Source organism: Xiphophorus maculatus, chromosome 4 (genome assembly GCF_002775205.1).
Source record: "Xiphophorus maculatus strain JP 163 A chromosome 4, X_maculatus-5.0-male, whole genome shotgun sequence".
NCBI lineage: Eukaryota > Metazoa > Chordata > Actinopteri > Cyprinodontiformes > Poeciliidae > Xiphophorus > Xiphophorus maculatus.
This window is the reverse complement of record NC_036446.1, coordinates 18535068-18808661: the sequence shown is the minus strand read 5'-3', so window position 1 is coordinate 18808661 and position 273594 is coordinate 18535068. Positions and strand designations below refer to the sequence as shown.

Below are 273594 nucleotides of genomic sequence, written 5' to 3'. Positions count from 1 at the left end.
TATAAATTATGCACTCGATTTTTTTGCTTCAGGCTCTGTTCTCCCCGTGACACGTGCGGTGCTGATTAAGAGGGATTGAAATGGGTCCGTTTTAATGACCATACCCCATTACACAAAGGCTCAGGCTGCAGCGCTGCATCAGAGAGAGCACACAGGTGACAATGAATGTCTGACCACCACGGAGTGCGTTGAGTCCGGTGAACACAATTTGCTTTTATCTGAAATATTCACATTTTCTAAACAGGCTTATGTCAGGACTCATTAAATGTTAAATCTCCCGGTGAGGAAAAAAAAAATTTAAGAATGCTGGCTACATCAAAGGCCTTGTTATGCCCAATGAATACTAAGCAATTGTGAGTTTCTCCTCAGGATTACTTGTGTTGGACCAGCTGTGGTCAGATGGCTGCAAGTGGTCCTTGCAGGATCACACGGTAAGATACAACCGGGGGAGACGGAGTAAAGACAACTTTTCTGTAATTATTTGCTCTGGCATGTAAGGAATTGTTTCATCACCCACTTTGTTGCACTGATGTTCTTCCTCTCATCTGAGAATGGATCATCAAAACTCAGAGTCGATATGGCACAACTCACAAAGGCTCACCCAAGCAATAATAGCCTGGAGTCAGAGGATACGTGTTCCACGGTTGATTGATTATTAGTCCCATTTGTATTACTTTTAGCTCGAAACTGAGAATAGAAGAAGCATCTGTCTGTGAGGGGAAAATAAAGCCTTTTTTATTAAGAAAATGTCAGTAAAGGTGGTGAAAAATAAATGTAACACTGCTGAGACCATTGCTGCGAGAGGAAACACACCTACTGATATGTTGTTAACAACAATTATGAAAGGATACTGAAAAAGAATAGTAAAAGCTCTGGTGGGTGCTCATAAAACCTAGCAAAGAAAACTATGGTGTTCATGAAATAAAAATCATCGGCAGAACTGCGGATCCACATTACTCTGATGTAGGGAGGGAGCGCAGCGCTGGAGCAAGTTTTACAGAAGGTTAAAACATCCACAGGCTAGTTGAATGAAGACATGCACAACCAAAGGACTTAACATCAAAAGAACCTGTGTTTTTTAGCTATTCTCTATGGTGGGCTTGCTTTGCATATTTCATGACAGAAGGTTTCATATCTTTGCCCACCTTTCTGTTGATATGTGTAAAGCCCTTTTCTGTGTTCCAATTAAAGCTCACTTTATTTTCAAATTGTTCATTTGATTTGACGGGCTGATTCAGTTGTTCTTTGCTGCATCAGGGAGGCGTGCTAACAAGTGGAAACAGCCAGCTTCTCTGAAGTCCTTCCCTTAAACTGAAGAGCGAGAAGAAGAAGAGAAGGTTTGTTTTTCTCTACATAAAAGCCTTTAGATGACCTATGGTTCCAGGGATGGCTTTAAAGAAACTCGGGACAATCAAAAGGACAAATGTGACGGACCTCCTGTGTGAGACACAAGATGAATGTGAAACGGCGCGTTGGTTCTGTGATGTCTTTGACCTGATAGTTCAAAGCTGCTCTTGGACTCTGGACCCCAGTTCAGTATGGGGAGCACCTCAGACAAAGGCTTTGTTCATACTAAAGTAAATCCAGCACATTGTTCCCTTTGAGCTGAACATCACCATTTCAACAGGATGGACTCTTTCCAGACCTGAGCAAAAGCATCAATGCGCCCACAAATTCATCACACGAACTGATACATTTTTAAATCCAAAGAAGAAATATTTTCATTTTGGTCTCTTTCTTATGATCCTTTCTAACTTAACTTTCTAAAGTCTTCTTCTTTTTAGTTTTCAAGCACGTTCATGGGTTAGGGTTAGGGTTAGCCTAATTTCATTATTTTCTGATCCCACCATTATACATCCCAATCATGGTGTATAATGATCAGTTTTGAATGGACATGTTGCACAAGATAAACTACATGGGAGAAGTGCTGCGGAGTTACAGGACAGTGGCTCCCTTCACCACCACCCCTGCTACGGTATCAGGAGGCATGGGGAGGTGTTGCAGCCCGCAGCCATAGTTAACCATGGCAGAGCAGCAAGGGCTGGCTGCTGCCGTGCCTCAGTTCCTCCTGAGACACAAGGGCGAGTGAACCTTTGAAGTTAAAAGTGTGGCTGGAAGACAATGTGAGCTGTATGTGAGCATCTTATCTATGGTGTGTGCAATGTAATGTCAGACCAGAGATGGTATGTGTCACAATGTCCTGACTGTGAGTGCAGGACCATATGTGTGGACTAAACCAGGATGCCTTTAAATACAGCATTAAGGTCCAAGTCAAAACCAACACTTTAAAGAATTTAATTTTAGGAGATTTTTTTCCATTTATTTACTTTCTTACCTTTATATTTATTTCTTTACTTTTTTACACATATGGAACGTAGTAGGTGGGAAAATATGAAATAAAAGGGGCTTAATTGCACATTAACTACAAATATACCCATTTGATACTTTACTTACTTACAGTATCTATTTATTTTTGCATTTGGGTATAAGTGTAATTACATCCAAATGCATAATTACTCCTGCCTGCCCAATGACTGCTGGGAACCAGGCTCTTCACAATCCTGCAAAGAGTATGGCGGGCGGGTGGATCTGCAAATGGATTGATGGTATTCAGTAAACTAATTCAATGCCTGTGAGCAGGGCAAAATAACCTTTGTTTTTTGGGAGCAACCACTGAAACCGTCCCCACAATTTAGAGTGCCAGATTTAGTCATTTCCTTTTATGCCATCTGTCAACATTGTAGAAGCATTTTGCTTCAAGATATATGCCTGATTGATAAGAATGTACATCAGGTTGGTGCCATTGCATGCAGCTTTTTCATTATCCAGCAAGCTCCCAAGGCACTGGCCTAATGAGGAGTGTAACAATTAGGGCTGCATGTTGTGTGACTCTTTTAAGAGAAAATCAGATGGGCATTTTTATCAAGCATGTCTTTGTATGAATTCCTCCATCACTTCCAATTGATTAGATCATCAGCAAAGAAAGACCTGACTTTCCTTTTTGATTTTTTGCAGGGATATTCCCATGATTACAATAGTGGCTGTGAAGAAAACTTACAGTAAAACAGAGCACAATGGAGACCTCAGAAATGCTAATGTTTCTCTTGGAAATATAAATATACTGCACACAAGAAAGTTACAGTATGCTTTGAGAGTGGTTTCTAATTTGTGAATTGGCCAAGTCAGTCTTGCGCACACAGTGAATTATTTGATTTATCTTAATCCATGATGGCTGCTAGAATTTTAAACTGTGAAATCAATGAAAAGTGGTTAACCAGCTAAACAACCACATTGGTTGAGCCTTGGTGTTTTGACTCCATTGCACATTGAAGTAATGAAGCCCTTAGATAACAAGTCTAAAAGTGTGTTTAGAAGATATCAGATTTTAATGATGAAGCATGCTGTTGGTTGAAGTTAAATCAGTTCACCAAAGGCTCACATATCAATAACTGGCTTCATTTTTCTATATACAGTTTCATTTAGTTAGACAGTTTGAGATACTTTATTTATTTACTTACTTTTATTATTTTTGATTTATTTTTTGCTTGATTATAAATAGTTTTGAAGATGGGAGGATTATTTAGCATATTTAAAATCCTGACTTATGGAAAAGAGAAGGATGAAAATTGACGAAGTTACTACTCGAGATGGTTAATTCTTTGCTGCCATCTAGGGGATGTAAAGAAATATTACGTATATTTTATAATGAAAGCTTTTCCGTTGGACATGAAGCATACACAGAATTTCATAACATACTTTCTTTATTATTATTTCAAGTGGATACATTAATAAAAAAATACGATTTTTAAACAAATATATATATGTGTGGGGGGCGTGGGGCTTGGGCATGGGTGTGGGTGGGTGTGTGCGTGTGGGTGGGAGTGCGCATGTGGGGGTGCGTGTGTGTGTGTGTGTGTGTAGAAGTAGCACACATTGAAAATAAACATTGTTAAGTCCATAGAAAACTATTTGAATCTTGAAAGACATTGTATGTGTTTTATCTCTTTGATATGGAATTATTCACTTTACTTACACAATTGAAAGCCCTGGGATTTTCTTTTTCTCTTTGAATTTAACACCATCTTGAAATCTTGAAAGTATTTGGGCAAATCTAACTGGAGGGAATCTACATCAAATACAAAGACTTCATTACCATTGACACGCAGGAAGCCAAATTAGGCTGTGAAATTATATTAAATTAAAACCCAGTAGATTTGGATGCAGTGTTCACTGCAGAACATTATGAATATAAAATGAATGTGTTGTATTATTGAAAAGGCTCTTCAAGGCAGCAGAATGTGTTTGTGAAGCTGAGAAAACTTATCAGTGTTGGTTTGGATTTTTATTTTATCCTAAACAACTAGTGACAGAGTGACATTAGTTCAGCATATATCACCATGCACAACATGGATAAAATAAAAAATAAAAATAACCCCTGCTTCCTCACATGTTGGATGGCAAAAGTGAAAATGAAAAACTTGGATTGCAATAAAGTACTATTTATGAGAAATATTAAACATGATTTAGAAATTCACTAAACCACTATTAGACTTAAATATATTGTTTATGCTTATTGTTTTAATCAGGCTATTCTTCTCCTTATTTCCTTATTTCAATGTCTTCAGTAGATTTCTTTAGTTTTCAGCTCTTTCACCTATCAACTGATAAGCATAAGTAGTATACTTATACACCCAAAAACACAGAGCTCTCAATAGGTTTGAATATGTTAAAAACTTGATTTGCAGGTTCTTTTGATTTTTCATAAAGAATGTCCACCTAAAAGTAGGTTGAAGTACGTTAAAGGATAGTACTTATATAGAGTTCCTTTTACATGAATTCTTGCAGCAGTGTGGCATGGCAAGGAGGTAATAAGCCTCTGGCACTGAAAACCCAGGTTGCTTTAATAGCAGCCTTTGGTCCATCTGCAATATTGGGTCCAATAGATTCTCTGTGGGATTTGAGTCAGTTGAGTATGGGGGTCATTCAAGCACTGCTCATTACAGCAGGTATTGGATCTTTTTTGACAGTGTGGCCAGGTAAGATGTCCTTCTGGAATATGACATCAGCATCTCCATGAAAGGTGATCATTTCAATGGAATCAGGGAGGGCACTGAAATTTTCTGGTAGATGCTTGCACTGATTTTGAACTTGATAAAAAAAAAAAAATGAGTAGATCAAACCAGCCACTGACACAGATCCCTAAATCACCTGGGTCTGGAAATTCTATGCTGAATCCTGGATTCCTGGAGTTTGGAATTGTTGCTTCCAAACTCTTCTTCCAGATTGTGATCTTCATTTCCAAATGAAATGATTAATTTACTGTTAGGGTTAGCTTAAAAATAGAGCTTCGACTGCTGATTAACTTGCAGCCTTTTTTGTCAGTATCCCAGGTAAATTGACTAAAGGTCAAGAGTAGCTAAACACAATGAATACCACAACTTTACTTCATTTAGATATGTCTGTGTGTGGCGACTCTGATTCCAGCAGCACTCTCAACCTTTCAGTCAACACACTTTCACACAGCAAAGTGGGACTGCTCAGTGTACAGCCAGCTACTTTAGCAATGACTATTGGGTCCTATTTCTCACCAGACTAAGACATGTATGAAATCTTTAGCCATTTTTAAAAGTGGGAGTGGGGAACACTGAAACCAGAAAGGATCCAGTAAATTTCTTGGACTGGTGAATATGAGTGTAACATGTGGTAGCAATCACCACTGCTGGGATTTTTTTTATGAAACAATCACCAGATGCTATGTTAAACAAAACAACAACCATAACTTCCAACACCTTTGCTCAGCACAGCAAACTAATTGGAAGAAATGGAGATGTTGTCTAACCCCTGGCATTTCCATTCACTTTTGAAGGCTACTAACTGTACCTTAAAAAGGTTTTTTGACAAATTTGAAAGTAACCTTAAAAAAAAGAATTTACTATTTTTAAAAAATAATGAAAAAAATAATGGCAAATACAAAATCCCCTTGTTGAAGTTTCATGGTTAGTTCACATTTTGTTCCTGCACACCCTAGAGGAGTCCAGATTCTTGCATCATTTTTTTCTTATCCATCTGCATCATTTTGCCAAAAGTACTGAGTCACTTGCTTTTTCACCCACATGAACTTTAAGGGCACCCAATTCTCTAGTTTTTCTCAGTTGCTTTGGTGCAATTCTCAGAACAGAACTGAGATTCTCAAAACAACTTGCTCAATCTTTAAATCATTGTGTCACTTGTGCACATCAAGAAAGCATTTTCTTATTTCTTTCAACAAGTTGCAAATGTGTTTGGACATCATGCAAGTAAATTATACTGTACACAATTCTCTGCATTTTCCTACATTTTCAATTGCTTATGTAACATTGATCAAAATGTCATGATCGAGTACAGTGTTTGTTGACTGTACTCACCTGTTTTAAGTTGATCCCTATGGAATTTAAGTCTGTGTTTTCTGCTCACTTGTGGCCTGGTTGTCTGCTGTCCTCAGATTTATTTCATCTCTGGTTTCTGTGTTCACTTGAAGGTGGCTGTTATTCAGACTATTAGACTGGAATAGACTAACCAGTAAGCTCCCGACGCCCCACACTCTTTCCACGAGGGTCAGACAAGTCCTGTGTTGACACGCAATTAGCCTGCTTCTCAGATCCAGAAAGAGATTTCCGGGAAGGATCCAGCTCATTGTGATGTGCTGTCGGCCTCTGGTTTTGACAGGGGTTGGAAAAGCCTGATGCTGACACATCCACAACCTGCTCCATGGCGCTTGATGTCGCTCCTCATACTCCTAAGCCCCCCAAGTGTTCCTATGCCTCTCCTTTGACACCTGCATTGACGCCGCCTGCCTCCACACAGGGTTCTCCATGGGTTCCTACATGGAAAGCTGGCAACCTGTGCATGTCATGAACTTTAGCATTTTGACTTCACTCTGTGGCCTGACACTCTCCATACAGTATATATATATATATATATATATATATATATATATATATATATATATATATATATATATATATATATATATATATATATATATCGCCCATTTCCGTCTTTTGTCATCAAGGTGCTCTGGTTCCTCAACACCTGACGCAGACCTTGTTTGGCCGGGCGATGTCTGAGCCGGCATGTTATGCATATTAGTATCTCTACCTCTGGTATGAGGTAGGCAGTAGCTTGAAGGGTCTTGCCTAAGGACCCAGACTGGATTCGAACCCCCGATATAGATCTCGGGTGATATATCGATACCTTATCTATTGAGCTATCCAGCCAGCCTGGATCCAGGCCCTCTCCTTCCAGGAGAGGGCCTTGGCACCCAGATGGTGACAAGAGAAAAGTGACAGACGCTTGTCTCCAGACACTCCAGAAATCTGACATCCTCTTGAGAATGTCAGACAACTCCACTGAGACGGATGAACAACTCTAACACCACCTCTCATCTCCTTCACTGACTGTGTTTGGGGTATTTGCACATGGATACTCGTATCTAAAAATAACTCCATTCTGTTCCTTTTAATCAAATGAGACATATACTGTCTGTCTTCACTCAGGGAGAGAGAAGAGTGAATCTTAAAAAGACTTGTCTCTTGAACATGTTTCAAATTGTTAGAGGGGTAGTATTTTGTAAAATGAACTTGTTTGAGGTTTACATCATATTGCAATGCTATTCCCTCATCAAAAACATACCTGGAGTTTTGCTTTAATTCTTTGAGAAATCATTTAATATCTTGAGACAACCATTCAGCTGTGCAAAACACCTGGGTGGTCTGAGTGCCACCTTGGAGGCGTAGCTCCTCCTCTGAGCTGCAGTTTTTAAGCTTCTCCTCACTAAGCAGCCCTGCACTCCAACTCCTCCCCTCAATTCCTTCAGACTAGCTAGCAGCAATCAACAAGCACCTTGTGGAATCTGTTGAGCTCATTATACAAGCTATTTCTCAGTGCTTCGCTGGTAAAAATGTTGTTATGGAGTTAATAGAGAAGCACTGTAATGATGACTTCCTGAAGGACAAGTTTCAGAAACATTCAGAGGCCCAAATTCAAAGCATTAAATTACAAAGTCAATTGTCTTCTAAGTCATGTTTAGCATTTTTATGACAGAAGGTAACACAATTATTTGATTGTGCTATGAAATAGCATTATGTGTCTGGAAAATACATAACACTGACCATTTAAGGTTTGTTGTTACATTGTCACAAAATCTTCAAGACTAAATTTTTAAAGCTTTTGTTGTTATTTGATTAGTAAAAAGACTTGCCATGCCTTTCAAGTCTCCGTTTTGGCTGGAAAAACGGGAGACTTTTTCCAGCTAAAAAAGTCGGCACTTGCAAGGTGCTGCAGGTGTCAACAGGAGGAACAAACAAGATGTTGTGCCAAGAGATGGTCTCCAAAAACTGACTGTTGGATCAAATATATCAATTAAGCAGAACTTCCAACCTTGAAGGTTAAGGTCTGTTACACATGTACCCAGGAGAAATAGAGACAACCCTCAGGAGGGCTGTTAAAGCTGTCATCACCAGCTCATGGGGATGAAGGAACATTCCAGACTATGTTGTTACAAATTGATAACTGTGAAAGACAAAAACCAAACACAAGGAAAAAGCAAATGTAAAATGTATTATCCCCAATATTTACAAAATAATAGATCTTTGTAATAATAAAGGTAGATGAAACAGTTGTTGGGGGACAACAGCATACTGGAAGCACAGTGTCTCTTTATTTAAAATGCACATAAGGTATTGCCAGATTAAAGGACTACAAAACATATTTTCAATATGCCCAATCCATTATTTTACTGATGTTTGTGTTGTATTCACCTGAGGCCTCCATCCACACAAACTTCTTCAACAGGCATGTTGCTGCACAGCATTTTAAGGTTAGTTTTAACATTAGCTCTAGTTAAATCATTCTATAGGACATAATTTAAAACATGAATGAATTAGAATTTTTTTGTTTTGTTTACAATAATCTGTCACCATTGTTTTAATATTTTCACTTAATTTATTTATTTTTTTTACTTTCATACATTGTCTTTGTCAACCTGGTCAATACTTTACACAAAGCTATGCTGGCCACTTTAGAATTGCAGCAACATAATAAAGTCAAATTTTTGTGTAACCTTCTGTGGAAGAAAAGTATCAAATTAATGGTAATTTGCTCAGCATAGGAACTTATTACACACAGTCATCAATATATTTTTATTAGATTGTTTTCTTTCTTATTATTATTTCATTTCAGTGAGACTTGTTTCTTTCCACTGATGAAGCTCAGTCAAGCTTCTTAGCCCAGTTTGTCAATTTTAAATTTTTTCATATCTTCCACATTATTTCAGTTTTACACCGCTTTCTTTATATTAGTATTTTCTTTTTGTTCACCTGGTCTTCAGCTTTGAATAGATATTCAGTCACAATATACAGCCACCAATCAACTCTGTCTCTACAATTGTGACACTTTCAGTTTAAAAGGTTTGCCTCTCATAGCACAGTCAGACTGCAAAAATTAAAAAGAGTATATTGAGCTCCAGTTGTCCTCTGGCCAGTCTGATTATTGACATCAGAGTAACCTTTCTGTTGTTCAAATTGCCAAAGCTAAATTAATTTAAATAATCCAGAAATGTATATTTTAGACTAGTTTACTTGCAAATTATGTTGCACATTTTTTCTTTGCCACTGAACATGTTAAAAGTCAGCTAACCAGTCCAGTCACATAGAAATCTACAAGCTATTGCCCATGTACTTTGCAATCTCACTTTTGAGATCACAGAGGATAGACCTTTGGAACTACAAAGGTTATCAAAACCAACCTGACATTTCTGCTGAAATCTAGGTGCTTTTTGCCATAATGTCATAAATAGAACCTGTCAGCCAACACAAGTGTAAAAGATCTAAAAGCAGCATTTGTTTCTTAGATATAATAAAATTCAAGAACAGATGAGAAATATTAATTGCCTTCAACCAGTTTGGATTACAAAGCTATTTCTAAAGCTTTGTGATTCAAGAAAACCATATTTACAACTACTATATTTAAATGGAGAAAAAATAGCACAATTGTGAATGTTCCCAGGTGCAGCTGACCTATCAAAATGACTCCTAGAGTACATCTTCAACTCTCCCAGGAGGTCACAAAAGAACCCCCAAAGACATCTAAGAAGTACATGATTCAACAATGGGGCCAAAATGGCCTCCATAGGATGGTTATAAAGCCAAAATCACTGCAGACCAAAAAGAACACAAAGTCCCGTATCAGATTTGCCAAAAAAAACATCTGAGTATTTGGGGAAATGCACTGTGAATAAATGAGACAGAAGAGGTCTGTCTCTTTACTTCTGACATAAAACTAACATTTCAGGAAAAAAATGCAGCACGTCAAACATAGTGGTGGTACTGTGATGGACTGACTGGCAGTTTCAGGAATAAGACGACTTGCTATAAATGATGGACCAATGAATTTGAACATATCTTGACATCAATGTTGTGTTCTGAAAAAAAGAATCCTCCTTTTGTAAATTCAAATGTTTGCTGGTAGTTTTGTTTTTTTTTTCCGAGGGTTGGCTCAACAAGTTACTAGGTTTAGGAGACAATACAGTAATCACATAGCGACAGGTTGGTTTTGATAACTTTTCTCTTAATAAATTAAATTCTAATTGAAAAAAAAAAAACTTTTCATGTTTATTTTGGTTATTTTTTAATATGTTTAATGATCTGAAACATGAAAGTGTAATGCTAAGTCACAGCAACAACTGAAAAAAACAGAGAAAGGTCAAATACTACTTCCAGGCTGTAAGTATGCAACACTGAATTTTAATTCCTCTGAAGGCATCGGTGACTCAAGAGGTAGGAGTTTGTCCTGTGACCACTGGGTTGTTAATTCAAACCCCCATTCTGTTGAACTCAGTTATGTTTCCTTGTGCAAGACACTTCACCAGTCTTGCCCGGTGCCAGTGGTGTGATTGTATGGCAAAGTGTTTCTGTCAGTCTGACCAGTGCAGCTGTGGTTACAATGCTTACCACCATGATGCTGCAAAGCACTTTGGAGTCCTCTGGACAAGCTATTTTACCTTTAATTATAATTAACTATGACCTACTTTACTTTGCTTTTTTGAACTATGAGTGGCAAATATTCATCTCTAAAACAACATATGTTTTGCCAACAGCTTTAAGATTTAATTAAATTGTTTAAACAATAAGTTTCATAATGAAGAAAGTTTAAAAAGCTTTTTTTCTTTACTTTAAATAAAATAGTTCTTTGTGCATACTGAATGATATTTGCATCCATCACATTATAAACGGTTGTCTCTATCTTTAGTCTCACAGTCATATCTGAAACTGAATTGTATGTCTGCAACAATATATAGCATTTGGAGCATAAATCTTTTATTGATTGGGTAAAGTTGGTTGAGTTCACAACCTTAAAAAAAATATTAAAATAAAAAAGGTTAAAGTATAGATTAAGCAAGGCCACTGAAAGGACTTAACTTCATACTGTTGTCTTAACAAGCCACATGATTCCAGCTGTGATTTATCATTATTGAGTATTTATTTAGTTTGTCAGTTTGAAAGGTTTGAAGGATAAAGGTCATTGTGTGTGATAAACCTGATTTTAGCCTGATCAAAATACCCACTTTTAAGTGTGTCTACAGATATGGTTAAAAGTGGCTATTGTCTGCTAAAAAATAGAAACGTCTCTTGTCAGTATATAGACCTTTGTCTTTGTCAATGAGTGATTAACTTGTGGTAAAAAAGATGTTTTCCTAGTTGTTCAGTTATTGGGGGTTCTATGAAATTTGCTGATCTGGTTGAAGTTGAGTGAAGCGGAACTTGATTGGTCAGGCCTCATGTTGAGGTCAAACTTTGATTTTTGCATTGTCTCTTTTCCACATGACTTTTTTACTATTATTAGTAAAAAAGCAGTAGCCATAGCAGTAGAGTAGGAAGTGCAGAGGACTTACTACTGCACAATTTTGCATACACAGAATACATATAGCTGTATGAGGCACCTTACAAAATTGACTGAGTTACATCGGTTCTGTCAGGAGGGATGGATCAGAAATCCAGCAAACTATTGTGAGAAACTTAAAAGGTTTGACCCAAGTCATACAGTTCAAAGGCAATGCTACCAAATACAAATGAGATGTATGTAATCCTCTTTTGAAGACATTAATATATACAGTATATGACATATTATTTATCTCATTATTCTGATTTATCTAAATAAAGGGCTATTTGGTCTGATTTAACTTCAGATACTTCAGATACTAAGATAAAAATGTTTATATCTGTTTTTATTTCATATTTTGCACACTTCTGGTTTAAACTTTATGCAATCATCGATTTATCTTCATACAAATGATCTTTTATACATAATTCTGCAAAGTTAGACATACCTCTCAGTTAAGGTGGTTTTTATTGTTCACAGTGGAATTTAATATAAAAGTAGTAACTTACTGAAACCACTAGAAAGCAAAATGAGAGACATGTTAATTTCCCTACAATCTACAGTTCAAGGTTTACATTACAAGTTTGCATATAACATATATTAACTGTTGATGTTCTCTGTTTCATTCTCTGTCCGTACCTTTTTAATATGAATTGACATAAATGGTTAAATCAGATCTAAAATTCATTCAATGCAGTCACACAGTAGCTAAAATACTATTTATTCCTACTCCCCATTTGCAATTATTCCAACATTTATCTTTCACAGGTAATTTATCTCATCCACAGTAAAATGAAAGAGTTTCACATCAATGTTCAGAAACAGCCACAGAACATTTGTTAACATTTGTGTCAGTAACACAGATGCAACGTTTAGCATTTCCATTTCGACACACTGTAACACAGCAGCAACGGGTCAGAAATGCAGATGAGCCAGAGGTCAAGGCAGAGAAAATGAGTCAGCTCTTGTCACTCTAAGCAGCTTTGTTTTCTAATTACTAACAGACTACTTAGTTAAATGAAAGACACATCTCCATGTTTGTGAAGGATAGTTTCTGGAATGAACTGCTGCTTCTTCTTAAGGTGCTTCTACCGTGACTAGACGATGATGGAGCTTTGTCTCTGAAGATAAGCCTGATCTATTGAGCTAAAGAGAGGGGAAAAAAGAAGAAAAAGTTTTAGATTTTTGCTGAAGGGTGCAACAGTTTGCAACAGTTAGTTAAGAACTAAAAGCATCCATGAATTTAATTGTAAAAGTGCAGTAAAGTCAGGATGTTGGTGTAGATTTTTTTTTTTTGGTTCATTTTAGATGGATAGGATCAAATGTTTGTAAACATATCTGATTTAAAAAAAAAAAAAAAACAATATCAAAGATTTATTTTAATAGTATTTATCTTGGTCACTCTTCAAACTGGAAAAGACAAGAAGACAATGTCATAGAAGTCCCAAAATGAATAGCAACAGGTAAATAAATAATTAATCCAAACTCACCTATATCTTCAAGATGATAAATTTCCTATTCTTTACACTACATGATTATCTCTTTTAGAAAAATATATTACTAACATACCATGTATCTGGTCTTGCATCAGGCCATGCCGCTTTCTTCTGCCAAATGCTTGGGCACCAACATTTGTGGGAACAAAGTTGCTGTGTCCAAGTCCACCTGAGCGACTCAAAAAGTCAGCCAAGCGGTGCGTCACACAGGTCGCCGTGTTGCATGCCCGTTTTTGTGTTGTCGAATTGCTTGTAAAAAAAAAAAAAAGTTAGAATATTTCTGATGTGATGAAATGAATGCAAGCAATAACATGTTTTCCTGTTTCCTTTCATTCGTCATACAACTTGATGTTCACCAACATTGTTAGGGATAAAAGCAGTTTGATGATGATGGATGTTGAATTCATCAAGAATGAACAAAATTGCAACAAAGAAAAAACAACTACTAGGCCCAATTATAGCTGTTAATTTTTTTATTGTATCGAATATATTTGCAACAGTTTTAAATTAGTTTTTATTATTTTAAGTTGGTGACAAACACATGGAGAGAGACAAACAAGCAAACTCAAATAACAATCATTTGGTGTAAAATTCAGAACTTCAATTGTATGTGCTGACGTAGTTTTCATATAGCTCAGAAAGGCTTCTTCTCTTGCCGGGGGTCCCTGCTCCCACATCAGTGCGAGGATAGGTTTGCAGTTTGTGAATATCCTGGGACAGTCTGCCAAGCACACACGTGCTCAAGCCGGTGCAGCGCTTTGACACGGGTCTATTCCAGCTGTTGGAGATGGAAAGAAACATGCAAAGGCTTACAGGACAGTAACATGCAGATATTGACCTTTGGCTACATGCGTTTACAAAACAACTCTATATGATAATATACAGGCATGCTGACAAATCTAAACGGTGAATGATGCTAGCCAAAACGAAGCAACCTAGTTTTTATGCCATTGTGCTATGGTTTGTCTGTCATGCATATTTTTGGGATGTTTGACATCATGCAAACATTATTATTCTAAACTCATGCTGAACTGCAAACAACTTATGTAAAACTGATGTGACAGCAATGAATGACTGACTGACTGGATGAATGAATGAATTAATTAACATGAATGAATGAAGGCCATCCATTCCATCTGATTCCTCCCATACGTTTCAGAAGCCTCATTGTATACCTTCAAAATTATCACCAAGCTCAAACTGTTGGACTTGTACACAGAACCATGTTACGTTTCATTAGATCAACAGAAAGGATTAACTATTTAAAGATGAACTGGAACATTCAAGCCATACCTCTCCCCGTCAGCTGGTTGTTTTGCTGGTTCATCTGAGGTTATCTGCACGAACTCTTTGATAGCTCTGAGTAACATTTCAGCATCCTTGTTCAATAGTGTGACCCCATCTGACATGGACTCCTTACTAGTTGAGAAAACAGTCATTCAGTTGGTGCATTGATCTCTCTGACTCTGACATAAACATTAGGTAAAAAGATCAAAAACTTGTTCAAATGAAGATAATCCACTTTAAGTGATACTTGTAATCTTAAAGACACAAGCAATTCCATCTAGATGAAGACGTTTTAATATTTCAGTGATTTCAAAAGATATATATTTTAACTCTCTTTTGACAGAGTTACTTAACTGAAAATGTCTAACTACTGCAGAAAGCATGCTCCAGTTCTCACCTGGATGGTGCCGCATTCGAGGACGTCTGGCAGAAAAAAAGGGCATAACCGAGAAGGAGTGTCCTGAGTTTAAGCATGCTCATGATTCCCTGTAAAGAGAAACAGTCAGCTTTGTTGGTGCATGCAAAGAAGTCTTTACCTCCACTTTGTTTGAATGTACAGACATTTAAAATATACATATATAAGCTTGGCTGGAGAAAATACAACTATTTTTTTTTTCAGTTTCAAATGTGATTTAAGCTTCTACATATTTTAACATTTTGTCCTAATCTGATTCTCTCCTCCATTCTGTCTGGATTTCTGAGGTTGCTCAGTCGACCAGTAGAGTTGTATAGCTCTAAATGGGGTTTTGTCTATTAAACAAATTAAGCAAATAATACAAATGCAGCAGATTCACATTTCCCTCCCTTTGTTTTGCTGTACAGTGAAAGTTACTCAAGCGCCTCAAAATATGCTGCATCACATTTAAAATTGCAAGCTGTAAAAGCAACAAATGATAAAAACAGTTATGAAAGGTAAACAATCTTATCTTCTTACTGACCTTGTGATTATAGATCGTCTGCAGTCGTAACCGATGAGGTGACTTGTGAATCTGCTGTGCTTTCTCACAGTGCAGGGCTTTATATATGTCCCACATGGATTTCTGTAATATCTGAGTAAACACTTGATTATACGTCATTGGACAATCCAATGCTTTGCCCCAAAGCTTTGAACCAATCAGAGATCCTGTGTAATTTATTGCAAGCAAATGAGAACTGGTATGCTAATATAATTTGCTGCGTGGTCTCAAATCACAAAGGTGTGTCAATGTTTTGAATAAGAGGGGGTGGAAGATAATAATGTTTATGCCTGTGAAAATAACCAGCTAGTTTTTAAGCTCATAATTGCCATTGTACTGGTAAGCCGAAATTCAGTTTCAGAAGTTTCAGTCATGAATGCCAAGCTTTCCTTTTAGTAGATAGCAATGCACATCCAGAACTAAGCAGGGAGAGGAGGAAGTTGGAAGGAAATGCTGTGTAAATCTGTTTGAGTCTGAGGTGAAATCCTGGATGATTTCATAATTCTAGTCAGATTTAATTATTTATGTATTTACCATTATCTATGGTTTTTCCTCAGTTACTTTGGTCAATTTCTCATATAATTTTCAACATTTGCAAAACAATTTGTACAAACAGCAAAGCACAATGGATTACCTGCAAACTCCAGTCTCTTCCTCAACATACTTAGAAAGCAAATATCTGTGTCAAAGAACATGTCAGTGCTTCAGAATAACAATTCCTTGTTTCATTGTGTTCGGAGATAATTCAAAGGTCCTTGTGTTAGGTTGAGATAATTCAACAGAGACCCATAAAATACATTTTGATCAACATGGCATAAAACATTTAAACTGTATGGGAAAGCAGAGAAGTGCACATAATCCCTTCCATGATGTACAAAAGCATTTGCAACTTGCTCAAAGGAATGATAAACTGCTTTTCTGATGTGCACAAGTGACACAACGATTTGAAGACTGAACAAGTAGTTTTGATTATACCTATTCTGTTCTGAGAAATGCACCAAAGCGACTAAAAATACATTTTAAAAGATAAGCTGTTCAGATAAAAGAGGCTATCATGTCACGCTGAGCTGAACAGGAACTGAAACTCATTTCTCCAAAGAGATCTAAAAAAATCTAAGAGCATACAGGACTTAAGAGATATAATTGGTCAGCTACTGCATGAAAATGCTTCATCTAATGACTGTTTGAAAATCATCTTGATGGCAATAAAAAAATCCATTCTTTAAATAGATTAAAAAACAAAACAACAACAAAAAACAGATCGTAACAAATTGTATTTTTATGACAGACCTCTTATTGTCAAGTGCAGAGATATTCAATTTGAAATTGGTTCCTTGCTCAAATGGTTGTGCCTTATTCCTATATACTGGTAAAAAGAAAAGTAAAACATTTTTGCTTTTTTGTGAGGGAGCCATTTGTTCTTTTACTGTAAGCAATTTTTTGTTCTTTGTTTGTTTGTCCAGCACTCTTTTTGGCATGTTTTTGTGTGTCTCATCTTAGACATGACACTGGTCTATCCCTTCATTAGAGGAGCCTCATAAACCTAAAAAAAATTCTTAGGGCAGAGTTGACCTTCTGAATAAACAACAGCAGCCTTTGTCTCTCCCATGAATGTTGAGGTACTTGGACTGGAGGGCCAAAGTCCAAAGACAAGCTTTTAAATCCTTTGGAATAGCTATAGAAAGATGACAAAAAATTATTTTTGAAGCACATAATAACAAAAAGCAGAGTAGAAAATAATCCCATCATTTAGATTTTGTACTAAACAGCTCTGGACTCCGGAATTGAACATGTGCGCATGATTCAGTAAAATTTGCCACGTCAGAGAAAACTGATCAACTAAAACCACAGCAATTAGTTGGTCAGTCAAGTAGTAATTGCTGGGCTGAGTTAATTTGTTATGTCTTGTTTATTTGTGTGCTAATAGTATCACAGGGAAACCTCATCACTAGACTACCCCTTTCCTTACTTTGATGTCGATCCAGCTTCTTCAAGCAATTTACTTTGCTGCTGGTTTCAGGCCTTCCTCTAATTCCCCTTATGTAACAACAGTGGAGGATGTCTCATAAAGCATTCTGGCTCCATGATAGTTTTCACATCACAAGTAAAACTCATTTCAGTAGATGGGCCTTTTAGTGATATTGAGCAGACCTGCAGGCCATGTAAAAGAAGCACTAAAATAGCCTCTGGCTCCTCCACACACTATTAGAACCTGATTGTGAGAGGCATCTCAGCAAGACATGCCATTGGTAATGATTGGTAATTGTCTTGTTTCCATCTGAGCATGCTCACAACACAGAGTTGCAGGCAAAAGATTTTACAGAGATTTTTTTTTAAAAAAAAGGTCAAGGTAAGGAGTACGTACATAGTAAAATAGTAAATTACACAGCCACAAAATTTTCAGAACCTTCTGACTAAGAAAAATGTTTGTTTTTTAAATTAAGATTTTTTAAAAAGTAAGAATGTTAGCATCTAGGATGCAGCTAAAAAAGCTTATTTCATAAGTGATAAGGTTGGAAAATGATGGGATTACTTTTCATTTTCGTCCTGAACCTGAGAGGAAAAACCAAACACATGCTGAATGGTTTGGGCATGATGTTCTTGAGGGATAGATGCCTAATAATTTATTATGTACAGGTCAGAACTACGTCACTGAGGGTTTTGTATGTTACAAGCAGTGTTTGTAATGTAGAATCCAGAAAATAATTAATATTGTCTCTGTTGGTAGTTCTACGTAGGATTTTGGTTGGTATGTTCCAGATCAACTGGAAACCTTTTTAATAAACCATGCAGATAATGTGACATTACACTAGTCAAGTCTGTAAATGACAAAAGAATGAAGTTTTCTTTCCATATTGTGATGGGAGAAAATAAATAACATTGATACACTGGAATCAAAACAATTCTGGAACCAGAAATACAAACTAAACAGTAGAATTAAGAGCTCAGAAATTTTAATGTAATTACAGCACTGCAGAACTACACAGAAGCATCTATAAGACAAGAATGTAATGCACTTCATTAATTAGTCAGATGGATTTTGTACTTATTTAATGTTACTCCAACGCTACCATTCATCACTGAATAATCTAACCAATGAGAACCAACTGATGCACAGAAAATTAATTCCAAGGGGAAAAAAGTATTGAGCCGTCTGCAATTAGCTCTCACTTCTCACATTTCCGGAAGTTCGGCATGAATTGGCTTGGAAAAATAATTACAACACAAGAGAGCAGGTTTGACAGAGAGGGCAGCGTCACTCACTGCAAAGCGTGTCAGAGACAGTCTCAGTTGAATTCACTGGCAACTCATCCAAACAGAAACAACGTCAAGGTTTGCGTGGGCTTAAGAACAAATATGTGACACTGAGGCAGGAAAAACAAGAGTCAAAGGTCCTTCAATTATCTGATGGCTCTAAGAATCCAGAATTGTTGAATGAGGCCTAAAATCTGATAAAAGGGCATATAATAAGAACTGTAAGTTGAAATGTTTTTTTTACATAAACTGTTTCCATTGTGAAGCTTTGCATTTCTGAGTAAAAGTAGTAGTCTGTGTAATAGAATAAACTCTGGCTTAGTTGTAACCATCCATCCATCCATCCATCCATCCATCCATCCATCCATCCATCTATAGCATGTGTTTGGACTGTGGAAAGAAACCAGTCCAAACCTGGAGTGAAGAGTACCTGGAGAGAACCCACACATGCATGAGGAGATCATGGAAATACTATACAGAAAAATACATGTAAAAATACACATCTTTATTATATTTGGTCAAAATGACCAAAGCCTATTCTCCTGATACAGAAGTGAATATGTGTGGAAGATAATTCTGGCTGCAATTCTGACCAGCTGATTAAACAGGAAATAAGTATTTAGTAAAGCTTTAAAGTGATTAAGGGACCTCTACCCACTCTGAACAATCCGGTCTAAGTTTCAAAAGTGTTTAAGGGACATAAGAGAGCACTTTGTAATGGACACTTATGTATAAGTAATAGATAGTCATCAAGTGAAGTATGCTACAGCTGCTTTCCATTAGAAACCTAACATTTAAACACCTGCCTAGAAGTTACATAGGGATTACTAGTCCTCTTGTTGTTGTTGCCACAGCCATTACGTAGTTAGAAAAAAGGCTCTGGCCTGCACGTCTGTTTGGAGAAAGGCTTTGTTAGGAGATTTGCCCCATGCTCTTAGTAATTCCAGTGTTCCTGGATAGGAAAGAATTTATTGGGGAGGCACTGCTGTCAAAAGATCCATATAATAAAACTACCACACATAGTCCAAATTGGAGTAAAACAGGAAAATAAATTCTTTCTCAATGGAGTCATTGCTCAGCCGTTGCCAGTTTCAGCCTGTGAAACTACGGGGTAGGCGGCAGATTTGTGGTGGGGTATGCAGTGTTTATCACTCCTAAGACTGGAACCACCAAAAGATAGAATTTTCCTTTCATCAATCTCTTTGTTGTCCACTTTACCTCATTTAGGGTCACAGTGAGCTGAACCTTGTCCCAGCAGTCAGCAAGCGAAATGTATTGTACATCTTGTATATGTATGTATTGTATTTTCTGACAGGTTACCAGTCCATCACAGAAGGGTTTTTTTGCTATCTAAAAACTGACGAATGTTAAAGATGTATATAGTTTTGCTCAGGTTGCGTTACATGTTGGACAATTTGTCAGTCAGTCTAAAAGCTTTCTCCTTTCTGCTCCAAGTGTAACAATGGTAATTATGGCCAAGCACATCAATTTTATTTTCATCATAACATATTCTACACCTCCAATAATTAAAATCTTTTTTTGTTCTGTGTTGGTAAATTGCAATGTGCCTTTTATGGTGCTTTTGGAGTGATGACTTTTTTTTCTCCGAGAGGCTTTTCACTCCATGTTGGAACAGGACTTGTTTCGATGTGGCTGTCATTCACTCACCAGCTCCAACCAAGGCCTTTTGCTTTGGTCAAAGGTTTTATGCAAACATTTTTGCCCTCTGAAATATGAGATTTCAGGGGGCTTTGTTGCAAAAATAAAGACTGCTCTGAGTTGCAGTCTTTATTTAAACTTTGTCTCTGTAAATCTTAATTTCTGTATTAGCTTTAACACCTTCCCTTCCGGTTTGTTAAATTTACTTTATGTTCCCAGTTGCTCCCGTTTCTGTGTTTCTTTGCCATCTTTTGTCTGAAATCCTAATTAATTATGACATGCAGGACATGTACAAATAGACTGGAGAGGGTAGAGGAAGAAATGAGACACAAAACATGAGGAAGGCAGGGAAGTAAGAAATGGTCATTGATGGCTATTTTATCAATTTGGGAAGGCAAAAGGCATACATATACAGTATCTAGAAAAGCATTACAGTTCAGTTCAAAAATGTTTTATGGATCCCAAAGGGAAACCGGATGTTGTTGTAACTTATTTACTTAAAGAGTTACTGTATTTATGTATTTATTGTATTCGATAGTAGAAACAGTTGATATGGAGAATATATTTGTTTGATAATGTGCTGTTGAACACTCACATGCACAAGATGGCAGTATGTTCTTTTCAGTTGTTTGGAATCCACCAGACAAGAAGAAGAAATACAATATTCTAGAAGAAATAGAAATACAATACAGTCAGTCTGATCCTCCTGTTGTTGCCACCAGCCAGTGTTGCTCTATTTTAGTCTGTTTAAGTTTCCTCTTCTTTTATTTCCCTTGGGACTCCCAATATTTAGGTAAAACATTTTAAATACATGAACTGTTTTATTTAGATAAATAAAACATGTTTACCAGAGATAGGGTCTCCCTCCTTGCTCCCTCTCTGCACGCAGGTTCTCCACTTCACCATTACATGAAGCTGTCTGGAAATTGTATTCAAGGATGAACCAAATTTCTGTATATTCACATTCCTTTCCTGAAATCCTTCTTTTTTTTCTCCCTCAAGCAAACAGAATGATTGGGCTGTTACTCTAAATACATCCACAGCTTCAACTCCATGTAAGTTGACTTTAAAGCAGAAGTCAAATGCTTTAAAAGTTTACAAAGTGAGGACATCATTTGGGCTTTTAAAGAATCGTAATCTCAGTGTATATACACTTTTGAACTTTAATAGAATAATAAAAACTCCTCAAAAACAGTTTTCCCATTATTCTGGCATTTAACACATTTTGGTAAACCTAACAGATCTAAAATATAAGGCACTTTTGATTTAACATCAAACACAGAGAGAAAGACAATAATGTCTTCTTATACAGGGTACAGAAACTGCTTGTTTCATCTGTATTCCTTAACTTGAATCCACAATTTAATGTCACTTTCCTTTGTAGTTTTTAAAGTTAAATCAAAACTTTAATGCATTTTTTAATGTTTTCCAATTTCTAGAGTGTTGAATCCTGCTGGAAACCTTCTAAGTTTTGTCGAAAGGAGTTTTCCAGAATTTGTTTCTCAAAGAAAAATAGTCCATGCACCACTGAGAACATGTTGTAAAGGTGTGTCGATTACACAAACTGCTAATACTATGCAATTTTTTCCTACCTGTATTTACCAGAGTAAGGATTTAGGTTTTTAGTGATTTTTTTTCTCTCTATATTTTTCATTTCTCTATCCCCACCTTTTCCCTCCTCCAAATTTGTTTTCTTCGCTGTTCATTTCCTCTTCCCAACAGGTGAAATTCACAGCAGGTATGCTTAGTTGAGGCCCCCACCAGTGGCTTTTTTCTTGATGATGTTATCTTCTGATTGCCTGTAACCAGGGGTCTGCAACTCCAGTCCTCAAGTACCACTGTCCAGAAATTTCTGGATTCCCCAACACACCTAAATGAAACGAATGGTTAATGGCCAGACTTTTGGTAAAACTTGCTGAGATGCCATGGAGGAAGCCCAATCATTTGATTCAGGTGTGGTGGAGCAAGCCTGTGCCGAAAGGTTGCAGGACAGAGGCATTTGAGGACAGAAATTGCAGCTCTCTTCCTGCAAGCTTTTTAAGCTGGACTCAGATTTGAAGTCTGTTGACCTATATTGACGGCGCTCTTAGCCTTTGTTTCCTAGCATATAAGCTCATTGAGTATGTTCCTTTAAGTCTATGTAATGTTGGTAATTCTTTCCTGGGTTTCTGTGCAGATCACTCAAAGATTCTTGGGGAAACTCTTCTTCCCAGTTAGCATGATAAAAACCAGCCCCTTGTTCTTCGCTAGTTGCTTTGCACAGAGGGTCTAGATCAGGGGTGGGCACTCCTGGTCCTCGAGGGCCGGTGTCCTGCAACTTTTAGATGCATCTCTACTTCAACACACCTGAGTCAAATAATGAGGTCGTTAACAGGACTCTGGAGAACTTGACTGCACTTAGGAGGAGATTCAGCTGTTGGATTCAGGTGTGTTGGACCAGGGAGACATCTAAGAGTTGCAGGACACCGGCCCTCGAGGACCAGGAGTGCCCACCCCTGGTCTAGATGCTTCGCTATTGAGAAATGATTGCTTCCTGGAGGCGTGGACTCTGTTGACGTTTTTTAATTTTACCTGGTCAAAAACATTTGGCTGTGACATATATAATGTGCAGTTGAGCGCTATGAAGTTTAACGGGAATTGCCTGTGCTGTAAATAATCATCCCCTTCAGTAAAGATAGAAGTGAACGAACAAGATGGCTGTTAATGTTAATTAAATATTTGGCCAATGCGGATTGAACGTCTTTGTTTACCTACTCTACTGCTGTTGCTCAAACCATTCTAAACATACAGATTACCATTCTAAAATGGCGCAGAAAATCAGCGTTACAACATTACAACTTCTCCTTCTGTTTGGTGGACAGAAGAATTAGAAATGGGAGAAAACCCAGACTGTCTGTGAAGTGCGATTTTAATTGAGTGGAATTACACAGGAAGGTGATTTATACTTCCCGGTTAATTCCTTCAAGAACTCCTCTCTCTTCAATTGCAACCTATAGATTCACCAACATAAATCTGTGAACTGGAGCTTTTGCTTTTCTGGTAAAAGTGAGCATTCTCACTTGCCTCTCAGACGTTTCACCAAATACCTTCTCCACCATAATAATTGCTGACTCTTCTCTTTCCTCCACAATGAGATCTCCACTCGTAGCTTGAAGAGAGTTACTGCACAACTAGACTCTGTTTTGTCATATCCTTGTCTCAGAGTCTTGTTTCAGCATTTGGCTCTGGTTATTGGCTCCACATTATGACAACCAGATGTTATTCCAGAGAGCTGGCAGAAACCTAAGTCATCTGAGAGAATATGCTAAATAAGTATCCTTACAAATCCGAATGACTGAGAGGTCTTCAGAAGCCTTTGGGTTATCTGAAAAGATGGAAAAAGAGAAATGTACCACCTGCCTGAGCACAGAAAGATGCAACTTTGACTAATAAGAAATTAATCATAATGAACCACAGTGCATGGCAGATGTTTGGTGTGAGACCTTTCAAGCACTTTCAGTTTAAATCGTCTGCTTACAAAAAATGCACTTTTCAAATATCACCATGCTTTTGTTTGATTTTTTGCTAAGGCAGCACCAACCTGTCCTCACATTTCTGCAGAGTTGCTGGCCTTAAGCATACTCATGTAAGTCTGGAATGCAGCACATGCCTTCACCTTTCACCTCTGCATGTATAGCTTGATCTTACCTAACCTCTATTGTGTTGGGGTGAAACAACCTGCAGCAGAATACTGGGCTAATCTTTGCAAAAATCCTGGCAACATTTAACCAGACTTACTCAGGTAGAGTTACATACCATTTTTATTCTTTTTTCTCAGTTATAGATTAAATATTTTCCGAAATGCTGTTACCTTTCAAAATGATTTCAAATAATGAATCTAATTTACATAAAGACTCACCTAAGAAAGAAAACATATCTGAACTATCATTTAACTTAAGTGATTAGTTAAAATCTTGCAAAAATATTTATGTGTTACCAGACTGTGATGAGCACAACATGAGTACATGATGTTCAAAAAATTATTTTAGGACAAATGTGTGTCACTTGTCTTTGGTTTTATTGTAGTCACTGACATCAAAGCTTTTTTGCAACATTTTTTTCCAACAAAAATCATGTCGACTTTAAAATGTTGACTTCTCTCCTAAAGTCCAGCCACAATTGTGATGTTTATTTTTGCTTTTCCAAAGAACTCTTGCTAAATCTCTTCTTTCGTCAATACCTTGTTGTGTTTTGCCAAGGGATGTTTAGTTTAGCCAAAACACGTCTACCTCTACTTCCTAGAAATAGCAGTTCAGCTAGATATTTGGTCACTAAAGAAAAGTGTTGCTCATATTTTTATTTTTTAGCAATTATTGGTAATTTAATTTGTTCAACTTCAATGTAATGATAAACAACAACTGCTTTTGAAGTTCAGATTAAATTCAGATTAGTAAACTGGAGTTTACACAATTGCTTTCCTGTAAGCAACCTAAAACCTGCATTTTTCTCTGTTCATTACCAGTTAATTTAAGTTTTATGCACTGACAAATACAAAACATTTAAACACTTCATGAAAGATTTACAAAGTTATTTATTGCTTTTGAGGTTTTTTTTGTTTTGTTTTGCTGTATTTATTGTGATTTTAGGAAGGTAGCAAACATATCAATAATGTGGGTGTAAAACCAGTCTATTGCTTACTTTAAAAGAACTTTAAAGCAGCAAGAACCTTTTAAATTCACTTTTATGTCACCTTTTCTTCTGACACAGGCATTTTTCGCTCAAGCAAGCTGCGCCCAAAGTCCTTGCAAAATCCTTTGCTCTTATTGTATCCCAAAAACAGGGATTGCTTAACATGCACATGAGGTTAATTCTTTTCTCTTTCTCAGTAATAGATTTAAATGTGCAATTAATTGTCTGATGTGTATTATGTCATGTGCCATTGATAATCTTTGAACATGCACTGTTGCCTGCATGTTTATCTAAGTCATACTAATTTATAGATATATGACAGCTTTTGAGATCTAAAATATTTTTATTATCAATAACAGTTTACATAGGGGGGTGGCTGTATAGACTGCAAGAGTTGTTAGTAATTTTAAATGACCTTTAAAAAGTCCACTTCATAACCATCTAACTGAGGGAGATTATTGATCAAGAGCAGAACAAAGTTCATCAACAGTTGACTCTAACTTTCTGGCCAATCTTGGGCTTAGAGGCGGGGGATAGAATAAATGCAAGATGATACATATGCGCTTCAGTTCCTCGGAGAAGAAACCGAGGTCGGTTCGGAGTTTTTTAGCAGGCAGGAGAGCATTTCGCAAAAATGGTTTCCCTAAAATCTCCGTCCCTGATGCCGGTGACCCGCGCGGAGGCGCTGCTCGCTCTGAGCTGCCTGGCTGTCGTTCTCCTCGCATTCCTGCTGGTGCGCCAGCTCGTCAAGCAGAGGAGACCCCCTGGGTTTCCTCCCGGTCCATCTCCCATTCCAATCATAGGAAACATTTTTTCTCTCGCCACTGAGCCGCACGTCTTTCTCAAGAGGCAAAGCGAAGTTCACGGGCAGGTAAGACTCAAACTCCCTGGAGCGCATTGCGCGGCGCGCCGCTTGTAAACCGTGCAGGGCATGACCCTCCTCCGCACTTTCGAGCGTGCACAGTCTTGGGATTAGCTATGAAACGAACAAAGGAGACTCGCCCTAACATTTGGCAGACTGGAGAATTTGATTGGAGCAGGACAGCTGACAAATCAGAGAGTTCCGAGAAATGAAAATCTCCTCCCAAGAAGCCACATAGACATCCTTTTAGCCATGCAGGTTTTTTATATTATTTGAAATATATAATATATACATATATAGTTATATGTATGAATAACAACTTACAAAAAACAAAAGAAAACAAACTTGCATTTAGTTAATTTAGCCCTATTTTTAAATATGTGTGACTGAAGAAAAAAAAACTGACTTCATGTTCCTGTTTCTTTTTCAGATTTTCAGTCTTGACCTGGGAGGCATAATGACCGTGGTATTAAATGGTTATGATTGTGTAAAAGAATGCCTTTATCACCAGAGTGAGGTTTTTGCTGATCGCCCTTCTCTGCCACTATTTCATAAAATGACCAAAATGGGTGGTAAGCTGCTGATTTATGTTTCACATACACAAGTTCATAGAATGAGACAGTGGTTGGATTTTGACTAATTCAACTTCTTTTGTTTTTATTTCTCACTTTACAAAGGTCTTCTAAACTGTAAGTACGGGAAAGGCTGGATTGATCATCGCAAGCTGGCCTGCAACTCTTTCCGTTACTATGGCAGCAGCCAGAAACTGTTTGAGCGAAGAATCACAGAAGAGTGCATGTTCTTAGTTGATTCTATTGACAAATACAAGGGGAAACCCTTCAACCCAAAACACCTTGTAACCAACGCCGTGTCAAACATCACCAATCTGATCATCTTTGGCCAGCGTTTCACCTACGATGACAGCAACTTCCAGCATATGATTGAGATCTTCAGTGAAAACGTGGAGCTGGCTGTCAGCGGCTGGGCTCTCCTCTACAACGCCTTTCCTTGGATTGAATATCTGCCCTTTGGAAAACACCAGAAGCTGTTCCACAATGCTGCTGAGGTGTACGACTTCCTGCAAAAGGTTATAATAGGATTTTCCCAAGGCAGGGTGCCCCATGCACCACGGCACTATGTTGATGCCTATTTGGACGAGTTGGAGCAGAACGCAGGAGATCCCAGGAGTTCTTTTACTTATGAGAACCTCATCTATTCCGTGGGGGAGCTCATTATCGCCGGCACAGAGACCACAACCAACACCCTGCGTTGGGCTATGCTGTACATGGCCCTCTACCCCAACATACAAGGTAAGTGTAAGATGTACCATCATTAAAACAAGAAGTTTTGATCAAAATGCATTTCTCTGTTTTGAACAAATGAGTAATTTTCCCTGTTTTGCCATGCAAAGAGAGGGTGCACAGAGAGATCGACAGTGTGCTGACCAATGGGAGGCCACCTTCTCTCGAGGACAAGCACAGGATGCCCTACGTGGAGGCTGTTCTGCATGAGATCCTTCGCTTCTGCAACATTGTGCCTCTTGGTATCTTCCGAGCCACCTCCCAGGATGCAAAAGTCAATGGGTACACGATTCCTAAAGGAACCATGGTGATCACAAACCTCTACTCAGTGCACTTTGATGAGAAGTACTGGAGCGAACCAGGAGTCTTCTTACCAGAAAGGTTTCTGGACAACAGTGGCAATTTCATAAGGCGTGAGGCCTTCCTTCCGTTCTCGTTAGGTCAGTATTCTTGTGCTCCTCCTATGAAATAAAAACTGAGATTTTGTTCAAGAAATATTCACTTTCTATAGGAAATGTGCCTTTTTCTCTAGGCATTTTATAAATTCTGCTATAAAACATTTTACTAACTACCTGAAACTATTAAACAGTAAATTACACCTAAAACATTGTCACTATTTACAATGTGGGGAAAATACTTAAGTGCCTTTTGTGAAATTTCCTCTGCTTATTAGCTTAACACCAGGTAAAGCAAAAATGACTAAATGGAATGCAGCTTTTAGGTTAGTTCTTACCTTCAATTTACTGTAGTTGCCAGGTGCATGTTACACCTGGCAACCTACAATTTTTAGATTTATATCACACTTTTTACTTAAGTTTCTCTTTTCTCCCTTGTTTCTCTAAAACAACTCTTTATTTCATTGAAAGTCAGAATACTATTTTTATAAAACAATCAGAATGATTGTTTTTTTACTTTTATACTATTTTGATTAGGCTTTAAAATTTGTCTAAATCACAGTATTTCTTTGTAATTTGGGGTTCAGTGGGGTTATAATTTAACAATTGTTGGCTCAACAAAATTAAAAATGTATCTTCAACTACAAATCTGCAGTATTCTGCTCATCCTTCAGTCTTGTTAGTGAATACTGCAATAGTAAATGCTGCCTACTTCACGTGAACTTGTGCAGCCAGCATGTATTATCATATAAGTTTATGTCCACATGTGGAGAACTTTTTTTTTACACATGTTGCACTCATTCATTCTCTCTGAAAACCCACATGATTCCCTTCTGTAATGTTTTTATGAACTTTCACTTGTTTGGACTTAAGGACATAGTAGCCACATCAGTTATTTCTACATGAGCATGAGTTTAAATGAGCACATTTTGTATTTTCAGGGAGGCGTCACTGTGTGGGTGAGCAGCTGGCCCGAATGGAAATGTTCCTATTTTTCACCACATTGCTGCAGAGGTTTCATCTTCAGTTCCCTCCACGAACCGTTCCAACTGTAACTCCCAAACTTGGAATGACCCTACAGCCCAAACCTTACTCCATTTGTGCTATCCGCAGGCAGCAGAGGTTTCAATGCTCTGAAGGCACTCCTTACCACAAGTAGGTTCGTCAGCTGCAGTGCACAGAATCACCTGTGCATACTCATCTTCTAAAAGGACTTTCGGTGATCCATATGCCCACTGACATCTTAACACAACAATCGGTTTATTCAAGTGATATATATATTTTTTTATAAGCATATATGCATGTTTGCACAGTACTTTTGACTAGCCGGGGAGGCACTAGGAGCTGAATGGACATCCTGGGAGCACGGATGGGCTATTGATTTAATTCCCTGAGCTCCTGCAACCAGAAACGAAATGCCTGTGAACCTTGGCGCAGCGGCGATGGTTTAGGTCAATGATTTATATTATGTACACCAATGATGGGTCATATCACTGATGTTGTAGGACAGCTTTGGAGAAATTAATGACACCAGCTATTCATACAGCATTTGTCTGGCCAAATGGGACTAACGGACTTTCCAAGAAAGTTCTGAACTGTGTATTGGAATTGGCTTTAGACCAAGATTTACGTCATCTGGACTGACTCTGAACCTTTCTCCAGGGATAGTGCTATGTGGAAAATCTTTCTCTTAGAAAGCAAATGCAACCCTGATGGATTTCTAGAAACTGACTTTGCAATACTGGTTTTTGATAAATGGTGCTTGTCAGTACTAATAATGTACTGTGTTTATATGTAACATGTTTGTTGTATTTTTGGAATCCTGGTAGTGTACATGTTTATTTTTTTGTGTGTATTCATAAACTTGCCCTTCCTTTTCTTTCAAAAATGTTATTCTTAAATGCTATTTTTTCCCAAATGAGCCTTTGTGTTATTCATAATTCTATGTTATTATTAATTTAACAACTCCAACTATTCTGATGCGTCACTAGCAGAAATATTTCACAGAATGTAACCTGAAGAAAACTCAATAATCTTCGGGCTCACGTTGTCTGAGAAAAAAAAAAAAATCTTCTTTTAACTTGAAGTGAAAAAGTCACTGTTCAGTGCAAACTGTTTCTAGAATCTAATACTTAATAGATGTGTTGCTTGAAATATATACTGGGACACCTAAATACAGTTTGACTAGGAATGTTAATAACTTAATAGAATGAAAAGACATAAAAGACTACAACTGGAATTCATAAGCATCAAAAGGCCAACTTCAAATTGCTTCTTAGATCTTTCTCCAATCAGAGGTAGACAGGCAAGATGCAAAGCACTGTATAATTACCTGAATCACAGATGCAAATTACAGATGTTTGCAGACAGTATGTTATGATCCTTGTTACCAAACTACCGTAAGTATGCCTGACACACAAGTCAGGGTTCATACATCAGACAACACAGGCTCAGGTTTCACTACGGTAGTCATCCGCTGTACCAATATGAAGCTAAGGAAACATGACCTCTGTTGAACTTTTCAATTTTACCTAATAGCTAATGCTTGGCTGTGACATGTAATGCAGCAGTCAACAAAATGAAGCTTACCAGAAATTGCCTAAAAAATAAATAAAATTTTCTATGATTTGTCTTAAGGATCAGAATAATAATTTTCCTGTGATTACCATTGTTTATCTTAGCATTGCAGCACAGTTAGGTACTGCAGGATGTTAGAAAAGCGGACTTTTAAAATTCTGGTTACTGCTTGCAAAGCTGTGGAGTAGCCTGTGATCTGTTTGTACATTGCCATGTGAATACCAGTTAGAAAAATATTGTTGAGAGAGTGAGCTGTAGTTGTCAATATTAGCGTTTTTAAGGACATTGCTTTAACATTCTTAGCCACCATAATAACAGTATTATATGCTGGCAGTGTTCACTGTATAAAGAATCAGCACAACACAACTGATGACCTATAAATATGAAGTATTTTAAAGTAGTACTTAATGAAATATTTCCAAACAGACTTCCTGGAGCTGGTTCTGATATCCTTTGATTCATGTTCCACCTTTTATAACCACATTATGCACCAAAGTGGTGATAAAGAATATTTAACACATCTTTTTCAAACATCTTAATTTGGATGCCTTTTTTTTTTACTACAAAAATGAAGTCATTCCACAAAACAAATCCAAAAGTCAAATTTTTTAGCTGCCTTAAGAACTGACTCTGTCATTTCATTAATGCTCAGTTGAAAAAAATCAAGTTAACATGAATGTGTTTTTCTCAATTTACATAAAACACAATTACAAATGTCAAGAACTAAAGAAATGTATCATCAAGAAATTGAAAGAAAGCAGCAAACCACAGAACAAGTTTGGCAAAGTGTGGAGGTGAAAGAGCCTGTAATGAAAATTAGTGACAGATGTGTCTAAAGACCCTACAACATCTGCCAAGACAGAAATGAATGACTTAACCTCAATGAAAACTATTACTAAAGCTTTGCACAGAAATGAACTGCAGTCCAGGAAGAATTCCACCTTTGTAGGAAAAACACCTTCAAACCAAACTGCATCTTCCTAAGAACAAAGAGAAAGATTATCCATTCCTGAAAAAAGTCCTTAAGGATATGACAAAACCAGAGCTCTTTGGCTACAGAGACACTGCTTGTTCGGAGAAAGAAGGAAGAGCTCTACACACCAAAAAGCACTGGCCCAAATGTAAAATCTGGTTGTTGCAACTGGGAATCATGTCGAGTTAAAATCAATCAAAGAAAGATATGCGAAAAGTTTACAAGAAAAGGTATTATCAAAACTGAGTCTAGTCTTTGCTAGACCCAGTTTTGGGACATTAACTCAAAATATTATCTGCTGCTGGTGATAGAAATACATCATGAAGACCAAAGTTAATACTATAAACAGACCTGGTCAAAACCCTGACTTAACGTGACTGTGGGGGTGACCTGAAGATAAAGGTCAATCTAAGAGAGTTATTAAATATGAAGGAGCTTGGAACATTTTCCCAAAGAGGAGTGGGCTGGGATTCTTTAAGAGGCATGTCAGAAACCTGTTGAAAACTACAAACAACAATCCTCTTTCTACTTCTGTATTCAGCAATAGGATCCACAAAAGACCAACAGCATGAGGAGTGTCAGAATTTCAACCCCGGCAGCTTTGAGTGCAAAACAAAACTAATAAAATTATCGAAAACAAACTTGAAATAATTTTAAAACAATGCATTTCTTGAACTCTTTTATCCTTTTTTTCTTCCTTTCTTTTTCTTTATAATAGAAAGAAAATTGGTTGTGAACACACTTGCGTATACTGTTTCTTTTATCGTTTATTTTATTACCTTTAAACTTTGTAAATTTGTGTATAATTTCTATATGCTTTAAGGACAAGAAACTGGAATCAGATTCCTTATTTTTGTGCACACAATCTTTGCCATTAACGTTGATTCTGAATTCTAATGCTGGCTACACGTTTGTAGTCTCTGTTACTTTTTAGGTCAGACCCTAAAAAGTTTGAATGTCTCTTTCATGTGCAGTCTTCTTCCAGAAACTGGAAATTTTACATTCAGTGTTTTGCTTACTTTGCAGCAGCGGCAGCTCCTAATTGTCTGACATTCTGCATAACTACTGAATGGGAAAACATGGAATGGAAGTAAGAGACGAAAAAGGACAATTTGGGTCTTGTTCAATCTGATAAACTGAAGGTAAGATTCGCACAACTTCTTGAAACAAATGATGCTATGTGAAACCCCAGATGTGGCTGTGGTTTTTGATTGCTTATTAGCTTCTTCTTTTTTTTGAGGTGGTGTGGAATAAAAATAACAAAACAATGTATAGTTTGGACCCACAGACACACAAATACCCATAAGACCCCAAATAAAATAATACAATAAAATCAATGAGGACAGCTGATACTTTAGGGATGGTTGTTTTATGGCATCTATAAATAACAACAAAAATCGGCTGTCCCACATTAAAGATACGGGTGAATGGTTACATTAGACAAACGCACGTATACTGATGCTACATAAGGGTAACAACTGTTCATAGATGTATTTATGGCACAATCACAGATGACTCTGTGGCTTGGGAAACTGCACAGTGAGAAGTCAACAACCATTTACAACGTAATGAGCTAGAATGTCAGGTCAGGAGCTACCACGGCTTTCTGATCCGGCTCTGTTCCAAGTGAGAGAATTGGGCTCGTCAGAACTCTCACCTCCGTCACTATGTGTTGCTCTTGCACAAACAACAATGGAGCCGAGAGAAACGTCTAAGATCAGCACGTCACAGCCAACACATGACAAGATGCGGGGAAAGTTTGGCACTAGTTGGATCAAGCGATACAACAGTGTGAGAGTGAATAGAGGAGACAAGAGTGGTTATGGTACAAAAGAATTGGAGGGAGGCGTGAGGCTGGAGCAGAGAAGAAAATAAAACCTTGCTCCCTACACAAGTTTCACATTTGGAAAAAGATGAACACTCTGAAAACACAAAAAGGTCATAATTACAGGATGTACACGATGTCAGCTGCGTGTAGAAAACAGATGCATTCATTTGATTATTTCAAAAATATATATTTATATGCACATACTCTTTTTGTACAGTGGCTAAACACTTGTTTGGTATTAAAATGTGCACAAAGGTATTTATTTTCCGTCATTAAATATTACTCAGCTTGCTTAACATTTTCTGCAGGGATTATGAGTTAATAAGGTGATAAAAGACCTAAGTAACAATTCTGCCTTCCCTTTGATAAAATATCATATTAAGTGGAATGCCAAGAGTTTAGACAGAAATTGAAAAACAGATTGAGAATTACTATGTTTTTAACCTGCCTTGTGACACTACATGTTCTATATATATATATTTGTGTATATAAACAAAACCAAAGAGACATTAAAACAGGGCATCTTTTCTTTACACACTGGCTAAATTGTGGGTTTGGATACAAGTCTTTAAAAAAAGGATAATTTATGTGAAGTAGATGAAAAAAAAAACCTGCTAGCCTGTGTGATGTCGAAACAAAAACCTACTATATTATTCAAGAACTGCAAGACTGATTGTTATGTTGCTGCAGAAAAAAACATTTGCAGTCTGGTGACAATCATGATTATTTTCTTCTCCAGTGAGGTTGTAAAACAATTTTGCAAACAGTGTATGAATTAAACCAAGAGACAGCACATTCTGCCTGCAACTCTACCACAGAGGACTTCATCTTGAATCTGTTTGTAGTAAAGTTCATTAAGAGATTACAAACTACTTCAATCACCCCCATTTTTTAAAATTTCTTTAGTTTTTAAAGTGTATTTCATATGAATGACATAAATTCTTGCAAAATAATTAATCAACTTTGCATGAATCCTGAGTAACCTTTAAAAAAATACTTGTAATCAAAAAAATAAAAGGAACATAAAGAATCCGTTCATTGAATCAGCACTCCTGATCTGAATGCAACACGTCAAACGCCAGAGGACATTTTACTGATTTGAAATCAAACAATGCTAAAATGACACACAAAGACACGCAAAATACACACTAACATGTTTAAAGATGTGCTCTCGTTCTCCCTGCTCATTCTCTCTGTCACATTCCGGTCAGAAATAGTCACACTCAAACTCAACAAAGAACAGAGAGTAAAGGGGGGTTTGGGGGAAGTATGGTGGTACACATGAATAAAAGCATCAAAAACGATGCAGATATAATGCTATTAATCAGTCAACATTTCAATAAAGTCTCTGTGACTGAGTCTGATACAGTGTTTCGTGTCACCAGCAAGGAGAGGAAACTTCTCAAGCCAAAACTCTGGGCCAAAATGGACTTAGTAAAGTTTCAGACAGGCACATCAGCTTATGTATATATTCAAAAAATAAATATATTTTTTGATTCTTCTTTATTTATATATATATCTATATAGACATATGTCTATATAGACATATATCTATATAGATATATATCTATATAGACATATATCTATATAGATATACAGTATATCTATATAGATATATCTATATATATATATACACATATATATATATAGATATATATACTAGATAGATAGATATAGATATATTTCTTGACACTGAGGCTGAAGCAGTTTCAGTCTCTTGTCTTCCGGACTGTTCACTTTGGTAAGGGCTAAGGATACCACCTGCTTCAGTACTTTTCCTCTACCTTTCGTTTAATTTTTTTAAATAAACAGGAACTACTTTGTACCTAAAGGAGGTGTTAAGTGTTAAGCGCTTTGCATTCAAGGCAGCATCACAGCCAATTCACCATGGAGAAAAAGTTAATGCTGGACCCCCTTCCACAGTCCTCTTCTGCACCTTTACCCTTGGTTCTGGTGCTTTTATGTCTGTTTGCACTTGACTCTCCATGGGATGAAAGTGCATAGGGGTTGGGCCCCTACCGTTGCAGTAAGGATCCGCTCACAGTAGTAAGGCCTTTTTGTTTCTCTGAAAAACGACGTGACTGTTTTAACATTTGAGTGTCTGCACAGTGAATCATTTAATGTGTGTGTTCAGGATAGAGCGGGAACAAAGTATGTTTTATGTGCATCTATTGACTCTCTGTCTCTGTGTCAGTAAAAGGCAGATGGTTGAAGAACTTCAGTACTTCCACAACTTCTCCTTTGCTTTTTCGTGCAGCTTTGCACATTCACTTTGTCCTCCTGCTACTGACGCTCTTCCCCCTCCTCCTCCTCCTGGATGACCTGGATGTCATCTGACGGGGAGGTGGGCAAGCTGTCCGGCTGCTGCTGTTTGCCAAGTTCTTTGTTCTTGTCCTCCTCCTCAATGATCTTCTTCCAAACCTTGTGGTTCTCTGTCAGGTGCTGCATGATGCAGCTGAACAACCTGCGACGACCTTTCGTCCGTCCTACAAGTGAGTAACGGAAACAAACATCTTAAAGGAAATGCATGCTGGTGTGAAGAACTGAAAAAAATCTCCCAATGCAAAAATGAACAAACATAAAACAAAATGGATTAAATGTCAGACTCTTGTCAGTGTCATGACATTAGATTCATATGGAATGACTAGGACTGAACACCAGGTGGCGCTTTTAAAATACATGGTAACAACAATCACGAGAAGTCCTATTTTTCTCGCCAATCAGAAAAAAGCATGTAGGCCTTTAAGTTCCTGGATATCATAGACTAAAGTTTTTGCATTCCTTTGGTGTGGAGCGCTTTAGATGGAATCTTCATTTACTCCGTTTTAGCGGTGTTACCAAAAAACAAGAGAAGTAGCCATACATATTAAAATATTCTTTAAAAGCATGAATGAAGCAAAAGCCACATCACTGCTTTTAAAATTAAGTTGCCCCTCAAATCAAATGAGAATCACTAAAAGAGCTGTGACTGTTAAATCTAACCTGTTCCAAGATCAACTTCTAACTCATCTTCCTCATCTTCTTCTTCATCTGTGTCCTCCTGTGCTTCATCATCTTCTTCATCTGATTCCGATTCATTTACCCAGTGACCAGGAAGGAGACCGGCAGCATCGTAGGAGTTACAGAGAGGTCCCACAATATGGGTGATGAAGGACTCCTGTAGCTTGGCCAGCTGCGGTGCAGAGCGGTCCATGAAGGGGCTGATGGGTAATCCTAACCTTGCTTCTTCATCGCCCTGCAGATAACAAAAGCTTAAGTTAGAAGCTGCTTCAATGAGACACATGATGAGAAATTCAAACTGGTGTTCAAGGTCTGCTCAATCTGACTCAAGGTTTCTCTTAAGGTGTTATTTAACTAATAGTCAGGGTAGGGATGGGTTTTTATACGTCCATCCATTATTGATCATAAGGGAGTGTCCAGGGAAACTATCAAAACATAGTACTTAACTATTGTGAATTAGAGTAGATTATTTTGTTTTTTTTAATTGAAATAAAACAAATACGTGTTCTACAGGTTCTTGTGCTTTCATTATGGAGTACAGAGAAACCTGATTAAAAGTTAGCTCAGTCCATCAAGACTGAAGTCAAACAGAGGGGAACAAACATGGCAGATTTAAAATGACTTCTATCTGTGAGAGGAATTAAGAGATGTCAATTAACTTTCTCCATTAAGTTTTTCTTTTTTGAATTGTGTGCTTGCTCCAGTTCGTTGTATTAACATTGACGTTTAGATAATGACGAGGTTTCTCAAAGGGTTGATTCAGAAAAAATGTTAGTTGTAATGGGATGGGGGTGGGTGTACGCTCATGGATCAAAAAAATAAATATTACCGCAATTCACCAAAAGTTCAAATGGTAAGCACAGTGCAAAGGTAAAAGATAAAAAAGAAGCAATTTTCCGCTACTTTTTCTCTATTGCAGAGAACGGTGAGATCCAAGTAGCATTCATTCCTATAATTCAGGAATGAAATATAGAAAAAAAGGTCTAAAATTAAAGAAAAACTAATTCAGTCCAAAAGTTCTTCATAAACAATTCCTAAAGTTTCATTGTGCAGAACAGAAACTATTTTGGAAAAGGTCAAACATTCCCAAAGCTATAGGCAAACGCATCATTATCTTCATAGTATTGTCATTACAAAGTTTAACGGAAGCATATATGAAACAGAGATAACCGCAACATAATGTAAAAAATCGATTTTATAATTCTTCTGCATGATCCGGTCCATTCTGAGGGCCTTCTGAGCCTTTAATTTTTTCACATCCATCCATCCACTTTGAAAATGGCACAAAACTAATGGGTTGGTCTGCTGATCGATCTCCTTGGTTTATAGAAAAAACCCAATAAAAACCCACAACAAGCTGAATCTTGAAACAGATTATCTATAGGAGCAGGAGACCACAATGGGTGCCACTCCCATCAGCTAATAAGAGGAAACTGATTTTAGAATTAGCAAATCCTCCAAAATTGGACCGTGACAGATTGCAAATTTGTTGCCTTGTCTTAGGAGTTTCGAATTCAGCTGCAACATTAATACAGAAGGGTCTGAATTTGGAGAAAATAACATGAAAGCATGAAACAATCCCGCCTTGCATCAACGGTTCAGGTTTCTGCTGGCGGTGTTCTAATGCTGTGAGAGATATGTTCTAGCTACATCTAGCTAAACAGTTTACAAAAGTCTACTTATTGTTGCAGACCACTGTGTAACTGATGGTGACTTTGACTCAAAACATCTCAAACCGATTTCTTGAACATGACAATGAGTTCATTGTAATCCTACAGTCAGCTTTGGGATGTGGTGGAACAAGAGATTCCAATATTGGATCTACAGTCAATGAAACAGTGATGTCATTATGTTGATATGTAAAAGAAAACCTCTGAGGAATGTTTCTGTTACTTTGTTGAATTTATGCCACATGAATAATAAAATGGCCAGTGAGTAAACTTTGCTCTACTATTGTACAGACTGTACCTGCTCATAAAACTCATTAACAATGCCTTCTGTCCACTTGAGGTGCAGGTCTCGGACTTTGGCCGGTCCATTGATGTCTGCCAGCTTGATACAAACTTGGCACACCAGAAGTCTGTCGTTCTCATTGGTCCAATCAATTCCTGGACTGTTTACATCGTTTACCTTTTAACAAACAAACACACATGGATGCCTTTTTTTCTTTTACCATAACAGATTCCAAAAATGAGGAGATCAATGATGATGTGATTTATGACTGGTGTGACAGTGCACCTTGGCATTGAACTCAGCCAGAAAGTCAAAGTGCTTCTTGAGGTCTGTGGCCAGTATTGCCTCGATGACAAGGAAGCGGAAACGCTTGAATTCAACATGATCTAAGTTGGCCAGGAAGTTGTACTCAGGCTGGGACAGGTAGAGGCTCCAGGCAGATGCAGCATGATGGTTCTCTAGGACTGAGCGATCATTGTACAGCACTGCCTGTAATTGACAGGAGAAACAAAACAAACAAGTGACGAACTGCAGAGTAAGGTGGTTCCTAATGCTTAGTTAAGAAGCTTCACTAATGCATTTTTTAGATAATGTATCTGCAAAGACATAGCCATTTGTGAAGGATTTAAAAATAGCAACAAAAAAATCCATAAAAGAGATAAAAACGCACAAAGATAAATGGTTATGAAAGACATATTAGACATATTTTAGTGTAATGACTGTAATGATTAAAGGCAAACACAATGACAAATGTAGCAGTCTTTTGATGCAGACGGTAGTTCACCACACCATCAGCAATTAACCAGTTCAAGGTCCATCTCCTTTCTTTTGACCCTTTTTTTTTTGACTAAACAGAGACAGTGAGAGTCCTATCACTGGTTGTGAAAACACATCAAAACTGGAAGAAGTGGTTATTTTTTCCTGCTCTCGTGTGCATTATAGAGAACAATGGGATGAACCTTTTACGTGAGCAGTAGCTAGTCTTGCATGTGATCTACATTTGTATTACATTTGCTTGATGACATAAAAGCAGTTGAACAGAAAATAACTAAGGAAAAGGGGTGCAAGGAAAAACACTCAAGTTAAATATTAACCTGTAAAACTAAAGGAAAAATACACCCTAAAGAAAATAAGACACAGTTGAACAAACACTGCTGTCTTTTACAGACATCTGCATACATTATTTATCAAATTACAAGAATAAGTACATAGAGAAAAATGGACTATTGACAATATGAGGCCTTGTGAAATGTTAAACCTTGTGTTTTACACATAAAATTCAGAAAAATGTGGCGTTTGTGAGCATTCAGACTCAATAAAAGCAGTTCTTGAAGAACAAGAATGCAATTAGAGGTGTAGAGTCTGATGTTTTTCCCAAATTATCATTGTTAAACACAATTTCAATCAGATTGGATGAAGAGAATTTATAAATGGAAGCTTGTAAATATGTTAGTGTTAAATGGATACAGATCTGAATACATTGTTATTGCACATGGTGCTGCTCACATCCTCCTTTCCCACTGCTAGGCTACAGCTAGTTCCCCACAACGGAGCCTGCCACGAATGCTCAGGCTAGTTAGTATGGCCACTGATGATGGATAAAAAGTTTCCCTGTAGTGGTAATTTGATTCTGCACCAGTAGCACATTTTGAAGCGCATACAGAAGCGATTGACAGCGCTAAGACCCTCCTCCTGGCTCTGATTGGTTGTTTCTGACCAGGAGCAAGTATGTAAAAACCATTTTTTAATGCAAAAGTTACATGCAGCAACTTTAATGTTGTAAGTACAGATATGTACTTAAACATGTTCAAAGACTATCAGCTAATAAAGTATACAAAATACCACAAAAGCAAAATGAAAAGAAAGAAACTTTTATTTCTCTCCATATAATCTTTTCTTTTTTCCACAGCATTACTAAGGAATAATTTTGTAACTGTAACTGCCTGCTTGACACAAACACACCAGAAGTCTGTCGTTCTCATTGGTCCAATCAATTCATGAAATATGTTTTAAAAGCTAACCATTCCTGTTTATGGCTGTAAAACCAGGATTCTTTTTTCTCCTTACTGGGCTCTGTTTGTTTCCAGGTGCCTCTTCAAGCTTGTAGTTAAGTTTATTTCATCTGAAGCAGACATTTCAACATCCGGGCATTTTACATTTTAGTGTGACATTGTGCTGATCTTCAGCCACCACATATTCAAATTAATTTGAATTTGTTTTACACCTAACATAACTGTAGGATCTGTGTGCAAGGAGAGACAGAGAAACTGGGGAAGCTAAAGAGAAACTTTTTGCTAATTTTATGATAATAGTATAAGTGAACATTTTGAACAATCTTGGCAGTGACACATTGGCACACTTTAAAGAGCATTCGTTCAAATTAAGAGTAATTGATGAACCCATCCACTGATTTTGGTTAAGAACACAGCAGAGAGCCAGACATGTGATTATCTCACTCACAGGGTTTGCCTCGAGCCCAGACGCCAAAGTTGATATTTGCTTTACGATTGATGGTTTTCAGAAAAGAAAAATCCTTTTAAAGGTCAGGTTGAAAGCTTAGCAAACAATGACCCTCTGTGCTCAGTGGATGGCAGACAGAGATAATGGATGAGGTTGCATTATGTGCTTCATGCAGGACAGAAACATTGGAAAACTGTTGTTGCAAGTCAGGTGACTTGAGTTAAATAAAAGAGGAAGGTGGGAGTAAAACCTCCAGGATATATTTCTACCTATTTAAAAAGACAAAAATTACAGATTTTAGGACTATATCACCCTCTGCATTTATTAACATTGCTGCTGAATATGTCAAGAAAGCCTAGAAAATATACATTTTATTGCAACAAAATCTTACACTGAAATATAAAAAAAATCCAACATTTAATTTGAATGCATTTATTTGTGAAATATATGTGGGGGGGAAAAAAAAACTTATTCATGTATTTATTTTTTGGTGACACCATTAGTGGTGACCCTAACAATTTCTACAAAATGGTCTCACTTGATCGGTGTCATTGAAATTTTCATTTGTAATGCATAACTTTCTGCTTCACTGGGGTATTACACATTACCAAGAGGCCAAGTTATTCTAACCACCCCTCAAAACAGGAAGGATTACCGATTACCTGTCCTTAAAAAGTCTGACCTGCCAATTCCATTTTTGGCTGGTAAATGGTAAACGGACAGAACTTCTATAGCGCTTTTCCAATCATTACGACCACTCAAAGCGCTTTATACTCACAAATGCACACGCATTTATACACTGATATGTAGATCAGTAGGCAGTTTGGGGTTAAGTGCCTTGCCAGGGGCACATCAACATGTGGCAGGAGAAAGCTGGAATCGAACCTACAACTACTCTGCCCATAGAGCCACAGTCGCCCAAACTAACTTGGTATCAAATTGATGACATGGTATCAAATTGGAAATGTTGATAAATATATCAAGTAAGTCGCTGAGTTGGCAACAGAGGGATGACTATTGTTAACTACAAATGTGCAGACATGACCTGTGGCCTGGTCTGTCAGTCAAACCTGTCTCTCTCTGCACAGCAGAAGAGGACACTTGCTTTTTTTTTTAAGACCTTTTCTGAAGTAGATAAGATCGGCTTCACCTGTAAGTATCGGCCAATCACCAATCTCTCAAAATATACTACTGCAATAAAAGAACTTATTTGAAAAGTATACATTTTCACAAGAGAGCCAAGTAAATGCTTACACTATATTGTCAAGAACCTCTGGGGTGTGCAAAACTTTAAAAGGAAAATGTTCGTCAGTAAATGCATTCATTATTTATAGTAACATTTAAATATACTAGACCAACAGGTTACCTGAGGTGCATTAGTGGCTATTAGAAAGGCGTTTGTACGACCAGGATGGTCGTAGTCGTGCATTGCAGCTGCTACATAAAGGGCCATGAGCTCCAGGGCAGGTATGTTCCAGGCCAGGCAGCCGTAGCTGTCATCTGAAATGGAGGAGCTCTTGGAGGTGGCGTATGATATCCTGCCTGGGGAAATTCCACTATCTGAATCTGGGAAAAAATAAAACAGTTTGACATCTTATTAAGGACAGACACAAAAAAGTACAAACTAAAAAAATATATATTATCAAAGATAAGGAAGAAAACGTATAATGTAAAATAAACATTGTGCTACATGACAGAAATCTTACATCAGAAGGTGAGAGGAGATAGTGCTCAATGGATTTTTATTAAAACACGATGCATATAACCATGCTGGATAATTATGATGTTTCTTTTTTTGATGACTCGGTAGTATTTACCTGTGTCACTTCCTGTCACATGCTCACTGTGGATCTGTTGAAACCCAGGGATCGGTCGAGTGGTTAAGTACCAAACAGCATGGAGGACATCTGTAGCATGGACCCGGTTATGATCTGTTTTAATGCAGAACAGTGCAAATGAAATTTATCCCTGTGGAACAATATAATAAATACTTGAGTGCAGGTTTTATCAGCACAAACATCGTTATCGACCAGTTTCTTTAAGTTATGTATCAGTCCGATATTAATCACCAATAGTCATTTTCATCTTGTTGCCTTTTTTTTATGTGTTTCAGGAAGTGGAGGGGAGGAGGGTGGTCATGTGATAATAGCTTGGGTTTATTTTTAGTGACAGTAAAGATATGTACTGACAGTAATGCAGCGCAGGATTATAGGCTTTTACTTGAAGCAAGTAAGCAAAGACAGTGGCATGGTAATTTTTTCATGGTTTCAACAAGGGTATGGAAATGAATTATGCATATATGACAGGTAAATATCTGTTATTGGTCATAACAGCAATATTAATCCCAATCAATCAATCAAAATGGTCAGATCGGTGCATCCCTAAAAGGTCTATCCCACTGAAATCAATCGAAAAGTACACATAGAGATCAGTTTGACAAAAAAAAAGAAAAAGTATGTCAAATGTTTTGGTCTCAGCACAGTTTGACACTTACAGGGAATGTCTCTATAGCCACTTTCAAGAGCACAGAAGTAGGACATGAACTCCTTCACAGGGATCTTGAAGATCTCAAATAGACACATATCCTGGAAAAGCGTGTATGTCACCTGGGAAGACATGAACTTGAGCTTAAATAAAAACGGGAAACTGTATTACAGCATGCATCTTTGGTATAATTTAAGTTGCTCTCTTTGGTTACGAACAGCCTCTTTCCTTTGCAAGTCCATACATGTATATTCATAAGGTCATTAACTTTAAATAATCAAAGGAAATAGAACTGTAAATGTTGAGTTTATCGCTTTGGTACTAACGTAGCTGAGGATCCTTCCCGTCTTCCCTCCTGTTGTGTCCACCAGTTCAAAGATCTGGAAGTTCCAGGTGTCCATCTTCTCCATGAGACCCTCATGGTCCTCCAGCATGGAATCAAGTCTGAACTCCTGTTCCCCCTGAAGACAACCACAAAGCAAACACATAAAAAGAAGGAATAACTACAATAATAATTTTAAGACAAAATAAGAAGAAGAAATAAAATATGTCATGCATGTCCACCATAAGTTAAGAAGCTGTAGGTTGATGAAAGTCAACATACAAGTCTTTAAAACACATTAGGTCAGAGGGGCAAATATTAAAAGTACCCACTTCTCTGATCTTAATACCCAGGTGACTCATGTCGAGCAGAAGCAGTCTGATCAAGCTCACCTCTGCTTTCTGAGTCTGCAGCTCAGTGATGGGCCTCTTCTCCTTCTCCTCCTCTACTACGCCCAGGTCTCCTTTAGCGTCTGGCTTCCCATCTCCCGTCACGTCTGGCTCTTCCCTGATAAAATCCACCCCAGCATACTCCAGCCCTTCAACCACTGTGAACACAAATAAAACACAAGGAGAATGTAATGTTAACACTAGTCTGAAAGAATAAAAGAGTGCAGTTGCTGGTTATTATATTATGTCGTTATATAGCTTTTGTCTAAAATGTAAGTCTATTCTCAACAATTGCAGTATTTTAATGAGTCCAGCAGAGGGCAGCATTAGTATATGAAACTACCCAAAGAGGAGTTTCTCTTTAACTATACTGGGTCACCAAACGAGATTGTCTGCATAACTGGATTCCACTCTGTGGCGTGCAGTAGGCATGACAGTTTGTACCTGAGCGCCTGCGTTGAGCCTCGCTGTTCAACAGCTGATGAGAGTCCCCCGACTCACTGCTGGAAATTCCCTTGAGCATCTGACGACCACAGCTTTAGTAGACAACGACAGATCATATTGGCATGTGTACTGCAAATTTATTGATACAAGACTGGGATAAAGTGAGACAAAGGTCACATGGGACTTCCGCAGTACATGTCTCACCTGGTGCACAGAGAGAAGGTAGAGCTACGAAAGGCCTGCTGGAAATCAGTGGAGCTGACTAAAGGCTTGTGGAGGTTCAGATTAACACTCGGCTTTGTCAGGAAGTCCGCTGTGTCGGGGAACTCCACGGGCAGCCGAGGGGTGAGGGATGATGAGGAGCCTGTATTTAGTGTGGGGGGGCTATGGCTTGGTGAGGTGACTGGGCTGAGGCTGGGAGACGTGCCTAGAAAGGAGCATAAGAATATGGGGATAGATAAAGGGGTAACACTGAAGCAGAGCCATAGCAGTTTAATAACATATGCAAGTTTGGGTAGTTAAGCCTCACCTGTTCTTCTGGGGACCGCGTGGTATGTTAGGGTGACAGAGGAAGACCTCTGTTTGGGAATGGTGAGCAGGTTTGCATTGGGACCGTTGGTCAGGCTTGAGCTGTTACAAAAAGTCACAAACTCAGATGTTTTTGCTCATCAGGACAGCAAAGCTCATCTATCCTTCAACACTGAAGTGCTCTCCTGCCATCTAGTGGAATCATTCTACAGAGACCCACGGCAGTTTCTGTGAGAACTCTGAGAACTCTCAAAGTTTTGTAAAAGTAAGAAGCCAAAGTTTTATTTCTACATGCTTCTGAACAGCAAGAAGCTCTATGCTGTAGTAAAAGTCGTACATCAATTTTTCTTTTCTAAGGTGTGATTTGTGAAACATTTCAGGTTAAAGAAAAAAGAAATTACAGCACCAATTGATCCCTGTTTCTCAATTCCAAAATGTCAGACTGCTAAATAAAACCAGACCTAGAAAGTAATTAGTTTTTTATATGTAATCACCGAAGTTTGGCAGGGAATAGTTTGAAAACCAGAGCTTTGTGGATAATTTTGTAGCTCCTATTGTCTCAATCTTTTTTTTTCTCTTGTTTTTCTCCGAAGAGTTTTTGCGGCGCTAGTGGCTCGTATTTTTGCGACAGTAGGCAGACAGGAAGGAGGGCGAGGAGAGGTGGGAAGACATGCAGCAGTCGGGACCGGGAGTCGAACCCGCGTCGAGGATTAAGGCCTCCAAACGTGGGACGTGCTAACCCCCTGCGCAACCACAGCACGCCCCGTCTCAATCTTTGACTTACACAAAATGTTTTAGTTTATAATAAAGAAGACTGAAAGTGCAAGTCATTTTTAGTTATCAAAAAGTTCAAACAATCTCATCTCCTATGACATTTGATGAAGCATTATGCATATCACAGCAACTCACATCAGCCATGTTTTCTTTTTTTTTTACTCCAACTCAATTAAAACAAAACGTGAAAACCAGAGACGACTATGCCTATAGTTGAGGTAGCCATTGTCTAGCTATCTATGTCTTGCTATTCAGACATAAGATAGTCAATAGAAATTGATCGCTATACGTTCACCTTCAGGATTTTCTACAACAAAGAGCAGCAGACCATCACACTGCCACCACCATGCTTTACTGTAGCTTTTTTTAATGTTGTTAGTTTATACCAGGCATAATGGAATATGCATATTTTGGAAAGTTCCACTTTTTCTCTCTTTTTGTGAAATATTTTGAATCTTTCACAAGATTCAAAATCTTGTAAAAGATTTTCAAAGAGAAAGAGACTTTTGTCTCAAACATATCAGGTCTTAGAACTGAATCATGAAAACAGAGCTAAACTGGGGATTGCGTGACCTGAAGTTATTTAGATGGTGTTATGGGTTCTTTTTATATGACCTTGTTGAGTTGTCAGGGGACATTTTTGTAAGATATTCATTTCTGGGAAGGTTCACCACAGTTCCATGTTTTCCATTTGTGCATAATGGGTCCCACTGTGGTTTGCTGGCGTCATAAAGCTTTAGAAATCGATTTGTAACCCCTTCCAGACAGATAAATTTGAATTACTTTGTTTCTGTTTTTTAATTCAATTTCTTAAGATCAGGGGATTATATATATATATATATATATATATATATATATATATATATATATATATATATATATATATATATATATATATATATATATATATATATATAGATATAGATATAGATATAGATAGATGAAGCTAAAAACAACTAACTACAAACATCCTTTTAGGGAGGAAATAACTGATATAACTGGATTTTATCAACATTATGTAAGCCTGCTATAAATCTGCGTCGTGCTACCTGGTCAGACTGAGGTCACAGTGAGGTCTCTTTCCATTGTTACGCTCCCAGCGAGAAGAGGCAGAGTCTAGCGGAGGGAGTGCAGACGGTGTGGAGGAGGTTGAACTCCGCCTGGGCTGAGGGGTAGGGAGGCTGTTTCTGCTACTCAAACCCTGGCAGGCACAGGAAGGTTGCATTAGAGATAAGTATCTGGCAAACAATGTCTGATGAGGCAAAATAAACATAGACACAACAGAAGGTTTCAGACATGGGAGAAATTCTTACTGAATACATTGCAGAATTGCAAAGTGCCTCGTAAGAGAAAGTCTTCCCCAAAACTATCAAACACATGATTGGAGTTCCAGTTGTACTTTGTTCCACAATTTCCTTAATATCATTATCAGTGCTATGCATCATAATAATTCCTGAAAGCCAAAACTAAATAAATAAATCATCAATATGGACAGTTTAAAGAGATAGGAGGTAGGTTTATAGCTGTGGCGAAACCTTTGCTCACCTTCATGCCTTTCCTGTCGCTCCTCTCTGCAGAGTCCTCTGCCTCTACAGAGTAGAAACCTGGGAAGGGCGTAAAGGGGTTGACCCTGGGGCGACACGAGCCTGAAAACGTCCCCATCAGGCTGGAGATGCTTCGCAGAGTCGCGGCGGTGTTTGGTGACAGTGACGAGTCCATCAGCAGCTCTGACACAAGGTTCCTGGCCTCGTTGATGACTGAGAGATCCACGCCATTTCCACTCACTGCACCCTGCCACACGAACCCAAACAAAACCCCCAGTTAGGAACGAGAGGCCCAGTTAAGACAGGGGGCATCTTTAATGATGTGCATTATTTGTTGCCATATGTGGTCCTATTGCTGAGAGAAAGGCTTTGCTTCCCCTAACCCAGTCAGAGGTTGATGGTGACAATTTAACTTCTGTTCACTAGTGCAGAAGGGAAAAAATGGCCTTCATACCTACTCACTGAACCAGACTCCACTGCTGAAGAAAATTCATGTTCAAGCCCTTTTAAAAATTGCTAGAGATCATTTGGTTAAGCCAATGCAGTGCTAGAAATATATAGACTGGGATAAAAGTTTAACTCTTTGAAACTCAGTGTTAAAACATAGTTCAGTAAAGTTTGAACATAAAAACATCATGGTGTGGAGCTATTTCTCAGCAAATACAACTCCATATAACTGGGAGGATAAATGTAAAGTATGCACTGTGAAGTCAGTAACGAAATGAGAAATGTTTAATAAGAATCTGGAGCTAAAACAATTCTTTTCAGCAAGATAATGTTACCAAGAAATCTCTACATATGTTAAAAAACGATCCTAGAATGGCCCAGTCAATTACCAGACTTAAAGCCAAATCAAAGTCAACCCCTCTCCACATAGGAAAGTTTGGGGTGTATTTCATACATTTCATTTATAATAAATATTCCCTTTGCTGTTCAAATTTATTGCATACATTTCTGCTCCACTTGGTTTCTTTGTATGTGTGACTAACTTACGTTGTTAGCAACATGTGGTGAGAATTTTAGGGCAAAAGCCATAGGAAAATATTTACTGAGAAAAATACTGAAGAGTTCATTATTTATTATCATTGTTAACTTCCTCTCTAAGTTCATTCCCCTCATTCCTTCTCTTCCTCTGGCCTCTTACAAAATAAGACAAAAGTGATAAAAAAAAAAGATGTGGGGGGAAAAAACATCTATATTCCATTTTGAAAGTAGGGAGCTTTGCATAAATCAAAAGTCAACTCTCATAAATTGTAAGAGAAATCCACCACAGTGTAATCCTTCATTTTTAGACAGCTTTCATAACAGAAAATGTTCCTACTGGATCAACTTTGTCAAGAACACAAGCAAACAATGACTTTTGGCCTCTGGCAGCTGAATTCTTTGACAGATTACACAAATAGTTTAAACGGTACACAGAAATGTCTGAGTGAGATTAAAAAAAAAAAAAGTGCCATGATTCAAGGGTCATTGTATGGAAGGTTTTACACAATGTGGAGTAAAAATGTGAGGAAGTGCTAAAGGTGAGTTCAGCTCTTTGAAAAGAAGAATATTTCCTGATTGACCTTTAAACTCAAAAACTGAGCAAAAGGAAATGCAGTACTGACCTGATACTGTGGCTTGTACCAGTGTTTAAGATCCCAGTCCCACAAGATCATCTGAAAGACACAAGTACAGCTGTCAGTCAAACATCAACATATACATGCTTATATGTTACAGAAAATATGACAAATATCCACAGGCCTCGACCTGTGCTCCACTTTGAGCCTCCTCCAAAGGGGGCATAGGCAGGTCAGGAGCAGAGCTGCACAGCCTCTGCTAGTTTATTCTGCCTGTTATCTAAACACACAGTGTAGTAAAAGTTCACATTAAGGATTTCCTGCACCACTTCATGCACTCTCTCCTCTCCAGGTACGGTGTGGCTGCGCACTGCACACAGAGGCCTTTCACTGAGAGCAGAAAGCAGAAAAGCAAACCACTAAAACCACCATGGTGCGTCTACAATGGAGTTATGAGATCTTATCAAGCACCAACTACGTCAATCGGCAGCATTTCCATGCTATCTGTTGGTACCCATGCAAGAGCTCTCACACTTTACAGCACAGCACGGTCAAAGCTGGCACAGGTTGTGTAACACTACACTGGTGATCCTGAAATAACCTGATCTCCAGTGTCAAGTATGATTGTGATATAAATCAAGCAGATATTAATTGCTCAAGATAGCATTTAAGCAGGGTTTGTGCATGTTTTTAGTATTTTCCTTGCCATACATACAATGGAAAAGGGGGGAAAAGGCTTTAAATTTAGCTCCTTTTTACTTTCTCTTTGATTAAAGGGGAAACGTTGTGATGCATTGGCTGTTATTATGGTTCACCACCCTGGGCACAAGGACATCATAGGGTGGAAAAATAAGACAAAAAAGAGTTAATGGTGTCTCAAAAGAGCTTTTTCATTGCCTGTATGCATATCTAATAATGAGAAGTATGTTGTTAAAGCTTAAGCACTATACAGAAGCATAGCTGTTCAAAGCGGCTGGCTAATAATGCCAGATTGGTTCCATATTTAGAATTTAAATATCAGAAGTAATCTATCAGGTACCAAAGCTTAGTTTCACTTTTTCTAAGCAAATATCATTTAGTCTTTTCTAATTTAAAATATCCTGCTTAGACCTGAACTTAATTATTCTGCTATGTTCAATCTTTTTCACAGCTTTAGTTTTGCCTTAGATTGATACAAGCATGAAAGGGACAAACAAATGGACAAAGAAACCAGACTGGTCCTAATTTGACATTGTTGACATTGTTCTAAAAAAATACATATTTAATTTGTGAATCTATAAATACAAAGGTGTAAGATACAGATACAGTTTGCTTATTTGTTCAAAGTATGCAAGAACTTCCAACACTGTAACAGTGGATTAAGCCATCACGTAATCTCCATTTCTGCCACAAGGGGGACAGGACAGATTTTTTTTAAATAAAAAGCTCTTCCACACAGCACCAGCCTAATCCCAAAATGTAAACATACAGTCATGGGTAAACAAGGCAGACAGTGTCATGTTAAAAGTATATATATATATATATATATATATATATATATATATATATATATATATATATATATATATATATATATATATATATATAAATAAATCACATCTCTTATAGGTAGATTATTTTTTTTATATATATATATACACATATATATATATATATATATATATATATATATATATATATATATATATATATATATATAAATAAATCACATCTCTTATAGGTAGATTATTTTATTTATGAGATATCACTATCTGAGAACACTATGGACTCTATTTACAAAGACCACAACTTAAACATCTCACAAAGAGGGCAAGTCAAATCTATGACTACATTTGTTAAATAGATCAGTGGGTCCACTCCTTCTAATCAGTACCTGCTTCATTGATCAAAGTGGGATGTTGGGTGTTTGTCATCAGCATCTGTACAATGCTGCCAAACATTTAATATGGCAAATAAGCCCTGCCATGGCAACCTGACATAGAGGCCAACAAACAATGGTCCGCACACCATGGCAACCAGATGGCGGGAGAAGGCCGTAGGACAGAGTTGCTGGCCTTCTGTTTGTTTACAGAGAGAGACGGAAGAGCTGAAACAGAGGCGGACGCTAAAGAAGGCATAAGAATAGAAGACATAGAGAAGAAGAAAGTGAGATACAGGTAGATATTAGATTCCACATAAGATCTTGAGGCAGCTAGACACTCTCAAATGTCGCTGTCGCACAATAGAGCGCACCGACTGCACAATCTGCACAGCCATCCTAGCATGCATTTCATTTAACCTCAATCGCTACACAAGACACACACACGCACGCACACACACCAAACAGAAAACTTTTATAACTTGCCCTGACACAGGAAGAGGTGGCTGAAACAGTGGAACAGCCACAAGTGTCCCCACAATTGTAGTCGAGACTCAAATTTTAGGTTTGATGCTTTTGCAAACGGTGACATAAAAACTTATAATGAACAGATGTTTTTTTTTAGAGATCGCATAAAAACTCAACAAAGAAATATGTGACTCAGGAGACTCGGACACCTGTGCTCATGAATCTTCATAAACACAACATCATGCGGTTTCCTTTATAATGTAAAGCAGCCGTGAAACAGACAGCAGGTTTAACATCAACACTTTGACATCTTTTTATTCACGTAGTTCCATAATTTTCCCAACAAAACAACCAGTTCAGTGTGGCATCTCTTTTCTCATTTTAAAACATAAAAGTGTGTTCGATGGCTACCTTTCATCCTACAAAATATCTACATGGCTCCGAAGGAAATAAAGTTGTTTTTATATTAATTTTTCTATTTTAAAATATTTACAACCAGTCATATCTCATGCCTCTGTGACTCTGTGTGACACTATGGGCAAACTTGCTTGAGGATGTACATAAAGGTAATTTATAGATCATATCTTTTCAGACAGAAAAAATCCCCACCATTTATTTATGCACACTTTTCTAATATGTAGCAGACAAACTCAGAAGGTGCATGCATAAAAAAATATAAGGCAAATATTTACGAACCAAATTAAAAATATTTAAAATACACACACATGCATATAAACAAACACAGGTATGCATTATAAAACTCGCACAATATTTCAATCTGAAATGGATCGTAAATATTTCCTAACTGGAGTCAATAAACCTGTGCAAGCTATTAGACGGCCAGTTAGTTACACCCCTGTGTCATATTAGCCTGCGCCTGCAGTGTGAGAGGTGCGAGAACTGATAAAAACATGCTAATAAGACAGTGTCGGGGATGGGGGATGGTGGGGAGACCTGTCAATGCTACGTAGGCAGGCAGCTCATTTGTATGGAGAGAAGCACAGCAATGCTGACGTCAATCTGCAGCGACATACAGCGTCAGCAGCAGCCCACCACACATGCACACGCTGATGATGAGGTCTAGGCTCCTGGCTGTCAAGACACCCAGTGAAAATAAGATGATGTACTGTACTGTACAGACAGAGAGAGACGGAGGGAAAGGACATCTTTACACACGTGATATTCACGAAGAAGAGCAAAGCAGAGGAGACGTCTGGAGACTATGTTTAGTTATGAAAGCAGTATAGCTCTGTGGCTGCCAAGGTTTTCAAGAGAAAAAAAAAACAAGCACACTCTTTAAATGTGTCAGTTTAAGGATGCAAACACACAAAACAATTAATATATACCCTTCTGGAAGCTGAAATATTTTTCTAAAAATTTTACTTTCTGTGTCTGCAGGGGAAGGGCAATATAGACCCAAACACAGATGATGTTTTTATTGCAATCATAATATAAGTGACAATAAAACCCATTACATAACTGAACACAGTGTTCTATTCTTTACAGCACCAATTTGGTAGAGCACTTGTTATTAATGATTGCACTTAATTATATTTTAAGACAGAAATGCAGTATTGATGCTTTCATTGTGGAAAAATAGATAGTTTTAACACCAAAGGTAGCAATTCTATTGTACCATCAATTTCTTGGATTTTCAAACACATCAGGTGTAAGTTGTCATCATGGCAGGATGAACAATCGCTGTCATGGTAATTATTTCCTCGTTATAATGCACAATAAAGTTTCCCCTAAGAGTTTTTTTTTTTTTTACTAAAAGACAAATGGGATACACTTAAAAATCTGCTTGTTTGCAGTACATTTGTTAGCTGATATAACTAGAGGACCAGGCTTGCCGTTTTACATGTTGAAGAAAACCACTCTTCCTTGGTGAAATCAGGCAGACAATCAAGAGGTCCAAAGTCTTGTAAAAATATTTTTGCAACAGCGCTACCTGGCACAGCAGCCATTCACAGATTAACAGGCCCAGTTGGGTAATTACAAGAGAATAGGGCCCTTGAAGCTATCCGAGTGTCTTCAGGGCAAACTGACAAGAATATGGAAATATTCTTTAACAAAACAGTCTGCCCAAAAGTCTGTCCAACCACTGACTGGCTGTACCCCAAAGAGAGGAGATAAGAAAGACTGTAAATGTTAGCTTCTATGACAGGTAGACCGCTACAGCTTCCACTGTGTGTGTTCATGCATAATATGGTGTATATGGCATTTGAACAATTAAAATAGGCAGTTATTAACGTTTATAGAGGAGTTCTTAAGTATTCAAGGAGTTTATCTATTCACGAGTGCTGCTGGTCCCTAGCTCTTGTAAATACCTGAGGTAAATACCTACAGTATATGTATATAGATATAAAGCTGCACAATGCCACAGTTTGTAGCACTGTTGCCTTTTCAAGCAAGAAAGCCCTTGGTTCAAATTTCATGTTTTCCCAATGCACACCTGAATCAAATGACTGAAATACCTTCTAAGTATTGTCTCATGTTCTCCAGAGTACAGCTAATGACCTGATCATTTGACTTGTGTGCTGAAGCAGAGACACATCTAAATGAAGCAGGCCACTGTCTCTTGAGGACTGGAGTTGCATACCCCAAGGTATGAGTGTGTGTATGGTTCTATGTCCTGTGTATCTCTTGTGTTGCCCTGTGATGGATTGTTGACCTGTCCAGGGTGTACCTTCCAGGTTACCCAATGACCACTGGAGACAGGCACCAGGACTCCTGCGGCCCCGCAAAGATAAGTAGGTATAGGCAATGGATGAATATGTGGATATAGATGTAAGAAAAGGAATATTTTTCACATCCAAAGACTCTAAAAGCAGCTGGTGAACAATGGTAGACCAACAGTTTAATGGGGAGATCACTATGCCCCAAAAGACCTCACTATGACCCTGCAAGGACCATTCACGCTCTGACAAGAGTTGTAACAATTTTCTGAAGCAGTAAGTCTTCTCCGGTGCAAATGGGAACTTAAGAAGTCATTTAAAGATAGTAGGTTAACTGTTAGTCAAGAAAATAATTCTTACTTTGCATTTCAATGTTTTTAGAACAGCAGGTCTACAGCACTTCTAAATCTCTTCAACACTGCAACAATTCACCCCAGTCTATTGTTAATATATAACAACAGACTGTTTATAGACAATGGACAAGTTTTTCAAGAGAAAATGTCCAATTTCAGCTCTAAAGAAGTACTTAGTGACTGCAGCCAACTCGGGTTTGCAAGCATGTCTGAAAATGTACACTATTCAGAATGTTTTGAGACTTATTGCTGTCCATCCTTGACAGACAACAAGAAAAAATATGAGCCAAAGTGATTAGATGCAGCAGTTCATTTGAGTTAATGAGTATGAGTAATTACGTTATGGTCTTTATGTTTTTATTTTTAGTACTAAAAAACAATCCTCCTAAATATAAGCCTACAGTATTTTAACCTAGAGGCACAGATATTCCACATTAAATGTGAACCTGAAAAAACATGTTACAATGTGAACAGAGGAGCCTTTCTGTAGCGCAGAAACGCATTGTGCTTTTCACTTCATCAAGCTATCCAGGTGTTGCATGTCTAAATGTCTTATTCAACTTGTTGCTGAGTTTTTGTCATTTGACACGCCTGCAGTGACTCACTGTTACACCGTGTGAAAGCAGTTTCCAAGAAAAATCACTTGCTTCCTCTACACAGCTTCGCATCTAAACTATAATACATGAGGGCAGTATGCTTACCAACATGTAGGCTGGACCAATAATCGAAGACTGCTAAATTATAACACATTAAACTTTGAATGCTGACTTGACCCTTGTCACAATGTAGAGTTTGTATCTCCAATAAACAGATTCTCAATATATTTTAATTCCAATAAGCTTCATAGCATTGTATTGAAAATGTCATGGATAAACATTAGCAATAGGGTAAATTTTAAAACTTAACAGGGTCCACACCTCCAGCAAGCAATTGTTCCTCAGGGTCCAGACACAAGCAATGCATAAAACAAGGGACTGGTTTTTACCAGACTAGTGCAGTTATCCTAGAAGTCGTCTAAGAAGAACCCTGTCCTCAATAAAAACAAAACAAAGCCCCAGTCACCTATTTAACAACAACTAACAAGAAAATAGGTTGCATCTTAATTTGTTTGCCAATTTTGTTTGAGAGTTGTAATGAGGTTAATGGACCAAAGCCTCTGAATTTCTGAACTGTCATGTATGTTCATAATGATAGCTCAGTTTCTTCATGTCGTTTTTATTTTCCTGGATTAAATATGAAGCCACTTGTGACTCATCAGGAACTCTGGTTCGCGTCCTGTCTCAGCCATGTTAAGATTTACATAACTTCATTTGCAAATGAGGCCCACTCTGTTAGTGGAAAAGTTCCGCTTCTCAGCGTGGACTTTGTTAGCAACATCATGTTGGCATATTACATTAAAAATCCCACCAAGTGAATTTATTGTGGAGCATTTTAAAGTAAACTTTGGAACTCTTTGTCCTCTGTGTTGTCCAAGAATGTGAATTTTTATGAAGTTAACTAAATCTAACTGAAACCTCAACTAAAAATAGCACCAGAAATAACAGGAAGCTAAAGGAATTTGGATAGGACTAAATGACTGATCAGCTGCCGGAGTGATCCAACATCCAACCCTGTCTGGCCTATATCAACAACGCTTTCTTTCCACAAAGAAGAAGTGTAAACTTGTAGTCAGTTAAAGTTTACTGCTACAAAAACAGCAGTGCTTGCAGCTCTCTCATCTTCTGTCTCACAGGCACAGCATGTGGTTTTACTAGGGCACTTTGTTTACATGATTTAGTAGAAGAACTGCACGCAGCCTTTAGACACACACCTGCATGATACTGGTTGCTATCGGTACAATCAGAAAGCGCTGCTTTTGTCTGATAAATTATGGTATGTCCCTTAAAAGTCCTGCTCTGCTTTTACAGTGATAGGGGAGCAAAATCCTTGCTGGCAAAAAGACCCATTTGCAGGACCGTGTCTTTCTCCATTGTCTCTGCTTTGAGAAACAATGGAGAAAGACACGTAAAGACTCAAGCAGACTTTCCTCTATGTTGGGTTTATTAGGTCTCCAACCAAAACTACAACTATTTGTGCTTCCTGCAGCGATAATTCTGAGCTCCTGCTGCCTTTACTGTCTCTAACGTAAAGACATATAAGATCAAAATTATTTGTGGCCCTTGCAGGTTCAGATCTAAATAATTTTCATTGAACTGAGAAATTTGTTTTGGTTAAAAAATGACAAGTATTTTCTTTTTTTATTATTTTAACGTTTTTTTTGGCTCTAGTGGCCTTTATTTGAAAGTGCTATGGCAGGAAAATAGGGTAATGAGAGAGAGAGAAGACATGCGGCAAAGGTAACCAGGCAGAGAATCAAACCTGTGACGGCCACGTCAAGGACTAAGGCCTCCTTATGTGGGCTGCACTTAACCCCTGCACCACCACAGCACCCATGACACAAGTATTTTCTAAAGAAAACATGTTTTTTTTTTTTTTTTTTTTCTTGAGAAATGGTCTGAAGAAAATGCATACCCTTCTCAATAATCATAGTATTAAAGCCATCAAATCTTTTGTAACGTTTACTGTTATATAAATATACTTTTGTATAATATTTAGCCAAAGAAAATTTTTTAAATTTAAATTCAGCTTTATATCTTTTCTTTATTTTTCAAAGAATATTTTGACTATTCCAATAAAAAGTATCAAAGTGGGGCACATATCAATAAACAGCCATGCACCTGACCTGCTGTAGTTACTTTCAGTTTTACCAATGCTGTATGGTAGCTGTTTTACTGCAGGAATGTAGTTCTGCACTAAATATTTCAAAGAGCAACATTTAGATCAACTGAATCTAAATGAACAGGACAGAACAGGAGTCCCTGCTCTGTTACAGCTGTAAAAAAGTCAGTCAGAAGGTTAAAAGGATGGACAATGTCGACAAGTCAATAAATCCAGGTAAACATTTCATGAATAGAAAGATGGTTATCAGGGAAACTGCTTGAAAAAATTTTTGAGGTCATGCTGCACTGATCTGAGATCTGTCAGCAACACATTTTTATTGTCAATGATGAGTCTCTAGAGAAAAAATGCATCACCAGTGAATTTTGTTAAAAAAAAAAATTCTGCATAAAGTAATTCACATGTACCGATGAGGAAACAGCCACAAAATACAGCCAAAATGTATACCTTATTTAAGTGAGTGTGATATTTAAAAAATTCTGAGTTTGCTTTAAGGTTTATCTTATTATATCAAACTGTATTATTTTAACTTTGATTATTTCACAATTCAACGAAATGAATGAATTTGTAATATTGCATGTATGATTTTCAGCTTGAGGAAACATGAACACAAATAAGACTAAAATCCATCACCATTAAACTTCAAAATCAAGGTTAAGAGGTTTTAGAGGGTGTTTTTTACTTGTGTGATTGTCCTACATTATGTCCAAATTACAATGTGGAAGTAAAAAACAGATTAAAAAAAACTAGCCTCTTAATGCTGGGGATACCAAATAGACAGCATCGGAGGATAATGGGTCATGGTACAAGAACATGTTCTTGACCTATGATGTACTACATAATACAAACAACCCATCAACTGGATATTCAAATAAATTGTTTCTCACATTTTTCTTAAAAATAAATTACATCAAACAACATGAAATAGTTTTCGAAACTGAAGAGTTAGAGATAGAGGACAGAATTATATGTAAAAATTTAAACCTAAAGAATAAGACAAACTGTGAAGATAAGTAAGTGTTATCTTATTAATGAAAATATCTGTGCATGACTATTAGCTTTGGCTCATATGGTGCATTTCTGTAGGCTTGCTGCTGCTGCTGCTGCTGCTGCTGATCACATAAAGTGGAGCTTTCACAACGAGAAAAAACAACATGCAGGAACAACAAAAATGCCACAATATGAGTAAGGTCAACCCCAGTGCGTCACTGATGAACTTTTTCCCACAATGGTATGTTTCATGCTCAAACAGGCTGAAACTTTTTTTTTTTACTGTTCGAGACACCCAAACTCAGCAGGAAGCTACCAAATGCTGGCAAAATACAGTCTGCATACCACATAAGAAGAAAAACAAATGAAGTTCTATTTGAATGTGAGTGACAACGTGGCTGTTTCTGCTTCCCTTTCCTTTTTGTTATAAAGACTGTGCTAAAATAAAAGTCAGAAAATGTTAACCACATGTATAAACTGTTAAAAGATAGGAAACAGTTGCTGAAGATTTGTTTGGACGTACTGTTTAAAAGGGTGCCTGTTAAAGTCGCAGTCGCTTGTCAGGTAGACTCTGGTGTCTTGGCTGTGTCACCATTTCTATTCTAAACCTCTGTGTTTTGAAGAAAAGGATTTTAAAAATAACCGCAAAGAGGGCTTTGCAGATGGGAGCCAGATTTACTTTAAGATGTTTTAAAAACTTTTAAGCAAGAAAAAAAAATATGCCACTTCATATAACACATAAAGGGTTTTCATCCAGGCATGACTTTGGCCCCATATTTACTAGAAACCACTCAGTAAATCATGCCCCTATAAATAGTGGTAGACAGTGAGCAGTGTCGGCCATGCAGGCAGGTTACATTTTATCTGGGTCCACATTTTCTGATGACCTGAAATGCAGCAATTCATCACTATCACACAAGATAGGGTGACCTTTGGTGATAGGTGGCTTCCAGCAGCATACTACGAATGCTACTACGAAGTAGCATACTACAAATGCTACTACGAAGTAGCATACTACGAAGTAGCATACTACGAAGTAGCATACTACGAATGCTGCTTCTCAAAAGTTCTTTCTGCTGACGCTAATTTGCAAGGTCATAAAAAAAATATTACATTTTTACCAAGTACTAAAACTACAAATTTAATAAAATGGGTGCTCACTTTGTGACCCAATCTTAGTGTTGTTTCAAGATATGAAAAGAGGAAAACAAAATGAGTTTTATTTTATTGGTACAGCATGTACCTGGAGCCTGTTTTTCTTTTCTTAAAGCTGTACTTCCTGCTGTCGATGTCAATCCAAGGTTTTGTTTACACTAAAGCACTGAAGGTTAGCAATATTAAAGTCTGAGTATGTGCCAGGGGACAAAGGTCATCTCAATCCAAGAGTTTTCTTTTAAACCGTCTCCAAGCTGTCATGTTCCAAGTAAAAATCATAAACCCAGTTAAGCTTTATACCGAGATGTTTGTTCACATTAATTATTTAAGTCTATTTGACACAGACGCCTACAACAGACATGGTGATTCCATCAGAAGTTAAGGTTGTCTGTTCATTAAGCTGTACAGTTTTGCTCTCCTTTCTCTTTGAAACCTTCTAAAATACTAATGTTGTTAAGTTTTACAATCAAGTCATACAATGACACAATAAACTTTGCCAACCAAACCTGAGCCAGCTAAAATAAAACGATAAGATCCGATTACATTCAGACCATGGATTTGCTGCATCACACTTTACTATAGCGTGTTGATTGAAAATGTCCGACTGCAACTTCTTTTATGGAGAGGTTTGGGTTACCGGGGGTACACATAACTGATTGACATAACTCATTCATTTATAAATATTTATGAACTTAAACATTTTTATCTTAACACAAAAAATTACACTATTTATATTAATAAAGAAGAAAAATGCTAGAACTGGTGTCTTTATGTCAACCACAGAAGGTTTGAATTACCGGCATAGAGCACCCTATATATCTCCTTGAGCAAAAATATGCAAAACAAAAAATAGCACAACAATTCTGAAGCAACACTTACTTACAGTTAAGCCCAAATTCTTTAAGACCCCTGACAAATTTAGATTATTAATTATTTAAATGTGTTCCTGGCAGAAAATGAAATGGGTATTTATAAAAAGATAAACAAATGGAGAAAAATTTGGGGGTGGGGAGGGAAATAATGATTGGTATCTTTTCATTTTTATTTTTTAAATGGCATGTTCGAAATCTTCTATAGCCTTAGTCCAGGGGTGGGCACTCCTGGTCCTCGAGGGCCGGTGTCCTGCAACTTTTAGATGCATCTCTACTTCAACACACCTGAGTCAAATAATGAGGTCGTTAACAGGACTCTGGAGAACTTGACTGCACTTAGGAGGAGATTCAGCTGTTGGATTCAGGTGTGTTGGACCAGGGAGACATCTAAGAGTTGCAGGACACCGGCCCTCGAGGACCAGGAGTGCCCACCCCTGCCTTAGTCTATAACCTTTGGAAGGCCTCCCCACCACTACCCTATTCTTTAGTTCCCCACTTAGATTCTTTAGCAGATTTGGGACTCTGGCCAGGCCATTTCAATACTAATATTATTCCAGTCAAGAGGAAACAAACATGCTATTAATTTTAAAAGATTACTAGTTTAAGTCTCAATCTGTGAGAAAATGAATAATTTTGGGCTTTATATGCTGATTCAGAGTGTTTTTGAAATTTTTATTACTAATTAATGGCTTTTTTTATTATTATTTTGAGGTATTATTTTTATTATTTTGGGCCTCTGTGTAATAAAACACGAAGGCCCATTTCTCTTAGCTCCTCTCCAAAATGAGAAACACAAAAGAGCATTCCATTCAGTTACACAGGACATGTGTTGACGTTCATAGAACAACAAACAGCCAAAAGAAAATAGCCACTAGTTTAAACGTGCCTATGGTAACAGTCGTAAAAGCAATTACAGATTGCAAAAGAACTGGATCGGTGACGAACAAGGCTGGACAAGGACCCAATGTTATCTTCTCATTACACATACTGAAGAGGATGTGAAAGGAGAAAAAATAAGCTCAATATCACTCTATGCAACTGCAATAAAAGATGACTTTTTGTACTGGGTCAGCACACTTGACATGCTTCATGCCCTCTGCACAAATTCTTTTTGACCACTAAGGAGTTTCAGAGTAACATATACTTCAGCAGCTGGTAGATCTGAGAACAACAGGAAGGTTATACCTGATATGGACATGAGAGCTCGTCGAGGAAAGGCTTGAAGCCTTGTAAGGGAACATCTGGTTTTATCATGGAATCAGTGCAGGCTCCTCTCATAAACACAACCTAACGCCTGAGCCCTGGAGCTCTGGCCAATAACAAGCATGTGAACACAAACCCCATCCATCAGGGCCGAGCACCAGCAGGAGGAGTTCACGGGGAAGTGGAGAGAGAAAGAGAGAGGGAGAGAGGGAAACGGAGGGGAACAGCGAGAGAAGAGACCACAACAGAGGTGAGGTAAATCATTTACAAGCCAGTGAGCGACACAGGCTGCAGACAGCTTCTTGTTTTGCCTTCTCAGATGTCGCAATCCTCAAAGTTGCTACAAAAGTAGTATTAGGGAGCCTCACATTAGACACTTGCAGCATTAAAGGTTAAACTCAATAGAGAATGGGACGCTCTAATTCATCTCAAAGTCAATCAGCCGGATAATTCAAGTTAAATCAAAACAAATAATCCAACAAGGAGAAAATATGATAATCGTTTCACCAAATTCGGCTCATTAGTCTGGATAAGTTCTCAGCGAGAAGCTGGTTGGCTGTTCTATAGTAACTGCAGACATGTTTCCGCTTGTTCTTCTTTGCTCTGTTGATCTTTATGCGAAGGTCTGGGTAGGATCACAGAAATAAAGGTCAGGATCACGGATGTCCTTCTCAAAGACGTCTCACAGGAAACAATTTATTGTCGCGGGGTACATGTCTACATAGAGTCGGTAGGAATTTTAGACGTAGTGCAAAAAATTTACTACCACAAATAAAAAGCAATGAGATTAGATAATCAAGATAGAATGTTTTGGCAAATCCATTTGTTTTACAGTATTTTAACTCTCGGGTTCACTTTTTTTTAGTATGTCTGCCGATATGCAAATGTGAAATTCCTGAAGACAGACCACATGAAACCCTATGTAATAATATGCTTACATATATCAGTTTGCAAGAACAATGGCTAATCACACACAAAAAAAGCATCCACATATCTAGTTTTCCAGCATAACCAAACAACCAAATCCTTTTCCTTCTCCATGAAGACAACACTCTACATCTGTTTTGTTCAGACATCCAAAAAGATAAAAACTGTCTCCTCCGGCCTGGTATATGGGTGGGGTATTTTGGCATTTCACATTATGGAGCCCATGTGTTTTGGTGCACACAACATGAAGCGGGACTATCATCATGCCATGAGGACAGTATGCTCACAGAACAACCATAAAGAACATGCTGCTTTACTGACATAAAATAAAAAAAGAGTCCAAACTATTAACTTACAAGTCTTATGACAAAAAATGAGGAGGAAAAGTCCAAATTAAACATGGCCAAAGAGAAATAAATCTCTTATACACTTGGCGATATTCAGGATTTTACCAGTTTGATCAAAACTGATAAAAGTAGCAAGTATTAATGTCTTGCAAAGGTTATAAGTTGAGCTTCAAATTGAAAAAAAGAGAACAAACAGGAGTGAGAGACAAAACAAAGTTTATAATTTATTTCAAACTATGTTTTGACTCAGACAGGCTGTTTGTTAGCTCTTTAAAGGTTTACCATAATTAGGTATCAAAAAACCCAAAACAGAACTACAAGAGTCTAAAACAGGATTAAGTAGCGAGCAGCCGCACTGCTTTTGTTGATTACTTAGAAAATTTGTTCAGGCACAGTTGATGCGAGTGTTTCTATGAGGCTGGTGGGAATGTTGCTCTAAAATGATTTCATAAAATACTTTAGTTTGGAACAGACCACTGTTTTTGTAAACTTCCATTGCCATCATCCTCAAATGTTTTTAGTGGGACTTAGATCAGGGGTATATGCAAGATGGTCCAGAAGTGGGACATTAGTCTCCTAGACCTAGACTGTTAGAAGAGTCATGATGAATTGCAGTATTGTGCTGTTGAAAGACCCAGTCTGGCCTACAAAGAAGAGGGCCCTCAAACAAGACCGACATCTTCAAAAAGCCACTGGCAGTTAGATGTCTCTTCAGCCATCAGGACTGTCCTCACCATTTTTCTCTCAGAAAAAACTTCTTTCCCATTACAATGTCCTGTCTTTGATGATAACTTGCAAAGTCCAAACAGAAAGGTTTGTGGTGTTGTGGTGATGGTGGTGATGAGGTTTCCGATGGAACCTTTTGCCCATTAAGTCCTTTTCTCACACATACCATCTTAAGGTTGTTGGACAGTAGTTGGTATCATATTAAGACCTTAATTTTGGTCAAGGATCAACCTTTGTCTTCATGGACACTTTATTGGATCATCTAATTCAACACAGGTACAATTATTTTTGTTCTACCACTAGAGATTTTCTGTCCCATAACTACTGAGGTCTTCAAAGAATCTGTAGTAATGGACTACTTTATGAAGCCTTACCTGTGCAGTTCAGTAATCCAGTCTCTTTTACAAAAAACCTTATTGCCCTTGCAGTCAGGGGTTCAAGACTGTTTAAGAGCCAGACAAAAAAAATTACAAGGAAGCCATTTTTGCAAATTTTGACTTTTTGAGGTTATTAAATGTAAATATATGATTAGCTGATGAGCAGGCTCTTTGAGTTTAACTGCAGTTTTCAATAACACCTGCCTACTCTTGTTTCTCCTTGTTTGCTCCTCTTTCATCTTTCTGATTTTTAAGCTCGTATGACATAGTTATGGTATGAAACAAACTACAACCCTAGATCACAGCAAGTGAAAACACACTTTCCTTTTGGGCATTCAAATTATTTAATCTACAATGACATATTTTAAACTAGGTTATATAATTGTTATTCAAAACATTTAAACTAAAATAAAATCCATATTTCAGACTTTTGACACAAGAGGTATTCGAAGGCTGTTCTAGGACAACCTTCATCACCAGACGCATCACTCACATGATTCCTCTTGCAACAACTGAGCACAGGATATTTCATTTATTTGCAGATATTAATCTTCGGCTATTGTTGCGTTCAACAAACACAAATCCCCACCCAGCCTCGTCCATTTGATTAAATGAGCATAGTGCATTTCAAATGACTGCTATAAACCGTTATATGACAGGAAATGGAGAAAAATCCTCCATCAAAGTTAAATCAAGATATTGTACTGCACTTGTCTTCATTTTAGTAAACAAAGCTACTCTTCCTGACATACAGATGGCAAGTTTAAACACAGAGTCACCTGCCACTAACAGCAGCTTTAATTGCTATTCCCTCAATATCCCATCTTAGGAAGGAACAGCATCAGCGAGTTGTCCTGACACCATTTAGGTCAGTTCCTCGGAACCACCAGGGATCAGCATTTTAAACCTGAAAGGAGACGCTCAGCGGGTGCTGCCCTACATCACCTGAAATGCATAAATACTGGAAGTGACTGTCCAGTGAGTGACACAAACAAATTTTAAGTGGGTTTACTAAACAGACTTAAAGAGAAAAAAAAAGTTACCTGTCCACATTTGCCTTGGATTTCTAGGCAAATGTTTCTGCAAGAAATGTTTTTGTTTTTTTCTTTATCATAACAACTTTCTAGGTATTTTAGTGTTATGGCTAAATAGTTGTACATTAGTACCATGATAGCTTTGCATATATCAAACATGTTTATTGAAGAAAAAACTATTGAGGATTCACTGCAGTTTCCATTGTTCACTTTCATGTATGTAAAATGTCATAGTGCTTACATCAGTGACATTTTAATCACTAGAGATGAAAGCATTTTATATGACGTACTTAATTAGACTACCATTTTGAGGACAATAACAAATAAAACAGAAATGAGCTGCAGGCTTTTTGATAGAGGAGGTCATTTTAAACCCAATAGAAAATTAAGGAATTACTAACATGTCCGTAAGTTTAAGCAACCGAGCATTTTTACTTTATCAGATTGTTTTTATTAAACTCAATAAAAGTTGCAAAGTACATTGGTTGATAAATTAATAAACTAGAGGTAGTCATTTGTTTACAAACATTTAATGAATAAGAGGAAAAAATTCTTATCTAATCTTATCTTCCCTTTGTCAATCAGAGGTGATAAAGGGAAAACCGTCTGATTCCACTTTCTGATCGGGGCATAAAGCAAAGTATGGTGTAAAAATGATTCTGGAAGATCAAATACGCTACAAAACATGTTATAATGACAACTGGCACTGAGCTCTAGCTATATGCAAAACGTTTATTTGCAGCAGCAACACTTTACCTACAAAAACACTTTGAATATGTCTGCAAATGCAGAAAATAGCACATTAAGTAATTGTCAAAAGTCAGCTTGAATGATCCACTTTATGCATTTTGTGCCAAAATAAGTAGGATAACTGAAATAACTTTGAATTCCCTCAAGCTTTGTGTTCTTTTTTTTACTTGCAAACATTTGACAAATAAAGGGCTAAGTCTCTCAGCAATCGCAACACAAAACTTTCTGTATGATCATTTTGTGCGTTGACCATATGACACACATACTGCATCTTTAATCCGTGTTAACAAAACCCCAATTCCAGTAAACGAAAGCCCAATGCCTATGGTGCCATGCCAGCATGCCTGCTGTCAGTATGTGGCAGCAAAGCCACTGTTGACTCAGCTGATCCTTGGATGCAGGGTTGCGATAGGTGAGGACAAAGAGGGTCAAACTGCAGCTGGCAACAGAGTTTCAGGATTAACTGCTTAAATAAGAATATTGTTTGAGCATTTCTGATGCATTAATTAAATGTCTCAATCCAATTTTGTTTACTTCTATATTTAACCAAACAACAATTATTGTATGTTTATATTTACAAATAAATTGTAACTGAGGAGGTGCTTATAGGTTAATAAACGTCCCCTGATATGTGTGATACTTGAAAACCTTAGCTAAGGACAAAATATGTACCTTTAGGTTCATTTTTCTGATATACAAGATAAAAACAGATTCTATAAAAAAAATACAGTATTTTACACTTCAATGTAGTAAGTTCAATAATTTATACTTACTCCATTGCAGTGTATAATTTATGTATATTTTTTTAAAAGCAAACTTAAATAAAAATGTATTATTCTAAATCTCTTAAAACATTAACTAAGTGCACGTTGACTTTGTTTTGTTTTATATAAAGAATACTAAGGCTGTTTTCTAATAGACAACATCGTATTTAAATGAGCATAAACCCCAAAAGTGAAATCAGCGTACTACTGTACATAAAAAAAAACTTCAAACAACAATAAGTAAAAATTAGCATAATCTTTACACTTTTTTCAGTGATATTATATATAGTGTTGGGACTAGTGATGCAGAAACTAGTACAAAGGGATTCAGAAATCCTTCAGTGGTGGCATCTGTGATAATATGCAAATTAGCCATGTGCTTTGTTGAACTTATCCACTGTAACTGACGTAATGCAACACAGACAGTTCACAGCTTAATCTCAAGTAAACCATCTTCACGTTCGTAGTATAAACATATAAAATCTAAATAAGCATATTTATTTCCATCTTTAATGCTGACATTCCTTTTCTAAGAATCCAGAATATTTGTATTCTTACAAAGTTATAACTATCCTGGATAAAACTGCTGCTTTTTATTTTGCTTTTTTTCATTTTGTGTATTTAATATAATTGATGTAAGTGCTTACCAAGAAAACATACTACTTTTAAATTTTGCAATAACAATTTTGTTAACATTTAATCCAAATTTTTCATAGTTTTTCCTTTCTTTTCCACCATCACAATAACTCCATCGACTAAGATCAATGTTAAGGTTTGAACATAAAACACAATAAAAAGCCCATCCAATACACAATTTGCAAAAAGAATTTAAATACATGGTGCCATAAAAATATTAGTTTACCAAACATTGAATCCAAGATGTGCAATATCGCGGCTGGTATTCAATATGCTGTGCAGGTATAGATTTTACTTTTCTTATTTTCATCTGTTAAACTATTCCATAACTTCTCTCCTGAAAATAGAACACACAAGTTATGAAAAGTGCGAGCCTTGTTCCCCTTCACTGCAGCATCTTTTGTGACCGGAAATATTTCCAAACAACTGCATTTGGTCTTTCTTGAAAGCAACAGAAAAGTGTAGCAGCTATCTTTTAGTCAGCCGACTTGCTTTACTGAACAACAGGTGATGGAGGGGCAGGACTCCGGCCACTTCAACAGTTTTCTGGCATATCATTAAGGACTTTAAGGTGTGAAAAAGGTATGACTTAAAATTCAAGGTATACCAAAGTTGTAGGGAGATTGGAAGCATCATAATGACAGCAAAGAAATGCAGAATTAGGAAAAAGCTAATTTATCACAACTGGTCAGGGCAGTGCATTACACTGCATTAGAAAAAAAAAGACATATAGGAGGCATGCAAAGATCCTCATCAATGCATGCATTTCTAATACAGCAATTACATAGTTCACTATCATCATGCAGCTCCTGTATGGAGTGATTATACATAGACTTCAACTTCCTGCTTGGTTTTCCTAAGTCACCATTACTGAAAACATGCAGATATCTTAAACTCTATGTGAATCACATTACTGTTTCTTTTTCATTTCCAACAGCTATCCTTCTAATGCATATAGCATTGAGTAAGTCATGCAATCTGACTTACTCAATGCAGCAGCTCTCATGCTGACTGTACTTTAGAAGTGCTGGAAAAAAAGAGCTGAAGTTTTATTTTAATCTATTTAGTACAAGTTTAACAGGCCAAATGTAAGCAGCACAGTCACAAAAGAGAAGAAGAGGAGCGGCGACATACAAGGCATATTTCCTGGTAAGTGATTATCTCAAACAATGTCAATCATGTCGAGAACAACCTGCTATGCAGATATCTCACTGACAGGCAAAGTTAGACACCTCTGTCAGACAAAAGAAATCACCAGCATAGGAAATGTGTGTGTGCGTGTGTGTGTGTATGTGTATGGGGGGGTATCTCAGTGCATGTGTGTTGGGGGAGGGGTTAAGAAGAGAAAAAAGGGAGACAGACTAAAGAAAAAGTGAAGAAAAGGGGGTGGGAATTGGCAGAGAGCAGTTTCTCCAATAATTTAAAAAAAAAAAAAAAACTTTCCCCTTTAAAAGATTTACATTAGCCATAAGTCCAACCAAACAAATTGTGCACAGTTATTGGAAATGGCGATCCTGTTCGGCCAGGTTTGGGTCTTCATTGCAGTGACTAATAGTGCTTCACAGTTTTGCCCTTTTCAGTGGGATCTGCCCTCAGCTGCTAAACACACACAAACCCTCCTCTGTAGCTGCGGCTGACGTCAACCGTCACTTAGCAACAGCCTTTTGGTGTAAAAGCAGCAGCGCTGACACCGTTTTCAAAAGAGGCGCACAGAGAAAGACAGAAACTCAGAAGGAGATAGACACAGAGACTCAAATGACCAAAGGGGCAAGAAACTAAAGAGTGAAAGAGTAAAATTTTCAGAGATCTACGGTAACTCAGTCATGATTTGGTGAGAAACCAGGGGAAGGATTATGTCATTTCCATAAAGTTTTCTGGAAACAATTAACAGTCTGTAAACGCTATGGTATGTCGTAATTTAAATACAAGTTAAATTTACTACATCCTCCGTTGCTATCTACTTAAATTCCCACAGAGGCTATTTAACCAAGGTTCTCCCACCTATGTCATAGCAGTCGGATTTAGCCACTTATTCCACTGGTCTAAGAAAACAGTCCGCACATCCTAAGTCTGGAAGTTATCCTGTCTGAAATGTTGGTGGCCTTTAGTGGAAAAAAAAATCTCCACTGCTAGGTGGAAAGAGACAGAATACAAGCAGCTTTGGGACCATTGCGACTACTTATTTAACTTTAATTCACCTGGTTTAATGTGTCAAAAAAAATTATGTGTATCTAATTGGTTCAAACTTAGCTGACGGAGAAGGGTCAGCGTCTCTGACCTAGATTACAGAGAGGGAAAAAAACCCAGAAAAAATTTAAATAGTCATATAAGCAAAGACAATGTCAGGGCAGTGCATTACACCGCATCAGAAAAAAAAATGACATACAGGAGGCATGCAAAACTATTTTGTTTTCAATTTTAAAATTATCATAGCTCTAAAAGTGTGACCAAATATGATTAACTTTTTAGCTATATTGCAAACAAAAGGTAAAAAAAAAAAAAAAAAAAAAAAGGAAAGATAAGAGGAAGCAAAGTCCTCCGCTGATATTCCATGAGGCCATTTTTTAAAGATGTCCCTTCTGACACCGGAGTCATTAGGCTAAGCTCTGCTAGACCTATCATGAAAACTAAAGAGCTGCAAGCTAATTGCTGGTGATCGTGACGCAAAACGTTTCCAGGGCAACCAGAGTTTTGGAGTACCCGCTCCAGCATTTCCTCATCTGTTTGCACTCACACCAGCAGGCTGACAATGCAGTCGCTGCATCCTGTTTCACTCTGCAGTCAGCCAAACGCAGAGTCTCGCTCGCTCAGCTTAACCCTTTCTCCTGGCCCCGCCGCGGCAATGAAACATTTAAAGCACCTATGCAAAAGTACTCCTGGCATTAAAAGGCCAACAGAAACTGCCACCAACTGGGCGAAGTAACAGGAGCCAAGTTTTATCCAGCATAAGTCGCCACAAGATGAAAACATAAACATTTTAAATATTTGTTTTTTAAAAAAAATTTGATATTGATCTAAAATTTAGAAGATATTCACAGCTACTATGAAAGCAGCCTGAGGTTTCGAGGAGGTGTTGCTAAGCAATAAATTGGGACATCTTCGTCTCAACATCGCGACTGTTACACAAGCTTACAAAACACGGAGGTTAACTTCAGGGAATATCAGTTAAACAGCTCAGCTCAAGCCACATTTCATCAAACAGTCGTAAAAAGAAAAAAAACTCTCAAATCCTTGTTTAGAAGAACACACTAAGCACTTTATTTTATAAATTTTATTTATTAATTTATCCCTAAGTATTTGAGATAAAAATAACAATGAAATTGTGACTAACACCGAATTAATGCTGAGCAGAACAGAAATTTAAAATTCCAGTTTTATGGTTTCTGCAATAAAAAAAAAAAAAATTCTACAGAAATGAACAAACAATAATGTTAGTTTTTTCCTTCACTCAGAATAATTTCTATTTTGTGAAAATGACTGTTTTAAGAAAATACAATTCAAATATAAATTAAAGCAAATAAAAATATGAGTCAGTATTTTAGGTTCCTTAGTTATTCAAAAATAAACACAAACATACACCCACACAAATGCCACATTTACAAAAGGTTCGTAAGACGCAACCTCCATGTGTCAAAAACATAGTTATAATTTAAAAATGGGGGAATGTTTATAATACACTTCAGAAACATAATTACTGAAATTAAGCTAGTTTCACTTTAAGTTGAAGACATACACTAACCAGAATGAGGAGAACTGCCTGCACTGGAAAATAAAACTGCTCAATGCAAACACACAACACACACCCCTCTTGAAATTTATACACACTGTTCACACGGTGTTTCAGCTCTGATTAAAAGGCAAAAAAACCCATCAAATTAAAACATGTGGAAAACAAATATAAATACCATAGACACACCTTACATGTCATGCTAAGATCTTATCTCATATAAAATGTCAAATTACTGTCACTGTTAGAAGTTGGGTTACAGATGATTAGTTACTGATGCTGCAACACCCACACCCCAACTCAGCTAAAAGTTTCACTAAAATCCTCATGAGATAAGAGTTGTTACAGGTTACATAAGCGGTTTGCTATACTTACGCATCTGTGCTCATATAACGACAATCAGAAAATGGAGGAGACCTCCAGCAAAATATAAGCAATTTATAAAACAGTCAAATGCAAGATTCTGGCACACAAACTAAGAAAAGCCTGTCCGTTACGTTCTATTTATTATTTTCAGGATGCATAAACCGACCTGAAGTCCAATTATCTGTTCTCCCTATTCCATCTCAACATTTCCTTTTGTACACCATCTTTTCAGCCCGTCTCATCATCGCTCAAGGCAGGCACTATTTTCTGCTGGGCAATTAATAAGACTCCTAATTTTTTTTTCCCTCCTCTTTGCAATCACCCCGTAGTACGTCACTTGGTTGTGACGTCAATGTTATATCATTCCACATGGCTTAACAGCGAGCTAACGTGACAGCTGAGAGCTGCCCTGTGCTTTCACCGCTCTCCCTGCAGCCTCCCCCTCCACAGTCTGCTCCTCTGTTCTTGTCTGCATTTTGGAGGGAGGGAAAAGAAGGGGGGGGGGGGTGGATTAAGTGTTTTATTTACCCCTGCCTGCCCCCGTAGAGTGGAGCCACACAAAAACAGTGTACGATCTTTGAATTTGCGTAGCGCTAACAGCATGGCCTCTGAGGTCTTCCGTGTGAATCCAATTGAACATTTCTACCCTGGAAGTGTGAACACAAAATGTTCTTAAAAAAATAAATATATATATTTAGGTGACTCTTTCTAATTATACACAATTTGGAGAGTGTATTTCAGGTGTGAAAGTCTTTATTCTGGTATTTTACATAAATAATTTGTCTCATTTATCAACATCTTAGAGAAGAATAATGTTTTAATTGCAACAATTTAGCAGTATATTTAAGTTGATACATTTTATAAATGCACACTTAATTCATCCCTTCATGTTGGTGCTAGGAATTCACTAATCAACAAGAGACTGACATTGGCCAATTGTCTCTTTATCAGCTCTGTTGGTAATCATCAGGTGAAATAAAAAATTTTATCTGATGATTGTTTAATGAATACATATTCATTAAATGCACCAGAACACAGAGCTCCCTCCATTTTCGCTTTGTAATTTAAATAAGCAGTAGAGAATGTACTTTGATGCATTTTGCTGGTACATTCAGTAGAAATCGGATAAGGACAAATATGTTGATGTATAAACTTGAAATTTCATCATATTTAATTGGATTATAAAACAATTTTTGCAGGTGAAACGTCAAGGAGAACCGGTATATAAATAGAAAAGACTGATTGGTGCAACCCTAGTGAATATTCTTGAAAATGTTAAAAAATAATGGAAACCTGATTGAAACATATTCTGATATCACACTATTAACTGTGATACCGTAATGGAAAAGGAAAGGAAAAGAACAGAAACAACTATGGGTGTTGTTTCCCAGGCAGTTTAAACTTCACACACACTGTACATATAAATATACAAGCTTATGAGCTCAGACTGGTGCAGCAACTTTTTGTTTATCTAGAATTAAAACAATAAAATCTTCTGACGAAAAAAAACTAAAAATGAGTGACTGGTACAAGCTGAGCTTCTTTCCTTTTCTGTGACATATCATCATTTGCATACAGGGTTGTTTTTGTTAAAGATTTATATAATACGTGCAACAGACAGAAAATTAACTATTGATATATTTTTGATTAGTCTTTTTACACAATTCATAATTAACCTTTTTTTCATCATCTGCATGTAAAAAATATATACTTGCTTGCTTGATTTTAATATTATACTCATGTAAAGCTCGGTTTTAAAAATAAATATTTGAAAAAACAAAATCAACAAAATTAAATAAAGACATTAAATTAAAAAAAAGACAATGAAAATGATTTTTTTTTCTCTAAAATATATGCTGATCAGGGCTTGTCAAGGTGAGTTTTAGTGAAATTCTCTGTGAGGTTCAGAAAAAAATCTATTTTCAAATTTCCATTTAATTCCTATTGATATTTGCATGTGCTTTGCAAGCTTGTAAAAATGAAAACAGAAGTCCTTTCTTTGATATGTTTACATAGTTTTTTCTACTGAAATGTGCTGGGCAAAAAAATGAAAGTATTATTTTCAGGTTTTCATTACAGGTTGCTGGGCTTCATGCAGGAAAATAAAAACAAAAACAAACATCTCTTGCTGAAGCATAGGTATTCCACGGTAGTCTGACGGATAACAATTCCCCTGATAGAGTTTATCACTTTGTGCATATTAGGCAACGAGTAGCGGCACACGAAGTATAGAAATTATTTTCAGATGACTATACCAAATTATACCTGTTGGTGACACAGGTTTCTGTGAGCTGTAACCCATGGTGGGTGAAAGTTATGTCTGCATGACCACTCTCAAACAGTTTTTCTTTTTTCACAACCAAGCCAGTAAGGCAATCCTGTCATCGGACCCTGTAACATGCACGCATTGCTGGGGGCACAAGTCTGCACTACTGCAGCCACATTAATCAATCGGCACACAAGGTATCCACTAATCTGAAATGTAACAAAAAGTTAGCCGCTTTGTTGAAGAGTCAGATTTATATTTAAATAAATTAACAAAATTGTCTTTCACACTCTTCTACTTTATGGTTTTCTCCCAAATAATTAGCTGCAGCTATAAACAAACTAGAAGGCGCTAGGTTTAAAGTTTAAACAGCACCTGGATACTACAGTGTGATAAATCCCAGAGAGAATTATTTTAGGGCATAAGCTTAAATGTAAGGGAAAGGATACACACAGCTGATCCTAGCTGCCGCCTGTTTGCTCCATACACACACACAGCATGCTTGAAACATTAAGTGAACAGTGAAGGTATGTGGTATGAACTGTAAAATGACTTCAGTATTGCATTTCGTTTAATGTACTGGCTAGAGTGAACATATTTCTGTCAGTCCAAATAAAACCAAAATAAAACTAGAAACATTCATGTAATCTCCATTTTCACAGAAGACTGTTAAGCTTGTCGACGTTAGGTTAGTTGAGGCTGCCGGCTTTATCAACCCATCTCATCAGCTGGAGTTAGTTAAAGTATGGAGGAAGAAATTTGGGATTTTCCATCAGGCATCAAAAATGGCACATTCCTATGCTTTTCCAGGTCGTGTAGTTGTTTGGAAATTGATTGGACAGACTTCACTGAAATAAAAGCACCAAACTCAACAAGAGTCTTGTGTGTGTACAACCAAACACAACACAATAATGGCATATAAACTAAATTTTAAATATATTGATATATGAAACCAACAGTTAGGGTTTATTTTGATGAAGATACATTACAATCATATGATAAGAGTTTACCAATAATGATATGATAACTGCTCATCCCTAAGAAGAACCTAATTTAAGCGAATACTGGTTTATCTTATTTTCAATTGTAGCCGTTTTAAATGGATAAAATAAGCTAAAATTGTTTCATGTTAGGCTCCCACTGCTCTGAGGATTCTTTTAGTTTCCACACAATTTAATTTAATCTGAACTTTCTCTCTCATATTCTGTGCATCTTCAGTTTGGCCATTTATCAGTCTCAGGGCACAACAGGATGGTCTTAATGTCAAATCGCACAGTTAAGGGATGTTCTCATCCAGTTCCAGGTACCAACTCAGGACCCCAATCCAGACATTTTGAAAAGATTTAAACAAAACTGAACTCTTGGTAATCATTTTAGGTTACCAAAAACCAAAATGCTTATGATGATAAAAACATACGCAGCTGCACAGCCAATTTTCAACTATAAAGGCTGGGTTATATGTGAAGAAAGAAATGTATTTTATTTCGATGGTAATGCTGAAACTTTTTAATGACAATATAAATACAATCAAACGGCATTTTTCAAACTTTTTTTTACACATTACGACACAGTGTTTCTCCACCACTGTCTGTGGGCTTCAGCATCTCAGCCATAAAAAAATAAATCCTCTGTGTGAGAAGAAAAGGAAGTTTAAAGTCCTTCCACCTGTCCAAATATTTTAGAGATATGCACAGTGTTTTGCATATTATATTTTACTAAATGCTATGTCCAAGAAGTCCTTTATGACTTAAGTTTTGCATATACCGTATTTTCCGGACTATAAGTCGCAGTTTTTTTCATAGTTTGGCCGGGGGTGCGTCTTATACTGTGGAGCGACTTATGCGTGAAATTATTATCACGTTATTTTCACACTAAACCGCAAGAGGGCGCTCTAGGCCTGTGCTGATAATTTCAACATTGGCGGTAACTTATAAAAACAACTGAGAAGGACTAAACAAAAATGGCACCAAAAAGAAAATCATATTCTGCAGATTACAAGCTGCAAGTAGTAAAATATGCAGCCGAAAACGGTAATCGAGCAGCAGAAAGAAAGTTTGGAGTTAGCGAGAAACTTGTAAGGGACTGGCGAAAAGCGGAGGTTACTCTTACTGAAATGAAGAAAACAAAAAAAGCCAATCGCGGGCTAAAAGCTAGGTGGCCACAGCTAGAGGAACGAGTTCGCACATGGGTGCTTGAACAACGTGCTGCCGGGAGAGGCTGGTCAACAGTGCAGTTGGGTCTCTATGCCCATGTATTTGCCAAGGAGATGAATATAAATGACTTTGCAGAAGGAACCTTCTTGGTGTTATCGCTTCATGCAACGCAATCGCCTCTCTATCAGAGCAAGGACAACGATGTCCCAAAAACTGCCAGCAGACTTCCAAGTCAAGGTCGACAGTTTCCTTGAGTTTAAACCAAAAATGCGACTTATACTCCAGTGCGACTTATATATGTCTTTTCCTTCTTTGTTATGCATTTTATGGCTGGTGTGACTTGTACTCCGGAGCGACTTATAATCCAGAAAATACGGTACTAATACAGTAATGGCAATTGCTATTGAAAATATTGTGCAGTTCTAACTTTGAATAGCTTGTATACTCTATGTACATTATTTTGTTTATTCAATTTGTGTTTTCCAAGTAGCTATCGCTTATCAACAACAAACAATAGAAAGAAACCATATTCATAATGTTTTGCATCATTCAAAGCAAAGCACTAAGTTTAGGAAGCAGGAGAATCATTTCTAATTTGTGTCAACACGCAATTTCCTACAAGTGCAGTGAAATATGCTATGAGTCAAATCATCAGCAATTCCTAATAAAGCCCAACATGACAGACCACTAAAATAATCTATGACATCTACAAGCAGTACGTCACCAAGAGAAGCACATTAATTTATTGAATCTGTACGTGTTGCATGAACACGTACAGATTCAATCTTTCAGAAAAATTAATGAATGGAAAAAGTTGGACACAGTTTATGTGATGTATTGTCAGCAGCTGTCTTGAATAAAGTAATCCATGTTGGAGAACATATTAACACTAAGTGAGATCTACTATTGATAAAATGTTATTTTCAAGCAAGTGCATGGCACTAAATATAATAAACGTTATAAATCATCAGAAAGTGACTCTCTTGCCTATTTATAACAAATTCAGATCTGTCTCAGAAGGGAAACTTCCTGATTGGGACATCCCTACGTCAGAAACTTCTGAAATGATCCAGAAATGTTCTTATACTGATGTCAGGTCTATGAATCATGAGGTCTATTTGTGTTTGTAGAAGAAGTCCATTATAACCTTTTGCGTCACATCAGTGAGGTTCCCCACCAGGACAATGTCGACCTCCACGTACATCCATAACACATGTCCTCCATTGTTTATTACAACCATAATACTCGTCTGTAACAAGTGTCTGGGAACCATCATTTGGCAGTTCTAGAGAACTCTACGCCTTCTCTGAAGTTTGCTTTCACTATAGACAAGACGTGCAGGTGATCACTCTTTAAAAAAAAAAAGCCAATCTACGTGCTAGACATGGTCAATCCCTTCCTTTTGTGGGAACACATTGTTTATGCTTCTGGCACAGAGGTTCTCCGAGGAGAGCGTGTTGTCCACAGAGGTTAGAAGGTTCACAATGGTGTCAATGTACTAAGAACAGGAGTGGCTGTTTCCATCTACCACACTGAAACTGAGAGAAGGGGACATTATCAATCATGTCACAGACTATGAGTGATAAAACTTTGCAGACAACTCATTGAACATCATTTAATATATTTAAATTGTGACAATATATCTCAAAATTAAACAGTTTAGCAAGTTATCTTCACAACCAAGGGTCAAGACAAGATTTTTCAAAAAAGACGGTTAGGATTCTAAAATTATGAGTGCTTTCCTATATGGTCCATATTTACATGCCATCCTGAACAAATATTTTACTCTTGTATGAATATGATGCTAAAACAATGCCTACCACACTGATGAACTCAGTGCCTGAAAAACCACGTGCTGCTGTTAATGGACGAACAATTCTCCTGTATTTGTGAGCGAAAGACAGAAACCAGTGACCCTGTCAAACAAGAGGGGGGCAGAGGGTGCACGGACTGCTTTGTGTGCAGAACGTGTGTGAAGATGAAGAACATGTACAACATTACCAGTGAACCCAGAGTGACTCCTTTCAAAATGATTCTTTGTACTTGCTTTTTGCCTGCCTCTGACGCAAAGGCTGTCCATTTTTGTGCAATATCGCAATTGAATCACACAATATAACAAAGAGTTGTTATTCTACTGAAGATACTTTCTTGTGCAAAGTTTGCAATCTTTCCCAGCGGAGTAATTCTGTGTCCAACAGGGGAGACAAACAGATACAAAAGAGCGGTAGATAAAACACGAAACAACTATGACGAACATCTACAAGTGTTCTGCAGGATTATATAGAAGCGATCAATATGCAGGATCAGAAAGCTAGCATTTACATATCTTTTTCTTTTTTTTACTGATGTACATATAAGAATTCAGTTCAAGTGGAAACCACTGGAGGAGATTCATACAAACCCATTTTTGAAAAGCTCTTCTATTGGTTTCTAAGAAAAACTTTAACTAAAATACAGAAAAGCCAGGAAAATGTAAAAGCACAACTGATGATAACTTCCCACAAGTTTAGATTATTTTGATTACCAGCTAATACGTGTTGTTACGACTGGCTCAAATAATTTGTCAAATCTGATGTCCGGTCTCAGCTTTGAGGAGATAAACAAAACAAAAAGGACTTTCTGGCCCTTGACTGTTTTAAATGTATACCTGGTAAATTAGAGGCTAATTACTGTGAGTTGAAGAATTAAAAAGCAGCATCACAAAAGCTAATTATAAAACATAACAGCAACTGCCTCTGTGTATTTAGTTTATGCCTCTAGTTTATGTTAGTTTCTTTTTCTTTGCTTAGTAATATGCTTAAATTTGTCTGATCTGAGTTTTTTTTTGCTTTGCATAAAGTTCCCTTTTGGATCTAAAATGTTTGCATTTGGTTGGCTAAAACTTTTTCTATAGAATTTTAGGGACTATTATAGTATGTCATGCTATTCTACAAATAGAATGAAACACAATGTGGTAAACGGAGAAAAGAATATGCTGAAACGGGAAACAGAACAACCGAGACAATCTGGACATGCAATTTTAGTTCTCTTATCATTCCTCCCAAAGCTCGAAGGACACAAAAACAATGTGCGTGACCTGATGGCCTGGCATCTACTTCAGAATAGCCTGCTTTGTTTTTAAAATACGTTGTTGACAGTTATATCTATGTGGTTTACGTATAGATGAAGGCAACAGTTGTGTACAGAAAGCTTTTAAGTCGAGGCATGATGCATGTAATATGAAACTCCCGACATCACAATGGAAAGTGTCCCCATTATCTTATGAATGTACACAACTAGGCTTTTCACAGATTGTACAAGTTTATGTTCGCCAGCAGGACGGGTAGGGACTGATTAAGCTGCTCCCCATCAATATGTGTTGTCGACAGTTATGTGAAACTACAGCCCACATCACTGGCTCTACTGTTGACTGTGTTGCTATTCTGCCGACAAGCTTTAGATTTCTTCATTTTTAACTGATACAAACCTTACGAAATGTAGGAAATGTAAGAAGATGGAAAAAGACTGTGTGAAGCAGACCTTATAGACTTAGATAACGCAATACAGCTTCTGCCAAGCTAAAAATGGGCAATGCATCTTTTCTATACAGGCAAAGTGATATTCTTCTCATACACAAAGCTGACTGCAATTGTAACACAAAACTATGAAAAGTTACTACGAAAGCAAGCATAGGGATTTTTAAGGTATACCAAAGTTTTAAAATGTTAGTTTAAAAATGCTAGCTTTGAAACATGCAGTTTTTATGGTTTTAAGTGCTTTTAATGAGATGTCAGAGAAAGAAGAGCATGGTACACAGTGCTGCATACTGCCAGTCAGCTGGCTGAAACAAAGTTCTGACCCTTCTCGCTGTCTTTACGCAAGAAAGGAAAACTTTCTGTTTGGAAATATTTTGAAAACCACAATCACTGATGAAATGTGTAGTAGAACTATAATGTATGTAGTTATTAGTCACGTCTTTCAAGCAGTAATCAAACCAGATAACACTGATTAACCAGTGAATATCTGCTTATTGTAACCGTGTTAAGGCCTCAAGAATATTAGAAAGTTATCCTAAGATGATATTATTGGTAAATGTTGACACAATGACTTCTGATCTAATAAATTCACACACTGTCCTCCCTCCTATCTTTCTCGAGTGTGTTTCCAAAACATTCTGTGATCTAGCATCTCTGGCACTATGACTTTAAGTCAAATCATTTATGTGCATCTTCTGAAAGCAAGACTTCATTTATCAGGCTAAGCATCTCACTGACATGCAAAGTTTTAATATTGCTGGACAATTTCTAATACTTGGAGTATATTAGCTAACAATCACTGCATTCCAAGCAGCTCTTTTCAACATTAATATTGCATACAGTAATACAGTGATGACAGTTACCATAATATATTATTGAGCTGCTGTGCTCAATAATATAAAAGTTATATTATTGAAACCTATAAGAAAAAATATAGGTTTAATTTTCTACACGTAAAGCACTTGCAAACTTTTTTATGGTACATGTTTTGCTTAAATGAATGGTCTAAAAAAAATCTAAATTAATGTAAATAAAGTTACATAGAAACAGAGATAGCCCTTCTACGTCACTCTCTAGAAATTGCAATGCTGTTTTCAGTCATTTTAGACAACAAATTCAGTGACGCCGATATCAATCAGTTACATGACACTGACTCATGACTTAAGTTGTCTAACAATTTGCTTATCGTAGTGGCAAACTGATCATTTTCTTCTGTTGAGCCCGAACTGCTTTCTGTCATGACATGGGTGCTTTCCACTCGCGTGCACGGTGAGCAGTTGTGGATTATCTGTGGGCCTATTTTTGCAACTACAACAACAGACCATGGTCCTGCAGAGGGCGGGAGGTGGAGGGGGGGGTGAGGTGACCTACCTGCTCTCTAGATATGCAGGGCAACGAGGGTCTGCGGGGCATTTTACAGCTGCCATAATAGCTGGTCGACGTTTCCCCGAGTGAAACACAACTGGACCGTCTCCTCGGTTTGATCACCGGGACCTTTTCTTCCGCGCTGGAAATCCCACACGGCGCTTCCCTCGTCTGGTAAAAGCGGTCGAAACAGATTCCCAACAGGGAGCCAGAAACCCCCGCAAAGCAGGCCAGCAGCGGTCTGAGCAGTGCGGGCAGACCGCTCAAACTTGTGAGGGAGAGCAGCCACACCACGCTGGCGAACACCAGGACGAGGACGCTGTGCTTGAGTTTGAGCGTCGGGATCAGCGTGAGCAGACCCACGCATCCCAACACGAACAACAACCTGCCCACCATTTGCATCTGGTGCTGGTCCTCTCCCCATTGCAAGAACCGCAGAACCAGAAAATCCCCGAGGTAGCACGAAGCTGGCAGTGACAGGAGCCACGATCTGCTGCTCTGCTTCTTCTTCCTCCTCAGGTAAAAGGTGAGGAAGAAGAACGCACATCCGATGCTGAACAGAGGACTGACGGACTGGGAGAAGCCCAACAAAAAAGTCCGCAAATCCCACACCGAGTCACTTTGCAAGCTCCTGGAAATGAGGAAAGAGACGGCGAAAACAACAAAGGCGCCCACGTACAGGGCAGACACCTTTAACAGTTTGGAGTTGAGGACGTCTTCGTTACAAAACCTGCACACGCTGAACAAAAATCCTCTCTGATGGTCCTGTTTAAGGGGGGTGACGCAGCTCTTCACATAGCCGTTCCTGAAGCCCTCTGAGCTGTTTACACTTCCAGTCCCGTCGTGGTGCCTTAGTTTGCCGTGCAAAACCTCTCCTTCCTCCCGTGCGGCCATAGCTTCGAGTCCTGCTCCTCGTATCTTCTCAAAGGTCCCCTGTTTCCAACTATTCACGGCGTATTAACGCTGAACTACTTGACAGCAAACGCGCTCCATGGTCACTCAAACGTGTTCCAGCACTTGGACTAAAGAAAGAAGGTGAGATGTTGTTTTTACAGAAATTGGGCTCTCCGTCGCCGCCTACAGCCCACAACTGAGAACTTCATGACTTGAGTGTGTGAAGTGTGATCTGTATGGGAGCCTGAGACAGCAATGTCACCAACGTGCTCTCCAGGCTGGGAAAACTTGGAAAACTGCTAACCTTGGTTTGGATCAAAAGCACAATCAGTTTCTTTAAACAAGATTTACGGGCTAAGGCAGAAAATACCTCTGAATGATAACTAAAAACATACCAAGTGAGTTTACTTTTAAAGCAAAAAAAACCCGAAAAACTTTGTTCAGCAAACTATAAAACTGATCAAATGATAAAATCTTAATCTTCAAATATCGCAGGAAATTTTCAGTGCAGATACAGACCAATTTTGTGTATAAAACTGCATGTGTAAAACATCACCAACAAATGAGGAAATAATAATAATAATACCGCAATGCTGCGTCAATGAACAGATGGATTTTGCATATCTTTGCATATTCATAAAGCTATCTTGATAACAGATAGCTTTCCAAATTAACTTTATGGCTGTTTTGGGGGCTTATCGATTTGTCAAAGTTTGAAATATTGCTTCAACCTTTTATCTCCACATTCTCATTCTATGTTTTTATTTTGGGTATGGTGTAACTGTTCAGAATACCAGGCCACACTCACTGCAGACCATAGAACTGTTTCACAAAGACAGAGTTACATAATCTAGCATAAGGAAATAAATATAAGCATGGCCAAAACTTCTGGAACCATCCTGGCTTTACTTTCAAATATCCGAGCTTAAACTCTAAACTCTACCTCTAAGAATTATGTCACGCTAAAAGTAGCTCACAGGCAACTTGTTTTTAAAGTTAGTACTATTGGTTTTTGACAAGGCTACTGGAGGACAATAATCAGTAGCAAATTTGGTGTTATACATATATTTCAAGATGTTTTAAAAATCACACAACACTTTGAAGTAAAGACATAATTTACTCAGCAAAACATTTGGCACTATACCCTTGCTAATACATCAGCTTAGAACAACATAAGTTGTGGGTCCTTCTCACTAATTAAAAAGAGCTACCTCTGATGTCATTAGTTGCACATGCCCTTACAACAAATGTCGGCTAAACGGTAAGTACAATAGAAAAGTAAAGCATTGTGTTGAGTATAGGTTATATTGCTCTCCACTGTAACCCCAGAGGGTTTTTACATGTGCCGGTTCATTGGATGAAACTGTGAATCTAAAACAAATCAATACAAGACACACTAACAACCTTTACCATGAATACAAAGAAATTTGGTAAGGGTTTATGGGGTTGTGGGTGTGATTGCTTATTTGGAAATTACCACAACTGGTTGATGCTTTGAAACAAGTAAGAAACTCGCAGCTTGTTTGTGTGTATTTTAATCATGCATTAATAATGTGTTCTATTTTCTGACATTTTCTATAACAGAGTTTTAATGCCAAGTCTGAGAATCACTGGAATATTACAGACACTGTGATCTTGTGAGGAAATGGCAAACATTTTGAAGTAGTTCATGTAGGATTTTTAACTGTTATTTTTTTAATAACCTTTATTTAAGCAGTTACAGTGCAATAACTTTAAGCAATGAAGTACAATTAAAATTTGGTTAAAATACTGTTTTTCACTGTAACATCTGACCCTGGTCCTGTTTTGTGGAAGCCTTTTATGTAACAAAGAACTCAAACTTTTGAATGAGTACAATCTTAGCAGCTAGAGCACAGCAACTAATAGTATGCTTTCTATCTCTGTCCACACGGGAGAAACATGCAGGTAGATATATTCACATATTTTTTTGCATCTACTGTGGCACTAAGGTTAGTTTCCACTAGAGGATGCTACAAACTACTTTAATCTGTTGTAATGAAAATAAAACAATTCTGGAAATTGAAATTACAAGGTTATAGCAATTTATGTTTTGCCTTATGGTGAAAAACTATTCTGTTTATCCCATTGGTCCAATTAAAGTGTCATATTTCAGCTTTGTGCATCCTGTGAGCTGTTTCAGTAAGATAATATTTTCAGAGTAAATAAAAAGGAAGATTAAAACAGCATAAGCAATCTTGTACAGTTGACCAGTGTATGTTAACACCAGTGTTCTAAAACAGGCAATTCTTGTAACATACAAAAACTGTGATATTTATTTCTACATTGATTCATGAGTTGAGATTTTTGTTCAGTGTGTTGCAACTTAACATTTATTTTTACTTTTCTGTATCTCTGTACAATTTTATTTTTATTCTAAGTGTTGTATTTCTATTACTTTTGTATTCTTTAATGCATTTGAATAAAATGAATTGATTTTGGCTGAACTAAGCATAGTAAAAATTTAACTGGTTCTACTTCGATCTTTAAGTGTCTTAAGATTACTTCTGTTGTGACTTCTGTCACAACAGAAGCATTGAATGAAATAGTCAAATTTTTCTTCCTTTGTTCTGTCTATTTATTTCCCTTTTAGATGTTGCAATATTCATTCAGAGAATAGAAGAACGGAAAAGTTAAAAATGAAGTGCAACCTTCTGATATATTTTTTAAATTCAGCTATTTAAAATTTTAGTTAGATTTTCCTTGCGCGTTTGAGCCTTCCGGGGCACGGTAGCAGTGATGTGGCTCAGGAAGCTGTCTTCCACGTCAGAAGGAAGAAGCAGAGCCTATAGACAGCTCACCACTGGGGGCTCTTCGGGCTATTACACAGGTAAATAACTAAAGTTTGATATTGATAGCCACCTTTAATAACTAGATATATGTTATAGCTGTCACACAGCTTATATTTCATAAACATGCGTGATATTGTTTGTTTTGCATATCTTAACATATAAGACAGCAAGCTAATGTTACCGTCCTCCATTTCATTACAAACCTGGACGGCAGCTAAGCTACTGCTAGCTAACAGTGGTTACGGATTCGTGTATTTCGTATAATACCAAAGCTCTGTTAGCTGTGTAACTAGCTAACTAGATAGTTTAAGGTTGTTTGTCAGCATTTCCCCTCACCCAGCTGTTTGTTTTTGACGCAAACAACTCTTATTTGTCGCAAAGACGGCAAATCGCACTTGTGTAACTTTAGCTGCTTTAGCTAGCAGCTGCTTAGCTGGTTTGCACCGCCTTATATTGTTATCAGAGCAACTGTAAAATTATTGTTTATGAAAAATTAAAGACAATTTAATGAAATTGTGCCAGAATCCGTGGTGCTATCGATCTTTAATGCACAACTCCCGGCCAACTGGACATGTGTAAGACGGTAGCAAAACGTATTGGTACAGATGCATATAAAAAAAAAGTAAAGCAATTAAAACATTAGTATATACACTGAGATTAGTTGAGATATTCCATCTAGTACTGTTTTAATATCAGCCTTAGTGTAATATATAGACACATCCTAAATCAATGGAAATTTTAATTAACTGACCACATAGCTTGTCTATGTGGCACCTGAGTCACCTTACAGTGGTCCTGGTACCAGTGCCATGTCCAGTTATTCCGCAGGTACTTAAAGGAGAAGTTTATGTTAAATATTATGATTGTACCGTTAAAAATAAAGTTTCAAGAATTTATAAACCTTTTTGCAAAATATGTGTCATATGTTGGTGACCTAAGTTTGGTCAACTAAAGCTATAAGCTGTAATGCACACAGCTATGTATCCATCCCATTGTCATGCAAATTTTAAGAAACTTTTGTATTAAAAGAGGAAAACAAAAAGGAATATCTGAATTAGGCGTGTTTCCATCTGATGATTTGCAGCAAATCAACCATCTTCCCTTTTGTGCATTAACCTTTTTTGGAAATACCTAAACCTCCTCAAGCAAGCATAAAACACTTCCCCCCCCCCTTTTAATTATTATTCTGCTGTCTCCATCAACTGCTTCTAATGCAATACTTCAAAACTCACATCTAAAAACTTTGGTAACACAGTTACTGGCTCTGTTTTTTTCATCACTTTAAAAACCCTTAGCTGCATGTCACAAAAGGCAGTTTATGATTTTATATGTGTGTGGTTCTCCAGAGTTACTACTAGAAGTTGCCTTGGATAAACTAGACGAGTATCCATTCATCTTTAACATTCACTGATCCGTTTTCAACACAGAAGCATCATATGAAGCAACAGTTACCAAAGCTTAAGTAAAAGTAATGCACTTCAAACTTGTATTTTAGATTACATTTTTAAACTAAGGTCCTTATTTTAAGCAGCTTACAGGTTAGTAGTAGATTGTAGTTTGATGCTTGGTGCAGCATCTGGGCCAAGGTCAAGTTGACCTGTCAGATAGGAAAGTTTGGGATCACATAAGCAATCTCAGATAAAGGAAACTCTCATTGTTCTAAGTACAAAAACTCAAACAAATTCTTCTTTAGAAGGATATCCAAGTTTGACCTCAGATGTCTTGTAGGCTTGTGAATGTTTTGGTATTACAAACCAAAAATCTGATTAAATTCAGATTTTTAATTATGCTGTTCAATTTCATATTGGTTGTTGTTTAAAAGTTATTAGATAAAAAAAATTTCTAATACATTTTTTCTGCTCTATAGTGAATAAATCACTGATTATAAGAGTTAAGTTAGCCTTAGCAGCAACCCAGTGCCTCCTAAACAACCTAACAGCATAATCAGGACCAGACCTTAAATAGATGCACAACAAAGTAACACTACTAAGCTTAAAAAGGAAACTTAATAAAAATATATATTTATTGTTAAATTTAGATCTAATGCTTTTCATACTTTTAGATGTATGTGTATATGCAAATATATTTCTATACCCAACCCGGGAATAGAGCTGTGCTGTTGGTTTGATTTTTATTTTTTCAGTTTGACAGCCCTTTTCACTGGAATGTTTTTATTTTCGTTTCTTGAAATTTAACACAAACTCTTAAAGAGAATAAAAATATCTAGAAAAAGGGTTACTCTTTAACTATAAATGATTCTTTGAAATGTTAGCTGTATAATATGTAATCTTTCACAGGAACCATGTATAATTCCAAGAATGTGGTTGTGGGAATGTATTTTGTGTTAATTCCATTGCCACTGAATTAATAGTTCTTCACATTATTGATTTTTCCATTCCTTACATTTCCAAGCTGCTGCTGCGTAAGACTACACAGTGCTTCACTCTGTTTAATTATCAACCTTTTGTATTTGTTTTATTTCCTTGTTCAGACTTTGATCGGTTAATGTTGATGCTTTCTTTTGCAATATTTAGATCATTGGCACTGGCATTTTCTCTGCCCTTTGCTGACCTTTTTTTTTTTTTCTGGTTCATATAGGTATCTACAAGACAGCTTTTTCCACTGGGTTTCTTCTAAAAACTCTACAAACCCAGCAGCAAAATGACAGCTGCAGAAAATGTTTGTTACACTCTGATAAATGTTGCCTCTGACTCGGAGCCCCCTTCTGAAGTCAGCTTAAAAACAGATCTAGGTAAGATCTTAATATGACCTCCAGTTCCCTAACTTTTGCTGTGGTTCATAGATGAAATGAAATGAAACTTTGTTTCAAACATGATAGTAGTATAAAATCATGCACAAGAACAAGGAATGCAAAAGACATATTTTTGTACCACAGTAATCTTAACATTCCTTACATTCTAATTTACTTGTAGTAAAAATACAGACATATAAACCTATGTATTTATTTCTCTTTTAGTAGTTGATAGAGTTTAATATGAACACAATTTCTCTTCAGAAAAGGGCGAGATCAAAGCAAAAACTGAAGCCCTGAAGAAGGTCATCATCATGATCCTAAATGGCGAGAAATTGCCAGGACTTCTGATGACCATTATTCGCTTCGTGCTGCCACTTCAAGACCACACCATAAAAAAGCTTCTGCTGGTTTTCTGGGAGATTGTTCCCAAAACAACTCCAGATGGCAAACTGCTGCAGGAGATGATCCTGGTCTGTGATGCCTACAGGAAGGTGAGCTAACTGGGATCTCAATACTTCAAAGAAACAGAAAAATATGTAAAGATTCAGTCAGATAATATCCAGATTTTAGTAGTTTGTCATTTTTGTGACTTATAAAATTCATAAACTGTTCCTTGTTTAAATTTGTCTTAAAAAAAAACAAGAATTTTAAGATACTGCATCAGTTGTAGCTTTGGGAAATATATTTATATTTTATTAGTTAAAATTAACATTTGAGTTGAAAAAATTCTTATATTTTTTTTACAATGTTCTAAGAACAGTTTGCTTTTGTTCTCTGCACATTTAGTTATTGCAAATGTTTCTTTTAATTTCAGGACCTGCAGCATCCCAATGAGTTCATCCGTGGCTCTACTCTCCGTTTCCTGTGCAAGCTGAAGGAATCTGAGCTACTTGAGCCTCTGATGCCGGCTATCCGGGCTTGCCTGGAGCACCGCCACAGCTACGTCCGCCGAAATGCTGTCCTGGCCATTTATACCATCTATAGGTACCAACAGGGGAATATCTTCTTACCCATCCACATTATGCAGTTTGTCATTTTTTTGTGAGTAATGAGCTACTTTATATATTTTTAGGAACTTTGAACATCTCATCCCAGATGCTCCAGAGTTGATCCATGATTTTCTTGTCAATGAAAAAGATGCCAGCTGTAAGAGAAATGCCTTCATGATGCTGATTCATGCAGATCAGGTTTGTTGCATTTCAGCATATAGTCTGTTTGTAGCAGGCTGTGATGTTTATGCAGACGTAAGCAACATCATCTGTTCCTGCAGGATCGAGCTCTGGATTACCTCAGCACATGTATCGATCAGGTTCATACTTTCGGTGACATCCTGCAGCTGGTCATTGTGGAGCTGATATACAAGGTAGGAAATAGGCCGATTTATATAATTCAGGTTCTGAGTTAAACAAGCATGCAATAAAAAAAACCCAATGATTTTTTTTTATTTTTTATTGCTGTTCTCTGTGTTAGGTTTGCCATGCAAATCCATCGGAGCGCGCCCGCTTTATCCGTTGCATCTACAATCTGCTGCAGTCTTCCAGTCCAGCGGTTAAGTATGAAGCTGCTGGGACTCTTGTTACTCTCTCCAGTGCTCCCACAGCCATCAAGGTACGTATTTTACCCTATTGTTGTTTTACACCAGATATGTTGTTGAATTAGACTGGTATGTTTTCTGACTATCATGTAATTTTCTGGACCCCAGGCTGCTGCGCAGTGCTACATTGATTTGATCATCAAGGAGAGCGACAACAACGTCAAGCTGATCGTTCTCGATCGTCTGATTGAACTGAAGGACCATCCAACTCATGAGCGCGTACTTCAAGTAGGTTGATTCATGGCTGCTTTATCTTTTACTTTGAAATGTTTTTAACATTCAATTTATTCTTAGTTATGTGAGACTGTTGGGATGTAATCAGTTTAATGAACTATTTATTTATTTATGTATTTATCCAGGACCTAGTGATGGACATCCTGCGCGTCCTCAGCACCCCAGACCTGGAAGTCAGAAAGAAGACCTTGCAGCTGGCCCTGGACCTCGTCTCCTCTCGTAACGTGGAGGAGGTCGGTTTTAAATGAAGTGTTATTGTTTTTCAGGTGTTTTTATTTTTTTGGTGTTTTTTCTCTGACAGAAGCTGGACCGCTTTGCAAATATTGTGACTTCTGTCTGCTTTCTAGTTGGTGATTGTTCTGAAGAAGGAGGTGATTAAAACAAACAATGTAACAGAGCATGAAGACACTGATAAGTACAGACAGCTGCTGGTTCGCACTCTCCACTCATGCAGCGTGCGCTTCCCTGACATGGCAGCTAATGTCATACCTGTGGTGAGTTTTTTTTTATGTTAACACCATGAGAAAATCTTCTCTAAACTGTTTTCCATTTGTATAACTAGCTTAACAGAGGCTCAAATGAATATATATGTTTTTTGACGGTTTTCAATCCCAGCTGATGGAATTCCTGAGTGACACTAATGAGGCAGCTGCTGCTGATGTGCTGGAGTTTGTGAGGGAGGCCATCCAGAGGTTTGACAACTTAAGACCTTTGATCATCGAGAAGATGCTGGAGGTTTTTCATGCCATTAAAACAGTCAAGTAAGCTTTCAGAAACACTTTTATTTATTACTCTCTGGAACCTTAAATATTTTTTTAAATAATGGGATTGTTATAAAGGATGTGTCAGATATTGTTTGTATAGAAATTCCTTACAGAATATTTCAAGCATTTTACTTGTTAATTTTGATCATTATATCTTGCAGCTAATGAAATTTCCAAGTTTATCAGCTCTTTGAATATTAAAGGACCAATAAAAAATGTATATAGAAATGTTGGCATGACTTGCACAATCTTGAGGAAGACTGCTCAAGCGGAGTGTCATTGATACCCTCCACTTGGAGCGTAAACCCAGAAAAGGCTGAGTGTTGAAAGTGCTTTATCAAAGCTTAATAATGGAAAGTTGAAAATGGAATGAATGTGATGTGGAAAAAAGGCTCACATGCCATAGAGATAACAGAAGCTTTGAGATGATTGTGTGAATCTGTGGCCTTTCAGTAGTTTAAGGGAGATTGACTGTTGCTCAGTGGTTCAAAGCACTCTTCAGAAGAAAGTGAATTTTGCATTTTATTTAAACGTCTGAGTCTGGTGCAAGAGTGGAGAAGCACAGAATCCAGGCTGCTTTAGGACCACTGTGAAGTTTCCACAGCCACTGATGGTTTAGAAAGTCATGTACCTGCTGGTGTTGGTCCACTGTGTTTTAATCAAGTGCAGCAGTCAATCAGAAAAGTTTACAGCATTTTATTCTTCGAATTCTGTTGAAATGCTGTGTGGATAGGCTGATTTCATTTTCTTTTGTGATGTTCCACCTATATGTGTATGTTAAGCACAGTTGCACTGCTTGTGCAATGCATTTGAGTTTTTACCTTTGAGTTGTTAGTACACACTTGTTGTCTAACAAGTGTTAGACTAAGTACAGCTTCATTCACAACATCTAAGCTTCACTGTACATGTTTGTCACAATTGCTTTATCCCAGGATCTACAGGGGAGCACTTTGGATTTTAGGAGAATACTGCAGCACTAAGGAGGACATCCAGAGTGTGATGACTGAAGTACGCAGGTCTCTAGGAGAGGTGTGTGTGCTTAGTAATGTCTCTTAAGTTGTTACTGATTGGCTATGGTAAATTGTAATCTTATTAAAATGGGCTTAAATCTCTTACCTGTGTACTGGACAGATCCCAATAGTGGAGAATGAGATTAAAAAAGAGACGGGTGAGTTGAAACCAGAGGATGAAGTAAGTGCAGCTCCAGCTCAGAAGCTGGTGACGGAGATGGGGACCTATGTGACACAGAGTGCCTTGAGCTCCTCCAGGCCTTCAAAAAAAGAAGAGGACAGGTAAAATTTGCACATTGGAGTTGGATTACAAGTCCACAATTTTGAACTGATTGTTTTTCTCGAGTTTCCTTATGTCTCAGTCTATATATATATATTTTTTTCCAGACCACCACTCCGAGGATTCCTAATGGATGGAGACTTCTTTGTGGCGGCTTCCTTGGCCACAACACTCACCAAATTGGCCCTGCGTTACGTTTCAATTGTTCAAGACAAAAGGAAACAAAATGTAAGTTATTCTGCATATAAAGTCACTTAGACAACCCTTCATTTGTTTAAGGCCATCTGCTTATTTCTCTAATCCCTCCCCCTCTCTGTGAATCTTCAGTCATTTGTAGCTGAAGCCATGCTGATTATGGTCACAGTGCTTCACCTGGGCAAGTCCTCTCTGCCCAAGAAACCAATTACAGATGATGATGTGGAGCGCATCTCGTTGTGCCTGAAGGTTCTGTCAGAGTGCTCACCACTTATGAATGACATTTTCAACAAGGAGTGCCGCAGATCCCTGTCGCATATGCTCACCGTCAGGCTGGAGGAGGAGAAGCTGTCACAGAAGGTAATGGCGGTTGAGTCACTGGGCTGAACTCTGTATTTAACCTCCTCAGAATCATAGGCTCAGGAAGAAATCACATTTTCCTGTTCTTGTTTTTTTTTTCTTTTTTATGTGAAGTCAACTTAATTTGTCATGCACTTTTAATAAAAGCAAGTACAGACCAAAGTGCTGAACTTTAAAGAGTTGCAATAATAAAAACGTGTTAGAAAAATAAATGTCTAAAACTAGATTTAGAAGAGGAGCTTGGTCTTAGTTGTAGATTTAAAGGGAAATTTATGTTGAACATTTTTGCTTTTTCAGGGATGTGCTTTATTTTTGCTGAATAATCTCTTTTGAAATAATGTATTTCTAGATAGTTTTATGAGAATAATAAAAAAAAGATGGGTATTAACATACAAATTTGATCAACATTTTGATAAGACTGCCAAAATCTGGTTGAACATTCAACTTTTTCAACTGTGTGTCCTATTTTATTACATTAATAAAGATGCCACTAGAGCCCTTTAACAGTTCTGGTCACAATATGAGAATTTACAATCATTTTGGGACATGTTTTAATTGTAAATCATTTGTAATCATTTCTCAGTGATATGACAGGAAGATGATCACTGGAAATTCTTCTGTTTTTAACAAAAGCAATATTTGTAGCCAGTTTGTTTTGACACCACTATTCTTGCTCTTAGATCATGTTGTTAACTACAACATAGAATTATAGTCACAGATGGTAGTATTGATTTCTAGAAAGTGATAACAGCAATATTTCACCTAGAATCACCCAAGTATCTTCTGCATCATTCTAAAGTTTGAACACATACTTTGTCATTTACCTAAAATGAGCAAGTGTCTCCAGATATTTTTGAATTATGCTCTAGTAGTACACAACACATTTCAAAGCTATGATCATGAAACAGATAAAGGCTGATCCTTAATGCGTTTCCAATCCTGATCACAGAAAGAATCTGAGAAACGAAACGTGACTGTGCAAGCAGACGACCCGATCTCCTTCATGCAACTCACAGCCAAAAATGAGATGACCTCTAAGGAGGACCAGTTTCAGCTGAGCTTGCTTGCTGCTATGGGTAACACTCAGAGGAAGGAGGCTGCTGACCCACTTGCATCAAAACTCAATAAGGTAAGCCTCAAAGCCCTGCTGAGCAGCATGCCGAGGACAACACTTTGGCAATAGAGATTGAGTTGTTTGAAAAGCTCACCTATCTATTCATTAACCACAGAGGGCGCTGTAGTTTTTGGACATTAGGAAAAATTACACAACTATTGAGACATGGTTATATTTTTCAAGTTATAGGTTATGCTATGAAATATATAATGAATTGCTCCTGTATATGTTGTTGTGCTGTTAGTAAAATCTGCTCAAAATGAATGTTAGAAGGATATTTCAGTAATTGCATCAAACATGATTACATTTTTGTCTAACTAGGTGACCCAGCTGACTGGCTTCTCAGACCCAGTGTACGCTGAAGCCTATGTCCATGTTAACCAGTATGACATTGTGCTGGACGTGCTGGTGGTCAACCAAACAAGTGACACTCTTCAGAACTGCACTCTTGAGTTGGCCACTTTAGGTTTGTTTTATTAACTCCCTTCTCATCTGGAGAAACTGGTTTTGTTTCCTCTTTCTGTATTCTTCTTCTAAATTGAGCGTTTTATTTTACTCCTCAGGGGATCTCAAGTTGGTTGAAAAACCTTCCCCTCTAACTCTGGCCCCTCATGATTTTGCAAACATAAAGGCTAATGTCAAGGTAGCTTCTACCGAGAATGGGATTATATTTGGCAACATTGGTAAGAGAGGAATGTCAGGAAGTTAGATTATATTTTTGCTGGTGTGTGTTTTTAATTAGATTCTTTTTCCGCAGTCTATGATGTGTCCGGAGCTGCTAGCGACAGAAACTGTGTTGTCCTCAGCGACATTCATATTGACATCATGGATTACATCCAGCCAGCCTCCTGCACAGATGCAGAGTTCAGACAGATGTGGGCAGAGTTTGAATGGGAAAACAAGGTAAACTTTGCCTTTCTAATAGATCAACAGCATCTGGGAATTTCAGGTGTTTCCCCCCCTTATTTAAAGAAATTCTGTTTCCATTTAACAACAAGTAATTTCAAAACCTGTCTTGATTGTAGGTGACAGTAAACACCAACATCACTGATCTGAATGAATATCTTCAGCATATCCTTAAGTCCACTAACATGAAGTGTTTGACTCCTGAAAAGGTGAGTTACTATAAACAAAAAATTAAACTTTTTTTCGTCTGCTTGATTTTAAAAAAACATAATACTTTTTGGGATGTTTGTGTATTTGCTTGCTTGTAATTTCTTGTATTTGTCATCCCTGAGCTATTCATTTTAGGTAGTTCTATCAATTCATTGTTGCCAAAGAGTTTTTCTTCACATTCTCTTTTCTTTTGTTTTCTGAAATAAATCAGGCACTCTCTGGTTTTTGTGGCTTCATGGCCGCCAACCTGTATGCTCGCTCCATCTTTGGGGAAGATGCCCTGGCTAATGTCAGCATCGAGAAGCCCATTCACCTGGGGCCTGACGCACCGGTCACCGGACACATACGCATTAGGGCCAAAAGTCAGGTGGGTCACAGCTGCTGTGCACTGACTTGGTATTAATCTGGGAACTAAAAGCTTGACTGAATTTATTGACTCTGAATTCAAGTCATATGGATGCATTATATTACAGCTTAATATTAAAGTAATAATTCAATGTAGAAATGGGTACAAATAAGGAATGTGAGAATGTCTTACCTATTTTTACATTATTTTTCATGTTTCTGTTTTCTATCTGTGTGTTGTAATAAATCTTTTCTTTCCACAGGGAATGGCACTGAGCCTCGGCGATAAGATCAACCTCTCTCAAAAAAAGGCTAATATCTGATATGTGTACTTTTCTGTTGACATCTGTCTTGCCACCCTTGCATCTCCCCAAGAAGTCAGTACTGTTAATACTTAGCTGCGTTTGTCCCCCCATTTTCCTTTTTTACATTTCTCTAAATGCTACATCTGTTTTCTTTTTTTCCTGTCCTTGTTAATTTTCAATAAATATATATTGAAGTTACAATTGCCTCTAATTAAATAAATGTTTATAACGGATTCCAGAGAATGGTTTCAGTTGCCTAAAGGTGGTTGTGCCCTTGAAGAAAGAGGACTCTGTGTCCAGCTTCATATCTCCAGGTACTAATTAGAATTCCTCACATTCCGCTCATGATATCTTGCACAGTGTGAAACCAGTTGGTATTTGTCCTGTCAGTACCCCCATAGGGACTAAAACACCAATCCAAGGCATACATGTGGTTCACGTAGAATATGATTCAGTTGTTTAGAATATAATCAGCAATTTGCAAGTTTTGATACTGTTGTGTTAATGAGATGGCGACGGCTTTTGCGCAGGTGTCAATGTTCCATTTGCCCTCCTGTTTATAATTCATGAGTAAAGGTATATTTCTGGGAATTGGCCACAGGGTCACAGCCCTGCTCATACAGTTAAAGTATCTGGAGAATCTGTCCCTCCAGGGGGTTAGATAAAGGCAGCAAGGTTGCTTTGAGGTCAGAACTTCAGCTGTGAAAATAAACAGTGGGCCGTCTGGCAGCTCTGCAGCTTTCCAGCTACTGTGTTCAAAGTGGGGCCTCTATTTTTATTTATTTAGTATGCATATCAATCTTAGGGTGAGTGTCGCTACCAAAATGGAAGAGCAAACTGATTTGGTCTGTTTGAAAAAAACTTCTGTTTTTCAGAAATATGTTACACTTTAAACCAGATAATTAACATCCTACACAAGAAATACTGCATTTTATTGCAAAAGCACTTCTGTGGCCCAGAAGTGAAGCTAAAATGTAAGCTAATTTATACCTACATTGGTAATGCTTATATAAATCACATGAGTTTACTAAAAAATTAACCAAATTCCTAAACTTGCCACTAAGCGTCTGTACAGCAGAGTTTCTCCCTTCCTTCTTGACACTGGGTGGCGCTACAGCAGACATGAGTTAGGACCTGCCACATGATTTGTCATAACTTAGCACATGATTCTTTTTATGACATACAAACTGCTTTTGCACACTGTAAAGTTAGTCTCGCATAAGAATTTCAATCTAATTTTCGAGTTCAATATAAATCGCTGAAAATGAAATGAAACGCTTGTTTTGCAGTGATACCAGATACCTAGAATAAACTAAGAGATATGGTTTTTAATTATTTGGATGAACGCAAGAGATGTCTGAAAATATACTTTTTTATTACATAACATTTAGAGAAAACCAACTTATAAAACCGTAGTTATTTTTTTTAGCTTTAACATTTCGGGAGGATTAATGATTATCTGTTGACTGCACTGTTAGGCATTTCCTCCATTGTGACGCAGAGTTAAACTATTCTGCCTTAAATTTGTTCATCCTAGTTTTTTAAACGTCGACCCCACCCGGACGCTTGTCTCACTCCACACTCTGCTCAAAAGTTGACTACTCTGCTTTAGATTTAAATTATGAATGCAGAGTATATGAGTAAGAAAACATGTCTTTGGGGACAAGAATGTGATGGATGGGTGCATGATATTTGGGAGGGCTGTAGTGAGCGTGAAAGTGTGCCTGGGGGAGTCTCCATTGCCCCTAGCGGTAGACGGTAGTATTGGCCTGTTTGATTACTCCTAGTATCGGACCCACATCTTGAGCAGCGCAGTGCTGTCGAGCCTGGAAAGCGGTCAGGCGTATGGACAGGCGGCCGTCGCTCCTTCATCCTTCTCCGACCACCACCCGAACAGTGGACGGACTACACTGACGAGTCATACCAGCGCATACACGGGCCTGCCCCCTCTTCTGCGCTCTGGTGCCTCCACTGCAGGGCCTCGTCTCCTTCAGCTTACTAAGGGGAAAGTGGGTGTTTGCTGCTCACTGGTGTTTCGGCAGCAGCGGCGGCGGCGGCGCGAAGTGTCCTCGATGGCTGGCTGGAAGGACGGCTCGGTGCAGGAGAAGTACCGTCTGGTCGTGGTCGGAGGCGGTGGCGTCGGGAAATCAGCCTTGACTATCCAGTTTATTCAGGTGAGTGGCGTCAAAAGCTTAAACAATAACAGCATTGGCTCACATTTTGATGTTTTTTTTTACCCGGAAAAAAAAAAAAAAAAAAACCCACGGTGAAATAACGGGGACGGAGAGTGGAGGAGGCCAGGCACGGGAAAGCAGTGCAAAGATCCCGGGTCTGTTCTCCTCAATACTTTACCGAGGCCTGATGCGGGTCAACGCGAAGATTTTAAGACCAGTGGGTAAGACTAAAACAGGGGGAGACGGCTGTCATTTGTGATTTCCGAGAGCACTACTTCCAGTTTGCAGTTCACACAGGCTTCAGTGGGAACAGAAAGAAAACGGGTCTGCAGGGCTCGCTAGATGTCCTATTTCTTTTCATTTTTTATGTAGTTTACACAAAGAAGCAGATTCTGAGTTCATCCCGAACTGTTCAAACTAGCCGATAGCTTACAGTATGAAAGGACATAAAAATAAGCAAGAACCATTAAAGTTTCTAAAATGCTTTTTTTTTTTTTTTTTTTTTTTTTTACAAATTAAGTAGGATAAAACAGTATTATACCGGCGCTGTTCTTTCTGGTAATTTTTTGATTCAAGAAATTACAGTAAATTCGTCCAGCTGACGCCAAGTGCCGGCATGCTTGGCTGCGGTCTGGCTTAACTTCACTGCTGATATCCCAGGTTTGCTCTGATTCAGCGGGTTTAGCCAGATTTGGTCAATATGTTTTGGGTGTATTTTTATGGAGGACAGATTGAGCTGAGAAACGGAGCAGAAATCCACGTTGGGACCGAGAACAGAACAGCGTGTGGTAGATCTGAAGATAAGCAGTTCGTGTCCAGCTTCATCACCTGAGCCTGGACATGGATCACTGTATCTTCGCTGTTATTCATGCCATTCGTGGACAGAGTTGTCCTCCCTCCTCTGTGGTCTGTTGGATTTGGGCCAGTGAGAGGCCCAAGCTATGCTGCCAACCAGGAACGACACTGATTTGGGTTGAATGAGTAAAAGAGTCGGTACAAAGTGCCTACACTTTTATTATAGTTAAAAGTTTTATCAGCTACTGACTGACTTGTTTTCAAGCACCTCCAGTTAGCAAAAATAGTAAAGCATGGACAAATTAAAGCTTACCTCGCCTCCTAAAAATAGGTATTGATCAATTACAAAAATTTGCATAGTCAAATCTGCTTAAATCTTTCATCGTACATTTCCTGCAGTTTAAAGTTCTTTTAACGAGCCGCCAGAATAAGCGCAGAGTTTTCTCTGGCTTTATAGAGGAGAGTCTGTCTATTCCTCACAAACCTGTTGCTGTGCACTTCCAACCAGCTGGCTGAATGAAGGTTTTTCGTTCCATACAAGAAAGGCAAATTCAGCTATTTGGAAGTACTTCCAAATAACGAGAGAAAACAAAACATGAACCGTCATGGTTTGGAAACTAGAGGAGCCCCAACCATCACTCATATTAAGGTAACACATTTCTAAAACTAGAACTGTCAAAGCCATGGGTGGCATCTCTGCTATGCCGTGAAGTCCAGAATCTCCTTAAGCAGACAAGCCTGACAGAGATGCACCAATAAATCAGCCAGAGATCATAATCAATCAATCAATGTCGTCTGAATTGGCCATTGCCCATTCCTACCTGAACCACAATAACTTCATCAATTATAACCCAGATTAGAACTTATAGATGCCAAACAGAGGAGGGATGTAAACTCTTCACCTCCCTCTACCTCTGGTTAAATCCCAGCACACTCCAAACACAGCCTGACTCACTTTGACTTTCAAGGTCTCCATAACACTTAGGAGTGGACTTCTTTATGACTGGTCCATGCCTTTGACTTGTGTGTCTCCATCACCCCCATGCACCACTAACCCCTGTTTCGTGTGTCAGTGTGTCACTGATTCTCTTTCTGGCTTTCAGGAGACTAGACAGCAGGCAGCTGCATGTCTCCACATTGTCAGACAATAGTGGGCTGGCACACTTTTGAGAGTTGGAGAAGGGGGGCGAAAAGCTCATGAAAGTGTGTGAGTTTAGGGGGGGTAGGTAGGGTGTGGATTCTAATGAGTGTTCAAAAAGCTCATTAAGTGCATACCAAGTCAAAAGCAATAACTGTGGTACTGATTTATTTCTGTGTTTACTGTACTGAACTGAACTAGGGGGTCACGTAAAGCTACACACAAGAAATTTCCCTTGATCTAACATTCTACAGTGGTAACAACACCAGGATAACATATTTTAATTTGTGTAAAATCACATACTTCATGTCTATTATAAATGTCGCATAACAAGCAATTCTGTGGTGAAATTCTCTGTCAACTCAAATTTCACATAAAAGCTCAGGAATCCTTTCAGGATTCAACCTTTCAGGTTGACAGCCACAGACATCAAGTTAAAAGCTCATTCTCGAATGGTGTACGCCTGCTGAGTGAACGAGTTCAACATGACCTGTCCCATTTTCCTTGATGATATTATAAAATGTTTAAAATGTCACTATTGTGATGAATTTAAGTGGGGAAGTAATGCTAAACAACCAATTTCATTTTAGTTTAGTATATATACCCCTCGTATTAGTTTTGCTCTTTCTTTGCACATCTTTTGAATCTAAAAGAAAAATTCACATATCCCTGGCAGAAACGGAGCCAGCGTCTGATGTTTCTAGAAGTCTCCTGGCAGTTACACAGACCTAGCACATGGTTGTGAAGTCAAGACTTTCACTCTATGCAGAGTGCATTGTTGTTGTGAAGCGAAGGGGATGTGGGGGGTCTGAGTCACCCTGGGTGGGTTAATGGTCATGGACCATGTGGAATTTGGCCCTTTGGCAAAGGAAGTCCCTGCTCAGGACCTCCTAGGCTTGTATGGAAAAACATGACCTGCTTCCTGAATCACCCAAATGAGTGTGTGTATAATTTAGTGGCAGTTTTGACAAAATTGACTGTTATGTGCCATTACATCCTTTGTCATTTGTACATAAAGACACTTCATAAAATTTCATTAAATGAATTTTTGTTGCATGGCTATTGATCATTTCAGAATTGATCATTTGGTGTTTACCTAATCAATACAGTCTTGGTACTGGTGACTAAGACCATTTGTTACAACTGCTTTCTTTCACCTGAAACAGCTATATTAAAATGGCACAAAAGTTTTTTATTTTTTATTTTAGTCAACACATTTTTTTTGTAATTCCATCATTTTACATTTTATCCCATGTTGGCATTTTGTGTTAGAGGACAGATAATATGTATTTGCAAATGAATAAATAAATTCAATGTAGTTAAAACATTGTCCAGAAATACCTGTAAATTACCTCCATATCAAAGTACTAATGATTCAAAAATCAGCTGGTCAACATTTCTCTGGGACCCTTGCTCTTCCAAAACAGTAACAGCAGAACACAAACTGCAAAAGTTACACGGTATACAAAAAGTAATCAAAAGTGGAATGTTCTGCATGAAATTCTCTATGGCTATTGTATATGATTTATTAATTATATTTATGCTAATAACTAACATTTATTCATAATAATCATGATGCAGAATTTACATACTGTTATATCTTAATGTAACAGGAGTGTTGCCATCACTTACCTGGAGCTATAATGCTGTTTTTAAGTTGGGCAAAAGAAATTAACACAGGATGTAATTCGAGTCCTTACAGAATGTCAGCAATTCTTGTCATATTTTGTCAAACTTCTGCAAAGTTTGACAAAAAAGTGAACATTTCAAATATCTTAATTTCTGGCCAATTGAGTGCACCTAAATATAAGCTGCACACACTAACTTTGAAACAGAAAAAAAGTGTACATAGGCCGCACTTGTCTGTAAGCTGCAGGTGTCCATGTTGTAGCATGAGATATTTACACAGAAATATGTTTTTCTATACTTTTAATGAAATATGTATTGATGACTGTACCTTAAATACTTTTTCTCAACAATGCCTGTAACATGGCTGCTTAAGAAAATACAGTGGCCTACCAGAAAAAGTCATTGATCGCTGTCTTCATCCTCCTCTTGCACACTTAAACCACTAAAGTATTTGTCTGCAGTGTTGGAATAAAGTAGCCTCACACTTCCTCTGTCTCTCTTTCGCTGTCACTCTCAATGTCACTTTTGAGTCTTTAGGCAATTCCACTCTTGAGTATGTGCTGTACTTTTCATCAAGAAAAAGTCTAGTGAAAAAAGCAGTGACTTATAGTCAAGAAGTTACAGTATGTTTTTTCTACTGTAAGACATTTTTCTCTAAGACATTTTAGTTTACTTTGGAAAATTGTAACAAGATTGAGATTGTGATGTCATTTAATTTGAGTTGAGTAGAAAAAAGCGTGAACGATAGCTTTGGTAGAGTTATTGGTGAAGTCTATTGATTAGCTAGATAAACATGAGTTAATAACTCATAGTCATAGTTCATAGGCACTTTATGCTTGATCATAAATTGTCAAAGTAGCTGGTGAAATTGCTGCATCATCAGCTGATTTATCTGATGCCAACTCTCAGTATTTTTTGTTTCTTAGGTCACATTTTAGTCACTTGAGTGTCCTGAGGCGTACAATGCCCTACTGATTTTAAGGCTTCTGAGTAGAGTTTGAGACAGCCAAAAATGGACTGCTTTCTTGGAGTCAGAGGGTAAAAGATGCTAGCAATAACAGAGTGGCAGGTCCATCAAACCACCGGCCTCTCTGTTGCCAGGCGGTTGACTCAAGATGAAAAGCATCTAGATGACATGGCATTGAGTCATATGACAAAGTTGCCGAATGCAGTGGCTAACTTGTATGATTTGACTTCTGTGAGGGAGGAAGCATCCCAAGTGGGGGGAAAACATGACTCATGGTGACCATGTGAAGACATGTGGGGTGTACTTTTTTTTTAATATATATATATATATACCGGCAAAGATGGCAAATAAGTGGCTCAGTCCACTCAGAGTAACCAGAGAAGTTGCTGACATGAGACGGCTCTATTATGAGACATCTCTTATGATCCCACTGCTGAGTAACAGCAGGATGTTTGTGTGCTCGCAGGCTTGCCGCTATTTGTGCAGTGTCAGCCTTCGGCAGTGAGGATTAGAGCGAAACATCCTGGCTGATCAAGTCTAGACAGATTAGAGTATTTTTTTTTTTGAAAAATGTAGGCTGGAGTTGGAGCAAAAGCATAAAGTGGATTTCTCTCTTCTCAGCGATTTTACACATATCTTTTATTCGGTGAACAAAGTTTCAATTAATAAAAAATAGGTTACGATGACGGCTCTTCTGGCTACATGTGGAGGTAGTGACATTAACTTCTGGACAAAATTGTAAAAGATGTCTGGGGTGTTGCAATGTGTTAGTAGCATTCTTTTGTTTACCCGCTTTGATTCTGACTAGTGTAGCTCATCCTCTGATGTCTTTCTTTTCTTTTAAACACCGGAGCGACGCTTGTGATGTCTAAACTTTACAGTGTGCGTGGGTGTGTTTGTGTGAGAGTAGGTGATGAGAGGCCACTGTTTGTCTAGCTCTGTAGGAGGCTCACCTGTTGATTTCTCACAGAGCAGAGGCAGAGTTTGAGCAAATAAGCTCTTGAGTTGTTTTCACAACAAGCTTTAGAACCGCAAAGTGAACTGTATGTGTTAATATATTAAGATGTTTGAGTAGATTGAGACTTATAAAATGGGCTTGCAGCTGGCTACCGACAGCGCTATATCCAAACATAACGATCAAAAGTTGAGTGGAAGGAAAATGTGCAGTAGAAAATAGGTGAACATGCAACAGGAGTAACAGCAGCCCTGATAAGTCTTTCTGTTGAGCTGTTCCTTAACTAAGTAGTACTGGACTGTTGCTAAGCTGTCCAATATTCTCTTTTCAGATATAAGATCCTGTTTCATTTCATCCCAAAATCCAGGATCTGGATTATATTTGTTGTTACTTTTGACATATAGCCTGAGTTATTAACCTACAGTGTCTGTTAGTCACTTTGCAGTAAGGGAGAGTCAAACAGTGATCACAACATAAAGAACACCTGTAGCCTTCCTACAGGGAAGATGGAGTTTACAAAGCTAGGTCTTTAGGGGCTTATCGCTCCATTGGCTACTAAACACATTGCTGGCAATGCAAAAGGTGTTTCTGCAGGCTGCGACTTATACAGAATGCAAAATACTAAAACAGGGTCACAAACTCTTGTACCTCACATAAACATATTCACATGGGCTAGATAACTGCATGAACTGCTTTCAGTTTTACGACTGTTTAAACAAAATATAAGCTATACGAGTATGGCATCTTCCCCATGCGGGTGTCTAAAGTCATACCTGTTTTTTGCATTGTATTTAAATGTGAGAAACTGTAAAATGTTTGATAATAGAGAAGATTTATTCTTCTTGTATAGCTTGTGTTTTTTTTTTCTAAAGTTATAGTAAGAAGTGGCTCTTGGTCAGTTTTCCTCTGCCAATTCTTACCCCTGTATTTTATACTCATATACTCTCATGGCATTATATGTCAAATGTTTCTTTGTAGTTTCATTGTGGTTAACAGATGCTTAACTTTTCTTTTGCCAAGACTTTACTCTGAGTGGGTTCAGGTCTTGTTTGCTGGGTCCATCCCTCCCCCCTCTTCACTGCAATTCTAGTCTGCTTACAGATAAGTGCTGTCCTATTACTGAAGCAGATCAATTGAATCTGGCAAACTGTCCCGCAGCCCGCCATAGGAATGTCCATGCAAAAGGGAGTTTCAGGTCCACAAAGAGAATTCTGCCTGTGTTGGATAATTCATTACATTATAGCAGGTCATTCCTTCTGCTCGAGGCCGATGAGTAACAAATAACTTTCCTGGGAGGAAGACTACTTCTTATCAGCGAGAGCAAATCATCAAGGATGGGTCACAGAGTAAGGATCATAACATCCATCCCAACATTCTCTTGTATTTAAGTGATTTGTTGTGCCAGGCCTTTATTGTGAAGTGGTCAAATTAAAAACATTTGGAGTCAGTGTTGTAGTACTCGAGACTGGTCTTGGTCTCGAGATCATTATTTGATTGCCTCAGTCTCGGGCGCTGAGGACTCTGGATTTTATTTCAAGACCAGTCAAGACCGCACCTGTGGAAATATCACTAAACTTACAGCATACTGTCCAGTTTATTTGTTAACATGTTTGTTTTCACTGGATGCAAAATGCACCGATTAAACTCCAAGCAATAACGTGACTTACCAATTCCGTGTTTCTGTTACTCCCCCCAGGGCTGCACAGTCTTGCAGTTGGTAGCACTGTTGCCTTGCAGCAGGAGGCAGAGCCTCACCTGTCATCATGAAAAAATAATATAATGATAAGATAAGTTATATTGCCATTTTCACCCTGTGTTTTGTACTATAAAGTATTTATTTTTTATTTAGCTTAACCAATTTTGATAATTTTCTCTTCAAAATAGCTGAATTTTCGCATTTTCCCATTCAAATGCTCGGAAGAGCAGTGAGCCTCACCTGGGATTGATCAACCTCTCGCTAACTGCACTGGCTGCCATTCTGAGAGCATGCTCCTCCTGTCTGTACGTCGCCAATAAAATGGCTAAAAAACACTTAATATATAAACTGATTTTCCATATTTTAGGTTATGTATATAATGTACAGTGTTTTTTTTTTTTTTTTGTCACCAGCTGTGTGTGTAACGTGTTTCATGTGCTGAGGAGCGATCAGAAACGGCAGAGAACAGATTCGAGGTGAGGCAGGCAGTTCTCTTGCCACATGGCAGGGGGCGCTCATGATCCCAGACATTGTGACTCCATAACTGCAGAGTAAGAGACAGTAACAGCGAGCTAGCCATACAGTAAAGTCAAGTGCAGCGATATATTTATAGTTTTCTCCTCTTACCACATCAATCACGTATTAATAATCACAAAATAAACATTAAGCCTAAAACCATACCACTGCAACAGACTAAATGTTCTGCTCTTTGCGGTTTTTTTGTGTGGCATTGTCAGTTGCTATGGCAACGAGTCTGCGCGTAGCTGCGCTGATACAGAGAGCGAGAAAGAAGTGGTTTTGAGTTGAACTTTAACGGATTTCCCATTTGCTGCGGAGCACAGCACGAAATTAATCATATCTACTTGTCCAAGTTTGATTGAGTTAACGGAATTATTCTACGGCGGCAGCGCGACTATGGATGACATTTAAAAGAACAGTCTTTTTGCCCTCCAACGTTGCGCGCATTGGGGGAATTTCCTCAGGTAAACAACATGCAGGGGGTCTATATCTGTAAATCTGATTATGATTAAGTCAGTGCCTCACCAGCTATGAACCTCACCGCACGTCACGTCAAGAAGATAGGACTGGAGCCTCACTGAGAGCCGTTCTTTGTTCTTGTAATGCTCTGCGTGCACTGCAGTAGCTATCATTATTTTTATTTAATTATATACATTGATATTTATTTAATTAGGAAATACATAAAACACAAGAACGAAAGAGCACGCAGAGCATGCGCGTTGCTCTTTGATTGTTTTCGTTCAAAGTGGCAGCTGTAATGTCTGCCATGATGCTCTTGTTGCTCTTTAGTCAATGTTCATAGTTGAGCGTTGTTTACCGTCACAATATTGCCTCAATTGCTATGTTTAATGGTGCAGACAGTGGTGATTTCTGACATGAATGATCTGGGCAAATGTCTAGGGCAGAACAAAGAGTTTGTTCTGCTTTTAATATTGGTTAAATTTATTTCAGTTCTACGTATTTAATATCTAGGTGTTTTTATAGGAATGTGGATCTTTCAGATCAATTTGATTAGCAATTTTGAACATATTTCACATTTTTTTGCGCCATGCAGCGCGGGCCGCTGGTCTTGGTCTCGACTCGGTCTCGACTTCCCTCGGTCTTGGTCTTGACTTGGTCTCGATACACTCTGGTCTTGGTCTTGACTTGGTCTCGATACACTCTGGTCTTGGTCTTGTCTTGGTCTTGGTCTTGACTAGAACACTGTTTGGTGTCTATGAACATGAAGTGAATAATGGAGAGGTCCTGTCCATTAGGTGCTGGGGCTCTTCTAACTGACATTACTTCTGGAATCAGTACAGTTCAGGTGGAAGGGAGATTCTTATGGTATCACAAATATGCAAATTTAACAATATAGTTAAAGTTTTAGAACAAAAATAATTTAATTCCCTTTCTCAGGCTCTTTTGGGGTATCCTGTGTTTTCACAGTGATTTTTATCCTTCATCTTCAAATTGAACTTATTTGTCAGTCTGGATTTCTGCCATCTTTACATCTTCAGTTTATGAAACCACTGAAGTTTCCAAGATGTTTGGTACATCAAGATTATCATCTTTGATTGTGGTAAGATTATGTCAATTTTTTCCTTCGATCAGTTCTGAAGAAACTGAGAAACTGTCTTTATTAAGATATATATATGTTTCCTGGAATAGATGGGGGAGGAACCTCTGTTAGATTACTTTTGAATTACAGAATCAGTAATAGAAAATGAATAGACAGTTCTTGTTCCTCTGTAACATCTGGTTGTTGTGATATTTTGTGGCCCTTACTTGATGACTGACATCGGCTTGCCTAACAATGGGCACTGCGTGGTTCCTCATCCAGCGGTCTTCTTCTGTATTCTTGCAGTTAAAAACTAGTTCTTTATTTGTTCTTCTGTAATAACTCCATCAGTTTCACCACAGCATAAAGATGAGTATTGGATCAGACCCCTTTTTGCACACTCGTATTGATTATGATGAAATCTAAGGGGTAACGTAAGGCAGTTTAAACCTGCAATTCAAGAGGAAAGGTTTAAAGAACGCATTTAAAACCACTTTGACTCATTTGCAGCCTTCAAGAGAACAGACATGACTCATATCAGAACTGTCAATGCCAGATGTTTGTAAAGTTAATCAAACTTATTTTAGATACAGTTTTCCAATTTCAGAGCATATCATGGTTAGTTTTCCTATTTGTTTTGTTTTAAATATTTTTATTTGGATCAATTCTACCTGCAGGATTCTCCGCAAACATGCCTTACTAACTTCCCATAAGTTATAAAACAAATTATCAGTTATTTTTCATATACTGTTAAAAGTCTGTTGTCTTTTTAAAACACAAATACACGTGCACAATATGAGCAATTTGTTTAAAAAGTGATTCTACGCAGTTGGACATTGCTTGGATCGGAGTACGCCGTTTTTCATAACTGCTGAATTTCCCCCACTGTGGGACAATAAAGGATATTTCTCTTCTTCTATCTTCAAAAAAAGAAGAAGAAAAAAGAAAACTTGTATTCTGCACAAGCGTTGCTAAACATTTGAGCTGTATGTGAGAGCTTTGCATGTCATTAAGAAAAATTTGGTACCATTAAAAAACACAGCGCCAGTTTGTGAAGGATATCAGTACAGTATAAAATGGTCAGATATTTTTATTAAAGATGCTTAGTGATCATAGAAGTGGCGAATATGTGGAAAAACTAATCTATAAAAAAAAATTCACAAATTTTTTGTTTCCCTGGCAACGTAAACACAATTCCGTGGCAACCGTCATGTCTTGGCTCTCATCAGTCAATATCTGCCAAAAACATGTGAGTTTGATCATCTTGCAACTGAAATACAGCAGGGCTTCAGAGTTTATGTTGAAATCCATCAAACAGCGATGGCCAGGCTTTATCACACAGTTTTCAAATATTTCAGCGGACATATTTTTCATCTAGTTCTTGGACATTTTTTTGACTATTCACAGCATCAAGACTTAGATATGGGTCATTCTTTGCTTTTGCTATATTTGGCACAGTTCAGTGAAAAGATGTGCCCATTTTTATTTATTTATTTATTTATTTTTTATTAGCCGCATGGAATTGTTACTATAAATTCAGAATGAAAGCAAAAAAAAAAAACAAAAAAAAAAACTGTGGCCTAGGTTCTGACATTGCCAGTGAAATGTTTTTCATAATATTTACTATGGCATATTTATTTACATAATATGCCAGCTGAACAATCCTGTTCTAGAGCCTTTTGTGATGTCATCAAATCAACCCAAACACACATAGTAGGATCTTTTTTTTTTTTGAAGTCTGCCTTGAAAAATAATTATATTTCTGAAATACTGCAGTGGAAATCCACACTTAATTTCCTAACTGTATTGTTTGTGCAGATTTATTAGTGGACAGAAAATATACTTTTACAGAACACCTTTAACATTTTCTAAAATATACAATGCTTTCCAGAGAATTCTCACCTTTAAAATACATGCACAAAAACCTAATAATTGACCTAGAAGATAAAATAAGCACTGTTTTCTTTATTGTTCCTCCTTTTTTCTTTAGCAGCCGAGTGACATGTTGCTTTTGTTGCATAACTGTCCCAGCTACAGTTAACCTAAACCTTCACCACTACTTTTTAATAAAGATCTAACTTTTTCCATGTCTAGACCAAGTGTTTGGGTTTCAGATTTGACTCTCTGCTCTTATAAAAGAATGCGCTATGAGGAAGAACTTGTCCTAATTTTCAGAGAGAAAGTTACTAATTAGTTCTTAAACAAATACCAGGAATACCAGTTTGGTACATCAGTGAGTCTTCACACAGTGATTATGAACTAGCAGCTTATCTGTTTAGTGAAACATTCTTAAATCTCCTCAGTTGTCAGCAAGATAATAGGAATTCTTGGCATTGATTGAATACACGACAAAATTGAAGACAGATGTGTCTGTCTTAAGCTTTTTAATTATACTTTTATCAATACTTCCTGCAATTTTAACTGTTTTCATCAACAATGCAGCGGGAAGAAAATATTTTCTAAGAATCTTTTGTCAAGAAGTTTGAAAGTTGCACTCGGTGCTAGTTGGTGGAATTCATTTGTATCAAACTATGGCAAAAATGTTCACTTCAGTGTTTCTGTAATCAAAATGTGATGCACATGCATGCATGCAGTTGATCAATGTGCAGAGCTGAACCATGCACAAACAGCCATTCACACCTCTTCACTGTTAGCGACAAGAGCGAAGATGGTAGTTTAACTAGCGTTGGCATCCATGGACTTAATTTCTTTATGAGTTGTCACAGCTTTCTGCTTTGCCTCAGGGTTTCGCCTCCAAGCCACATTTCCTCTTCGTACTATTATGCTGTTTACATAAAAAAACACAGGGGAATCCATACAGTGCCTGCTGGATGCCTTGTAACAGGTTTGTATTGATGACAAAAAGCTGTGTGGGTGCCGAGTTTTTTTTCTTGTGACAAAACTTTTGTTTAATTTTCATGTAACACCTTCTGTGTTTCGTATTTATGGCATAAACTCTTTCTTTATACTAATTTCGGTATATTTTTTTAATAAGCTATCTTGCCATTTTGAAAAGAATATTCTCTCTGTTTGTGATGTCAGATGAATTTGGTTGTGAGTTTTATAAACATTGGGGGCATATGTTTTGACACATAATTGCCAATGACTTTGTAATTCCCATTCAGTTGGATTCCAAAATGCAGCTTGTGGCAAACATCCTAATGGGTAAAATGAAAAATATGTGGCTCTGAGTATAAAGAAAACTGGAAGTCAGAATCTATCAAAAAAGTTGTGCAAGAATGTGAAAGGCTTAAGAAGCTGAACTTCACCCTGAATTAAGGCTGCAAGGGCATACGGCATGTTTGGCACAAAAATGAAAAGAACTGCTTACTCACATGTTGGTGGCAGCACTATGCTGAAGGGTTTTGTTTAGTGGTCAAAACCTTCAGTTTTGCAACAGATCCAAATCAACTAAAAATCACCTTGTGATGGGAAAACTAAAGTTCTGGAATCTGATAAATTTGGGGAATTTTTTGCACAAATTTTTGTCAAGATAGACAAAAAATTAATGGTACAGTTGAGTTAAAATTATCTTCAAAAAGTATTATTTTAAGGTTGAGTGACCAGATAATTCCAACTTTTAGTTTTTTATGTTTTTCATTGAAAAAAATTGAAGTTTTCTTGCACATTACAGGTGAAAAGTGTTTGAAATAACTTTCCTAGGTCACATTTTTTATTCCATTAAAACTCTTGCGCTATAAAGGGTGTTGACACTTTTGAGAACCACTGTATGGTTCCTCATACATCTCCAATGCCCTGCGCCGCTCCAGACTCACATCATAGTCAGCTCAGACTGTAGACGGCGAGTTCCTCCATGTTGTTTTTGGCTATTGTTCTGTGTTCATACATCGGTCTGTCGCAGAATTACTGGTGACAGCATCGGGTCTCACATCTAAGTCACTTAACAACACCAACAACTCTACCTCTGGGAAACTGAAATACTGGCGGCTTGTTTTAGCAACACATGCCCACCTACTGCTCACACTTGGTATTAGTAAAGCAGCAGTCATCCAGTTTAGATCACCTCTCAGAGCTCTTTCCATATATCTGTTCCTGCTGCTGATGCTGAGGGCTGCCGGGCAGCTGGTGGGCATTTGGCTCGGCTCATGCAGACATCGTCCAGAAGCCTGCAGGGCACCTGCTGTCTGTCGGGGGAGGAGATGAGGCTTGAAACGAGACGGTTCCCCCTTCAACAGGTGACGGCAGATCTTTGCTTTGCTGGCCAAATGTGAGCATGAAAGTGGGCCCAACAGCCATGCTTTTGACACTCTCTCCCTGTGTTGATCACATCAAGAGAAGCCGGTCAGCCAACATAGAGCACGTGTTTACATACACGACGCAGTGATATTCGGTTGAGTCAGTGGCCCAGCTGCTGTGCGACTGTTGCAGCAGCGATTCAAAAGCAACTGCACGCGACCCCGTCCGCAGCACCAGCTGGTGTCCCTTAGCCTAAACTCTAAGGTGGCACACGAGTTGACGATCAGCAGCTGACCTAAAGAGTGTTTATGTTTCTTCCAAACCAAAACATCGTCCTCTCACAGACACGCCTCTCTGGATGTTAGGAAATACATGCAGAACTCAGTCCTCCATGCAAAGGCGGAACTCACTTTAACGAGTACAAGGCAAAGAATTTGTCCTGAAGTTAAAATTTAATTTAAATACTAGTGCTAAGTATGCAGCAGTTTCTCTCCATAGCCTAGAAAGCAAGTTTTCCCACGTAGACCTAGAAGCTCTTTATTTTTCTCTTTTAATGTGACTGTAGATTGAATAGGGCTGCGATATTGTCATTTTATTGGTATATATTGCTATGATGCTGTCAGTTGCAATAAAATCCAGATTTCTCCCACCTGTCTTCCTCTCTTAACCATGTTTACAACAATTGGCAACCTTTAGTCTTTTGGCCACCGTCTTCTGTGTCAGATGTCGGCATCTGCTAATGTGTGACTAAAATCCAACTGGCTGAATATTAAGTTTGCATGCAATGTGAAACGTTCTGGAATATTTTAATCAATGATTATTGCATTCCAAACTTATTACTATTACACTTGCTGATATAATTGCAATGACCATATATTCAGCCATATTAGAGTTAGAAAGATGTAAGCCGTTTATGAATCTGTGAGGCATTTAAGAATCAAATCTGAGAAAACAGAAAAGTCAAGGTATATCTACTGTGCTGCTTGTTATTGTGTCACATATAAATCCAAACAATTCTATATGCATAAAGTTAAAATAAAATGAATAATTATTCAGATTTAACAGACTTGGGAGTTAATGGCAATTTCTACCCAGTTGCAATTTTATTTTATATTGAGAGCTTGTCGAAAATGTTTGTTCTTTGGTCTGACAGTTTTAAAACTTGAGATGTGGTGACAAAACTAATAACTTTTTATTAATCTCAGCAATTTTACATCGCATGTGCAGTAAGTTGCAAACTTCTAGGTCAAATTGCAGAAATTTTAAAAGGATAAAGGATCTGCAGCAATTTGTTTGACTTGCGGGTAGCGTTAGGGTAGGGCTTTTTTTTTTTTTTGCAGAGGTTTAAGAGGGGTTTAAAAAAAGAAAGCAGAAAATACCAAACAAGGACAGACAAAATGGTAAACAAAAAATGGTGCCAGCCTTTATCACTTGTGCAAATATTTGTTTATTTAACTAGAATAGTTGAATTTTAGATTTACTCGTAGTCGTTCAAAGTAAAATTTTCATTAGAAATTATTTTCTTTGTTCAAAATGGTGCCTTTAGAAATTGAATCTAAAACAGCCAAAATCTCCAAATAACCAGTTCCAGCTCTAATTGTACAACAAGAAAGTGACAGGCACAGCATGTTAGTGTTAATTATATGTTGGTCGACGGTTACCAGACAGATCTGAAAGGAGTGAAGATGGTGTCCATTAGGTCTGTTTACGAGGAACTGCCTGCTAAACTAATAAAATTTTTGCTGCCTGTATTGTACAGACGCTGACTTGTAAAGCGCTTGTCAGTAATGCTGTCCTGTCTGATATGTTGTCACTGAGTGGCCATATTTCCTCAAAAACATATCACGCCATATTAAAGTTTTGTTCTGCAGCAAAAAAAGGGTTCAACAGTTTCACCAGAGGAGACCTGAAGGGGAAAAACATGGATTAATCATTATAACTGCTGTATGGTTAATTTTATTTTAGAAATTGATCTTTGGGATGAGCTCTGCGAAAGAAACTTGTTGGTTTTTGCTTCATTCGTATTGTTTGGTTTTAAATATAACACATTTAACCGAGAAACAACTTCTGCATTCACTGACTGCTTTGTTGTTCAGAGCCGATCAGCATCCCATTATGCGGTCAGTCATACGGTCTTCCTGAAAACCAGAGGCTGCCAGCCACACTTCTCTGAATGACTTTATATGGGTTTTAAAAGTCACACAGTAGTTTCTCTGTCCACTCGGCCACTGCAGTAGTTTGTGTCCTCCCAGTCGGCTGTCATCACAGTGCCGCTTTGTTATTGAGAGCGTGTGCAACGGCACTTCTGCACAAAGATGAGCAGAGGAAGGAGAACTGAATAAAGCTCCAAATGGACCAAAAACACAACAAAGCACAATACTGTCTAACACCACAGTTTTGTTTGCGAGTGTTAGCATAATGAGGGGCTTTCTCTGTTCGCTGTTTCTTGTACTGCATCTAGTCTGAAGGATCATGACGTGGCTATTCTAGCATAACAACTTGTTTGTATTCATTTGTAGATTTTATAATCATGCGACTTTGGTCTTGGTTTGGATTTGATTTTTAACAAGCAGTTACTAAAGAGCAAAACATCGGGAAATTCCCACTGTTGGTTAGGGAGTAACTGTTCATTCTCTTGTGGTTGTAATATAGATTTTACATCTGCTCCACAAAAACTAATACAGATATTATATACAACGAGAGCAAGATGTCTGAAATAGCCAACAGAGTATAAATACTTTAACTGTTAAATAGGACTTCAACTTAATAATCTGTTACAAATCTGGTCATTCTAACTGCATAGTAACAATAACCTGAGTGTATTTTTTTTCTTTAATTTGAATGTAAATTGCCCTGTTGATGGAACAATTAACATGACAGAAATAACAGAATCCAAGGCTGTCTAAACAATTGCTCAGTGAACACGATGAATTTGGTCTAAGTACAAACTTTCTAAAGGAATAAAGACTCACTGGCTGCAATTACACCCCTGATTAAGTTGTCTATCAGCCACAATATTTGTGCCAACAACAGAGAGACTGGTTGTGCTTATTTTCAAATCTGGTAGGAAAACTGATATGAGTACAGAAAAATCCATATTCTACCAGTCATTTCTAAATAAATAGAAATGGGGATAGCTAAGCATCTTTAAGATTATCCAAACAAAGATCAGTCACATTTCCATCCACTTTGGGTGCAGTATTCCTGGAAAAACAGAAAGCTATGTGGATAAGGAGTATGTAGAAACTGCATTCATCAATATTGGAAAAAAAAGGGGTGTTACTCTTGGCCACAAGATTTTAACAACCATTTTTTTGAGCCATTTTCATTTTTCAGTGCAAGGAAGAAATTGGATGGATTAATATCTGTCAAAAAAAAGTCGCTGTGTAGAAGTCAATAGAGCTTTAGAAAATACAGTGGGGTTCCCTTGAGGTTTTGTACTTGGACCCACATTGTTCTCCTTATATAGCTGTAGATTCAATCTGGCCAGTTGAAAATGTAAACCATGCAGTGATATTTGTACTAGCCAAAAATGTCAGAAGCTGCTCAACCATGACAATGAGTCAAATCCTGATCTGGCATACAAAATCCTTTCTTCTTTTGAACACAATACATTTCTATTCAGAATATTGATACTTTGCCTATGAATAAATAAAATTGATAGCCAATCAGAGTTTGAGCCTTTAGAGAAGGAATTATCTGTGAAGTAACATCAGCAACTTTCAGGTTTTATGTTTTTGTCAATGTAGCCTTTTTGATACCCTGTGAGAGAAGCATTTCCTTTATCCTCTACCCCTAATTTAACAAAACCTGCTCATGAAAATGAGATAAAGATACTGTTTGTTGTGTGACTCGTATGGTGCAAGTAGGCCGCTTTAAGCCCAGTGATCTGTTGGAAGAAAGGCCTTTAAATGGCACTTCTTTGATTCTGAGCCTTTGAGCGGGTTCAGAAGTGTTCAGAGTCCAGCATGCATTGATATTTAGCAGCGTGATTGAAGTTTTAATGCCAAAGAGGTTAGAAGAGAGCAGGGGGTTGATGGTGCCAAGAGCTGGCCTGGTTGCTGGGACATTTAGCCCATGCTTTATTCTCCACATGAGTGCTATCACCAGTTTTACTGGTGTCTGTGCTTACTGGGCCATCCGGCAGCATACTGATTTACTATAATGCAACAGTATTTTGCTTATGGTTCTACCACAGCGAAATGCTGCTCCCTTGTGCATGACTGGAAGGACGTTGTTCATATTTGTACTTCAATAAACAACGTTGCTTTCTATAATCAAATAACAAACATATATTATTTTTAATAACAAATAATTTAAAAAGCCTCTTACCTATTTTTGTTTCTTTGAACCTCATGCTACAATACATTCTCAGTGCTTTGGAAGTGAGAAGTCCAGATAGAAGTAAGCATTGTTGTTTTGAAAAATTTCTGATCCTAAGAATTTAGATTAATCATAAAAACATATAAATGCCAAGGAATGATGTTAGAAAACCCAGAGAACTGAACTGATTAAATTTTATTGCTATGTCTAGATAGATTTTGACCATTTGTGTTGCTGCTTGCTAATTTAGGTCTGGACATTGATTTTTCAGGTCTTCTAACTTGTTGATTTGGCACAGAAATTTAAATAATTCATAAAATATATCTCTTGCAATGCACTGGTCCTATTGAAAAGGGACAACCCTGAGCTTTCAGTTCTTCTGTTTGAAAGAAGACGCTGAAGAATAACAAAGCGGCCACATTGTATGTGCTTTGAACTCAAAATGAATTATTTACATTCCAGGGGAAATCTAATGGGTTTGTAGAATCAGTTGTGACTGCTTTACTGCTAATGCAGCTGGAATACCATGTGTACAGATAGCTACTGTCAGAAATTCAGTATTTACGGTCGATGCACACTTAATATAAGCACTCGTCGCCCTTTTTTTTTTTCTGTTGCAACTGAATGTGTGTTCTTGCCAACTCCTAAAAAACATGTAACAGGCTTGTTCCTCATTGATATCCAAGACAAAATACATTTGCAATCTGTTTAACACATTTTAAAAATATTTTTACAGAAAAATTAAACTGTGCCCTTACTTGACAGTGCCAGGATTTAAATTTGTAGTAAGGTAATTGGTGCTGGATGGATGTGAGCTTTATGCCAAGGGTCTGTCTGCAGGGGCAGTTTCACTAGGCTGCTGGCATCTAAGGACACGGCCGTGATTAAAGGAAAAGCCTATTGATCTGTTGCACATTAGGAGGAAGCAATCTTATAGGAGTTATGGCCTCATTTAATTCGGCATCAGGCCAAATTATGGTGCTATACACAAACTGCATTGTAGCTGTAACCATCCTGTGAGAATGTTATTACCGCTGATGCATAGCTCAGGTTTACAGTAATGGTTTGAGGGATTTGAAAATGATTTTTTTTGATGATTTTGTGTTAAGTCTTAAATCTTTCACAGCTACAACTAAATGCTCCCCAGTGGCTCTTCAAGGCGGCGGACACATTTTGCTCTCCCTTTCTTTCCATGTGTATTAGGTATTGAATATGTGACCTTTCTAGTTTCTATGAGCTCATGGGAAAAGTGGGTGTTTCCACAGGAAGTTAATGCTTTTCCCTCCCCCTCTTTTTTCTTTTGCTCTCCTTCTCCATGGAGCCTACAGTCTCACTCCCCCTCAAACCTTTCATTCTGCCTTATTTTTCCCCCCCTATTTCTCACTTCAAGTATTCCTCGGTACTCAGCGAAACAATGCTCCTTGCGCCTGTTCCTGCATCACCCGTGTGAAACTTCATGAAGCAATAGGAGGAGAACTGTAAAGAATACAAAGGGATTGGTCATTATTTTCATCTGTTTAGCATTAGACCCTGATGGTGACTGTTTGATTACAGACAGCTGCTCCAAAAAGCCCCCAAAAAGTTAAAGCTAATCACATTTAGAAACAGGAAGTGATACACGGCTGATTCTGGCCAGATTTCTCTTTTCATAACCTCCTACTTTACCAGTTGATGTATAGTGCACTGCTAAAACAGCAGATATTTCTGCTGTTTTGCACTGATAAAGCTTGATCAAGAATGTGGACTTGCTTGGCCCACGATGTGCTATCAGCGCAGTCTTCCACTCCTTTTCAGTCTGGCCCATAGAGCGACTTGGAAGGCTCCAGTCTGTCTGGCATGCACTTTGGGTCCTTAATTGAAATTGCCGCACTTGGCTCTGGCCCCCTGAACTTGTCTTACATATGGCACGTTTCACCTGTCAGTATGGGGGCAGCCCCACCAGCCCCAGCCTTGTGTAGCTGCCCCCACCACTCTGCCTTTTGGTGCTGATGCCTCAGTATGTAGCACTTTGTAATTGCTCTGTCAGCAGAACCAACACCAAGGGCCCCGTTTGGTGACAGAAGCAGAGCAATCAGTGTTACAGAATATTACTTCTAACCACATTGTAACATTTTTGGGTACTGCGGCATAAAGAACTCACTAAAATCAAGGATTGGAGCAACACTTACTTCTAGGACTGGCGCATAAATCAGTAGAAATCGCGAGGGTGTGCATGAGACTTGACGCTCATCTTTAATTCATTTATTTGATTCATTTATTTAATGCACTTCTCCACATTAGATCTACACAGGATATTGATTATTTTAAGAAACCTTTAAAGACCTAGTTTTATTCACCTGCATTTGAGTCTGTTTAAAATGCATTTAGTGATGCTGTTGTTGAGTTGGGCTTATGGTTTGATGTTCTTATCGTTCCGTATTTCGTATTTACACTTCCATCCTGTGTACTTGCTCTTCAGTAGGAAAGCTGATAGATGGAAATGCACCATATTTATAAGCTGGTTATGTTGGAGAAATTAGATGAAACAATTGAGGAGTATGATACAACTTTCCTTTAAACATTGTCAGAGGTGATTATAAGAAGTACCTGACTGAAATTATTTTAGCCAGAATACATAAGGCATGCTGTTAGGGAACAAGATATGCCAACTAAGAGAATATTTCTTAAAGAATTAAATATTACTAGTTTGCTTAGAGTTTTAAAAAGTTGCCTTCACCTAATTCTAATACCCAACATTAATTTTGGTATTAAGAGTTTCAACTTCCTCAACTTGATTGGTCAGCTTCTCACATCAGGACCATCAAGAATAAAACTAAAAGATGTCTTACTTAAGTCAGACAGACTTGTTAATTACCTCAGAATCAGCTACATTATTGCTGCATCATTCTGCGACTTGCATGTTTCAGTTAGTGGAAAGGACAGTCTGGTTTTCTGCTCCAACAATGTTTCAGTCTGTTACAAGGCAGCATCAAATGGCATCCTCTTGGACTCTCCTAATTGGATGTGGAACCAGTTACTACTAAATTACTACTGACAGTGAGCATGTCCAAGGCCTGGAGGAAAAAATGTTTAAAAGAATCGAATACAGACATTTTATAAAATTAGCAAACAAAATATTTACTGCCTCATTTAACGCAACTGAATCTCAACAAATCTCAAAACCTATTGCTAGTTCTCTTTTATTTTTCTTGTGGTGTCTAATGACTGTCTGAAGGAATCACAGTGAGATGCTGATCGGCCAATCATTCGTGTCCATGTGCAGACCACTCTAAATTATACTTTAGTGATTCTTGGAAAAAAAATCTTCTTTTTTTCTGTTTGGTATGTTGTTTTTGTTTTTTAATTAACCAATAATGGCTTGTTTTGAAGAATTTCTTAATTAGCAACATAAGATGATTTATATTATAGAAATTAGTTAGGCTATCTACATACATTCAGACAAGATTTGTGAGAATAATATTTTGAGGTCATTGAAACAATATTTTGAAGATTCGGGACAGTATGAGTATAAGATAGAAAGTTGTTGGCTACATCTTAGAGGTGCATTAATTGTATATTTAAGAGCATTGAGGAAAACTGTTAAAGTCGACAAGCTGCTATGTTCACCAGTAAAAAAAATACTAAAATATGTAAATTAGTAAGCAGAAAGAAAGCTGTGAAGAAGTCGGGAAGTGTTTAGATTTATTTTAATCTGCAGATACTCGTAGATACACTTTGCTCTATAACTGATGCATTTTAATACATCCTTCTTATTTAGCCTTTAAATATCAATTAAATATGATTATTTATAAGTGAAGTTTTCTGAGTTTTCATGCAGCATTTGAACATGTGTAACTCGCAACTGTGTCCACGGCCACTTATTTTAGCTGAGTATTCCTGCTAATTACGAAAGCCTCGTGGGCAGACTCCACTGTCTACCATAGGGGTGTGTTTCAGTTGTGTCTGTGATAAATCTGAGATTTAGACTTCTTTGAAGGTAAGGTTGTTATTGGGTTAAGGTCAAAGCGCTGGTTTTAACTAAGTGGGATAACTGACAGGGATGGAAAACGATCTATATTTTGTGCTAGTGAAGCTGTTTGTGCAGGGAGGAAGTGGGTGCACACGAGTGCAAGCGTGATGTCGATTACACGCCTACATATGTCACTCATTCTTGCTTTCCTCATGGCTGGCAAGCAGAAGTTTTATTTAGTTACAATAACTGGTTTTGTGAAACCTGATCTCCCAATCCTGATATTTGATTTGAGTTTAATCAACCTATACACAAACACAATGGTTTGATGCCAATTTTGGTTGTTAAGCTGCTAAAGCATTCTCTAAATCTTGCTAATCTTTAAATGAGTTATTGTTTAGAAAATCTTTTATTTGAACCATTGTTAAATAAATGTGCTAATGACATCTTGCATTTAGTTTTTACGTTTTTTTTATATAGATGAAAGAAAACTACCATAAACTGTAATACAACTTTGTAATCCCCCTTCATTCAATTGACATTTAATAAATCCAGCATAAAAGAGTAACAACCTTTTTATAAAAAAGAAAATAGACTTGTAGAAATATATGTGTGCTCTTCTATTGGTATTTTATGAACAGTAGAAGATGAGAAATATATTTAAAATAACAAAGTATCTAGTGTAATGATTACAAAAAAGACTAACAACTAAGTGATCCATAGGCTATGTATTTAGGACAAAATTGGGAGTATGTGATATAAAAGTACCATGTTCTGATTTCTGCTGGTGGGTGGGGTCGGAGAACATGTCATCTGTGACATCATGTGCTACCCGAGGGCTCAGCCGGACCAGCAGTCGGCTCCAGAGGTGGAGTTTCCTTCCTGCAAAGCAGACCGGGACCCAAGTGTAGCCTGACCCACCTTCCCACTGACATCTAAACTGTAACATGGTTTGCTGCAACTATTTTTTCCCCCCCAACTCTTATTTTTTGTGTGCCCTTGTTGCTTTTTTGTTCATGCTCATACATTTGTGATTGTACTAAGGTGATTGATTGTACTTTACCTTGATTTTGCTGCTGCTAGCAAGAGGAGAAATCTCAAAGATAATAATTATGGATTTACAAAAGCACATACAATCCTGTTCATCCTTGCTCTGGGCTGGTTCGAGCCTAATTATTCAGTTACAGTGAAACAAACAGTGGTTTGTTTCACTGTTGGCAGTGTTTCAAGTAGATGTGTTTAACTGTGATTGCTTCCTCAGTTTGAATGACAGTTAAATGTATCTATGTATTTATTGTTGGTTGATTGTTCCTTTTTCCTCAACAAGAGGGAATTTGGTTCTGTGAATTTTTAATCTCATCACACTGTCCAGTGTATTCCTGAAAATGTGTTGATAAATCTGTCTGCTTCACTGGCATATGCATGTGATACATTCTTACAGATTACTAAGAGAACTCTAATGTCATCTGGTTCAGTTGCAAGTACTGTATGTGAAACAGAAAAAAAAAAACTTTTTCAGTTGTGTTTTTATTAGATCTAGATGCTCCACCAGAAGAATGAACTTAAGTAGGCGTTGGTCTTTATCAGATTTTCATTGATAACATCAAGTAAAAGTGTCATGATGACACAGTATTATGGTATTACCACAAAAAAAAAGCAGTTTAACTGCTGTTAGTTAAAGCCAACAAAGCAATAGCTATTTCAACTGCTGCAACAGCAAATAATTACAACTTTAAAATAGTTCTAGAACATCCTCCTTATTTATTTCATTTTGTCATACTTTTTGTCAACTAAGTTGGCTGGGACTGAAATGGAAACACAAATTTAGTTATTTGCACATCACTTCATTCAGTATCAACATTTTGTTTTCTTTCTGTTTGAACATGTCGATGTCTAAAACTTGCTTCTTTTTTTATACCAGGTTAGATTTGTAGCCAAATGAGACTTTATAGGTCAAATTACTGGATTTGATTCAAACTGGCATTTCTCACTCAGTTATTGGTAGTCTTCTCGAGTCATGTTTGCCTCTCCAAGCCCATCGCTGCCCAGCTGAAACCCAGCCAGGCTGGACTCCGGCCCTCGATATCACTAGCGCCAATGCAGGCAGCGATGCAGAAACGGTGTCATCTATTAGGAGAAAAGAAACAATCGCTTTGGTTAGAGCAGGAAGCTGCAGCTAAGCTACCCAAACACAAAGAGGTGTGGGGAAGGGAGGACTGAGGAGGCCAGAGAAATGTTCAGCTCCACCCAGGGAGAAAAATATGATCAAGAGGTTAACAGAAGACCATAAGAGGTCAGACACTAATATTACAGGTAGCAGAGTTGTATAGATAATGATATATGTGAATGTGTGGGGAAAAAAATTTCGTGGATTTTTTTTTTCTTTTTGTCTCTGACCTGTCAGCTCCGAAGGCACGGTAGCAGTGCAGTACAGTGCATTTAAGGATGCAAAGTAATACTGCTGAATTATTGAACAGCAATGAATGGATGTGAGGCAGGCAAACGTATTTACAGGCAGCAGAGACGCCAGGAGAATGTGATGAAGAGAATCTCTGCACCTCATGCAACAACATGAGCAAATAGTGGGGGAGAAGGAAACAATATGTAGTTGTTGTTAGCAACTACAAATAAATAAAAACAACCCAGTAATTAAATTATAATTTAACTAAGATATTAATACACCTGTAATTATTGTGAAACTTCCTCAATTTAGTTAATTTACATAAGCTAAAGAGTTGTGATTTAAAATGTTGCACTAATAGCTTTTATTTCTCTGACTTGATTTCAAATTTGCAATCAACATTGAGGTCAACACAAACTCTTCTTGAAGCAAATAACAGTGTTAGAAGAGTTCGCAAATATTAGCGCTCACTGGTTCTCTTATGTCACTCAGAATATTTAAAGTCTTTCGTGTTTAATGTTAGCTCAGTGAACCATTATGTGCCGTTAGGCTTCAAGAAAGAAACCACCACTTTCTTAATTTGCTGCGTGCTGAAGACCACAAACTAATACAGTGATGGCTAAAAATATTTAGTCAACAAAGTATTCAAAATCAATCTATTTCTATAAATGAACAGTGTGAGGTTAGAAGAATCCTAAAAATGCATTTGGTATTAAATATCTGTGATATGTGGAGCACAGTAGTGGTAGTATTATGCTTTGGCTGTCCTTCGCTGCGAGGTCTGCATCAGAACATCTGGTCATTTATTGCCTCAACAAATTCAAATGGGCAGGCATGCAGGGACATCTGTCTGAGAACGAAATCTCCACAGAAAGTAGGTCATACAGTGAGACAACCACAACGTTCGCTATAATGGGGGTTTAAAATGGAGTCATTGTACAAGACGTCTCAGGCGGGGAGAATTGTTTTGGAAGGACTCGTAATTACCAGTGTAAACTTGCCAACAGCTTAGAGCTGAAGTTGTTCTGCACCAGCTCTTTCAAGTTCAATTGCATTTGATATCTAATATTATAACTTATGCCTTCTCCTCCTGCCACACCAAAAATTCACCTAAATGGAATCTCTGACAACATGAAGTAGACTAGACGATCTCAAAAAGTAGATGCATCAAGCTCTGACGTAAAGAAATTCAAGAACACATCAGAAACAAATTCATTCTCAAGTCTTTGGACTTAAGTTAAGCACAACTGGAGCAAATTATCGACAAATGGGGAGAAAACAGGTGAACCTTCTGATGAAGTTTACCTAGTAACTCACTCCTCATTAGCATGTACAGCTCTGAATTAAAAAAAAAACTGAAGGTTTTTGAAACGCCCTATTCAAAGTGACTTAAATCTGATTGATTTAAGTGGCACGTCCTTAAGCAGGTTGTTCAGGGTTGAAAACTCTCCAACAGTACCGCAGAGAGGAGTGGGCCACAATTCAGACTCGCTGCTAGTTACTGCAAAATCACTTATTTGGTTTGGGGAGCGATTACGTTTTCGCATAATGCCACGTTGCTGTGGATAGCCATTTAAATAAGCATTTAAGAACTGTATTTTATATTAGCTCATCTTATCTTTGTCTCAAGTTAAAATGAGTTCGATCTGAAACATTTGTCTGAGAAAATTCTAATAGCAGAGATATTCAAGGAGGTAAACTTTGACACTATATTTTCTATGAAAATATAAAGTTGATTTACTGCTAAATTTAGGCATGTTGCTTTTTTTTCCCTGTTTCAATTTGCCTCACCCATTTTCAGGATCATCAAAGATTTGTTGCCCTGCAAACACAGGGCAGGCTGTTTCTTGTCTCCTCGGCTTCTGAATAACACCAAATAAGCATGCTGCTGCCTCTGTTGTAAAACATCACACAGTTTCTATACACAGACAACTGGAGTGTGACTGGGGAAAGTTTAATTTGACTCCTCTTTGGACCCAAGTGTGAATTGTGCCTGGATTTCTTTTTACGTTGCACTGATTGCTCCCCGTGTCTTCGGGTGTTGGTTTGACATTCCCTGAGCACTCCCTTCAGCTGTCACCACTTAACAAGTCCCCGAGGGGAGCGAGAACAACAAAACATGGGAAAAATGTAAAAAATGCATGACTCCTCCTTCTTCTTCATGTCCTCGTCCCTGCTGTCCGGCCCCACCCTTTCAGCTGAGGTTACTACAAGACCAGATACTGGCCCCAAATTGGAAGAATCAGGCAGGCTGTGTGGCTCTTGAAGCTCGGCAAACCATTTTGTAAATGTGTTATTTGCTTAAAACCAGCCTGTGGTGGGGGGGAAAAGGCAGAGCATGTGGTTGTTGTGTAGCAGAATATTTAGTTCACATTTTTTTTTCTGCAGGTGGCTGCAGACAGTATGTTTGCCTTCTGCCTGGAGAGATCCAGGAAAGGTAGAGGTCAGTGAGGCTGTCTGTGCTGTTTTAACCCAAAACACAAGCATAGAGTGGCTGTTTATTCCCACGTCTGCCCATTCTGAAGCCATCCATGCAGACATCCATGTGGATAGTCATTCTAAGCTGCATTAGTTGAAATAACAAAATTATGTCTGCTTGGAGCAGAAGAATAAAAGCTCAGAACAAAGATCTACTGATCTGATAACTATAACTGTATGCTGGTGGGAACAAACCCAGTGGACTCCTCAGAAATCAGACGTTTAGGTTCCAAAAGTATATAACTATAGAGAAGGTCAGTTGAAACATGGTGAAATTACATCAGAATATGATCAGAAAATGTATTTAGTTAAGTGATCCAGTTCTCAAAAAGCAAATCTCTGATGCTACACAGATTCATTACGCACAGATTAAATTAGGTAATAAAGCCCTACAGCTAATGACAACCCATGATTCAGTTTCTCCATATCTTTATTACATTTGAGTATCATTCAGATCGCTGACTTGACTATTGTAAAGCAGTGATTGATATCATCTGCGATATCGGCCAGTTTCTGATCAATGCTTCAGAAGCTGGTTGTTCAGTGTGCTGTATAGGAGCATGTTATTGGAAAGTTGATAGGAAGAAAAAAGTGAGGTAGAGATAAAGGTGCACAATCAACATGGATAACTGGAGGCTTAGGAGGATTGTAAATATTTAAGGATTTTGGGGGAAAGTCACCAGTGTGGGCTGTGACTCACAAATTACTGATGCAGTAATTTCTGCAAAAAGAGTTCTGTATTGAATATTTGTTTTTATTGGACCTATGCAAAATTTTTGAGAAAATTATTTTTTTTTATTAGCTGTAAACAAAAGCCATAAAAAATGAACCGGAATAAATCAAAATCAATAATATCGATTTGCTGAAAAAACTAAACAATCTGATGTTGTAATTTGAGAATCGTCTGCGATGTAAACTGCATTTAAATAATCATGTGTTCTGTTTTGTCCTCTCTTCTCTCTCTCACGCAGTCATACTTTGTCACTGACTATGATCCTACGATCGAAGACTCTTACACCAAGCAGTGCGTGATTGATGAAAGGCCGGCCAGGCTGGACAGTAAGTGCAGCACAAACACAGCCAGAGTAAATGCAAAGACGCACATTCGACCATTTGCTTGTTTCTGTTTTGTTTTACCTCTTCTAATGAGGCGCTGGTTCTGAGCGGTTTGTTTCTGCTGCAAGTTATTCTGCTAATGTGTGTGCACGTGTTGCTGCTGTGCAGTCCTCGACACGGCTGGACAGGAAGAGTTCGGAGCCATGAGAGAACAATACATGAGGACAGGGGAGGGCTTCCTGCTCGTCTTCTCAGTCACTGACAGAGGAAGGTAGGTGACAGTTTTCACTTTGAGCAAGCACACGCACAATCTTATTGGTGTTTTTTTTTCTTCTTCTTCTTTTTGTAAGGCTCTGTGAGCTTTTCACAGCTGCACACTCTTTCCACTACAAGAACCATAAATTTGACATTGACACCAACTTTTGCTGCTCGTGCTTCCGGACCTCGCTGTTGTTCTTGTTGTCATTTGCTTTTGTTCTCAACACTTCCTGCCCTCGTCCTGCTCTCGTTTAATTCTCCTACACACTTACCTTAGATTTCTATTAAAAGCCTGCCTACTGCTTAAACAATAGCATTTGTGCATATGTATGGAAACAAATTCAGGTACAGGGAAAGACTCGGGAGTCAGTTTGCACATTCATGAAGTTGTGAAAAAACCTTAGAATCAATTATTTTAAAAATGTAAAAATTTTACTTGAATATATTTACTTGAAGGGAGAGTCGCATCAGAATTTCTTATTTTATTTTTACCAAATCAAATCAAGTCAAATTTTATCTGTATTAAATATACCCCAGAAAGACAGGAAGTCAGAGAATCCTTATTAAGTTGTAGAAATGCTTAATTTACATGGATTAAGATGTTTTTAGGGGTACCAATAAATGTACCATGTGTGATTTTGTTAAAAATAAATATTTCTTAATGTTGCGATTTTCTGTCCCTGTAAATAATTATATTCAAATTAAATCTTGTAGTTCTCCAGATATGTCTATTGGATCTGACTCCACTTCAATAAAAGTATAAACATACATTTTGGGTTTTTACATGTCTATTGTACCAGGGGTCCTAATAAATTTGGCCGGCACTGTATGTACTCAAAACATGTATGGATGTATATACTGACAACACTGTCAGGCACAAACAGTCCCCTTAAAAGCCTCATGCGGTTGTTGCTAAACTTTGTTTCAGGCGCCTTCATTTTAAGCTGCTTTGAAATCAGGTCGCCGAAGATACAAAACGCATCATGTTGAAACTGTCATTCTCACCCCTTGCCTGGTTTGGCAACAGCAGGTGGGTTTGAAACGAAAGCACAACTTATTCCACCTGCTGCTTTGTTGCACATGTGACAGCTGTGACACCGATGTGTATGTTTACGCTGCCACCGCACGAGCTCGGGCAGCATTAATGAGGCGAAAGGAGGAAGCAGGCTGTCGTCAGCTGCAAAACGTACATGGCCAAACTGTTTTCAGGTGAATCCTTCATGCACGACATGCTCTGTTTGAGGGCTTTAATTACTGTCGAGACTAGATCAGGTAAAAAAATAAAATAAAAAGTTTCTACTTGTTCAGGATTTGGGTTTAAATTTTTTTTTTTATTTCTTTCTTTTATTTTCTTGCTCCCCATCCCTTGTGTCATGTCTCTGCACAGCAGCACAGTAAAGCTGCATTCCCTTGTTCCCACCCTAAACCCCCTGCCAATGTTTATGTTGTAAACAGTCTTTCCTTCCTCCATTTATATTAGTCAAGTCTTACCAGATTTACTATGTGCTCAACACGACTGGAATGCCGTCTCAGCTTTGTGGTTACATTCTGCCTCTTTGCTCTTCTTTTTTTTTTCCCTCCCAGACTGACATTTTTATTTGCTGTAAAGTTGAAAGCCCGCCATCACATGCCATCTGTATTATAGTGGGGCAACAGTCGGGTCAGGCAGAGGGAGGCAGAGCCTTGGATAAAAATAGTTTACGCTGCTGTAATAGTCAGGCAGACTTCTTTTCCCCTCTAGACTGGCATGTTTAACCCTGCACAGATAACCTCACACTCATGTTCAACTGTTTTGTTCGAGCGTGTACATGTGTGTACACGCTCGTGGGTCAGGATGCTTCTTCTTTTCTTTTTTTACTGTTGCATTGTTAGGAGATGAATGTATGCCTTTACACACATATGTAACAGACCTTGTCATCTGATTTACAGCTTTGAAGAAATCTACAAATTCCAAAGACAGATTCTGCGAGTCAAAGACAGAGATGAGTTCCCCATGATCCTCGTAGGCAACAAGGCAGATCTGGAGCTGCAGAGACAAGTAAGTCCAACAGGTTGGAGAGATCTGAACCCACCTAGGGATGAAACTCGCACGTGCTTTTATCATCCGAAGAGATGTGGCTTGAGGGATTCGGATTTGCAGGCTTTCAAGCACAAGTGTTGCAGCTGCAAGCTTGTTTTAGAGATGCAACAGGATGTTGAGAGATTTTGTTGACACGCTGGTGTCAGGAAGGGAGGACTGATGAAGAAGGGAGTGTGATGAAATGATGAATCTTCTCCCTGTTGGTATTCAGCCAATCATCATTTCTTCTGGTGAATCCACACCACCCCCTATTGGTTAAAAAGAGCATCGCTGCCAGACTTTCATCCATTTCTAAATACTGGAACTGCACCAATCACTGCTGCCATCTAATAACCCGGGTCCCATTTATATACATATATAATGCACATCTGTAATAAAAACCTTACATAAATATCTGTTTTTTGGACATTAAAATATAAAGGTGGCTCTAAAGAATGCTCACGTACATGTTAGTCAGGTTAATAGTTTAACAATTGGCAAAACTAACTAAAATCCGCTTTTTATTAACATTTGTAGATGTTTTGTTGAACTATTTACTTGTCTAAGGAGTCTGTAATATTTATTTTGAGGATTTTTGGACTGTTTTCTTGAAGATTCAATTTTCTGTTCTACCTCTCACCCCAGGTAACCCAGGAAGAGGGCCAGCAGCTGGCCAGACAGTTAAAAGTCACATATATGGAGGCTTCAGCTAAAATTCGTATGAACGTAGACCAGGCTTTTCACGAGCTGGTTAGGGTAATCAGGTAAGTTGACCCTTCTTCTTCCAGTACTATTGATGCAGAGGTCTGTGAAGGTTTAGTTCACTGTCCTCTAGTGGTCAGTCAAATTTACAGGGCTCTCCAAGCTTATTTATACCCTTTGTAAAGGCCTACATAAAGGATGAAAATTCATCTTCGACTGTAAAATCTAAGAAAAATCCTATTTTTCATTTATACTTCATCTCAGGCACCTTATGACCTCCATGGTGGAGAGTCTTTGAAGCTTTTTGAGGAACCAGGAAATATTTAATAAAAACCAGCAGATCTGTTTTTTTATCAGCTCTTTCAGCTGAATAATTGTGTAAAGCAAGTGACCAAAACTTGGTCACAACATCAACCAAATCCTGATATTTATCCAACTAGACGGCCTCTGGGTGCCCACACCTGATGCATATTTTAAATGCTGAGTCTTCTAGGCACTGGTGGGTACATTGTGAGAGATAAAAGTGGTCCAAATTATGATGATGATGATGATAAATTACAACGAATATTATCATTCATTACAATTTTCAGCAACAGTATTGCAATCAAGTCATTTCCTGGTATTGTGCAGCTCTAGTTAATTGCATAACTTTGTGCCTTTTTATGTTATTACCCTGATTACAGCCGACAGAAAACTGGCTGATTTAAGCTGGCTGTAATTAGTAGCTGTATTTTTAGCAAATTTTCCAACACCACTGATTACATGTCAGCAGCAAAGGTGTTACAGCCAGACTCCTTGTGACAAACGCATTCTTCTTGTGGATTTTTTATTTTTTTGATGCTACTTGCCCAGTGGAAAGTATTGAGCTCTTTTACAATAGGGCTGTATCTTGCTCCTATGAGAGCACACAGGGTCCTCTGGGGTCTTCATGACTTTAACAGAGGGTGTGTAGGAGGCTCTCTGTGGATCACTGCGTACCGAATCATCTGACATGTTTTGTCCAGTGATTAGATTCATTTTACGTGTGCATGAAATATGTCTTTCTGGTGACATCTGGAACACAGTCTTCTAACATGAGACAAGATCTGATAGTAGAAAAACTTACAGTGGCTGTAATGCCCAACATAGCTTTAATATGAGAGGCAGCTAAACTTAAATTTGGGTCAGATGACTGATTACAGTTTCAGAACTGGATTGTAAGCATTGTTTTTCAGCTGGTCTGACCTCCTTAGAGGTCACTCTGAAGCTGGGAGTGCAAAGGCAAATCAAATGTTAGGAATATTGAAGTAAACAAAAACACAGCCCAATTTTAAAATCAATTAGACCAACTTTGATGATGATGATGATTCAGTTGGGCTTCTTGGTTCAGGATCTGGGTTTCTCTGAATTGGTCTTCTCTGTTGTCGTCTTCCGTCTTGCATACAATGATGTCATTGGGTATGAGCCACAGAGAAGTGTTTGCAGTGTTTCAGGAGCTGCTTGGAAATATATTCTAGTAATTTTAGTTTGATGAGATTTCAGTAACGATGAAGCTGTCTGGGAGTAGTGTTTAACTTGAGGTCCTAGAAAGGAAACGAGCACATTCAGCTCAAAACTCACTGAGGTTTAACTCAAACGGCATTATGTGACTGGTATCGATGTATATACTGCTTAATGTAAGATTTTGATGAAGCCCTCTTGCACAGTCTTGGTCAGAGTGTGATTATAGTTGCATCAAGTTCAGATTTCTTCAACATTTGTGATGCTACAAGTGTAAGAAAGTTTCACGTTCTGTAACCTCTGCGTAAAAGCAATAGCCTTCTTGCATGACACAATCAAAACGCATTAACTCAGATTGACACAGTTATAACTTATTTGCTTGAGTTAAGTTAAATACTAATGTTAAGTTTAGTCACCATGTTATTCTTTGTTATTTATGCTTAGTTGGTTACACATTTTTAAGATGATCTCAAACATTCTTCAGTGAGTGAAGCATCAATGCCATTTCATCTTCTAAATGAAACAATCCAAAAGTTCTCAGTCCAGTTTTCACCTTTTTTTTCCTAACAGGAAATTCCAAGAACAAGAATGTCCACCGTCGCCGGAGCCTACGAGAAAAGAGAAAGACAAAACCGGCTGTCATTGTGTGATCGTCTGAGTCTGCCTTATCACTGTTAACTCATGCAGCTAATCAACCTCCCCCTGCCCCCCACTCTGCCTGACATTACATCCTAAGTGGATGAGTGACCGCTGCCTTCTCCATGTGCATGACTTCAGACAGCCTTTTCTGGGTTAACTTGGACCAGGAACTGCTGTTTCCAGGACATCGCTATGGGATAACTGACAATGCCAAATTTTTAACACCACTCTACCTTCAGCTGCGATCTAATCCACACGAGAGAGTACCAACACTAAACATTGCCTTCTTAAATCAGCCTGACAAATTAAATGTTTTGTACTCTGAAGGACTCCTCTTGCCTTGTAGTGACATTTGTAATTGCTACCGAGTTTGAATGAAATCTATATCCAGAATGTTAATGACAATTCTTTAGTTTCCAGGGTCTGACCAGAGCAGAGAGATTCTCTTACGAAGCTTTGTGTATGTTGTGCCATATCCACCTTTACTCCCCATGTGCTAATCTGCTACTGTACATATGTGACATTTGTTGTGGTTTTCAAAGTGTATTTCTAATGATCTATTAAATCACCACAGTGCAGTGTGTGAGGTTGAGTTTGGTTTTACATATAAGAAACTGAATATATATGTATATAAATGTAATTCCTAGACATCCTTTAATGATATATTGAGACATATTTCTGGCATTCTGCAGTGGATAACTTTCCCCTTTTTATGCTTTCAGTTCAATTGCCAAATATGGATTGTCTGCTGTATTAGAATCCCCCCCCCCCCCCCCCCCCCCCAAGTCTTATAGATTGAATGATTGTAATCATATTCTTGACATACACAACGCGTCATGTTCGCCTCAGTTTTCCTACCAAAAGGTGTAACCTCATTCGGTAAACTTGAAAATCTTCGAAGGTGATTATGAACATCTGGCTTCAACTCTGTTAAAACCAGACATTTCCACACCTGCATAAAAAGATACATAACAATTTTGTCTCAGTGTCTGACATTATAGAAATTAAGTCTATTTTAGATTTAGGATTACCAAAGTTATTTCTGTTTGCTAAATACCATAATTATGGAACTTCAAAAAATTCTTCTGTCTTTAAATTGAGAAGTTTGCACAGTTTAGTGTTAGTGTTTAGATGGAATTGCCTTTTAAACTTGATGATTTGGATGAGAATCTTTGACATTTTTGCATTTTGCATTTTACACAACTGGAGTAACTGTGTCAGGTTTATAGACCACGTTAGTTGCACCAACCTTTTCAACTTTGCACACAACCTTTCTACTAAGAACTTTGCAGTGGGTACTCTGGTTATTGAGTTTGTTTGGCCTTTTCTCAGAAATGTAATGATGATCTTTATAGAGAAAAACCTACATTTTTGTCTAATCGGACTACACAGTCTCAAAAAACTAAGGTCTTGCATATTCAAATTTTTTATTTTTTTTTGTAATAGCTTCTTCCTTGAGGGCAGCCTTTCAACTCATTTTTGGTACAATTTTCTTTCAACCAGCATCTTTTGTCAGATCATTTTTCTGTTTCTTTTCTGTTTGATACACATTTTCTTCATCAAAGCTAATTTATCTAAGGGAAACGGAAAATGTCTCCTTCCTGAGCAAGATAGTGGTTGAACAATCCCTTGGTGTTTATACTTGCATAGGATTTTTTTAACCATATAATGAGACCTTCAGGCATCTGAATATTGTATCCAAGGATGAACCAAATTTTGTGGAGCTCTACAATTTCATCCTAATGTGGATAATTTCTTTAAAAATTTATAAGGTGTCACAAGGAGAGAACTTGCCTCTATTTAATCAAAATGTTGTGCATTGATGTGTTAGAAGCTTACAAAGCTATGACGTCAAGCTGGACCTTCTCATTCAAAAGGTAATATGTGCATATCAAAGCTTCTGAATTTAAAGAAAGTGATACATTATTTAATTATTCTGTCATTTAGGAGGCAGAATGATTAATTAAAATGACAAGATTTTGACTATAATACCAGACACTGAGAGGAAAAAATGGTAAGTCTTTTTGTACACTGTATGTCTGGTTTCAACTATCAGCAGCAAACTGTGTAGCCTCAAACTGGGATGGTTTCAGACAAAAGTGAAACTGTGTGCTCTGTACTTAACTTTTCGCTGGTAAATCAATGTAAAAATCGGCATGTTGTAAACCAAGAAAGGCTTTCAGAGCTCTGCTCAGCTCATCATTCCAATCATTCTCATCAGTTCTGATTGCGCTCACATTGCTGTTGCACCTCTAACACCATGGCGATGTATTTGCTTGTGCCCTCGAGACAGTTTGTTACTTTGATTTTTGTCCCAGTTTGGTTTGCTGGTTGTAAAACCAGGACAAGCCGAGGCTTCGAGGTGCATTTCGTAGGACCGGCCGTCTGCAGCAGGATCTGGAATCACTGAAGACACGCAACAGCGATCCGCCTTCTCCTTTCCGCTGCTGTTCGGGCGCTCAGACGAAGTGCTGCTGTTTGTTTCACATACCTTCATCTTGTATTATAACAAGAAAATCAGATGATGGGATTAATGAACTTGATTAAATATTTCTACTCTACTTTTATACATTATTTTCTTATCAAACCGGTTGATGAGTATTTTTATATGTTTATAAGTAAATACATGTTCACAGCTCAGGCTGTGTCTATATGTAAAGAAGAATATCTAACTCCCTTGGTTATTTTTAACGTGAAAATGATTGCTGGCCCAAATCTGAACAATTGGATGTTTCACCTAAATGTAACCAAGGTTGGGTTTTTTTTTTTGCATTTTGGGTCACAAAATAAGTATATATTTATCTTGAGGTGTTCACCACCACTTCTGATTGTGAAATGTCAGGTTAAATTTGGAGGTCATAGAAATGATTGTTTAGATCATACAACCTTCTGGCATTAAGATTTAAATGCCCACATCTCATCTTGTCGCTATTCTTAAGTGTGCATTTGCATCATTCTGTTTGATTTCACTTTCACATTGGTGTCTTTTGCCCTGTGTCTAGCTTCTGTTGCAAAAATAAAATCTGTTATTGAGCCAGAAAAGGTAGAAAATTGTTTCTAGAGCCGATTGTGATTCCGTAAACCATATATGAGCTCTTATTGTTCAGAAAACATTAAGCTTGAATCTGGAAGCAATCTCATTTTATGTTTTTGCAATTACTCTATTTGCAACACATCTACTTTATCTTTGCTTTTTTTTTTTTTTTACCCCAAAACAGTCCGTTTTATTTCATATCTTGTGAGGTACAATAACACGTTTCTGAGGTTTTGCACAAATACCAGTTTATTTAAAAAGAAATGTATTTAATACAGTAGTGCAATAGATTAGTTTACTGCACACAAAGATTGCAAGCCACAAAACGTAGTTGCTGATGTAGCTTCCTCTTCATAGAATGCATTATCCAAACATAATCATGGAAAGTTGAGTGAAAGAAAAAAAGTATAGTAGGGAAAGGCCCAAGAAATACAGCCTTGAGAAGATTTTGAAGCAAAGTCTATTGAACAGTTTGATGGAGGTTTATGCAGTGTGGACTGTGGCTGCAGTCAGTCCTTAAAAAGCCTTTTCACATAGATATATCCAGAACATGGGCTGCTGCTAAGCATTAAGCTACTCTTTAACCAGACACAATGTCAGTAGCAACTTTCCTAGGCTTAAGATGAAAAAAAGACCTATTTGTAGATGAATGTGTGTTTTGAATTTCATTTTTGAATCAAGTGTCTGAGTCTGGAGAAAGATTGCAGAGACCAAACATAAGTTCACTAAGTTAATTTTCCACAGTGAAGTAGGATTTTAGGAACTGTGTCTTCTGCTGGTTTAGGTTCAATGTATTTATATAACTCTAATCTAAAATTCTGATTTTCCAAGAAATGCAATAGAAGACTTTAAGTACCTACTATAGTCATCAAAATAAACAGAAATAGAAACGTCAAATATATTACTCTGTACCTAATGCATCCATGTAGCATATTAGTTACACTGTTAAGTTTAATTACTGAATACATTTTCTTTGTTATTTTTCATTGAGACACACCTTGTCTACAACCTTTTCAACATTTCTGCCTTTTCAGGTTGTTCCATCAAAAAAACTAGAATATATGGCGATATTGAAAGCATCATTAAGGATTCTCCAAAGTAATAATCCACATAGCCAAACACACTTCTAAAGCTATGGTAACTCGTTTAAAGTAAAACAAATAACCTACGAAAGGACATTTAATGTCTCCATTTGGAGGGTTTATAGAGAAGCAGACGGCTGTCAGACCACACACAGAGATGAAAACAACTATTAGGCAATATTGTGCCTAATAGTTGGCATAATATGCCAACTACAGTATATTATAATAATATTATTATATTATATAATATATTATATAATATGCTAACATCCAACTGGTCTACTGGATGTTTATTGGCATAGTTTATGTTCAAAAGTTTAGATTAAAGGAATGCACTCCTTTTTTAATTCATTAATATAGCCTATTTATGATTTTATGCTTTGATTATTTTAGAGTGTAAATGATAGTTTTAATGAGAACAAACCTAAACGTTTCCAATGTTCATATATATATATATATAAATTAAATTTGTTGAGGAAAGTATTTATTCTATTTACAAAGATAGGTTTATTGTACATAAAATTCATTTATTTCAAGTTATTAAAATCCTCAAACTTTTACTTGTTAGTCACATAACTTTTGTTAATTTGATACAGAGGGCTCCAGCATCACTCAAAGAGGCTTCTCTGACAGATTGCCCTTTTATAAAAAAAAATCTTTCTCACTTGGAGATGAAGGAGTACGACCTGGAGTAATTTACCTTACAAATGTAAATATTTTCACCACATTTTTGCTGGCTTAATATTACAATTAGCTGCTTTTGAAGTATTCACTTCTATTGCATCTAATATTTTAATTGTTAAGTAGTTTACCAATTACAAATTTAGCTTTGTATTTCCCAATTAGGACTGCACAGTGGCGCAGTAGGTAGCACTGTTGCCTCACAGCAAAAAGGTCCTGGGTTTGATTCAAGCCTGGGGTCTTTCTGCATGGAGTTATATCGATTAAATATCAATAATAAAACAATTAAGTATTTTTATTTCACTTAATGTGATTTCATTTTAACTGTGCAGTTAATTTTTTGGAAAAGTAAATATCTGAAACAGCCTTTCAACTTGCCTTTAAAGTGACCCCCACTTGGTATAGGACGACCCACTGTGGGGTCCCGACCCCAACATTAGGAACCACCTGTTTATTCAGCTCCATCAGTCTGTCTGTTTCAGGTTTCCGACACGTTCAGCTGCGCTCCCCTCTCTGTGGTGGTATAGTCCACAGAAGAAGGTCTAGCTGCGCTCAGCCTCCCTGCCATTCACTTACAGGCGCTTCCAGATATACACCGACCCTCCACGGCTTGAAGGCTTTGATTTTATTTACCGTCTCATCGTCCGCTCCGACCGCTCCACGTCCCCGCGGGCTGTAATGGAGGGAGTCAGCAGCAACAGGAGCATGTCTTACAGTAGATGGAGTTATGACAGGTAAGCGGCATCTTTTATTATTGGTTTGGGCTGTCTACGCTTTTAAAGCCGTTGTCAGGTCTGGTGCGTTTCGCTTTCATGGTCCAGGAAGGCCGACTCTTCTTCTTCTTCTTCTTCTTTTTTTTTTTTTTTTAAAGATGAAGCTACATTTCTTAGTGGGAATTCCTCCCCCTAGTATTTACTAGTGGGCTGGGAAATGGGAGGTTTCAGCATCACATCGTATCGCTGGTAAATGAAAGGCTCAGGGTCTGCATGTGTGTTATTTGAGAACTGACAGATCTCCATTCCCAACCTACAAAATCTATCTATCTATCTATCTATCTATCTATCTATCTATCTATCTATCTATCTATCTATCTATCTATCTATCTATCTATCTATCTATCTATCTATCTATCTATCTATCTATCTATCTATCTATCTATCTATCTATCTATCTATCTATCTATCTATCTATCTATCTATCTATCTATCTATTAGAAAGTTCTCAGAACATCTACAGACGTTAATAATACTTGATTTGTCAATAATATAAAATTTTACTGCTTATGATAAATTAAATGGGAATTTAAAAGCAATGTTCATTTTGTATGCATAGTGTCAGCCAAACCTTGGCAGTCAGCCAGTTGATTGTGTCTGTGACTTCAGCTTCTCGACTAGGGAAGGCTACACATTCAAGTGAAGGTTGATTGCTCTGAGTTCACTCAGCGGCTAATGGCACATTTCTTTAAACATTTTTTTAAAGAAGGGAACGCTCCTCGCCTTTCATTGACTTAGGCAGGAGTCCCGATTGATGGATGCTGTAAAATGTAGCTGCAGTTCCATTGATTATTAGAGCAGAAGATTTTACCTTGGCAATGTTAAATATACTTTGGCTTAGTCAGTCTAATTGATATTCTGACTATATTCTTGGGCATCACAAAGAGTTTTGCCTGAGCCACTGTCTTTCAGATATTTGTTGATCAATTTCCACATTATTGATGTTTAATGTTTTGTTTTACTCACATCCAGGAAACTGATTTTACAATATCACCTTTTTTATTCAGTAAACTAAAACTATCAAGATAAAATCCAAATGTCTGCCCCTCTGCCTGAGATAACTTGAGTGGGCTGTTTCTTCTGACAATTTATCAGTCTGTGACACTGGTCACAAGTTTGCCCTACTCTTTCTTCAATGTAACCCCACAGCAACTCAATGAGGTCAGGATTTGGGGATTGACTCAATATCAGGACTTTTCATGTCTTAATTCTTGGCTTGTCCTTTGTGGATTTTCTGGTAAAAAAAATCATTGCAATGTTGCACGGTCCAGGTCTGCTTTCGCTGTACTTTATTTTATTAAAAAAAAAAATATATATATATTTTTAAATTAAAAATAAAGTACAACTTTATTTTTTATAAAGTTGTACCTGCCCGGAACCTGCTCAGCGGAAAATCATCATGCACAAGATCCGGCCTCACATTGCCACTTTGCACAAGTACACATACGGGAAGCACATTCTGGCTAAACTAGAAAAGTACTAGAAAAGTATTTTATTAAAATAGAGTACAGCTTTATTTTAGAAAGCAGGCAGATTGTCTAATTTTCTCAACCGCTCTCTGACAAAATAAAAATAATTGTAAAATTCATAGTATTTGGAGTTATGACAGGTAAGCGGCATCTTTTATTATTGGTTTGGGCTTATAAACCAATAATGAATTGGGCCCAACTGGCCAGGATCCGCTGTAGCAAAGCATCCCCAAACCATGACACTTCCAGATCTAAGCTTCACAGTTGGTATGAGGTTCTTCTTAAGGAATGTTTTTTTTATCATTTATTTTCAATTATTTTTATTATTTTTAAATTTAAGTTAAGATTCATCTTTTCAAAGGACTATATTCCTAAAGCCTTCATCTTTGAGAGAAAATGTTTCCATGGAAAAGTAAACTTTGTTTTGCAGTGTTTTTTTTTTTTTTTGATTGAGAAGTACTTTTATATTAACAGCAGCAGAAGTCAGCTTGTAGGTCTGATGATTTTAGGCTTTTTACAGACTTATTTTGATATTTTCCTGCCTGCTTTCTGTGTGAACTTGCTTGGACTGCCTTACATGAGCATGCTCACAGCTGATTTAAATGTCCTCCACTTAAAGACTTTCTTAGGTTGATTTCAAATTCATCTTTAAGCCCTACTGTGAATATTACTGTGCCTTGCTGCTGGATTTTGTAGTCTTTGTGTTTCATGTTGAAGCCTTTTCTTCTGCCAGCAGCATGTACAAATACACTGTGTCCTGGCACCTACTCAGCAAACACTGTATCCCAGAGATGAAGGTCAAGGTGGCCTGACAAAATGCAGTTCAGAGCCTTCAGGTCTTTACATTTTAATTCTTTTAAACAAAAATAGAGATTAGCTCGAAATTATTGTCTAGGCTTTGTTTTCAACTTTAAACACATGTTAATTACGTTAGGAAAGACAAGAACTGGAGGTTAGGCCTTTTATACCTTTATTTTGGTATTTAAGAAACAGATGGATGAACATGGTGTAGCCCTAAATCTGCAGTGTGTAATTTGTATAAAAAATAGTTTTTTACATATTTGTTGAAACTGTCACTGTCATGATAGTACTGTAGGAGATGGATTAACTATAAAAAAAAATCAAGCTCCTCTGCCTTCCTCCACTAGAGACAACCAAAAAGAGTCAGGAGGAGGGCCTTAGTTCTCATCACCCCCCAACACCCAGGCTAGTTAGCATGGCCTACGATGATGGCAGAACGGTAAATTGTTTCTCCGCCATTAGCGCACTGAGCAACGCTAGGACGCTCCCTCTGGCTCTGATTGGTTGTTTTTGACTGGGAGTGGTTCATTTCTTCAGACAACAATAGTAGCACACGGAGAAGATGGAGAAGCTTGATCTTTTCACTGGTTATCTGTTTCATCCATCCGTCCGTTCGTCCTTCCATCCATCCATCCATCCATCCATCCATCCATCCATCCATCCATCCATCCACTCAGAATCAAAAACAGACTATTTTTTTCCAGTGTCCTAACATTTTTGTGTAAATAGCCATTGGACATTGTGTGGGAGGGCCATTAGTCAGTGTTTGCTTTTTTTTTCCAATTTATTTATTTATTTTCTCACTGTTAGACCCGTGTTTTCTTTGTAACATTTTCTTTATTTGTGCGTCTTCCAGATAAATATTTTGTTGTTCTGCAGGTGCTTGAACTTGATTTTGATCCGATGCAGAACTTTGAATTAGTTGAAAGATCAATAAAATGCTTATCAAACATGAACCCACTGTCCATCTGGTCCACTGTGGAGGCTGTTTCTGAATATGAGTCACAGAAAATGATGGTGTAATAAAACTTTGTAGAGCTGTTTGAAACAAAGTGGTTCACCAAGAAGTACACTCAAACTGAAAAAAAGAAAAATATCCCAAAAAAGCGCAATGTTTAATTCTTCACTTGTTCACTCCATTGTGGACTCTAAGGCAGTGGTTTCCGAACCTGGTCCTTAAGTAGTCCTGTTCTGCTGGTTTTTAGGTATTTCCTTGCTTTAGAGCACCTGACTTAAACGAATGAGTGATTAACAGGCTTCTGTAGCATTTGGTGGCTGCAGAGGAGGTCATGCAGTCATTTGAATCAGGTGTGCTGGAACAGAGTCATATCTAAACCATAGCTTTATGACCATCTATGATCTTCTGCTTATTTTATGCTGGGATATTTGCTGGGATATTTTGTGGGATGTTGTATTTCAGCATAAACAAGTACAGCATAAATCAGGCATACACACTCTGCATCTCTTTAATAGACTTGGCTGGACTCTTACTTTCCCTGATGCCCATGCCTGCCAAAGGAACTATTTCATGGTGGCACATAGGTTATAGTTGCCAAAAGTAGTCCTTCAGCAACACTAAAGAATATGTTGTTGAATGATTATCTGCCTAGGTAAAAATATATCAACATCAAACAATAAAATATGTTTTTTCTTACGTTTGGAGCAATACAAAATTTTAATTGGCACTTCAAGAAGTTCCCGTGGAAACTAGTTGTGCTAGAGTGCTACTGTCAACTTGTACATAAACTAAAATTGGACTATCATTTTTATTTGATTGCTTCTCTGTTAAATGTTTACTTTCAAGGCTGGTAGGACAATATAGACTTTTTCTGCTGTATTTTTAAACTGTTGATTTAAGGCACCATATGATTAGTGTAAGTGGAGAACATGTAGCACTGGATCCCACCACTTCCTTCACCCTCAAGCATATGCTAACTTTTTTTTATAACCACCTAAAGCAAACATTTTGCTGTGTGGAAATCTTCAGAGAGTGATTTAGACTAAAAATGTGAGTAAAATATTAATTGGTCATATTTATTCCATACAACTTTAATAAATAAACACTGATAAATTCCCTGCCATTCGTAGCCTGGTAAAAACCAGCCCCTTATTCTACACTTTGCTTTTGTACAGGGGGTATGGGCTCTCAATTATTGAGAAACGATTGTTCTCAGGAGACATGGACTGTGTTGAGGTTTGAAATTCTACCCAGTTGTTAACGTTTGTCCTTGTCGTAATGCGCCAGTTTGGCGCTATGAATCTTATCTAGACGTTGCCTGCACTGTAAGCAACCATCCTCCACTAACGAGAGAAATTCTCAGCCGAATGAGGCGGCTGTTAATTTTAATTTGATATTTGGAAGCGTGGTCAACACAGACTGAATGACTTCATTGACTTTGTTCACTTCATCCGTTGCCATTGCTAAAATTACAGGCAATTATAAAACAGCACAGAAAATTAATGTCAATATTTACAACTTCACCTTGTGTTCACTGATTGGCCTGGTTGGAACTCTACCAGAGGGATCCAAGTCAGCGGGATAAAGCCCAGATTGAACTGTGAAGCAAGATTAGAATTGAGCGAAATTGCGTAGAAAGGCAATGGCTGGGCTATGTCATTCCCATATGAAGAGAAATATTTGGTCAAAGCTTTGTATTTTACCTTAGACTCTTTCTAATATATTTTATCCTCAGACTTGTTTGTTTACTACATTTGATGAAAACTGCTTTGCTTTAGTGCAGTGCGTATGCTAGCGGGTTTGTACTGTGGTTGCTACAGCCTGGCCCAGAAAAGTAGTTAAAGTAACAGCTAATGTCCAGACGGGGTGAGTGTGAGAGTGTTCACTCTGCCTGCAGTGGAATCTGTTCCATGAGTCTGTTAGATATTGGAAAATTTGACTCCATGAGATGGTGGACAAACATACCCTTGCATAGTTTTTGTTACTGGATATATAGATTTGACTCACAAGCAACAGAACGTTCAGTCAACACAACAGAAATAAATATTTTCATCCTGTTTCTGAGCATGTAGAGATATTTTGTTCACCTTCTTACATGAATCTAGTGAATATGTCTGTTGGTATTAACAGTATAGTTGTTATGGTATGTTAATGTAATGTTTCACTGGTGCTAACAGCTTATCTTTATTAAAAGAGGTTAAAATTAATTGCCTTTCTTTCCTGATAAAGGAATCTTTGCAGCATCGTTCTTCAATCCTTTAATTCTGCAGATCAACAAGTCCCCAGTGAAACTGCATTTATTGTTCAGTCCATTGCTTAGTCACCCTCCACTTCTAATAATCAGACAGTGCCAAAAGATTTTATTTTTCTCCCTTCTGCAGTACACTGAAATATTTTAGATGCGAATATCAACCAGGCCATTAGAAAGCTCTCAAGCATCCCTAAGTAACACTGTTTTTTTTTTCTGGTTCTTAAGAGTCAGAGATGATGATTCCTGCACTGTAAAAGTGTGCTGTTGAAGGATGTGGAGGTGTTTGATTTGTGGGCTTTTGGGATTTATTCCTACCTTCTACTGCATAAAACAGATACCAGTGGGTTTTTTTTTTCTAATTTCAATGCATTGCTTTAATTTCTAGCTGTTTATGCAAGAATACAAGTTTCTGAACATTTACTGAAAATAGTCCTGTGCTAGTGAGATTCAGCAGGTTTATCTTTTTACCTCAAATGTAAAAAATGTGCTTTTAAACTAGGTGTAATGGAAAACCTCAAATACGTATATATACGTAAATTTCCTTCTAAAACTAATCATTGTCAAGCTAACTTTTTTAAACAATTGTTCTATATTTAAACTTGAAAAGGCAGTGTCAACCAAAAAAAAAAGGATTGCCTCCGTTCATAAATCACAATCACTGTTAAGTGGTATTACTGCATTTTCAGCCCTGCCACTTTGATGCTGTTAGTTTCCAACAGAAAAGGTTGTTGGTTCTCTTTCACATCAAAGTGGATTAGTTCCGAGTTGCCCTTTGAGCAGCAGGTGTGCTTTTAGAGCAGGAATCTGGGGAGACATGGTAATCCAGCTGTGTTCGGAAACATGGCTGATCTGAGAAAGAAACAACACGAACACAGAAAACAATAGACATAATAAAAAAATTGTAATATTGGTTTAAATTTGAAGTACAAATTCTTGGATCGGCAGGACATCTAGTGATAAAATGTAAATTTGATGGATATACAGTACAGTGGAATGATGTTTAACCAGTAGTTGTATTATATTTCTTTTCCAGACAAGGTTTTTCAGTTATTCTCAGTATTTTTTTTATTTACTTAATTATATGTCTTTCTCATTGTCTAAATTATAGGTTTACAATTATTGGTTTGTCCCTTTTTCCTTAACGTGGAATCAGAAATAGACAATAAAGGAAGGTTTTCTTGCTAAGCTGCTCCCATCAGCTAGATTAGGCAAGTGTTCAGGCATATCCATATCCATATATCACATTTTATTCCTGTGCAGGATGTAGCCTACACTTGGCTACAGGCCGAACGACCGCTGGAAATAGACAGCATATCGAGTGACCCTCCACATTTACCCTCCGACATTCTGCAAACTGCAGGATGTACCGTAATCTAAAAGCAAATTAATTTAAACACATCTTTATTCACTACTGTTGATTGTTGCACAGTGGTAGGGACTGTGATTGACAGAGGCAGGCAGTTTAAGTAACTGCAGCATTTATCCCATTATAGGTGAACACAAAATTCTTATGCAATTTCTTTCACAGTCATCTTTAAAACACTTAGTGTATACCGATAGTATCCATCCATCCATAATTTATATCCACTTATCCTTGCAGGTAACGGGGTGGGGGGTGTCTTTATCTACTGGTTATTCTGGACAGGTCAACAAAACAGAGAAGTACATGCAATATGAAATGTTTACACCCGCCAACATAGTTTTATCCTCTCTTAGGGGAGACCTTTAATTAATTTTCAGGGTCAACCATTATATTCCTCTTTAATAAAATCTTTACTCTGTTTAGGAATATTTGCTGATAAAATCTTAAATTAAGTAAATTAAATATACATCTACTCTTTTCTTCAGTTAACTATCCACAGGATAGGCAGACTGAACAGTTCTCTGCATGTCTTATTTCCATCTCCCAGCATTAAACAGACATATTATTAAGTGTTTTCTAGACAAATAGTGTTGTTTTTATAGCACAATCAAGAAACTGTTGCCTTCAGTTATTATAAAAATGCTGCATATATCCAAAATGACAAAGAAATTTGACTTTGCAATTTGATGACTTGAAATTGGCCTCTGTCTCTTTAAGAAGCTCCAATTCTTTCAATTAAATTGCTCCTCCTTTTACAAATAGTTCTTAGGAGTGTCGGACTGTGAAGTCATTTGAATGATGAGCTTAGCAGACTCGCCTGGCATTATGGAGCAGGAGGTTCAAAGTGGTTCTTTGGGTAAACATTGAACTATTTATTTACTTGTTTATTCATTTCCTTTATTTAACCAGGTAAAACACCAATGAGATCCAGATCTCATTTTCAAGAGGGACCTGGGCAGAACTCTGCAACACAACAACCTGGTACACAAAAGTAAAACAAATTAAAACATATGCACAAGTTTAAAACAAATTACAAAATAGCTTAAAAGCAATGGCACTGATTAATAGGATCAAGTTGCATATTTTTAGTAATAATTTAGGCACCCCCTAATGACTGCCACAAGAGATTTAAGGATTCCTCAAACATTCTTGAAAGAATCAAAGTAACATTCCAGCTATGTCATTATGAGGAAATGACATGATGATTAAAATCTCAAAGTTGATTTTACATACGTTTTAGAGCAAGAGCCTTAGATTAATGTCCGAAGTCAGCATGGTAAACAAACTGAGAGGGGAAGTTTAGGCTTATATAGAACCTCACAGAGCTGAACTGTGCCTCTGTTACTTGCACACACACACAGACTTATCAAAGAATGTCTCAATGAACTCTCCAAAGCTCAACCCCTAAAAATCCATTATATCCATTAAAAATGTCTTCTTTAATCACTGGGTCAGAATAAAAACGATTGTGCTGTGGATTTCTGTGGAAATGTGCATGTTTTTTTTTTTTTTAGAAAAGGCTTAGATATAAAAAATACATTATTTCCACTCCCTTTTGCTGTTCTTTTATGAAGCTCCTTCCCTGCATAAACCTTTGTACTTCTGGTGGACATGTGTGTGATCTGCCTCTAGAGCTGTTGCTATGGTGAGGCAATGTGGCATAAATTGTGAAGTGATACTACATTTTTGCAAAAAGCATGTAGAAAAACAATAGCCCTGCAAACTTTGCTTTTCCCCCTCTACCAGTCATGATGGTGTGAATCTGATAAAACATTAAGACCATGATGGACTGATGTGACGTGTTTGTGAGGTGATCCTTCAAGCATTTATGTCTTACATGATCTTACAGTGTGATACTTGTTACTTTGAAGGTTTTTTGATATTTAACAAGTATCAGTTCTTTATGATTTCTCAAAAAGCAGTGTGTCACATCTGCCATCCATTGCACCATTTCTTTTGGCTGGATTTATGTAAAATTTTGAAGTATTCAGGATGAACTTCTTCCCTACTGCATAGAGCTAAAAAATGCATACAAATTGTCTTCTATTTGAACTAGAAAACAATATTTTGATCTCCTGTATAAGTCTAGGATTCACTCAGAGGAAGGTTTTAAGCCTTATCATTAATGGGATGCCCACATGCATGATTGTTTGTACATCAATGGACACCTCCAGGACACATGTTACTCTGATGGCACACACACACACACACACATTTAAAAAGCAAATAATGAACATGATGAAAGCCTGTTAATGGGATTTTCAGTGCCACAATTGAACAAAGCAGTGGAGCTTTAACTTCTTGTGTTATTAGAACCACAGTACTCCTATTATACTGTCCTATTATGCTGTTCTCTCTAAAATTAAAGAGATCTTTGGAAATGAGAGCAATATTAAAAAACAAAATCTGACTCATGACAGCACTTTGCAGATGCTAATCTCCTACATCTTTTTTCCCCTCAGTTCCAGGCAAATGTTTGCTGTGAAATGCTCCCATTTCAAACTGCTGCTGTGAGTTATTTGGCAGGGAAGATAAATGCTATGCTGTCTTACAGCACAGCCATGTGTCCATGATAAGTTACTACAATTGTTTCTATTAGAGCTCAATAGCACCTCCATCAGGTTAAGAAAATTATTATTTTCTTTCTCCTCATTGCTGCATGATAGTGATGCGCCCTGCAGGCAAAGCAAGATGTTAATTAATCATACTTGTGGCAACTGACAGTGCACTAATGCATGTTTGTTTGCGTGTTTTTATCTTCCCCACCGGCAAATGTTATGGATAAATGGCCGACTGGTGAGCTTTTAAATGATGTTCAATGTCAGCTGTTGCCATGAGAGCGAACCTGCAGATGAGGCAGTGTGACTTACAGGGAGAAACGTCAGCCTCCTCACAGAGATGCTGAGTTCAGAAGTGACGTGAAGAACACTCACTCACGCTCCAACCACATCTATCTCACACGCTCTATCTATTTGCTTATCCATTTGGATCTAACACATTCATCAGCTCTGCTTGCTCACAAAAATGTCAAAAATGATATTAATAGTTTTTTTTTTTTTTTTAAGGATATTGCGTGGACTTAATCTTCCCAAGGAATCTGATTGTTGTTTTGATTGGTGTTTTAATGGCCCCTGGCATTTATAAGAGGTTGTGAGAGTCACAAGCATGAAATCTCTACCACGACAATCCGTTTTTGTAAATGTAAATTTGGCAATATATTTATTATTTATAATAACATATATTTATTATTTGCCAGCAGGTGTATATACAACAAACATTATAGAAAGGTTTATGTAGTTATAAGGAGGTTTCCAGTTTAATGATGATGTTTGTGTGTGGGACTGCCAGTAATAATATAAGATGAAAAACGACCAAGAAAAATATGAGCAGAAAGAGTGAGTCACATGTATATACTCCTCTAAAGATAGATGCAAGACTCACTGTACAGCATCAGCCAAGGCGACGCTGTCATTTAACGTCTCTCTCTGCTGTCTTTTTGTGAGTGAGGTGCTAGGGATGTTCGTCGTGCGTCAGTCTGTGTGGGATATAGTTGTATCCTTTGAACCAGTAAAATCAGATAATGCATTCTTTGTGCTGAAGAAAAATCCGACTGAGGGTTGTTCTCCTTGTTGAACAAAAAGACATATAATTAGTCCCAGCAATTGAGAGAGTTTAAAAGCTTTATTACAAGTTTTAAGCAACAATTTGTCTGTCTAGATCAGGACCAATCTGTATAAACAAAGAGATACTTTTAAAGATGATTCATCGTTCTACAGAGGATTTTGTGCCTCTGGTTAGACTAAGATGTTCGGTATGTCGCCTTGGTCTGTTGCCCCTGGATACGAGTGGTTTCTAAATGTGAACAGCCTTTTAACAACGCCCAAGATATATAGTCGTTGTTCTGGCTGTCACACAGAGGTATTGATTTCAGTGTCTGAGTCTTCTTAATGCAGTGTTACGTAATGTTTAGCAAATATCATGTTACGTTTGCCGGGGAGATTATATGGTTGGGTTTGTTTGTCTGTTTATTAGCTGGATTACTGAAAGGACAGATGAAGATAAAAATAAAACCATAGTTAGAGTTTAAGTTTAAAGTTATTCCCTTTTATTTTAGATTTGGATTTAGAAGATTTTATAGTTGGTATCTTTAGTGTGATTGCTTTTTATTATGCTACAATAATTTTCTATTCAAGAATTTCAAAATATAAAGAATATCATAACTTTCTGCTGTTCTACGCTTCACAGAACAACATCAGAGGAATATCAAACTAACAGATGTTAGCAAATTAATCAGTTGTAGATATCCTGTTCATAACTTGCAACTGTTTAAATCAGTAATACCATACTACAAATGATTGGTGGTGCTCCTTTCCACACCATTTCATCCATCCATCCATTTTCTAACACCCTTGTCCCTTAGTGGGGTTGAGAGGGGTGCTGGTGCCCATCTCCAGCTAACGTTCTGGGCTAGAGGCGGGGTTCACCCTGGACAGGTCGCCAGTCTGTCGCAGGGCAACACAGAGACAACCATGCACACGCAGACTCACACCTAGGGAGAATTTAGAGAAACCAATTTACCTAACAGTCATGTTTTTTGGACTGTGGGAGGAAGCCGGAGCATGCAAACATGCAAACTCCATGCAGAAAGACCCCGGGCCGGGAATCGAACCCAGGACCTTCTTGCTGCAAGGCAACACTGCTACCAACTGCGCCTCTGTGCAGCGCCTCCACACCATTTCTGCAGAACATTTTTTTCCAAGCCTCTATAAGCTGGAGAGAAGTGGAACAGTTTACAGTCAAACTGCATCAACAGGTGGTGGAGGGGCATCTTCTATAAACTGGTACTTTTTTTGGCATCTCGATTATAAGGACTAATAAAATATAGGAATTTTAACCTGCCAGGGATAGTCAGGCGTTTGCTTGCGTGTGTTAGTGAGTTTGAACTTGAAACACATTTTAAGCACACCTCCCTTTTTCAGAGATTAACTATATATAGTTAGTTAATCCAGTAACTTTGTCGCGTAGAAACTTTACACTTACAATTTTTTAGCAAATATTTTCTAAAGTAAGGTAGCGAAAAGACCATCAGAGGTACTTGTTTTTGTGATGTACACTTTCCCCCTAAAATTCAAGTTTAATGTAACAGAACAATGATCCAAATCATAACAAAAAGTTCACAAGAAAGAACACAAAATATTTTTTAAGAACTAAGACAAACTTTGGACTTAGATTTGACAGAAATGGCGAGGCCTAACGAAAAATTGGACCAGTTATTGTAAATGCTTGACAGCAGTTGTTGCTGTTTCTGGCCATCATTCAAATGCGGCTCAACACTAAGTCACATTTGTAAATATTTTACAAATAACTGGATATTTATAAGGAGCTCAAGTGAAGTCTCTACATGTTTGTTACAAAGCAGAAATTTTGAGTAAGATATATTACTCAAAATAATATATCATTGCATATTCAGTTTATCTAGTAATAATAAATATTTTGCCAGTGATCACAATTTTTGAAGGTGTGTGACAAGGTTTTACAGAGTTCATTCATTTTTGGTGCTCCTAACACTACAGTGTTTTTTCTTTTATTACACTATTTAGACAAAACCTATCAACAACATGCTGTCTTCAATGATGGGCTTCTTACTTATGTTTCAGCTTGTTTTGCATTAGACATAATTGGGACATCCATAGCTCACATTTGTCTTGTATTTCATTTATCTTACTTTTAGTTCTTCCTTTGCAAAAGGTAGCACCTGCAGAAGTCTTTTTAGAAAGATTCAAGCATGTGCTTGTTCTGTGCTATTTAATAAGAAAGCTATATACTGAATGTAGCTTCATGTAGACATAAAGCTGCATTATTGAATGGGGAAATAGAGAGGAACTTTGGTGTGTTGAAGCAGTCCATCTGGTTGCCTCAGCGGGATTCTGGGAAACACTTTTATCCAGCGTGACATTTTCTAACCCAAATCATGTTTTATGCATACCCTCAGATGGCCACTGTGCAGTGTCATGCAGGGATTTATGTTGATACAAGAACCATGAGAGTGTATTTGTATTTGCATGCTTTTGTAGATGTGAGGCAGCAAGTCAGTCACTTTCTGAAGTTTGTTTTCCAGCAAAGCATTCAAACATAATTACATTTAAAGTGCACAATTGTCTCCAAAATGTCTAATTAGAATAAAGAAAGAGAAAATGCGATTTAACATTTAATGAAAATACAGAATTGTGAGGTAATTCTTTCCCTTTTCTTTTCAAGAACAAATCCACACCCTTTTCTATCACTGAAGCTGTAAGATTTAATTTTCACTTCTAACCCTGAACACTGTGTTTCTATTTGCCTCCGGAAATTACAACTCTGTTTAAAATAAAGATGCCCCCGCATTCTTCAAACCGTACCGGGGATTTAGTTTTTACATCATACAGTTGAAATCAAACATTTACATATACTGCATTAAAAAGACACTTGACCTTTTCTATGTCAGGCAGTGAGGAAAGAAGGCAATGCATCTTTTTTATACAATGTATATGGACATCAGGTCAACTTAATTTGATGTAGACTAATTGTGACTAAACTTTCTCAAGTAGACTGACAAAGCTTGATTGCACGCTCTTATCACAGTTTTCCAGGTTTCTGTTAATTTTCCAAGGATAGGAGGGAACAAAAGCTTCTTTTCCTTTTGCAGTTCTTTTTAATCTGTTTTCTTCAGTGAGCGCTCCAATGACATATGTTTGCGCATTGTATTTTTCATCTGCCAATCATGTACTCAAGTGAAAATCCTTGAAGGCTTTTGTACAGGAAATCCTTTAAAGTCAAATGTGTTTTCTTCAGTTAGCTTGTGGGGAATATTTTAGTCTATATAATTTGTTGTAATTCAATAAACTTGATAAAACCATTTTTGCTTGCAATCTACATAGTTATTTCTTGTAAACTGTTATGTAGAACAATTTCTGGAACTGGGTATTTGGTGAAAAGAAGAGGGCACACAGAAACCTCTTACTTCTGTGCAACATTAAGTTGCACTTATTCACAAGATGTTGCACCATCTGATATCCACTGTGGGCAACTCCCCCTTCTGTTGCTCAGCTGTTTTATGTCTGTGCATAATTTAACAGGTGAGCCTTATTAAATGCCATCCATCTTCTAAGTCCTGATGCATGCAGGCTTCTCTTTACTTCCACTAACCTGATCCCTTGGCTTTCCTCCAGGCTGAAGGGTAGCAGCTCTTGTGAGTGATGTGACGTAATGTGGATCCAGTCTGTGACTCACTCTTTCAGCCCTAATAGGCTCACCCAAAACCTTGTTGTTTAGACCTGAACATATATTATTTTTTTCCACGTATATTTATTATTTGCCAGCAGGTGTATATACGACAAACATTATAGAATGACAAAAAGCACAAAAGGGCATTGATCTTCAAAATAATTAACCAGATAATAGAATGAATAACAGCGATAGAAATCAAACAAAAAGAACAAACAAAACAAACAAACAATTAGGAATACATTAAAAACGATATGTTCACAACAAAAACAAAACACAGTCAATTGGTGTCACAACAAAAATGTAATTGATTAATATGTAAATTAGGATATACTTTTTTTCTTTTATTCTTGGGAGTTATTTTCTAATTTGAATTCTTTTTCTGTTCTCTAGTTAGTTAATCTAGCATTACAGATATTTTAGGAAAAAGTGGAGAAGGGAGGGAAAAAAAGAAACATATATTCAATAATCCAGATAAACTGGAGAAAGGCATATTTCCCCTGACTAGGTTTGAAATGGCAAATACTGTACGTAAATAATCCTGTAAACTATTCCACAATTACCTATGGATAAATATAAGTAATTGCATTCTATTGTGTGAAACAGAAATATATTAACAAAGAAAATATATCAAAGACGTTTCTCCTTGTTACAATGCCATTTTAGTACATAACCATTTTCAGAGAAAGTTTTTTTTTCTCGTCTTTTTCTTAACCCATTCATGTCTGAGATGTGACTCAGCAGTGAATCTTATCCTGAAAAAGTCTGCTAAACTTAAGAGCTAAACCAGGATTCTCTACACATAAGAGGCAATATTGAAAAAAGTATTTTCAGAAAGAAAAAAAGTTGTTCAAATTGCTTAGTAACCATTTCCAAAACAATAGTTGTGTATTCCTCATTTTTAAATTTATGTATGTCAATGCATAGGTCGTTGCTTTTTTAGATCTTTTACTACTACTCTATGTATGTCATCTCAACACTCTTGAGTGGGTTAAGCTTCAGGTGGTTCTGACCTCTGTAGCCGACCAGCTCATCACCCTCCAGCCTGTACGCAGGCTCATCACTGTCTCGGACCAGACCAACAACAGTGGTGTCATCTGCAGGATTTAGAAATTTTACAAATGGGTCCCCCCAGGTTCAATGATTTGTGAGAGAATAGCAGCTGGGAGATAACACACCCCAAGGGGGTGATGGCGCTGATGGTCCTTGTGGAGGACCAGATGCTCAACAGCTGGACCTGCTGTTGCTTATCAGTCAGAAGGCTGGTGATCCACTGACAGATGATGGTGAACACAGTTTACTATGTTAGCTTTTGTTGGAGGATGCCTGGGTTGATGGTGTTTAAACCATAGACTGGATCCTTGCAAAGTATAACTTGTAAACTCAAAAGTACAGAGAACAACTACCATCCATATTTTACTAGGAATACAAAATGTTCTGAAAGCTGGAAACAGGCTTTCTGTTTTTAACAGCTTGTGAATATGTAGCCATAGCAGAGGTTTTTTTCCCCATTGATTTTAGTGGATAAAATTTACTTATTAGCACTAAAAGAGTCCCTCATCAGTTGGTACATCTGCGGTTTCACTCATGAGGCTGTACTATTATTAACGCTGTGTGCTTTGCAGCTGTGTTTCAATCATTCTGTCTGAGACAGGCAGACATAAGCCAGATATCCAATTTGACATCAGTGTGTCTTTTATGCCGGGTCCATTATTATAATTAATGATCCTGCTGGCCTCTTGTTACCAAACAGTAAAATGCCTCTGGGAAAACAGGGGACAAATTGTGGGCCTGGAAAAATTTAATTTGTCAAGAGGATCTTATCGTTTTGTTGTTTCATGCTGGTTGCTAGCCCAGGGACAGAAGGGAAAGAAGAAAGAAAAGACGGGAGTCACTAAGTAAGTTAGCTGGTCTTCCACCCACTTACAATTCTCTCACGACTCCAGCCAAACTTCAAAGACTTTCCATCGGCAATAAATGGGGAGCTGAGCGTATACTGGTTCTCCAAACAAAGGGCTCAAGTTTTTATCTTCTTCTGTTTTTACATCAAAAGCTACTACAGACAAATGTAACACGAGCATACATGTTATTGGCAGCATATACAGTGGTGTGAAAAAGCGTTTCCTCTTAACTTTATATTTATTTTTATGTTTACCACACTTCAGTGATTCAGAATATCAAACCAACTTAAATATTTGTCAAAGACAATACAAGTAAACATAAAATGCAGTTTTTAAATGAAGGTATCTATTATAAAGGGAGAAAAATAATCCAAACCTACCTGGCACTGTGTGAAAAAGTGATTGCTGCCGGGCCTGTTAAAACGTAACTGTGGTTTATCACACTTGAATTCACTGTCTCTAGTCACTCAGAGATAGTGATGTGATAATGGTCACACCGGTTCTCTGAAGATCCGATTTATAGTCACCAGTCTGAAGTATAGTTCAATCCAAAATCTTAGATACCCCCCTAAGATGTAGCTCTAAAGTAATCTTTCAATTTTACCAACCTTCTGACTGGAAGTAATATTACAATTTTGAAGTGACTTGGTCATTGTTTTGACTTGAATTTTTGAGATCAGTGTGAGGATGGACACCCTCAAAAACATTTAGCAAAGAAATATAATCAAAATATCAAGAGAAATAAGTCATGGAAAGATTTTTTCATGGATAATTGTGAAGGGTAGGTCCGTGTAATTTTATCAATTCTACAATATTTATCGATTTTTTTCCCTCAGAAAGTATCAATTTTTCATCCACGAGTATCGATACATTAAATCTTACTTTGAGTTTTATGTCAAATCCACATGAATTAAATGACAGCTATCATACATGACATTTTTACCCAGTTGCACATGTGCATTAAAAATGACATGTAATGAAACAATCAGCTACAATTAATTAAATAATGAAATGAAATAGATAAATTACATTATTTAATAATAAGTGAATGAGACAAAAAAGGTTCCTTTCCTGCATAACCAAATACACAAATCCACACAATTAACATTTAAACAAAGCAAATGTATAACATATTTATAACAAAAACAGCATTTATTACACCAGTAATTCAATTAATTCAATCCAAGTCTATGGAACAGTGGCAAAATGTCACCAAAATCACTCTGTCCCTCTAAAATCTTTCAGAAAATCTAAAAAATTCACAGAATTGTATTGTTTGCTGAATATTGTGATATATGTTGTATCATGAGTAGAATATTGCATATCGTATTATATCTTGAGATTAGTATATTGCTACAGCCTTAGTGACGAGTGTAAATGTTTTTTAGCTTGCTATGCATGTTTTATATTTTTTAATCTCCCAAACAGCAGTCTGTGGATTAAAGGTATGAAATATAAGCAAATAGCTGGAGGATAAACTGGTTTAAATTTTTTGAAGAGCCACAAGATATTTCTTGAAAGCATGAGGAATTGAACATTGACTTTGACCGGAAATACACTGTTTGAGAATTTTAAAGGGTTGCAAACAAACAAAAAAGAAGTTAAATTTCTAGTCTCATGTTGCCGCTACTTTCTGTGGTGGAGAACTGAGGATGCTTAACAGGATGAAGTGTAAAAAAAATGGTTGAATTCTGAATACTCACTGGAGTGAATGAGACCTTTCACAATTAGTCTGTGAGCTCATTTCTTTTTACACTGCCCTGCTTCTTGAACACTTTGTTTTTAAAAAAATCTAATTTGAAATAGCCTCTTTTAAGGCCACACAATTTGAAGTGCTTAATGTCCTTGTGCTGAACAAATTTATTGTTTTAATGCTTCTGCTTCACCTCCTCTATTTTAACCAAAAAGCCAGTCAAAAACTGTAACTTAAGTAAAAGGATGGAAAGCAAAAAACATGGAAAAATGACACCTTTCTGCAAGAAAGGGAGTCGACCATAGATATATAAACTTGACTGGATTAGTGACCATGTTACACCACCTCTGCTTGGTTGCCCTAACATTACCAGCTGTGGTTTTGATCTAAAAACATGCACAGTCATTGACCTTAAAATCTGCATCTCCCAAAGCTCAATTTTTTAGAGCTTTCTTGTAGAACATGCATAAAAAGCCAATGTTGTACCAAAATGTAATCCCCTTCAATATCTAATCCCCTTTTTCAGCCCTTGTATTAATGAAAACCTATTGCAATACATCAAAAATCATTCAGCTGTCTGCTTATGTTTTTGAGAAGACCACAGCTTTATCCAGTGTTGGTGATTGGCAGCCTTTTAGGTAAGACCCAATCAAACAGGCACAAGCTCTTTTGCCAGGAAAAAAATGAAATAAAATAATAAAAAAAGGCCCCAAAACATTTATGTCACGGCTTACCAAAAAAACTTAACAAAAAACTCTTATGACAATCTATATGAGTGAATTTCAGCAGTAGTTTTTAAGAAAACTAAAAGCGAGGTTTTTCATCTTAATAGTTTACAAATCATAATTCACAGTATGTCTAATCATGCTGTGAATTGTGTTGGCTCTAATGTCAAGAAGGGATTTTAGTGTTTATGTTTTTATAATTTGAATAAAAGTAAATCTGTGTTCAGTGTATTATTATTAATTTGATGCTGCCCAGGCTCCTTGAACAACAGAGAAATAGCTCTTTAATATTGCATTGATTCATAAGTTTCAAGACACACATGAACTTTGGCATTATCAGTCATTTTCTTACATTGCACTGACTGCGCAAAGGAACATATACAAATAAGAAACAGAAAAAATTATAAGAGCACAACTGGCAGTACGCTATACCTAACATAAAAACTGTTACTGGCTTTTCATCATTATGGTATAATATCAAAGGTTTTGTTATGTTGCCAAGGTTTCTTAGTTCTTTTTGCTTTTTTTTTGGCAAATAAATGCACAATTTATGTCTTTTACCAGTTTCCAACATCACCAAGGATTTGTAAGTCTCATAAAGAGACATGTGGTAAATTATCTCTTATTTTACAGACGAGAGTCTTCTGTGATAATCCCAGCAGCCTGGTTAAGGATTTGTGGGGGAAATTTGTGTAGTTTTAACACATTAGGATTTGGCTCTGGTTTAGGGCTCACCAGGCTTTCACAGCTATTTTATTTTCTTGCTGGTTTCATTTGGCACTCAACCTCTAGACACAACAAGCGATGTTTGTTTTAAAGCATTGATAAATAACTGAAGAACAACTAAGGTTGCATCATAGGGTGAACTTATCTTGATCTGCACTGTTCTGACCTTGGAAAAATGAATTTTGCAGTATAAAAAATAGCTTCGCTCTGTTAGGTGATTTGTGTTTGCTTCAGAAATATTTAATTGAACTCAGTAATCAGTGGAGTCATATGCTTATTTATGTAAGAGAGATCTTGCTGCTGGGTTTTTTAAGGATTTTTTTTTTGACTAGAGAGAGATCAGTACATGCAGCGAACACAGTCACAATGAGCTTGCTTACTTTACAGATCTGACATGAATTGACTCCTTGTAATCCAGCGTCGTTGCAGGGAAGCTGCTCTGTTTAACTGCCTATGGATGGACTCCTGAATAACCCAGAGAGCACAGTAAGGAGTGTGTGTTTGTGTAGAGACAGTGAGGGGTGGCAGAGGGAGGGCGGAAGCAGATGTGTGCGGAGTGAGGTTCTGAGCTGTGGCACTATCACAGAGTGCCTTTGTCTGGCTGTGGAAAGTGCTGAATTAAAGGCTGTTGGCACTGGTCAGCACACTCATATGCTAATGTCTCTTTGCTGCGAATAAATAAATTATGGCCCAGAAAACACATCCCAGTCCCTGCTTCGCATGCCTTATGCAGCACAGATCGGAGGCAAGTAAGATGCAGACTGTAGAAAGAAAGGGTGGAGGGTAGCACGAGAATAAGTGGGTGGCACGGTACAGAAATAGCGTGGTGGGATTATCAAAGAAGCAAAGCAGAGGACAGTCTCTGCTCCCCGCTCCCCCTAAAGTCTTCACTTTCACTGCTGCTGCTGCAGGTGATGCTGTAAGACAGATAACGGGAGTCTGATCGGGGCAAACAGGCAGAGAGCTGGATTCGGATTGGGAATAAAGGAGGGGAGGAGGGGAGATTTAAAGGGAAAGGAGCAGAGGGAGATTCAGACTACAGAGTGAGAGTGAGGAAAGAGAGCCAGTGCAGAGAAAGAGAAGAGGCAGCGAATGGAAGAAGAGAAGAGGAGAGGCATTGACTGGAGGCATACGCATGGACGAGAAGAATTTATTTCAAGTGCTCGGCGTGCAGCCCTGAAGGGAAGCGTGTGGCCGTCAGAGTGGATTTTTTTTTAAATCATCCACCGCTCCACAGTTGCAGGAGAAGCAGAGATACAGAGACAGGCAGGGAGCAGAGAGCTGAGCACAGAGGATGAACAGGAGATGCGGGCTCTGTGGCTGTGATCGCCGTGCTCAGACCTCGTAGCCACTCTCGCTGGTTGTTGCAGGCCGTCAGCCTTGCAGAGACGGCAGCAGCAGTCGACACAGAATGAGCTCCAAGCACTCCTCTGACTGGATTCCCTACAGGTACCGTAGCGCGTTCTTGAGAGCATGCAAAAGGAACATTGCATTTGTCTGCTAAAGGAAAATCTTTGTGTATCTGTGTGATCATCCAGATGAAAAAAATAGGAATGATGAGAGGAATATCAAAGTGATAAATTCATAGAGTGGTGGACATTTTATTATTATTATTTTTTTTTTACTGTTTAGTGAAAAATCAATCAGAATGAAGTAAGTTAGAGTAGATTGGCAAGAAAAATGTTAGTCTTGGTTTTCTGTTAACATGTCTAATTAAACCGGAGTATTTCAGTTGAGGTGTCATGGATTTCAGCTGCAGTGATACATTCGTAAATCTCCATGATTTTTGGTTTATTTTATCCTTTAAATCACCTGGTAACTTCCTTCCATTTTGCAGAAAAGTGAGATGTGTGTGCGTGGGTGTGGGGGTGTGCATGTGTGTGTTGTATATACCACCTGGAGTTTTACTACTGCAGATGTTGCACTCTTGCCATTTGTACCCGATAACAAAATGATTTTTTGGAAATGACAAACAAATTGGAGCCCTAATGAGCTTACAGACTCCTGCTGTCAAATCCGTAACTGTTCTAATCATTTCAAGTGCAGTCTGCTGACTCTCTGCTCTGATTGAGAACCTATTGCCATGGTTTCCTCTGCTTGCTATGATGCCATTGGCTTGTGGTTGCTATAAGATACGAATAGTATCTGTGTGTGACTTTATTATGAATTTAAGGTTGTGTACAAACCTGTCTTTAGGCAATCACCATACGAAACAGGAAAAAAAAAATACGCTATAACTCCTCTTTTGGGAACTTATTTTTTTAAACTGTTTTCTGCAAAGCTGATATTAACAATAATGTGAGTTATTTTTATACCGAGATATTTGTTAGCCTTTACTGGGCTTCATTTGGAACTGCCTCTAAAAATGCAGGGACCTCTGTACAGAGGTTTAAGGAAACAGCAGCACTCTGTTGCAAACACAGAACATGCATTCACAGGACTGACCAAAACAATGGATGCATATCTGACAAAGGCACACAAAGAAGAGTCCTCTTTTGACAGTCACTGCAAATTCACAAGATGAACATTTTTAGCTTTGAAGAGCTAAATCTCTTATTCTGTGTTTTGAAAGATGTACTCCCAGCTTTCAAGGACAGGAGTGGAGAGACTGTTTTTTTTGTTTGTTTTGTGGAAAAACATGCCTCAAGTCCTATTTTATTCAAAATAATTATGATCTAATATGGCTTTCTGAAAGAAATCCCATTTATTTATGCCTTCTCTCCTTCAAGGCCAATTTACATCTACACAATCCCCATCTGATTCATTTCTCCTTTACACCATCAAATTTCATGGTTGGCACCGTGCAAATGAAAAATTAAGACCACTTTCGAGTCATGCAGTGACACATAATGTGTGAAAAGTGGTGATGTAGGTAGGGCTGTTAGGAAGGTGCCTGTGAAGTCAGACTTCCACTATTTCAATTAAATTTTTAATGGATTCAGAATCATTTCTTAAGTCCAAATCAACCAAATTGTCTTTAATTTAGTTCAGATTAAAGAAACCTTCCCCTTGCAGCAGAACTCTCAGCGTCTACGCGGTTTCATTCTGCACATAAGAAGGTTTGGATCTGAATGCAGTCAACCAGTCTAAATGTTTTGAATACTCGATTGGAAAGTTTCAGGTTGTTCCACAGGCCCAGTCAGAACAAATAAATCTTCATCTGTCAGTGCCATATCACATCAGTATATTCAGCGTGTCCAGTTGGTGTTAGATCTCATGCACAGCTTCCGTTACCAGATTACAGTATTTAAATCAACCTGAAAACCAGTGACCAGAGACTCTTTTCACAGTGAGAAGTGGTTTGATCTGTACCAGTGGAGCCACGTTTGTGTCATTATCTTCCTGTCTGATGCCCATTTTCACTCTTGATTGCTCTAATTGCAGAAACGGAGTCCTTTGTTTGTCAGCATGTGTGACAGAAAGTGGGCAGTAAATACATTTTTATTGCGACTGCGTGGGCTTTTGTCATCTGCAGCACGCTGAATATTTACTGACCAATGCTTCACCTGAGAGACTCTTTCATGCTTTGGCCATTCTTAAGAAGTACAATAAATAAACCTTTTTTCTAAAGGGGCTTTTCAGATGCTTCTGACATGTATTTGAAATGGACAGAATGAGGAGAAACTCATGATTCTTATGCAACCAGTTTAGCAGCCTGGCAAACCACAAAAGCTAAGAAAACCAAGATTGCTTTCACACCAAAGACACAGTAAGATCGGGGGACTCAGTTCGAATGGGGTTGTTATATCCTGCCAGTTTGACCTTTATTTCATAATACAGTTAATCAAAGGAACTAGACCTTTAGAATGACATATTACCCTCTTTGCCTGTAGTGGTGCTGAGAATGCCAAGAAGTGCATCTAGTTCTTCATAAAAAGACAAACTGTCCTTTTCTTCTCCTGAACTGCTGCTTCATCTGAACACCTGAACAATAACATACACGTATTTGTATATGTTATTGGCAACAATACATTTACCTAGGCTATTTAACAACACAATCATTTCTTTTAGTTGCATTTACTCACAATTCCCTGTGTTATAGTTTGTTTTCTGCATTTGGTTTACTTGGAGTCGTCAGATTTTTTTGACAGACCAGAGTTTGCCTCTGAGTTTCAATACACCTCTGCACCTGTCCAAGTGAACCAAACTTTCTGAGCCAATGCACTGGGGTTTGATTCAGCAGGACTGGTGTGAAACTCCTCTGCTTTCAGTGCAGCCTTTCATACTTTTTCATACTTTTCCAGATTTTCTCTGTCTGCTAGAGCTTTGCAAAAACAGAAGCTTGCTTGCTGTTATTACAGCCCTTTTCAATTCATTTTAAATTACAAAATCCCAGGCTAACAAAAAGAGGGATTTTATTCTTCAAAACATTTAATTAAAAACAGTTCACAATCGCTTTAAAGGAGAAACAGAACATATTCTGTTATACAGACATGGATTGTTTTTTTTTACAGATATATGTGGATGTATTCTTCCACTGCAGGCTGACATCTGCAAAATATATTTGTTTAAAACCAAGGGTCATGATTAAATACCAAGATAGTTTAAGAAATAGCAACATATACAGCTTCATTGCCAGACTGCACAGCAAATAAAGCAACATAACCAGTAAAAGTTAACTAAAGAAAATTATGAATTCTATGATAACATGTAAACCTGATGTAAAAAGTTTGTTTTTAACCTGAATGTATGTTAAGAACAAGCCAATTCTGATGGAGCTGATGATGGGAAAAAAAAAAACCCTAACATAATTTCCCCCATTCATCACACATCAAGGGACACCTCCACCTCACAGTCTTTCATCTTTTCTCCCCTGCTCTGGTTCCTTCCCTCTGAATCTTCTGCATAAATCTTTTTAATTAAAGCCACTGAGGTTTTTTCTCCGAGGCCTCTGCATGAACAACGACTGAGTTTGTCGCTGGTGAGTGAAAAGCTCTGAGGGAAAACTGGATGCAAGGAGGCAAAAAGAAAAAGTCTAATCACTAGTGCTCCATAAATATCCTGTTGTTTCATTAATGAGGGCAACTGTTTTATTTACCTAATGCAGACTTTGACAGAATACTAGAAATAAAAATTTTCTGCAGGATTTTGTTGTACATTTTCATGTAAATTTTAGACATGTAAAGTCTAAAATTTCTCATATGCAGGAGCTGAACAGACTTTGTCATGGAAATAAAAAACAATTGTAAACATTTAATTACTACAAAGATAAAGCACAACGTTTTATAAATTAAACCCTGTTATTGTCTGCAGGGAGAATCTTTAACAATATTATAGTGGCTTCAGTCAAAGTCTAACTGCTTTGGCGGAAAACACATAGTCACAAATACGTTCATAATTAGATTTCATTGTGATTGTGTTGAGCTTGATCTGTGTGTTTTTCAGCCTGATGCCTCTCACGGAGTCCTCCATGTGCCAGCAGCACAGACAGGCATGTGGACAAACTCTAACATTAAAGACACATTAGTGGATAGTTTAAATTAAAAGCTGCTCAAACAGGGGACACTTTAACAGGCAGAGACAAAATGTCAAAGTATCAGAGCTCCTCACATTTTGCCATCTTTATGAAGGAACTTCAGTGTACTTTTCTCAAATATTCTGCCTTCAAGCTGTGCTCACAGATGAAGAAACATAATTTTTTTAAGAAATCCTTATCTTCTTAATTCCCTAGGCATGTCACAGTGTTCTGTGTTGAAGCTCCGAATGTGAGGAATCGGGGCTGAGTGCAAACGATAAAGAGGATGGCAGAAAGAATCTTGTGAAAATCACTATTTATGCGGAATATATTTAACAACTCTTTCATCTGATGTCACATGAAGCAACTGTAGATGGTTAAGTGAGGAAAATTAAACCTAAACAGTAAGAAATCAGTAAGAAAAAGATTCTCATGATCATTTGATACAAAATCTTTCTTCATTTTTGGTATTGTACAAGGATTTTATGGCTTTGTTTTCAGCAATGAATTGTCATCATTTTGCCTTTGAAGGTAGCTGGTTTGTAAATGTCATTATTTAGTTGACAACATTTTGTGTTAGTGTGTGAAGTGTGGGATATAGAAAAATGTTAAGCAAAGAGGAAATAATGGTCATAGTGTGTTGCTTCATGGGAAATTTTTGAACAAAATTAAGAAATCAAAAGCATTTAAATACAATTCATTGGCGTTTCTGATATCCTGCAAATGTAAAATTTTGCATTTGAGATTATTTTTTTCTAGTAAATCACTAGGTGTTCTTTCCTCAAATTTAACAGCCACTTCCAAACTGTCTACTTAGTGTTAGAAAGTCAAAAAGGCAAAGAGCTGCAGCATTTAGCTCAAATGAATCAACTCTGCATTTAAAAACTTTCTATTTTGCATAATTATGTGTGATTATAAGTCCTTTAGAAGGTTGTTATGCTTGTCTGACAATAGCATAACAGTATAGCAGAAAGACCAACACTGGTGGTCACCAATTCACTTTTCATCTATTCAAAAACTTTTAAATCATATTTGATTTCCATCACCCTGTCCAGAGACCGGGCAGAAATTAAGCTTTTTTTTGTGCGAATTTCTTCATGTTTTTAATATGTTAATAAAAGTTGTCTCTGTGTAAAATAAATAAAAAGTCAGTCAAGTACAAATGAAGACAGAACCTTTTTTTATATACAGAGCTCAGATTGGATATGTGAAACATATTCCATATGCGTTTAATTTTCTTGACAAATATGTGAGACCTTCCAATGCATCCGATATTAAATAATGCCAATGACAATGGACCTTACCGCAGGAGCCGCTTTTCATTGGCTGATGCCCATTCTACGTGGTCACGTGCGTGGCCGTCTCACAAACACATTTAGCTTCCCGTTAGCCAAGTACAGCATAATGGCAGAACTGATACAACTTCTACACCTTGAAGCCTGTCTGCTACACAGTCTTACGTTAGCTAAACAGATCAATATGCAATGTGTCTGTATCTGACATACACTAAAGATTTTATTTGAGCAGAAAAGGCTTTGGACTAAACTGTTACTCCTGTTAGCCACGTTAGCACCAAGTGCAGCTAGTCAATCGTTACGGTTGCCACGGTAACAGGTGTGCTTAAGCTACACAGAGAGAGAGTAAAAAGGTAAGAGTGGTTTTGAGTTGATCACCTGTTCTAATTATTTTACCTTTGTTTACCTTTGCTGTGGCGCATTACAGCCGCTGTAGTTTCTAAACGTTGGACTAATTACCTCGTTAGTTTGTGAATTTACTTCATTCACAACAAACATCAAATAGAACAAATATATTTCATAAAATTTTAACAAACAAATGGCTTCTACCGCGGTAATTATGTGAAATTAAATTAATTATATCCCAACTTCAGAAAATTTGCCTTTACCTTTACAGAGCTCTTTGGTTCCTCCTATCAGTCTGTAGCGTCTCATATTGACCATCAAACCAAATTTCAGATCTACCATAACTGACTGACACCTGCTGGCCTCAGGTTTGCAACCAGCTTGTGACTGAGAAACCAGTAACCTCCTCCCAGATGATGACATGAACTTGTTCGTTCCTCTGTCCATTTAGTAGCTGATATATTGTGAAAATCCGGTAGAAATGATGCACTAATCAGTCATGTTTACATAGAAACAACGCGCTGTGAGGTTTTGTTTGTGAGACTTGTGGTCACGTGGGTCGGTTGTGGGCGGAGCTTGGGAAGGTCCATGAGTGGTCTATTGGAAAACTATAATTTTTTGAGAGGACTGCTGGGAAGAGTTACACTCCACTCAGGTCATCACAGTGTGACTGATGTCATACTTCCCGAAAACTTTTTTTTTTGAGTCAGCAAATTGTATTTGTCATTGATCCAGTGCATCGTAGAATTACATTTATGAGCGATAGCAGATACAAAATACAACTCAGATGAGGGATTATGTTGAGTCATGGTTGGACTGAAGCCTGCGTTCTCTCCTTTAGTCTGAAGTTTGTCTATTCCTTCTGTTCTTGAAAAGATATTTTTGGAGCATTCATACATTAGTAATGTATTTAGTGAATATAAATAGATTTTTTAAACTTGTATTTGCATTGTTCACGGTAATATATTCACTCACATGCACCACTCTGTATTTATACTTTTTAATATTTTACTTACTTTATCCACTTTCTTACATTGTTTTATTTGTACCAGGATTTATCATTTTTATACTTGAAAACATTTTCCAAAATTAGCTTCTGGAAGATTTTTAAGTTGCTTGATGATCAGAAACCTTTCCATGTGACAGAAAACTATAAGCATAGAAAGTTATTAAAATGCTTTTTTAAAATTATTTTACATCACTGTTCCTGAAGGTATCTTTGTTTTTCAGTAAGTGCTTATTCTAGCCTGTTTATTTTTTCTTCTGTTCATTTCTCTGCAGCACTTTAGACGATGAGGGGACAAACCTCCGACAACAGAAACTGGACAGACAGGTAAGCCTCCAATGTTCTCACAGCTCTGATAAAAGAGGAAAAACAAATCAATCACAGGAGGACAGATTTATCATCAAAAGCTGCTATTGCTCCATCAGTCAACTTCGAGTCAAAACCCACTGTGGATTCTGTTATCTTCCTAAAGGGCTTTCTGATGAGATGGTTTGTGCTTCTTCAGCACAGGAAGAAAACAACACACTAGGTGGTCTTGAGCCACTGCCCACATTAAGCCTTTCATTCTCATTAAATGTTTTCTCAACAGGCATTTTTTCTAACACAACAGATTATAACAGGACCATGAGTCAGAATTGGAGAATCCAGGAATCCTCAGTCAAACTGATGTTTGGCAGTCAGAAAACTGACACCGATGTTGTTGTTTCCTGTAAGCAACACTGTAACCTAACACGCTCTCAGGCAGCCCGTCTCAGCTCCTTGATAAACAAAGTAAGGAGCTTTTTTTTATCAAAGCTCCCTTAGCAAGGAAGAGAAAATTACTGAATAAATACATTTTGAGTTCTTTAAATTTTCTTTTGGTTTTGTCATATTTAATTGATGGGTTTGCATGTGTCTTCTTCACTTGGTATTCATGCAAGCTGACTTTGTTTTTTGAATAACAGAGATGAAGTTGTATCACTTCAACATTCCTTTGCATTCTGACATGGTTCCGTCTATTAACTTTCTAACTGAGTCATAGAAAGCTTGCCACCTACTGTGTCTTTTGCTTGTTTCACGCTAACGTTCTTTAAATTGTACCAATGTGAATTTAATTGTAAAGAGCTTTGCAGGACGATGTAGAACAGCTATTTCTCACACATGATGGATTAAAGGAACAGAAATTGTCAAAACATATAACCATCCATTCATTTTCTACATACGCTTATCCACTCAGGGCCCTGCGGTGCTACTGTGCATATTCAGCCATCAAGAGGCGGGGTACACCCTGGACAGGTCACCAGGCCATCACAGGCCAACCCAGAACCAAATAAATACACGTGTGTCCCTCCCTTTAACTCAAATATATGAGAAGAGGAAACTTACAAAGCTGTGACATCATAACTTTGGCTTTCATCAGTAGCTTAATGACAAAATAATCTTTATGTATGCAAACTTTTGATATAAAGAAAGCAATAACAAATCTTTTTCATTATTCTGGCATTTAGAAATAAATTTAGTTAGCCTTATTTGGTCAATTTTAATTTAATTTTATGGGAGAGAGGGAGAAATGGTAATGTGCCTTTTTATAGATACATTTATGAAAGCTAAATGTCATGAAACGGTGGTGTTGAGGGGTGGTGAGGCAGACGCTGTAGACCCAGGTAGGATGAATAAATGTTTTAATAACGAATGTCCCAAACAAAGTCCACACAACCAGGCAGCACGACTGAGCAGAAGCCAGGGCTCAACGCCGGTAGCAACTGGTAAATACAATGGACAAGACAACGGACTAAACGCACATTCGACACTGACTAAGTCAAACGAGACGAGGACCCGACAGAGACGCAGACACACAGGTGGCATTAAATACACGGGAGGGTAATCACAGAAATGAGACACACCTGGGAACAATCAAGGGGAGGACAGGACAACGAAGAGACTCAGAGACGCCGAAAACTTGAAATTAACACACAGAAAACACAGAACACGACACTAAATGGTCATACAAAGCTATTTCAGGTTTAGTTTGTGACGTGATTTAGTGTTTTTTTTCATAGTCTTACAGTACAATCGAATTTTTTCTCTAATGGAAACCTTTAATAATTAAATAGTTCTAGTTGGGTATAATTAGTCCTGATAAAAGCCACAGAATCCATTTAGAATCAGATAATTTGGTTTGACAGCACATTTCCAGTCATCTAACATTGTTTCTACATCTTAATAGATTTGTTCCAACTTGCATGTAAGCAACTAAAACAGCTCACCAGAAAACACTGATAAGCAGCACTAAATCCTCTTGCATACAACTAGGAAGATCTTTTATGTGGCTCTCATAAAGCTCTGACGCACGAAAGTATTTACTTCACAATACTGCTGAAGGTGTTTTTAAGACACATCAAGGTGCTTCCTCCAAGGATTGCTTTTTTTTTCACAAAGATGCTTGAAAAGACTGACTGAATTTTAGATGTGCAGATAGCTGCTTAAAATAACTTGAACAAAATCCTCCGGCATATTTATTTTTTATGTTTTTTTTGTTTGTAGAAAGTTAGGGTGTGGTAACCATTTGAAACCCTCTGTTTTGCATGCCATACAATTCACCTTTGTTTATAAAGCTTTTGATTTACATTTGCAGGTTAACATTCGTAAAATGTGGGCTATTTGCCTAAATTGTTCCTTTGTAATCTGACTTCATGTCTGATGATGCTTTTGTGTTCAAAACCTCAGCGAGCCCTCCTTGAACAGAAGCAGAAGAAGAAAAGACAGGAGCCTCTGATGGTCCAGTCCAATGTGGACGGGAGGTCCCGCGCTCGTCGGACCAAACAGAGCGAAGAACAGGCCCCGCTGGTCGAATCGTACCTCAGCAGCAACAGCAGCACCATCTACCATGGTGAGAAAACCCATAATGTTCAGAAACTCTCCTGCTTAGAATTAAGCCAGGAAAGATGTAATCTTCTGACATGATTATCAATTCCAGTTTCATAGATAGAATTAGAAAACAGAACAGATCATAAATTTGGTCTTACAGAATACAGATTGGCATAAAACCGTTTACTTTCATTACCATTCTGTGAAATAAAAATGTGGAAAACTTGAACAGTTAAATTAAAATGGAAGGACAGAGAGCGCAAAATCAGTAGATTTGTGCTCTGATTATTTTGAACAAGGTCTCACATCTTAAGTAGCTTGTTAGAACATTTGGCTGATTAACTACTATTTCAAACAGTTGAAATAGTAGTTACTATTATTATCTTCCATAATAAGTTATTATTATCTTCCATAATAATAACTGGCAAACCTCATTACAGAGTCTATTAAGCAGCATTATATAGCTCTGAACAGAAATACATTTCCTGGAAAATTAATTTTCTAATTTCTAAAAGATTTGCTTGTAGGATCAGAGAAATGATCTCCAAATGTTTGCGGCAGCTGACTGTAACAGCAGGATGGTCACGCGAACCTGGTTGAAATGTCGTCAGTAGAAAAATGTTCCAGGCTCCTGACTGTGAAATTTAGCATCAATAACGTGAAAGGAAACTTTGAAAGAGGCCAAGGATGTTGTATGCTGTGATCTTACAAAACTATTTTAACATGCCATGCCTGGAAAAGAAAAATATTTGGGGTGGGGAGAAAAAAACTAAAACTTTGTGATGAAAGCAGAGGAAAGTCTGGAACAATCAGACCTTGTCCTTGTGAAACAGCAGTGGGAATGTTTCACTGACCTGAATAAAAATGAATTCATTACCATACAGGGAAATTGGGAAACTAAAAATCACAACATATTAAAATTAAAAATCCATTACAGACTACCTCAAGATGTAAAGGTGCAGATTTTCTAATAATCAAGCAATTGTAAGAATTTTACAAAATGAACGTAATCCAAAACAAAATTAGGCTCTCATCAAATTTAAGGCTGTTTTTAGAGCTGTGAAACATTTGCAGTGTATTTTTGACAATATGTGAGGTGCCCAAAACATTGTGCTATAGTACAACAAAAAAATATGATTTTTATTTTATGCACAATAAAAGCCAGCTTGTATTTTTATTCCTTTTGCATGGAGGTAGCAGTAGATTGACTTCAGCTTACATTTACAGAATCTTCCCAGGCCAAAGATCTAGTTTCTTTGACTTAGAGCTATGAAGTCTCTCAGTTTTCACTAAGAGAGAAAGAAAGAAAGAAACAAAGAAGAAAAGAAAGAGCTTTGCTGATATATGAGAAACTAAAAAAAATATTATTTGTATAGAAATATTAGACATAAACTAATCTTTGTTTGTTTGAAATATCAATTTCCTGAATTTTGCTGTCCATTTCTGTTCTCCACCTGAATGTTTTCTAGTGCAAGATCCTGAACGGGAGGAGGTGAAGGTGATTTCGGACGCTCAGTTGCCTCGCTCAGCCAAAAAGGGCAAAGCATCGGCCAGCTCCACTCCGCAGACAGGCAGTGAAAAGAAGGAGAGGAAGGGCAAACACAAAGGTTAGCCTACCACAAATCAAATTAACAGGCCATGAAATATATAACATTATGACTAACACTTAAAACATTTCCTTACTACAACTTACTGCAGTGTACAACAGAAGAGACAAAGTAATTTCCATCCTGTTGCTTCAACTGTAATTGTTATTCTTGGATCCTTGGATAACAGTCACAGTTGAAGAGCTGAATGTTCAAACTACTCCTGGCAGCAAACATAATCAGTGTAGCTTTTCTGTTTTTTGTTTGTCTGTGTCTAAGTTCTGCAATGACATGTGACAGGAAGACTCATTTAGAGGCTGAAACATTATGCAGATCAAAGATCACGAGTTTGCAAATGTCAGTTGTAGATTTGATGTACATCCTAGATCACTTACCTGCAATTTCTTGTTGTTTCTATCTATCATTTGCAGCAGGTATTATAATATTGACATTTTTCTGCAGATTTCCTGGTTGAACAGAAAATCTGTATTTCAGTTGTAAAGATGTTTTGATATGTGAAGCAGAAATGAAATGGATACTGTTGAGAAGCATTTTAACAAAGTTTGTTCTTGGTGAATGATGACCTGGCAGCGATCAACAGCCCGGCTGCCCAGCAGGACGACAGTCAGATCCAGATCCTGACGGTGGGCCATTCTGCTGCAGAGGAGGGCGAGGCAGAGCCGGTTATGAGCTGCACTCAGTCACAGAGTAAGCAGGACCTTCGTGTCACCATGCTGAAGAAAGGTAAAACCTCTGTTGTTTTGAAAAGTCTTTAATGACATCCACAGCATTCTGGTTCACTGAAATACTGGCCAGGTTATCGTCCTCACAGCACACTCTGAGTGACATAAAATCTCTCAACAGCAGGGAGATGCTGCTTATTGAAATCCAGCAAAACGTAGATTATTCTAATTATTTGTCATTTTGTAATTCCTAGCACACTCAAATGACCACTGGAAATAAACACCAGTCCCCCACATGACCCAGCAAGGATAAATGGTTATAGACAATGGATTAAAATCTTCAAAAACATTGACTGTGCAGGTGAAATTAAAGTGGGGCTCTTAGACATCATGTTGAGTTATTCATTTTCTCCTTGACTGACCTCTAATATTAGTTGTAACAATCAGCAAAGACTCATACTTTTATATAAATAAAATAGACAGTTGTAAAATCAATAAAAATTTTAACATGAGGAACAAATGTGCAGAGTTCCTTAAGTGTTATGTCTCTGTAATTGTCACGTGTCCAAATGAGGACCTGATAAAAACCCATCTTCTTCAGACCCTGAATACAATATCAGCATGGTCGTTAGGATTGAAGGGAAGCCTAACATTTTTTTCAGCTGAACATACACCCTACGCATAAAGTCGAAATAAATGGGAGCAATTACCAACTCAGGGTTTCCACTCTTGATGTGTGACGAACTGCATTAACTCGGCCTCAAACGTCTGTCTGATAATAATTGCTGCTCTTCTTTTCTCTCATCTGTCAGTCACACTCCTCATCTCCACTCTCCAGCTCTCATTAGGGAAGTGGTGCAGTAGCAAGTCAACCAAAACCAAATGTAATATTTTTATTTTTTATGTGATAATTAGGTCACAGGAAAAAAACTAAGTATTTTATAGGCACATTGGAGCAACTGGTATCAATGCTGTTTGGTAAATAACGCTCCGTCTCTTTTGGTCTTCTGAGAAAACATAAGTCTGTGTTTATCCTGAGGCTGCTTCTCTTATTTTTACAAAATTAAGCACATGCCCACATTAACTTGGATAGAAATATTGAAATAATGTTAACTTTTGAAATGAAACACATTTTAAAGTGGAGGTTAGTTGTTGTTTACATTTAAACTTAGCTAACTGAGGTGTTGAGAAACGCTCACTGATTTTTACTAGTTTCTTAAATGTTGTAAACAATCCCAAGAAAAAGACACAATTTCACATGCCATTACACCAGTTCTAAAGTCTTTACACTGGCTTTGTGTAGCTCAGAGAATAAACTTTAAAATACTGTTGTTAGTTTATAAGTCACTGCTTAGCACCGCAATACACTAAACATCTGCGATTGTTGTACCAACCTTCCAGACCGCTCAGGTCTTCTGGTTCAGGTCTGCTCTGCATCCCCAGAATCAGAACCAAACGAGGAGAAGCAGCATTCAGCTTCTATGCGCCACAAAGCTGCAACAAACTTCCAGAGAACTGCAAAAGAGCTGAAACATTGACTTCCTTTAAATCTCAACTAAAAACTCATCAGTTTATTGTTGCTATTGAACCATAAATTAATGAAATAAAACGTTGACCAACATATTTGATGTGTGTGGTTGATTTTGATAACGTCACTCATAAAAATATAATGTTTGTTACAGGCTTTCTCAATTATTGACTACAGTATGTGATGTCGTTTATGACTTTTTATATTGTGTTTTTATGACACATTCTGAACTGTCTTGTTTCTGAAATGTGCTATCTAAATAAATGTGATTGATTAAATTACCACATTTAAATTAAAGCGGGTAGAATTTTTTTAATGGTGCTTAGATAAGTCTAGAGTGTGCAATCCTGCTGGTGATTTTTCTTTCATTTTTCAGTTTTTCTTTTCTGTGTTCCAAAGGTATTTCCAGCAGTATGAATTTTGATGAAGAAGAGGATGATGACGATGAAATTAGCTCAAGCTCTTCACAGCTCAATAGCAACACAAGACCAGGCTCTGCCACCAGCAAAAAGTCATGCAAGGTAAAATGAATTTCCCTCTTCACATCCTCCCTATCTTCTGATTGCCTGTCATCTATGGCACATTTGCCATAGACCTGTGAATAATGAGCAGAGAGAACGCAAGTTTATTACGTTGCTCAGTTTCACTCCTAGCAGTTTTATGCTTGAAGTTCAATAAATTGAAAATTAAAGTTTAATGTAATTAAAGTCATTTGTAATTTTGGGACCCATCATTTGTGTTTATTTGCTGTACTGATGTTTTCTCAAATCAATTGGCAAGATCTTTCAGCTACTAATAACCCCATAATTGTGTGACTCCAGGAAATAAAGTAGTCTTTAGGCACAGGAAGCACACTTGAAATACTGAGCCCTTCAAAGAATACCCCTTTGAGATTACTGTAATCTGGGAACATACTCCTGAAAACAGCTCTCCCCAGCACAATTTACATCAACACTCCCTGTGTTTCATAACCTTAAATTGGCAAGTTGTTCAGCGACTAGACCATGGGAGTCCAGCCTGTATCCTGCCTGTTTCAGATTTTGAGTGATTCAAGAAATATAGTAATGATTCCCTGCAGAACCTAAAGACACAATAAGGAGGTAAAATAAGCCATTAATTCAACTGTGTTGGAGCATGGACACATCTAAAAGATGCAGTACTGCACTGGGGAACCTCAAGAGCAAATTCATAATAGAGACTTAAAATAGTTAACCCACACAGCGTGCATGTTGTAATTATGAAAGTAGATGTAAAGGGAGATCTGGCATGCCCACATTTAAATGAGTCTTTGTGTATGTATGAAGGGGAATGTCATCTCAAATTTATGACTTATTTCTGTAAAAAAAATTATGGATTTCTCTCCTTTTGTAAAAAAAAAATATTGCCAAATGAAATAGTTTTGTATTTACAAAGAACAGAGCTGTTTCAGTTTTACAGAAAGCACAGGAACAATATTTACTGAAGACATGTCACAAAGGTGGAATCAATCCCTTGTTCAACTGAAACCTGTCTGCATTAAATTGTATAAATTGCACTTAATTAGAGTCTTCACTTTCGGAGGTTAATAAATAGAAGTCAAACAAACACACGCTGAAGAAGATCTGTCCTTACTGTGCTAATTAAGTAAGGTGCACTGAGGATCTCTGTCCCACTTACCTGTTGTTCTGAGACAGAGAGAACACAAAGGTGTCAAGTGAGCACCCAGTAATGGAAACCAAATGTAAGAAAAAGCAGATCATTTCTTTATTTCTTATGTTAAAGTAGGACAATGACATCACTTACAGCTGTTTATTTTATTCTCATGTAATGGGAACTAGTGGAAGCATGTAACTAGTGCAATATTTTTCTAAAGGATAGGTGTAATAATTTTATAACTTGCAAAATTTTTACCTCAAGCATTTTTTATGGACGCATCACACTGTAGTAGGAAAACGTTGTCTTCATCTCTTTCATCATTACCCTGCATCTTGTCAGTTTCTTGCTGAAAGGAGGTCATACGGTGGCCGACAGGTGCAAATGCGCAGCAAAAGAGAAAACATGCAAACAAAAAAGAAGACACCCCCGAATGAAATGCAGCAAACAAAAAGAGAGACGCAAACACCCCCGAATGAAATGCAGCAAATAAAAAGAGAGACGCAAACACCCCCGAATGAAATGCAGCAAATAAAAAGAGAGACGCAAACACCCCCGAATGAAATGCAGCAAATAAAAAGAGAGACGCAAACACCCCCGAATGAAATGCAGCAAATAAAAAGAGAGACGCAAACACCCCCGAATGAAATGCAGCAAACAAAAAGTGTTGAAAACGGAAGTGCTCCAGACCACTAGGGGGAGTCAAAGAAAATAGTATTCATTTCTATGGGACCAGATGCAAGATTCAGAGAAAGAAATTTGAAAGAAAGTAAAGGTATCTCTCTGAATCTTGCATCTGGAAAGTGTGATTATTGTGAGAAGTCTGAAACAATAGAGCATGTTATTTTAGAGTGTTGTAAGTATGAAGAAGAGAGAAGATGCATGCTGAGAGAGTGTGTAGGTATTAAAGAAAGGTTTAATTTAATAGAATTTTTGAGGAGAGATTTCGGGAGTAGACATATTCAAATAATTATTCGGTATCTTAAAAAAACAAAGCTATTTCATAGGATATGAGTAGAGCAAGTTGGGTGTGAATGTGTAAAGAATATCAAAGAGGGGTATATAAAGTTATAAGCAAGTTGGATAATATAAGCAGGTGTGTATGTGTGGGGGTATGTTTAATCAGGAGTTAATGGAGGGAAAAGGTAGAAAGTGAAAGTTTATAGACCATCTCGAACCACACTCCATACTGGTAAGTGGCGGTAATGCTACTGTAAGTTTGTTGCCAACCGCCAATAAATACCAAGAAGAAGAAGAAGAAGAATCTTGCATCTGGTCCCATAGAAATGAATACTATTTTCTTTGACTCCCCCTAGTGGTCTGGAGCACTTCCGTTTTCAACACTTTTTGTTTGCTGCATTTCATTCGGGGGTGTTTGCGTCTCTCTTTTTGTTTGCTGCATTTCATTCGGGGGTGTTTGCGTCTCTCTTTTTGTTTGCTGCATTTCATTCGGGGGTGTTTGCGTCTCTCTTTTTATTTGCTGCATTTCATTCGGGGGTGTTTGCGTCTCTCTTTTTATTTGCTGCATTTCATTCGGGGGTGTTTGCGTCTCTCTTTTTATTTGCTGCATTTCATTCGGGGGTGTCTTCTTTTTTGTTTGCATGTTTTCTCTTTTGCTGCGCATTTGCACCTGTCGGCCACCGTACTTTCATCATTACCCTGCATCTTGTCAGTTTCTTGCTGAAAGGAGGTCGTCCACATGCTGACATATAAGCAAGAGCAAATTGCTCCCATCTGCTGGACCTGTGGAGCATGTGTTTAGTGCAACCTGCTTTGTGAATCCAAGGCAGAAATACAGCAAACACCAGGAGGAAGTCAGTTGCAAAAAATGGAGATTACGTCGCTTCCCTTCAGAAATGTTTGACTCAAAACATTGATTTGGATACAAATTTGTCAAGATCAGATAAAATGCGGTGCACATTTGAGATCTTATAATTTTAATTGTATTTACCTTGTAATGTGTATATAATTTCATTCAGGTTCTTTAGTCTTATCATGTCTTCTATTTCATGTAAAAATAGAAGACGATTACTGTAGTAAAATTCTTAGAGAAATTCTCAGTCATTCAAAGTAAAACTCTAATTAAGAAAAACATTTACAGAAATAGGTAAATAATTAAATTATTTTCACTTAAATGGCCAACTAAAACGCAACTTACATTGGAAGAGAAGAAGATGACATGACGTGAGTAAAAGTGATTAGCATTAGCATTGATAATCCATCCATCCATCCACCATCCCTCCATTTACACCCTTGTCCCCAGTGGGGTCGGGAGGGTTGCTGGTGCCCATCTCCAGCGAACGTTTCGGGCGAGAGGCGGGGTTCACCCTGGACAGGTCGCCAGTCTGTCGCAGAGCATTTATAATGTTTATCTAAAATCATGTAGTCAGATAATCTGTGAGCGGTACAGGCCCTAAGGATATTTACTTCCTTTGGAACAATAAATTGCATGTTTCAACATTTGTAAATGAAAATGATTAATGTCTGGACATTGTGTTTACAGCTTTCACTTCCCGTATTTTCTCTCTGCTAGTCTAATCTTCGTCTTCAGTCAACTCAATCTTCTTTCCTTGACTGGATCTTTATTTTAGGCACACTGTGCTCATTTTCTGTCCCCGTGGACAGTTTGAACTTCAGACTCATTATGCCACCTTACCCCGTTTTAACAAAACTCTCTAATGACATATCACTCACCCGACCACCATTTCACCCTCAGTGGGCTGCTGTCTTCCACAGGAGGTGGCCTCAGCACCCACTCCACCAACAAATGAACCTGCCATTGATGTTGAGGATCTGGAGGAGTTTTCTCTGCGACCCGCACCACAGGGTGTCAGAGTAAAATGCAGAATCACCAGGGACAAGAAAGGCATGGACAGAGGAATGTATCCTACCTACTATCTTCACCTGGAGAGGGAGGATGGCAAAAAGGTGAGAAAGCTGTGAGACGAGCATTTCCTGGTAGATTGTGTCAGTTTTTTTTTTTTTTGCTGAAAAGTGTGGAAAATGTCTATTTCACAACATTCATGTAAATCTACTTCCTGGATTTAAATGATGAGTTGATGCAACTGTATTTTTTACAAGTTTTTTTCTTTTTTGTTGGTTTCTGGCTCCATTTTTCCCAGGTATTCCTTTTAGCTGGAAGGAAAAGAAAAAAGAGTAAAACTTCAAATTACCTCATCTCCATTGATCCCACTGATCTGTCTCGTGGAGGGGAGAGCTTCATTGGAAAACTGAGGTGAATTCTTTAAAAACATGTTGGGATGTTTTGCAGCATCACACAAAATTACCAACACACTGACATTACATAAACTGACAGCACTCCAGCCTGCATTTAATGGTGCAATTTTTAAAACCAGGGTTTCTGGGCGGTGTTGGAAAAACTGGAGATGTATAGCATTTGTTTTCTATCTTTCCGCATTTGATAGATGCGGAAAGATAGAAAACAAGAAAATGGTTTTCTTGTTTTCTATAACAAGAAAATAGAATCTGAAAGGGTATTTTTATTTTCAGACCTTATTTCTTGTCAATATCACTGTCAACATATTGTTAAAAATACAATATTGTATTTATATCTGTCCATTCATCTGTTTGATTTTCCAGCAGTCATACAAACAATTCCTCCAACCATTCATCCCTTCATTAATCTTTTTATTCATCCATCTGTCCATCCATCCGTCTGTTCATCCAATCTTCTGTTTATCATTCATTTGTGTGCCTTCCTTACAGGATTTTTTGTTGTTGTTGTAGTTTCCATATTTATAGACTGAGAATGCCTGAAGTTTGAGTCTGAAAAAGTAGGGAATGTTGAACACTGGAAAACTAATGTCTGGTTGATTTCAGATCTCTTAGTGCTGATATAAATTAGCTTTTGATCATGGCAATTGAACATAGCATTTTTAAGAACCCTTCATTAGTGGAGATTAATGTGGCTCATTCATCTGGTTTTATCAAAGAAGCTGCATAACTCTGAAAAATGTGACTGATTGCAAGTCATTGTTCTTTGTTAAAATGTTCAATGATCTGTTGATTAAAAATAATTATTACAGCCTTGGATTGATGGGGTGTTGTACTGTGAACCTCAGAGAGAACATCAAACCAGCAGCTCCATGGAAACTCAATCATAGCTTTACGCATTTTCATCTTCAGAGGCGGCCTGACCGCTGCTCAAACCTCTAGACTAGAACTACAATCCTTCTTAAATGATTGCGATATATACTTTTATGAACTATTGCATCTAATTTCTCAGGAGTTCTTGTGAGAACCTAAGTGAGGTGTGCCTTCTAAAGGAGACATAGACTCAGCTTTTAGAACTGTGGATATGAAAGCAAATTTTTAGACTTTGATTATAACGCTTCAGAAATTTGATTTAGTTCAGGTTTTGTGTGGGCATTCAGATCAGATTCCGGTAAAATACATTGAAGTTTGTTGCAATGTTACAACAAACCTGTAATGTCCTAATTACAAGTTACAACATGTGAGAACACTTACAGTGAAATTAGAAATGAACACTTTTTCAATTCTCTCTAAGCTGATGTTAATATAATTGTTAACACGAGGGCACCTTTTCACATTTTTACAGCTTTTGTAATGATCCGACAGAGCATTTTTAGCTTTGAATAAATACATACACCAATATACTCCAGCCCTTTCATACATAGTGGTCACTACAGCAGACAGCTACATAAAAGTCATTTTCTTATGTTTCTTGTGGATTTTTATGTTATAAATGCACAGAGACCTCTGAAGTGTACACTGGTGCATCATAAAATACACTATCAGCTACTTCTGCAGAATTGCAGAATTATAGTTAAATCCAATATGGCTGACAGACGAAAAGCATGCCGACCAACCCAGTCCCTCCTTCTATTGTAGAGGACCCTTGCAGATACAAAAAGATATTGTGACCTCAAGTAACCATTGCAGGTCAATACTACTGATGTATTTTCCAAATAACAACTTTGTATTTGGAGAAAATTACAATTGATCACCTAGAAGAAAAATTGTTTTTACAATTATTTTCCCCACCTTTTTTATGCCTTAAGAAAGAAAAACAAAAACCGTTTGGAAAAAAATCCTGACATAAACAATCATAAATCATGCATGAAAGGGCTAGTTACAAACAGCCTCTAGGAAATGCCACCTCAATTTCCTCAATCACACACTAAATCTTGAATTAGACTTGAATGCATAGTGCTGTTTTTGCAGGTCAAACCTCATGGGAACTAAGTTTACTGTGTATGACAATGGTCTGAACCCCATGAAGAGCACCACCAGCCTCGAAGCCAGCAATCTTCGCCAAGAACTAGCTGCCATTTGCTATGTGAGTATAAATATTCAGAGAATGAAATGCAATGGTTACCCGATTTGCAATTATGCAACATTTAATATTATGCAGAAAAAGAGGGATGTGAGATTGCAGTAATTAAAGAAATACTAAAATTTTAATGATTTCACTGTTATGCAACTAAACGAGACTCTTATTATGGTCAACTTAAATATATCCTTAGTATAGGTATATGTCTATACTGAGGGTAAGGAATAGGAATATATGGTGAAAAAGATTACAGTATGTTACGTTCATCCAAAATAGCTTTATCTACGCAAAAATAACATTTTTATATAATATCATGAACATATTTAAATGTATCTTTATTTAGGTTTTTTGTTGTTGTTGGTTTTTCACACCAAGTTTTAATGTATCAGATATTTGCAGAATGGATAATAAATCTAAATCTGTCGTTTTAAACATTTTATTTTAGTATTTTGATATTAAGTAGGATTCTACATAATAAACATAGCACATTTTTGTTTAAGCATGCTTCTGTTGTATCTTTACCAGTTTATCATCTGTTCAATACAGGAAACCAATGTTTTAGGATTCAAAGGGCCTCGCAAAATGAGCGTCATCATTCCGGGAATGAACATGGACCATGAGAGGGTGTCCATTCGGCCGCGTAACGTAGGTCTCGCTGCCGCATATGTGCTAACCTATCCAACTCCCTGTAATAGTTTTATAATTGATCATAAAACTGAAATGGCTGTTTATGAAGGTGTTTGCTTGCTGTTCATTTCAGGAGCATGAGTCATTGTTGGCCAGGTGGCAGAACAAGAACACCGAGAGTGTGATTGAGCTTCACAACAAAACACCTGTGTGGAATGATGACACTCAGTCCTACGTTCTGAACTTCCACGGCAGAGTCACGCAGGCTTCTGTTAAAAACTTTCAAATCATTCATGACAATGACCGTAAGAGCCAAATGTTTACTTCACTTTACATTTGGGAGATGATACAAATTCTCAGTAATGCATTGAGAGCATAGTGTTCAGAGTCTGATTTTCTTTTCGTTGGCTCACTTTACAGAGCGGGTATTACCACAGGGTAAATAATTTTAATTGAGTAAATTTAGCAATGAGGGCAATAAATGTAACAAATTAAAAAGATGTTGTGACGTCAGCAAAGCTATTCCTGTAAAAAGCAACATTGTTGAACAGATAAAGAAATAGACATTAACAGAACATTTTATTAGCTGTGAAAGGTTTTATCAATTAGTTATTCAGGGCTTTTGTGAGACAGCCGAGGAGAACAATGTGTAGATAACAACAAGATAAAAAACATAAATGAGCAAAATAACTTTCAGGTGAAATACTGTCATGAGAAAAACAAAGCACAGCATCACTTCTTTCATCAGATTCAAGAGGGAAAGAAGCAGGCCTTTTCACTCTGAAAAGCATATGGCAGCACAGCTTAGGTTTGCATTTGAAACAGATTTTGTGCTAAAATCAAATGCAGTTTAAGCATAAACATTTTGTGACAACTGTTGAGCATGATGGAAGAGGAGTCATGATTGGGGTTAACCAGGAAAATCACTGTATGGGAAAGTTTTTTTTTTTTTTTTTTACATTCAGATGGGAGTCAGTCTATCTGTTGGCTAAACCTTGGACCAAACTGGGTCACCAACAGGACAGTGGTCCAAAACACAACCAATGCAGTGCAATAGTAAGTTGGACCAGAAGCAAATAATTCAATGTGCTACAATAGTCCAATCAAGGTCATGACCTCAGATAAAATTAAAATGAAATTCTTTGGAGTGACATCAAAAGAGCTGCAATTTACAAACATTATGTGTTGTAAAAAATCTTAGAAACTGATCCAGAAATACAAATGGCAAGTGTTTACTACTAAGAGCTAGTTTATCAAGCTCTTTGGGAATTGGGTATACCTAGTCTTTTTACCTAAATTATAAGTTTAGATTTTTTGGAAGATCCTTTCATGGATAGAAAGCACATAAAGGTAATACTTGGTGGCAATGTAACTTCAACAATGTGACACATGCAGTTGCAGGAGCAACAGTCAATTAGGCAGAAAGGAAAGATCACCAGACACAAAGCGTAACTTTTAGAAAAACTAAAATAAAGCATAGCATTTTGCAGAGTTTGATAGTGATTGAATATACACATGACTGGTTGTCTTGCTTTGCCGTTGTTCACCACATGGAGCTCAATCTTTACAACATAGTGTGCGATGACACAAGGTGTGTGGGTGTCTTTATTTACCCACTGGCTCCAACATGGGGCGTCTGGGACATCTGCATACCATATGCCAAGTAACTGAACAACACAATCACCCATCCTCATTCAAGCCCAACATAGATCTCTTATTAAACCCAAGTATTGGTAATTGTGTCAATTGATTCTGCAAAGCATCCTCTGTCTCCTCACTTTCACTCACTGTTGTTACTGACAGTTTGAAACTCCTAGGACATAAAATATTTTTTTTGTGTGTCAGTGTCGATTGAGTAAAACATACGTTTTCTTTTACAGCTGACTACATTGTGATGCAGTTCGGCCGTGTGGCAGAGGACGTCTTCACAATGGACTATAACTACCCAATGTGTGCGCTGCAAGCCTTTGCCATTGCTCTCTCCAGCTTTGACAGTAAACTTGCCTGTGAATAAACTCAAATCTGAGGTTCAAAGAAGAGATGATCTATCTGTCCTTATGGGCTGCTTGTGTATCCCTCGGGTTGGTTTGAGATCTTTAAGTCACCCAATGCCCTGGAACTCCTGCATACTGCGAAATACATTGTGGGCTTCAAGTCCTCGGTGTCTATGTGTGCCTGCAGTCGAAAAGGGGTAAATGGTCATGATCTGTGGGAGAAAACAAGCACAAAAAGTAATCCACTGGTAAAATCAAAGGAATTGGTCTCGACTTATATTGTAATTTTGTATACTGCAACTGCATTATAAAAACCTGCACTGTTTCTTTATGTAGTAGCTTTAGAAGTTTAACGTTTCCTTACTTGTACATTTTAACTAACAGGGACACAAGAGTTTTGTTTGAGCAACTCCGTGTATTTTCTTTCTGTAGTCTACAGCACAGTCTTTCCATATTTCATGCATGGTAATTTTATTTTCTGCAATCATTTGTAACAACTTCATCGGTATTGGCTGTTTGGTGCTGCAAGCATTAATCGTCATTGCAAAAAAAATAAAATAAATAATCACTTATTTCCAAAAGAATCAATTAGAGACTCCAACTTGAAAAGGATAAAGGCATGTTATACAGTGCTGTCTACCACATATTGTGTCACACTGTTCAACGTGAATGTACAGGATGATGGTGCACTTTACTTTGAATTATGTGATGGAAAGATATATTGCTATACATACTTTATTGTGCCTTTGAAGATGAACTCCAGTTTTAAAGTTTGGTCACAAAATAACTTGAACTTGAATTAATCTATGTGTTTCTTGCCATCCTCGCGTTCACTGAAGATATTTCTCTAAATTTTAGCGTGCCTCAGACATGTTCAGAATGGATGAACACATTTGGCTACAGAAGATTCAAGATAGTTTATTCCAACGTTTCAGACCGTCTATAGGTAAATTATAATTAGCTTCACAACTTCACTGCTCATTTCCTTCAAAGTTTATTAACACAGCATGACCTACTGCCAGAAAACAAAGAGGGTGAATCCACCTTTTGTTTTAACACATGTCTTTTCCTTGACATTTTCATGAACTTTGTATTCCATTAAGGAGCTTAATACATTCCTCATCTCACTGGCAGTAAATCAATATATCACCCACTGCTCACATTTTTACTCAAAATATTTGTCCTCTTGCTTCTTCTAGGGCATAATCTCTTTTTGTCAAATGTAAAGTAGTAGATTTTCTATTTTACAACCATTGAAAAAATATGCCGAATGACAGCAAATAACAATCGCTGATACCGCTATTGTTACTGTGGGTTCTGAGAAGATCTTTAACAAATGTGCTATTCTTGTATTCAGTTGTGTTATATTAGAAATTTCTATTTCCAAATGGTTGATACTCTTGCTGTAAAGTCTGCTTTTCTCATATGTGTCCAGGACTCGGGAGGTTCTGTCATTTTCTGGTTTCAGTGCTCTCATCATTATGTACAGTAAATGGTGTACAATTTTACTCTGGTGGTATAAACAAAGTCCTTTGATCATGAGAAAAATAAACTTACAGTCTGTCAAATGAAATATTCTGGATGTTGTTGATAATGCTTTTAAGAAGTTAAAGTATGAGAGCATCATCTCTTCATACCAGTAAAATCACAAAAATCTGTCATATCCCTGTTTTCTGCTACTATGTTTTTTTTGGTAAAAACCAGAGCATTCTCACTATGTCACAGATTGTAGAAATGTCTGAGATAACAATGCTTGACTTAAACCAAGCATATAAAATCACATTCTCACTGTTGTACCCTGATTTCAAACCTCTCATCTGTGCCACTTTCTTGGTGTTTATATTTCTATTTGTATTTTAGAGTCATCAGAGGGACAAAAACATAAAGGCCGTTACAATAACCTAATTTTGTTCTTTTGTTCTGGTCCTTGACTATTCAAATGTGGCTGCAACAAGGAACGATGTTTGAATTTGTATTTATTTCAACTTGACATATACTTAGACTTAGACTTAGACTGACTTTATTGTCATTTTGCATGCACAGGGTGTATACAGAACGAAATTTCGTTGCATACGGCTCAGGACAATGTTTTGAGCTTTCAATGTTGTGAGGTTACTCCAGAATAAAATAAAATACAGCATAAAATATGAATATAAATATAAATATAGAATATAAAGTGCAGTAATGACAGTAAAATATAAGTTATTTAGCTCTGTACATGTGCAATGGTATAAAGTGGAGACCAGATTTTAAGTACAGTCCAGTTAAGAGTTCAGCAGTCTGATGGCAAGTGGGAAAAAGCTGTTTCGGAACCTGGTGGTCCTGCACCGGATGCTGCGGAACCTCTTTCCAGAGGGCAGCAGGGAGAACAGTCCATGGTGGGGGTGTGAGGGGTCACTGATGATGTTTCGGCCTCGGGACACGCAGCGCTGGGATGAAATGTCCTGAATGGAGGGAAGGGGGGCCCCGATGATCCTTTCTGCTGTCCGCACCACTCTCCTCACGTTCTTCCAGTCGGAGGCGCTGCAGCCTCCACACCACACAGAGAGGCAGCTGGTCAGAATGCTCTCTATGGTGCTTCTGTAGAACGTCTTGAGGATGGGCGGGGGCAGGTGTGCTCTTCTCATCCTCCGCAGGAAATACAAACGTTTCTGTGCCCTCTTGGCCAGAGACGTGGTGTTCACAGTCCAGGTGAGGTCATTAGTGATGTGCACCCCCAGGAATTTGGTGCTGCTGACCACCTCCACAGCCGAGCTGTTGATGAGCAGTGGAGCGTGGCTGGGCCGGTTCTTCCTGAAGTCGACGATCATCTCCTTCGTCTTGTCAACGTTCAGGATCAGGCTGTTGTCTCTGCACCAGTCCACCAGCTGCTCCACCTCCTCTCTGTAGTCCAGGTCGTTGTCGTCTCTGATGAGGCCCACCACCGTTGTGTCGTCCGCGAACTTCACGATGTGGTTGGTGGCGAACCTGGGGACGCAGTCGTGTGTCATCAGAGTGAACAGCAGAGGGCTCAGGACGCAGCCCTGAGGGGAGCCTGTGCTGAGGGTGATGACATCGGAGGTGTGTTGTCCGATCCGGACTGACTGAGGTCTGTCGGTGAGGAAGTCTAGCAGCCAGTTGCGCAGGGGGGTGCTGAAGCCCAGGTGTTCCAGTTTTCCTGCCAGATGCTGTGGGATGATTGTGTTGAACGCTGAGCTGAAGTCCAGGAACAACATCCGTACATGAGTGTTCTTCTCCTCCAGGTGAGCCAGGCTCAGGTGTAGGGCAGAGGAGATAGCGTCCTCAGTGGAGCGGTTTCGGCGGTAGGCAAACTGGAACGGGTCGAATGTGGAGGGGAGTCTGGAGACGATGTGTTCTTTTACCAGCCTTTCAAAGCACTTCATCATGATGGGAGTCAGTGCCACAGGCCGGTAATCGTTGAAAGAGGTGACTTTTCATAGGGCATTATGAATAAAATTTATAATGCCCTATATTATAAATTAGGGCATTTATATTATTACAATAATATAATGATTATTATATTATTATATATAATACTAACAATTATTATTATTGTATCTCTCTATACAGATATTATCAAATAGGCTATCAAAAAGGCTTAGTGCAAAAGCAGTGATGTGCAAGATTTTTACATTTACATTCTTACTTTCATGTTTATGAAGACTGAAACATCCCCCTGTGTTGATGCAACATGATCAGTAAAAATAACATTGGAGCTAAAACAACAGCTAGCTGAAATCATCTGTGAAGACAGAAACATTTTTGTGACAATGTAATTAAAATGCCCAGCTGTAGTTGAAGACTGTCGTTATTACTGTTAATGACCAACTAGAAATGGAAAACCAACCACAATATGTGTGTCTAGAAATAAAGAGGTAGTAGCAGCTGTCTTTTTGAAACCATATCCACCTTATTCCTGAGAGGCTTAGTGTGGAAACGATTATGGGTCTTACTTCCGGCGCACACCGGAAGTAGTAGTATTTCATTGTTATTTGTAGGGTTTTTCTATGATGATATAAGTTACATCTCTCTTTTCGGCTACTGTACAATATTTAGTAAAACTTGTTTACGGACATGCCTCTCTGCTATCAGAGAGCTGCTCCGTACAGAGGGTCGTAATTGTGAGTTTAATCGCGGGGAGCGACAGGAACACAGCGGTAAGTTTTGTAACGGACTGACAGTGAATTAGCAGCGCTGCTAGCAGCTCGTTTCTCTGAAGAGCTGACAGTAATAAACGAGAGAAAAGCAGCGAAGCTGGTCAGAGGTCTGCGCTGCAGTTTTTTTTTTTTTGCTGACAGTATAAAACAGCAGAACTACATAATATTAGCTTGGTGTGATGTGAATTTTCATTTGAATTTAAAAAATAATAAAGTTCAGGAAGTGGCTGCAGCAAGTGTGGCCACTTCATGAACTTTATTGTTTGGGCCATTACTATAAGACAAAATAAAATATCTGGGTTTACTTTGTCCATCAGAACCAGAACCTCGAGGTTCTCCGTTGCTGAGTGTCACTGCAGATCAGCAGAGAAATGACAGGATCTGCTGTGCTTCAGACCAATACGGATAATCAGCCCCAACATGACTGGAACCGAACTGAATCACACATCAACCTGTTACAGAGAGCAACTTGCCACTGGAAAGTGTCGTAAGATGCCCCTGTGCGTTTCGTGGCTGCACTCTAATAATCAGTCCAAGTTTAATTTGTGGCTGCAGCAAATCTGCATCTGCATCCGAAGCAACTGAGTCAGTGAAGTGGCTAAATATGCTAGTGCGGATTATTTGCGGCCATTTCTTCAAGTCGCCATCCCTCCCCGCAAAAGTTGTATGTAGCGGTATAACAATATTGCCACATTTAAGCTGTGATAGCTGGTGTTCCCACATATTTTATGGCCTAAAAGCTCTGACGAAAGCCAGTTAGTGAGTTGCTAATGTGTAAACAAATGGAAGTTCCGGTTTGCGGCGGAAGTCACCCTCATAAATCCCGCAAAGTCTCATGGGGGCTAGGAGTAAGCTGGATAGCAAACAGTTTATTATTCAGCTAAACACTAGAACACTTTGGTTTGCTGACTTCTGACAAATGTAAAACAAACGACATAAGTTCTTCAGCTCCAAGTTTGGAGTCAATTCCTGAGTGGACTATAAGTGAATTGCCTCAGTATGAAGAACACAGGTGAGAATATGATAATTTTAAGGTGCACAATGGGAATCGATGGTGGACACTTACAGATTTAATTGTAAATGTCAGTAGACATACCTAAATACTTGCAAACAAGCTATGACACAAAACTAAAACAAACAAAACAGGTCTTTCTTAACGAACAAATAAACAAAATAGTAATTTATATAGCATGTATTTATAAAAATATTACCCTCCACGCTGAGAATTAGGTCATTACTTGGAAAAAAAAATCATGTGTGTTTCTCACTAAGTCGTGGCCATTGTCTTTGGTGTTATTGCTGCTTAGCAGCACAGCAAAGACAAATGATAGTTTTTCCCTACAGGTGCATCATTTCAGTGAGGAGTTGGGATAATCTGTAGTGCTCAGTTAAACCAAACCATAAGGGGGAGCCAAATATTCATCTTATGTTCCCAAAAAAGCAGGAACGTCAGTCAAGATGCCAGCAATCTGTGGTGAATTGGATTTTGTGTTATGACGATGTTGACTACAAATCCTATGCAATGTGGTGACTTTTACTCTTTTATTAAGCTGGGTTCTGAAATGTGTTGCATGTACTTGTCAGCAGAGTGTTGCATTTTTACAAGAGTTTTGTTTCTCAGACTCCCTGTTAGTGATGATACTTGCCTGATAAGTGTCATTTACAGCAACACTTCTGCTCTCTGTTATTACTGTTGATGAGAAACATGTGAAAGAAGGAATTAACAATGTTTCAAATAAGTGATAAGTGACAAAAACAAGCTGAGGTGAAAGTATTTCAAAATAGAAATTAGGTATGTAACATGTTCCTTCTTCCTTTTAGTGATGGATTATGAAGAATTTAATGGATAGTAATCACACTTAGTTTCTTTAAATTAATTACATTTAACTAGAAAAATAACAAAATACATTTTTCTATATGACAGGTCTTTAAGCTCAGTCATCATAAATCAATAAATTTGATCACACTTTTCTACAGTGAACAAAAGAAAACCATTTACAATATTTTTTATCATTGGATGATGTTTCTCAAATAAGTTTGATTTTTGGTGGCTTAAACATGTGAGGGATAATGATTACTTCATGGGCAGAATTAGGTTGCTGTAAAACTTTCTCTTTCTCTTCTGTTTCTCATCCTCAGGACATTCGGTCCGACCTCTTTTGGGACGTCTGCATGAATCAGATGTTCATCTACTGTTGGGTCACTCAAGTGACCCAACAGTAGACTTAAACATCAATAAAATAAATCTGGTGGGTTGTTTTTGTCTCCTGCAAACTTTGCTTTAATTCTATTCATTTTTTCTATCTAATCATAATAAATCATAGTCAGTCAGAGAGAGTCATGAAACAGGAAGAGCAGGTTTCCTGGAAAAAGAGGAAGTAAGTTTCCAGCCTGCAAATTTATAGAAATAGTTGAGACTATTCCTTATTTTAAAGCATGAAAGTTTTAAAGAATGAAAGTCTAAACATTTTGAGTAATTGGATAAGATTCAAAGTAAAATACTTATATTAATACTGGTTTACTTGTAATAATACTTACATTTGTGGGAATGCTTGCAAGTAAAACAAGTAACTTTGGTATCAAATAATTAGAATAATAGATTATTCTTGGTTTCTGTTCAGAAAAACATCTGTAATAACTCACATTAAGACTATAATAAGAGTAATTAATAAGTTATGGTTATAAAATTATAAATGAAAGCTAAATCAGAGAAGCTAAAGAAGTTATAAATGCGATTTTGACATTGAACTTGAAATGGTGTAAAATGTGTAACTGCAATTAAACATCACTGATGTTGTGTTGGAGATAGATGGTAGGTGAAAGGTGAAAGGTTAAGGGAAAAAGAGGAACTAAGAGGAGAGCAGAGATGATCAACGCCTTATTTGGAAACAGGTTGTTGAACAACTTAAATGTTTCAAAGAAAAGGTTGTGCAGGCAACGGACGTAGGAGGACCATTGGGCAACCCTGAGACATTAGCACAGACATCAGGACATAATGTCTGTAAAACAGTGATGGATATGAGATCATCTGTCTGAGCAGACAGACAATGAAACAAGCACAGCAACAGTGCTAGCCAATGCAAACGCACCAAAATGGTGGATAAACCCTATAAAAGGTTGGTGCAAAAGAGGAACCTTTGGTTGGATCCTCCAGGCAGCTTCGAGCCAAGATCGAGACGGACAAAGAACTCTGCAGCTGAAGAAGAGGCGGGGCCACAGAGCCGAAGACTGTCCTGCTCATGGGGACCAACCCGTTAGCCCCGCAACATGTGGCTTCAAATCGCACTTCTCTCATCAGCTGGGTTCAGACCCCAAAGACAAAGATGAAGACAAAGGCAAGCACCCAAGTCCTGTGTGACCTCACCATCCATGCGGAGAAGAAGCTCATCAGACCTACAGAGATCCCGGCCTTCATCGATCAACATCTTCCTCCTGCTGCAGCACCTTCTTCATCATCAGGCCAGGTCTGGGGTTTGAAAAGCCATGCTCCGTCCGTCTCTCTCAAAGGTTCCCTTTTTTAGTTCTCAGTGTCAGCATTAGGGAAAGATAGACTAGATGATTGATTTTACTTATTTGATTATTTCTGCTACTGAATTAAGCTGTACTGACCCTTGCAAAACTGCCTTACTAATAAAATACTTAGCATAAAGAAAATCTAAAAGATGTTGTGGACATTCAGTTAATGAGTCACCTTAAGGTTCTTTGATGGTTGTAAAATAGCTCTGATGTTTGATTCTGGAGAGGAAAAAGTGGAAAATGTTTTATAGGTCGCTGGTAGCCCATATGTAAAACAACATCCTTGGGACTCGCCGAGTCACTAAAACCAACCTGGTTCTGTACCAAGTGCAAGTTGTCATAAAGAGAAGAGCGACCGTCAACAGGTGAGCTCTGTGAAACTAGTTGGCTGCAGGCTGCTCAGTCTGGCTAATTCACAGGGGGAAGAAGGTTGGGACACCTGGATGTAGTTCGTCAGGAACCAGGCGACTCTTTTCTCGATGCCAGCTTAAACAGAGTTTACTTCAGTTCTGGACAGGATAAAACCCAGCAGATTTAGGAAACTCAATTAACCCGATAGATGGAGACCTGGTAGCACATCTCACCTCTCAGAAGAGGAAGTAGAGAGTGAGAGAGGAGAGAGACTGAAGAGGGGGGAGATGTTGCGCAACAACAATATATAAAATTTGATCATTATCAGAGAGTTAACAAAGATTAGAGAAAATTTTGTTTAGCAAATGTTTATAAAATCTGAACAATTTCCTCCCAGAACCAAATTAATAATGGATAAAGACAATTCATATGGCAGCAGGTACAGAAAACCAAGGTAGAAATCTATTGTTAATCAATTCCTGTTAAATAAATGAAAAAAAAATTACTTATTAAATATTTGGTCATAATTTCAGTTTGAGTCGGGCAGAACTTATCTGTTCGTTCCCATAGCAACGATCAGAAGCAGGACCCTCCCCAGACCCACAGTGACCTCACTGATGAGGTCACAGACGACATCATGAACATCACAAAAGATCAAAGAAGTTCTGAGGCTTTAACTGCTTGAATCTCAACACATCAGTTAGAATCCAAACGCTTTAGTGAGAATCAGGTTTTGTGTCTAGAGAGGATTTTTGTGTTTCCAAAATGCCATACCCTTTAATTTTCCCACTTGGCTTTGGACTAGGATATCTGGTGACGACAGGAATGAGGAAAGTATTCGACCATTTCTTTCCTGGAAATGATTCAGATGAAAGTGCCTCCCAGGAGGTTGAGAGTGATTTGTTTTGGGACGGGATTCCATCAGTTCCCAGAGATCAAGCTGACCCGGCTGGGGAAGTTTGTTCTGCGGCGAATCTCAAAGCTCAGGCTACGATTTCAACAATTTTATGTCCAGAGTGTTCAGCGAAGACATCGAGAAATGGCACATCCTCCGGGGTCTCTGACCTTAAATGTAGTCCAGACGGCGCGTCAGCTTCAACACGCAGGAACAGCAGTGGAGCTCCAGGCAGGAAGACTGTCCACAAGCAGAAAACTGTCCTGAACGAGGGCAGAAGGTACCCCTCAAACTCAAAAGATGAAGAAAGACTGCTGGAACCACAAGTACCAAGTTCCCAAATGAAAAGCTACCCCAGACGGTGCACTTTGACCCCAGAAGAGCATGAAATTTATAACAGGATGTTACTGATTCCCCCAAAGAAAACCTACCACTTTTGGGATAGCTCAACCTCAGAAGAAGAGGAAACCAGTTGGGACCGGGGGCGTGCCGTGGTGGCTTAGGGGTTAGCGCGACCCGTATTTGGAGGCCTCGAGTCCTCGACGCGGTCGTCGCGGGTTCGACTCCTGGACCCGACAACATTTGCCGCATGTCTTCCCCCCTCTCCTTCCTGTCAGCCTACTGTCATATAAGGGACACTAGGAGGAAGAAACATTGAATTTTGCGAATAAATTATCAAAAGTTAACATCCTGTTTGCAGGTTTCTCTCCGGGCGCTCCGGCTTCCTGCCACAATCTAAAGTCATCACTGTTTGGTTAATTAGTTTCTAAATTCTCCTTTGGTGTGAATAAAACATCAGGGCTGCACAGTAGCTCAGTGGGTAACACTGCTGCCTTGCAGTAAGAAAGTCCTGGGTTTGAATCCCAGCCTGGTTCTGTCTGCATGGGGTTTTCTGGTTCTCCATGTCCATATGTGGGTTCTCTCCGGGCGCTCCGGCTTCCTCCCACAGTCCAAAAAGATTTAGTGTGATTTATAATGGATGGATGTTAATAATGATAATTATTATTATTAATATTACCATTACTATATATAAATAGATATATCTATCCATCTTTGCTGGGGGATTTTAACCAGGCCAACATGAAGACTGTTCTCCCTCACTGCAACCAGTATGTGGATTTTCCAACCAGGGGAGTGAATACTCTAGACTTGCCCTACATAGAGGGTTAAATAAGTAATATTTTTTATTTATTTAACAAAGAGATTAACGATAGATTTTATTCTCATCTGTATCGCTCAAAAATGCACAATACGTCTATAAACAATTTTGGAGAATTATCCACCTTATTCCTGGAAGGTTTTTTTGGGGGGTAACTGTTGTGCTGCTCCTGGTTGTACTCTAATCAGATCAAGTTTAGTTTGTGGCTGCAGCAAGTTTTCATCGCCTACTGACAGATAAGGAAACAAAAGAATTTGGCTAAAAATTCTAAACTTGAACAGAGAAACCAAAATGCTTCATATGTGATCATTTCACTGTGTGGACAAAAAGCCAACGGAAGAAAACCCGCATCTGCATCCGAAGCAACTGAGTCAGTGAAGTAGCTAAACATGCTAGTGCGGGTTATTTGCGGCCATTTCTTCAAGTCGCCATCCCTCCCCGCATTAGCTGTACGTAGCGGTTAGTGATGTTACGTGATGTGCCGAGGCTTCGAGGCGTGTGTCGAGTAATGAAGGGGGCGTTTCCGTAAAGCGCGTATCGAGGCTTGCTTCATTTAGGGGAGGAGCCGAAAACGATGACGTCCGAAGCCTCGCTGCCTGGCTGTACCACGTGACTGCTTCGGGAAGTGGCTCAGATGTTGGCGCGGGGTTTGACAGCTTTAGAAACCCCACAGGATCCATTCAAAATGTGGGTTGTTGTAGGCGAGTTGCGGTCAGTTGAGAGAGTGGATAGAGTTTTGATAGTTTGGATAGCAGAGTTTGGATAGTGGTTATTTAGTTTGAGACAGTTAGTTCGGTGTGTTTGGAGAGTTTAGGAGAGATAGATAGATAGATAGATAGATAGATAGATAGATAGATAGATAGATAGATAGATAGATAGATAGATAGATAGATAGATAGATAGATAGATAGATAGATAGATAGATAGATAGATAGATAGATAGATAGATAGATAGATAGATAGGAGATTTAGGAGCATGAGGACAGGATAGGAGAAGGATGGATCCGGCGAGAAAGAGGAGGATTTCCCCTCCTCTTTCGATTTCGAATTGATAAGCCCTAACAAGGTAAGGTGAACTGAACATTTGCAGATGCATTACGTTTGCTTATGAGGAACTGTATTTTTTACTGTTTCTTATGTTCTGTAAAGGTGAGGTGTTTATTGTGCTCCAAGGAGTTGGGGTACAATAATAACACCTCATCCATGTAGTGTCAAAAAAGAGAAATCGTTTGAAACCAAAAACTGTGGAGAAATTGTTGTTTCTTAATAAAAATGCATGAAATCATCCAAGTTACACAAGCATTAGCCTATTCACTACCCCTCCCTAGTTCCACAAGCACTTTCACTGTCCTCTGCCTGATTAAGCCCATGCCATTTTTCTAGAGTCACAGAAAAACTTTATTACACAACATGCCATATCACATGACACTACTATTTTGGGAATAATTACACACAGAGGATACATTCAAACAATATTTTATTATACACATATGTGTATACATAATTTATGTAGACAAATGATTTCGTCCTACACCTTTTGTGAAGTCATTCCCAAGAGCCATAATAGACAAAAATTCAATGCATCACACGTGTTAAGATACAGCTGGCTGTGATTATACACCTGGCCAGTAGGTGGTTTTGTGTGCACATGAAGCCTCAAGAAATGAACCCTTTCTCGAACCATTTGGCTCAAGTGGTTCAATGCCTCATGAGGCTTCATCTCACCATCACTAGTAGCGGTAAAACAATATTGCCACATTTAAGCTGTGATAGCTGGAGTTCCCACATGTTTTACAGCCTAAAAGCTCTGACGAAAGCCGGTTAGCGAGTTGCTAACATGTAAACAAACGGCGGTTCCGGTTTGCGGCGGAAGTCGCGCCCACAAATCACACAAAGCTTCATGGGGGCTCGGAATAAGGTGGATAAAGAAGTACGTAAATATTCCCTTTTCCAACGAAATAACGTCTTTGCCACTTCGGCACAAGCACAGTGACAAACGTTCAGAGGATGAAAACACTAGACCAGTGTTTTTCAACCACTGTGCCGTGAGTGATCGTCAGGTGTGCCGTGGAAATTTCACCTAATTGGTCTAAAAAGATTTTTTGAAAACAAATTAATTATCTGCAAATAATATGCTATCTTCGCGTGTGTGTGCTGTAGTAGTGACTAGCGGCATAATCATGTAATTTCCTTACCACTAGATGGCAGTAGGTACATAGCATTGTACGTTAAAACAAGAGTATTAGTGATGCGTGAATGTGACAGGGAGCGGTGAGAGCGTTGTATCTAGCAAGACTGTGATGACAGTGATGGAAAAGTTTATGAAAAGAAAAATGACTATATATTTAATATAGGTGGCGATAGGGTATCATTTGTTTACATTTTTGGTTGGTGGTGTGCCTCGTGATTTTTTCAATGAAAACAATGTACCTTAGCTCAAAAAAGGTTGAAAAACACTGCACTACACTGCGAGTAAAAATCATATGACCCAGCTTTTCACCAGCATTTAAACGCACCACTTGTGCACAAATCTGAGGCTGTTTGAAGCGTGAAATGAGTCAAAAGTGCTTTTGTCCTCATAACCGGATCAGTGCGTAAATGCAGTTTTATCTGTGTATCAGGCTACTCGTGCGAACTTCTTTAATATTTGTAGGACTAAGAGAGGGTTTGAATTCCTAATGGTCAGATTTGTGAGGTTGTAGTTAAAAAAATTGTGTGCAGAAATTTAACGTTTGTAGAAATTGTAATTGTGTACTTTTATTTTTTTATATGTAATTCCTTCATATTTGTGTATGCATTTGACCACATATTTACAAGTACCCAGTGTTATCCACAGGTTTTCTTTTTACGGTTCACAAATAATGTTTCACAGATAAGTAGAAAAAAAGACAAGTAAAAAAAAGGAGGCAATGACAAAAGAAGAAGAGCTTGTATAGATTCTGAAGAACCCTTTGCAGTGGTCAGTGTGTTTGTGTGAGCTTGTATATGCTACATATAGAGGACATTTTTCACCAACAATCAAAGATCATCTGTGGAGTGACAACATTTTCCTGTCTTCACTTTTTAATTTCAATTCTAGAAGTATGGTGTGGATTATTTTTTATTGATTAGTTTTGATTAAGGTTAGGAACACACTCAGTTGTTAGGATTAAGGAAAAATATATGTATTGACTTCCATTTGGCATAAATGGAAGTCAATACGCAGAGAGTCCTCTGAGTGGTACAAGAATGTGTGTGTGCTCAATGAAAAATAAAGACTCATAATCCATCCCAAAGGTTCATGCATATTTTATTCAAGAGTAAAAAAGTGGATCGTCCCATGGGCCATGCTTACAGTGATGGCAGAACATTTAATGCTACGTGGACAGATCATTTTGCTTTCACCGCTGATGAAACTGGTTCACCAGTCTGCTTAATATGTGGCGAAAGACTGGCAAACAACAAGAAGTCAAATGTTGAAAGACATTTCAAGAGCAAACACTCTGTCTTTGCTAAAAAATATCCCGAGGGACAGGAGAGAAAAAAGGAGCTGATGCGAAAGGCTGAAGCGTACGGAGCCCTCTAGGGGACATGGGGGATTTTTTTTCTTTTGCGTTCCCTCGCAAAACTTTTGCGTTCCCTCGCAATACTGTACTGGTCAGTTATGCAGCATAATTGAATACTGTAAGCCTTTCTTACGGTGGGCGCCGTACTTTCTGCTTTAATATAAGGTTATGTGAGGTTTTTCCAGAAATGTTAATATCTTTTTGTGATAAAGACAATTTATATGGCAGCAGGTACAGAAAACCAAGGTAGAAATCTATTGTTAATCAATTCCTGTTAAATAAATGAAAAAAAAAAAATTACTTATTTGGTCATCATTTCAGTTTGAGTCAGGCAGAACTTATCTGTTCGTTCCCATAGCAACGATCAGTAGCAGGACCCTCCCCAGACCCACAGTGACCTCACTGATGAGGTCACAGACGACATCATGAACATCACAAAAGATCAAAGAAGTTCTGAGGCTTTAACTGCTTGAATCTCAACACATCAGTTAGAATCCAAACGCTTCAGTGAGAATCAGGTTTTGTGTCTAGAGAGGATTTTTGTGTTTCCAAAATGCCATACCCTTTAATTTTTCCACTTGGCTTTGGACTAGGATATCTGGTGACGACAGGAATGAGGAAAGTATTCGACCATTTCTTTCCTGGAAATGATTCAGATGAAAGTGCCTCCCAGGAGGTTGAGAGTGATTTGTTTTGGGACGGGATTCCATCAGTTCCCAGAGATCAAGCTGACCCGGCTGGGGAGGTTTCTTCTGCGGCGAATCTCAAAGCTCAGGCTACGATTTCAACAATTTTATGTCCAGAGTGTTCAGCGAAGACATCGAGTAATGGCACATCCTCCGGGGTCTCTGACCTTAAATGTTCCCAAGACGGCGCGTCAGCTTCAACACGCAGGAGCAGCAGTGGAGCTCCAGGCAGTAAGACTGTCCACAAGCAGAAAACTGCCCTGAACGAGGGCAGATGGTACCCCTCAAACTCAAAAGATGAAGAAAGACTGCTGGAACCACAAGTACCTAGTTCCCAAATAAAAAGATACCCCAGACGGTGCACTTTGACCCCAGAAGAGCATGAAATTTATAACAGGATGTTACTGATTCCCCCAAAGAAAACCTACCACTTTTGGGATAGCTCAACCTCAGAAGAAGAGGAAACCAGTTGGGACCGGGGGCGTGCCGTGGTGGCTTAGGGGTTAGCGCGACCCGACAATGACAGACAATGGTCTGAACCCCATGAAGAGCACCACCAGCCTCGAAGCCAGCAATCTTCGCCAAGAACTAGCTGCCATTTGCTATGTGAGTATAAATATTCAGAGAATGAAATGCAATGGTTACCCGATTTGCAATTATGCAACATTTAATATTATGCAGAAAAAGAGGGATGTGAGATTGCAGTAATTAAAGAAATACTAAAATTTTAATGATTTCACTGTTATGCAACTAAACGAGACTCTTATTATGGTCAACTTAAATATATCCTTAGTATAGGTATATGTCTATACTGAGGGTAAGGAATAGGAATATATGGTGAAAAAGATTACAGTATGTTACGTTCATCCAAAATAGCTTTATCTAAGCAAAAATAACATTTTTATATAATATGATGAACATATTTAAATGTATCTTTATTTAGGTTTTTTGTTGTTGTTGGTTTTTCACACCAAGTTTTAATGTATCAGATATTTGCAGAATGGATAATAAATCTAAATCTGTCGTTTTAAACATTTTATTTTAGTATTTTGATATTAAGTAGGACTCTACATAATAAACATAGCACATTTTTGTTTAAGCATGCTTCTGTTGTATCTTTACCAGTTTATCATCTGTTCAATACAGGAAACCAATGTTTTAGGATTCAAAGGGCCTTGCAAAATGAGCGTCATCATTCCGGGAATGAACATGGACCATGAGAGGGTGTCCATTCGGCCGCGTAACGTAGGTCTCGCTGCCGCATATGTGCTAACCTATCCAACTCCCTGTAATAGTTTTATAATTGATCATAAAACTGAAATGGCTGTTTATGAAGGTGTTTGCTTGCTGTTCATTTCAGGAGCATGAGTCATTGTTGGCCAGGTGGCAGAACAAGAACACCGAGAGTGTGATTGAGCTTCACAACAAAACACCTGTGTGGAATGATGACACTCAGTCCTACGTTCTGAACTTCCACGGCAGAGTCACGCAGGCTTCTGTTAAAAACTTTCAAATCATTCATGACAATGACCGTAAGAGCTAAATGTTTACTTCACTTTACATTTGGGAGATGATACAAATTCTCAGTAATGCATTGAGAGCATAGTGTTCAGAGTCTGATTTTCTTTTCGTTGGCTCACTTTACAGAGCGGGTATTACCACAGGGCAAATAATTTTAATTGAGTAAATTTAGCAATGAGGGCAATAAATGTAACAAATTAAAAAGATGTTGTGACGTCAGCAAAGCTATTCCTGTAAAAAGCAACATTGTTGAACAGGTAAAGAAATAGACATTAACAGAACATTTTATTAGCTGTGAAAGGTTTTATCAATTAGTTATTCAGGGCTTTTGTGAGACAGCCGAGGAGAACAATGTGTAGATAACAACAAGATAAAAAACATAAATGAGCAAAATAACATTCAGGTGAAATACTGTCATGAGAAATGTGACGTCCGTCAGTTATTGTGTTTTGTCCTGAGGCGGAGCAGAAGGGGCGGGACCAGGATTCGCCAGGCCCAGCGCGTCCTCGGGATATAAGCAGCCTGCTTCAGCGCGTGAGGGAGAGGAGGAGCTGAATCTGGCTTGGAGCTGAGCCGGCTTCTCCACCCAGCTTGATTCTACAGAGGTGTGGCTCCTTTGGGCTTCATCTGATCGTTGTCTTTGTAGTGTCGCTTCTAGGTGGTTAGTGTTAACTGTTTACAGTTATCTCGGGAGCACGTCCGTGGGATTCTAGGCAGGGAATCTGTATAGATTTCCTTTCTGGCCCGCTGGTTTAAGGTGCGTAACAACCCGCCGCCGAAAAGCGTGAAGACTAGGGATCAGCTGTTAGGTAAGTTTTTGTATATAGGCAAGAATAGTGGGGTTTCTCAGCCTGCCTTTTGGGTACACGACTTGGCACTTTTCCCTGGTTACTGTTTGCGTTTCGTTATAAATGATCATGACTTCTCTCTCTGAATTTTTTGATTCTCCCTCAGAGGAGTTTTTGGAAGGTTGCTCAAAAGAGCAATTATTCGAGATTGGAAAACATTACGGTGTGGAAATTGATGGCCGACGGTCTAAAGAGAATGTGAAGTCCATTTTGGTCGCAAATTTAGTTGAGAAGGACATTTTGCACAGCTCAGTTGGTGAGATTACAGCTAAACCTACTGTTTTACCTCCTGGTTTAACATTTGAGCAGCATAGGGAATTGCTGTTGTTACAGTTTGAACACGATAAGTTCAAAATGAAAGTACAACTGGAAGCAGAGCACACTAGGTTGGAGATCGAACGGACACGGTTAGATTTGGCTAAACAGAGTGTTGCGTCTGGAGTCTCTCGTTCTTCTTCCGTCGCTTCTGAGGCAGTTGATATGGAGTTTGATGTCATTGGGAATTTACGTTTATTGCCTAAATTTAATGAACTTGATCCAGATTCTTTTTTCGTCATTTTTGAGCGTGTGGCTGAGGCGCGCAGCTGGTCTGATTCTGCACGTGTGCTGTTGTTGCAGTGTGTGCTTGTGGGGCGTGCTCAAGAAGTTTTTTCTGCGTTGTCTGACTCTGATTGCCATGACTATGCTAAGGTGAAAGCTGCTGTTTTAAAAACTTATGAGTTGGTGCCTGAGGCATATAGGCAGAGGTTTCGGAGTTGCAGAGAAAACTCTGAGCAGAGTTACCTGGAATTTGCCAGAGATATTAAAATGCATTTTATGCGGTGGTGCGCGGCAGCAGAAGTTAAAACCTTTGAGCAGCTAGGTGAACTTGTTGTTTTGGAACAACTTAAAAACTCAGTTCCTGAGGTGGTTGCTACTTATATTTGTGAACAGAAAGCTCAGACGGCAGCTGCAGCCGCGGCGCTCGCGGATGATTACGTTTTGACCCATAAATCCCAGTTTCCGGCAGCAAGTGGTTTCAGGGGGGACATTGGGCGAAGCGATAGTTCTCGCCGTCCTGCTGGTTTGCGTAAGGTGGAAGTTAAACCTCCTGGTTCTTTTGACAGTAATGATCGTTGTAACTACTGCCATAAGCGTGGTCATTGGAAGGCGGATTGCCATCTATTTAAGTCTAGAACTCCAACATTTCAGTCTAGACCAGAGGGGGCGGGTTTAGCGGCACCTGTGTTTACAGGTGTAGAGAAACGAAAGGAATCGCCGCTCGTGGAGTCTGTGGAATCATATTTACCATTTATAAGAGATGGTTATGTATCATTGGAAAAAGGTGAAAAGAAAATACCTGTGAAAGTACTTAGAGACACTGGTGCGTTTAATTCTTTTATTCAGGCGGATGTATTGCCTCTCCCTGAGCATACAGAGACGGACAACTGTATTCCGGTGAGGGATATGGGTTTGAATATTTTGTTGGTTCCTCTCCACAGGGTGTTTTTGGAGTGCCAGCTTTTTTGTGGAGAGGCTTTGTTGGCGGTGCGACCTGCGTTACCTATTGACGGGGTCTCGGTCATTTTGGGTAATGATCTAGCGGGTTCCAGCATGTGGACAGATGAATCACCCACACCCGCAGTCGGCAGTGAGCCGGAGTCTCAAAACTTGGATCGACAAGAGGAGAATGAGCGTGAATTGTCGAACGTTTTCACTGCTTGTGCTGTGACTCGAGCTATGTCGCGCTCTCAAGTGAACGGTGACAAGGACGCACAAGAGGAAAATAAAGACTACAAGTCCTTTTTGCCTCTTGCTGATTTTCCATTTCCTGTCACTAGTACTGATTTGATAACTGACCAACGTGCAGATTCCTCATTAAAAGAATTATTTCAACAGGTTCGTCCGGAGGGGGCTGTGTCAGACCACGAAGGTGCGTATTTTCTTCGAAACTCTGTACTAATGAGAAGATGGGTGCCATATTTTGGTTCTGTGGAACATGCGGTGTTTCAAGTGGTAGTTCCCTCTAAATATCGTGAGGCACTGTTGAAAGTAGCACATGATGATTCTGGACATGCTGGTGTAAAAAAAACATATGACCGAGTCCTTAGACATTTTTTTTGGCCTCGTTTGAAGAGGGATATTTCCTCCTATGTTAGGACATGTCATGTCTGTCAGCTAACTGCAAAGCCTAACCAACCTTTGAAACCCACTCCTTTATTACCCATCCCTGTTGCAACAGAACCGTTTGAGCACCTAATCATTGATTGTGTGGGTCCCTTGCCAAGGTCGCGATCTGGGGCTTGCTATTTGTTAACTGTTATGTGCCAAAGTACTCGATATCCGGCGGCTTACCCGTTACGCACGATAACAGCAAAATCTGTGGTGCGTGCTCTTTCTCAGTTCATCTCTGTATTTGGCATTCCACAGACTATTCAGTCGGATCAAGGTACAAATTTCTCTTCACGTCTTTTTGGCCAGGTGCTAAAACAGCTTCGTGTTAAACACAACAGATCTACGGCTTACCATGCAGAAAGTCAAGGAGCGTTGGAGCGTTTTCATCAAACTTTAAAGTCATTGCTCCGTGCTTATTGTATAGAACTGGGGAAGGATTGGGAGGATGGGTTGCCATGGTTGATGTTGGCTGCTCGGGAGGTTACTCAGGAGAGCATAGGCTTTAGCCCAAATGAGTTGGTGTTTGGACACACCGTTAAGGGTCCCTTAGCAGCTGTGGCAGCGGAGTGGAAAGAACCAGAACCACCCCAAAATCTCATTGACTATGTGAACGGCTTTAGGCATAGACTGTATGCAGCGCGGAATTTGGCTAAAGAAAAATTGTCTGTTAGCCAACATAAAATGAAATCTTTGTTTGATCGTCGAGCAGTGGAACGCTCGTTTTTGCCCGGGGATCAGGTTTTGGCACTGTGTCCCATTATTTCATCTCCTTTTCAAGCGAAGTTTTCCGGCCCGTATACAGTGTTAAAGCGGCTCTCTGATCAGAACTACCTCATTGCAACGCCTGAGCGCAGAAAAACCACGCAGTTGTGCCACGTGAATTTGCTAAAACCATACTATGCGCGAGATCAGGTAAAAAAATCTCCCGAGGACATACACCCAGTTTGTGCGGTTAATGAGGTTTGTATGGCCACTTGTTCTAACGAGGAGACTGGTACCTTGGACAGTGCCATGACGCACGGGCGTCTTTCCAACTCGGAGTCGCTGCAGAAATTGGATGTGTTATTATCACATCTTTCTGAACATCATTCAAAACAGTTGAGTGAGCTGATTTATAGCTTCCCGGGTTTGTTTTCTGATACTCCTGGGCGTACAACTTGGTTGGAACATGATATTGATGTGGGTCAGGTGAGTCCCATAAAACAACATTTTTATCGGGTAAACATGGAGAAACGAAAATGTCTTGATGCAGAAGTGAAATATATGTTGGATAATGGGATAGCTGAGCCATCTTCGTCTAGTTGGGCATCTCCCTGCATTTTGGTTCCTAAACCGGATAATACATTCCGTTTTTGTTCAGACTATAGAAAATTAAATGCTGTCACAAAGCCCGATTCATTTCCACTTCCTAGAATGGATGATTGTGTGGATCAAGTTGGTTCGGCTAAATTCGTTAGCAGGTTTGACTTGCTTAAAGGGTACTGGCAAGTTCCTCTGACAAAACGTGCGCAGGAGTTAGCTGCGTTTGTTACTCCTTCTGGGTTGTATTCATACACAGTTATGCCGTTTGGACTTCGGAATGCACCCGCTACTTTTCAACGATTAATGAATTATGTGGTGGGAGATATGCCGGGTTGCGCGGTGTATTTAGATGACGTAGTGATTTATTCTGATACTTGGGAACAACACATGGAGCGCATTCACGACTTGTTTACTCGCTTGTCGGTGGCAGGACTTACAATTAATCTTGCTAAGTGTGAGTTTGCGAAAGCAACCGTGACATACCTCGGCCATGTAGTTGGGCAGGGTCAAGTGCGCCCAGTCGCAGCCAAGGTGCAAGCAGTACAGAACTTTCCTGTTCCTGTTACAAAAAAGGATCTCATGCGTTTTCTTGGTCTGGTCAGTTATTATCGTTGTTTCTGTAAAAACTTTTCTTCGGTAGTAGCCCCGTTAACCAACTTGCTTTCTAAGGATGCCAAGTTTGACTGGTCTCCTTCTTGTCAGCATGCGTTTGAGCAGGTAAAGCAGCTTCTCTGTTGTGCTCCGGTTTTGGCTGCCCCACGCTTGAGTGTTCCTTTTCAGCTCCATGTGGATGCCAGTTATGTGGGTGCAGGTGCAGTTTTGACACAAATAGATGACCAGGGAAATTGCAAGCCAGTCAGTTATTTTTCAAAAAAATTTAACAAACATCAATTAAATTACTCTGTGATCGAAAAGGAGACACTTGCTTTAATCCTGGCTTTGCAGCACTTTGATGTTTACTTGGGGGGTGGTGCTCCTATTGTTGTATATACGGATCATAATCCGCTTACATTTTTGACGACGTTAAAATGTCCTAATCAACGTTTGGTTCGTTGGTTGCTCTTTTTGCAGTCTTTTTCTTTGGATATACGGTACATAAAAGGACGAGATAATGTAGTTGCTGATGCGCTTTCTCGTGCCCCTGTATTGTAAACGACAATGCATCTTAGATCTGGATGATTTTTATTTATTTATTTATTTATTTATTTTTTTTACTTGGGATTCCCTTGTGGGAACCCATGTTTTGTGGGTGGGGGTGTGACGTCCGTCAGTTATTGTGTTTTGTCCTGAGGCGGAGCAGAAGGGGCGGGACCAGGATTCGCCAGGCCCAGCGCGTCCTCGGGATATAAGCAGCCTGCTTCAGCGCGTGAGGGAGAGGAGGAGCTGAATCTGGCTTGGTGCTGAGCCGGCTTCTCCACCCAGCTTGATTCTACAGAGGTGGCTCTTCCCCCAGCTGCCTGCCCACCCGGTCCTGGTTTGGGATGGTTTGTTTGACCTTTCTTTTCTTTTCGCAGGGCTTATCCGTGGAGCAATGACACCGACCACACGGGGGGAGGGGCACCCGCTTGTCGATGCTGGTCCTGTTTATTTGCTTGGATTGTACAATAAAGACTGTATTCTTTTATTGAGGGCCGTGCCTCTCTGGCTTTTTGTCGCGGCTCACGAGCCGGGTCGTAACAAGAAAAACAAAGCACAGCATCACTTCTTTCATCAGATTCAAGAGGGAAAGAAGCAGGCCTTTTCTCTCTGAAAAGCATATGGCAGCACAGCTTAGGTTTGCATTTAAAACAGATTTTGTGCTAAAATCAAATGCAGTTTAAGCATAAACATTTTGTGACAACTGTTGAGCATGATGGAAGAGGAGTCATGATTGGGGTTAACCAGGAAAATCACTGTATGGGAAAGGTTTTTTTTTTTTTGTTTTTTTTTTACATTCAGATGGGAGTCAGTCTATCTGTTGGCTAAACCTTGGACCAAACTGGGTCACCAACAGGACAGTGGTCCAAAACACAACCAATGCAGTGCAATAGTAAATTGGACCAGAAGCAAATAATTCAATGTGCTACAATAGTCCAATCAAGGTCATGACCTCAGATAAAATTAAAATGAAATTCTTTGGAGTGACATCAAAAGAGCTGCAATTTACAAACATCATGTGTTGTAAAAAATCTTAGAAACTGATCCAGAAATACAAATGGCAAGTGTTTACTACTAAGAGCTAGTTTATCAAGCTCTTTGGGAATTGGGTATACCTAGTCTTTTTACCTAAATTATAAGTTTAGATTTTTTGGAAGATCCTTTCATGGATAGAAAGCACATAAAGGTAATACTTGGTGGCAACGTAACTTCAACAATGTGACACATGCAGTTGCAGGAGCAACAGTCAATTAGGCAGAAAGGAAAGATCACCAGACACAAAGCGTTACTTTTAGAAAAACTAAAATAAAGCATAGCATTTTGCAGAGTTTGATAGTGATTGAATATACACATGGCTGGTTGTCTTGCTTTGCCGTTGTTCACCACATGGAGCTCAATCTTTACAACATAGTGTGCGATGACACAAGGTGTGTGGGTGTCTTTATTTACCCACTGGTTCCAACATGGGGCGTCTGGGACATCTGCATACCATATGCCAAGTAACTGAACAACACAATCACCCATCCTCATTCAAGCCCAACATAGATCTCTTATTAAACCCAAGTATTGGTAATTGTGTCAATTGATTCTGCAAAGCATCCTCTGTCTCCTCACTTTCACTCACTGTTGTTACTGACAGTTTGAAACTCCTAGGACATAAAATATTTTTTTTGTGTGTCAGTGTCGATTGAGTAAAACATACGTTTTCTTTTACAGCTGACTACATTGTGATGCAGTTCGGCCGTGTGGCAGAGGACGTCTTCACAATGGACTATAACTACCCAATGTGTGCGCTGCAAGCCTTTGCCATTGCTCTCTCCAGCTTTGACAGTAAACTTGCCTGTGAATAAACTCAAATCTGAGGTTCAAAGAAGAGATGATCTATCTGTCCTTATGGGCTGCTTGTGTATCCCTCGGGTTGGTTTGAGATCTTTAAGTCACCCAATGCCCTGGAACTCCTGCATACTGCGAAATACATTGTGGGCTTCAAGTCCTCGGTGTCTATGTGTGCCTGCAGTCGAAAAGGGGTAAATGGTCATGATCTGTGGGAGAAAACAAGCACAAAAAGTAATCCACTGGTAAAATCAAAGGAATTGGTCTCGACTTATATTGTAATTTTGTATACTGCAACTGCATTATAAAAACCTGCACTGTTTCTTTATGTAGTAGCTTTAGAAGTTTAACGTTTCCTTACTTGTACATTTTAACTAACAGGGACACAAGAGTTTTGTTTGAGCAACTCCGTGTATTTTCTTTCTGTAGTCTACAGCACAGTCTTTCCATATTTCATGCATGGTAATTTTATTTTCTGCAATCATTTGTAACAACTTCATCGGTATTGGCTGTTTGGTGCTGCAAGCATTAATCGTTATTGCAAAAAAATAAAATAAATAATCACTTACTTCCAAAAGAATCAATTATAGACTCCAACTTGAAAAGGATAAAGGCATGTTATACAGTGCTGTCTACCACATATTGTGTCACACTGTTCAACGTGAATGTACAGGATGATGGTGCACTTTACTTTGAATTATGTGATGGAAAGATACATTGCTGTACATACTTTATTGTGCCTTTGAAGATGAACTCCAGTTTTAAAGTTTGGTCACAAAATAACTTGAACTTGAATTAATCTATGTGTTTCTTGCCATCCTCGCGTTCACTGAAGATATTTCTCTAAATTTTAGCGTGCCTCAGACATGTTCAGAATGGATGAACACATTTGGCTACAGAAGATTCAAGATAGTTTATTCCAACGTTTCAGACCGTCTATAGGTAAATTATAATTAGCTTCACAACTTCACTGCTCATTTCCTTCAAAGTTTATTAACACAGCATGACCTACTGCCAGCAAACAAAGAGGGTGAATCCACCTTTTGTTTTAACACATGTCTTTTCCTTGACATTTTCATGAACTTTATATTCCATTAAGGAGCTTAATACATTCCTCATCTCACTGGCAGTAAATCAATATATCACCCACTGCTCACATTTTTACTCAAAATATTTGTCCTCTTGCTTCTTCTAGGGCATAATCTCTTTTTGTCAAATGTAAAGTAGTAGATTTTCTATTTTACAACCATTGAAAAAATATGCCGAATGACAGCAAATAACAATCGCTGATACCGCTATTGTTACTGTGGGTTCTGAGAAGATCTTTAACAAATGTGCTATTCTTGTATTCAGTTGTGTTATATTAGAAATTTCTATTTCCAAATGGTTGATACTCTTGCTGTAAAGTCTGCTTTTCTCATATGTGTCCAGGACTCGGGAGGTTCTGTCATTTTCCGGTTTCAGTGCTCTCATCATTATGTACAGTAAATGGTGTACAATTTTACTCTGGTGGTATAAACAAAGTCCTTTGATCATGAGAAAAATAAACTTACAGTCTGTCAAATGAAATATTCTGGATGTTGTTGATAATGCTTTTAAGAAGTTAAAGTATGAGAGCATCATCTCTTCATACCAGTAAAATCACACAAATCTGTCATATCCCTGTTTTCAGCTACTATTTTTTTTTTTTGGGTAAAAACCAGAGCATTCTCACTATGTCACAGATTGTAGAAATGTCTGAGATAACAATGCTTGACTTAAACCAAGCATATAAAATCACATTGTCACTGTTGTACCCTGATTTCAAACCTCTCATCTGTGCCACTTTCTTGGTGTTTATATTTCTATTTGTATTTTAGAGTCATCAGAGGGACAAAAACTTAAAGCCCGTTCAATAACCTAATTTTGTTCTTTTGTTCTGGTCCTTGACTATTCAAATGTGGCTGCAACAAGGAACGATGTTTGAATTTGTATTTATTTCAACTTGACATATAGGGCATTATGAATAAAATTTATAATGCCCTATATTATAAATTAGGGCATTTATATTATTACAATAATATAATGATTATTATATTATTATATATAATAATAATAACAATTATTATTATTGTATCTCTCTATATAGATATTATCAAATAGCATCAAATAGGCTATCAAAAAGGCTTAGTGCAAAAGCAGTGATGTGCAAGATTTTTACATTTACATTCTTACTTTCATGTTTATGAAGACTGAAACATCCCCCTGTGTTGATGCAACATGATCGGTAAAAATAACATTGGAGCTAAAACAACAGCTAGCTGAAATCATCTGTGAAGACAGAAACATTTTTGTGACAATGTAATTAAAATGCCCAGCTGTAGTTGAAGACTGTCGTTATTACTGTTAATGACCAACTAGAAATGGAAAACCAACCACAATATGTGTGTCTAGAAATAAAGAGGCGTGTTGCTGCAGGTTAGAGTAGTCGCAGCTGTCTTTTTGAAACCATATCCACCTTATTTCTGGGAGGCTTAGTGTGGAAACGATTATGGGTCTTACTTCCGGCGCACACCGGAAGTAGTAGTATTTCATTGTTATTTGTAGGGTTTTTCTATGATGATATAAGTTACATCTCTCTTTTCGGCTACTGTACAATATTTAGTAAAACTTGTTTACGGACATGCCTCTCTGCTATCAGAGAGCTGCTCCGTACAGAGGGTCGTAATTGTGAGTTTAATCGCGGGGAGCGACAGGAACACAGCGGTAAGTTTTGTAACGGACTGACAGTGAATTAGCAGCGCTGCTAGCAGCTCGTTTCTCTGAAGAGCTGACAGTAATAAACGAGAGAAAAGCAGCGAAGCTGGTCAGAGGTCTGCGCTGCAGTTTTTTTTTTTTTTTGCTGACAGTATAAAACAGCAGAACTACATAATATTAGCTTGGTGTGACGTGAATTTTCATTTGAATTTAAAAAATAATAAAGTTCAGGAAGTGGCTGCAGCAAGTGTGGCCACTTCATGAACTTTATTGTTTGGGCCATTACTATAAGACAAAATAAAATATCTGGGTTTACTTTGTCCATCAGAACCAGAACCTCGAGGTTCTCCGTTGCTGAGTGTCACTGCAGATCAGCAGAGAAATGACAGGATCTGCTGTGCTTCAGACCAATACGGATAATCAGCCCCAACATGACTGGAACCGAACTGAATCACACATCAACCTGTTACAGAGAGCAACTTGCCACTGGAAAGTGTCGTAAGATGCCCCTGTGCGTTTCGTGGCTGCACTCTAATAATCAGTCCAAGTTTAATTTGTGGCTGCAGCAAATCTGCATCTGCATCCGAAGCAACTGAGTCAGTGAAGTGGCTAAATATGCTAGTGCGGGTTATTTGCGGCCATTTCTTCAAGTCGCCATCCCTCCCCGCAAAAGTTGTATGTAGCGGTATAACAATATTGCCACATTTAAGCTGTGATAGCTGGTGTTCCCACATATTTTATGGCCTAAAAGCTCTGACGAAAGCCAGTTAGTGAGTTGCTAATGTGTAAACAAATGGAAGTTCCGGTTTGCGGCGGAAGTCACCCTCATAAATCCCGCAAAGCCTCATGGGGGCTAGGAGTAAGCTGGATAGCAAACAGTTTATTATTCAGCTAAACACTAGAACACTTTGGTTTGCGGACTTCTGACAAATGTAAAACAAACGACATAAGTTCTTCAGCTCCAAGTTTGGAGTCAATTCCTGAGTGGACTATAAGTGAATTGCCTCAGTATGAAGAACACAGGTGAGAATATGATAATTTTAAGGTGCACAATGGGAATCGATGGTGGACACTTACAGATTTAATTGTAAATGTCAGTAGACATACCTAAATACTTGCAAACAAGCTATGACACAAAACTAAAACAAACAAAACAGGTCTTTCTTAACGAACAAATAAACAAAATAGTAATTTATATAGCATGTATTTATAAAAATATTACCCTCCACGCTGAGAATTAGGTCATTACTTGGAAAAAAAAATCATGTGTGTTTCTCACTAAGTCGTGGCCATTGTCTTTGGTGTTATTGCTGCTTAGCAGCACAGCAAAGACAAATGATAGTTTTTCCCTACAGGTGCATCATTTCAGTGAGGAGTTGGGATAATCTGTAGTGCTCAGTTAAACCAAACCATAAGGGGGAGCCAAATATTCATCTTATGTTCCCAAAAAAGCAGGAACGTCAGTCAAGATGCCAGCAATCTGTGGTGAATTGGATTTTGTGTTATGACGATGTTGACTACAAATCCTATGCAATGTGGTGTCTTTTACTCTTTTATTAAGCTGGGTTCTGAAATGTGTTGCATGTACTTGTCAGCAGAGTGTTGCATTTTTACAAGAGTTTTGTTTCTCAGACTCCCTGTTAGTGATGATACTTGCCTGATAAGTGTCATTTACAGCAACACTTCTGCTCTCTGTTATTACTGTTGATGAGAAACATGTGAAAGAAGGAATTAACAATGTTTCAAATAAGTGATAAGTGACAAAAACAAGCTGAGGTGAAAGTATTTCAAAATAGAAATTAGGTATGTAACATGTTCCTTCTTCCTTTTAGTGATGGATTATGAAGAATTTAATGGATAGTAATCACACTTAGTTTCTTTAAATTAATTACATTTAACTAGAAAAATAACAAAATACATTTTTCTATATGACAGGTCTTTAAGCTCAGTCATCATAAATCAATAAATTTGATCACACTTTTCTACAGTGAACAAAAGAAAACCATTTACAATATTTTTTATCATTGGATGATGTTTCTCAAATAAGTTTGATTTTTGGTGGCTTAAACATGTGAGGGATAATGATTACTTCATGGGCAGAATTAGGTTGCTGTAAAACTTTCTCTTTCTCTTCTGTTTCTCATCCTCAGGACATTCGGTCCGACCTCTTTTGGGACGTCTGCATGAATCAGATGTTCATCTACTGTTGGGTCACTCAAGTGACCCAACAGTAGACTTAAACATCAATAAAATAAATCTGGTGGGTTGTTTTTGTCTCCTGCAAACTTTGCTTTAATTCTATTCATTTTTTCTATCTAATCATAATAAATCATAGTCAGTCAGAGAGAGTCATGAAACAGGAAGAGCAGGTTTCCTGGAAAAAGAGGAAGTAAGTTTCCAGCCTGCAAATTTATAGAAATAGTTGAGACTATTCCTTATTTTAAAGCATGAAAGTTTTAAAGAATGAAAGTCTAAACATTTTGAGTAATTGGATAAGATTCAAAGTAAAATACTTATATTAATACTGGTTTACTTGTAATAATACTTACATTTGTGGGAATGCTTGCAAGTAAAACAAGTAACTTTGGTATCAAATAATTAGAATAATAGATTATTCTTGGTTTCTGTTCAGAAAAACATCTGTAATAACTCACATTAAGACTATAATAAGAGTAATTAATAAGTTATGGTTATAAAATTATAAATGAAAGCTAAATCAGAGAAGCTAAAGAAGTTATAAATGCGATTTTGACATTGAACTTGAAATGGTGTAAAATGTGTAACTGCAATTAAACATCACTGATGTTGTGTTGGAGGTAGATGGTAGGTGAAAGGTGAAAGGTTAAGGGAAAAAGAGGAACTAAGAGGAGAGCAGAGATGATCAACGCCTTATTTGGAAACAGGTTGTTGAACAACTTAAATGTTTCAAAGAAAAGGTTGTGCAGGCAACGGACGTAGGAGGACCATTGGGCAACCCTGAGACATTAGCACAGACATCAGGACATAATGTCTGTAAAACAGTGATGGATATGAGATCATCTGTCTGAGCAGACAGACAATGAAACAAGCACAGCAACAGTGCTAGCCAATGCAAACGCACCAAAATGGTGGATAAACCCTATAAAAGGTGGGTGCAAAAGAGGAACCTTTGGTTGGATCCTCCAGGCAGCTTCGAGCCAAGATCGAGACGGACAAAGAACTCTGCAGCTGAAGAAGAGGCGGGGCCACAGAGCCGAAGACTGTCCTGCTCATGGGGACCAACCCGTTAGCCCCGCAACATGTGGCTTCAAATCGCACTTCTCTCATCAGCTGGGTTCAGACCCCAAAGACAAAGATGAAGACAAAGGCAAGCACCCAAGTCCTGTGTGACCTCACCATCCATGCGGAGAAGAAGCTCATCAGACCTACAGAGATCCCGGCCTTCATCGATCAACATCTTCCTCCTGCTGCAGCACCTTCTTCATCATCAGGCCAGGTCTGGGGTTTGAAAAGCCATGCTCCGTCCGTCTCTCTCAAAGGTTCCCTTTTTTAGTTCTCAGTGTCAGCATTAGGGAAAGATAGACTAGATGATTGATTTTACTTATTTGATTATTTCTGCTACTGAATTAAGCTGTACTGACCCTTGCAAAACTGCCTTACTAATAAAATACTTAGCATAAAGAAAATCTAAAAGATGTTGTGGACATTCAGTTAATGAGTCACCTTAAGGTTCTTTGATGGTTGTAAAATAGCTCTGATGTTTGATTCTGGAGAGGAAAAAGTGGAAAATGTTTTATAGGTCGCTGGTAGCCCATATGTAAAACAACATCCTTGGGACTCGCCGAGTCACTAAAACCAACCTGGTTCTGTACCAAGTGCAAGTTGTCATAAAGAGAAGAGCGACCGTCAACAGGTGAGCTCTGTGAAACTAGTTGGCTGCAGGCTGCTCAGTCTGGCTAATTCACAGGGGGAAGAAGGTTGGGACACCTGGATGTAGTTCGTCAGGAACCAGGCGACTCTTTTCTCGATGCCAGCTTAAACAGAGTTTACTTCAGTTCTGGACAGGATAAAACCCAGCAGATTTAGGAAACTCAATTAACCCGATAGATGGAGACCTGGTAGCACATCTCACCTCTCAGAAGAGGAAGTAGAGAGTGAGAGGAGAGAGACTGAAGAGGGGGGAGATGTTGCGCAACAACAATATATAAAATTTGATCATTATCAGAGAGTTAACAAAGATTAGAGAAAATTTTGTTTAGCAAATGTTTATAAAATCTGAACAATTTCCTCCCAGAACCAAATTAATAATGGATAAAGACAATTCATATGGCAGCAGGTACAGAAAACCAAGGTAGAAATCTATTGTTAATCAATTCCTGTTAAATAAATGAAAAAAAAATTACTTATTAAATATTTGGTCATAATTTCAGTTTGAGTCGGGCAGAACTTATCTGTTCGTTCCCATAGCAACGATCAGAAGCAGGACCCTCCCCAGACCCACAGTGACCTCACTGATGAGGTCACAGACGACATCATGAACATCACAAAAGATCAAAGAAGTTCTGAGGCTTTAACTGCTTGAATCTCAACACATCAGTTAGAATCCAAACGCTTTAGTGAGAATCAGGTTTTGTGTCTAGAGAGGATTTTTGTGTTTCCAAAATGCCATACCCTTTAATTTTCCCACTTGGCTTTGGACTAGGATATCTGGTGACGACAGGAATGAGGAAAGTATTCGACCATTTCTTTCCTGGAAATGATTCAGATGAAAGTGCCTCCCAGGAGGTTGAGAGTGATTTGTTTTGGGACGGGATTCCATCAGTTCCCAGAGATCAAGCTGACCCGGCTGGGGAAGTTTGTTCTGCGGCGAATCTCAAAGCTCAGGCTACGATTTCAACAATTTTATGTCCAGAGTGTTCAGCGAAGACATCGAGAAATGGCACATCCTCCGGGGTCTCTGACCTTAAATGTAGTCCAGACGGCGCGTCAGCTTCAACACGCAGGAGCAGCAGTGGAGCTCCAGGCAGGAAGACTGTCCACAAACAGAAAACTGTCCTGAACGAGGGCAGAAGGTACCCCTCAAACTCAAAAGATGAAGAAAGACTGCTGGAACCACAAGTACCAAGTTCCCAAATGAAAAGCTACCCCAGACGGTGCACTTTGACCCCAGAAGAGCATGAAATTTATAACAGGATGTTACTGATTCCCCCAAAGAAAACCTACCACTTTTGGGATAGCTCAACCTCAGAAGAAGAGGAAACCAATTGGGACCGGGGGCGTGCCGTGGTGGCTTAGGGGTTAGCGCGACCCGTATTTGGAGGCCTCGAGTCCTCGACGCGGTCGTCGCGGGTTCGACTCCTGGACCCGACAACATTTGCTGCATGTCTTCCCCCCTCTCCTTCCTGTCAGCCTACTGTCATATAAGGGACACTAGGAGGAAGAAACATTGAATTTTGCGAATAAATTATCAAAAGTTAACATCCTGTTTGCAGGTTTCTCTCCGGGCGCTCCGGCTTCCTGCCACAATCTAAAGTCATCACTGTTTGGTTAATTAGTTTCTAAATTCTCCTTTGGTGTGAATAAAACATCAGGGCTGCACAGTAGCTCAGTGGGTAACACTGCTGCCTTGCAGTAAGAAAGTCCTGGGTTTGAATCCCAGCCTGGTTCTGTCTGCATGGGGTTTTCTGGTTCTCCATGTCCATATGTGGGTTCTCTCCGGGCGCTCCGGCTTCCTCCCACAGTCCAAAAAGATTTAGTGTGATTTATAATGGATGGATGTTAATAATGATAATTATTATTATTAATATTACCATTACTATATATAAATAGATATATCTATCCATCTTTGCTGGGGGATTTTAACCAGGCCAACATGAAGACTGTTCTCCCTCACTGCAACCAGTATGTGGATTTTCCAACCAGGGGAGTGAATACTCTAGACTTGCCCTACATAGAGGGTTAAATAAGTAATATTTTTTATTTATTTAACAAAGAGATTAACGATAGATTTTATTCTCATCTGTATCGCTCAAAAATGCACAATACGTCTATAAACAATTTTGGAGAATTATCCACCTTATTCCTGGAAGGTTTTTTTGGGGGGTAACTGTTGTGCTGCTCCTGGTTGTACTCTAATCAGATCAAGTTTAGTTTGTGGCTGCAGCAAGTTTTCATCGCCTACTGACAGATAAGGAAACAAAAAGAATTTGGCTAAAAATTCTAAACTTGAACAGAGAAACCAAAATGCTTCATATGTGATCATTTCACTGTGTGGACAAAAAGCCAACGGAAGAAAACCCGCATCTGCATCCGAAGCAACTGAGTCAGTGAAGTAGCTAAACATGCTAGTGCGGGTTATTTGCGGCCATTTCTTCAAGTCGCCATCCCTCCCCGCATTAGCTGTACGTAGCGGTTAGTGATGTTACGTGATGTGCCGAGGCTTCGAGGCGTGTGTCGAGTAATGGAGGGGGCGTTTCCGTAAAGCGCGTATCGAGGCTTGCTTCATTTAGGGGAGGAGCCGAAAACGATGACGTCCGAAGCCTCGCTGCCTGGCTGTACCACGTGACTGCTTCGGGAAGTGGCTCAGATGTTGGCGCGGGGTTTGACAGCTTTAGAAACCCCACAGGATCCATTCAAAATGTGGGTTGTTGTAGGCGAGTTGCGGTCAGTTGAGAGAGTGGATAGAGTTTTGATAGTTTGGATAGCAGAGTTTGGATAATGGTTATTTAGTTTGAGACAGTTAGTTCGGTGTGTTTGGAGAGTTTAGGAGAGATAGATAGATAGATAGATAGATAGATAGATAGATAGATAGATAGATAGATAGATAGATAGATAGATAGATAGATAGATAGATAGATAGATAGGAGATTTAGGAGCACGAGGACAGGATAGGAGAAGGATGGATCCGGCGAGAAAGAGGAGGATTTCCCCTCCTCTTTCGATTTCGAATTGATAAGCCCTAACAAGGTAAGGTGAACTGAACATTTGCAGATGCATTACGTTTGCTTATGAGGAACTGTATTTTTTACTGTTTCTTATGTTCTGTAAAGGTGAGGTGTTTATTGTGCTCCAAGGAGTTGGGGTACAATAATAACACCTCATCCATGTAGTGTCAAAAAAGAGAAATCGTTTGAAACCAAAAACTGTGGAGAAATTGTTGTTTCTTAATAAAAATGCATGAAATCATCCAAGTTACACAAGCATTAGCCTATTCACTACCCCTCCCTAGTTCCACAAGCACTTTCACTGTCCTCTGCCTGATTAAGCCCATGCCATTTTTCTAGAGTCACAGAAAAACTTTATTACACAACATGCCATATCACATGACACTACTATTTTGGGAATAATTACACACAGAGGATACATTCAAACAATATTTTATTATACACATATGTGTATACATAATTTATGTAGACAAATGATTTCGTCCTACACCTTTTGTGAAGTCATTCCCAAGAGCCATAATAGACAAAAATTCAATGCATCACACGTGTTAAGATACAGCTGGCTGTGATTATACACCTGGCCAGTAGGTGGTTTTGTGTGCACATGAAGCCTCAAGAAATGAACCCTTTCTCGAACCATTTGGCTCAAGTGGTTCAATGCCTCATGAGGCTTCATCTCACCATCACTAGTAGCGGTAAAACAATATTGCCACATTTAAGCTGTGATAGCTGGAGTTCCCACATGTTTTACAGCCTAAAAGCTCTGACGAAAGCCGGTTAGCGAGTTGCTAACATGTAAACAAACGGCGGTTCCGGTTTGCGGCGGAAGTCGCGCCCACAAATCACACAAAGCTTCATGGGGGCTCGGAATAAGGTGGATAAAGAAGTACGTAAATATTCCCTTTTCCAACGAAATAACGTCTTTGCCACTTCGGCACAAGCACAGTGACAAACGTTCAGAGGATGAAAACACTAGACCAGTGTTTTTCAACCACTGTGCCGTGAGTGATCGTCAGGTGTGCCGTGGAAATTTCACCTAATTGGTCTAAAAAGATTTTTTGAAAACAAATTAATTATCTGCAAATAATATGCTATCTTCGCGTGTGTGTGCTGTAGTAGTGACTAGCGGCATAATCATGTAATTTCCTTACCACTAGATGGCAGTAGGTACATAGCATTGTACGTTAAAACAAGAGTATTAGTGATGCGTGAATGTGACAGGGAGCGGTGAGAGCGTTGTATCTAGCAAGACTGTGATGACAGTGATGGAAAAGTTTATGAAAAGAAAAATGACTATATATTTAATATAGGTGGCGATAGGGTATCATTTGTTTACATTTTTGGTTGGTGGTGTGCCTCGTGATTTTTTCAATGAAAACAATGTACCTTAGCTCAAAAAAGGTTGAAAAACACTGCACTACACTGCGAGTAAAAATCATATGACCCAGCTTTTCACCAGCATTTAAACGCACCACTTGTGCACAAATCTGAGGCTGTTTGAAGCGTGAAATGAGTCAAAAGTGCTTTTGTCCTCATAACCGGATCAGTGCGTAAATGCAGTTTTATCTGTGTATCAGGCTACTCGTGCGAACTTCTTTAATATTTGTAGGACTAAGAGAGGGTTTGAATTCCTAATGGTCAGATTTGTGAGGTTGTAGTTAAAAAAATTGTGTGCAGAAATTTAACGTTTGTAGAAATTGTAATTGTGTACTTTTATTTTTTTATATGTAATTCCTTCATATTTGTGTATGCATTTGACCACATATTTACAAGTACCCAGTGTTATCCACAGGTTTTCTTTTTACGGTTCACAAATAATGTTTCACAGATAAGTAGAAAAAAAGACAAGTAAAAAAAAGGAGGCAATGACAAAAGAAGAAGAGCTTGTATAGATTCTGAAGAACCCTTTGCAGTGGTCAGTGTGTTTGTGTGAGCTTGTATATGCTACATATAGAGGACATTTTTCACCAACAATCAAAGATCATCTGTGGAGTGACAACATTTTCCTGTCTTCACTTTTTAATTTCAATTCTAGAAGTATGGTGTGGATTATTTTTTATTGATTAGTTTTGATTAAGGTTAGGAACACACTCAGTTGTTAGGATTAAGGAAAAATATATGTATTGACTTCCATTTGGCATAAATGGAAGTCAATACGCAGAGAGTCCTCTGAGTGGTACAAGAATGTGTGTGTGCTCAATGAAAAATAAAGACTCATAATCCATCCCAAAGGTTCATGCATATTTTATTCAAGAGTAAAAAAGTGGATCGTCCCATGGGCCATGCTTACAGTGATGGCAGAACATTTAATGCTACGTGGACAGATCATTTTGCTTTCACCGCTGATGAAACTGGTTCACCAGTCTGCTTAATATGTGGCGAAAGACTGGCAAACAACAAGAAGTCAAATGTTGAAAGACATTTCAAGAGCAAACACTCTGTCTTTGCTAAAAAATATCCCGAGGGACAGGAGAGAAAAAAGGAGCTGATGCGAAAGGCTGAAGCGTACGGAGCCCTCTAGGGGACATGGGGGATTTTTTTTCTTTTGCGTTCCCTCGCAAAACTTTTGCGTTCCCTCGCAATACTGTACTGGTCAGTTATGCAGCATAATTGAATACTGTAAGCCTTTCTTACGGTGGGCGCCGTACTTTCTGCTTTAATATAAGGTTATGTGAGGTTTTTCCAGAAATGTTAATATCTTTTTGTGATAAAGACAATTTATATGGCAGCAGGTACAGAAAACCAAGGTAGAAATCTATTGTTAATCAATTCCTGTTAAATAAATGAAAAAAAAAAAATTACTTATTTGGTCATCATTTCAGTTTGAGTCAGGCAGAACTTATCTGTTCGTTCCCATAGCAACGATCAGTAGCAGGACCCTCCCCAGACCCACAGTGACCTCACTGATGAGGTCACAGACGACATCATGAACATCACAAAAGATCAAAGAAGTTCTGAGGCTTTAACTGCTTGAATCTCAACACATCAGTTAGAATCCAAACGCTTCAGTGAGAATCAGGTTTTGTGTCTAGAGAGGATTTTTGTGTTTCCAAAATGCCATACCCTTTAATTTTTCCACTTGGCTTTGGACTAGGATATCTGGTGACGACAGGAATGAGGAAAGTATTCGACCATTTCTTTCCTGGAAATGATTCAGATGAAAGTGCCTCCCAGGAGGTTGAGAGTGATTTGTTTTGGGACGGGATTCCATCAGTTCCCAGAGATCAAGCTGACCCGGCTGGGGAGGTTTCTTCTGCGGCGAATCTCAAAGCTCAGGCTACGATTTCAACAATTTTATGTCCAGAGTGTTCAGCGAAGACATCGAGTAATGGCACATCCTCCGGGGTCTCTGACCTTAAATGTTCCCAAGACGGCGCGTCAGCTTCAACACGCAGGAGCAGCAGTGGAGCTCCAGGCAGTAAGACTGTCCACAAGCAGAAAACTGCCCTGAACGAGGGCAGATGGTACCCCTCAAACTCAAAAGATGAAGAAAGACTGCTGGAACCACAAGTACCTAGTTCCCAAATAAAAAGATACCCCAGACGGTGCACTTTGACCCCAGAAGAGCATGAAATTTATAACAGGATGTTACTGATTCCCCCAAAGAAAACCTACCACTTTTGGGATAGCTCAACCTCAGAAGAAGAGGAAACCAGTTGGGACCGGGGGCGTGCCGTGGTGGCTTAGGGGTTAGCGCGACCCGACAATGACAGACAATGGTCTGAACCCCATGAAGAGCACCACCAGCCTCGAAGCCAGCAATCTTCGCCAAGAACTAGCTGCCATTTGCTATGTGAGTATAAATATTCAGAGAATGAAATGCAATGGTTACCCGATTTGCAATTATGCAACATTTAATATTATGCAGAAAAAGAGGGATGTGAGATTGCAGTAATTAAAGAAATACTAAAATTTTAATGATTTCACTGTTATGCAACTAAACGAGACTCTTATTATGGTCAACTTAAATATATCCTTAGTATAGGTATATGTCTATACTGAGGGTAAGGAATAGGAATATATGGTGAAAAAGATTACAGTATGTTACGTTCATCCAAAATAGCTTTATCTAAGCAAAAATAACATTTTTATATAATATGATGAACATATTTAAATGTATCTTTATTTAGGTTTTTTGTTGTTGTTGGTTTTTCACACCAAGTTTTAATGTATCAGATATTTGCAGAATGGATAATAAATCTAAATCTGTCGTTTTAAACATTTTATTTTAGTATTTTGATATTAAGTAGGACTCTACATAATAAACATAGCACATTTTTGTTTAAGCATGCTTCTGTTGTATCTTTACCAGTTTATCATCTGTTCAATACAGGAAACCAATGTTTTAGGATTCAAAGGGCCTTGCAAAATGAGCGTCATCATTCCGGGAATGAACATGGACCATGAGAGGGTGTCCATTCGGCCGCGTAACGTAGGTCTCGCTGCCGCATATGTGCTAACCTATCCAACTCCCTGTAATAGTTTTATAATTGATCATAAAACTGAAATGGCTGTTTATGAAGGTGTTTGCTTGCTGTTCATTTCAGGAGCATGAGTCATTGTTGGCCAGGTGGCAGAACAAGAACACCGAGAGTGTGATTGAGCTTCACAACAAAACACCTGTGTGGAATGATGACACTCAGTCCTACGTTCTGAACTTCCACGGCAGAGTCACGCAGGCTTCTGTTAAAAACTTTCAAATCATTCATGACAATGACCGTAAGAGCTAAATGTTTACTTCACTTTACATTTGGGAGATGATACAAATTCTCAGTAATGCATTGAGAGCATAGTGTTCAGAGTCTGATTTTCTTTTCGTTGGCTCACTTTACAGAGCGGGTATTACCACAGGGCAAATAATTTTAATTGAGTAAATTTAGCAATGAGGGCAATAAATGTAACAAATTAAAAAGATGTTGTGACGTCAGCAAAGCTATTCCTGTAAAAAGCAACATTGTTGAACAGGTAAAGAAATAGACATTAACAGAACATTTTATTAGCTGTGAAAGGTTTTATCAATTAGTTATTCAGGGCTTTTGTGAGACAGCCGAGGAGAACAATGTGTAGATAACAACAAGATAAAAAACATAAATGAGCAAAATAACATTCAGGTGAAATACTGTCATGAGAAATGTGACGTCCGTCAGTTATTGTGTTTTGTCCTGAGGCGGAGCAGAAGGGGCGGGACCAGGATTCGCCAGGCCCAGCGCGTCCTCGGGATATAAGCAGCCTGCTTCAGCGCGTGAGGGAGAGGAGGAGCTGAATCTGGCTTGGAGCTGAGCCGGCTTCTCCACCCAGCTTGATTCTACAGAGGTGTGGCTCCTTTGGGCTTCATCTGATCGTTGTCTTTGTAGTGTCGCTTCTAGGTGGTTAGTGTTAACTGTTTACAGTTATCTCGGGAGCACGTCCGTGGGATTCTAGGCAGGGAATCTGTATAGATTTCCTTTCTGGCCCGCTGGTTTAAGGTGCGTAACAACCCGCCGCCGAAAAGCGTGAAGACTAGGGATCAGCTGTTAGGTAAGTTTTTGTATATAGGCAAGAATAGTGGGGTTTCTCAGCCTGCCTTTTGGGTACACGACTTGGCACTTTTCCCTGGTTACTGTTTGCGTTTCGTTATAAATGATCATGACTTCTCTCTCTGAATTTTTTGATTCTCCCTCAGAGGAGTTTTTGGAAGGTTGCTCAAAAGAGCAATTATTCGAGATTGGAAAACATTACGGTGTGGAAATTGATGGCCGACGGTCTAAAGAGAATGTGAAGTCCATTTTGGTCGCAAATTTAGTTGAGAAGGACATTTTGCACAGCTCAGTTGGTGAGATTACAGCTAAACCTACTGTTTTACCTCCTGGTTTAACATTTGAGCAGCATAGGGAATTGCTGTTGTTACAGTTTGAACACGATAAGTTCAAAATGAAAGTACAACTGGAAGCAGAGCACACTAGGTTGGAGATCGAACGGACACGGTTAGATTTGGCTAAACAGAGTGTTGCGTCTGGAGTCTCTCGTTCTTCTTCCGTCGCTTCTGAGGCAGTTGATATGGAGTTTGATGTCATTGGGAATTTACGTTTATTGCCTAAATTTAATGAACTTGATCCAGATTCTTTTTTCGTCATTTTTGAGCGTGTGGCTGAGGCGCGCAGCTGGTCTGATTCTGCACGTGTGCTGTTGTTGCAGTGTGTGCTTGTGGGGCGTGCTCAAGAAGTTTTTTTCTGCGTTGTCTGACTCTGATTGCCATGACTATGCTAAGGTGAAAGCTGCTGTTTTAAAAACTTATGAGTTGGTGCCTGAGGCATATAGGCAGAGGTTTCGGAGTTGCAGAGAAAACTCTGAGCAGAGTTACCTGGAATTTGCCAGAGATATTAAAATGCATTTTATGCGGTGGTGCGCGGCAGCAGAAGTTAAAACCTTTGAGCAGCTAGGTGAACTTGTTGTTTTGGAACAACTTAAAAACTCAGTTCCTGAGGTGGTTGCTACTTATATTTGTGAACAGAAAGCTCAGACGGCAGCTGCAGCCGCGGCGCTCGCGGATGATTACGTTTTGACCCATAAATCCCAGTTTCCGGCAGCAAGTGGTTTCAGGGGGGACATTGGGCGAAGCGATAGTTCTCGCCGTCCTGCTGGTTTGCGTAAGGTGGAAGTTAAACCTCCTGGTTCTTTTGACAGTAATGATCGTTGTAACTACTGCCATAAGCGTGGTCATTGGAAGGCGGATTGCCATCTATTTAAGTCTAGAACTCCAACATTTCAGTCTAGACCAGAGGGGGCGGGTTTAGCGGCACCTGTGTTTACAGGTGTAGAGAAACGAAAGGAATCGCCGCTCGTGGAGTCTGTGGAATCATATTTACCATTTATAAGAGATGGTTATGTATCATTGGAAAAAGGTGAAAAGAAAATACCTGTGAAAGTACTTAGAGACACTGGTGCGTTTAATTCTTTTATTCAGGCGGATGTATTGCCTCTCCCTGAGCATACAGAGACGGACAACTGTATTCCGGTGAGGGATATGGGTTTGAATATTTTGTTGGTTCCTCTCCACAGGGTGTTTTTGGAGTGCCAGCTTTTTTGTGGAGAGGCTTTGTTGGCGGTGCGACCTGCGTTACCTATTGACGGGGTCTCGGTCATTTTGGGTAATGATCTAGCGGGTTCCAGCATGTGGACAGATGAATCACCCACACCCGCAGTCGGCAGTGAGCCGGAGTCTCAAAACTTGGATCGACAAGAGGAGAATGAGCGTGAATTGTCGAACGTTTTCACTGCTTGTGCTGTGACTCGAGCTATGTCGCGCTCTCAAGTGAACGGTGACAAGGACGCACAAGAGGAAAATAAAGACTACAAGTCCTTTTTGCCTCTTGCTGATTTTCCATTTCCTGTCACTAGTACTGATTTGATAACTGACCAACGTGCAGATTCCTCATTAAAAGAATTATTTCAACAGGTTCGTCCGGAGGGGGCTGTGTCAGACCACGAAGGTGCGTATTTTCTTCGAAACTCTGTACTAATGAGAAGATGGGTGCCATATTTTGGTTCTGTGGAACATGCGGTGTTTCAAGTGGTAGTTCCCTCTAAATATCGTGAGGCACTGTTGAAAGTAGCACATGATGATTCTGGACATGCTGGTGTAAAAAAAACATATGACCGAGTCCTTAGACATTTTTTTTGGCCTCGTTTGAAGAGGGATATTTCCTCCTATGTTAGGACATGTCATGTCTGTCAGCTAACTGCAAAGCCTAACCAACCTTTGAAACCCACTCCTTTATTACCCATCCCTGTTGCAACAGAACCGTTTGAGCACCTAATCATTGATTGTGTGGGTCCCTTGCCAAGGTCGCGATCTGGGGCTTGCTATTTGTTAACTGTTATGTGCCAAAGTACTCGATATCCGGCGGCTTACCCGTTACGCACGATAACAGCAAAATCTGTGGTGCGTGCTCTTTCTCAGTTCATCTCTGTATTTGGCATTCCACAGACTATTCAGTCGGATCAAGGTACAAATTTCTCTTCACGTCTTTTTGGCCAGGTGCTAAAACAGCTTCGTGTTAAACACAACAGATCTACGGCTTACCATGCAGAAAGTCAAGGAGCGTTGGAGCGTTTTCATCAAACTTTAAAGTCATTGCTCCGTGCTTATTGTATAGAACTGGGGAAGGATTGGGAGGATGGGTTGCCATGGTTGATGTTGGCTGCTCGGGAGGTTACTCAGGAGAGCATAGGCTTTAGCCCAAATGAGTTGGTGTTTGGACACACCGTTAAGGGTCCCTTAGCAGCTGTGGCAGCGGAGTGGAAAGAACCAGAACCACCCCAAAATCTCATTGACTATGTGAACGGCTTTAGGCATAGACTGTATGCAGCGCGGAATTTGGCTAAAGACAAATTGTCTGTTAGCCAACATAAAATGAAATCTTTGTTTGATCGTCGAGCAGTGGAACGCTCGTTTTTGCCCGGGGATCAGGTTTTGGCACTGTGTCCCATTATTTCATCTCCTTTTCAAGCGAAGTTTTCCGGCCCGTATACAGTGTTAAAGCGGCTCTCTGATCAGAACTACCTCATTGCAACGCCTGAGCGCAGAAAAACCACGCAGTTGTGCCACGTGAATTTGCTAAAACCATACTATGCGCGAGATCAGGTAAAAAAATCTCCCGAGGACATACACCCAGTTTGTGCGGTTAATGAGGTTTGTATGGCCACTTGTTCTAACGAGGAGACTGGTACCTTGGACAGTGCCATGACGCACGGGCGTCTTTCCAACTCGGAGTCGCTGCAGAAATTGGATGTGTTATTATCACATCTTTCTGAACATCATTCAAAACAGTTGAGTGAGCTGATTTATAGCTTCCCGGGTTTGTTTTCTGATACTCCTGGGCGTACAACTTGGTTGGAACATGATATTGATGTGGGTCAGGTGAGTCCCATAAAACAACATTTTTATCGGGTAAACATGGAGAAACGAAAATGTCTTGATGCAGAAGTGAAATATATGTTGGATAATGGGATAGCTGAGCCATCTTCGTCTAGTTGGGCATCTCCCTGCATTTTGGTTCCTAAACCGGATAATACATTCCGTTTTTGTTCAGACTATAGAAAATTAAATGCTGTCACAAAGCCCGATTCATTTCCACTTCCTAGAATGGATGATTGTGTGGATCAAGTTGGTTCGGCTAAATTCGTTAGCAGGTTTGACTTGCTTAAAGGGTACTGGCAAGTTCCTCTGACAAAACGTGCGCAGGAGTTAGCTGCGTTTGTTACTCCTTCTGGGTTGTATTCATACACAGTTATGCCGTTTGGACTTCGGAATGCACCCGCTACTTTTCAACGATTAATGAATTATGTGGTGGGAGATATGCCGGGTTGCGCGGTGTATTTAGATGACGTAGTGATTTATTCTGATACTTGGGAACAACACATGGAGCGCATTCACGACTTGTTTACTCGCTTGTCGGTGGCAGGACTTACAATTAATCTTGCTAAGTGTGAGTTTGCGAAAGCAACCGTGACATACCTCGGCCATGTAGTTGGGCAGGGTCAAGTGCGCCCAGTCGCAGCCAAGGTGCAAGCAGTACAGAACTTTCCTGTTCCTGTTACAAAAAAGGATCTCATGCGTTTTCTTGGTCTGGTCAGTTATTATCGTTGTTTCTGTAAAAACTTTTCTTCGGTAGTAGCCCCGTTAACCAACTTGCTTTCTAAGGATGCCAAGTTTGACTGGTCTCCTTCTTGTCAGCATGCGTTTGAGCAGGTAAAGCAGCTTCTCTGTTGTGCTCCGGTTTTGGCTGCCCCACGCTTGAGTGTTCCTTTTCAGCTCCATGTGGATGCCAGTTATGTGGGTGCAGGTGCAGTTTTGACACAAATAGATGACCAGGGAAATTGCAAGCCAGTCAGTTATTTTTCAAAAAAATTTAACAAACATCAATTAAATTACTCTGTGATCGAAAAGGAGACACTTGCTTTAATCCTGGCTTTGCAGCACTTTGATGTTTACTTGGGGGGTGGTGCTCCTATTGTTGTATATACGGATCATAATCCGCTTACATTTTTGACGACGTTAAAATGTCCTAATCAACGTTTGGTTCGTTGGTTGCTCTTTTTGCAGTCTTTTTCTTTGGATATACGGTACATAAAAGGACGAGATAATGTAGTTGCTGATGCGCTTTCTCGTGCCCCTGTATTGTAAACGACAATGCATCTTAGATCTGGATGATTTTTATTTATTTATTTATTTATTTATTTTTTTTACTTGGGATTCCCTTGTGGGAACCCATGTTTTGTGGGTGGGGGTGTGACGTCCGTCAGTTATTGTGTTTTGTCCTGAGGCGGAGCAGAAGGGGCGGGACCAGGATTCGCCAGGCCCAGCGCGTCCTCGGGATATAAGCAGCCTGCTTCAGCGCGTGAGGGAGAGGAGGAGCTGAATCTGGCTTGGTGCTGAGCCGGCTTCTCCACCCAGCTTGATTCTACAGAGGTGGCTCTTCCCCCAGCTGCCTGCCCACCCGGTCCTGGTTTGGGATGGTTTGTTTGACCTTTCTTTTCTTTTCGCAGGGCTTATCCGTGGAGCAATGACACCGACCACACGGGGGGAGGGGCACCCGCTTGTCGATGCTGGTCCTGTTTATTTGCTTGGATTGTACAATAAAGACTGTATTCTTTTATTGAGGGCCGTGCCTCTCTGGCTTTTTGTCGCGGCTCACGAGCCGGGTCGTAACAAGAAAAACAAAGCACAGCATCACTTCTTTCATCAGATTCAAGAGGGAAAGAAGCAGGCCTTTTCTCTCTGAAAAGCATATGGCAGCACAGCTTAGGTTTGCATTTAAAACAGATTTTGTGCTAAAATCAAATGCAGTTTAAGCATAAACATTTTGTGACAACTGTTGAGCATGATGGAAGAGGAGTCATGATTGGGGTTAACCAGGAAAATCACTGTATGGGAAAGGTTTTTTTTTTACATTCAGATGGGAGTCAGTCTATCTGTTGGCTAAACCTTGGACCAAACTGGGTCACCAACAGGACAGTGGTCCAAAACACAACCAATGCAGTGCAATAGTAAATTGGACCAGAAGCAAATAATTCAATGTGCTACAATAGTCCAATCAAGGTCATGACCTCAGATAAAATTAAAATGAAATTCTTTGGAGTGACATCAAAAGAGCTGCAATTTACAAACATCATGTGTTGTAAAAAATCTTAGAAACTGATCCAGAAATACAAATGGCAAGTGTTTACTACTAAGAGCTAGTTTATCAAGCTCTTTGGGAATTGGGTATACCTAGTCTTTTTACCTAAATTATAAGTTTAGATTTTTTGGAAGATCCTTTCATGGATAGAAAGCACATAAAGGTAATACTTGGTGGCAACGTAACTTCAACAATGTGACACATGCAGTTGCAGGAGCAACAGTCAATTAGGCAGAAAGGAAAGATCACCAGACACAAAGCGTTACTTTTAGAAAAACTAAAATAAAGCATAGCATTTTGCAGAGTTTGATAGTGATTGAATATACACATGGCTGGTTGTCTTGCTTTGCCGTTGTTCACCACATGGAGCTCAATCTTTACAACATAGTGTGCGATGACACAAGGTGTGTGGGTGTCTGTAATGAAGAGATCTTCATTACTGGGACTATTTTACTGAAATCACTGTATTGCATTTTTAAAGTATTTTTGCACTTTATTAACAAGCACTTTATTTAGCACTGCACTTTAAGCATAGATTTGCACATCAGTAACAATTTGCACACAAGAAGTTTTAATTGTATTTATTGAGTATTTTTAGACATTAGCGTGTAGCCTTTTGTTCTGGGCTCTGCACAGCTGCTCCTCATTGACGAGTGAGGTGGTTGCCTGTGGAGGGAGGATAATTGTTACGCAGAGCAATGAGCTACTAGTGGGTAAAACTGAGCAAATGTGTTGTGCATAATCTGTTGGGTGTGGAGTGCTAATGTAGAGTGACTCACCTGTCTTTTCTGTGTCCTCTCCAGGGTGTTTGGACAAATGCTGCCCCGGGGGTCCAGACACCATATATAGTCTCTGGGAGAGGCCATTGAAAAGTGTGTGGGGGGGGGAATTGTTTATGGGTTTTGTGGTGTTTCATCTGGTGTAATGATAAAACATAAAATATTTATAAAAAGTAAATAGAAATGTTTATATTTAGTAAAAGGTATTTTAATTAAATAACTGGATATTGATGAATTGAGATTCCCCTGTGAATTAAAGGTGGTTTGATCCGTCACAGCTGGGACTATTTAAGACTGCAGTTTTCACCTGTGAAGTTGTTGGTTGATGTGATGTGAAGAATAAAACAACTGCTGTTTTCCACCTGACTCTGCCTCAACGCTTCATCGTCACTGTAAAATCCTACCGCGAACGGCTACCTTGTTACAAGTGGTGTCAGAAGTGTGCCATTCATGCCACAGTGAGAAGATGATGACCAGAGGTGGTAAAAAGCTAGGCCAAGAGGGAGAGCCTGATGAAGGAGCTGGAGCTTCCTCTGAAATGGTGACCATGGCAGCGACCAACCCTGAAGATAAGTTGGAGGAACTGACAGTGTTGGTGAAAGCTATTATGCGGTCTCAAACGGCTAGAGACCTGAAGATTGATAAAGATTTTTCCCGCCAGGAGCAAAGGTGGAAAAGCATACAGCATCAATTTCAACAAATGCAGCTTCAAGTGCATGCTGTACTTGAAAGACCTGATGTATCAGAAGCACATGTTCAACCCACAACAGCTGAAGCACATGAAGAAGAATCAGATGGTGGTGATGTCCAGGTAGCTCATGGTTCCAGGTCCATAATTGAACCAAGATTTCTTCCCTTATCCACGGATGACGACATTGAGCATTTTCTGATGACGTTCGAGAGGATGGCCCAGGTGTGTCGTTGGTCTAGAGATGAGTGGGCGGTCCGTCTTGTTCCTCTGCTGACAGGCAAGGCCCGCACAGCCTATGTTCTAATGGATATGGCTGACTCTGAGAACTATGACAACGTGAAAGAGGCAATTCTGGCAAAATATGAAATCACTGCTGACACTTATCGACGCCGCTTCAGATGCCTGAAGATTGAACCAGGTGAGACGCCGCGTGAACTTTATGTGCGATTGAAAGACTTGTTTTCAAGATGGATTAAACCTGATAAATCTACTGTGCAAGAAATATCTGAGCAGATAATTCTGGAGCAGTTTCTAAGAATGGTTAATCCAGAGTTGGAGATCTGGATACGTGAGCGTGACCCGAAGACGGCAAAAGAAGCAGCTACTCTTGCGGAGGTCTTCACATCAGCCAGGAAGGGGAGCAAGAGCACCTATTTTGGCCGAGAGACTCACTATGCCCTATCAAGTAAGTCCACTGGGGGTGAACAGGGCTCTGGTCAAAGTCAGACTAGAAATGTTTCTAGTTCAAAGCAGTTCCCTTCCCAAAGACCTCCCAATGTTAAAAAGTCATTTCCCAAGTCTTCAGTCAAAGATATTAGATGTTACAACTGTAATAACTTTGGCCATACACAACACTTCTGCCCCACCCTTAAATCAAAGCCATCACTTTTGTGTTCAGTTCCAAGACCAGCTATTGAGGCTGTAGAAAAGAAAGTGTGCACTGTTTCTGTTCTAGTTAATGGGCAGAAAGAAGAAGCTTTGCTTGATTCTGGGTGCTTCCAGTCTCTAGTGCGTGCTAGCTTACTCTCAGAAGAAAAGCTAAGTGGGGTGGGGGTTAAAATAAGCTGTGTACATGGAGATGAACATGTCTACCCTAGTGCTGAGGTGTATTTGACAGTGGGAGGTCAAACATACCTGGTACAAGTAGCTGTAGTTCCCTCTTTGCCATACTCAGTTATACTTGGTAATGATATTCCCACTCTCTTTGACCTTATTCACCAGTCAGACTATGAACCACAAGTGCTTACCAACAGAGATGAAGGGGATTTATGTCCTATATCTGATACACCAGTAGAACCATTGAAACCTTGCAATGTAGTCACAAGAGCTCAAAGTTCAAAGGAGGTGTTGGAAGAGCTGCCCTTTTTTGGGGAGTCTCTGGAAACAAGGCTAGGAAAAACTAAAAAGTCAAAAGCTCAGAAAAGAAGGGAGAAATTCAAAGGCTCAGGTGATGAAGGGATAGAACAGTTGTCTAAGCCAAATAACTTGTTTGAGTTTGACATTCCCTCAGATTTGGGTGCACTACAGAGAGATGATCCTACTTTAAAACCTTGGTTTGAAAAAGTAACTGGATTGGGAGGAACTAATCAGCGCCGGTTAGACTTCCTGGAAGATGCGGTGTACATAATCAAAGGAGGTATTTTATATCAGAAGAAGGGACAGTGTGAAACATTAGCCCTTCCACAACAGTTCAGGCACAAAGTTATGGAGCTGGGCCACTCAATTCCGTGGGCAGGTCATATGGCTTTTCATAAAACGCTGAGTAGAATCAGTAGCCGGTTTGTTTGGCCAGGAATGTATACCCAGATTTCTAAATTTTGTAGTTCCTGTGAAAAATGTCAGTTGACTTCAGGCAGAGGAGTAGCACGAGCCCGGCTACAACCGCTGCCAATTATTGAAACACCTTTTGAAAGGCTCGGCATGGATATTGTGGGCCCATTAGAAAGGAGCTCGACAGGTTACCGTTATATATTGGTGATTTGTGACTATGCTACACGGTACCCTGAAGCTTTTCCTCTCAGATCCATTAAAGCCCGACATGTTGCTAATTGTCTCCTGCAGTTTTTCTCTAGAGTAGGAATACCAAGAGAAATTCTCACAGATTGTGGGACAAACTTTTTGTCCAAACTATTGCAGCAGGTTTATAAATTATTAGGAATTAAGGGACTTAAGACCACCCCTTACCACCCCCAAACGGACGGGCTAGTGGAAAGATATAATCAGACTCTCAAAAATATGCTGCGCAAGTTTGTCTCTGACACAGGTGCTGACTGGGACCAATGGCTGCCGTACCTGTTATTTGCTTACCGGGAGGTACCACAAGTGTCCACAGGTTTCTCACCCTTCGAACTATTGTATGGGCGTCAAGTGAGAGGTCCGCTGGATCTACTGAAGGACTGTTGGGAAGACGCTAAGCCAGAGGGGGAAAACATTGCAGCATACGTCATCAACATGAGAGAGCGTTTGCAGGAAATGGCATCTTTTGCACAGGACAACATGAAAGCAGCTCAACAACATCAAAAGACATGGTACGATCAGAAGGCCAGAGACAGAGTCTTCTTGCCAGGACAGAAGGTTCTGTTACTGCTTCCTACCAGCGACAACAAGCTGCTGACAAAATGGCATGGACCATATGAGATCACCAAACAAGTGAGTAAAGTGGTTTATGAACTGTACATGCCGGAAAGAGCTAAAAAGCATCAGACCTTTCATGTCAACTTGTTGAAAGAGTTCCACAGCCGACAGGAGCCTGTGCACCAGGAGTTATTTGTGAGAGCAGTTGAGGATGAGGAGGTGACTGAAAAATTTTTTCCAACAAGCATGTCAGACTGTGCTTTGGTTGACATTTCTCATCTGTCCCCTACTAAGCAGGACAAAATCAAACCTCTCTTGGATCCTCAGCTCTTTCAAGAAGTTCCAGGATTTACATCACTGGTTCAACACAAGATTCGGCTGAAAGAAGGTGCACCGAGTCGTCAAAAGAGCTATCGCATACCAGAGCGGTTGGTTCCAGTACTGGAAAAAGAAATAAAGCTGATGCGGGATTTGGGTATAATTGAAGAGTCTAGTAGTGAGTGGTGCAGCCCGATTGTGTTGGTACCGAAGAAAGATGGCTCCCTGAGATTTTGCATAGATTTTAGATATTTAAATGCTGTGTCCAACTTTGACCCGTACCCGATGCCCAGGGTGGACGACCTACTGGAGAAAGTCGGTTCAGCAAGCTACATCACAACGCTGGATCTGTGCAAAGGATACTGGCAAGTGGCGTTGGCACCAGAGGCAAGAGAGCTGACCGCCTTTAAAACTCCTTTTGGTATGTACCAATTTAGAGTCATGCCATTTGGGCTGCAGGGTGCGCCAGCAACATTCCAACGTTTAATGGATCATGTACTGAGAGATGTTTCAGCATTTTCTGCAGCATATTTAGACGATGTTGTGGTGTATAGCCAGTCCTGGGAGGAGCATCTGATTCACCTGCAGGAGGTCCTACACCGCATCAGGCTGGCTGGACTGACGGTTAACCCAAAGAAGTGTAATGTAGCCCAGAGAGAGGTGGAGTACTTAGGTTTTGTCATTGGATTTGGGAAAATAAAGCCTCAAGTGGGGAAGATGGACGCAATCCATTCCTTCCCGGTTCCAACTACAAAGAAGAAGGTGAGAGGATTTCTTGGTTTGGTGGGCTGGTACCGGAAATTCATACCTTCTTTTGCCGAACGAGCAGCTGTACTGAACCATCTAACAAAGGGTGCAGCCCCCAACAAAGTGTGCTGGACAGAAGATTGTGATCGAGCCTTCAAAGATCTCAAGCAAGCGGTATGTACTCATCCTGTTTTGCACACACCAGACTTCACTAAGCCATTCATCTTACAAACAGATGCTTCGGGAGTGGGACTTGGAGCTGTCCTTCTACAAGAGGTGGACGGTGAAAGAAGACCTGTGGTGTTTCTGAGTCGAAAGCTGCTTGACAGGGAGACAAGATATTCAACAGTGGAAAAGGAGTGCTTGGCCATGAAGTGGGCTATTGAGGCCCTGAGGTATTATCTTTTGGGACGTCACTTTATTCTAGAGACGGACCATCGTGCCCTCCAGTGGTTGAGACGAATGAGGGATGCCAACGCCCGTATCGCTGGATGGTACTTGTCACTGCAGCCATTTGACTTCACAGTCCAGTACAAGCCAGGGAAGTCTAATGTGGTTGCTGACTGTTTATCCAGAGTGTCAGAGGACTGAGGTACTGTGCTTTTAAGAGAGGAGGGAGGAAATGTAATGAAGAGATCTTCATTACTGGGACTATTTTACTGAAATCACTGTATTGCATTTTTAAAGTATTTTTGCACTTTATTAACAAGCACTTTATTTAGCACTGCACTTTAAGCATAGATTTGCACATCAGTAACAATTTGCACACAAGAAGTTTTAATTGTATTTATTGAGTATTTTTAGACATTAGCGTGTAGCCTTTTGTTCTGGGCTCTGCACAGCTGCTCCTCATTGACGAGTGAGGTGGTTGCCTGTGGAGGGAGGATAATTGTTACGCAGAGCAATGAGCTACTAGTGGGTAAAACTGAGCAAATGTGTTGTGCATAATCTGTTGGGTGTGGAGTGCTAATGTAGAGTGACTCACCTGTCTTTTCTGTGTCCTCTCCAGGGTGTTTGGACAAATGCTGCCCCGGGGGTCCAGACACCATATATAGTCTCTGGGAGAGGCCATTGAAAAGTGTGTGGGGGGGGGAATTGTTTATGGGTTTTGTGGTGTTTCATCTGGTGTAATGATAAAACATAAAATATTTATAAAAAGTAAATAGAAATGTTTATATTTAGTAAAAGGTATTTTAATTAAATAACTGGATATTGATGAATTGAGATTCCCCTGTGAATTAAAGGTGGTTTGATCCGTCACAGCTGGGACTATTTAAGACTGCAGTTTTCACCTGTGAAGTTGTTGGTTGATGTGATGTGAAGAATAAAACAACTGCTGTTTTCCACCTGACTCTGCCTCAACGCTTCATCGTCACTGTAAAATCCTACCGCGAACGGCTACCTTGTTACAGTGTCTTTATTTACCCACTGGTTCCAACATGGGGCGTCTGGGACATCTGCATACCATATGCCAAGTAACTGAACAACACAATCACCCATCCTCATTCAAGCCCAACATAGATCTCTTATTAAACCCAAGTATTGGTAATTGTGTCAATTGATTCTGCAAAGCATCCTCTGTCTCCTCACTTTCACTCACTGTTGTTACTGACAGTTTGAAACTCCTAGGACATAAAATAATTTTTTTGTGTGTCAGTGTCGATTGAGTAAAACATACGTTTTCTTTTACAGCTGACTACATTGTGATGCAGTTCGGCCGTGTGGCAGAGGACGTCTTCACAATGGACTATAACTACCCAATGTGTGCGCTGCAAGCCTTTGCCATTGCTCTCTCCAGCTTTGACAGTAAACTTGCCTGTGAATAAACTCAAATCTGAGGTTCAAAGAAGAGATGATCTATCTGTCCTTATGGGCTGCTTGTGTATCCCTCGGGTTGGTTTGAGATCTTTAAGTCACCCAATGCCCTGGAACTCCTGCATACTGCGAAATACATTGTGGGCTTCAAGTCCTCGGTGTCTATGTGTGCCTGCAGTCGAAAAGGGGTAAATGGTCATGATCTGTGGGAGAAAACAAGCACAAAAAGTAATCCACTGGTAAAATCAAAGGAATTGGTCTCGACTTATATTGTAATTTTGTATACTGCAACTGCATTATAAAAACCTGCACTGTTTCTTTATGTAGTAGCTTTAGAAGTTTAACGTTTCCTTACTTGTACATTTTAACTAACAGGGACACAAGAGTTTTGTTTGAGCAACTCCGTGTATTTTCTTTCTGTAGTCTACAGCACAGTCTTTCCATATTTCATGCATGGTAATTTTATTTTCTGCAATCATTTGTAACAACTTCATCGGTATAGGCTGTTTGGTGCTGCAAGCATTAATCGTTATTGCAAAAAAATAAAATAAATAATCACTTACTTCCAAAAGAATCAATTATAGACTCCAACTTGAAAAGGATAAAGGCATGTTATACAGTGCTGTCTACCACATATTGTGTCACACTGTTCAACGTGAATGTACAGGATGATGGTGCACTTTACTTTGAATTATGTGATGGAAAGATACATTGCTGTACATACTTTATTGTGCCTTTGAAGATGAACTCCAGTTTTAAAGTTTGGTCACAAAATAACTTGAACTTGAATTAATCTATGTGTTTCTTGCCATCCTCGCGTTCACTGAAGATATTTCTCTAAATTTTAGCGTGCCTCAGACATGTTCAGAATAGATGAACACATTTGGCTACAGAAGATTCAAGATAGTTTATTCCAACGTTTCAGACCGTCTATAGGTAAATTATAATTAGCTTCACAACTTCACTGCTCATTTCCTTCAAAGTTTATTAACACAGCATGACCTACTGCCAGAAAACAAAGAGGGTGAATCCACCTTTTGTTTTAACACATGTCTTTTCCTTGACATTTTCATGAACTTTATATTCCATTAAGGAGCTTAATACATTCCTCATCTCACTGGCAGTAAATCAATATATCACCCACTGCTCACATTTTTACTCAAAATATTTGTCCTCTTGCTTCTTCTAGGGCATAATCTCTTTTTGTCAAATGTAAAGTAGTAGATTTTCTATTTTACAACCATTGAAAAAATATGCCGAATGACAGCAAATAACAATCGCTGATACCGCTATTGTTACTGTGGGTTCTGAGAAGATCTTTAACAAATGTGCTATTCTTGTATTCAGTTGTGTTATATTAGAAATTTCTATTTCCAAATGGTTGATACTCTTGCTGTAAAGTCTGCTTTTCTCATATGTGTCCAGGACTCGGGAGGTTCTGTCATTTTCCGGTTTCAGTGCTCTCATCATTATGTACAGTAAATGGTGTACAATTTTACTCTGGTGGTATAAACAAAGTCCTTTGATCATGAGAAAAATAAACTTACAGTCTGTCAAATGAAATATTCTGGATGTTGTTGATAATGCTTTTAAGAAGTTAAAGTATGAGAGCATCATCTCTTCATACCAGTAAAATCACACAAATCTGTCATATCCCTGTTTTCAGCTACTATTTTTTTTTTTGGGTAAAAACCAGAGCATTCTCACTATGTCACAGATTGTAGAAATGTCTGAGATAACAATGCTTGACTTAAACCAAGCATATAAAATCACATTGTCACTGTTGTACCCTGATTTCAAACCTCTCATCTGTGCCACTTTCTTGGTGTTTATATTTCTATTTGTATTTTAGAGTCATCAGAGGGACAAAAACTTAAAGCCCGTTCAATAACCTAATTTTGTTCTTTTGTTCTGGTCCTTGACTATTCAAATGTGGCTGCAACAAGGAACGATGTTTGAATTTGTATTTATTTCAACTTGACATATAGGGCATTATGAATAAAATTTATAATGCCCTATATTATAAATTAGGGCATTTATATTATTACAATAATATAATGATTATTATATTATTATATATAATAATAATAACAATTATTATTATTGTATCTCTCTATATAGATATTATCAAATAGCATCAAATAGGCTATCAAAAAGGCTTAGTGCAAAAGCAGTGATGTGCAAGATTTTTACATTTACATTCTTACTTTCATGTTTATGAAGACTGAAACATCCCCCTGTGTTGATGCAACATGATCAGTAAAAATAACATTGGAGCTAAAACAACAGCTAGCTGAAATCATCTGTGAAGACAGAAACATTTTTGTGACAATGTAATTAAAATGCCCAGCTGTAGTTGAAGACTGTCGTTATTACTGTTAATGACCAACTAGAAATGGAAAACCAACCACAATATGTGTGTCTAGAAATAAAGAGGCGTGTTGCTGCAGGTTAGAGTAGTCGCAGCTGTCTTTTTGAAACCATATCCACCTTATTTCTGGGAGGCTTAGTGTGGAAACGATTATGGGTCTTACTTCCGGCGCACACCGGAAGTAGTAGTATTTCATTGTTATTTGTAGGGTTTTTCTATGATGATATAAGTTACATCTCTCTTTTCGGCTACTGTACAATATTTAGTAAAACTTGTTTACGGACATGCCTCTCTGCTATCAGAGAGCTGCTCCGTACAGAGGGTCGTAATTGTGAGTTTAATCGCGGGGAGCGACAGGAACACAGCGGTAAGTTTTGTAACGGACTGACAGTGAATTAGCAGCGCAGCTAGCAGCTCGTTTCTCTGAAGAGCTGACAGTAATAAACGAGAGAAAAGCAGCGAAGCTGGTCAGAGGTCTGCGCTGCAGTTTTTTTTTTTTTTGCTGACAGTATAAAACAGCAGAACTACATAATATTAGCTTGGTGTGACGTGAATTTTCATTTGAATTTAAAAAATAATAAAGTTCAGGAAGTGGCTGCAGCAAGTGTGGCCACTTCATGAACTTTATTGTTTGGGCCATTACTATAAGACAAAATAAAATATCTGGGTTTACTTTGTCCATCAGAACCAGAACCTCGAGGTTCTCCGTTGCTGAGTGTCACTGCAGATCAGCAGAGAAATGACAGGATCTGCTGTGCTTCAGACCAATACGGATAATCAGCCCCAACATGACTGGAACCGAACTGAATCACACATCAACCTGTTACAGAGAGCAACTTGCCACTGGAAAGTGTCGTAAGATGCCCCTGTGCGTTTCGTGGCTGCACTCTAATAATCAGTCCAAGTTTAATTTGTGGCTGCAGCAAATCTGCATCTGCATCCGAAGCAACTGAGTCAGTGAAGTGGCTAAATATGCTAGTGCGGGTTATTTGCGGCCATTTCTTCAAGTCGCCATCCCTCCCCGCAAAAGTTGTATGTAGCGGTATAACAATATTGCCACATTTAAGCTGTGATAGCTGGTGTTCCCACATATTTTATGGCCTAAAAGCTCTGACGAAAGCCAGTTAGTGAGTTGCTAATGTGTAAACAAATGGAAGTTCCGGTTTGCGGCGGAAGTCACCCTCATAAATCCCGCAAAGTCTCATGGGGGCTAGGAGTAAGCTGGATAGCAAACAGTTTATTATTCAGCTAAACACTAGAACACTTTGGTTTGCGGACTTCTGACAAATGTAAAACAAACGACATAAGTTCTTCAGCTCCAAGTTTGGAGTCAATTCCTGAGTGGACTATAAGTGAATTGCCTCAGTATGAAGAACACAGGTGAGAATATGATAATTTTAAGGTGCACAATGGGAATCGATGGAGGACACTTACAGATTTAATTGTAAATGTCAGTAGACATACCTAAATACTTGCAAACAAGCTATGACACAAAACTAAAACAAACAAAACAGGTCTTTCTTAACGAACAAATAAACAAAATAGTAATTTATATAGTATGTATTTATAAAAATATTACCCTCCACGCTGAGAATTAGGTCATTACTTGGAAAAAAAAATCATGTGTGTTTCTCACTAAGTCGTGGCCATTGTCTTTGGTGTTATTGCTGCTTAGCAGCAAAGACAAATGATAGTTTTTCCCTACAGGTGCATCATTTCAGTGAGGAGTTGGGATAATCTGTAGTGCTCAGTTAAACCAAACCATAAGGGGGAGCCAAATATTCATCTTATGTTCCCAAAAAAGCAGGAACGTCAGTCAAGATGCCAGCAATCTGTGGTGAATTGGATTTTGTGTTATGACGATGTTGACTACAAATCCTATGCAATGTGGTGTCTTTTACTCTTTTATTAAGCTGGGTTCTGAAATGTGTTGCATGTACTTGTCAGCAGAGTGTTGCATTTTTACAAGAGTTTTGTTTCTCAGACTCCCTGTTAGTGATGATACTTGCCTGATAAGTGTCATTTACAGCAACACTTCTGCTCTCTGTTATTACTGTTGATGAGAAACATGTGAAAGAAGGAATTAACCCTCTATGGCATGACTTTTTATTTTTGTGGGGAAGAAATATTTTCCTGCATTCTTTGGGAGCTTGGTGGTCCCTAATTACATGTCAATCATAAAATCGGACTCTGACACCTCCTGGAACCAGATTTGGGTTTGTTGCCTCAGGGTAACATTGGTCTAGAACACCAAGATTGTCTACACTGATTATGAGAAATGAAATACAAATCAAACAAAAACTATATTCATAAAAGAACTATTTTTTGGACAAAAATATGTCAAAAATCATGCCCCCCAAAAAATAAAATAAAGGAGCAATGTGAGGTACAGCTATGTGGTTTGTTGCCTGAGGGCAACGCCATGCCATAGAGGGTTAACAATGTTTCAAATAAGTGATAAGTGACAAAAACAAGCTGAGGTGAAAGTATTTCAAAATAGAAATTAGGTATGTAACATGTTCCTTCTTCCTTTTAGTGATGGATTATGAAGAATTTAATGGATAGTAATCACACTTAGTTTCTTTAAATTAATTACATTTAACTAGAAAAATAACAAAATACATTTTTCTATATGACAGGTCTTTAAGCTCAGTCATCATAAATCAATAAATTTGATCACACTTTACTACAGTGAACAAAAGAAAACCATTTACAATATTTTTTATCATTGGATGATGTTTCTCAAATAAGTTTGATTTTTGGTGGCTTAAACATGTGAGGGATAATGATTACTTCATGGGCAGAATTAGGTTGCTGTAAAACTTTCTCTTTCTCTTCTGTTTCTCATCCTCAGGACATTCGGTCCGACCTCTTTTGGGACGTCTGCATGAATCAGATGTTCATCTTCCATTGTTGCCAAAGTTAACAAATACTCCTCTTCGTCTTCCTCTGCTTGTTCCTCTGGATTTGAAGAGCCTTCACAACTAAACTGCAGGCTTTCTGCCTCCATCAGAGGATCATCATCATCTGCTTCTTCCTCCTCTTCTACGTCTATATCCTCCTCTGTCTCATCCTCCGTTTCCTCATCCTCTTCTTCTTCCTCTTCCTCGTAGGTATCCTCTTTGGGGTAGTGGAACACGTGTTTCTTCTCACTGAAGGTTATTTGCTTCTTCCCTCCGCTGTGTTGTTGCAACTCTTTGCTCACCTCCAAACCAACTCTTTCCTGCTTTCTGCCAATACCAGGAGAAGCAGGGATGAGCAACTGTTTCTTCTCCTCTTCCTCCTCCACATATTCAAGCTCTTTGTCCTCTTCTGCTTCCTCTTCTACTTCCCCAACTTCTTCTAATTCATCCTCTTCTTCTTCCTCATCTAAATCTTCTTCTTCCCCTTTTTCCTCTTCCTCTTCATCTTCCTCTTCCACAATGGAGAGTTTCCTGGCCATGATCTCTTCCTCTTCCTGCTCCATCCTCTCTGCAAGGGCCTCAGCAGTGGGTTGGCTGGGATTCTCCTCCAGCTTAATAGTCTCATACTTGTGTCTATCACAGGATTCATCATACTCTGGATAAGTCTCCTCTGGATAGCCTGTGTTAAAGGAGCATGGAAATAGTCAGCTTTACATAAATAAAATGCTGGCGGTTTCACTGGAGGTAAGCCCTGCTCCTCAAACATATTTTCTGAAATTATTAGAGGAGCTTGAGGATTTATACTTGAGCACATACCTTCCCAATCTGCACCGTAGGGGACCTCCTCAGCCTCCATCTCGGGAGAGGCTCCCTCCAAACGGCCCTCCTGCATCAGCAGTGTGATCTGTCGGAGTTGCCTCAGGAGTTTTTCTTCCTTCTTTGATGTTGAAGTTTTACTCTTTCGCTTTCTGCCACTATAAAGCAGCACAAGTTAACTCGAGAATCTCAGGCAACATGACTATTTATAAAGAGCTAGCTGTCAGGTTTTTACAAAACGGCAGTATAAGGTACACATGCTGCATTTTTGCTCATAAATTCTTCAACAGTTTGGATTTCCCAAAAGTGAGTTGTTTTAGAAATATCAATTTTATCTTCTGAGGCTCATAAGTGAATGATTACCCACTTATTGTTTTTGTTTTTTAACTGAATATCGCCATAGAAAGTGCATTGCTTACTGGCGCAGCAGCTCTGCTACTTTACAAGGAATTTATTCTTGTAAAGTAGCAGAGATACTGAAGTAGTAATATTTGAAGTTATTTTAATTCTCAATTTTTGCTTTTTCTTTTTAGCCTAGTCTACCATCAAATAATATGTTTCAATCATTTTCAATATGCTGACTGTAATTGTGACTAATGGATATTCTGGGGGAAAGAAGCTCCTTACCTTGAGGAACAATGACTCCTCCCTGAGACAATCCTGTCTAGCATCATTTCTGTTTGCAAAAGTTTCTCCTGAAGCCTGGCAAGCTCATAATCAGTAGCTAAGCATTTCATAAGAATACAGGGATTAATATAAATAAACAGTGTGATAATAAAAAACACAAAATTTACAAATCATTTCAAAAGATTAAAAACAAAATCAAGATCACTTTCATGTGCTTTCAAAATTAATTCTGGCAGTTTTCTTGTGCTCTTGGTTTTTCCTAATATTTCTCTTAAAATAACAAAATAATAATAATAAAAAACACACAAAACTCTCCCATGTGAAATTTACACCATCAAACTACCAAACAAAAAGTCTGAGCCACACTCAAAGCTAACAAACACTTTCTGTGTCTGAAAGAACTTACCACTTGTGTTCGATGTGGTTTTCGTCTTGTCTGTTGAATAGATCCCTGATTTATTCACCTTTCCCTTACATGTTAGCTGTGAACAAACATACAGTTATGATTACTAGGGCTGTGCAAAGCATCTTTTTATTGTTACACTTTATAGTTTAAATAAAACTCATAATCGCCTTGACAGCAAAGAGTACATTTGCTGTCAAGACTACATTTAACTGAGTATATTTACTCAGTTAATTAGTTATTTATAATAACTATATTTAGTTATTATATTTATAATAACAAAATGATAGTTTAGTTATCAACTATTAGTTATTATATTTATAATACTTATAACTAAATAATAACTAAATATTTAGCTATTATAAGTTATTATACTTATAATAACAAAATATAAGAATCATTATAAGGCGTATTCATCCCACACTCAATAATCTACCAATTAGAGGGGTATGTTGCAGTGATTACCTTATACATAATATAAAGGATGTAAAGCAGAATCCCAAAGCCATATGTGGGTATGACTTGAGCCATCAGGTTGTATTTCTTGCCCCGCCCAATACTTTGAACTTTAACCCTGGCTTCAACAGTGTGTGTGAGGGAGCGAGAAGAATCCACTTCCCACTGCTCTGGGTCGTCTGACACTGACAGCTGATGCATCCCAGGAGGGTAAAACCCAGGTCCAACTGCAGGAGGTAAAAAAACAATCACTCAAACACTGCTTGAATTTATTTAACATATATTGCTCTTAACTTTCTTTTTAAACTTGTGTTTAATGATTTTTGTTTACACAACCAGCTAATTTGAAAATTGCAGATTTGTTAATTGTCAGCATATAGTTATATTATCATTCTCTTTCTCAGGCATGTTTGAAATGACATTTTGCAGTAAACCTTCAATAAAACATATGTAGGAGTAATTACTCCTACATGTATTTTCATAAAAACCAAGCTACATTTTTCTAGTTTTATTTTTTTCAATAAGAGCTGCTTATTTAAAATACAAAATGTTAAAATGAATGATGTGGTGCTGTAATATTTTAAACAAGTGCTTCATAATTTCAAATGAAAATGGCAAAAGTAATCCCACAATATAAATCTGGGAATAGCCATCATTTCAGAAATTACAGGCCTGTTTCATTACTTCCACAATTCTCCAAAATTTTGGAATAAATATTTGTTGCTAGATTGTATAGATTTGTTAGTAAACACCAACTACTCGCTGAGAGTCGTATGGATTTAGGTCACAAAGATCCACATGTGTGTGTATGTGTGTGTAAATATATGTGGGTGTGTAAATAGGTATATATTATTTATGTATATATGCTGTTAGATGAATATGTATATATATGGGTGTATGTATTACTTTCATCTGGTTCAGGAAATATTATTATAGTTATTATTATTATTGGTTTTTTTTTAAAGGATACTGGAAACAGGAAGACTATTTATGCAATGAATTAATGAATGGAAAAGGGGTATGATTATATAACTTAAACTTCATCATACTCCTTTTCAGACTCACAGTTACCGAATAAGTGGAGTATTTACATGCATATGAGTATGTACATTTGATAGTAAGGTATTGTATTTTCACTTGAAAACATGAAAGTCTTTATTATTATTATGTTTTGATGGTGAAATGTCTGTCTGAGATAAATGATCATCAATCAAAAAATAAATTCAGAAATATCAATAAAGAAACTACCTTTTTTATATCTTCTTTATACATCAGAACATGATCTGTTGCTTTTTGGGATCTTTTTTGTCCTCATCATGTCAGAAAAGTTCTATTAAAGGGAATACTCATCAAGCAATAATCAATCCCAGTTGTAACAGGTATAATCAAACTAAAACATTATTCACACTCGTTGGCGGTGGGTGTCCATAGCAGCAATTTTGTTTGGATAATCTTTTAAATAAAATTGTCATTTGGAAGCTGCTTTTTTGTCTTGACTCAAGTTAATGTTGCCAGATAATAAAATTTGTTGAATATTAAACTTGAGATATCTCTAGGCGGCACATTTTTCTTTATTTTTCCAGCGCTGCACATAAACTTCTCTTACCACATGAACATATATTAAAAACCACTACAGTAAACACATTTACAGTAGGGAAAATTCTCTGTAGAGTACTAGCTGACAACAACAACAACAGAGGGACTCAAGATGGAGTAGGTTGGATGATGACCTGATAAACTGCCTTACCCTCTGACTGGCCCCTCTCATTTTTTCCTCTGGGTAAAAGCATCTTGGGCAGGAAGAGAGACACACAAAGAACAGAGCATGATATAAGGGTAACCTTCTGGCAAGTTGTAATGGTCATTCTGCCTCAGAAAATGACTGCCGTCCAGTATTTTGTCTTTACTAGAAAAGCGAGAATCTGTCCCCAGATGTCAGCTCTCATGTGACGATGTTCCATCCAGATTAGTGAGGATTAGAGAAGCTGCATTCAAGCGCTGTCTGAAATATGGGCTGTAAATCTATAAACAGAAACCAGCTGCTTGTTGTATAGTTTTATAGACTTTTAACTACCACAGATGGATAATAAAGCAATCAATCCCTTGATTTAATGCTTCAAGTTGAATTTATTAAATCAGTCATAAATTTAGCAAAGTCAAGGACCACTGAAAGGTGCTATAAATCTATTAGTAAATAATGTTCTGAACTTATTGGAAGAAACTTATAATCAAATTAGGTCATACAATTTCTTTTTGCAAAAAACAAGTGAGTAGCTGCACTCAGTGGTAAGTCTTGGATATATTTGCAGCACATCTGAGTCAATACAGATATGGGGAGAATTATCAGTTAAAGTTATAAAGAAATCACAACAGATTTTTCTTCAGCTATGATTCAAAGCTTGATTCAAGCCAAACTTGGATAATGAAAATGTTACTTCAGCTGTTTTCAGACTGAGCTGAATTATATTCTCAAACTTTCATAAATCAGATGTGAGCACACTTTCAGACTATGTTCAGGTTCAAGGGTCTTCTCCCTCTTAAAAATTTCTGTTCTGTGAGATTCAGATGATTTTCTGGGGGATTAGCTTGTATTTTCACCTTGCAAATAGACACTCATTTGAATCAGGTGTGTTGGAAACATTAATCGCATGCTATGTTGGGGGTCTGATGTCTAGAACCAAGTGACACTGATTAAGAAGCACTTAAATTAAAATTAGTTTTAATGAATCATATATGAGCACACTTTCAAAATTTTTATTTAAGTGGTAAATGCTCTGTTTTGACTTAAAAGCAAGTAAAGAAGCAAATAAATCACATTAACAATATAAAATCAATGCAAAACAGTGATGACTCTGAGTGTTTAACTGTCTGTGATGAAAACAGAGTAATGTGACAGTCAACAATGGTTTAAATATTTATTATGTTATCATAAAATGTTACTGAACTTATAGCTTTGAATACAAATATTAAATGAGGCAATGTGAACATAACACTTCCTAACGCTTCCCTCTCTGGAGTGCATTTCATATCAAAGACCAGCAGATGGCACCACAGATTCAGTTACAAAAATACCACAAATTCAAGTCAAGCGCTCATCAACTTGACAGTGAAGTAACAATGTAATTTTTACTATATTTTTTAATGTAGTTGCTAAATATAGACGTGTCTGGAAATGGTCTAAGTAATAATTACATATGTCAGAAATTTTTAACGACATCACATGGAAAGCTGGTGTAAGACACAAGATAAATTTTGTTCAGATTACATTGTTTGATTTGCGTTTGACAACCAAGTTTTTTTTTATTTCCATACATTCATCCATTGTTTCTAGTAACTTGTCTTTGCAGGGTCATAAAGGTGCAGGTGCCGGTGTCCTGTGGTCATCGGGTGAGAAGCAGGTTTTGTCCTGGAAAGGTTGCCAGTCCCTCACAGCAGTGCAGAACTTAGAATGTCAAAGAGGAAAACATGAAGGTCATACTGGTATCACGTTGACCTAAAGTTATATTTTAGATTTTGTAACGTCAGTGTATTTCTATCACCTTTCATGTGAGGTTAGTAAGGCACCAAAAGCAAATATAACTCTTATACTTAGCTGGAAACAGATAAATTATTTAAAAATATAAATATATTTAATTCATGTGGTTGTGTTAACCTATTGCGATGAAGGCCTAACATCTATATTTAAAAGAAGTAATTTGCAACTTTCTTTATCATTCTTTATGAACTGCTCAGCAAATATGAATAAAATATTACCCCAAACTTTATTGATCAAAATAGGACTGATGGGTCTTTGTTTGTTTATAAGCTTCCTGTTGGTAAGGATGATGACAGACAGAACGGTCAAACTTGATGCATGTTTCTGAGCTTTTAATGGAAATTGTTATAGAGTTAAGTTGCTATGTATTGTACAGGTACATCTAAAAAAAAGAAGAAAGTTTAATATTTCAGAAACTGGAACTAATATTTGAATAATATATTATTCATTAAACATGGAGTGGAATATTTCAGGCCTTTATTTCTTGTCATTTTGATCATAGCAAAAAAATAAATAAAAAGAAAACTATATTCAGTGTCTCAGAAAGCTAGAATGTTGTGAAAAAGTTCAACAATGGAAACTCGAATCAGCTAATTAACAAAAAACTTCCAAAGGTGTTTTGAGCCTCTAAATGAGCGGTGTCAAACTCATTTAGGGACACATCAAGATTAGGATTGTCCTCATTGGGTTGTTGTTGCAGAATGTATTGATAAACTATCTAAAAAAAAAAACCTGTTTTAATATTACGGCATCCTCTACATTCGATGAGTACTACTAAAACTTAAATATTTAACATTGAAGTAATTTTCCACTGTGCACATAAAAAGTTATTTAATTTGAGTAAAAAAATAAATTATATTTAAGCACACAACTGTTGTCTTGATTTTGTCCTTCTGTTGCCCTGTAGAATTTGTATCCTGCATGTTTTAGTTCTCTCTCTGGTTCAACACACCTGGATCAAATGATGACTCGTTAGCAGCCCTCTGCAGAACATTAACATGCTGAGGGGGTATTTACCACCACCAGGAAGAGAACTAGGACTGCAGGATATTGAGTCTAGAGGGCCACAAAAATAGCTGTGGTAGATTTAATTTAGCAATAAAGGGGAGGACACTTTCCAGATGTCCAGAAGACGATCACTGACACCCTCCATGAGATATAAAGCCCAACTGTTCACTGCTAAAGAAGTCGGTTGTTCACAGAGTCCTGTATCCAAGTATATTCTTAGAAAGTTAACTGAAAGAAAAAAGTAGGAAAAGGAGCACCAAAAACAGCGATAACCGCAGTCTTGAACGAAATGTCAAACAAAATCCATTCAAACATTTGGGGTATCTTAACAAGGAGTTGCTGAATCTGGAGTCAGTGCATCAAGAGCCACTATACACAGATGAATCCAACTCATGGGCTGCAAATCTCCCATTCCTCATGTCAAGACGCTCATGAACCAAAGTCAACATCAGAAGCGCCTCATTCCTGGGCTAAGAAGAAAAGGAACTGGACTGTTGATCTGTGGTTCAAAATGGAAGTAAAGTTTGCCTTTCATCTGGAAATCAAGGTCCCAGGATTTGGAGGAAAAGCGGAGAAGCACAGAATCCTTGTTGCTTCTAGTGAGAAGTTTTCACAATCTGTGATGGTTTTTGGTGCTGTGTCATCTGGTGTTGGTCCACTGTGTTTTCTGAAGTCCACAGTCTACCAGGCAATTCTACAGCATTTCATGCTTCCCCCTTCTGAAAAGCTCTATGGAAATGCTGATTTTTTTTTATTATTATTATTTTCCATTTGGACTTGGCACCTACCCACACTGCCAAATGTAAAAGCTGTTTCAATGACCACAGTGTTCCTGCTTTTGACTGGCCAGCAAACTATCTATGGAGTACTGTCAAGAAGGAGATGAGAGACGCCAGAACCAAGAATGCAGATGACCTGAAGGCCGCTATCAAAACAGGCTCCATTACACGTCAGCAGTGCCACAGGCTGATCACCTTTGTGCTAACCCACACTGATTCAAGCGAAAGGAGGCCAAGTGAGTATTGGATATGTAGAAATGAACATACTTTTTAGAATCCTAATCTTTAGATTTAAAATACTCTTTCTTATTGAGGCACCGAATTTTGGGTTTTTATTATTTGTAAGCTGCAATCATAAAAACTGTAGGAAATGCATTTCTGAAATGAGTTACAAAAAATGTTGAACCTTTTCATGAAGTTTTTTTTTTAGATGTACTGCATATTCTAAGTTGAAAGTGATGTGCAGAGGCATACTGCTTTTACAAATGGTAGCATGTTATCACTGCTGATTTCATATGGTAAGCTTGCTTTTTAAACCACACTACTCTGCTTTAGACTCCTCTGTCTAAATGCCAGATAGAAACGTTGGTTATCTGGAACTTCTTTTATTTTTACACCAAAATGACAAAAGTTTCAAAAAGTTATTTATTTAAAAGTATTTGAATTGCTACACAAACTCAAACACATCCCATTCCAGATCTTTGCTGCAGCACCGTAAAGAACTTCCTTAGGTTCCTATTGCTCTTGTCTGCTTTCCAGAAAATTGGGAAGATGGCTATTTTGAAAAATAGCATGTGACTTAGCTAAGGTTTTTCCCTTAAAATTTTTATTGTTGGGACTTTCCTTGTTGCAAATCTCCTCAGCAGCTGAATTTCACTTTTTTTCTGGTATTTTTTTCAGATATCTGCGCATGTGCTAAAACTTAAAGGGTCTAGTAAAAATTAAACCACCACAATTGATGTTTTGCAGATATACTGCATATTTTATTCACCAGTAAATGAACAGAAGTACTTTTAGCAATTGAAAACTTATTGGATAATTAATGTTAAGTGGTATTTAATTTGAGGACTTTTCATCTGTTTCCAATTGAATATTGGAGCGTTCTTTGCTGTAATGTTTTGATTTAATTCCCAGTAAGAGAAAGGGAGAGAGGCTTGTGGAGAACCAAGACGTAGTCCATTGAAATTGTAGTTTTGGGTCCACATCGACAGGATCAGACAGTTGCAGCAGACTAGTTGGATGAGCATGAAGGTATATTTGGGCATATATAATTTTGAACTAAATATACCTCCATAGTTTGAACATAGCAAGTAAATCTAATTACATCTAAGTATGCAATGCCAAAAGTTCCTCCATGTCATTAGATAAGAAAATTAACAAATGTACTTAATAAATTGGTTGGTGACTGTAAAGTCATAATAAACCTATTTTATTTCAACATGGAAAACATGCATTTTTTATGTCAATAGTTTCAGAATTTTGTGATATTTACATGGTTGGGAAAAAAAAACTGCCATGAGTCTCATTCTAGTCTCTTTTCTTTAGCTGTTCAGAAAAAGGCTTCTACCTGTAAATATCCATCAGATGGGGCAGAATGTGAATATACAACACAAACAATACTGTTTCCCATTTAAATTAGTTGAAGCAGTCATTTATAATAATGAAGCTGAGAACATTGATATTGTGATTCCGATTATTGTTACTGTGCCTTGTATATACTTGAGGTAGATACAGGCAGTCCTAGAAGAAAACAAAAGGGAAGCGAGTGCAAAAGGCTCAAGACTGAGTTGCAGGCTTACCTTACAGCGGCACATGTCAAATAGTGGGAGGTGTGAGAGGCAGGGCAACTTTTCTGGAATGGTGTCTTTAGTCATACTTGAATAATAAACAAGCCTCCAGTCACTAGGTGGCAGCAGTGCTCAAACTTATCAACAGGCTGCCTGTTCAACCCAGTAGACAAAATAGCCTTGAGAGTCACACAGGTGTACAGTAGAGGTGTGCCATACAGCATATGTTGGTACTAATCCAGTACCAAGTAAACATGTTATCACCAATGAAGGTATCAATACTTTTTACTATCCAAGTTTTATACACCATCACACTTGTGTTAGGTGTTTTGTGATTTTTTTTTCCCCGCTTCGAATTATGCAATTGAAACCTAGGACAGAATTTGTTTCTAATTTATAGGTGTCTTCAAAATATTAACACGATAAACAGCAACAACAGAAAAACAAAGGAAACTTGTGTGCATTTTACTTAAAGTGCAAATAAATTATAAATAGAAAGCAAATCAAAACAATGTTTTAGATAAATGGGTAATATAGACCTGAGAAACTACAATGGAAAACATTTCCAAAATGAAACTGAAGGATTGTTCCTACCCTGCTAGGATTGATGCGATATTAATATCGACTTGGTATCGATATGACCAATATTTTGGATCAATCTGCCCATCTGTAGTGTGCAGAACTGATGGAGGATGGAAAGTTGAAAAGCTTGTGATGGTGAAAAGAGAATTGTGGCAGAGGCAATTACAGCAAGCGATGGCAGAAAAAGACAAGGAAATACGACAAAGCCTATGTAGCTATTGGGTTTACTGTGAAAGCAAAATGTTATGCATATTTAAGCTCTTCTGATAAGCTAAATAAAATTGTGAAGAAAAAAAGCTTATGAACCTAACAAGCAGCGTTTACAGTTTAAAAAAAGCTTTGAATGTTACTGTTTAGTCTAAAAATGTACATCTCAGTGAGTCAATTGCACTTTTTCTCTTTTAAGATTCGCACAGACAGAAGTTTTGATTAATGTTACAGACTGAGTTAATCAACTGAACTTGGAAATTGTTTAAAGACCTAAAACAATAAAATGAGCTTAAAATTTAAATTGTTGCAGCTCATGTTATAAATCCATTTTGATAATCAGATGATTGGATGCAGAACGCTGGTGAAAGTGGATTGAACAAATAATTGCAGCTCAGTTAAACATTACCTACTACTAGAAGGCTAAGGTTTTATAGTAATCTTTTAAGTGTACCAATATTTTTCTTCTGATTGGAAGTAATAGACAACAATTGGACAACAGCCAGAGACTCAACTTGAATTTTACAGAGAAACTGTGAAGGGAGCTAAATATTATGGTGATGGCAAGGAGGCCTTCCAACCTCCAAAACTTGGAGCTTGTTACTAAAGATAAATTGTCAAAAAATATTAAGGGAAACATCTAACAAACTGACTAGCAATTATAAGACTTAATGGCTGTAATGCCAACAAAGATTTTTTCCAGTAATCTTTGAGGAAGAAATGACATTTTTATGAGCTTGAATATTTTTGACTTCATTGTCGGTTAGAATGGCCCAAAGTCGAGACCTAAATCCAATTAGGAATTTGTAGTAAGACTTGAAGTTTACCGTTCAGATTCACTTCATTGGTGCTTTGATGTGTAAAACTGGCAGAAAACATGTGACAAAAAGTGTCCTCAAAGTACTTGGGGGTGGGGAGAATGGCTGAAGAAAATGTACATCAGAAATCTTTTTAAAATTATGCACTACTTTGTGTTGATCTATCACAGAAAGTTGCAGGAAAATACTTTGAAGTTCGACTGTAATGTAACATAATGTAAAATTCAAGGGGTATAATGGTTTTATAAATTAATGTACTTCATGGCTTATAAAGAAATACAAATTAATTTGTGCCATTCTGACATCCATCACATTAAGTTGTCTTTCACACAATTACATAAATATACTATGTGGACATGCTAGTTGCTCTGAAAACATTTAGTCTGGGAATAGATATTGTAGGACACTTTGCATAGTTCCCCCCGGGTCACATTCATTTCTATTTGCCTTTTATGCCATCTTTAAACCATTGCATAATTTCTTTATTATGCAGATAATGAAATGCAACTCCACTTATTATGCAATTCCCAGAACCCACAGGGATTCACTGTCATAACACTCAGTCAGAGGTAGACAGCTTAATATTTTTGAGCAGCGACATGCAAATTATTCGTAGCTTTTTATTTAATGTTTTTGTTTTTAAGATGAGAAGATCCAATAGCTTTCAGTTAAAACCAAAATTCTTGGTTTTAACTTTTAAATGATGTTAAAGTTTTTTTTTTTTTTTAAATATCACCCTTTATTTATACAAAAAAACTTTAAAAGAAGATTAGAAATCTAGCGATTGTGAAGCTGAGACTGCAGTGTGACTGTACCTCTTGAAGATTGTACCTCTTGGTCAGATGTCATTGTTTTAACTTGACCTGTTTCAGATTAGCTTTACTATATATGGAGACAACAAATTAACAGCTGGTGGCAGTTTTCAGGTTTACATAAAACCTGAAAAGAGTTTTCACTTTACACCTACATCTGATTTGCTGATTACTCTGTGCTTTCTGTTTTCAATTCACTGTCTTTTCTTTTTCAAAATGTCTTTCAAATTTAGGAAATAAAAGTATTACCGCTATAGGTAGGAATGGTCATTTTTACGGTGTGAAGTGAAATTCTGCAAAAATGAGGTAAATAACTCTAGACCACAAGTGCTGTCATTTGTGCAGCATCACATGGGTCCTAATTTTATCTCAGTGAAGTACATCAGAAATTGTTTTCTTAGTAGAGCTTTTATACAGATATGGTGAAATACAAAATGTTGCGACAGCATAAACAGTTTCGTGGAAATGTTTGTATGCTATGAGCTGATGAATGGTATTCATCTGCTATGCTTAAAGAGGTAGTTTAGATTTTTTTAAAGGCGGTTATGGTGTTTGCAAGAACGGGCAATTAATGTCTTACATCGCTATGAAGGAATTTTGGTCTACACTTGTTTGCTTCTTTGTTTTTTAAAAAAAAAAGTTTGTTTATTTCAAACTGTACCAGGATACACACATTTTAAAATTACAGCTTTTATTTTTGTCGACAGCACTTTTGTTTTTTCAAAAGTCTTGGATATTATGGCACATTTAGCAAATGTAAAATGGCCTTTTAGTTCTTTTTCAGTCAGCAGTAGTTTTGACCTTGGAATGCTGCCTTGAAGGCCATTTTTGCTCAGTCTTTATTATTGTTGAATCATAAACACTGGCGTTAACTGATGTACTCCTGCAGTTCTGGATTCTTTTGTGATTTTTGAGTTGGAGAGGGACTATTTGAAAGGTTTTAGTTTGGACAGTAAATTGCACTGTCCATAAGTTCTTCATGTCAGCTCTTGATCAGTTTTTTTTCAAGTGCTCTTGGCCTCCATCGTGTTGTCAGACAGGTTCTATTGAAATCATTTACAAATCATGGAGATCTGGCAGTAAAAAAAAACCTGGTTTGCAAAGCGTAATGTGGGTAATCAGTTATTAAATGTCATGTCATTTGGCCTTTTTTTTTTTTTTTTTTCCAAAATATCTTTATTAGAATTTTTGTGGTTTAAACAAACAACTTGAACAGTATGCAAATTGTGGCAACAACAATAGTAGTATTACTGTTCAAGTCAAAATAAAATACAAACAAAAAAGTACAACAAAATGTCTCTCACAATCCTGGTTCCAATACAACCCATCACATATTTTACATATCGTCTTTAAATTGAGATTTTAACAGTATACGTCCTCAAATAGAATTGTCTTTGGGAACTGCAGTTATCATGTTCTTCAGTCACTTGTACCATCTTCCGAGATGTTCAAATCCTTGACATACCTAATGAAGGGATTCCAGATGAACTCAAACAAATCTTGTTTGCCCTTTAATATATACGTAATTTTTTCCAGAGGGAGGGCAGATAACATCTGCTGCAACCATTGGTTTATGGTCGGTCCATGAGTCTTTTTCCAAAACATTGATATACATCTTTTTGCATTAAGCAAACTTAAGTTTATAAACATTTGGCCTATTTAATAGGAATACAGTATGTATAGGCACAACTGCTGTTTGTGAACATAAACCTTGTTGGGTATGAAAGCAATTCCCTTTAAAGCTGTTCATAGTTTTAATGTGTTCTTTGTTATAAAATTTCTGCTTAGTCATTTGCATTCATTGGCAAGGTGATATTTTTTGCATGGTAGGGAAAATTGCAGCTGTGTTGTTGCACATCAGGATTTTAACTTCCATCCCACCAGCTGCATGTGTAGCTTTAGCTTGAAATGTATTTTTAGGACTAAACAACATATTGTGAAAAAAAAAAAAACTAACTGCAGATAGATTTACAGAACTTTGGTGGAGTGATTTTGTGCTTAAAATGACATTTGAAAACATTGATTGGTTATGTAGTAAAAAGTGACCCTTTCACAACCACAGCATGACTCCGTAACATAAAGTTGTTAAATGGAACATGCCAATGCACCCCTGTGGACATCAGCGTAAAATCGCTGGTCAGAACAGGTGCAAAAATCACAGTGCCTCTATGAATGCTGCCAGAACTTCAGAGCTGGTTTCAGACTCTAGTTTTTGTGTTTAGATCTTCTTTGTCACTATGGTGAAATACTGGCAAACTGAGCTCTCGGCAGAGCGCTTTTATATGGTACGTTAGCTATCCACTGCTCAGATACCACTTTCTGACTGTGTCTCCTCCTGAATAAATCACTTTGTAAATCTTTAATATATTAACTTAAATTTGAGTTGGAGACTTTTCCATTGTTACTTGTCTCTTGGGTGTACATAGCACCGTGTTAATGCAACAACATAAAAGTACAATGGGAACAAATCGCTAATCCATCACAGGCCAACATAAAGACATACAGTACAAACAACCAAGCATACACACAGTCACTAAGGGGACTTAAAAGTGACCAGTTAATCCAGCAGTCATGTTTTTAGACTGTGGGAGAAAACCCACACATGCATGGGTAGAACATGCCGGCTCTATGAACTCTAGAAAGGTCCTATGCTGGGATTTGAACCCAGGACTTTCTTGCTGCTATGCAGCAGTGCTACTAACTGTGCCACTATGCACATTGACATTGTTGTTAGTCACTATATCCAATAGAAGGTTGTCTGTCAGCTTCCAAGTTCAGTGTATAATGTCAAATATGGGGAAATCTTGATAATGCATTCTCAGAAAAAAGAAAACTAAAAGAGACTCCAGTAAGTGAAGGTTGTTTTGTGACTGTTAAATAGAGATGTTTCACCATTTCTGTCATCGTCTTCTTCGTTTCTTTCACTGTTCTCATGTTAGCTATACTGCACCACACTGCCGCCCTCCCACCTCCCGATTACCAGTGGCATTGTTCTGTCATGCTTCCTGCTGACTGACAAGAATACTCCTGAAATGAATGAAAGCGACTGACAGAAGGCTCCATGCGTATGCATCTACAGATTTAATGCTGAGAATAATTGGCTTTATGTTTGAATTGGATTGCAATGAGCCTGGGGTTTGTAACCCCTTTTCCTGACCACAGGCACACATTTTAACTGACCATTTTAAATGTGTACAACTTTTGCAGATGTGGAACTCCTAAATCTTAAAAAGAGATGTGTATTTGTAGCTTCTCTGTATTAATTTTTTTTTATTCAGATACTGTTGGATACTGCTCTGTGACTTAAAAGCAAATCCTTTATCCACAATACAGCTGAAAATGCTGTCATAGCTGGCATGGATGAACATTATTGGCCATGCCATACACCCTCCATAAGCTTTTAATCCCAGGAAACAAATATGTATTTGTGTACCCTCTCTGGATGAATGGATTATAGATTATCACTGCCAACCAGCATATGATGCCAACAGAGATTATGGCTGCTGTATATTGAATAAAATAGATACCACTGTTTGGAAAATTGTGGTACCATGGACTATTTCAAGGTAAGATGAATTGTGCAGCAGTATTTGACACATCCAGGGCATTAGGGATTCTGAATGTAAGGATTACTTTTCATTATGGACTGCTATTTTAAAGACAGTTGAGTTTCAAATTGCCATTTTCACTCCTGCTCCCTGTTTCTGTTTTCTGCTCCTATTATTCCAGCCAACTCAACTGTGAACTGGCTCAAAATGTATTTCCATATTTCCCCCCATAATTGCAGCATTGTTGAAATAAGACTTTCATCGTTCTCATGGAAACCCCTGAGTACACATCAAGCTGTGCAATTACTCAAAAAATAAAACCCACTAATGTCAGAGTGAAGAAAATATCAGAGTGCACTCCCATTCCCAAAATCCAGCTGGGAAGTCTTAAATTTTGAGTCCGACCACGAGCATTTTCACTACATTCAGCCACAAGCTTTTTAAAAACGAGGGAAACGCAGGCTGCTGGCCCTTTTCGGACGCTGCCTTTGATCCCTTGTCTTCTCATGGTGACGCCACACCGGAGGTATGTCCAATTCACTCTGCAGTGTACAAGCACTTGTCTTTTATCTGTTTATTATGCCTCTCTCTTATCAACACTGTAATTGCTTAATTATTCTTCATTGGGCTCAATTAAAACACAATGGACTTTGCAGCTGTAAAAGTCAACTCTTTCTGCTCCCGCACAGCAAGATATGCAAAGAATGGGAGAGATAGGCTGTTGCAGTTGGCCTTCTATTATGTACTTGGAATAAATGAGATTCTGTTATTCTTTGGATGAAAGTCTGGCCTTTCTGATTATTATGCTAACAGCAAAATATAACATTGACTTGTGTAAAATGTTCAGGCTCCTCGAGCCGAGTAAGGAATAGATTCACACACATGGCAATCAACGCACCTTCCCCAAACAAAATTACTTTTTAGAAATAGAAATCGTTTTCTTTCTCTATTCATGCAAGTGATTTGTTGCGCAATGTCACCTTACTCAATAGTAGCGAACCAGGTTTACATCAGTTTTTTTTTCTCTTTTTTTTCCCCTCTCCTCCCCGTGCCTCTATCTAAATCAGTCAATTTATTTCCAAATTGCATGTCGAGTGTAGGAGCAAGGGCTTATGGCAGTATATTAAATCACTGCACTTCTACAGTATATGTTTTGAGATGGTTTAATTTTTTTCCTCTTTTTGCTGATATTGATGGGGATGCACCTGGCTTTGAGTGTCATGAAGGACACACTGTCACATTTTTTTTCTAGTTTAGCGTATTCAAAGAAGAAAGCCAGCTGTGAGAAGTGAATGAAGTGGATTAATGGAGTTGAAATGTGTTTCACAATATGGGCCAGACCTTGACTGTCTTTTTAGCTGTGCGTTTGCCAGTCTGCACGCCTTTTAATTTATATCTATGAGGATGACGGACTATCACCAAGGGATGCAATTTAAATTTGTGTTGCTTTTGTGGGCTGACATGAACAAAACATTCTCACCTCTTTGTAAGGAGAATCTGAACGTGTGCTCCACCTTGTGATTGCAATTTTTTCCCTATGTATGCACGGAAATTAAGACATTGGACTTGGAGCAGGGAATAGCAACAAATATATTACAATTTATGAGTCATTTGTTCTGCAAACATAATTAAACAGTGTAGAAAGTGCATTTACTAGCAGACTGACCAGCTGTCAGTCACCAGAATGTTAATTTTCCGATGTTAATTTGCAGGACGAGATTATTCCAGACAGCGAATTAACTACAGCAATTCTTCATTACACTATACATATTTTCCTCTGGAAGTCTAAAGCTAATATCTTGAAACTGCAAGCATTTTATTTTCCACTGAATTTTACAAACTTCATTGTAGGACATGCGTGCACTTCATTTTAAGTATTAAATAGCAGCATGTCTCCCTTGAGCCTTTGAGGCACCTTGAATGCCCTTAACCAGCTCTAATAGGAGATAATGATTGGTGCTCAACAAAAAGAGAGATTCATTTTGAATTATTAACAAGTTAACTTTGTAGTGGAGGCGCTTTATCCCCGAGGACAAACAGCCCGAATGTTTGCAAAATATAATTAAGCCAAGGCATCTTTAAATGTCATTGCTGCCTGTGCCATGTTTCAAATTGTTCTGCATCAACAGAATTTAACGAGATGGCTAAGGAATCCATTTCCTGCAAGCATGTGATAAGCCACACATACAGTGGAGCACTTTCATTGATTGCCAAAATAAAGCATTTTGTATGCAAATGGGGGAATGGAGTGGCTAAGCTGATTCAGCCTCATGGACACCAAATAATGGTCTTTACAATTAATACTTTTACATGCTATCCATTGAAAATTTCATCTTCCATTTAATGGCTCTAAAACATTAACACATGCCCAGAAAAGAGGGGGAAATTCACTCTGTTCCAATGGATTAATAAGAAAGCCAACAAACAAATAAAGCCACGCATCCTTCCCTCCCTCCGTCTCCCAACCCGCCTCCCCCAGAGTTTTGGTCCCTTTCCTGTCGTCTCATGCTCCTGCACATTTTGGATTAACAGATAATCTTTGAACATGAAGGAAGGTCTGCTAACCCCGGGGGTATGTAATGTTGTAAGTGAAAGAGAGCAGCGGATTGGAGGCAGTGCCGCATTGTTAGGACGTAACATGCTTGTCTTGTCTTTGTAAACATGTGGCTGTTTTTGTAGAGCTGATATGCTTAAACACCCCTCTTTGCAGGTCGTGTTCCTGGAGACTTGCATGTTTCAATAGATAAAAAGGAGCTTGGGCAGCACGGTATCAACAATAAAGAAAAACTCTTTCAATTGTAGGTTGCGGCGTGTTTGCGAGGGTCGTCAAACCACTTGTGGTCAGAGAATCCAGGCAGGCTGCTGTTGACCTTCCCTCGTGTAGCTGTTTGATGCTAATATTAAATACAACCTTCAAAAGCCTGGAGGACGGCACAAGTAGATCCATTTTCTCTATTATAGTTAAAAATGTGGAATATTTCATCTGGTTCAAGAATCAGACTCTACTTTCATGTATTGTCTTTGAGATTTTCTTCTTTTTTAAAAACTTTTTCTAATATTATGTGTCAAAGTTATAATGTACGAGAAACAAATTATATTTCAGAGCTTTTTCTTAAAGGTCACATTATCCTAATGAAAAAGACATATTTATCACCTTTGAGTTGTGAGTCATTTTGTGTCTATATTTTTTATTTAGTTTCATGAATCTTGCGTTCCCTTTGTGCGTTAATTTTGTTCAGTCATTCCCTTCCATTCATTTCCTGAACATTCATTATCTTAGTCTCCTTCCCTCTAAGCAGTTTCCACTCAGTTTCACCTTGTGTCCATCACTCTACCCAGAACATGTATCTCCCAGTTTTATTTGATATTTGTCAGATCCTCCGTTTGTCCTTCTGCTTTTTCTATGTCTGGTACTTGTGTTGCATATCAGAGCAGTTGCTGACAGTTTTTTCTGCAGCAAGAAGGAGCTAGGTTTAAATCCCTGCGAGGGCATTTTGGCACACAATTTGCATGTTTTCCTTGTGCATCCACAAGTTCACTGAGGGTACTGCACCTTCCTCCCACAGCTCAAAGCCATGCATTTTTTTGGACTGTGGTGTGATTCTGTGTAGGAGTGGTTGTCTGTCCTGGGACAGATTGGTGACCTGTCTAGGATGCTTTAGTTGGTAGCCTGGTTAAAAACCAGCCCCTTGTCCCACGCTATTTGCTTTGGGCAGGATCTGGGCTTTTGGCAATCAAGAAACGATTGCTTCCTGGAGGCATGGACTGTGTTGAGGTTTTTAATTTTACCCAATTGCCAACGTTTGCCCCTGATACATGTAATGTGCCAGTTCAGTTATAAAGTTTACCAGAAATTTCCTGCCCTGTAAAGAACCATCCTCCACTAAAAAGAGAGAAGTACCAATCCAAACGAGGTGACTTAATGTTAATTCAATATTTGGAAGCGTGGCCAACACAGACCAATCGGCTTCGTTCATTTTCTCTTCTGTCATTGCTAAATCTACGGGCTGCAATTCTAAAACGGCTCAGAAAATCAATGCTATTGTTCACAAATTCTTCTGCTTACTGACTAGTCCTGAGACAATCCAAGTGAAAGGGACAAAGCCCAGACTGTGCTGGAAGCTATCATTTTGCTAGGCTACTTAGTCTGCAACATGTGTGGACCATGTGCAGAGGTTGGTGTGGCTGTTCTGGCTTCGAATCCCCGTCTTTGGCCATTTGCTACATGATTTCTTCTTCTCTATCCATATTCACTAAAGGCCACTAGTGCCAAAACAATCATTTAAAGAAAAGAGAATAGATGGCACTCAGCCTGTCAGCTTTGTTGCAAAAAAAAAAAAAAAAAAAAGTATGAAACACATGCACTGGCAAACAAGCAACAAAGTATTTTCTCTTGGTCTCTTGATAGTTGAAAAAATGAAAACATGATGGCTGTAGGACAGCTTTTTAAGGATCTATTTGAGCCGTTATTTTCCAGGACAATGATCCAAAACACACATCTAAACTGGTTTTGGAATTATGAAAGCAGGCTGACATCAAGCTTTTGGAAAGGCCTTCTAAAATCCCTGACCCTAATCCATTTGAAAATTTATGGACCATACAATTTACAAAAAACTGTGTCCAGCCCAGAAAATCATCCAATTAAAATGAACTCTACTGACCAATAGGAATTTATATATTATTGTCTTTTGCAATATTTTATCTTTTTAAGATAACAGGAAGGATGTAACAGAACTATCATATCTCTGTCACTGCTTTTTTTGCATTTGGACTGGTGCTCTTATAATTAGATTATCTCATTTTGTGGTCTGTCTCTCCCACAGTTTAATGGAACCAGAGAGGAGAGTTAGCGCAAACCTGTCGTTTTTCTGAGTGAGTCCATTCCCACAAGCATCTATTAACACTGATGTCATCAATTTAACGGCAAAGCATTCATCATAGCCCTGCTGTGGGTCGTTTTTAGTTTTACACCTAATGAAAAAAGAAGGGCCTGATAACTTGTAAGAGGGGATTTGTTAAATTTGCATCAAAAATGAACAAAGGTGCTAATACCTTTAATCTAAAAATATGGAGGAAGCCATTCCACTAATAACTTTCTCTCAAAATGTGTTTTGTTGAACAGTTATTTAGTTTAACTGAAAACTGTGTTCATTTTTCCTTGTCTCCTGTAAAAGAACCGGAGAGCAGCAGCATTTCTGGATCTGAATGCATTTCACTTTCTTATTTTATCCTTACATTTTACTAATCTCTCCATTTTTTGTATTTGAAGTATGTTTTGGAAATTGTTTTTCTGAAGCACTTTGAAGTATTTGTACATTTGTAATTAATGCATTTTGCTTTGGTTTGGATATCTATTAAGTGGAAGACTTGCCAATGAAAACAGTCACTGATGGAGCTGAAGTAAATGCACAGGTGCATGGGGATGGTTTTGTTTATTCATTTTCAGTTAGTCTAATGGATCAGAGTACAAAGGAGTTCTGGTAGTACTGTGTAGCTCAGTCTAGTTTTTCTTGAATTCTTTGGAAAATACAATTTCCACAACAATCAGAGTGTTTCTTTACCACAGCAAAATGTGTTTCATTACTTGTGAATGTCTGGTGTTTGTACATTTGACCCACAAAGCTGTTGTGGCCACCATTATAAATTAAGCATTGTATCTAAATGGGATAACGGTAAAACGAGCTTTAGTGTGTTCCATCAATCATTTGTTTATTTACTAAGTCAGTTTTTATCCTTCACAACTTTTGTATGCCTGATAGATTTATTTATTTAAAGATTGAAATATGAATTTGTTCATATATTTTCGGTCATATTGAATTACTTACATCACTCTTTTATATATTTTTATATATATATGTATTCTCATAGGGATAATATTTGTTTATATTTGTATTATTAATATTTAGGACCTTAGATTGGAAAAGCTTGTCAAGTAAGGAGCAATTTGCCTTTGGGGATCAATAAAGTCTATTCTATTCACAAACTGGTGACTTACTGCTAACTTAGGTCAGTACAATTGAAATTGAAATTTGTACATTGGTACAATTAAGTCAGCTACTAAAGTAACCATCACTTTGTACCTTCTGTGCAAATATCTGACCACTGACATCAGTGTGCTGAATGCTGCAGAAGCCTCTGGTCATAAGGTTCTCTTTCTTGTCATGAATTTTGGCGAATCATACCTGCCACTTTTGATGCACGGTGTGGGTACTGAGATGAATAAAATTTAGTGATCTGCTGCGTCACATCAGGGTACATTACTTTTGTTGTGATGTCAGCATCTCTCCTTGTTTAAGCTCACTGATCTAGAGAATAAAGTTTAATGCCAAATAGTGCATTAGAGCCCCTGGTGGCAAGACAGTGAAAATAATCAAAAAGTGGATCAGAATGTCTAGTGGTCATTGATGCCAAATGACCACTAGAAGTTGAGGCTGCACACCTGCCTTTAAGGACATGGTAAATGCACAAATGTGTGGCAGGAGAATCAAATATTGCATACTACAGTGCTCATTAGAGCTGTCACAATCTACACATTCAAGCTTGGGTTTTGCCTAGTTTAATTGTCCTCAAAAATTTGGTTCACTTGAAACTTTGTGCTTTTCTTTCATATCTGAATCTACTTCTACTCAGTCATTATTAGGTGACTACAGTCCCTGTTTACACATGATAAATTGTTTTGTCTTTATTGTTGGTGCTTTTGTTACTTTTCCTCTTGGGTTGTACAGCTCTTAAAATGTGAACCGCCTATGATTTAAGAGCCTCAGCCAGCATCAAAAACTGTTGACAGCACTGTTGGAAGTAAATGAGAGAGATTTCAGAGTTACTAACAAGTAGTGAGAGTGCAAAATGGGCAAGAAGTACGATGATGGGACTGACCTGAATGGTCTAGGACAGAATCCCCTGTCTGCTGCCCATGCTGGAATTTTGTGCTTGAGAAGTGTTTAACTTTCTTAAATCCCAATTGCACTCAGCGGGAAGTGCCGCCCTCCCTTCTACCCATAAGTTTATTGTCTGCCCTTGTACCTGGGTCTGAGGATGGGGGTGGCATTTGGTAGCTGTTTGGAGGGAGGGGGATCAATGGGATGGCAGCTTGTCTCTTAAACAGAGGTGAAGTAAGCCAGAAGAAGAGGAGTGGGGTGAGATAGCAAAGGCTCTGGATATCTGAGTGGGAATTATCCATGACACCTGGGCTCTCAAGCTGCAACCCTAAAGCCAATGATTTAGAATCACCTCTATTTGTGGGATAGCCTGAACACATTCAGCACATTTACTCTAAGTCGGGTATTTCTCACTGTGTTCAAGTATTTTCTAACACTTAGTTAAGGCTTCTTTATATACTGTCAGAGTATGACCTGAAAATTTTGTTTTTCATTTTGCGTTTTATTTAAGTATAAATGAGAAAATTCAATGTTGAGATCACAGTCTTGTCTTTTACTTGAATAATCTCTAATGTCAAGGAAAAAAAAAAATGTCAGCAAAGTGACCTGCTAAGAACTGTTGCTGAAGGCATTATCCAAACAAAATCCACAACCTTTGCTTCAAACAGTCACAATTTAACTCTTCAGCTTTCATATGTGTGCTTTATTCTTTTTAAAAAGCTACCCAGAATTGGATTTGGATTTCAAAAAGGTTGGCATTTAAATGTTGTAAACATAATGATTGATACACAAGATGGAACACATAAATAGGAAATAAGTGTTGTGGTTCATCCTCTGAATTCAGGGACATTAATCCAACAGTGTCATGGAAAATGCTGATAAAAAATAAATGCACTCACAATTTGTTACAAGTGGTATCAATTCCTTTTTTTTTTTCTCTGAGCAAATAAGGATTTCCCAGCAGACTTCCTTTGCTCACAAACTGTTAAATCCAAGCATTTTTCACTCATTTTGGTAAAAAATTCCAACAAAGAAAAAAAAACTTAGCATTTACACTTAGCTTTAATTCTACCAACATTAATTAAACTATGCTTTCTTGTTCACTCTGATAGTGCTTTTTTTCTAAATATGTTTTGTTCCTTTGTTTGCTCTCTGGTGATGGTTTTAGTTGGAATTTTTCTAAAAGACGGCTTCAGGTAAACTGAACGACTGACGAGTCAAAAGATAGAGAACTGATGCATGCTAGCCTTAAGGTTTTGAGTAAGGAGCACACTATTTACCCAAAGCAAATCTACTTGCCAAACATATTTCATTTTTTTAATTTATTTTTTTTACTCAGAAGTAGAACATCTGACCTGCTTTACGAAACCAGACATTTACATACACCAAATAAAAAGACACACTTTTCACTGTCTGAAGTTAAATCAGGCTAAACTGTTTTAGGTCACTTACAACTATCAAAACTATTACTATTTACTAAATGCCAGAAAACTTAGTGATAACTTTTATTTTCTTTTTTGTAGATTTCTTACAGTTTACATACATTTGGTCAGAATCAGGGATAATTTTCTTTTAAGCTGTATAAATTGAGTCAAATCTTATGGGTTTCTTTCCACAAACCTCTAAGTTAACTGATACACTGGAGTTAAATGGAGATGCAGCTGTGGATGTATTTTAAAGCCACACCTGGAACGCGACTCTTTCATGTTTGACACTGTGGGGAAGTCAAAAAAAATCAGTCAAGACTACAGGACGAGAATTGTGCAGTTGCACACGTCTGGTTCAACGGGACAACTGCCAGATTCTTGAAAGTGCCACATTCATCTGTTCAAACAATGATATGCAAGTACTGACATATTGGGAATGTCCAGTCATTATGCTACTCAGGATGATCTGTGAACATATTTTGATCCATTATGTGCAGATTGACCCCGTAACAAAAGCCAAAGACCTCGTGAAGATTCTGGCTACAGCTGGCAAGACATTATCCTTATCCACCGTGAAACATGTCTTGTACCAACATGGACAGAAAAGCCTTTCAGCGATCAGGAAGCTTTTTCTTCGAAGGAAACACAAAAAGCCACATTGCCCTTTGCAAATACACATGGGGACAAGGATTTGCTTGTAACATCCTAAATGTTTGTTGTATGTTGGTGGCAGCGTCATGTTGTGGGACTGCTTTGCTGCAGGAGGAACTGGCACACTTCATAGGATAGACGCCATCAGAAGGAAAGAAAATGTATCTAGAAATATTAAAGCAACATCTCAAGACACAAAGTTCATCCTTGGTCCAATTTTGGCCTTCCAAATGGACAATAACTCTAACCTTAGTTAAACAAAGTTAAACAAAGAAAAAATGTGGATGTCTTTTTATTTAGTGTATGTAAACTTCCGGTTTCAACTGTATGTTTAGAGATGAGCTCAAGACTCCAAATGTAGCGGTTTATACTCACCGTTGACATCTGTTGCCACAGTTTGGAAATTGCAGTTCTTTTCTATAACACAGTATGGCAATTGTTGTCTAGTAATTTTTCTAAAGAATGACTAAAAATGTTTCACACCTTTAAATGTAGAAATGTATTACATCAATCTCTCCAGGTTTATACTAATTCAGTAATGTTGAGGAGTTATTTTTGTTTTTTAAATGACGGCATGTGATTAGCCATGTGCTAACAATGGCACATGGCTATTGTGCCATTGTGCAAAGACAGTTGCTGATGCAGCAGCTAATTTACAACAGAGATTGGAGTTTGAGGGTATCTTCAGTGACCCCCACCCCAATCAAGAACTGCCTTGATCATCCGATACTTGAAATCCAATTTGGACTTTCCGTATAAAGCATCTTTGGGTGAAAGGTGTTAGTTGAAATAAAATTGTATATTTTCAATATTATAGTGTACAAATAAAACAGTGGTTTTATCATTGTCCAAATTTCAGAAACTCAATTTTTTTGTAGTAGAACTGGAGCCAAATTACTGAGCTTCCAGTCCATTTTTTAAGGCTAAAATATTCATCTTTAAATTAATTTGTTTTTATCAAAAACAGACAAGCATTTCACATGGAAGCCTTACGGAGCAAAAAAGGTTTCAGGACATATTGCCATACTGTTTACTTGTTGAATAAAACATCTGTCTCGTGCACGAGGTAACGACAATGAAGAGGGCTTGTGTTTGCAGAGATGAAACTCCCTATCCTGCACAATGCCCCAGAGACTTTAGCCTTGATGCATTTTACACCAGCCCCAAAAAACTGCGTTGACAAGTTATCTGTGACCTGTGCTGAGAGCGGGAGTGGCTGCGGTGAAAATCAATCTTTGCCTCTCCTCTCGCCTTGAATACCGGCGGAGCAAACAAACAGGCCTAAACAATACGATATATACCACATATCAATTACACTAAATGCCTCAGTATCTATACTTCACTGTCCCAGGCACACACCGGTTACAAGGCACACATGCTGCTGTAAGACGATAATGGCGCTGCATTGTTCCTTGCCATCTGGAGGGCTGATAAGGCCCGCCTGTGTACAGTTGATAATGAGAACAGGCACAGGAAAAACTGAGTGTTAAACATTTCCTTGGCCCATGAAAAAGGTTCCATTAAGTCCACTGACCCCAATTGAATATTAATGAGCTAATTAACGGATTTATTGTTATGCTCAATTTCTGGAGGGGCATTTTTTTCAAGTGCTATTATTTTTCTAATTATTTTCTGTACTTTTTATAATTGAATCTTTGTAGCTGCCAGCATCCTGTTTGTGCCTTGGCAACAAGAAAAAAAAGCTGCTGGCATCTGTTTCTCTGTCGTTTTTTTTAAATTTTTTTTTATTTTTAGCTAGATTTAACCACAACAGGAAAACACAATGTCCTCTTCGACACCAGTGTGTTCATCGCCAGCACTACAACGTCAGCTTCTATCAGTTCAAGCACAGCGGCCGATTTCTGCTTTTCTTATGCGCAACAGTCTTACTTCTGTATTTTTACCAAAGGGGAAAAAAAAAAAATCAAGGTATGATGTTCAGGTGGTAGAATACAAAAGTTCAATTATGTGATTTGCTATGAGCCACGCTGAATGCATGACTTGACAAAGGTTTAAATGGGCAGTGGCAGCTGGGCTTGATAGATAACATAATCAGCTGATGTAGAGGATGCATTGAAGCAGTCCTCTGTGGACAGCTGCAGAGCACACCCAGCCACCGAGAGAGACGGTAACCTTGGGATGAATGAGTAGTGTTAATTTGTTTAATCAATACATGAGCGACAGCTTCAGAATCAACAATGAGCGAATTGGGTGTTTAACTGTGTAAAATACAAGGTTTATATTTTTTATTTTTTACAGTCCATCATACAGTGATGTGAAAAAAAAAAAACAAGGACACCAAATTGAATACAGAGTTCATAAAAAAAAGATCACATATCCACGTTTAATCTAATTCTTTATCTCTGGAAATGGAGACAAATCAACTCTGTTATACTTACTAAACAAAAAATATAAACAAGAAGAATGTTAAAACACCAAAAACCCTAATAGCTAGTGTTTTCCAGTTTTACTGAAATAATTTCATTGAGATTGTTTTAGAAGCCATCTACCAGTCTTTTACATGGGCAGACATTGATTTAAAAAACATTCAAATCCATACCCTACCCACACCCTTCTTCTTTCAGCTGTAAAGAGTTTGACTTGTGTCTTCCATGTATGCCCCTTTTCAAGTAACCCCACAATATGTCAATGCAATACAACAGTAGAAGCTTCTTTCAGCATAGTGGCCTCTTTTCAGAGAAAACCTCTTTGCAATTCTATGTCCAAAACATGTAGATCATTTTCCATGCAGTAAAACAGCAGATTTCAAACTGCATCATGGTCTAGTACTGTTATGATGTGCAGTGTCAGATAGAGCAGGAACTTCTTAAAGAGACAGAGGCCAATTTCAGAGGCGTAAAATTGCAAAGTCAATTTTCTATTAAGTTATGTGTATAACAAGTAAAAGTAAGTTTCTTCACTGTGTTTTAAAAAGGCACTGATACCCTGGAAAACACATAATATGGTTCCTTTAAATAGAACAGATTGTCGTGAGACATCCTCATTTTTCCACATGCCTGTTATTGATTTAAAAAACATTCAAATCCATAGCTGCACAGACAGACCCTCAATATTAACACATTCAGCTTGGACCAACAGAAACTCCTTGCCAGAGTTTATCTGATAAGGAAGCCAATATATTTGTTCTCTTCAGTTATTTCCATAGATAATGTGTAAAACAAAAGCCCAGCATTAATAAGCTAATATGTTTCAAAAAATTTGATTTTTACTTGCAGTTTTGCAGTGTTTTTTTTTTCTATGATAGTCAGATGTGCAGAATTCATGGAGCTTTTTAATGTCAGAAAACTAAAAGCTTCCAAGAGTTGAAGTCCTCCTCATGAGTATGAATCAGTGCTGGCTATTCTGATAACCTTTTCCAAAAGCACCTGATGTAATTATTACTACATTGTGCAGTCTGCATGGTTGCTTAATTCTGTTTAAGGCTGAAACTCAATTCCTGCTTAATAAAACCATCAATATCTTTTGGTTACTCCACCAATATAATTTAGAGTAATGAACTCATTTTGCTGTTGTATGGAAATTTGGTCTCATTACAATAATTTTGCCTAATCCACTCGGCAGCCAATATTAAGAGTAAGGCCCTAAAGTCATAGCCAGGGTTATTATGCTATACATCACAAAGTGCATTAGACTCATAAAAACTGTCAACAGTAAGGTAGGGAAGTTTGTGTGGAGCCCAGCAGGTTGATATATTTTCTTCAAAGACGGACCTATATTACTGGTTCATAGAGATGCTTTTAGGCTTCTTCTAAAATCCAAACGTAGATGTTGGTTATTCTGATATTTCTTTACTAATACAGAAAGGTAAGGTTAAAATTAAGTAAAATCCATAAAGAGGAAAATTGTTTCTTCACCCATGGACAGCAATATGTGTTGCACAATGGAAGAATCCCACACAAGTTTGATCTATAAGTCTGAACACTGAGAAACGTTCTCACATCTACAACTATGGAATTACAGCTTGGTAAAAACCAGCCGCTTGTTCTACTTTTTGCTTTGTACTGAGGGTCTTAAGTTCAGCTGTTGAGAAACAATTGCTTGCTGGAGGTATGGACTCTGAAGTTTAAATTTTACTCAGTTGCTAAGTTTGATGCTGGTGCATTATTACCATACTGTAGTGAAATTGCCTACAGTGCCTGCACTGTTAACAAACATACCCTACTGTGAAGAGAGAAGTGTTGAGCAGAACAAGATGGCTGTTGCTAATTCAATATTTAGACATGCACTGAGTGGCTTTGACTTCCTCCGCTACCATTACTAAAACTAGCAATGGCATTTTTAGCCATGTACTCTGCTATAGGCAGAGTACAATTCTAAAACGGAAATCTGCGTCATCATTCAGAACTTCTCCTTCTGTTTGCTGATTGGCCCAGTTGAAATTCTACTGTAGAAATCCAGCTGAATGTGAGAAAGCCCAGATGGAGCAGTGAAGGGAGATGAGAATTGCAGTGGTGATGGTCAAGCTCATGGAGTTCTGACTTTTGGAAGAATTTTATACAGCAGGACAATAAAAATTAGATTTTTTTTATTTTTTTACTTTATATTATGTATACTTGATCAGAATGCTCATTAAAAATGGATGACATGAGAAATTGCTACCATCATAATGGGAAAGACAAAATAAATTATTTAACTATTGTTGCGCTGTACAAGAAAATCACTTAATAACATTAAGTGATTTTAAGTGGTAAATCTTTTTTGTCAGATCATGGAAAGGAAAACAAAATAGAACTGTTGGTATTATTTGCAGCACTGGGAACTAGCAAGAGAAGTACCTAATGTGTATCATGGATTATAAACAAAATTAACATTTATATAGACACTTACTGTATATGATGGTTAATTGCAGAAAGTGTGATTGAAAGACTGCTTATTCAGCAGCTTCACAACAAAGTGTTTTTCTTATTTTGCATACAAAAATGTACTTAACAGAGTTAAACCTTTCCTAAGGTTTTTGAACCAGGTATTTACACAATGAGATAAAAATGTTTTGAAGAAAATTTGGATTTTGAAATAAGCCCATCCTGTTTCTGTATCACTTAATTTATTGTTGTTGTAAAGAATAGAAATGTATTTATAACTTTTACTTTTGGACAAAGAAGATTTTAAACATGTTCATTCACCAGTTGAACAAAGCAGGTTTCCTCTGAGGCATACTTTTTATGCACTAGACACTAATTTGTGCTGTCCTTAAGGCCATGAATGTCCTTTGTTCAGTTATTTAACAGCCTAGTCACTATTTTACATGTTTGCTTCGTTCTCGTTACTCTCTCTGAAATGCGCATGATTAACACATCTTCAATTCGAAGGTTCATCAGATTTATTTCCTACCACCTCACAAGCTAAAGTTGTACACCTACACCACTTTTACAGCTACAAGTGAGTGAGTCATTTGGTGATGGGGAGCATCCAATAAGCTGATAAAATGTATGCAAACACAGCCAGCTAGTGCATTCTCATTGTGCAAATGTATAGTAATGACACAACATGCTTTAAGTTTTTACTCTGATGTAAATGCAAAGATCTCCTGTGATAAATCTGTCATTTAAATGCAGATATTGAGCCAGTTTTTTGTATGTGTCATTGAATGAATTGGTTTTCACAGTAATGTATTTTAGTATTACTAAAATGACATTTTTTATGGTTATTCTACAATTAAGAATTTACTTTGTCAAGTTGCAAACATTCAAGTTCCAATGCTGCGGCAACAACTTTAGGACAAAAAGGCCCACACAGATAAAACCTGTAAAGGCAATTCATTATTATTTCAGGAATATCATTTTGGTGTTAAAAGCGACTCCTTCATGCAGTTTTTAAACTTGTGCTGGAAATACGTATTCCATTTTCTGACAGCTGACATCCCTTGATGGAAGCCATTATTGCACGCATGGTTGGCAAGTGAGTTGTACTCACACTTATAAAGAACCAAAGTGGGGACAAAGATCAAACAAGAGCGGATGGTAATTGTTTTGCAAACTGCATGTCAGCGTGAATGTGTAGTGCAGAAAGAGCCTCCTTTGCACAGCACTTTAAGGCATCAAATGCGCTTCTGAAATAGCTTAATGTTTTTTTTTTTCCTGAGGAGGGCAATCTTTTGTAACAATCAATTACGATACATTTCCCCCTTTGTCTAGGCACTAATAGCTCCTGTCTGTGCACATGGTGGGGCTTGTCTTGTAAATATACAGTGTTTTCCTTTTAAATGTCTTATAATATGCATGGGGAACACAGAAACACACTATGACATAGGGATTGAGCATTAAAGCTGGAGAAGCAATTCAGCCGAGCTTCTGAGTCGGAGAACTGAGTAGTTTGTGGCTTTCCTCCCATTAGCCAGATTGAATTACTTTGTTTTACTTTTAAGGCCCATCTGTTCTGGTTTAATTCATTTTTCTAAATCTGTCATGTCGTGCATGTGTGGCTGTGGATGTGGGGAGAATGCTTTTTTGATGGGAGGCAACAGCTTTTGCAGAGTATAAAATTATGTGTAAAGACTATTGTGACATCTGTAAGTTGTATGAATGGCTGTTACCGTTTCCAGACTTTCTGGTGTAATTCTCTCATTGCCATTAGCTGCTTGGTAAAATACAACAACGTGTCGTAATCAAATTATCCCCCTGAAGTGTTTTAATTTCAAGACAGCTGTCACAACTGCAAGGTTTGTCCCATTTCCTTTCAGAAAAATGTCTTATAGGAGAGAAAACCTCAGCGGTGGAGAAAGATGACGCTTGTGATTTCACTCAAGGGTTGTAGCAGAGGAGGCATCATATAAATTAGCAATGGAGAAAGCTCCATCAAATTCCTCTTTAGAAAGATAAGAATCAGGAATTAGTACTTCTGTAAGTTGGGAGAGAAATACTGTATGAATGAAATCTCAATAATATGAGTTAGCTATCAGAGCGTAATAAATATATTTAAATAAACAAGCATGGACATTAGATTTTGCCTTCCTTTACTACTGTTCAGTGTATTGCACAGTTTACCAAGACCTCTGGGATCACAATGAAGCTACTATCCTGCTACTTCATGTCCACTCCAAAACAAATCTTTCCTAGTCCTTGTTGTATTTCTCCTTCAGCTTGAGGTTTGACTTAATGTTCTTGTTTCTGTTTGGCAACGTACAAATGGAAGTTCTGTCCTAGCACATTCATTCTTTGTCTGCAGGTTGCAAAGGTCTCGGACAAAGAAGACCCTCAGGGTGATGCAGATGACAGCATTTGTGTCAAATTGATTTTTGATTGGATTTGAAACTGTAAATTTGTTCTATAAGGAGGAAGCTCCATCTATAGACCCATGGCAAGACTTTCTGATTGTGTTTTTGTTTGTTTGTTTTTCATAACACATAAGCACTATGAGGGGCAAATCTCAGACAGAAAAATGTATCTCAAGCTTATTCTATGTTATAAGTTAAAAAGAAAATACAAAAAAATGTAACTAGTGGTAAAAAAGGATAATCTCAAAGTGTCACTTCCCTTTTTTCACACAATATTCCTGTTCTCTGCATGAGCTTTAACATCATGGCCACCAAAATTTGACCTTAGGTGTGGGCATAAAGGGCAGTTGGCATCCATTTTAAATGACCAAATATATTATCAATGCGCAGAATGTCTGATATTTGGCATACAACAAAATACTTAATCTAAGCAGTATTCTAAGCACTTATTGTGCAAATTTGTGTATATTTTTCTATAAATGTAAACAAGTTCTTGCATATAATTGTGGAGAAACTGCACCAGAGAAGAAAGACATTATTTGACTGAACAAACAGGCGAAATAACAAATGTTACTTTATAGGGTCATTTGTAAATTAAACAAAGGCTTAACTTATTTAATCGTCATATTAGGGCAAAGCTATGTTTTAAGTGAAGTGGATTTGAACAAACATTTTAAGTTGCTTATATTCCGCAGGAATGAAAGCTTGATGGTATATAGCTTGAGTTTCTGATGTAGATTACCAATGGCAGAGATTTCTTTTCTTTTTTTTTCACATTGTTTCCTTAAATGACCCCAATATATAAAAAAACATTCGTTAAACTTACCCTGTAGTTCTTTTGGTCTTCATTAGATTTTGTGGACATGCATTCATTAAATTTAACTGGGGAGCTTTGGATTTAATTAAAGCCCTTAGACATTTTTTTTCTCTCATGTTTTGTACTTTTTTTGCTTTTGGTGGAAATCATGACATGAGTTTGAGCTTGGAGGACCCCTGTGCTGTTACAAAGATGGTGGTGGATGGCTTTAGGGGACAAACTATTTCCCTGCCAACAGAAAGACTCCACAGAACAACCTCTTCACAGCCCAGCAGGCCTTGCACTGTCACTGAGTCCCACGATTGAATTGAATGGTCCACAGATTACTCAATTATTTCTATATACCAGCCTTCCATGGCAGACTAAAGGCCTATTATTGGAGGGACTGAGACCATAGGAACTTATTACATGTGTGACCTTTTAAAGCCTTTCACTGTGATGGATCTCAGGTGAGAATTTACTGGAATCAATTTTTATCTCAAAGCTCGATGCATGCTCACCAGCACAACACTGTGAAACGTTCACTTTGTTAAAAAAGGAAAAAAAATAACGTGGACAGGGCCTCGACTACTAGAAATGGGCAACATTTTAAAGCACCCCAAATGTCTCTGTGTCCTTTCCTTCCATATTAAAGAGACTTTGAAAAAGAGGGCCAGGGGAAGTGCAGGAGTATTGTGCTTAATCAAGGTGGAAGCACAAAGACAGAACTAGCTCCCCAAAGGTTCACATCAAAAGGTGCATCCCACTTTGTGAGCTATTTAATCAGTTAAAACACAGATGGCAGGCTGCCGCAATTAATTAATCATATATGAGGCGTCCTGTACTTGCTGCTAGAAAGTATGTCAGTGCTACAGAGATCTAATTTGGATTTCATTGTAACTGTTTGCCGCCACAATAATGGCTAAATAGGAGTACGAAGTTATTCTGAACTTCATATACAGAAACTGAGCCACTATTCCCTGTGATTATACTGTCAGTGAAGCAGAGTGAAATTTTTAGGAATCAAAGTCTTTTTTTTTTTGCTTGTGATGCTGCTTTCATTTGCTTTTAAAGAGTGTGAGTGAGTGGGGAGCAAATTTCTGAGGCTATTAAGCTTTGTGATATCATGAAAAGAATAAACACGGAGACGTACCACATCAGAGCGCGTCCACATAGTTTATTTTATTTTATTTTTTATTAGAGATGAATAATGAGGTTATTTTAGCATGCAATTTCAACAAATTTAAATTCATTTTGAACACAAAGAATGACGCAGCAATTGGAAAATTCAGAGAGATCTTTGTAGGCATGCAACATGAATGAAAACCATCTCCGAATGGCTGTGATCTTCAGAGCCCACACCCAGGGCTGGATTATTAACACTCACAGATCTGTTGTGGAAATAATTTTATTGGTGCACGCACTTTTGAGAAGTGATGTCAGTAAACGCGGTTCAACACCAATAAATTAGAGTTTAAGCTGAACCACACAAAGAGTAATAAACAAGCGAGGCCTTGGCTCATTTAAACTGAACTGATGGCGTAGAAAACTTATATGGCTGTCTAACGAATTTTTCAATTCTGTCTTTTTGGGAATCATTGACGACACACATTGAGAAGAAAGAGGGCACATCCCGCTTGTAATGAATAGCTTGTATAAGCATACATTGACAATTTAAGCCACCTTATTTCATTTACTTACAATTCTCATCAAGTTTTATCTTGAGGCAACACGGGAGGGAGAAAGGTTCGGTTTATTTCTATTGTATTTAATCTAACTAAAATCCAATTCAGTTAAGTCTGATGTAATAAATTAAAAACGGTTAAAATCCAACAGGTGCATCATTAACCAATAATCCAAAGGGGCCAATAAGTTAATTTAACATTAACTTGGAATTTTTTAATCAGAAACTTTTGTCCCAGATACTTCTAGTCTGATTCTTTATTGAAGTTAATAAAGTCAAAACTATTGATATGCCTTTCACTTGAGTTAGCTAAACTTTAAACTATTTATAGATTACAAAATTTTGGAAGTACAAAAGTTCTTTTGCTGGTGAGCTAATGTTGGTCTGAAAATTAGCTGGGTATTTTTTATTGTGTATATAATTGGTGTAAAGACTTAATAAAGAACTGTATTCCAAACCTTACCATACAAAACCCAGTTTTAGTGTACTTATAGTACTTATAGAACACATTTAACTAGTTCATTTTGCACTTCTGATACAAACCATTTAATTTGTATGAAATGTATTGTTGTATACAATTCTCACAATCCAACCAACATGCCATTTATACTATAATTCTATCACTCTTTTGCACAGATATTCAACTCTTTTGCTGTTGTTACATTTTACCCATGAAATGTTTCAGTCCAATCCCATTGATCTGAGCATAGAAAGACGGCATCAAAACCAAGATAACAATACTGTATGTCTTTATGGATCATCCACACTCAATGTGGTGATACACGCTCTGCTGATTCTTTACGAGAGAAGAAAACTGCACATGTAATAAAATCCAATTTTATATTTTATTCTGAGAACTACAATGAACACAAAACAAGCAGTAAATAAGCTTTTCAGAAAGCTGATTACAAAAACAATTTATTGCCAACTCTAGGACTATTTTAAAGCAGAGCAGCTCTGGAAAGTGAAGGGGCCCTCATTCCAAATCTTCTCTCCCTCTAGCTCTCTGCTTGCCACATTATTAAGCTGGGCTGCTTGGTGAGAAGCCAATCTGATCAACTTATTTTACTGTACAATACTTCAGCTCCCAATAAAAGTAGTAAAAAAAGCTTGTGATTGGGGTCACCCTTGCATCCATTGCAATAGTAAATACGACTATTACAATAACAAGGTGATATCTTGTGTGGGCTTTGTTTTCCATCATGAAGGGAAACTCTCAGTAGTCTCTAGCTGTGTACTTGTAATTTCCATACCTTTAATACTCATAATTACTTAATTTGTCTTAAAATGTTTCTCCATAAAGAGATCCGTGGAATCCTGAAGATAATTGCCACATTAAAGACCTTATATTTAACCTTTGGATGCAAATAAATACACAGAAAATTTAGTTTCTGAGGTTCACTAAAAGTTCAGCACCCTGTAATAATAGATTTCTTTCATTGCCTTGAAGTATTATTTTTTCTTGTTGTAAAATACTAATTCTAAAGTGTTAGTAATAATCATTTCATAACATATATTTTAAATTGGCTCCAACTTTAGGAAGATTAGAATAAGTAAAAAAAAAGAAAAGAAAAAAAAGCAGAATATTTCCAAATATAAATTGAGGCCGTGATGGCACAGGAGAAAATGCCATGTGGGGATTATTCACAGTTATATAATGTTGGGAAGAAAACCAGCCGCTTCTCATTTTGGTCACTTATCCCTCATTGTAAAGGTCTGTATATTTCATTGCTGGTGCAGCAGCTTAGGGGATACATTTCAAAGCAGCAAATAAAAATTGGCTAAACTTCCAAAATTAGCACTTCAAAGTCAAACATGATTTGCAGCGAGGGAAAGGGTGGAAGCAGTGTGACTGTGAAAGTGTGTGTGTGTGTGAAAAGCTAACTGTGGGCGTGGGTGTGTGTGTGTGTGTGTGTGTGTGTTGTGTAGCTGATGTGCAGAGTTCAACATTAGGCCTTAGAACCAATTTCTAGGCAAATTGGTTTCATTTAAGAATGAGATCACAGAGTAAGCAAACCTCTTTCAGGCAAGTTCATGCATCTGTAGCCATTTATTTCAGTTTTATATGCACTGCTTGGCGCAAGCTGCTTGTAGGTAGAATATGCATAATCTTAGCCATGGGCGCAGTGCTACAGTTAACATGTTCACATTTACCTGTTATTACCATGAATTTAAATAGTTTCTTCCATTTTATTGCATTCTGTCACAAAGAGCTTCAGCAGTAATTTAGCATTTTGTTTTCTATCCTCCCTCAAGCTCTGCAGCAGAATTGGTGCTAATCAAAGCCACATGTAACTAATTGCTCTCTCCAGTCTCTTGCTCATAGCACAAACAGGTCCATTAACCATCAATAGAACATATGTTGGAGTTCTATGTGAGAGGCGATAAAAATCTGCTTAGTTTCAAGAGGTATAATAGTCACTTGACCATTATGAACACACATTTTCATTTATATCAGGTAACGGTGATTTTCACATTTTAAAACAGATGTGGCTCTTTGAAGGCCAAAAATATATATATTAAATACAAATTAAGTGACAAGTTCAAAGTATCATACCACAACACATCCACCAAGTTACTTTCTGCTAATATTTACAATTATAGTATAATTGATAATGTTACCTTATTAGTATTTTCATTCCACCAACCTTCAGCTATAGTGTCAGCCCTTAACATGTGTTCCCTGTTTTTACCTCAATAATTATCAATCAATCAAGTTTATTTGTATAGCACATTGCTTTACATCATAAAAACACACACAAATTGTGTCCTTAAATCAAATTTCATCAATTTCAGCTATAAGTCTACAAGTCTTACAAAGTACAAGTCTTAGTAACTTGTAGTTTGGTCATATTTGTTCTGCTTTCAGATGATGGATTTAACGGTGCTCTTTGAGATACTCAAAGCTCTGACTATGTTTACAAATTAAATGATGGGAGAAAGTTGTGGAGGCAGCTATTTCTGGAAAACGGAGAATGGAGCAACCAAGTCATTGTTTTGTCAAAGTAAATTGCAAGTTAAAGGACTACAATTCACATTACACAAACTCTGTTTACTCAACTACTTGAAGCTGTATAATTGATTGAGCTTACTTGTTTCAGTAATGAATAAAGAAACTTTGACAATCCGCAGATAGAAATGCTTTACATCAAAGGGTTTCTTCTCTACTAAGACAATTTTTGAAGGCAGTCTCCTATATTGAACTATTCTCTCTCTTGTCCTTTGGTTAATAAAAGTTTATATTTCATGGAAATTATTCCTGCTGTCCAATTGTAGCTGATGTTAATAACAACTAGAAAACAGTGATGGACAACAGTTTCTGCAGGTCTGCAGATGGAAGCAAAATATGCGATAAAACATTTGTGATTTTATGTATATTTGGTGAGTAACCATAGGTAGTCAAATTATTATAAGATTAATTTATCAGAAAATAGGCCAGGCTGCCATCAGCTGGAGCTGCTCCATTGCAGACAGGGTATTTGCTTGATGTAGCATCCCAGTATTTTTAATTTTTTTGGAAATATCTCTAACCAATACATATACCAGTTGTTCAGCTAAGAATAAGACAATCACAGGCGAAAGATATATGAAGCCTTAATTGTTCATTGGGATGAGACTAATAATTGCCAGAGACGGGCACTTTCCAAACCTCGCAAGACAAGCAGGTGTTGGACAATGGATGGATTGATAACTAGGATCTTAAAAAATCTGAATTGGGCTTTGGCAAAACCCTGACATTCTGAAGGATATTAAAAATAAGCTTTTAATATTTGCAAGAACAAAAAAGCCATTTACTAGTAGAAAATTGTCCATGTGAGATGTTCAAAGCAAAACTTCAACAAAAAGAACATATATTTTTTTAAAGTTTTACACACTTTGAACCACACAGTTTTGTGTGGTGGTAGTAATTTGAAAAAAATGTAAAGTTCTGGTTGGTATTTCTTATTCATCTGGTTTGGGGTCAGTTTTACAGCTTTCATGATTAAAAAGTTGGATATTAAATTTGAAGGTTTACTCATCCCACACTGCCACAGAAATGCTAAAATATTATGTCAAGGAAATTTAAAATCCATATAAAAATGACTTTGGTTGGTATTCAGTTCACTTGAAAGAGTAAATAAGACTGAAATTGTTAATTGTCATTTAAAAAGCATTAGGTTTTCTTTGAATTAAGACCCTTTGACATGTTGGACAGCTAACCTATCATTAAAGAGCAAAATATATGTTTTTGTCTATTGAGACAGAATGTGATAAATATAAAGAATGCCAACTCTCCTTATTGCAATAAGAAACTGATTTGCTGAAAACGGATGGAAAAACTGTGACGACCTGTTTTGCAGATAATTATCAGCATTTCACATATGGCAATGATCAGGCCGATTCCAAGCCAAGACTTGGACACTTTGCCAATTCAGGAAAGAACCCAGCAGGAGGTTACTTTCAATATTACCTGTTGTAATCAAAAATGCATTGCCTGCTATCAGTTTCTTCTCCCAAAGAGCTCTCAACCATAAAATTAAATTTTGTATAATTAGGACTGCAGAAATGCTGATGGATCCAAAGCAAAACGCAGAAACACCAGTTTTGTGTAGAATTCTGGCGGCTTTTCCACCTATCTGGTCTATTTGCGGTTTCTACTCCGCATGCACCCTTTATGACCACGCTCCGCTGACAGCTGCCCCTATGTCAATAGGAACGCCTGTCAGGAGAGATTATACATCACATGAATCGAGGCAGATAATGAGCAAGAGGGAAGGGCACTTTTTAACACCCCCTCGGGTGCTACACATGACACCAGCCAAGCTAATTAAGCAGATGCCATAATGCAGTAATCAGGAACACAGGAGAGGTTGGAGAATTCGCCAACTTTAGTCATAACAGCGCAACATTTGCTGCTCAGGAACTTCTCAACCAACACTAGCAGATGGGAATGCCAAACTGCAGTGGATGTGTATTTATGTGTGTGAACACACAGGTGTGCTCCATGTTTCCTAATTTCTCATGCACTTTGTGAATTATGTGCACACAGACTTGTTATATTTTATGGAGACAGAGAGACACACAGAGTATAAGCAATATAAAAATCAATGCTCTGAGTTCTCATCAACATAAAGCTGAGGACAGTGTTACCTGGTGAGGTTTTTCCTCATTATTTTTCAGCGAAATGAGCAATCAGGCATATTGCATGAAGCCTGATTGTTTCCCTCTGTAAATCAGGAATTGCAATTAAAATGTTCTCTTATGTGGTATAATTGATGTCGGCCTAATCCTTTATTTGCACACCTGCCAGTGAGTCTGAATTTTTAATGAATTTCTAATTAATGCTCTTTGCACACCTCATTTATGTGTTAGCGAATTATATTGCTGTTCTGTGTCCTGCTGGTAGTAGAGCGCCTGCAGGATGTCGCACCTGGTTTGAAACATAAAATTTTTCTGCTTTCTCCAAAAAGAAAAAGCCAAAAAAAGTACAGTGTTTAATAACAGATGAATAAAAAGGATATTAAACATGTTAAAGGCTGTGTCCATACATTCAAATCCACATTTATTTATAAATTATGTGAAACTAAGTTCACAAACTAGATGTTTGAGGCTCTCAGGCTATTTGAAAGGCAAATGATTTGTGATTTGATATACATAAATCAATGTATATCAATGTATAAACCCCTTAGATGAAGGTTTATAAGGGACATGAGCTCCGTTCACAGAATTAAAGAAATAAACAAATGTTTGTATGGATAAAGGCATCTTGTAGTGTAAACAACTTTAAGTAGTAAAGGCAGAAAAAA

The 273594-nt window shown here is 38.1% G+C and overlaps 8 protein-coding genes across 11 annotated transcripts; 5 read left to right on the top strand and 3 right to left on the bottom strand.

Annotated features, from left to right (window-relative positions):
* Window positions 1-12620: 12620 nt before the first annotated feature.
* On the bottom strand, window positions 12621-15698 carry LOC102238223 (calcitonin-1-like). Of its 2 annotated transcripts, XM_005805595.3 has the most exons (5): window positions 15638-15698; window positions 15097-15185; window positions 14706-14831; window positions 13486-13661; window positions 12621-13062 (listed from the first exon to the last, which is right to left on the bottom strand). In XM_005805595.3, exons 2-5 carry the CDS (start codon window positions 15177-15179, stop codon window positions 13055-13057), a joined length of 393 nt encoding a protein of 130 aa, XP_005805652.1. In that variant the 5' UTR covers window positions 15180-15185; window positions 15638-15698; the 3' UTR covers window positions 12621-13054. The 2 variants fall into 2 exon arrangements, with proteins under 2 accessions (XP_005805652.1, XP_023188551.1); XM_023332783.1 differs by lacking the exons at window positions 12621-13062; window positions 13486-13661 and adding an exon at window positions 13890-14190.
* Window positions 15699-25619: 9921 nt separating this feature from the next.
* LOC102237962 (vitamin D 25-hydroxylase) lies at window positions 25620-29659 on the top strand. Its single transcript, XM_005805594.2, has 5 exons — window positions 25620-26108; window positions 26530-26671; window positions 26777-27409; window positions 27511-27840; window positions 28737-29659. The coding sequence occupies exons 1-5, from the start codon at window positions 25872-25874 to the stop codon at window positions 28952-28954; spliced, it is 1560 nt and encodes a 519-aa protein (XP_005805651.1). The 5' UTR covers window positions 25620-25871; the 3' UTR covers window positions 28955-29659.
* A 5130-nt stretch (window positions 29660-34789) lies between these two features.
* On the bottom strand, window positions 34790-83149 carry pde3b (phosphodiesterase 3B). Its single transcript, XM_023332780.1, has 16 exons — window positions 79885-83149; window positions 48679-48729; window positions 47073-47318; window positions 46577-46728; window positions 44755-44855; window positions 44430-44652; window positions 44226-44317; window positions 43785-43939; window positions 43397-43531; window positions 43081-43192; window positions 42404-42517; window positions 41953-42152; window positions 38412-38615; window positions 38142-38303; window positions 36156-36408; window positions 34790-35659 (listed from the first exon to the last, which is right to left on the bottom strand). The coding sequence occupies exons 1-16, from the start codon at window positions 80770-80772 to the stop codon at window positions 35457-35459; spliced, it is 3291 nt and encodes a 1096-aa protein (XP_023188548.1). The 5' UTR covers window positions 80773-83149; the 3' UTR covers window positions 34790-35456.
* A 395-nt stretch (window positions 83150-83544) lies between these two features.
* copb1 (coatomer protein complex subunit beta 1) lies at window positions 83545-93852 on the top strand. Its single transcript, XM_005805572.3, has 22 exons — window positions 83545-83620; window positions 86181-86334; window positions 86599-86828; window positions 87152-87321; window positions 87410-87524; window positions 87608-87700; window positions 87808-87945; window positions 88040-88159; window positions 88291-88398; window positions 88513-88659; window positions 88781-88926; window positions 89862-89958; window positions 90061-90221; window positions 90327-90447; window positions 90547-90774; window positions 91724-91903; window positions 92210-92354; window positions 92452-92571; window positions 92646-92791; window positions 92914-93003; window positions 93216-93371; window positions 93613-93852. Exons 2-22 carry the CDS (start codon window positions 86244-86246, stop codon window positions 93670-93672), a joined length of 2862 nt encoding a protein of 953 aa, XP_005805629.1. The 5' UTR covers window positions 83545-83620; window positions 86181-86243; the 3' UTR covers window positions 93673-93852.
* A 1501-nt stretch (window positions 93853-95353) lies between these two features.
* rras2 (RAS related 2) lies at window positions 95354-129385 on the top strand. Its single transcript, XM_005805571.2, has 6 exons — window positions 95354-95828; window positions 123387-123474; window positions 123640-123742; window positions 125659-125767; window positions 126434-126552; window positions 128540-129385. The coding sequence occupies exons 1-6, from the start codon at window positions 95727-95729 to the stop codon at window positions 128625-128627; spliced, it is 609 nt and encodes a 202-aa protein (XP_005805628.1). The 5' UTR covers window positions 95354-95726; the 3' UTR covers window positions 128628-129385.
* Window positions 129386-133947: 4562 nt separating this feature from the next.
* On the top strand, window positions 133948-202313 carry tub (tubby bipartite transcription factor). Of its 3 annotated transcripts, XM_023332198.1 has the most exons (13): window positions 133948-134139; window positions 161705-161756; window positions 164136-164298; window positions 165746-165883; window positions 166454-166606; window positions 168473-168594; window positions 172442-172633; window positions 172828-172940; window positions 174911-174951; window positions 192482-192555; window positions 193096-193194; window positions 193310-193481; window positions 200628-202313. In XM_023332198.1, the coding sequence occupies exons 1-13, from the start codon at window positions 134084-134086 to the stop codon at window positions 200759-200761; spliced, it is 1509 nt and encodes a 502-aa protein (XP_023187966.1). In that variant the 5' UTR covers window positions 133948-134083; the 3' UTR covers window positions 200762-202313. The 3 variants fall into 3 exon arrangements, with proteins under 3 accessions (XP_023187966.1, XP_023187965.1, XP_023187967.1); XM_023332197.1 differs by lacking the exons at window positions 192482-192555; window positions 193096-193194; window positions 193310-193481; window positions 200628-202313 and adding exons at window positions 175566-175664; window positions 175780-175951; window positions 177527-179213 and having other exon boundaries at window positions 133951-134139; window positions 174911-175025; XM_023332199.1 differs by lacking the exons at window positions 133948-134139; window positions 192482-192555; window positions 193096-193194; window positions 193310-193481; window positions 200628-202313 and adding exons at window positions 154185-154777; window positions 175566-175664; window positions 175780-175951; window positions 177527-179213 and having other exon boundaries at window positions 174911-175025.
* Window positions 202314-214773: 12460 nt separating this feature from the next.
* On the top strand, window positions 214774-230049 carry LOC111608371 (tubby protein homolog). The gene is made up of 3 exons (XM_023332200.1): window positions 214774-214835; window positions 214951-215122; window positions 228364-230049. The coding sequence occupies exons 1-3, from the start codon at window positions 214794-214796 to the stop codon at window positions 228495-228497; spliced, it is 348 nt and encodes a 115-aa protein (XP_023187968.1). The 5' UTR covers window positions 214774-214793; the 3' UTR covers window positions 228498-230049.
* Window positions 230050-233502: 3453 nt separating this feature from the next.
* LOC106699820 (protein RIC-3-like) lies at window positions 233503-237927 on the bottom strand. The gene is made up of 6 exons (XM_014471223.2): window positions 237810-237927; window positions 236072-236289; window positions 235610-235685; window positions 235204-235300; window positions 234577-234734; window positions 233503-234439 (listed from the first exon to the last, which is right to left on the bottom strand). Exons 1-6 carry the CDS (start codon window positions 237925-237927, stop codon window positions 233664-233666), a joined length of 1443 nt encoding a protein of 480 aa, XP_014326709.1. The 3' UTR covers window positions 233503-233663.
* Between the last annotated feature and the right edge of the window lie 35667 nt (window positions 237928-273594).

Excerpts from the sequence above, each read along its gene's own strand:
- LOC102237962 (XM_005805594.2), top strand. The coding sequence starts at position 25,872 with ATGGTTTCCCTAAAATCTCCGTCCCTGATGCCGGTGACCCGCGCGGAG. Across the intron at positions 26,109-26,529 it reads AAAGCGAAGTTCACGGGCAG|ATTTTCAGTCTTGACCTGGG; the intron begins GTAAGACTCAAA and ends TTTCTTTTTCAG. Across the intron at positions 26,672-26,776 it reads TAAAATGACCAAAATGGGTG|GTCTTCTAAACTGTAAGTAC; the intron begins GTAAGCTGCTGA and ends CACTTTACAAAG.
- copb1 (XM_005805572.3), top strand. The coding sequence starts at position 86,244 with ATGACAGCTGCAGAAAATGTTTGTTACACTCTGATAAATGTTGCCTCT. Across the intron at positions 88,160-88,290 it reads CTCATGAGCGCGTACTTCAA|GACCTAGTGATGGACATCCT; the intron begins GTAGGTTGATTC and ends GTATTTATCCAG. Across the intron at positions 92,355-92,451 it reads TCTTGAGTTGGCCACTTTAG|GGGATCTCAAGTTGGTTGAA; the intron begins GTTTGTTTTATT and ends TTTACTCCTCAG.
- LOC102238223 (XM_005805595.3), bottom strand. The coding sequence starts at position 15,179 with ATGAGCATGCTTAAACTCAGGACACTCCTTCTCGGTTATGCCCTTTTT. Across the intron at positions 14,832-15,096 it reads TCGAATGCGGCACCATCCAG|TAAGGAGTCCATGTCAGATG; the intron begins GTGAGAACTGGA and ends TTTCTCAACTAG. Across the intron at positions 13,662-14,705 it reads CAACCAGCTGACGGGGAGAG|CAATTCGACAACACAAAAAC; the intron begins GTATGGCTTGAA and ends TTTTTTTACAAG.
- LOC106699820 (XM_014471223.2), bottom strand. The coding sequence starts at position 237,927 with ATGACCATTACAACTTGCCAGAAGGTTACCCTTATATCATGCTCTGTT. Across the intron at positions 236,290-237,809 it reads TGAGAGGGGCCAGTCAGAGG|TTGGACCTGGGTTTTACCCT; the intron begins GTAAGGCAGTTT and ends TACCTCCTGCAG. Across the intron at positions 234,440-234,576 it reads CTACGGTGCAGATTGGGAAG|GCTATCCAGAGGAGACTTAT; the intron begins GTATGTGCTCAA and ends CCTTTAACACAG.
- LOC111608371 (XM_023332200.1), top strand. The coding sequence starts at position 214,794 with ATGAACATGGACCATGAGAGGGTGTCCATTCGGCCGCGTAAC. Across the intron at positions 214,836-214,950 it reads TGTCCATTCGGCCGCGTAAC|GAGCATGAGTCATTGTTGGC; the intron begins GTAGGTCTCGCT and ends TGTTCATTTCAG. Across the intron at positions 215,123-228,363 it reads AATCATTCATGACAATGACC|CTGACTACATTGTGATGCAG; the intron begins GTAAGAGCTAAA and ends TTTCTTTTACAG.
- rras2 (XM_005805571.2), top strand. The coding sequence starts at position 95,727 with ATGGCTGGCTGGAAGGACGGCTCGGTGCAGGAGAAGTACCGTCTGGTC. Across the intron at positions 125,768-126,433 it reads ATCTGGAGCTGCAGAGACAA|GTAACCCAGGAAGAGGGCCA; the intron begins GTAAGTCCAACA and ends CTCTCACCCCAG. Across the intron at positions 126,553-128,539 it reads GAGCTGGTTAGGGTAATCAG|GAAATTCCAAGAACAAGAAT; the intron begins GTAAGTTGACCC and ends TTTTCCTAACAG.
- tub (XM_023332198.1), top strand. The coding sequence starts at position 134,084 with ATGGAGGGAGTCAGCAGCAACAGGAGCATGTCTTACAGTAGATGGAGT. Across the intron at positions 174,952-192,481 it reads GTTTACTGTGTATGACAATG|GTCTGAACCCCATGAAGAGC; the intron begins GTCTGAACCCCA and ends TGACAGACAATG. Across the intron at positions 193,482-200,627 it reads AATCATTCATGACAATGACC|CTGACTACATTGTGATGCAG; the intron begins GTAAGAGCTAAA and ends TTTCTTTTACAG.
- pde3b (XM_023332780.1), bottom strand. The coding sequence starts at position 80,772 with ATGGCCGCACGGGAGGAAGGAGAGGTTTTGCACGGCAAACTAAGGCAC. Across the intron at positions 38,616-41,952 it reads TAGCCACTAATGCACCTCAG|GCAGTGCTGTACAATGATCG; the intron begins GTAACCTGTTGG and ends TGTCAATTACAG. Across the intron at positions 35,660-36,155 it reads AGAAGTTGATCTTGGAACAG|GACGGACGAAAGGTCGTCGC; the intron begins GTTAGATTTAAC and ends ACTCACTTGTAG.